Source organism: Phascolarctos cinereus, unplaced genomic scaffold (genome assembly GCF_003287225.1).
Source record: "Phascolarctos cinereus isolate Bilbo 61053 unplaced genomic scaffold, phaCin_HiC Scaffold_4;HRSCAF=312, whole genome shotgun sequence".
NCBI lineage: Eukaryota > Metazoa > Chordata > Mammalia > Diprotodontia > Phascolarctidae > Phascolarctos > Phascolarctos cinereus.
Window position 1 is genome coordinate 292,841,912 of NW_027555847.1, and position 245,005 is coordinate 293,086,916.

The 245,005-nt window shown below is 36.7% G+C and overlaps 5 protein-coding genes across 16 annotated transcripts; 2 read left to right on the forward strand and 3 right to left on the reverse strand.

The window, feature by feature from the left end:
* The first annotated feature begins 4,848 nt into the window (after positions 1-4,848).
* On the forward strand, positions 4,849-21,126 carry SPATA9 (spermatogenesis associated 9). Its single transcript, XM_021008820.2, has 5 exons — positions 4,849-5,052; positions 5,231-5,319; positions 7,221-7,448; positions 18,449-18,544; positions 20,851-21,126. Exons 1-5 carry the CDS (start codon positions 4,992-4,994, stop codon positions 21,124-21,126), a joined length of 750 nt encoding a protein of 249 aa, XP_020864479.1. The 5' UTR covers positions 4,849-4,991.
* A 555-nt stretch (positions 21,127-21,681) lies between these two features.
* On the reverse strand, positions 21,682-39,335 carry RFESD (Rieske Fe-S domain containing). Of its 10 annotated transcripts, none has more exons than XM_021008858.2 (6): positions 39,109-39,335; positions 34,310-34,514; positions 27,832-28,014; positions 27,706-27,740; positions 25,981-26,046; positions 21,682-24,488 (listed from the first exon to the last, which is right to left on the reverse strand). In XM_021008858.2, exons 3-6 carry the CDS (start codon positions 28,007-28,009, stop codon positions 24,189-24,191), a joined length of 579 nt encoding a protein of 192 aa, XP_020864517.1. In that variant the 5' UTR covers positions 28,010-28,014; positions 34,310-34,514; positions 39,109-39,335; the 3' UTR covers positions 21,682-24,188. The 10 variants fall into 10 exon arrangements, with proteins under 10 accessions (XP_020864517.1, XP_078009248.1, XP_020864559.1 ...); XM_078153122.1 differs by lacking the exon at positions 39,109-39,335 and adding an exon at positions 34,622-37,676; XM_021008900.2 differs by lacking the exon at positions 34,310-34,514 and having other exon boundaries at positions 27,832-28,011.
* Positions 39,336-58,404: 19,069 nt separating this feature from the next.
* Positions 58,405-60,802, reverse strand: GPR150 (G protein-coupled receptor 150). Its single transcript, XM_021007251.2, has one exon. The coding sequence runs from the start codon at positions 60,532-60,534 to the stop codon at positions 59,122-59,124; it is 1,413 nt and encodes a 470-aa protein (XP_020862910.1). The 5' UTR covers positions 60,535-60,802; the 3' UTR covers positions 58,405-59,121.
* Positions 60,803-64,147: 3,345 nt separating this feature from the next.
* On the reverse strand, positions 64,148-111,960 carry ARSK (arylsulfatase family member K). Its single transcript, XM_021008808.2, has 8 exons — positions 111,775-111,960; positions 103,439-103,568; positions 95,795-95,954; positions 80,808-81,090; positions 78,363-78,534; positions 76,196-76,420; positions 70,153-70,383; positions 64,148-65,236 (listed from the first exon to the last, which is right to left on the reverse strand). Exons 1-8 carry the CDS (start codon positions 111,958-111,960, stop codon positions 64,956-64,958), a joined length of 1,668 nt encoding a protein of 555 aa, XP_020864467.1. The 3' UTR covers positions 64,148-64,955.
* Positions 111,961-112,059: 99 nt separating this feature from the next.
* Positions 112,060-228,950, forward strand: SKIC3 (SKI3 subunit of superkiller complex). Of its 3 annotated transcripts, none has more exons than XM_021008782.2 (43): positions 112,060-112,139; positions 118,594-118,669; positions 123,377-123,533; positions 127,591-127,681; positions 132,294-132,437; positions 133,599-133,690; positions 134,225-134,300; positions 137,311-137,451; positions 142,721-142,819; positions 142,939-143,047; positions 150,753-150,893; positions 152,728-152,829; positions 154,285-154,424; positions 155,560-155,646; positions 155,733-155,836; positions 156,280-156,406; positions 157,326-157,505; positions 157,785-157,909; positions 158,709-158,962; positions 160,084-160,186; positions 164,409-164,585; positions 165,147-165,291; positions 165,426-165,504; positions 165,592-165,653; positions 165,761-165,817; positions 167,390-167,458; positions 167,545-167,619; positions 168,399-168,540; positions 175,550-175,643; positions 176,585-176,662; positions 183,938-184,062; positions 184,832-184,955; positions 190,512-190,733; positions 192,377-192,449; positions 196,781-196,834; positions 197,009-197,120; positions 205,548-205,676; positions 208,807-208,928; positions 212,186-212,344; positions 215,038-215,190; positions 219,131-219,261; positions 221,382-221,505; positions 227,469-228,950. In XM_021008782.2, the coding sequence occupies exons 4-43, from the start codon at positions 127,592-127,594 to the stop codon at positions 227,553-227,555; spliced, it is 4,707 nt and encodes a 1,568-aa protein (XP_020864441.1). In that variant the 5' UTR covers positions 112,060-112,139; positions 118,594-118,669; positions 123,377-123,533; position 127,591; the 3' UTR covers positions 227,556-228,950. The 3 variants fall into 3 exon arrangements, with proteins under 3 accessions (XP_020864441.1, XP_020864431.1, XP_020864447.1); XM_021008772.2 differs by lacking the exon at positions 112,060-112,139 and adding an exon at positions 112,240-112,342; XM_021008788.2 differs by lacking the exons at positions 112,060-112,139; positions 118,594-118,669 and adding an exon at positions 112,243-112,342.
* The last annotated feature ends 16,055 nt before the right edge of the window (positions 228,951-245,005 follow it).

Genomic DNA, 245,005 nt, shown 5'->3' on the forward strand with positions numbered 1-245,005 from the left:
AGAGAGAGAGAGAGAGAGAGAGAGGAGAGAGAGAGAGAGAGAGAGAGAGAGAGAGAGAGAGAGAGAGAGAGAGAGAGAGAGAGAGAGAGAGAGAGAGAGAGAGAGAGAGAGGGAGGGAGGGAGGGAGAGAGAAGGATAAACAGGGAAAATAGTATGTAGACAAATACACAACAGTAATCATAACTGTAAATGTGAATGGGATGAACTGACCCATAAGATGGAAGCAGCTAGCAGTGGATTAAATAGAATTTGACAATATGTCGTTTATAAGAAACACACTTGAAACAGAGAGACACTCACAGAGTTAAAATAAGGGGCTGGAGCAGAATCTACTATGCTTCAGCTGAAGTAAAAAAGGCAGGGGTAGCAATAATGATCTCAGACAAAGCAAAAACAAAAATAGATCAAATTAAATGAGATAAGTAGGAAACTACATTTTACTAAAAGGTACCATAGACAATGAAGTAATATCAGTACTAAACATATATGCACCAGATGATGTAACTTCCAAATTCTTAAAGGAAAAGTTCAATGAGTTAGAAGAGGAAATATATAGTAAAAATGTACTCATAGGAGATCTCAACTTTCCTCCCTCAGAGCTAGATAAATCTAAACAAAAATAAACAAGAAAGAAGTTAAGTAGATGAATAGAACTTCTGAAAAGTTAGATATGATAGACCTCTGCAGAAAACTGAATGGGTAGAGAAGGTAATATACCTTTTTCCTCAGTGATACATGGCACCTACAAAAAAACTGACCATGTATTAGGGCACAAAAAATTCACAACCAAATGCAGCAAAGCAGAAATATTAAATGCATCCTTTTCAAATCAAAGGGCCATGGAAACATAGCCAAAAACCCAAATAATCTAATACTAAAGAATGAGTGGGTCAAAGAACAAATCATAGAAACAATCAATAATTTCATTAAAGAGAATGACAACAATGAGACAACATACCAAAATTTATGGAATGTAGCCAAAGCAGTACTTAGGGGAAAATTTATATCTCTAAACACTTACATCAATAAAATAGAGAATGCAAAGATCAATGAATTAGGCATGCAACTAAAAATTTGAATTCCAAATTCTCTCCCTCCTGCCCCTTCCTCCCCCCCTACCTTGAGAAGGCAAGCAATATGATAGAGATTCTACATGTATAGTCATCATAATGCATCTTCTTTAATGTCATTTCCATTGATAAAACCTTATCTGTTTTTGATATTGAGTTTGACAGTACTAAGGACTTTGTTAATGTGAACTTTCTTTTCTGGTTGTTTGGGAGTTGTGTATGCTGATAAGACAGGAGTTATAATACTACACAATTAAAAGCAATAAGCAATTAAAACTACATAGGCATACAGGATAGTAGCCAATTAATATATCTTACCCAGGAGTTCTGCTTCCTAAATTACCTATTTTCAGAATGAGAATGAAAAAGGTCTCATGGAAGTACTTGAGCCTTTTCCCCTTTAGATTCTACATATGAATGCTAACTCAGATTCTGTAGTAGAGAGGGAATAAACTTCCAATCTACAAAGATCCAAGCAAGGGAGAAAGACATTAACTATCAGTATGGCTATGTATAAATATATATTGTCTATCAAGCATTTACACTCCTTAGAGTGAGGAAAAATAGCACCTATAGTTGTAAAATCCTAAAAATCAAATATATCCCTATACATATAATAAGAAGGGTCATAAAATCCACAAATTAGACACAATAAAACTAATCTTGGCAGTTACAGCTTAAGGTACAATAAAACTTGAAAGTAAGTTTAGCAAAAATGAAGTTTAAACCAACATCCTACAACACATAAACCCTGAATGCCATATTTCACCGCATAATTGTCATCATCTCCCTGGTTTGTTGTTTTTTTTTTTCCAGTCCAAATATTGGTTAATAACCTTTCATCACATAATCATTGCACTGTATAATTCTATTAATCAAGCTGCCTAAAAGGTGAACAGAGCAGCAATGTATTCACCAGTGGCATATGAATACACCTTTATCTCTTTGAAGGCCATGCGCATTGTCAGTATATTTCTGAAAACCAATTTGCTTTGTTTAGAGTGCTGCAATTCTAACGATATTGTCATTCAACCCAGTGAAGAGCCTTAGTTGAAAGGGGAACAGCTGGCAGGTGAAGCTGTCTTGAGTAAGTCACATAATATGGTAAGACTTGCATCTTCCTGGTTAGCTAAACTGTACAATTCTTCTGCTAGTGATGCATTAACATGCAAATTACTACTTTCCGATTATGGGCAAATATAAAAAACGATTTTGCGGGCTTCAAGCTGAAAGTGATTGTGTTTGCTGAACAGCATGGAAACAGTACTGTAGGAAGATAATTTTCAGCGAGAGAAAAGTTGGTGGAAGACTGGTGGAAGCTTTTTTTTTTAAAGTTTCACGTAATGGTCACACTCCACTTTTTTTGCAAAAAAATTTGACAAAAAAATCTGTGACAACTGTACAGTGAAATATCGTAGTGTAAATATAAAAGGTTACCCCATATATATGAGGTACATTTTGCAAGTAGGCTGCTAGGGGAAGAATTTATTTTAATGTGCTTTTAAAAATTGTTTTCAACTAATAAGCATTTGTTTTCTCTTCCATTTCTCCTCCTTGAGAAAAATTAAAAAAAAAACCCTTGTAATAAACATGCATAGTCAAGGAAAACTAATTCCCATATTGGTTATATACAAAAGTGTGTTTCATTCTCCATAATTAGTACTCCACCTTTATCAGGAAATGGATAGCATTCCTCATTGAGACATTGAGTTGATTAGAGTTCTTAAGTCTCTTCATTTTTACAACGTTATTGTCATAGTATAAATTATTCTCCTAGTACTGCTCATTTCACTCTGCATCAATTCATATTCCCAGATTTTAAAAAAAGCCTGTCCCTTTCATTATTTTTATGATATAATTTTTAAAATTCTTTTCATATACCATAATTTTTTCAACCATTCACCAATTTACAGGTATTCCCTTAGTTTCCAATTCTTTTCTAACATAAAAAGAGCTTGAATAATATTGTTGCACACATGAGTATGCTTCCTCTTTCTCTGAGGCATTAGTCATCTAGGCTTCGCAATTGTATTGATAGATCACAGGTTAGTAACTTTGGGAGAATAACTCCAAATTGCTTTCCAGAATAACCAATCCACAACTCCACCAATGGTCCATTAATGTGTCTTTTCCCCCCCAGCCCTTCCATCATTGGTCATTTTCCTTTTTTTTTTTTTGTCAGCTCTGCCAATCTGATGGACGTGAATTAAAACTTCAGAATTGTTTTAATTTTCATTTCTCTAGTTGTTATCAATTTTCCAAATTTATTTTTTTCACATGGCTATACATAGCTTGTCTTTCTTCCCCTGAGAATTACTTGTTCTTATCTTTTGACTATTTGTCTGTTGGGAATGACTCATTCTTATAAATTTGAATCCATTTCTTATATACTTTAGAAATGAGACCTTTATCAGAGAAACTTGCTGTGAAGATTTCCCCACCAGTTAACTATTTTAATCTTAGCCAAATTGAGTTTTTTGTGCAAAAACTTTAATTTTATGTAATCAAAATTTTTGGTAAAAGGGAAAGGATAAAGTGAGCTAAAAGGGAGGGAGTGCTGAAGTGGAGACTTTCTTTTTTCTTTTTTTCATATTAATTAATTAATTTTTAGTTTTCAACATTTACTTCCATAAGATTTTGAGTTCTAAATTTTCTCTCCCCCCCCCATCCCTAAGACAGCATGCAATCTGATACAGGCTCTACATATACATTCCTATTAAACATATTTAGATCAGACTTTATTTGTGCAAAAAAACATTTTGTGATTGTATTCATATAGTTCCTGGTTTTGTTTTGGCAGGTAGACTCCCAAATATTTTATGATGTCTACAGTAACTTTAAATGGAATTTCTCTTTCTACCTCTTGCTATTGGGCTTTGTTAGTGATATATAGAAATGCCAATAATTTATGTGGGTTTATTTTATATCCTACAACTTTGCTTAACTTGTTTATTATTTCAAGTAATTTTTTATTTGATTTTCTAGGATTCTCTAAGTATATCATCATATCATCTGCAAAGAATGATAACTTTGTTTCTTCTTTGCCTATTCTAATTCTGAAGTGGGGACTCTCAAAGTATAGAAAATAAACTTCAGCCTTCATAATCTTGCCCAAGATAAGTCCTCTTTACCTTGATCTAGGTGTAAACAAATAGGAATTATGTTTAGAGATATCTTTCTTGGTCATGCTATCTCATCTAGGCAATGGAAAAATGGATTATGTCTATAATTAGGTTGCAGTCAACAAAGACACACTGAAAAAGGAGGTAAGCCATCCTGTAGCAAATAACAACAATTAGACAACCTGTGCTTGTACTCATTAAATATGAAAAAAAAAAATCAGAACAAGACCTCCATTGAGTTGGGTGGTTACTTTATGGAGACCATACAGAAAGACATGTATAAAAATGGGACATGATTGAGAAGTATGGAAAGAATCCAGTTGGTAATATTGGAAAGAACACCAACACGTGCCAATAAGATTAATAGGTACCTCTGTTTCCCATGGTTTAGAAAGGGTTTTTTTTTAAAGAGTACTGGCAAATTTCCTTACAAAGAAACTTCGTTACTAGAGGATTCACTAATTCAGGCATCCCTGTAGAGCACAGGACAGTTGTCTTATTTCTCATACTCATCAGTGCTTGATGATTTGAGCTCTCAACCTCTGTTCTGCTCACAAGCACCTCTACAATCCTTATCCTTACTATTGTGATTTCAGAAGATTCTGTAACAAGTTCACAAGAGGCCCATTGTTCCATAAAAAATGATTCTGGTAGTCAACCACAGGTTCTGGGCCTTCACTGCTTTCTTGAGTAGGAAGGCTACCTTCATTCCTGCCTACAGACTGAGTTGGACAAACATTGCCTAGGACTGCAGGAAAACCAAATTCAGGAGAATTAGGAATACAAGCAAGGATTCATCATGCCAATCAAACGCGTTGGTTGGATATGCAGTCAAGTAGTGAAGAGCTTTTCTGGAAAAAGTATACACAATCTAGTTCAAATGGGAATGGGGGTGTGGGAAATTGGGACAAAAATTCCTCAAGACTTATTTTTTCAGTCTCCAAGAAGTTGCCACTTATATATGTTGCATTCTTTGGGAATATGTTGGGGAGTATATTTTTAGTTAAGATATTTCTCTGGCTTCTTTTCATCTCTCAGTTGAGGGATTACAGAAAGCAGTCATGGACCTTGCACACGAGTTTAAGGATGAATTCCCCAGCATGTTAAGATTATCACAGTCAAACCAGGTAACATGACTTTTTAACTTTGACAAGAGATCTTCTTTTCAACAAACAAATGAATATTGTATTTTTCCTACCACTTGTTGGATACTTGAATTTGAGGTTCAATGCATAAAGACACAAGAAAGATTGATAGTTCAAATATAAGGCAAAAATATTGCAAATTTCAGCTCATAAAAGACTCCCTAAATTTTAGGCTGCTATAAGGATTCCAGCCTAAGGAAAGAAGATAAGTTCAGGGGCCCAGAAAAAAAGACCCATACAAATGTTAGGAATTTGATCCAAGGCAAATCAACCAAAGGTTAAGAAGGAAATGGCTCCTGTGGTTCTGTTTGTTATGGTTAACAGAAATCAACATGATATAGATGACAATGTAAAACAGCATAGGAAATTTCACTATCCTCAAAGCAAATTTTAAGTTCACTTAAGATTTAATTAGTGTAAAATAAAAATGCATCTACCTATACTCCAAATAAAGCTTACTTGAATTAAAGTAAATGTGATAGGAAAAATAATAACAATGGAAAAAGATAGATACTGTAGGCATATATTACCCAGTCAGTCAATAAATATTTATTAGGCACCATTATGTGCCAGGCACTGTGGTAAGCACTAAAGTTACAAAAAAAAAAAAAGACAAAAAACAATGTGGAAAAAAGCTGTTGAAAGACTTATGATCAAGAGACATTAGATGTTAGTATGGAACCCTCTGAGTAAATGAAGGGGTTTGGGAGAGAAATGTGGGCCAATAATTGTCTTACACTGGCCAGGAAGAAAGATAGCTTATTTATGAGAAGTAAATAATCTAGTTTGCCAGAAAGGTTCATACTCTAAAGTAGAGAAGGCTTTACCATAGTTTGGAAAAAAATATTCTTTAAAAATCATCCATTCACTTGATAATATCCCACTAGCACCTTAACCATCTGTAATAATGTCAAAATTCATGTTGAGACATTTAAAGTAAACATTTCAGCAAATTAGGCTACTAAATAAACTTACACAGACATATCTATGTGATGCAGAGGTGTTAATTTGCATTGACTTTTTAAAAATTCAAATACTTAAAGTGTAGAGATAACATCAAAAATTAATTGAGGAATGGCTCATTTTGTTTCATTGGTTAGAATGAAGTACAGCAATACTAAGTGATTTCTTGGGGTTCATTTTCTATTAGAAATCAAAGAACCATATCTTTAGAGCTGGAAAAGAGCTTAGAAGCCATTGAGCCTGACCCTATCATTTTTTTTTTGTTTGAAGTTTCTTTTTTTAAAAATTTTATTAATTTATTTTGATTTATCAATAATCACCTCCATATGCTTTTGAGTTTAATGAGTTTTAACTTTATAGATGAGGAAAAGAAAGCATGACCTGCCCAGGGTTATATAGCCAATAATTGTAGGGGTTAGGATTTGAAGCCAACTCGTCCTCACTCCAAGTCCAGTGAATTAGGGCTGATGAGGTACCATTATAACATACATCATGATATTCTGGTGTTCTGGTGATGCCAAAATGTTTCTGATTAAGGATATTCTTGTTTTATAATTTAGTTTGGAGTAGTGGATAGAGTCTGGGCTTGAAGTTAGGAAGACCTGCGTTTAAATTCCAACCCCACCAACCTACTAGTTGCATGACACTGGGCAAACCACTTAACCTCTTCATGCTGCAGATTAAGACTCATTTGCTAAGTTATAGAGGGTTTCTTGTTGGTAGAGAGTGTTTCCAATCCACACTGGAAGATTCCATGTAATTTAATCACAAATCCTTATACTTTGTGGGGTTTCTCATTTATCAATAGATATTATCATATACAGGGAATTATGGAGATACAAAATTGTACAAAATCTAGTGTCAGCCTCAAAGAGCTTTCGGATCACATGCCAGTCACTTTTCAAAGGTTTGTTTTTCAGAAAACAGATGTGGTCCCAACAACATCCAAAACAAGAATGGCTATCATTCTAGCTAGGATACATGCAGGAGCAATCCTCCAAGGATTACATAAGATATCCAGATCATCAAAATCAGTTGCCAAACTTTTGCAGCCTCAACTTACCCATAGGCTCTTAGAGCTAAAGAACCTATCGCATCGTCTGCTGAGGGATGTAAACACTCCAAAGCAACCTCTGTATAAAATTCAGGTAAGAGAAATGAACATTTAAATGACAGTAACTTTTTTTTTAATTAAGTCTTTAAAATATTTGGAAAAAATGAATATGCATTTCATTTAAGTTCTTAGGTGCAAAACTGATATTCTTTGGTAAGAAAAGGATTTGCTAGGACCTTTCATCCCATGCAATTTGTTCTCAAGTATTATGAAGGGGGAAAATAATGAATATAAGAGAAACAGGTCTATGGATGCCTCCTTAAAACAACCATATAAATTAGCACAAACCTCAAATCTAAAAGAATTAAGCAGCAAGGCTTTAAAAAAAAAGTTTTGTTCTCTTTTCTCTTTTTTTTTTTTAAGTATACACAGTATCTGGGGAGGGAGTAGGGGAAGAAGGTGAGAAAATGCTGACCATATTTTGCTGTAAGGATACGTTTAGGGTTTTTCATCCTAGTTGTATAGAGTGTCACATTTGGAGAATTGTAAAGAAGGCTAGGTCAGTTAGGTGCTGTCCAAAGGTAGCATACATCAATAAGATGTACTGAATGGCTCAGTATAAAACTAGCCCCTTGTGGAGTTAAATTTAATTTCTCATCCCTTCTACAGTTGGTTTTAGTGTCCTAAGAATGTAGATGAGTAGGCATGCTGCAATCCTGTAAACTGGGAGCACTGTTACGGTGCTCTTTTTTTTTTTTTAAAGTACCAATGAAGTTACAAATGAGGTCACGTCAAAATGCAAGGTGAGGTTTCCCCCCACCTCCATTTATATGTGTGTATGTGTGTGTGTGTGTGTGTGTGTGTGTGTGTGTGTGTGTGTGTGTGTGTGTGTTTTGGGAATATATGATATGTCACAAGCCACCCAGAAGTGTTAGTTTGCTGGAACCTGGTGTCTATTGACTTCTAAAATGTTCAATTTAACTGAGACAACCCAAGACCCATCCCTACCATGCAAATCCCAGGATTCCAAATGCTGGCCAGAGTCCCAAAATCAACTCATTCCTCCCTAGGGATTTTAAAAATCTGCCTTAGCCCCAAGGGAAAACTAAAGAAGATCTAGTAAACCCCCAAACTATGTAAGAGTTATATGGTAGGTTCACAGTGTTTCCACAGCCTAAAATAACTGCTTTGTACTATGTCTCCTACACTTAACAATTTTAGGGGCAATAAACTATTGGGAACACAAGTATACATCTGTCCCTTAGCTGTGTGTTTCAGGCATGAACACTGGTGAATATGACTAGGTAACTTGATAATTGGAGAGACAGGGCTAGAAACAGATCATTTTCAAATTAGAAAGTCTTTTATATTTTTTCTAGAATATAGCCATATAGATGTATTGAAAATTAAGTAATATACAATGTCTCTTCTTTGATTTTCTGGTTTCTTTCAAATCTAACTTAATTTCTCCTTAATACTTCCTTCTTTTAGACATATGTTCTTTAGTTCTGCATCATGAAACCACAATTTTATCACATTAGGCATTAAGTATATCTCTGATAAATGGTGCTTTTTTCCCCAAGTCCAGCTTTGATTATAATCCATAAGATTCCCCTTTTAAATTTTTTTTAAAATTTTAAACATTTTTATTAAAAGGTCCTCCCACTACCCCTGTCTATCAAACAACCCCCCAAATCTCTAATATATTTCTACATAGAACAGCAAAATAAATTCCCATATTAGCTATGTCCAAAATGATACATAGTTATCATTTTGCAACTTAAGATCATTACCTCTCTGTCAGGAGGCGAGTTGCATGTTTCATCTTTATTCTTTTGGACTAATGGTTTATCATTGAATTCTAAAGTACTTAACACAACTTTCAAAGTTGTTTTCTTGGTAATGTTGCTATTAGTGTACAAATTGTCCTCCTAGTTCAGCTTACTTCACTCTGAATCAGTTCAAAAGCTCTTCCCAGTTTCCTGTGAAATTGTTTATTTTGTTATTTCTTATGACGCAATAATATTCCATTACATTTATATCTCACAATTTGTTTAGCTGTTCCCTAATAGGAGGACATCCCCTTAATTTCCAATTTTATGGAACCATGAAAAGAGCTAGTATAAATAGTTTTGTACATATATATCCTTTTTCTCTTTTATTTCTTTGGAAGTATAGATCTGTTAGCTGGTTCAAAGTGTATGCACAGTTTGGTCACTTTCTGAGCAGGGTTCCAAATTGTTTTCTAGCATGACTGGATCAATACAGCTCCACAAACAGTATCTAAATATACCTGTTTTCCTACAGCCCCTCCAATATTTGTCATTTTCATCTTTTGGTATCTTTGCCATTTTGATAGCCAAGAGGAAGAACCTCCAAGTTATTTTAATTTGCATTTCTCTAATTATTAGTGATTTAAACCACTATTTCGTGATTGTTGATAGCTTAGGTTTTTTTTCTTTTGAAAACTGCCTGTTCATATTCTTTGATCATTTGTCAATTGGGGAATGGCTCTTAGTCTTATAAATTTGAATCAGTTCCTCATCTATCTTGGAAACGACTTTATCAGAGACCCTTGTTTGCAAAGAATTTCTTTTCCCAGTTACCTTCTAATTTTTACTACATTAGCTTTCTTTGTGAAAAAGCTTTTAAACTTTATGTAATCAAAATTTCCTGGTTTTTCTTGCATGATACTCTGAATCACTTGTTCAGCAATGAACGCCTCCTTAATCTATAGATCCAAAAGATAATTTCTTCCTTGTTCTGCTGATTCATTTATAAATGTAACTCATATATCCAAATCTTGGATCCATTTGAAGATTATGTTGGTAAATTGTGTGAGGTATTGATCTAAACCTAATTTCTGCCAAACTCTGTTCAGTTTTCCCAATTGTTTTCATCAAATTGTTCATCCATCAGTAGCTGGGGTCTTTGGGTTAATCAAACACTATGCTAGTATATTTATTTTGCTTAATTCTGCCCCACTGAGTGACCTTTGACATTTTTTTAAAAAAATGATGCAAAACTGTTATAATGAGATTAAACAAAAACATACGCATAAGTAATTTATTTTAAAGCTCTCTGGCTTTTGTATCTATTGCATATTAGGTTAAAACAGTGATAGATGTTTTAGTTCTTTATTCAGTGAAAGCAATAGGAAAATCTGAGCATAAAATGCACTCTTATTTGAGTTTCACATGCTTTTATTTAGCATATATAAGACACAGTGCTTGAGCTATGGAGCTCACAACAACAACTGGTAGGCTGAAGTATTCAAAGGAACTTCAAAGGAGTACTTCTTTTATTTTGTTCTCTAGTATTGTACGTGCTGGAAGAGAAACTTTTTTTGGTATTTTTAAAAATTATATTTTATTTTCTCAAACAATGAAAATCCACCTTTTCTCTCTTCCACCTTCCCTCCCTCAAGAATGAAAGCAAAACAAAACTTTTGTTGTGAATGTGTATAGTCAAGCAAACCAAATTTTCCTTTGGCCATGTCCAAAAAAAAAAAAAGATGTCTATTATGCACTTTGAGTCCTTCACCTCTCTATCAGGAAGTGGGGAGCATGTTTTGTCATTTTTCCTATAGAATGGTGACTGATGACTACATCAATCAGATTCCTAATACTTTCAAAGTTGTTTTTGTTTTTCATATTGTTCTTCTGGTTCATTTCACTGTGCTTCAGTTCATACAAGCCTTCCCAAGTTTTTCTGAAACCATCCCCTTCATCATTTCTTACTATACAATAGTATTCTATCTCATTCATATACCATAGCTTGCTCAGCCATTCCCCAAAGAATAGGAACCTTCTCCAAATATCATTCTTTGCCATCTCAAAAATGGCTTTAAATATTTTTTCCTCCTTAATTAGAGCTTGATTTGCTTAGTACTAATCCTAGGGAGAGAAAGAAAAAGAAAAAAAAAGACTTTTTGTCTTGTTTTCTTCTACTTCATCCTGCTCATAGGTATTTGTTTTTGTCGAGTTATTCAGTATCTGACTCTTCACTACTCCATGAACTATAGTACACCAGGCCTTCTATCCTCAACAGTCTCCTGAAGTCTGTCCAAGCTCATGGTCATTGATTCCATGATACTATCCATCTCATCTTCTGCCATCCCTTTCTCCTTTTGACTTTAATCTTTCCCAACACCAGTCTTTTCCAATGAGTCCTGTCTTCTCATTATATGGCCAAAGTATTTAAGTTTCAGCTTCAGCATTTGACTTTCCACAGTGAACAGTCTGAATTAATTTCTTCTAAGTATTGACTGATTTGATCTCCTGGCTGTCTAAGAGACTATCAAAAGTCATCTCCAGCACCACAATTCAAAAACATGGATTCTGTGGTGCTCAGCTTTCCTTATAATGTAACTCTCACAGCCATACATTGCTACTGGAAAAACCTTAGTTTTTACTATATGCACCTTTATTGACAAAGTGATGCATCTGCTTTTTAGTATGCTGTCCAGATTTGCCATACCTTTCCTTCCAAGAAGCAAGTGTCTTTTAATTTCATGGCTGTAGTCACTGTATGCAGTGATCTTTGAGTCCAAGAATATAAAATCTGACACTGTTTCCATTTTTTCTCCCTCTGTTTGCCAGGAAGTGATGGAAACAGTTGTCAAAATCTTAGTTTTTTTTATGTTAAAATTCAAGCCGGCTTTTACACTTTCCTCTTTCACCATCATCAAGAGGCTTCTTAATTCTTTTTCACTTTCTGCCATCTGAGCGGTATCATCTACATAGCTGAGATTGTTGATATTTCTCCTGGAAACCTTAACTCTGGCTTTTGATTCATCTAGCCTGGCGTTTCGCATGATGTACTCTGCATATAAGTTAAATAATGTAACAATATAAATTCTTGTCATACTCCTTTTCCAATGTTCACTCAATCAGTTGTTAACTGTTTGGTTCTAACTGTTGCTTCTTGGCTCCCATACAGGTTCCTCAAGAGACAATTAAGTTGATCTGGTACTCATCTCTTTGAGGACTTGCCACAATCAAAGGCTTTGGTGTAGTCAGTGAAGCAGAAGTAGATGTTTCTCTGGTACTCCTTTGTTTTCTCCATAATCCAGCAAATGTTGGCAATTTAGTTTCTTCTTCCTCTGCCTCTTCAAAAATGAGCCTCTCTTCTGCTAATTCTTGGGTCACATATTGCTGAAGCCTAGCTTGCAGAATCTTAAACCAAACTTTGCTGACATGTGAAATGAGCACAATTGTTCACCAATTTGAATGTTCTTTAGCATTGTTCTTCTTTAGCATTGGGACATAAACTGATCTTTTCTAATCCAGTGGCCACTGTTGAGTTTTCTAAATTTGCTGACATATTAACTGTAACACATCATCTTTTAAGATTTTAAATAGCTCAGCTGGAATTCTCTCACCTCCACTAGCCTTATTGTTAGCAATGCTTCCTAAGGCCCACTTGACTTCATTCTCTAGGATTTCTGGCTCTAGATCAGTAACCACACCATCATGGTTATCAATGATGTTAAGATCTTTCTTCTACAATTCTGTGTATTCTTGCTACTTCTTCTTAATCTCTTCTACTTCTGTTAAGTCCCTACCATTTTTGTCTTTTATCATGCCCATTTTTGCAGGAAATGTATCTCTGATTTTCTTGAAAAGATCTCGTCTTCCCCATCTTATCATTTTCTTTTATTTCTTTGCAATGCTCATTTAAGAAAACCTTATCTCTCCTTGCTATTCTCTGGAATTCTGAATTCAGTTAGGTACATCTTTCTCTTTCTTCCTTACCTTTCACTCTCCTTTCCTCAGCTATTTGTAAACCCTTATCAAAGAGCCATTTTGCTTTCTTGCTCTTCTTTTTCTTTGGGATGTTTTTTGTTGCTGCCTCCTTACAATGTTGTGAACCTCTGTACAGTTCTTTAGGCACTCTACCAGATCTAATTCCTTAAATCTATTTTCATCACTTCCACTTCATATTTATAAGGGATGTTATTTGGGTCATACTTATACTTTCTGATGGTTTTCCCTATTCTATTCAATTTAAGTCTGAATTTTGCAATAAGAAGCTCATGCTCTGTCTTGTTTTAACTGACTATATAGAGCTTCTTCATCTTTGCTGCAAAGTATATAATCAATTCAATTTCGATATTGACCATCTGGTGATGTCCATGTGTAGAGTTGACTTTTGAGCTGTCAAAAAAGAGTGTTTGCTATGACCAGAGAGTTATCTTTTCAAAACTCTATCAGTCTCTACCATGCTTCATATTGTACTCCAAGGCCAAATTTGTTTGTGATTCCATATCTTTTGGTTTCCTTTTATCATTCCAATCCCCTGTGGCAAATGTGACATCTTTTTTTGTTGTTTCTAGAAGATGCTGTAGGTTTTTACAGAACTGATCAGCTTTGGCCCCTTTAGCATCAATGGAATGGTTTGCCTTGGATTTGAACAGATATTATTCTGTCATTTCTGAGATTCTACCCCAGTACTGTTTTTCTCACCCTGTTATTGACTATGAGGGCTACTCCATTTCTTCTAAGGGATTCTTGCCCACAGTAGTATAGGTAGTGATCACTTGAGTTAAATTCAAACATTCCTTTCCATTTAAGTTCACTGACACCCAAGATGCTGATGTTTAATCCTATAGCTATAACAGTAGCCAACAGAACAGAAGACTTCCATTCAGGAATTTTGAAAAGTCCCTGAAATGGAAAGCATTCCAGTAGTGAGACTGAGCCAGAAAATAGGATGCCAAAATAGAGACTGTTCCCAGAAATTAGAGACAACTTGCAGGTGGCCTTTTCACTGTTGCTCTTTGTACTTTTTGTGGGTTCCACAAAACCTGGCATTTTTTGAAGTTTAACAGCCATCTACAGTTAATGTTCTTCTTTGTCATTCTCAGATCCCTAATATACTAGAAATGCTGTGATTGTTAGTTGTTCAACTGAAAATGTATATAATTCAGTTAAGAACGATAATATTAATTTGAACAATGAAAAGGTTTTTTTCCAAGATGCAGAGTAGCACCACCAACAGGGCCTGATTAAAATTTTTTTAAATGGAAAACAATACTTGGAGTTGCTGGACAATTTAAAATTTTCCCAAAAGCCTAACATTTGTCCACTTCAGCAGTCTAGAAAAAGTCATCACCTGGAAATACCTAAAAAAGACATTTTCTTTTTTTTTTTTAGCATTTTAAAAAATTTACTTTTTTCTTTTCCCCCAGTTACATGTAAAAACAATTTTCAACATTCATTTTAAAAACTTTGAGTTCCAAACTCTCTCTCTTCCTTCCTCTCCATCCCCTCTCCCCCACTGAGAAGGCAAGCAATTCTGTATAGGTTATACATGTGCAGTCATGTAAAACATATCCATAACAGTCATGTTGTAAAAGAAAACATAGACAAAAAAAACTCAAGAAAAATAAAGTGAAAAAAACCAACTATGCTTCAATCTGTATTCAGACACCATCAGTTCTTTCTCTGGGGGTGGATAACATTTTTTCATCATAAGGTCCTTCAGAGTTGTCTTGGATCATTGTATTGCTGAGAATAGCTAAGTCATTCAGAGCTGATCATCTTACAATGTTGCTATTACTTTGTACATAGTACCTTTCACTTTGCATCAGCTCATGTAAGTTTTTTCAGGTTCTTCTGAGAGTATCCTGCTTATTATTTCTTAGAGTACAGCAGTATTCCATCATAATCACTTACCACAACTTGTTCAGTCATTCCCCAACTAATGGGCATCCCCTCAATTTCTAATTCTTTGCCCCCGGAAAAAAGCTGCTATAAATATATTTGTTCATATAGGTCCTTTTCCTTTTTGTTTTTTATCTCTTTGGGGATATAGACCTAATAGTGGAATTGCTAGGTCAAAGGGTATACATGGTTTTATAGCCCTTTGGGCATAGTTCCAAATTGCTCTACAGAATGGTTGAATCAGTTCACAAGTCCACCAATAGTGCATTAATGTCTCATTTTTCCCACATCCCCTCCAATATTTGTCATTTTTCTTTTTTGTCCCATTAGTCAATCTAATAGGTATGAGGCAGTACCTCAAAATTGTTTCAATTTGCATTTCTCATCATTAGTGAGTTATTTTTTCATATGGCTATGGATAGCTTGGATTACTTCATCTAAAAACTTATCACATATTTTGAATCAAAAAGGCATTTTTTACAGAATATAGCTGTCCCAAAGCTCAGGCACTCATGATATAGGCAAAACTATTCTCAGGGCTTTCAATTACATAATTGTGTGTAAAACGAGGCAACAGGTTCAGAGGAGGAAGATAAGTAGATGGAAGAATTATAAAAGCTCAGTCTTCTGAGACCATTCAGTATATGTGCAAAAACAGTCCCGTACAGCCCAAAAGTACCTGAGGCATTACACACTTAATATTCATAAAGATGATACTGTTATCAAGAAAAGAGTGATGGTATCTTGTGCTTAAGAAAGCCAGATGACATGTAATCTGTTTTCAAAAGATTTCCATGAAAAATAGTTAGAATAAACAAAGTTTTGTCATTGAGAGAAATAAGCTTTATTTATCTGGAAAATTCACTAATGTAAAATACCTCCCCATAAAGAGTGAATAATGTGTTACTATAATACCTAGTATGCTAATAATTTCTCAATTAGACAGAATTTATTAAATATAAAATATAGTTAAATCTTATCTCACTTCAGTTTGCCAAATAATAGGTCTGTGAGAGGTAAGAAACGATTATGTTTCCATATAAGGAAAGTGAGAGAAAAAGTAGCTTAGAGGTTCTAGAACCAAATGAAAATGGATGAAACTGGTTGTTTGGTTAAGAGGCTGGAAGTAGAACAAAGGTTAAACTTTACTTAGAGTGTGCATGCGTAATGGCCTCATTAATACTAACCTCTCCACCCCGGGAGCAATAGCACAGAACTAGGCACATTTCATAGGGGCATGTTATGAAGTGGGAGTATCAGGAAGATTGTAACTCAGAAGACCAGGGACCAATCCTGGCTCTGAAGGGAGAGACAAGAAGGAACTAACTGCATAAAAGGCTTGCTCTGCCATCTGTTGGTGTATGTATGTCCCTTTCTCTTTTTTGGGGGGGTATCCCACACATGCTTCTTACAAGAATTGTAAATAAATAAACACCCCTTTGCTCATTTCAGCGTTAGTTTTGTTTCTTAAGGGAGAAAGGAACAACTCCGCATGGTATGTTTCTATGGGAGTGGTGAGTTGCAGCTGCAAGCTTGGGCTAAACCCCTAACTCTACCAAGGAATGACTAAACCACGTTTCTCACAGCTCTATTTGAAAAATGTATCAAAACCAATTAAAGCATACAGGCCTTATTTTCCCAAGTCCCAAGTAATTTCATAGTCTCTTATAGCAATATTTTATCTATTCCTCTCCTACTCATTCCTCTTCCCTCCCCCTGAAAAAAAAAAAGAGCATCACCCAAGACTAAGTTTCTCCCTAGCTCACAAATAACCAATACACAGGTAAGCATGGTTCTCAATCCATGACCATTGTTCCCAGTGCTGCTGCCATAGGAGCCCATTGTGAAAAATCATGGAGCTTTTAGAGAATCTGTGAGTTCGTAGAATCATGGAATGTTAGGGCTGGAAGGAATTTCAGAGGTCATCTGGCCAACCCTCAAAGAAGGTAGCATTTAACCAGACCCTTAAAATGAGCTCGGGGTGAAAGTGAGGAGGGAGGGCATTCTAGACATCAGGGTAGCCCTTTGCTACCCTGGCAGAGGCTGGAGATGGAATATCAATTATGGAGAATAGCAAGTAGGTTAGTTTGGCTGTATAAAGTGCCTCAGGAAGGGTAATGAGTAATCAGTCCCCCAAAGCTGGCTGGATCTAGAATATGAATGGGAATGAATGTCAAATAGAGGAAATTTAAAACCCTAGAAGCAAAGGGAAGTCATTAAAGTATCTTGAGCAAGGTGGTAACAATCAGCCCTACAATTTAGGAATATCATTTTTTGGCAATCTAATGGAGGATGAATAGAAGGAAAGGAAGAGATTGAATTCAAGAAGGTCAAGTAGGATGTAATTTCCATCTAAGACTACCAAAATGTTGACTAGAAGAGGCCAAGTATAGTACTAGGTGTAGCACTCTGCTGGACACTTTTCTTCAAGTTGACATCAAGCCGTTAATCATCACTCATTGACTGACAGCATTCATTCATCTCTGGATTCTTACTGTACCTACTTAATATTCAGGCCATGTAGTTTTCTCTTTTCTATGAGGATATTGTGTAAAGTTTTGTAAGCACCTTGTTAAAAAACTGGGCATACTATATCTATACACCTTTGTGGGACTACTGAAAGTTCATCAATGAAAAACCATTTGAATTAAAAGGAACCTCTTTTAAATGCAAATACCTTGTGGAGGATTAGGGGGGCTATCAGTCATTCTCACATAAGTGAAATTTCATTCAATCCATGGCTTTTTCTAGACATCTAGGAGATTAATCCTAGTGACCACTAAACACAGGAGCATCCCCACCCTTTGTTTTGAGGGAGGGGCAGGAATGTACTATTTGTTAGGCATGGTAGCTCTGGGTACCTAAGGACCTGGAAAAGACACTAGAAGGGCATTCAATGGGATCATGGGGGGAAAAAAAGGTATGAGGATTCCAGAGGCAAATCTTTTCTGTTTCAAAATTTTGCCTAGGGATGGCCCTGGTAAAGAAGACAACTCTTCCTCTTCATCTCCTATGTTGCATGCCTTCCTCCATGCACTTCCAGGATCCAGAACTCAGCCCAGTAATATTACCATAGCTGCATGATAGGTTAAAAGACCTTTTGTGGGCTAGCCTAAGACCTAATCATTATTTATAACAATGTTTCCAGGGGAAAACACCTCCTGAGTTCCAGCCAAACAACTTAAAATAATAATAGTAACTGACCCATAAAGCACATAGAGAGAGTGCTTAAGGCTTGCAAAGCACTTAATATATATTCATTTGTTCCCAATTGAATGTCTTCTTTTGTGGTAGAATGATTTTTCTAGGAGTAAATGATAAAAAGCCTCATTTTACACTCCACACAAGGCTTAACTTTTGTAAGTTTTAATTTTTTTAAAAGAAAGAAAAAGAAAAAAACCTTACTTTTTTTTTCCTTTTCCTACAGGTCAGAAAGGGTTCTTTGTTAGATGTAATCTCCTTTCCAGCAAAAACTGCCTTTGCAAGCATAATATATGCATCTTATGCAACACTAATTTACTTGGTAGGTTAATAAAATACTTCCAAGTGCAATAGTTCTTTCATGTGATGGTGAAGAGATAAGGTGAATATCCATCTTATTTTTTCATAAAGATCAAATGCTATGTTAAACTTAGAATATGCATAGAATTTGGGTGGAATTTCAACCTTAATTAGCCAGAATAAATGCCTTTTTGAGAATAAGTATTACGTACCTAGGCATTCATTCAATTGTCACACTGTAAGAAAGAATGGTGGCCCTCTTTTCATACCAACTTAATTATAGTACAGTAGAACTTCTGTTAGCCAAATCTTAATTAACTAAACATCTATATTATCTAAAGTATACTGAAAGAAAATAAGATTGCTGAAGTAGTCTTATCAAAGGCAGTTTCTAGAGACCTGGTATTATTTAAATGTTTCCTCTAAGATTGAAATTGCACTATAGTACAGTATCCCCAATATCAATTCACAAAAGATAAAAGAAGCTGTCATTGTTTAATTAACCAGAGTTCCCTCAACACTTTGGATAATCAAGACAACTCTAAAAGCTTCTTTTATTTAATGGATAGAAAATGGAATTGAATATCTTATTAAAAGTTTTTGCATATAAAATACAACCCTTAGGAGAGTATGCTATCTACCTTTTTAATCTATAGTCTCATTAAGCTTGACTTGTGAAACATTGTATGACAGAGCTAGAAGTGACTTTAGATATAATCTGGTTTAATCTTCTCATTTTAAAGATTAGGAACTGAGGTCCAGAGAGATGAAATTACTTGTCCACGGTCACACAGTTCATCAATGACACAACTCCCAGGTTATCCATCATGCCATTTGTTTTATGGGGTTGGGGAATGGTGTTCCTTCTCTGCATCAAACCTAAAAATCCAAGAATTGTGGAAAACAAATCTGTAAAAGATATACTAGGTTATCTATTCCAACCCAAAATGGCATAGGATGACATTCGAATGGGGAATTGGGGGTCAGGAGATCTTGGCTGTAATACTGGTTTTGTTATCAATTAGTGTAAATTTGGGCAAACCATTTTATGTCTTTAGGTCTCAGTTTCTTCAACTGTAAAATTGGGGGAGGTGTACTAAATGATCTCAAAAGCCTTTCTTGCTCTTGAAATCAATGGTTTCTATGGTCTATGAACTAACTAAAATAAACCCACCCTTTATTTAACCTGTGACCTTACCTGTTATCATATTCCTAAATCCCCTATTTCCATCCAAGTCCCATCACTATCAATCAATGGAATGAGACCATATGCCCCTGCAAATGGGCTGCAAGCAGGCCTCTCACCTAAGTACACCTAACCCAAAATAAGTATGTTGTATGGACCTAAGGTTTACTTAAAAATGTTTGCCTTTAACCCACAAACATTCTGAGGTAAAATTAAACAATTTTTAATCATGTTATCAAAGTATTACCTAGGTTAAAAAACAATTAAATCTTCTTATCTCACTTTCCTTCTAATTGTTCATAAGCTACGTTACAAAAACTTTAGTATGTTCATAGCCTTTTCCTAGCTGTACTGGTTTGGGTCTTCCAGATTCTCATGGATTAGATCTTGCTATTTGCCATTTATTTATCTGTTTACATGCAGCTTTCCGGGTAGAATTTAAGCTCCTTGAGGGCAGGGACCATTCTTTATATCGTTGTAGCTCTATGTGATAGAATAGTTCCTTTCAGAGTTTAAGTTGCTTAAGAAATACTTGTTAAATTGAGCTGAATCGTTAATTTCCTTGAATACTTGCTGTACTCTACAAATATTTAGGTTTCATTTGTATGTTGTACTATACAAGATAAACATAACAGATCTGTGTTTCCCAACTTTTTGCGAAATTGTTAAAACTCTAACATTTTGTATTTATTTCATACATACTTCCTGATATAAGTGCCATGTAGGATAAATTTATTTGTGAGTGAGACTTCTGGATTTGGAGGGGATAAGCAGATTAAAATAATTTTAAAAGAATTTTAGTGATATTCTTTGAGATAATGAGTCTGGGGTACCACAAAAATTGGGGTTGGAAATCACTGCTCTATTGTCTTATTGAATTCTTCTCCAAATGATCTATACTCTTTTCAAATTATGCTACTCTAAACTAGACAGTTATTACCTATATGCAGAAAATTCCAACGGTATTATAAAGAATTCTACTTTATAGTATTAGTTGGAAACTAATTCAATCACCTAGAAAATATTTTCTTTAACAAATCATGAAAGCATAAATTCTGAAGTTGTTATTGGAATATATAGATTGCTAACTTTAAAAAAAATGTTATTTAAAAGTAAAATAGATTTTTCTTTTTATTACATAGACAGTCTGTATTAATGCATTGCTGGAGAAGGTGAAGAATATTTTTCAAGAAGAAGAGTCCATAAGGCAAAACAAAAAGGATAGTTTTGAAGTCAGAAAAGCCTTTTCTGAGCCTGTGTTTTGTGAACATGAAATCATAGCTAAGCCTTATAGATCTCTGCCGGAGAACCCAAACACAGTTCTCCTTTCTGATGTTAAGCTTCCTGATATTAAGTTGAGCGACAAGATTCAAGTATTACATTCTGTATTTGACCAATCAACTCAAGTGAATGAATAATATGAATACAAAAATGACTTTTTAAAATGGAGCTTAAATGCTATCTGAAGGTACATTTAATCTGAAAATGGGAAAAAAGTAGATATATTGAATACCCTACTTGTAAACAAAGAAATTGCTACAAAATGTCATTCTCTAGTGCTATGTAGAAGAAAAATAAACTGAACCGTTTTATATATATATATACGTACAAGTGGTTTTCAGCATGAAAAAGAGAAAATAACATAGATATAGAAATCAGTGTAAATCTTCACTTTAACAAATCAATATTAATTTAGTAGATTGTGTGTGTTATAGCACAGCCTAGACTGTGGGTCCTTTTATAATAAATCTATATTTTTGAAATCTCTTTTGAATATCTTTCTAATAACTGAAATTATTTTTAAACATTTTAATGGAGTTTTATAAACTAACAAAATCCCTCATAATCCTTTTTATAAAGACAATGAGTATATGAGTATTCACAAGCTTCATAGTCCAAGACTATTTTGTCATTAATAATTACTTTCTGCCTCACTTTCTCAATCTGAAAAACGCAGAAGCAAACACTTGAGATTCTCGGGTGCTCATACTATTTAATAATAAAATATTACATTTACAATTAATTTGTATGGATAAGTTTATTTGTATACACAGCTTTATGGTAGCTAGATGATATAGTGTATAGAGAGCTGGACCTATAGTTAGGAAAACCTGAGGTTTAAATCCAATCTCATACACTTATTACCTATATGACCCTGACTGATTCACACAGGTAGTAAGTGTATGAGACTGGATTTACTGGGAGAGTCATTTAACTTGTGAGTCTGTTTGCCTCAGTTTCCTCATCTGTAAAATTGGGATATTAGAATCTACCTCCTAGAGTTGCTGTGAAGATCAAATTATATCATACTTGTGAAGTACTTAGTGTAATGTTTGACATACAGTAAGTTCTATATAAATGCTAGCTATTATGATTATGAAGTTCAAATCTTGTATGTAATCAAATACATAAAACTAATTAACTTTATAACTTTAAAAGAAAAAATGAAGTAGATTAATGCTAACACTTAAGGTGACCTCCATTTCATATTCTTAAAGTATATTTTCAAAGCTTAAAATGCATTACTTATAGGTTACAGAGAAATCATTCAAATTTAAGGCCACAAATAATACTCATGCTGCTTATCACAGGTACACGTGAGCTCTTTGAGGATAGGAACTGTTTCATTTTTTGTTTTTGTATCCCTAGCACCTAGCACAATGCCTAGCACTATTAGTGCTTAATAAATACTGTTGAATTGAATTGAGTTGAGTTAAAGGTAGTCCCCTGATTCCAAAGTCACTATCTTGCCGATGAGCTACACTTGTTTTATGTTGTATCTTTAACCTTTGGGATTAACATAAATAAATACATGTGATTACTAATTCCTTTTCTAGAAGGTCCTTGTTGTTGTTCAGTTGTTTTAGTCGTGTGTAATTCTTTGTGACCCCATTTGGGGTTTTCTTGACAAAGATCCTGGACTAGTTTGCCATTTCCTTCTCCAGCTCATTTTACAGATGAAGAAACTGAGGCAAACAGGATTAAGTGCTTGCCCCAGGGTCACACAGCTAGTAAATGTTTGAAGCCAAATTAGAACTCAGTTCTTCCTGACTCTAGGCTGGGTGCTCTATCCAATGTGCCATTTAACTGGCCTAGAAGTTCCTTACCCATTCTTTTAGTAATAAATTCTGGAAAATTCCCAGGAATTTGAGCCAAGTTCATCACCTTTCAGTTTACAACCAGAATCAATTCCATTTTTTTTCTTAAGAAAAGAAACAAACAAACAAACAAAAAACCCCACCAGGCCATTTGTTCTTCCTTGTCCTGCAGCAACTCTCACGTTCTCTATACTCTTTCAAAGAGCACTAACAATGGTTCAACAGTAATATCACAATAATCTGGGATACTTCCCAGGTGTGTCTGGGCCAAGTCACTTGAACTCATCCGCGGCAGTTAGTTGTTTTCTCTTATTATCTTCTTATTTATCTTGGGTTTCAACTTCCTATCATACTTTTGTTCTATCCTTTTCCGGTCCAAAGATCATTGTCCTTAGTAGAGAAAACAAACACAAGAATTGAACAGTTCTGCTCTCCTTGTGCCATCTGTTATCAGGGCCCCAGCTCACTAGAATACTGGTCCTATCTTTGAGCTTCCTCTTCTCAATTTGGATTAAACAAAATGTAACAAATCCCTTTCTGTTATGTCTAGCATTCCTTTCCAGCCTCAGATCTTTCCGAGCTTCAGTTTCCCAAACTTAAAGGACCATGACATGCTTTTGCATTAATCCTCTGATAAGTGCCCTTGCTTCCATTTTCTGTACATCTTTTATTTTACTTTTTAAAAAAATGATGTATTTTGTTCTTACAAGACCTGTATTCCTCAGTATATCTTTTCCCTCTCCCACCCAGAGAATCATCTCTTATAATAAAAAAGAAAAAATGGGAAAAAAGAAAAAAGTTTGGCAAAATCAATCACCATATCAACCAAAAGTGACATTACTCAATGTTTTGCACCTACAGTCTCCTGACTCTGCAAAGAAAGAAAGGAAGAGCATCCTCATATCTCTTTTGGGGGTTAAGTTTGATCACTATAATTACTCAGCATTTACTTTAGATTTTTTTAGTTGTTGTTGTTGCTGTTCTTTCGATCTACATTGTTGTACTAATTATGTATACTGTTTTCCTGGTTCTGCTGAAATCATTTCCTATGTCTTCTTATGCTTCTCTATGTTAATATTAATTCCATTATGTTAATTTCTGTTTCAATCAGTTGAAGTTAAAAGGCATTTACTTCATTTCCAGTTTCCTGAGGTACATCTTATTTTGTTTTTTGGTTTTTTTTAAGCAAAGTTATGTCAGTGAGTATTCTGATAAGAAGAATGTGTCATAGATTTTGTTTCACATTACATTCCTGTTTATGCTTCTCTGAGTTATCATTTTTTTATGATACATTTATACCATGTTAATTCTATTTATTGCTTTTTGTACAGAATTTTCTAAAATACTTTCCATACATACAAAAATATTTTGCTTCATTATTGTCATATATTTTTGAAATCAGGAACTTTCTTCAGAGTAGAGGGTCTTTGAATTACTTTAAATTTTCCAGTGGCATAGAAATCAGAATCACACTTAAAATCTGAAGCCTTAGAAAGAGTCACATAAATATGCCCATTTTTCACGGTCACAGTATGGGTCCTTTGCTTTACTCCTTTGGAACACCATTTGGGTACTGCTGATGGATCTTTAGGGTTTATAGATTGATACAGTCCTTCTCCTGTTGATAAAGTAATTTTGTATTTATGCCAGGGGCAAACAATACATGCTTGTCCATCAAAATCCTGGGGAAGAAAATGATGAAGCAGATATAACATTTTAGAATCTCAAATTCTCACATTAAACATAAAGATTTTTTAATGTAATTTTTATTTTATTTTACTTTTTTTCATCTAGCAAACATTTGTTTTCTCTCCTCCCACCGATCACTAATTGAAAAAAAAAGGAAAAACAAAACTTATCAAATTTGAATAGTCAAGCAAAACAAAATCTCACATTAGTCATGTTCAGAAATGTATATTTCAATCTGCATCTTGAGTCTTATCATCTCTCTGACAGGAGGTGAGTAGGAAGGCAACAAGATTTTTTAAATAAAAGCTAAATTAACTTGTATTTACTAAATGCCTACTACCTGTGAGGCACTGTACCAGGCGCTGAAGATACAAACACTAACATAGCAGTTCATGCCTCCAAGCAGCTTGAATTGTTTGGGTTTTCTTGCAGAGACTTGATTTACTTTAATTTGCATTCTGAGTCCATCAGTTCTCTATCTGGAGGTGGATAGCATGCTTCATCACAAGTATGTTGGAATTGTGGTGGGTCACTGTGTTGATTAGAGTTACTAAGTCTTTCAAAGTTGATTATATTTACAATATTGCTGTTATTGTATAAATTTTTCTTCTGGTGCTGCTCACTTCATTTTCTATCAGTTCATACAGTTCTTCCTAGGTTTTTCGGAAACCATCTAGTTCATTTCTTATAATATAATGGTATCCCATCACATTCAAATATCATAACTTGTTCAGCCATTCTCTAATTAATAAGCATCCTCAGTTTGTAATCCTTTGCCATAAAAGGACTGCTATACATATTTTTTGTACATATGGGTCCTTTCCCTCTTTCTTTAATCTCTTTGGGGTATAGCCCTAAAAGTAGTATTGCTGCAACAAAAGTTATGTATAACTGAATAGCCTTTTGGGCATAGTTTCAAATTGATTTCCAGAATGGTTAGACCAGCTCTACCAACACAGCATTAATGTACCTATTTTCCCACATCCCTTTCAACATTTGTTATTTTCCTTTTTTCGTCATTTTAGCCAATCTGGGGGTGTGAGGTAGTATCTCAGAGTTGTTTTAATTTGCATTTCTCTATTAGTGATTTAGAACTTTTTTTGTCAACTTTTTTTTTGGTGAGGCAACTGGGGTTAAGCGACTTGCCCAGGGTCACACAGCTAATGAGTATTATGTGTCTGAGACCGGATTTGAACTCTGGTCCTCCTGACTCCAGGGCCAGTATTCTACCTATTGTGCCACCTAACTGACCCTAGAGCATTTTTTTAATATGGCTATTGATGGGTTTGATTTCTTCCTTTGAAAACTGCCTATTCATATCCTCTGACTGTTTATCAATTGGGGAGCAGCTTATATTCTAATAGAGATCTAACTTTACTTATAAGCGTAGCGAAAAGTGTGTTGGGCCTGGAGTCATGAGAAATCTAGTTTTGAATCCTACCTCTGACACTTTACTAGCTTTGTAACCACGGGTAAGTCACTTACCTCTATGAGCCTTGATTTCCTCATCTGTAAAATGAGGATAATAGTACATACTTCACAGGGTCTTTGCTAGGATCGAATGATAAAATGTATATAAGGTGTTTTGTAAAGTTTAAAGAACTATATAAAAGTCAGCTATTATTAATAAAACCACACAAAAAAGAATTACTATATTGAAATTATTTTTAAAAAGCTCTTGACAGTTGATCACCCATCTGAAACATAAATGCCAAAATGAATGAAACAAAGATTTTTATGGTATGTAATAGGAAACTATCACATACTACCATGAAATATGTGCTAGAAGTACCTGAACAATTTTCTCCCTGAAATAAGAGATCTTCAAAGTGTTTTTACATTTAGTTAGTAAATCTTGGTTTTAGGTCATAAGTACTAACCATGTACCTGGGATATACGGTATATAACATATGTTCAATACATGTTTACTGAATGAACTCAACTGAGGCAGCTAGGTTATGGATAGAATGCTAGTCCTAAAGTCAGGAAGACCTGAGTTCAAATCTGGCCTCAGATGTCAGATAGGTTAAGCTGTGTGACTCTAGACAAGTCACTTAACCTCTGTCTACTTCAGTTTCCTCAACTGTAAAATGGGAATAATGATAGCCCCTACCTCCCAGGATTATTGAAGATCAAATGAGAAAACATTTGAGAAGCTTTTAGCACAGTGCCTCGCACACAGTAAGCGCTTACTAAATGCTTGTTCCTTTTCTTTTTCCTCCTCACACTACAAAATTCAAAATGAAATTCATAGATTTTTATTCCCAGTTCCACTACAGAACCAATGTGTGATACTGAGAAATCTATCTGTTGGAGAAATATCTTACCCATTAAAGATACTTTAAATGTTGCATTTGTAAAGCATTAAAAAGTGTTAAGTATTTATAAAGCAAAAAAAAAATGAAGTCCTTAGATAATACAAAATGCTCTATTCCTTTTCACCTTCAAGAGGTTACAAGAATGAAAACAAGCTCCACTTGCTACTTGAATTATGACTCAATTTTCTAGTTTCAATGTGAGTCTAAGTAAGAAACAGAAAATGGGAGGGCCAGGTAACAGAAGGACCTTGTGACTTCTAGGGCCCCTATAGGACAACATGTAAAGGAGGAATGTTAACAACTCTGGAAGAGTGAGAGAAAACTCTATAGCTTGGGCATAGTTCTATGCTTGAACATGGACATGAACATCACGCCTAACATGAACATTAATTAAGATGCCCTTCAAATTTCATCCACCTGGTCTAATAGCCAGCATTAGCTATGGAATAAATTCTAAATGAAAGTTGTGAATTTACCATCTATCACACTGCCCTAATATCTAGCAATTTCTTAATAACACTCAATTACTAAGCTCACATCTAGGTTAAGGATGAACCAGACAGATAGAAAGTTGAGATGAAACCTTGCATGAGGAGGAAAGGTAGCGCTGCTCACTTTTCGTATGGAGTAGAGGGGAACAACAAGAACTGAGAAAAGGGGCAGAATAAGAATGCTGGACAGTTTTCAAACTCTTCTGTAGTTGAATCTTAAAAATATGGCTTATGTATTGTGTAATATGAGTTTGAAAATATTATATTCTAAAGTAAAATATAATTTTTATGTTCCCTACTAGTTTTGAAAGCCAAAAGATTAACAAAATGCTAAATAATGAAAATATTAAGAAATTAAATAGAAAAAATAATCAGGTTATTGAAGGTGGGTTTGTACATACCTCTATTTCTCCCAAATGTAAAGGTCCTCCTGAATCTGAAATATAAGTGAATACAACATCTGGTCAACAAAAATAGTTTCATAGTTAACTATATAACCACAAAGAGAACATACGTAAAAATCTTACGGTAACAGCGAATGTCCATAGCATGATATTCTCCTTTGTGAAAGAAAATGACAACTTCTCTGTCATGGACTACAGCTGTCATTCTTTGAGATTTTTTAATGTCTTCTTCTCTACCAACATAGACAGGAGAATTATCTTCTATTGTCTTGGGATCTTGTGTAGAGCTTGGCAGATCCATGTCTGCTAAATAAAATAAATGGAAAAAAATTACACTAAGTAACTATTAAGTACAGTCTTTCTTAGTTCAGGACCTTAACAGTACAGTTAATTATATTGCACAAAAAACAGATTTCTTCCAGATGAATAAGTGACTTTCCTTGATCAATATAAAATTCTTATAGACACAGAATCATTATCGGCTCTTATAAAGTAGGCATTTTATTTTTTCCTAGGATAACTAGTAACATTAGGTATGCTGTCTTACCAAGAGTTTCCACATTCTTCCTCCTCCATTGACCTAATATCTCTAGCAAAGCCACTTTTCACAGAGGGAACACCAGTAAATTATTGCTAACTTCTTCCCAGGGTGGCAGGAGCCACTTTTGGAGGCATTCCTGGTTTTCTTTTCTACTGTGGTGGTGGCAAATGTAACTTTCAGAAGGTGCAAAGAAACTTCCACAGCCTTTTTAAAGCCTGTTGTGTTTTATTTGGTAATTTAAAAATGTTAGGAAAAAAGGGTCTGGTCTAAGAAGCAAGGTTTTTGAGGAAGGGTACCTAAAAGGAATAAGTAAGGTTCTTCAATAGAGGAATAATTTCCAGGATAGATAGGTTCTAAGTTTATTAAGGCCGAACTGTGTATACAACTGTTGCATGCCATTATTATATAAAGGGCAGCTCAGAATTATATAGAAGGCAGAAATCATACAGGTACTCAAAACTTTAGCACTCTAGACCACTGGTTCTCAAAGTATGGTGTGGGGACCCTTGAGGGTCTTTAAAACCCTTAAAGGAAGAGTCTGTGATTTTATAATAATAACTGAGATATTACTTGCCTAATTAAAATCCTCTTCCCTTTTTCAACCTCATATCTGAGGCTAGATTTTCTTCATATATGTCAACCAAAACAATATATTGCAATAGATTGAATGCAGAAGCAGATATGAGAATCCATCTTCTATAAAGCCAGACATTAAAGAGATTTGTAAAAATATGTAAAATAATGCTACTCTCTTCACTAACATCCTCAGTAAAAAACTAATTATTTTTGTTTTGGAAAAGTTATTCATAGAAAATATTAATGTTAACATGGAATAGGTTTATTGTTATTTGAGATGAATAAATGAACATTTAAAATTTTCATCAATTTTAATTTCTAAGACAAAAAATGTTGGTAGATATAACCATATTAATAAAAGCTCTTTGGGATTCTTGATAACTTTTAAGAGGTAAAAGGCTGCTGAGACCAAAAGGTTTAAGAACCACTATTCCAGACCATAGTCTTTGGCAGGGAGGAATTAAGGACAGTTAGTGCTCGCAAGTGTTATAGAAGCAATTAGCGTGTTTTCCTTTAAATTAAGAATTAGCTAGAAGAGAAGGAGGAAAAGGAAGAAAACAGAAGTTGTGAATTCAAGGCATAAGAGAAGTAAAATTTGGAGTTTTAAAAGTAATTATAAAAGTACTTAGTTTGTATTTACTTGTAATTTTTCTAACCAATACTTTTATTAGAACATTGTTACTTATAAGAAGAAATCTTTTACTGACTTGCTGTGTGATTTTGGTCAAATTACTCTCAGGGCCTCAGTTTCCTTTTTAAATTTTTTTTTTCATTTTTAGGCAATTGGGGTTAAGTGACTTGCCCAGGGTCACACAGCTAGTAAGTGTCAAGTGTTTGGTCTGAGGCCACATTTGAACTCAGGTCCTCCTGACTTAAGGGCTGGTGCTCTATCCACTGTGCCACCTAGCTGCCCCTTCTCAGTTTCCCTTTTAAAGAGGAGATTTGAATAGATGAAATTTAAGTTCCCTTCTAGCTCTAAATCTGTGATCTTTTGACAATGAGAAGCAACGAAATTTCAGTCAAATAGAAAGGTCAACATTAGTAACATATTGTCAAAATTAAAGGACATGTCTATTCTGTTATTAGTAAGTGGATTTTAGGGAATGTGCTTTTTTTTTTGAAAGGGGAGAATGGGGAGGTGTTTTGATATTTGTTGGGAAGTGTTTATTATTTAAAAACTGTATTAATATTTTTAGAATAAAAGTTTCTGGGGCCAAAATTTTTCTCAGCTGTTGGCCAACCTTCTGGTAATAAGCCTTTCCAAGCTTAATTAGACTAGTCTTTGTATGACAAACACAGAATCCATCACGGGGGCCTGTACTTGAAGTCTTTCCAACTTAATACAACTTTCTAGAGCTTGAGCTCTACCATGTAACAAAGAAACACTGCAGCAGGACTTTAATGGTGGATTGCTGATACATAAAAAATAACTAGCAATTCCAAGATAAAAGATGGGCTGGTAATAAGGACTAAATATTAAGATAATAATGCTGTGAAATAAAAGCAATGCTTAGATCCCTATTTTGAATCTTTCATAACTTGACCAAATACAATCACAGGCAGAAATTCTCTCCAAAAACCTAAGGAAAAAATATTTAAAAGAGGTTAAATAAAACTAAGTTGAACACTATACTATTATAATGACTAAATTAACCCTCAGAGAGAGGTAAGAGGATGCACTTCCCTTTCTTCATTTAAAAAATAGTGGGGCAGCTAGGTGGCACAGTGGATAGAGCACCAGCACTGAAATCAGGAGGACTTGAGTTCAAATCCAAGCCTTAGACCAAACACTTGATTGAATAAACAAGAAAGAAAAAATAGAATTCTTGAGCTTGATTGACATGTTAGTTTTGCTGAGTTGCTTTTTTATCTTTTATTTATTTATTTGTTTGTTATGAGATGGCTTGACAGGCAGGGGAAAGGGTAGACATTATATAAAGAAATGAAAGTGATATAAAAACAAAATATTTTAGACCAGACTCATGATTTCACTGTGAGCTTCCTATGAGCAAAATCCTACCCACTATTCAGAACCTGCTCTGCAATTTGGAGAGTTTAGAGAGTTCCTGAGCCCACTGAAAAGATAAAGTGACTTGCCCAGAGTCAAATAGCAACTTTATGTCTGAAACAGGGCTTGAACCACTGTCTCTGACTGAAAGTCAGACCTGTTCCTTCTCCACTGTGCCATGCTGAAAATAAGACATTAATAATAAAATTTTTAATGGTTCAGTCCAAAAACAAACTTTGAAAAGCCATTAAATTCTTTATGTATCATGCTTGATAGACAAGCATACAGGTCTATCAAACAAAAGAAGCAACAACCCAATAATCAGTTGCTCTGGCTTATGGATTCTTAAACTACCTAGATTATTCTTTCCCTACTGAAGTTACTTTTTATAACTAGTTTATTTGTACTTCTACTAGAAGATTAGCAAGTGTGATAAGGTAGTCAAATTTACTATTAAGTTGTGATGATAAATCTGATTATCTAAAAAGTTGAAATTTTTGTCTTAAGTTTTCAGATTAAATGTGGATTTAAGTTTTTCATGTTTTTCCCTATTGTCTAGGGTAAATGAGAGTAAACTATTTCCTTAAAAAACAAACAGAAGTCTTTTTCCTCTAAAATACACATACAAAATCCAATGCATTCATTCAAATGATTTTTACAAAAAGAATTGCTAAATTAGAGATTATGTAAATTCCTAAAAATATTGGAAAAGTTTATTTCCTAAGTAAGAGTTAGGCAACAAGAAAAAGAGGAGGGGTAGAGAGAGAGCCCCAGTTGCTTTCTTTTGGACTTCTGCAGTGAAATGCTAGAGGATCAAGGACCTTCGACTCACAGACTGGACTCCTGCACTATAGAGGGTCAGTAAAAGTTGACATAGTAGAGTGTCTCACTTCTTCACAGTGAAAAGCCGTATAAAGCTATTTTATGAGGAAATATCTAGGTGCTTAGTAAGTGTTCATAATATCTTGAGCCTCAGCTCAAGTCATTAGCATTTAATCCAATCTTCCTCTTTTTTTTTTTGGCTAGGCAATGGTGAGTGTTATGTATCCAAGGCTGGATTTGAACTCAGGTCCTCCTGAATCCAGGGCCAGTGCTCTATCCATTGCACCGCCTAGCTGCCCCTAATCTTCCTCATTTTACAAATAAACCCAGACTTAAAGAAGTTAAGATCACACAAGTGGTAAACAGCAAAGTCAGAATTTTAACCCAGCTCCTTTCTACAAATTCAGGTCTCATCATTCCACTATACCATCCTGACATGCATTGAATTGGGAGTTATGTAGATAGGAGAAATCAATTATAGTTCCCAAATTTAAAATACCTTTTCTGGAGATTTAGGTTATGTGTTAATGTCTAGAGAGTCACTTTGTCTCAAGGGGAAAGTGGGGAGAGGGATTAAATACTTTATCTTCAAAGAATATTCTTCCACAACACTGATATGAAGACTTTAGAGAGTTCATTTAGAACTGAGCATTGAGGGAGAGAAAGCACAAGGTAGTTATATAATTAATTTTCCAGATTTTAAGAAAGTAGAAAAACCAGTACCATAAAAATAATGAAATGCATAAGATGTGGGATAACATCGAAATTACAGCAATTAAGTCCAAAAGAAAGTAAAAACAAAATACAATATTTTCTTAGTCATGGGAAATAAAATTAGCAAATTCACAGGAATCTACAACAACAGTTTCAACTTCTTTCAAGGCTGGGAGAAAAGGCTAAAGTGGACTTTTTTTTGGCAAGAGATGATAAGAACAGAACAAGAAAGCTGTAGGTGGAATGATAAAGGTTTAAGGAACTTTATTTACTCTTTTTCACACTATGAAATACTTATCTTGTCATTTCATTATAATTGGTTTCTTTGTGTACAATAGAAATGCTATTACTTGTTATATTTAGTGACTTCATAATTAACAGCTCCATGTCTTAATTAAAAGTTGTGACTATCCTTGCCCATTCAGACTATTGTAAACAAGACCAGTCCAATTACTGTCATTTTAAATATATTATTCATATTTCCCTACATATTTTTTAATTTATCTTAATTCCATATTAAAATAACACAATCTTAACAGAAAAAAATGACAAATTAATTCATCCAATTGTTAGTATTGAGAAGGAAAATAGAACAGTAGCCATCACTTCTCTTAAAATTTTTTTTCTCCTTTCTCTAACTTTGAGTGATAATACTGTACATAACAAACTAGATAACTAATTCCAGGGGTCTCACAATCTATGTTAGACACAGAGGAGATGGAGTATACACTTAGGATAAATATAATTATAACACATTAAACTCAAGTCTATTAAACTCTAAGGGCTTCCTAAGCATCTATAAGTGAATATCTCATACAGAAGAGCCAAAGAAGACATAATGAAAGCAGGAAAACTAAAATTACTTACCAGTTACTCCACAGTACACAGGACTAAGTTCAAATTGTTGGGACTTGGCCAACATAAAGTTATCAGAACTTCTAAGATGGCCACACCCGTGCCTTCTGCTTCGGAGTAAATAAACCTTAGAAATTTTTTTTTCTTTAAATGGTAGCTCATTTATTTCTTAGTGCTATTCCTCAATTTACAATTTAAAAGAAAAGGAGGAAGAGCACACATTTCCCATATACCTTTTAAAACAAATTCTTAAGAAACATCAAATAAAATGAGCATTTCTGTTTACACCATAAAAGAAAATCGATACAGTATGGCAATTCTTTATTGCGTAGAGCTTTTCAAGTATATAACAAATTCAACGTTACTTTAAAAGCTGTCCTGCTTATCTGACTTCTTCTTTAGCAGAGACTCTTACCCTTATTTTTTGTTCTTCATTCTCAAAGAGTACCGTGACTTTGAGGAAGGTGATGTCATGACTTACAAGTGAATTAGATTTAAGTGAGGCAGGGCTATGCAAAGTCACCAGCCCCAGAACCATCTGGGTCCAGTGGCAAGATATAGATCAGGAGGACTGGAGTTGGCCTGGGATGCAATGCGAAACCTTGGCCTTTTTAAGCTAAAGTCTTTCCCAGATCTCAGTTTGTCTGAGGCAAAGCACATTCAGTGATGTATTTGATCAAATGTGGACTCCACAACATTCAAGACCAACCAGTACCTCACTAACCTCTATTCTCTAGTATATTACAATAGAAAAATACCAGCTTTGGTGTCAGATAGGCTTATTACGTATTCGATCTTGGACAAGTCCTCATCTACAGAGTAAAGATATTAGATTAGATAACCACTAAGATCACTTACAGCTCCACAAATATAACTCAGAAGAACAGAAGCTCCAGCCATATTCAGTTCTTGAAACTTTCTAGTTCTCATTTCTGTATCTTCCCACATATTGCCTCTCCCTCATCAATTCATGTCCCTCACCTCTGCAACCTGCCTTGAAACTAATTTCCTCTGGGAAACTTTCCATGATTAAACTCTACATGACTACTCAATAGTTATATACTGTAAATTCTATCTTAACTTACATTTGCTAACGTGTTACTCTATAATATAAAGTGTCTTCAATTCTTGCTGTGTTCTTTCCTGTGTTCTGTTGTCCAAACTGCACTGTAAATTCCTTTTTTGCAGGTACTATAGTATCTTCTATTTCTTTCTGTCCCCCAGTGATAGTTGCTGGGTAGGGTTCAGCATATTATTCGATTAACTGAGGTGAAAAAAGACACTATATACCTGTTAAGCAACAGAACATAGAAAAATAGCTCCTGAAATTTCAAATGTGAATAGAAGAGTGTTTAAATTTCTGTAGATTAAAATTCATCAAGGATATATTTGCTTACTTGAAAAGTAACAACATTGTTGAAAACTTGCTAAAGCTTGGAAACTGTAAAAACATGTAACACGCTATTGAAAATACCCTAAAAATAAAAATTTCATACAACACAAAGGTAGGAGGCAAAAAGTTGTATTATTCTTCATCTTGAAAAAGACAGTATGTCAAGTCAACAAGCATATACAAAGAGTGTATTGTGAGTCAGGTACTGTGCTAAGCAGTAGGGATAAAAGAAAGGAAAAAAACATCCATTCCCTCAAAAGGCTCAAAATCTAGAAGGGGAGATGACATATAAACAATTATGTACAAACAAGATATATACAGGGATAAACTGAACATAATCTCAAAGAGAAGGCACTAGTATTAAGCAGTGCATATATTTATATATGACTGATTTTATATGTATGTGTGCATATGTATGTATGTCAAAAAGCCACATTCAAGGACCTAGACTTGGACTGAGTCCAAGTTTTACAAAACAAATCATTTTATTAAAGGGATTTATTCTGTGAAGTTTCGATGCAGTCAAAGGGCTGCATTGAGGACCTAGAGGACTACAGGTGGCCTGGAGGTAGGTTTCCCACCCCTGGGTTAAAGAGTTAAAGCCCAAGGTCATACAGCTGGATGGTAGTAGAGGCATAATAAGAACCCAAGTCTCCTGGCCCGCAGTATAATTTTCTTTTCACTAACACTCTTATTTAAAGTAATCAGTATGCATTCATCAGAGCACAATCTCATTTCCCGTCAATCTAGATTTTCTCATTGAAGATGAATTCACGGTCTTTAGACACATAAAAGACATTATATGTGTATATAAGCACTATTTGCAGTTCTACAGAGGTAATTCTGCAAATACAACATAGGCAGATGGTCCTTATTTATGTTTGGACTTGTCCACATGAGGAATTTTTCAGACAAAAGGAAGCTCTAAATCTACATTTAAAGAATGGGAAGGAATATTACAGGTCATCTGGTCCAACACACGCCGTAAGTAGCATGGAAGTTATTTAAAAGAGAAAGGTTGGTTGGTTCTTCTCCACATGCAAAACCATAGAATCAAATGATTTTGAGTTGGAAAGTTCTTTAGAAGTCAGTTGGTCTGGGCTTTCCCCTTCCCTCTTCTACTTTATAGTTGGGAAAACAGCTTAAGAATGGGTAGAATCACGGGCAGTTAATGACAGAGCCCGGACTATAACTTGGGTCTCCTGATTCCCAACCTGTTTTTCCTTTCATAACACTGTATCTCTCAACAACTTTGTGGTACAGTATACACAAAACATTGAAGTTTTTATGTACGTAATCAATATCTCGGCTATGTTCATATAAAAAAACAAATTGAGCATAAAATAACCAAGCTGATGAAAGAAAAGAAAATCCTGTGCAATGCGGTTTAGCAGCATCCACGAGAGAATCATAGACTATAGCTATCTGTATCTTTATACTAAATTTCATATTTTAGTCTAAAATTCAGTTCTAACAATAGCTGTCTTCTGACTTCAACCTCTCTGGACTTTAATTCAAATTACTTAACCGCTCTGGAGTTCAGTTCATCTGTAAAATAATGAGGCTGGATTATAATGGACTCTTAAGGCCCTTAAATCTATGATAAGAATTATAGTATCACAGAATGTGAGAGCTGGAAAGGACTTCAGTGACCATCTAACCTAATCTACCTAGAAGTAGTGGGGAATATTCTAACAACCTAGCACGTCAAAATCTAGCTTCTGCTTAAAGACTTCTATAGAGGGAAATTTACCTCTCCAACAAGTTCATTCCATTTTTTTGGACTGCTCTAATTGTTAAGCCTACATTTGACTCTCTGCAACTTGCTTTTTTTTTTTTGGTTTCTTTTCTGGTGAAGCAATGTGTTAAGTTACTTGCACAAGGTCACACAGCTAGTAAGTGTTAGGTGTCTGGGGCTGGATTTGAACTCAGGTCCTCCTGACTCCAAGGCCAGAGCTCTATTCACTGCGCCACCTAGCTGCCCCACCTCCACAACTCTCATCTATTATTCCTAGCTCTGACCTCCACAGATAAATCCAACAAATCACATTACAAGCTTTCAAATACTTGAAAACCACTCTCACGTCTTTCCTGAGTCTTCCCTCTCCTATAGGCTAAACATCCCTAACTCCTTCACTGGATCTCCATATGATATAGACTTAAGGTCCCTTCTTCATCCTGACTGCTTGCACTGCATCCAGCGCCACCTCCAGTTGTCGATCTGTATCTGACTGGCTCCCGATGAGAAAGTGACTTTTCACAGCCCTCCTCCAATTCACTTGCATGTCATAGCACTACCTCCCTGAAGGACAATCAACTACAACAATGGTTGCCCCACTTTGGACGCTCTTCGGCTCATCAAAGTCCTATGTCTTCCTCCCTCAAAATGAATATACTACTAGATGACACTTGGGCAAAGTAGTACATCAACATCATTCTGTTTCTAGAATCTAAGCTCTCAGTGCTGCTCAAGATTTCACTAGCTTTTTTTGGTGGCCACATCAGACTGATGATTCATATAGAGCTTTCAGTCCCCAGAACTTTTTCAGAACAACTGCTGTCCAACTAACCGTGCTCCCTCCATCTTGTACCTGTGAAGTTGATTTATTTTTATAGTTCAGTGCAAGACTTTACATTTATCCCTCCTGAATTTTATCATATCAGATTCAGCCCAAGGCTCTAATCTGCCAAGATCTTTTAGGATCCTGGCTCAACCAGTGTGTTAGCTATCCTTCCTGACTTGGTGCCATGGGCAAATCTGATGATCTGACATACAAATGTACTAACATAACTGTATAGTAAACCACAAACTAATTGGTTTATATTGGTGCAAGATTTTTTTTGTTTGAAGCTGTGCTTTTTTGGGTAAATAAATGAGTCACCTAAATTAGTATATGTGCATATACACATATACTTATTTACATGTAAATTTTTAAAAAATCATTAAAACAATTTTTTTGAGTTCCAAATTCTCTACATCCCTCCCAGGCTACCTCCCTCCTAGACAGGACAATGATATCGACTATACATATGAAGTCACGTAAAACATTTTTGTATTACCCATGTTGCAAAACTGACCAAAAAAGTAAAAAAAAAGTATGCATATATATATATATATATATACATATATATATATATATACACACACACACACACACACACACACACACATACTTATTTAGGTGACTGGCTATATATATATATATGTGCATATATACATATACATACACACACATACATATAAAAGGAGCTGGGAGGGGGCAGCTAAGTGGGTGGTGCGGCCCTTTAGTCAAGAGGACCTGAGTTCAAATCCGACCTCACACCAAACACTTGATACTTACTAGCTGTGTGACCTTGGGCAAGTCACTTAACCCCAATTGCAAAAAAAAAAAAAAAAAGAAGCCCTGTCCTTCAGTCTCTAAGGGACAGTGGTTTTCAGAAAAGGAATCTTGCCTGCTTGCTTTCTGGATCTGGAGTAGGAACAGCAAAGTCCTATTTTTTTTCCCCAGAGCAATGAGGCCCTATATCCAGATTAGGCAACCCTTTCCTCTATATTCTTAGCTTTATATGCTGAGCAGACAGCTACTTCCGCTATATGCTGAATAGGCAACCCACCACTCCACAGCCTACCAGATCACCAGCGACTTTGTGGTCTAGGAACTTTCCCAATACCAGGCAAGCACAATAAGACTCCTCAATGTCCCAGAGTAACTTGTGATGTCAAAGTCTCATTTACATCTTATGAATATGGTAATGGATGACTCTCGAGAGTAAAAGTATAGCTATTTCAAGATAGCCACCTGGAAGACCCAGTACAGCGCAGGCGGAAGTCTAAGTTACTCCCTCTTCAGCTCTGACTTAAGCAGGTCCCCATTCCCCTCCACCCAACCAACCACTGTACTGAGCTGCTTCCTTCGTTTGCTTTTACGATAATAAAGCCGTGCTTGGAAGGCCTCTGGCCTTACCGACTCCTAACCAGCTCTCCCACTGCAGATTAAGCAGATCTGAATTGTGAAGGTTCACCTTTGAACTTCTGGGCTCAAAACCTAACTCTCCTAAACTCCCAGTGCAAGTTATTTGATTTCATTAAACAAGCCTCAGTTTCCTCCTCGGGAAAATGAGGGAGTCGAATTTTAGTGTCTCTAAACTACGTTCCACATTCAAACACCACGAACGGAGACCAGCCTGGGGACTGTGAGGTAAATGGTAACAAGGCCAAGAATCAGCCCGCGGACTCGGGACGACCGAGAAGTCTCTGCCCCTCTCCCCGTCATGGAGACAAGGGCCTCCTCCCCGCTTCGACATCTAAAGGCCGCGCCAGGGAGAGGGAAGTGCCCCGCGCGCCCCGCGGCCCCCAGCCGCCAGCCCACGCGCCCGCCGGAAGTAGGAAGCAGTTCAGCCTCCTCGAGCCCTGCCCCTCCCCCCCGTCCACCCGCGAGGATGGAGCGTGCAAACCCCGCGCTTAGCTCCTCCCCCTCCCCGCCCCCCAACCTCAGTCCAGGGAAAGGAAAGCAGCGCCACGCGGGGCAGCGGCCCTGAGAGCCGTGGTGGGGGTCCAAGTAGGTTGAGGCCTTCGGGCGGTCCCTTCTCCGCGGGGGCGGAGCGACATCATGCACGTGACACGAAAGGAGAGTCTGGAGGCTGGGTGGTGCTGCCCTGTGGTGGGCTATTAATTTGTGAAATTCTCCTTCGTCCTCGCCTCGCCTCCTCCCTCTGCCTTTTGAGCTGCTCTAGACCACGTGGTGTATAGTGTGCCTGGTCAGGGGACTCAAGTTCGAATCCCGCTTCAGACACTTAACTGTGTGACCCTTGCAAGTTGCTTCCTCATCTGTAAAATGGGATGATAATAGCGCCTGCCTCCTAGGGTTGTTGTGAGGACCAAATGAGAGACTATTTCTAAAATGCTTTGAAAACCTTAAAAGTGCTTATGTGAATGACAGCTATTGTTAATATTATTATTCTTGCTCCTCACTCTTGGTCACCACGGAAACAGTGACAGACCGGCTTGGTGTGTCCTCACATCCACCTCTTGCAAGCCCCTTCAAGGCTCAGCTCAAGTGCCACGTTTAAGAAGCCTTTCCTGATTCCCCCAGTTCTTACTGCCCAACCTCTCACCTTGTATATAGCACCTGTATTTATTCAAGAATATGTCTCCACATAGTGGTAGCTCCAGTAAAGGATTTAATAAATGCCAGTGGTTGGGATCAACCAGGCTAACCAGATTTGGAATCAAATGTTCAGCTCCTGTTTATTATCGGTATGACCCAGGGAACGTGACTGCAAGTCTCTGCCTAATTTGTAAAATGCCTCCAAGGGATTAGATGCTTTAGGTGTCTTCTGCCTCTAAATGTTCTGATCTTAGGGATACAACCAATTAAAGAATCCCTTTACAATTCCACAAGACAAGAGATTCAGCCTCTGGTTACTTCTGTGATGACCACCAATCTTTTGTATTTTTCCTCAGCCCATTTTTTAAAAATACAATTAGTATAGCCTCCATCCATGTATTCTGAATGGCTTGCATTGTAGGCTCAATTGAAAGACATTTTCATATAGGTAAGCTTGACTTTTTCTGGGCCTTGTTAATTATTGATTAGGCATGATACTTTATTCACTTTTCACATCAATCCAAGAAAAGTTATTACTGATTAAATATGATACTTTATTCACTTTTCATATCAATCTAAGAAAAGCCAAATTTGTTCCCAAAGATATTCCTGAGTTCCTTGTGTTTTGCAATGGCAATGAAATCCATTTACTGTAACAGTTTTGATGTGAATAGAAATTTATTGGATTCTCAAATCAAGATTATTCATTATTAACAACCAGTCATTGGATGGGAAAAAAAATATCAAAGGCATTGTGCTGAGGATTGAGCCAGGTGCCAAGAGATTCAGGGAAATATAGGAATTCAGGAAGCATAGTACCTTGTCTTCAGAGTGTTTATAATCTAGTTGAGGAAACAGAACTATAAAGATAATTTGAATATATTCACTTAATATTTTAAAAAGCAAATACTCAACCACCATCACATTACAATAATTCCAATAATAAAATTCCATTTTAATAAATAAAAATAATACATGATAAATGAAATAAACTATATACATAATCACAGGATATGAGAACAAGAACAATATCTCTGTAAGTAGTAAAATTACTTCTCGATTAAATAAAAAAATCAAAGTAATTATACTTTGCTAAAATAGTAAAAAAAAAGTTATCCATATATATTCACTTTATGCATTGTCTTGTTCCTGTGATGTGCTCAACATATATATCCTTGCTCCATTTAATTGCAACCTACACCATTAATTTTCTCATAAGATTTCTGTATCTCTGCCCAATTTTTATTGTGGATCCTGACCTCCCAAAGGTCCATGATAGTTATATCACTACAATCTGAGGTTGCATAGTATAATGACAGAATTAGAGGTATAGCCAGTAAGTGCTACATGTCTATTCAGAAAAGAGAGATAGAAATCCAAGGGCTTAGAGTACTTTATGAAGGCTTCATGGAGAAAGTCTAGACAGGATCAAGGCGACCTGGCTGGACAGCTTTTCATGTGAAAAGGACTTGATCATCTTGGAGCAAACATAAGTCATCATTGTTGTAGAGCAGCTCCTCCCATCTCCCTCCTACACCCTCCCAATGCCATCTTAGGTTGCATTAATTGAAGTAAAATGTCCAGAAATAGGAAGATTACAGAACTGCTTTAATCTGCCTTGTCTAGTGTCATGTCCACTGTGTGGGGCGTCCTATTTTAGGAGGGGAATTGAGAAGCTGCAGAGTCTCCCGAGGAAGAATAGATAAAAAGGCAGGGGTAGGGATGAGGGTTGGGGTCACTATCGTCAGATATTTGAAGTGATAGCATAAGGGAAGAAAGATTACGTTTATTCTGCTTAGCTCCCCGGTAGAAATTACAGAGAGAAAGATTTTAGTTCAGCATAAGGAGCGACTGACTTCCCAAAAAACAGCCACCCAAAATACTTGTTGATAGATTGATTAAGGATTCCCAATAGCTGCAATTCAGTGGAGAAGCAGCATTTAGGCAGTGCAAACTCTGGAGAGAAACAGCATATTGCTGTAGTGGTGGAGTGGAGAAACAGCCAATGGCAATTGGCAGCTTCCTGGTAAACAGCAGATGGCAGTAACATCGTAGAAACAGGTAGCAGCTCAGTGAGGGCGCATAAACAGATCCTTATCGCTCGGGGGCGGGAAGCCGCAAGCAGTAGCTTTGCAGGCTGGAACATCACCATAGGAGCATGAATTCAGAGTTTCAGTCAATAAGCATTTATTAAGAGCCTCCTTTGGGCCAAGCATTGGGGATACAAAGAAAGAGTCCCTATCTTCAAGGAGCTTACAATCTAATGCAGTCTTCTTGAAGGTGGCACTTGAGTTGTGCGGTGGACAGAGAGCTGGACTTGGAGTCAGGAAGACATTTAGACACTTATTAGAGCTGTGTGACTCTGGGCAAGTCACCTCACCTCTGTTTGCCATCGGTAAAACGATAATAACAGCACCTACCTCCCAGGGTTGTGGTGAGAATCAAATGGGATAATAACTGTGAAGTGCTTAGGACAGTACCTGGCACGTAGTAAGTTCTATATAAATGTTAGTTATTATTATTATTATTATTATTATTATTATTATTATTATCAATGAGGGATACAACACATAAAAAGTAGCTTACTGGTAGGAGGAAGGATACTCCAGGAAGAGGAATGAAGAAATCCTGCAGCTGGGGGGGGAAATGGTTTGAGGGGGTGTGAGTAGATTTCACCTTTCATGATGATGAGTTTGTGGAAATCATGAAGTCCAGGAGAGCAGCCAGGTGGGAAATGAAATTGAATTGACTACACATTTTCTCTCCCACTTATCATGGGAATATTTAGGACTTTGTGCTACTGTGTCTTTCTGGGGAATTGTCTGTTTTCCAAAAAGCACCTTGAACCTTGGTGTAGTTTTCAGGGAACCATCCTGAGCTTGGCCTAGGGTTACATATCTTCTCTCTACAAGGCTTTCAGTACATCATAGGAACTAAGTATTTGTTGAATGGTGACAGACTGTTGGAATATTTTTTGTCCATGTACACCATTGGAGGATTCCTTTGCAAGGACTGTGGGGATGGGGAAGGAAAAGAGAAAGTTGATAGATGACTTAGAAATTTCTAGCCTAGGAATTGGGAGCTTGGTGGTATTATAGAAAGAGATAGGAAAAAAAAATGAGTGGGAAAGGGAGAGTCTAGAAATGGCAGTGGGGAGCAGAGGAGTATCCCAGGATCAGTGTGTCTTAGGGGTGAAGAAGGTATAGCCCATGGAGAGGAGGGCCAGGAACACAGGGTTGCTAATGTTAGAGGAACAGTGAGGAGAAACCTTTTCTACATTGTAAATCCAATCTTCTTCCCCTCTCACTGTCCATAGCCCTTTCTTTCTTTCTTTCTTTTTTTGCCTTTTTTTTTTTGGTGAGGCAATTGGGGTTAAGTGACTCGCCCAGGGTCATACAGCTAGTAAGTGTCAAATGTCTGAGGCCACATTTGAACTCAAGTCCTTTTGACTCCAAGGCTGGAGCTCTATCCACTGTACCACCTAAGCCCTGTCCATAGCCTTTTCTAGAAGGTATCTTTGTGCCACCACCCCTGCCTGACTTTCCAACCCACCCTCATGTTGAGTCACTTATATTATGCCCCAGCCACCTCTCCATAGGCAGCTCTCTTCTCTGCTGTCAGGGATCCCATCCCTCAAAACTGATTCCTCTCTCGAATGACTATCTCTATATATCCATATCTATCTGTTTGCTTGTTTTTTTTTTTAAGCAATCCAGGTTAAGTGACTTGCCCAGGGTTATCTATATCTATCTGGAAAGTGTGTCTCTACTTTCTCAATTATGCTTCAAACTCTCTCAAACCAGTTTTCTCTGGATCTGTTCTTTTTATTATTTCATATAGTGCAAATGTTTTTGTACATATGGGTCTTTTCTCTCTTTCTTTGCCCTCCCAGGGATCTATTCCAAATAGTGATATCACTTGCTGGGTCATAGGGTAGGCATGTTTTAGTTGAGCATAGTTCCAAATTGCTTTTTCAGAACATTTGGACAACTACATGGCTTTACTGACAGTGCATTAGTGTTCTTGTCTTTCCACAACTCATATGACAATTGTCACTAAACTAGTAATTTTTACCATACCAGTAGTTTTTGGGTTTATTGAATGCCGTGCTATTATGTTCAGTTGCTTCTCGGTCTCATGTATGTAATCTGTTCCATTGACCAAATCCAGATAAGGAAATCCAAGAAAAGAAATTGTAATGAGTTATTTTTCCAGCCTAAATCAGCCATATGGAGACAGAGAGGTCTGTGGGTGTCGTGGATGAGATCTGGCCAGGAATGTGCCAAGAGAAGCGCTTCAGTACAGGGAGAGGCTGTGAACGAGGGCAAACAGGGGTACAAGACCCTTACTGTGGCACCATGACCTCTTTCAGAATGTGGGAACAGGTGCCAACTGGACACTTTATCACCCACTGCCCAGTTCTGAGTCATATGCCCAGTATAGACTGGGTATATATGTAGGTAGGGAACCTGTACTTGTGGAGGGCATTCCAAAGTAAGGAGTAGTCATGGGCCCTAGAATATGTACCCAAAGAGGAGCAAGTTCAGAAGCAAATGGCAGCTCCTATGACTTAGAACTCAGGAATAGGGCCAAGTCTCAATTATAATTCCTAAACCTATCTAAAGCCTAGAGGAGAATGAACAGGTTAGAACTTCCAAACCAAAGGGAAGCTTGCAGCTGTGCCTCTCTGAACCAGCAATTTCCCAGCTGGCTGAAGGTGGCTGAGTCCAGCTGAAGTCTAATGGCATTTCAACCAGGGGCAAGCCCACAGATGTGTTGCTCAGACCTAAATCCAGGTTGAGAATTTGTAGAACTCAGACCAGTGACTGGACTTTGTCCTGGATCAGATTACTTAGAGAACACCAATAACTTGCAGGTCCCTAGCCTGAGCTGCCTCTGAGATCCTGCCATAGCACAATATTCAGTACCTCAAAGGAAACATCAACAGAACCATCGCAGACCTTTCTTCCAGAAGTACACAAAGCCTTTCCCTAACATCAAGCCCAAAGACAAGAAGTAGGCTAAAAGAATAAGCAAACAAACAAAAATCCTACCATTAAAAAACTGTTGTGGTTACAGGGACACTCAAGACATAAACCCAGAAGAGACACACCCAAAAGCAAAGCCTCAAAGAAAAACACAGCTTGGGCACAAACTTAACTGGACTTCCTGGAATATAAGAAGCAAGAGTTAAAAATAATTTAAAAATTGGATAAGAAATGAGAGCTATGAAAATTAGAATGGACAACACAGATGTCAATAACTCCATGAAACAACAAGAAATATTAAAAACAAAGTAAAAAAAACTGGAAAAATAGAATAAAATGTAAGACAGCTCATAGCAAAAAGAACTGACCTAGAAAATAGAGAAAGGAGAAAAAAAGGAGTATCATTGGACTACCTAAACACCATGACCCTCCCCCCACCCCCAAACAAAGAGCCAAGATGTCATATTTCAAGAAATTTTAAAAGAAAACTGCTCAGATCTCAGAACCAGAGGGCAAAGTGGAAATAGTCCACCACTCACCTCCAGAAAGAAACCCCTCTCAGGAACATTGTGGCCAAAATTCAGAAAGTTGAGACCAAAGAAAAACTACTATAAGTAACCAGAAGGAAAGAATTAAAGTAACCAGGAGCCTCAGTCAGGATCATACACAATTTAGCAGCCACCACTAAAGTGACAGAGAGATTATAATATGACATTCTGAGAGGGAAAGGATATAGGCTTACAGCCCAAGAATAATTTACCAAGCAAAACTCGATATAATCATATGGGGGGAAATGGACCTTTAATGAAACAGGATTTCCAAGCATTTCTGATGAAAAGACTAGAGAGACAATAGAAACTTTGGAATTCAAACACAGGAGAAGGAATATGATGAACACTGATAATATGTAACTGAAATTTGTCCATAATACTCTACACCTCTTCTCTTTGCCTAGTGCTGACCTTGTTTGCTGTTTTTTGAAACTTTCTTTCTCTCCTTTTAACACGTTCTTTACAACCCATCCTTTGAAGTTAAAATTTGTTTTGCTTGTGCTTATTCTCTTTCATTTTAGTTTCTAACCTGTTCACAGATAAACATTAAGTTAATCACTCTACCTAACTACTTATCATCTGAGTGCTTCAGTGGGTGAAACCATCACAGGAGGAGAGGAAAGAATACCTTGAGAAGTCATTGTATTTTAATTTTGTTACTGCTGATCACATTCCTCTACATAAAAAGACAAATTTCTGACTTTGTTTTAATAGTTCTCCACTAATTCCACCCTACATTTCCATTTCCATTTTCTGTTCTAATTGTTTTCATCCCCATTTTAATCAAGCTTGCCTTTTTAACCACAGAGCCCATTAGTGAGAGGGTCCCCTGTGTATGGCAGCTGAATTACATGTATATATTTGTTTCTATTATATATTTGTCTGTCTCCTTTCCCTTCAGCCTAATGATTAAAGAGAAGGCTCACAGAATGTTAGAGCTAGGAAGAGGAGAAAGAGATTGAGAAAAAAAGAATGAGAAGGAAGAGGAGGAAGAGGAGAAGAAACTAATCTGTTTATCAGTCAGCCACTCAAAAACCATTTATTAAGCACAATATTCCAGCCACTGTGCCAAACACTAGGGATACAAAGAAAGGCAAAAAATGAAAAGAAAAAGTTCCCGCTCTCAAGAAGCCACAGTCTAATGGGGGGAGCCAACAATTAGCTACATACAAGATATGTATGAGGCAGCCAGGAAGAGCAGTGGATAGAGTGCCAGGAGGACCTGAGTTCAAATCTAACCTCAGCACTTAGTAGTGAAATACTGGTCAAGTCACTTAACTGTTTGCCTCAGTTTCTTCATTTGTAAAATGAGCTGGAGAAAGAAATGGCAAATCAGTCCAGTATCTGTGCCAAGAAAACCCCAAATGGGGTCATGAAGTTGGAAATGATTAATTGATTTAAAAAAACCAACAACAACATACAAGGTATATACAGAGTAGATGGAAGGTAATTTTGGAGAGAAAAACACTGACAGCTACAGGGACTAGCAAAGTCCTCCTGTAAAAGGTGGGTTTGGCGCTGAGTCTTGAAGAAGGTCAAGAAAAAAGGCAAAACATAAGAAGGGAGGGGCATTCCATGCATGGGGAACAGCCAGTATAAAAGAATCTGTAGAATAAACAATAAGACAGTTCTGCTGGATGGTTGAATGTGTAGTGAGGAGTAGAGTGTAAGAAGACTGGAAAAGTAGGAAGGGGCCATGTTATAAAGAGCTTGAAATGCTTAACAGAAAACTTTATATTTGACCATGGAAGTAATAGGGAGCCTTTGGAGTTTATCAGGTTATTATAATATACATCATAATAGCTATATGTGTATAATATATTTTATGTAGATTTTAAGATTTATAAAGGACTTTCCTGACCCAAAACCTGTGAGGTAGACATTATAATATAATGGTGGTAATAATACCACCATTTTATCAATGAAGAAACTGAGATTCAGAGATAAGAAGTGACTTGTACAAGGTCATAAAACTAGTAAGTAATAGATCTACTTCTTTTTTCCAGGGCTAATGGACTTTATAGTATACCATAACTACCTTTATTTTAAGTGTTTATAAGTCTAAAAAATATTCCAAATGGACATATGACCCCAGCATTAAAAATTATACCATAAAAAAAAATTAGAAGAGAAGCAGGTAGAATGCCCAGAGGCAGCTGGGAGGCACAGTGGATAGAGTGCCAGGCCTGGAGCAAGCAAGACCCAAGTTCAAATTTGAACTATAATACTTACTAGCTGCATATCCCTGAGGAAGTCATTTCACCTCTGTCTGCCTTAGTTTCCTCATCTGAAAAATAGGGTACCTCTGAGGGTTGTTTTGAGAATCAAATGAGATAATTGTTTTTTTTCCAAATGAGATATTTGTAACGTGTTTTGTAAACTTTAAAGTGCTATATAAATGCCAGCTATTTTTCATAGCTATGGGTAGGAAATATATCCTTAACCAAAAAAAAAAAGACCAAATAAAAATAGGTCATTTTGATTACATGAAATTAAAAGCTTTTGCACACACAAAAAATTAATGTCTCTAGAATAAAAGAGGAAGTGGTCCAAAGGGGAAAAAATGCTTCTTTCAAATATTTCTGATGAGAGTTTGATATCTAAGATGCAGAAATCCTTCTTTCAAATGCCTCTGATAAGAGTTTAATATCTAAGATATAGAGACAACTAACAGAAATATTTAGGACTGAAAATCATTTCTTCCCATAAGTAAGTGATCAAAGGACATGAACAAGTAATTCTCAGAAGAACTGAAAGAATATTAACAACAATATGAAAGAATGCGCCACATCAATAATAATAAAAATGGAAATCAAAATAACCCTGAGGTTTCAACACTTGTTTCAATTAGTTTTTCAGTTGATTCTCTAGCATTTTCTAAGTATATCATCACTGCATCTGCAAAGAGTGATAGTTTTGTTTTTTCAATGCCTATTTTTATTACTTCAATTTCTTTTTCTTGTCTTATTGCTATAGCAGTATTTTTCTAGTACAATATTGAATAAAAAAGGTGATAATGGACATCTTTGCTTCATTTGTGACCTTATTGGGAAGACTTCAGGTTTATCCCCATTACAATCACGCTTATTCTTGGTTTTAGATAGATACTACTTATCATTTTAAGAAAGGTTCATGGGGCAGCTAGGTGACACAGTGAGTAGAGCACCGGCCCTGGAGTCAGGAAGACCTGAGTTCAAATGCCGCCTCAGACACATTAACACTTATTAGCTGTGTGACCCTGGGCAAATCACTTAACCCCATTGCCTAGCAAAAACAAAAGAAAGGCTCAATTGATTCCTATGCTTTCTAGTGTTTTTTAATAGGAATGGATATTGAATTTTGTGAAAGGCTTTTCCTTCATGTATTGACATAATCATATGATTTTTGTTATTTTTTGTTATTGATATGATCAATTATGCTGATAGTTTTCCCAATATTGAACTAGCCCTACATTTCGGGTATAAATCCCACCTAGTCATAGTGTAAGATCTTTGTGATATATTGCTGTGATCTCCTTGCTATCATTTTATTTAAAATTTTTGCATTGATATTCATTAAAGAAATTGGTCTATAGTTTTCTTTCTCTGTTTTTACTCTCCCCAGTTTAGAAATAAACCTGTATTTGTGTTATAAAAGGAATTTGGTAGGACTCTTTATCTATTTTTTCAAAAAGCTTATATAGTATTGGGATTAATTGTTCCTTAAATGTTTGGCAGAATTCACTTGTGAAAGCCATCTGGCTCTGTTTTTTGGTTTTCTTTTTCTTTCCCTTAGGCAGCTCATTGGTGGCTTATTCAATTTCTTTTTCTAAGATAGGGTTATTTAAGTATTCCATTTCCTCTTAATCCAGGCAGTATATATTATTGTAAATATTCATCTATTTCACTTAGACTGCCAGTCCTAATAATTTCTTTATTTTCATCTTTATTGATGGTGCATTCAACTCTTTAATTTTTGACACTGGTAATTTGATTTTTCTTTTTTTTTTTAATCAAATTAACTGATGGTTTATCTATTTTATCTTTTCATAAGCTAATTCTGAGTTTTATTTATTAGTCCAATTTTTAAAACTTTCAGTTTTATTAATCTTTCCTTTAATTTTGAAGATTTCCATTTTGATGTTTAATTGGGAGTTTTTAATTTGTTCTTTTTCTAGTTTTTTTTTTAGCTGCATGCCCAATGATTGATCTGTTCTTTCTCTCTTTTATTGATATGTGCAGTTACAGATATACATTTTTCCATTAAATACCACTTTGGTTGCCTTCCATAAATTTTAGACTGTTGTCTCATTGTTGTCAATCATTTTAATGAAATCACTGATTGTTTCTATAACTTGTTCTTTGGCCAATTCATTCTTTAGGATTAGATTATTTAGTTGCCACTTAAATTTAATCTATGTTTCCACAGCCCTTTATGAAGTATAATTTTTATTGCATTATGGTTTGAAAGGGTACATTTAATGTTTCTGCTTTTTTGCATTTGTTTGTGAGGTTTTTATGCCCTCATATGGTCAATTTTTGTGAAGGTGCCATGTACAGCCAAGAAAAAGGTATCTTCCTTTCTATTCCCTTTCTATTCTATTCTATTCTATTCTATTCTATTCTATTCTATTCTATTCTATTCTATTCTATTCTATTCTATTTATTCAGTTTTCTTTAGAGGTCTATTATATTTAACTTTTCTAAGCTTCTACTCATTTCCTTGATTTCTTTCTTATTTTTTTTTGTGGTTATATTTATCTAGCTTTGATAGAGGAAGGTTGAGGTCCCCCACTAGTATAGTTTTACTGTCTATTTCCTCCTGTAATTCATTGAACTTTTCGTGTAAGAATTTGGATGCCATGCCATTGGGTGCATACATATTTAGTATTGATATTACTTTATTGTCTATGGTTCCATTTAGCACGATGTAGTTTCCTTGCTTATTATTACCCTTTTAATTAGGTTTATTTCTGCTTTTGCTTTGTATGAGATCATGATTGCTACCTGCCTTTTTTACTTCAGTTATGTATGACAGATTCTGCTCTAGCACTTTATTTTAACTCTGAATGTATCTCTCTGTTTCAAGTGTGTTTCTTATAAACAATATATTGTTGGATTCTGGAATCCACTCTAGTAGCCACTTCTGTTTTATGGGTAAATTTATCCCATTCATATTCACAGTTATGATTAGTAACTATGCATTTCCCTCCATCCTGTTTTCTTCTGTTTGTGCTTCTCTCTTTTTTTTTTATCCTGCTGTCCTCTAACGTCTGTTTTGCTTCTGACCACTGCCTTCTTTTATCTGCCTTCCTTTCTTTTCATTCCCCTCCCTTTTCTCTTATCCCCTTCCACTCCTACTTCCCTGTTGGGTAAGATAGTATTCTATTACCAATTTAGTATGTGTATATATATATATATATATATATATATATATGTTACATATACATGTATACATATTTCCCTCTTTGAACTAATTTAGATATGAGTGAGGTTCAAGCGTTGCCTTTACCATTTCCCCCTCTACTTCCTTTGCCATTTCCCCCTCCACTGTAAAAGCTTTTCCTTTCATACTTCTTTTATATGAGATAATTTTCTCCACTTTTCCTCTCCTTTACCCCTTCTCCCAGGGTATCCCTCTTTACCTACTCTCCATTTTTTTCATAATTCCAACATAATTGATTCATTCCCACACCCTCTTTTTATGTAGATTCCTTCTAACTGCCCCAATAATAATGAAGTTCTTAACATGCTTGTATCATCTTCCCGCATAGAAAGGTGAACAGTTTAACCTTATTGAATCCCATATGATTTCTTTTTCATATTTATCCTTCTCTTGAGTCTTTTATTTGAAAGTCAGATTTTCTTTTCAGTTCTATTCTTTTCATCAGGAATGCATGAAAGTCCTCTATTTCATTACATATCCATTTTTACCCTTGAAGGATTATGCTGTTTTGCTGGATAGGTTATTCTTGGTTGTAATGCCAACTCTTGCCTTTCAGAATATCATATTCCAAGCCTTCTGCTTCTTCAGTGTGGTAGCTGCTAAGGCATATGTGATCCTGACTGTGGTTCCATGGTATTTGAATGGTTTCTTTCTGGCTGTTTAAAGTATTTTCTCTTTGACCTAGGTGCTCTGGAATTTGACTATAATATTTGACTATTTTATTTTGGGATCTCTTTCAGGTGGTAATCAATAGATTCTTTCTGTTTCTATTTTACCATCTGGTTCAGGGATATTGGGGCACTTTTGCTTTATAATTTCTTGAAATGTGATGTCTAGGTGCTTTCTTTGATTGTGGCTTTGAGGTAGTGCAATAATTCTTAAATTATCTCTCCTCAATCCATTTTCCAGGTCACTTGTTTTTCCAATGAGGTATTTCACATTTTCTTTTCTTTTCTTTTTTCATCCTTTTGACTTTGTTTTATTGTTTCTTGATGTCTTATGGAATTATTAGCTTCCACTTTCTCAATTCTAATTTTTAAGGAGTTATTTTCATCAGTGAATTTTTGTACCTCTTTTACCACTTGGCCAATTCTGCTTTTTAAGGAGTCGGTTTCTTCAATGGGCTTTTGTACCTCTTTTTTGATTAGGCCAATTCTATTTTTTGAGGTTTATTTTCTTCAGTACTTTTTGTGCCTCTTTTACCAAGCTGTTAATTGTCTTTTCTTAATTTTCTTCCTTTGCTTTCATTTCTTTACATAATTTCCCCTGACCATTCTAATTTGATTTTGAAAATAATTTGTTTTTAGCTTTTCCAAGGATTTTTATTGGTTTTGCGTTCAATTCACATTTTTTCTTGGAGACTTTGCTTGTAGCTATTTTGACTTAGTTGTCTTCTTCTGAGTTTGTCTCTTCATCTTTGCTCTCACCATATTTACATTTATGATCAGTTTCTTTTTTGTTGTTGTTTGCTCATTTTCCTACCCTTTTTCTTGATTTGGAGCTTTATGTTGATATTGGGTCTGTTGCCAGAATAGGGGTGGGAGGAAGGTATTGGTGGTGTAAGGGCACTTTCTCAAGCTTTGGGATTTTTTGGAAGTTTTCAGCGCTTCCAAGGTGGTGTGATCTGGGGAGAGGTGTGGTTGTCACTCTCCTGGTCTTCACTATTGTCCTTACTCAGGCAGGGCCCAGATCCTTGGGATTGCAATTGATACTGCTACTTAAGGCCCCTCCTCCCTTGGGACTAGAAGTGACACTGCCCGTCAGGGTCCCCTGATCCTTTGGGGCTAGAAGTGATACTGCCCCTCAGGACTTCCACTTCCTTTTGACTGAAAGTGCTCTCCTGGCCCTTGAGCTGACCAAAAAATGGGTATAAGCAATGAAGCTGCCAAACAATGTCTAATCCTGCATCCACTGCTAGCACAGGGTTTCTTTGCAATCTCTTTCTGACCAGTTGCCAGGTCCCCTTACTAACTCTGGCTTGAGAATTCCAGACACTGCTGCCGCTTCTGTTACCACCACCTAGTCCCACCACTAGGGTTTTATTCACATGGGCTCGGGGCCAGCCTCCTCTCCCATGTCACAGATCTCTATTTCCTACCTCCTAAGTATTTTGGGGCTGAAAAAGTAGCTCACTCTGACCTTTTCTTGGTTCTGGCTGTCCAGAATTCAATTTGAGGTGTTATTTTAGAGTCATTTGGAGTGGAATATTGGAAGGGCTCAACTCTCTCTACTTGGCCATTTTTAATCTTCCCCCAGAGATTCTTTTTTTTTTAAACCATGGGTGGTTCTCAGGTTAGAGCAAGGGTTCTTAATTCTGGAGTTCATGAATAGAATTCATGGTAAGTCATGAATTTGTTTTAGTTTTTGAATATTTTGATAACAGTATTTCAATATAATTGGTTTCCTTTGTAATCTTATGTATTTTATTTTATGCTTTTAAAAACTTTCTGAGATATGTCAGAAGGTTTCACCAGACTGCCAAAGGAGTCCATGACACCAAAATGGTTAAGAATTCTGGGTTAGGGGGCAGCTAGGTGGCACAGTGGATGGAGCTCTGGCCTAGGAGTCAGGAGGACCTGAGTTCAAATTTGGCCTCAGGCACTTGATACTTACTAGCTGTGTGACCCTGGGCAAATCACTTAACCCTGATTGCCTCATAAAAAAAAAAAGAAAAAAAAAGAAAAAGAATCCTGGGTTAGAAGAAAGTAGAAGCATACATTTGGAAATAATTGTGATGTAAAAAGAAAACACATCAATACACAATTTTTAAAACTCTGTGGCTAGGTAAAAGGAAAACTAACTAGCCAGTATAGATAGTATTTAAAACCAAGAACATGAGTTAATTAAGGGACTATGTTCTAATCAGACAAATTAGACTGCTAAACCTTTCCATTTAATGCAGCCCACAAAAAAAGAGAAGTCTTAGAAACAAAGGGTATGTGCTACCATTTAAAAATCAACACAACGCTATATGGCTACCAGTCTGGGAACAGTGTAACCTATGAAGAAGCAAAACTACTAAGGGAAACAGAGAGGTGCATTATAGATATAGTTCAGTTTCCTAAGGAGCTGCAGGACTGCTGCCTTTCACAAAAGAACCATAGAAGTTGTCATCCAGGAAATGTATGATTAGAAAAGGTGATGGGACAGTCATACACAGGAAGAGCAAAAGATAACAGCCTGCAGCACTGGGATCTGGAGGATACAGTCAAGAGCGTGCATGGGTTTCAATATGAGCTGTGAAGGGGGAGTACCCATGTGGAAGAGGTAACAGATCAATTGGATAATAATAACTGAATTTTATATAGCACTTTAAGGTTGGAATACATTATCTTATGGTAGCAACAGGAGAAAGTGTGGCTTGATGTGTCTCTCATTAGAATGTTGAGTTCCTTGAGAGCAGGGACTATATTTTGTTCTTCTTTGTATCCCTTGTGCTTAGCACACTGCCTGGCATGTAGTAAGTGCTTAATGAATGCTAGTTGACTAAGAGTCTCTAGATTTAAAGTTCTGTGATTCAAATACCTATTGAGATTCACTGAAAAGTTATCCTGAATATTAATTCAGGCATAAAAAAGTTGCATCAAAGGTTAATAACCAGAAAGTGTGAAAGTCAGATATATAAAACAATTATTTCTTTTACATTTAAGTTATTGTAAATTTTAAATAGAAATTTCACAGATTATCTATTCTGTTTTTTCTTATAATTAGAAAACTGCAAAATTAAGTTTGATAAATCTTCCCTTGTAAGCAAACTAAAAATTATTGTGTTTTAATGATACAAGGCTTGTTACTATCTACTTTAAAAAAACAAATTGGAATTCTATTTTTAGCAGCAGCAGGAGCTTCTGATGAGGAACTCATTTTATCTATATAAATCAGCACCTGCTTTGTGCCATCTCTATGCTGATGATTTCAAATCTACCTCTCTTGCTTCAAACTTTCTGTTGACCTCCAGTCTCACACCTCCAACTTTCAGACATCTCCAACTGGATGTCCAGTAGACATCTTAAACTTAACATTTCCAAAACTGAACTTTCTCTCTAAACTCTCCCTACCTCCACTTTCCCTATTACATAGAGGACAATACTATTCTCCCAGTGCCTCAGGTTCACAACCATCCTGGAATCTTCACTATTTCTCACCCCTCCTAGCCAATCTATTGCCAAAGTCTGTTGATTTTTTTTCCCTTGCTTTTTGGTGAGGCAATCGAGGTTAAGTGACTTGCCCAGGGTCACACAGCTAGTAAGTATCAAGTGTCTGAGGCCGGATTTGAACTCAGGTCCTCCTGACTCCAAGGTGGGAGCTCTATCAAGGTCTATTGATTTTTACCTTTGCAACATCTCTTGTATATGTCCCCTTCTCTCTTCTGACACTACCTTCGTTATTACCACAGCAACCATTGCAATAGCCTAGTGGTGGGTCTGCCTGGCTCAAGTCTCTCCCCATTCCAATTTATCCTCCATTAAGCTGCCAGAGTGCTTTTTCTGAAGTACCTGTTCAACCATGTCATCTCCCTACCCAATAAATGCCAATGGCTTTCTATTGCCTTGACGGTCAATTACAAAATGCTCTATTTGGCATTCAAAGTCTTCATAACTCAGCCCCTTCCTACTTTTCCAGTCTTCTTATACCTTATTCCCCACCACAAACTCTTCAATTTAGTGACCCTGGGTCTCTTTGCTGTTCCAGAAACAAGACATCTTTTTTTAACTCCAGGGATTTTCCATGCCTGACTCTCCTTCCTTATCTCTGCCTACTTTAAGTGCCAACTAAAATCCTATTTTCTATGGGAAGTTTTCCCCAACTCCTCTTTATTCTAGTGTCTTCTTTCTGTCCCCTCCCTGCATTTATTCTGTATATAGCTTGCTTTGTATACATTTGTGTGCTTGTTTTCTCCCCATTAGATTGTAAGCTTCTTGAGGGCAAGAACTATTTTTTGCCTCTTTTTGTATACCCAATGCATAGTGCCTGGCACATAAAGAGTGCATAGCCAATAATATGTAATTTATGATTTTAGAGAGTTGCCTGGGGGCACTGGCAGGTTGTGATTTGTTTAAGGTCATACTACAAATATATATTCAGAGAGAGGGCTTGAATTCTTGCTTTTCCTGACTTCTTATCTACCAGGCTGCATTTCTTCTATCAATTTTTGGTTGCTTAATTCATTATGCTCCTGACTGTTGCTTTAGGTATAGTACTGTCTTCCATATATTCCTTCCTTATTCAAGGTATGGAATTTCATTCATGGTTACCTATTTTAGCTACAATCTGTTTCAATAGCATAATTCAAACCAGAAGTGAATTAGCCTCTCTTCTGGAAGTAGACAATATTTTCTATTAATTCTTATTAGAATAACATCCAACATTGAGGTATGGTTGCCATTTCCTCCCTGTCCTTTTCCCATGGAGACCAATTTGGTTCCAAACCAGTTCTGGAAGGAAAGTTTGGCCCTTAATTATTTGCAATCTGTAGATTAGGTAGTTCCAAGGTCAACCTGGTCTTTAAATTTTGTTCTACAGTGGGATTGGAGTATCCTTTGACACTGCTCTGGAACATCTGTATTTGGCTGTAGTAGTGGTTCTCAAAGTATGGCCCAAGAACCCTTGGGAGACCCCAAGACCTCTGCAAGGGGAGGTGTCTGAGAAAAACATTTTTCTTCATAATAATACTAAGACGTTATTTGCCTATTAAAATACTCCTCCCTTTTTCAACTACATATCTGTGTGAGGCTGGATTTTCTTCTTACAGAATGAATACAGAAGCAGATATGAGAATCCAACTGTCTTTTATAAAGCTAGGCATTAAAAAGGTTTGCAAAAACATATGAAGCAATATTACTCTTCTCACTAATTTTTTTTTGTTTTGGAAAATGTAGTTCTTTTCAATAAAAATATTATTTATGTTAACCTGTAATGGGTTTATCATTGTTATTTTTAAATAAAAAACATATTTTAAAACTTATTAGATTTAGTTTCTAATATGGTAAATATTGACAGACATATAAACAGACATATCCCATATAAACTTAAAAATTAACAGTGTAAAGGGGTCTTGAAATGCCTTTATGTTGTTCGAGAGCCACTGGGCTAGAGAATTATCATAGGCTCTAAGGGTCTGTTTAGGCAAGGATGACAGTTTTGGATTTTACTTCCAGGGGTCACTTTTTTGGAAAAGAATGACTCTATTTCCCTTCTATCCCTTCCCTCAATTAAGTTTGTAACAGCCCCCAGTGAGGCCAGGGGCCTCAATTCTATTTTCAGGTTTGAAATTTTACGAGTGTGATGTGAATTGGGCTTAATGACAATATCAAAGTAATCTATACAGAGTTGAATTTAGTTAGATTTCACATGAATTTCACCCTTTACTCTTTATTTTGTATTCTGATCCTAACTGTGGAATGAATATACAAAGCATTTCAAGCACATAACACCCAGATGTAGAAAAAGCCTATCAGACTTTAAGTCTATATCTTTTTCTAGCTGGTACATATGAAGGTTCAAGCCTGTTAAATTCACGGTTTTGTTATTGTATAGTTATATTTTAATTATTTAATGGTTTATAATCCAGTTTGTAGATTTTTTAGGTATTCTTCTCTTTACTCTTGCTAATAGTTTTCATAATATCATAGTACTTTGGTACTTTCAGGAAAGGGTAGGGAGGGTCAGAGAGAGGAAATAAATAAATCATTACTGATTGATAACATTCCTGGTAAAAATTTTGAGGGAGAGGTTAAATAGTTAAAAAGTTATCTGTGGATATGGTTTATCCATATTTTTCCTGTCATGATGGATTATCAATAGTAAATGCAATATTATTTTAAAAATAATAACATATTATAATAAATATTAGTAAATCAGGAGTTTAGGGTTAAGTTTTTGGTTCCATCACCTTGACCTTAGTCAAATCAATTTACCTTTACATATTTATTTCTCCATTTGGAAAAGGATATGAAACCATTTTTTCCCCTATCCTCAGAGCTATATGTAAACACACAAATTGCTATCATTTCATCTTTGTTATGTAGTGAAGTGCTCACATATTCAGTTATACCCTTTCTTAGCATCAAGGACATCTGGAGAGGAAGGCAGAGGGACCCCATTATTATCTCCCTGTGTTCTGATTAATCCATCATTTTCAGCCTCCATCTTCTGGTAAATATGCCAATATTATATAGACTTTTTGAAAGGGTTCCACACAGCTCCCTAAGGATAGAGTTTCAGTCTCAGCTACCTCTTCTCAGTATGGCTATATCTCCCATACCAAAGAACTTCTCCAGGTGACAGCCAAGGCCTTTCCTCCCAATTAATCTCTGAGTCTAGAGGCAGGTACTGAAGATAGTGCTATAATGAAAGATTTGTAAGTCTCTTTCCCTCCAGTGAGAATTTTCTGATGTGGGTTATTTAAAAAAGGTTAAATTAGAATAATAATGAAAATAGCTAATATTTGCATAATGCTTTAAGGTTCAAAAAGCACTTTACATATATTATCTCACCTGTACCCTCTGGGAGTTAGGTTCATAATGCCTTTAGAGAGCAGAAGCCAAACAAACAAAAATGAAGGCACCTATTTTTTTTAAAGGAGAAACTAATAATTCTTTGCATAGTGGGCACTTAATAAATACTTGTGGAATAAATGAGTGACATGTGAAAAGTTACTTTTTTTGGAAAAACATTTTTATTTTTTTTTACAAATACTCTATCACTAGTCAGTCACCACAATGTAATATAGTATGATTACAGTTCTAGCAGCATCTCAGCCATAGTAGCTAATCAATCTGTCCAACAGAAAGGATGTCTTTTTTTTTCGGCTTGTGGAAAGAGAAACACAGGACACATGGTAAAAAAGATGTAAGACTCAAACTAAAATAAGAATTGACAGCAAATACGCAATTCTTGGCACTTCAGTTAAAACACAACTGCAGAATTCAAAACTCTAAGTATTAAATAGATGTGAAAAGTGAGAGCTCTCTAAAGATTTCTTAGTCTTTAGAACAAGTGGCTACCTGATCTTTTTTTCTTTTCTTCTGTACACACTGGAGAATGGGGTGAGAGTTCAAGAGAGAAATGAAAAAAGTTAGGAAAGGAAGAAGGGAAAGGAGAGAAACAAGGAAGAAAGGAGGGAAAAGGGAAGGAAAGGGTGGCAGGAAGGGAAGAGAGAATGGAGAAAGAAAGGAAACAAAGGGAGGAAGAGAAAAAAGGGAAGAGGCAAGGAAGGAGGAAGATGGAAGATGGAAGGATGGAAAAGAAGAAGGGGAAGGAGGGGAAAAGAAGGGCAGAAAAGGGAGGGAAGAAGAAAAAGAAAAAAGGTAAGGAAGGAGGCTTTAAAGTAAACCACCTGCTTTTCTTGTTAATCAGGGATCTCTGGAGAGGTGGGCTTCCCAGGCTTCCCCCTGAAAGTCTCAGAAGTCAAAACTTAAGCCACTCAACTGACTAGAAGGCGCTTTCACAGGAGCAGGGGAGCTGCTTTGGGGCAGGCGGTAGTGGTAGGTGAAGGGAGCCCTCCGACGTGGAAGTGCCAGCCTGCTCCCGACGATGATGGTGATGATAGTGGTGGTGGGGCCAGCGGTGCCGGTGGAGTGGCTGGTGTCCCCGGGCCGCCTCGTCCTCGTCCTCCCCGTCTCCTTTCTTCGGGCAGTGGCCACAGCAGCAGACGGTGCCCAGCCTCCTCCATAACCGCCGCAGCCGGCTGTCACCAGCTTGGAAGAAGAGGTAGACATAGGGATTGAGGGCGCTGTTGGTGACCACCACGACGCCCAGGGCAGAGGCCAAGCCCTCGCCCGGCCCTTCGTCAGGGGGCTCGGACGACCAAGCAGCCGCCAGCTCCGCCGCGAAGTAGGGCAGCTCGCAGACCACGAAGAGCAGGGCCAGCACCAACGTCATCTTCAGGCTTTGCACCTTGGCTCGGGTGAGTGCGCTTCGAGCCGGGGCTCTGCAGTGGCCAGCCTCCCAGGCGCAGGGGGACCAGGGGACAGGAGCTGACGCCTGGGGTCGCTGCTGCCACAGAGTCCAGAGCAGGCGGCCGCAGGCGACGCCCAGAATGGCAAGAGGGGCCAGGAAGCCCGCGACGGCCCCATACACCGTGTAGACCTGCAGGTGCCAGCGAGGCAGGGCTCCAAAGATGGTACGGCACCGGCGCTCCCCGGACCACGCCCGGGCAGAAGCCGACGGCCCTGGCGGGCTCTGCGAGGTGGCTAGGGAAGAGTCGGGCGTGGACGCAGCCGAGGGCAAGGCGGGAACCCCACTGTAGCCGTCGGGGAGGCCGGCGGCCGGCCCGCCACGGACCACAAAAGCCTGGGGCAGGGCGAGGAGCAGTGCCAACAGCCAGCCTAGGGCGGCAAGGGCGCGGGTGGGGAGGGGAGGGCCCAGGGGCCGGCTCACCACCCGGTGTCGCTCCAGGCAGATGAGGGCGAGGATGTTGGAGGAGGCCAGGAGCGCTGACACCTGCAGCAGCTTCACTACCCGGCAGGCCAGGTCACCCGTCACCAGGTGGGTGTTCCCCAGCAGCTCCCAAGCCAGCTGCGACAGCACTGTCCCCCCGCACACGTACAGGTCGGCCAGGGCCAGCTGCACTAGCAGAAAGTCCATTTTCCGACGCTTGGGGCCGGCCCAGGGTCCGCCGCCACTGCCGCACAGCGTACAAAGCACGGTGGCGTTGCCCACCACTGCCACCACCAAGATTATCCCGAGGGAAACGAGCCGGACCTTATGGCTTGGAAGAGTGGGAGGCGGGGGCAGCATCCCGGCAGCAGAACCCCCCACAGACGATAGGTTGGTACCGTGGCCCAGCGGGATGGAGAGGTTAGGTACCTGCGGCAGAGGGCCGGGGCCAAAGGGATCCTCCATCTCCTAGCAAAGGCGGCTTGGATGATTGAAGTGTTGGCACCGCAGGGGTGGGCGGGACCGGGCGCGGGAATTCGAAGTGAAGGTGAAGAAGCGCTCCAGCTGCGGGGCTGCGGGGTTAAGTTCCTTCTTGGAAAACAAACTTTCTTGAAAACGCACAAAGAGTGTTGAATGCCGACGGATTTGCGCTCTCTCTCCTTTTTTTTTTTAATAGGTTGTGTCTCCGTCATTTGACACTGCGTTGTGGGTTGTGCACCAAATGAAGGCACGATTGCTTATTCGCCACCCCCACTTCGAGCCGCCGCCGCTGCAGCTTTCCCCCTCCAACCAGTCCTGCCCGCCCCCTGTCTTCCCTGGAGCGCGCTGAATGGAGTAGATCAGCCTTGAGAGACCAGCGCACACACAAGTGGCCTTGCAGCCCAGTCAGAGCACTCTCCAGGAAGAAAAGCGCTTGGACCGATAATTAATGATTTGGCCGGAGCCTTGCAACCATCTCCCCTGGGAAAGCAGTTGCCTGCGGGAAGCACCTGGCTGCCTGGGGCTTTAAAGAGTCTTCTTTAAAGAACTGATGTATTTCCTTTAAACGCCTGGATGGGGACGATTAACCTGGTTTAAAGCGTGGCTCGGTGTAAGAATGAGAAAATAAAAACACAGAACCCAATAGCAATATATGAATAAAATCAAACCAGAAGAATCTCCGAGAAGCTTGGTACGTATAACCCGTCCAACAATGAGTGTGGATTTTGTTGCAGTGACTTCTACCAGGAATGAAGTCAAAGACTTGCAGTTGTGATTTTCTGATCACTAAAGGCATTCCTCTTTTCCAGAGTAGCAGACTGCTACATTCTCTGCAATGTGAAATTAATTTCATTAGTCTAAAGAATGAATTAATGGGTTTTATGCAAATAAGTAATCCTTTTATTGCTTTTCACCTTGTATTTTGATGCAGGGACGGATGTATCGTTTCTTCTCACTCTCTTGATTTCCCCTTCCACCAGATGGGAGGTTGCTAAGAGGGACTACGCCTTCATTAAACCTAAGAAAAGGTGACTAAGAAAACGTAAAAGCAGCCATTTTTTTTTTGGAAAGAGAAATCCAAGTAATAGAAATTGGTTTAGATTAACAGACATCTCCTCCTGAGCTCCCCATAAACAAGATTTAATTTTTGCTGCTTGAACCGTTGCTGCCCTTCCAACATAACAAGGCCACCTAGGTTAAGGATTCTTGCACCAGTCTGGTTCGTGGTTAGGGCAAAGGTAAATAAAATGCTGTTACTGAAAATCCTAGACTTGGGAAAGCTATAAAACTGAGTGCTAGAACCCTAACGGGTTTGCCTAGGTATCCCTCTTGCCAACTCTTTTCTTTTTTTTTTTTTGGCTAGGCAATGGGATTAAGTGACTTGCCCAAGGTCACACAGCTAGTAAGTGTTATGTGTCTGACGTCGAATTTGAACTCAGGTCTTTCTGAATCCAGGGCCGGCGCTCCACTTCGCCACCTAGCTGCCCTCCAACTCTTTTCTTAAAAAAAGATTTTGACATATGCTTTTCAATAATGGCTCCACTGCTCATTCTCCCCACCCCCAAATGGAGCCAGAACTCTGGACTGGGGTTAGGGATTCTAATCCTAGTCCTTAAAGTCAGTTGTCTAACTCTGGATAAGTCACTTTACCTCTCCCGGGACCTATTTTCAGTAACTGTCAAATGAGAAGGTTGTTGTAAGTCCTGCCAGTGGGGCAGCTAGGTGGTGAAGTGGATAAAGTGCCAGGCCTGGAGTCAGAAAGACTCATTTTTTCAACTTCAGGTCAAATCTGGTCCCAGACACTTACCACCTGTGTGACCCTGGGCAAGTCACTTAACCTTGCTTGCCTCAGTTTCCTCATCTGTAAAATGAACTGGAGAGAGAAATGGCAAGTCACACCATCAAAAAGCACTGCTAAAATAGGATCAGTAAGAGTACAACACAACTGAAAAAAATTTGGGGCAGGTAGGTGGCAAAGAGGATGGAGGGCTGGCTGTGGAGTCAGGAGGACTTCAGTTCAAATCCCACCTCAGACAATTACTAGCTGTGTGGCCCTGGGCAAGTCACTTAACCTTGTTTGCCTCACTTTCCTCATCTGTAAAATGAACTGGAGAGAGAAATGGCAAGTCACACCATCAAAAAGCACTGCTAAAATAGGATCAGTAAGAGTACAACACAACTGAAAAAAATTTGGGGCAGGTAGGTGGCAAAGAGGATGGAGGGCTGGCTGTGGAGTCAGGAGGACTTCAGTTCAAATCCCACCTCAGACAATTACTAGCTGTGTGGCCCTGGGCAAGTCACTTAACCTTGTTTGCCTCACTTTCCTCATCTGTAAAATGAACTGGAGAAGGAAATGACAAACCACTCCATTATCTTTGCCAAAATTTGAGTTCCTAGCCCCACTACATATTTTGGTGATCTGGAGCAAGTCACTTTACAGATGTAGAGATCATAAAATTCAAATAGACATATTGTAAAGGAAAATCATTTATTCATATTAAAAACCATATTATTGATGCTTTCTGTTTTTACATGACAGTAATTCCATACCTTCCTTTTCCCCTTTGAAATCTCCTTTGTGACAAAGAATATGCCACCTCCATTTAATCTTTGAGGAAAAGGTGGGGAGGCACACTTTAATTTCTATTGGAGAGGAAAAGGCATTTGGGGAAAAGGTCATTTAGTCATTCAGTCAATGAAGATGTATTAAATACCTGCTACATGCCAGGCACTGTGCTAAGTGCTGGGTTATGAAGAAAGACAAAAGACAGTTCCTGCCCTGAAAAAGCTCACAATCTGGGGGGGGGGGGCAGAGAGAAAAGCAAACAACTATGTACAATCAAGCTATATACAGGACAAATGGGAAATAATAATGATACAATAGCTACCATTTACATAGTGTTTACTATGTGCCTGGCACTGTATCAAGTACTTTACAAATATCAGAGATGAGAGGTTAGGTGGGGTTTTGGCTGAGACTTGAAGAAAGGCAGGAGGCAGAGATGAGGAGGAAGAGCATTCCAGGAATGGGGGATATCCAGAGAGAAATGTCAGGATTCAGATGGAGCGTCCTGTGTAAGGAAGATAGAGGAGACTAGTGTCACTGGATCAGAGTATGGGGGTGGTGGGGGTGGAGGCGGTAATAAGACCAGCAAGGTGGTGGTTAGGTTATGATATTAAATATGAATGATATTGGATGACAAAAAGAAGACTTATGTTTTATCCTAGAGGTGACAGGAAGCCACTTGAGTTTATTCAGTGGGAGGGGTTGTGGTGATGTGCATGAATTGGTTAGACCTGGACTTCAGGAAAATCACTTTGCAGGATGGATTGGAGAGAGACTTAAGGCACACAGAACTACCAGCAGCATATTACAGTAGTTCAGGTGTGAGGTGATGAGGGCCTGCACTAGAGTGGTGGCAGCGTCAGAGAGAAGGGGGTGAGAGATGTTGCAAAGTGAAACGAACAGGCCTTCGCAACAGACTGCATATGCACGGTGAAAGAGAGAGGGGAGTCAAAGATGACACCTACGCTGGGAGCAGTCTTTGTGCAGGACTTTCAGACAAGACATATTTAACTGAATAAGTAAAACACAACATTTGTAATAGGGACATTTATTAGCATAAATATAAAAGACATTCAAGAGAATTCACAGAATGGCAGTAAACATGATTGAAGAACTGTTGAAATATAAACAAATTCAAAGAATGGAATCCCACTTTTATTCATTTGTAAAAAGTACTTCAGCAGAACATTTTTCAAAGTAACTACAATGATAACATAGTTAAGGTTGGATCTAGGTTCCTGCTACTCTCAACAAATCCAATTCCCCAGGCTCACAAGCTTCAATCCAGCATGCCAAAAGAATGAACATATTCAAGGAGTGAAGTGATTCACAGTCTAATGAGTCTTCTGACTTACTGCCTTGGTGATGCTGGGCAAGTTATGTAAGTAACTTCAGTGGGCTTCACATTCTTCTACAAAATAAGGCACCAGACTCTTCATCTTCTCGCTCTAAACCTATGATCTTATGGCTGTTCTTATTTGATATATAATAAACTTTAATGATTCAATAAATGTTAAAACATCTCATGGAGGTATTATCTTTGTATTAGAGTATTTGTAACTATATAGTTGTTCTTTCATATTTTATTTAAGCTGTTTAATATCAGCACTTGATGGCAGCTACATTAGAAAACATAATTCTATAAACATCCAGCTTCTATTTTAAAATATATCAGTATTTAATAAAATTGCTTTGACTGCTAATGATCACTTAATTACCAAATTTCACTATACCTTTAGGGATAAAGACTGTTGTAATTGTATACATATTTATACCACTCATATAAAGATATAAAAGCATATAAGTAGAACATATTGTTACACATTTTTGTACAAATATTTTATAAATTAGTGTTGGTTTTAAGCCATTGGTTAATTGCACTTTCATACTTCCTTGGTTCTTTCAACCAGTCCTGGTGCCACCTAAGGTTTGCTATAACTTTTGTATAGTTTTGTCCTAAGCTGTCTTTCCAACTGATAAACTCTTTCTTGTTGTACTGGTGGACAGAAGCAGAAACCACAGGGTAGTTTATAATGGATCGAAGCTTTTGGTCCAGAGAATGAGTGATTTCTGGAAACCTTGTGGCTATATTTATTAATTCATCTGGATCTGAAGAAAGATCTGAAAGAAAAAAATTTATATGGCTGAATGATGTATTTATTATTATTCAAAATCAAGTCACCTGCTAGAAAGATACCACTTTATGATGAATTCAGAATACAATTCAGAATGTCATTATTTTATGTTAGGTTTGGTATTATGTGAGAAACTGTTTCCTTTTTCCTCTTTTTGGTTAATGTGAATGCTGAGCAGGAGGGGTACCCTTGGAATGCAAATCAGGAATGGTCCCATCTGCCTGGCTGACAAAGGCAATGCCCTACCACTATTTTTGGCTTCCTGTTGTCCTTTCCTGTCCATTCTGTAGGGATAACAGAAGCAAAGTAGGGAGCACTCTAATGTCAGGGCCTTATCATTAGCAATGTGGCTTGAAACTTTTTAACAACTGGGGGCAGGTAGGTGGCACACTGGATACAGCACTGGCCCTGAAGTTAGGAAGACCTGAGTTCAAATCTGACCTCAGACCAAACACTTGACACTAGCTGTGTCACCCTGGGCAAGTTTTTTAACAATCTCAATTGCCAAAGTACAAGTACTGCTGGTACTTAACAGTAAATTATGAAGATAAATTCCTCAAGCATCATACAAAAATAACACCTGGATCCATAGATTCTTGATATATTTAAGAGACAAATAACTTGTTCTTGAAACCTTGGTTATATGTAATTTCTTTCATATTGTTATTTTCTACTAAGGCAAAAAATTGCCTTCTTGACAAAGGGGATATGATTCTAGAGTAAACAAGTTTCTGGTAGATATATTTAAGGATGTAACATTCCTTTAATTTAAAATATGCCAAGAATATTGCGTATGATGTATTATATTTAAAGTATGATGAAGGTGCTGGTTCCTCTAGGGTTAAGCACAGTTTTGTGCACAAAGTAGGTGCTTAATAAAAATTTGTCTAATCATTATTAGAAAGCTATTTAAATAATTCATACCAGAAATATATTGACTGACAAAAGTAAAGAACTTTGTCCAATTAAATTTTATTTATAAAGTACATTCAGAATAAAAAGTGACATCTATTCTTGATTTGTTGCTACATTGAAGCATTGTGAAAATAAGTTTGGGTAGAACTATTCCTCTTCTCTTCCCTTTCCTCTCAGGCTATGTGTATGTGGGTGTTCACCAAAAAGCTTTAGGTATGCGGGAATGAATTTTATAAATACCTTGTGCATTTGGTAATTCTTTGTTTTCCTAAAAGTTCTGATTGCCTTAGGGTTGCCTATGTCTATAACAACATTACCTATCTGGTGGTGCAGTGAATAGAGCTCTGGCCTAGGAGTCAGGAGGACCTGAGTTCAAATCCAGCCTCAGACACTCAACACTTAGTAGCTATGTGACCCCAAGCAAGTCACTTAACCCCAAATGCCTCACCAAAAAGCAAAAAAACCCAAAACAAAACAAAATAAACAACAACAACAACAAGCCATTACCTATTTGGTCAAATTCTACTGAGTGTATATAAAGTTGGAAAGGCATTTTGGGGCAAAATTCAATGTCTAATTAAGAAATGATTGAAGGTTTCTGAGTAATCTGATTAACTCAATTCAATTCAACTAATACTGACTGAATGGAAAGGTAGGTTGAGGCCAAATTGTGGAGAGATTTGAGGGTAAGGAAATTTAAGTTTATTTGGTATGTTTTTATTTTATTGATGAGGCAGCTAGGTGGTGAGAGCACTGGGCTCGAAGTCAGGAAGACCTGAGTTCAAATCTGGGCTCTGACACTTACTACCTATGTGATCCTGGACAAGTCACTTAACCTTTAACTGCCTCAGTTTTCTCAACTGTAAAACAGGGATAATAACAGACCCAACCTCTAAGGGTTGTGAGGATGAAATGAGACAATATCTGTAAAGCACATAGCACAGTACCTGGCACATATGAGGCACTTAATAAATGTCTGTTCCCTTCCCTTTGCCTATGTAATGGGGAGCCTTTGAAAATTTTAAAGTAAGGGGATTAAGTAATTATGAAATATACTTCAGGAAGATGAATCTGGCAGCAGTTTATAGGACGCTTCTGAAAAGGAAGAGAGACTGTAATCAGTAGATTCATGAGGAGGTAATGAGAGCCTGAACTAGGCAAGTAGTAGTAGGAACAGAGGGAAAGTTGGCAAATAGAAGGTTTTAGCAACTGAATGGATATGGTAAGTAAGAGGGCCAAGGAATGGTCAAAGATGGCTTGAAAACTGCAAATATGGATACTGGGAGGATGATGGTGTTATTGATAATAATGAGATCTGAAGGAGAAGCAGTCTTTTGAGGGAAGATGAGTATTCAGTTTTCTATAGTTTGAGGTATTAGTGGGGCATTTATATGATGCGCTCTACTGTGATGTACTACTGAACAGATCATAGTAACATAAATCCAATCATATTTCAAGTGATACCAATTAAAACAATACTTATATAGCTTGTTCTTATGCTAATAATATAATTTTCACATAGTTCTTTATAGTAATGAATCTTAAAGTATGACTCTAAAGGCACAGCATATGGTGCTTATAATAGTCTTTAGGTTACATTTATTAACATTGTTTAGGAAAAAATGGCAGTGAAAGTTAAAAAAAATTCAACCACAGCTAGGGCAATGTTAACTTTCAAATATGTAAATACCATTTTCTATAAATAAAATATGAACAAAGGAGCTTAAGATGCAGATAACCTCTATGAGTAGCTAATATTTATAGATGACAAACTCCTGATGAATTCTTTTGTATATTTTAATGAACAATTTATACTGACAATGTAATTTACTTTCTCTAAAGTAGGACTTTCATGTCTCATCATGGTATGAAGGTGGTTTTGGGTTCTTGAAGGCTATATCAGCAGCACAAGCTAGTGTGTTCTCTCCCTCTCTCTGTCTCTCGCTCTTTTTTCCTCTCATCCTCTCAAGTAGGAAAGTCTCTGAATACGGCCCTGATAATATGTCATTGTTTGAGGTCTACCCTACCTAAGTTTGGAGAGGTTCATTACCAAAAAATGTCTACCAAGTGTGAGGCTTTTGGGCACAGTCACTCACAAAAATGTCTAATGTGGAGTAGATCAGAGGTGTCAAATGCCCAGCTAGCAACCCACAACACTCCCAAGGAGGTCCTGAACTAGATTAAAATGTAACTGGGAAATATTTAACAAAATTTTTAACAATAAAACACAGATAATATTAATACATGTTTTTTCTAATTCAGCATGTGGCCCACAGGGATCCTTATGCTTAATGCCCTCCATTCTATTTGAGTTAGCTACCACTAATGTAGAGGGATTGCAATTGAAAACCTACGCTGATGAAAACACAGCTCTTCCAATGCATGTCTAAGTAATGTAATTTGCAAAGACAATTAAAAAATAAGATTTTGGATATTATTAGGTTCTATTAGATTCTCAAGTTTCCATTTGAACACTGTTATAAAAATCATTGCTTGATTCCTTCCTTTACAACAGTGTATACTGTGTCCCACAGCAGAAAAGAAAACCTCTTGCTGACATGGCCTATGATTCTCTTTGTCACTTTTGCTTCCTAATACATGATGTTATATGATAGCTCTTTAGGGCAAGGATACCAGTGAAAAAACACTGTAGAATTCCAGGTGAGACTACTCATTGGTTTCCTTTCCTGGTCTACCTCTGGTTCTTTTAGAAAGCTATCTCTTGGGACACATAAGGAGGGCCATGATCCATTCATGAGCATATAATCAGCCCAAAGTCATCTTTAGATGCTGACATTCTGAACTTTGGTTGTAGGGGAACTGGTCAATGTTAACTGTAACTACAACTAATATGTTACTATAATACAATACTTTTATATTATCATATAAAATAACAATCACATAGTGCTTTAAATTTTCTGAGATGCTTTCTATACATTTTTTCATTTGAGCCTTGCAACTACCCTGTGAGATAGTAACTGCAGGTATTACTAGTCCCTGATGATGAAAATGAGACTCAGAGAGTGTAAATGAAAGCTGTCCATTGTCACCCAGCCAGTAAGCGTCAGAAGTGGGATCTGAACTCAGGTCTTCCTGAATCTGATGCTGGCTCTCTCTACCCTACTCTCAGTAAGAGTTGCTTTGAATAACAACTTTGATAGTTTAAAGAAAAACAGGCATTAACGTGATTAAGGAAAAAAAAACTGGCATTAATATGTGATTTAAAAAATCTAGAATGTCTATCATAAGAAATAATTTAAAATACTATTATAATATTCCTGTCTGAATTGTTTCCTTTAACAACAGAATACAAAGATTTTTAGAAATTTAAAGACTTTAATACCCATTTTAATTCATTCAATATCAATGAAAAATTATATTCCTACTTTTGCCAAAAAAGCATAACACATCGCCATGAGGCAGGAGAAGAACCCTTCAATTTCTAATGGTATATCTGCTGCAAGAAACTGGTGCAATGTATATGCCTACTGGATTAAAGTCTGATTCATTCTACTTCTGTCTAGTGTACTACGAAAGGACAAGAACTGTGAAGTTAATGAAATCCTGTTTTGAAGATCTCCACTAGAATCAATTTTCTACCTTTAAGGAACAATTTTTTTTTCTCCCAACTTGCTGTTAATCTGGCTAGTAAGGTACTCCTACTTTTGCCCTTTGCTCCACTAATTAACTTTAAAAGTATATTAAGAGTTTGCAAGGCAGAGCAGAACAGAGAGAGAGAAAGTCAGCCTTACAATAATCACGGAAGACATGAGATCAGGTTCTGCTTCTGACCCATCCTGGTTACGGGACCCTCAAGCACAACACCTACTCTCTTAATACTTTAGGCAACATTAACACTACAAAGGGTAGTACATTTGCCAATAGTTCTAAATAGGAGTTATCTACAACAATGAAATCACAGATACGGATAAAAAATAAGAATATAATAAAAATATAATTTAAAAACATATATATCAATTGATTTACCAAAGAGTTGAGGAAGTGATGAGGCACCATCAGAGTAAGCTATGTATTTCCATTTGCCAATTCTCAGCATATAGGTGGAAGCATTCACATTGCAGCCGTGGAATTCACTCAGAATCCAGGGAGGGCGTGGCCTTGTGGATTTAGAATTATTCCTGGAAGCTTCTGATGATAATGGAATCAAAGAATATCCACTCAGGTTCTGATGGAGAGGAAGAGGAACTCCAGCGATATCTAGACATCAAAAATACAACAATAGTTTTTAATAAAGCTAAAGATACCTACCATATTATTCACATTTTTTTCATGCATCAGGCCAAGGGATGGTTATATTTATTATGAGGAAAAATAAATCATGCTTTTGATACTGAGCACAGAAGAGGTGTAGTTGTACGAAATAAGCATAAAAAAGTCAGCATGATAGAATAAGAAATCAATTTACAAATTGATTCAAATTGTGCTCAAAAAGTTTGTTTGTAAATCAGTTGTTTGGAACTTGCAATGCATTTTTTCCACCAGGACAATGGTTAGGTTCCTAAGCCAGACCAAAAAAAGCCCGTGAACCCACAATGCACCAGAAACTATTTTTCATTTACAATGTAAAACAGAAAACAACAATGTTCAACAAACTTCTTAAGTACTGGTTTCCCAATCTATAAATGGGAATACCACTATTTGCATTTTATACTTTACAATGTTGTTGAGAAGATTAAATTTCTATATACTGCCCAAATCTCTCCTGAATTCCCACCTGCTAGTTAGATTATTTCCAAATGGATGGCTCATAGGCATTTCAAACTCAACATGTCCAAAATAGAATTCATTATCTTTCACAATTAAACCTGATCCTCATTATAACATCCTTATTTTAGCTCAGGGCACCAGTATTCTTCTAGTCACCTAGGCTCATAACCTCAGAGTTGTAGTAATAGTTAAGATTTATATAGCACGTTAAGGTTTGCAAAGTGCTTTACATATATTATTTCATTTGATTCTCACAACCCTTTGAGGTAGATTTTATTATTAGCATCCTCATTTTATAGTAACTCCTTCTTCATGCCCCATGGCCAATTACTTGCCCAGACTTGTGGAAGTTACCTCCAACATCTATCTCATATCCATAGCCTCTTCCCCACTCACATAGCCAAGACCCTAGTTTAGGAGCCCATCACCTTCGTCCGGACTATCATAATTGTTTTCCAAATGGATATTCAGCTTTTAGTGTCTCTCTCCTCCAAGCCATCTTTCCCACAGCTGCCAAAAAAAACCTACCTAAAGTATAAGTCTTTGACTGTCATGATTCAGTATGTTTACTTTTGCTGACATCTCCCTTTGCCCCTGCTGCCCCTTTTAGCCGTTGTGAGTTTCTCCTGGAACCGCTGCGCCCAGTGCAGCCAGCTTTCCTCCTCTGGACCTCCCCATCAGGCCTCAGCTGCCTTCTCTCTCTGCCCTAGGGACCTCTTCTCCCATTGATGGATTTCTCCTGGAAGATCATTTTGAGGAAAATCCCAAATCAGTCATCCCTCATTCTCCTGGAGTTTGACACTCTGCCCCAAGGTGGATAACTGCCACCTCTCTTCCTTTTTCAGTGCCCTGTATGTGTTATCTCCCATCATTAGAATGTAAGCTCTTGAAGACAGGACTGTCTTTTTTGTTTGTATTTGTATTCTCAGTACTTGGCTTAATGCCCGGCACATAATAAGCCCTTAAAATGCTTATTGATTTGACTTGCTAAAAGAATTATGTATATTACTTTTCATGAATAATAATTTTTAATTTTATCAATATATTATACATTGATTGCACTGAATGAACAAATTTATTTCCTATGGATCTAATGCAAAATATTATGTAAAAATGCGACTTTTTGGGGGAGGGAATTGTATGCTATATGCACACCTCATCCTATTCTGAATTTTAATTTTCAAAGGACTACAAATGTTTGTTATGGGGAAGATGTTACATACTGTCCCTTTATATGTGTATATTTTGATTTCTGAAAGGGACAGGAACAGAACATTTGTCTAAGGGACACTGATAAAATCAGCTTGAGAAGAAACAATTAATTAAAATGTTGTAGAAAGACAGACTGTTCTGAGGACTTGAGAGAAAACGGCATCTCAGATAAACGCACTAAGAGGTCTTGCTTGAAAGCAGAGCACAGTTTCAGTTGCATATGGTTGCAGGGCATTGTGGTCTATCAGATCATTTATGTGTGACCGTCTTTAGAGTTGTGAAAGATAGAGTTGATAAACTACATATCAAATAACTGTTTTGGAACAATGGGAAGACTATATAAGAACTGGGTGGAAAGGTGAAATTTTTGAATTTTACATTACAAATTTGAGATGGGTCACTGCTTTTGAGGTCCTGATTTTAGACATTAGAAACCAGAGACAGGAGGACTAAGAGATGATCAGGTGAAGAAAGAATCAGGAGAATTAGGAAGCACAGGAGAAGTTCAGGCAGAAGTCACAGGAGACAAGAAAAGTTGCTCTCAAGACAGAATATAGAGACTAATAGCTTTTGACTGAAGCTGACAGGCTGCTCTGCAGCAGTGTTTCTGGAAGTCATGCTGACTGGATGAGAGGCATTGCTTTTCTGAGATTTGACTGGCTGGATAAAGACACAGTTGCCCCTAATGCCATCTACAGCCTGAGGAAGGGAAAGCTCTGAGATGTGCTTGTGCTACCCTTGACTGCTTTTCTGGTATGAGAGGGAAAAATAAAGGTGGGAAGACAGGTTTTGCATCTGCTTTGATGTGAGAGCCTATTAGGAGAAAACAGAATCCCTTGCTGACTGATTAGGAGATGACTGCAATAGTCTAAGAGAGGGGATTATAAAATACAGAAACGAATTTCTATAACTCACAGATGTCACTGTGCCTTCATCTAGAATCATCTTCTTTCTGAACTGCTTCACCTTCTCTCATTGGCCTTGCATCAACTTTCATATCATACTGCTTTTTTTAAGTTGTCTTTTTTTCTGTCATGAGTCTAACAATAACAATTAGTATTTATCAAGCAGCTACTATGTGCCAGACATAATTCTAGGCAACAGAATTGCAAATATAAAAATAAGAAAGTCTCTGTGCTTCAGGAGCTTACAGAAGAGCTGACTGTGGAAAGGCTGCATGGCCCTATCATTATCTATAGCTTGAGACAGAAGAGAAACTCCTCAGAGACCTGAGCAGATCTGAGGAGTCTGGAAGTTCTCTGGCTCAAGGGAAATGCATGTCACTAAAAAAGCATAACACCTTCTCAGATCCCTTCCAAGGGTAATTGTATGCTAAAAGAGCTTGTATGATTCAGCAGCCTGTGAGTAGAAGAAGAGTAGTTCTGATAAGCAGGAGAGCTGTGAGGAGTAGAATAGGAACAGAGAAGTGGTTTTGCCCACCAGGAGATACATGGTGCAGACTGAAGGCCGGCAGTTGAGAGTTATGAGAGGTCCTAGGCACATAGATCTTATTACTTTTTATGCCTCCCTACTAGGTATCTGTCTGTGCTCATTTAGCTCCATAGACATTAAGTCCATTAGTGGGAGAGTGTAACCCAGGTTTATGAGTGGATCACTCCTGTTTTCACCTTTTATAGAGTAAATGCTATGATTATTTTTGCTTTTGACTTATCAGAAGCATGAATTCAGGGGTTCAGGAGCTACAAGTGGTAAGGAGTAGAAGTGCAACCCTCCAACACTAGGATTACTCCCAGGACCCAGACAGCAAGTTTGACTTGTAGCCACACCTTAATGGCCAATGCCACCCCTTTTTCCTCCAGGGAAAACACCTCAGATTTGCCAGCATGAGTTTAGGTTGGGGGGGGGGAGTGATCTAGCTCTAGGATAGGGGTGTGTACAGTCAGTAGATAAATATTTATTAAGTACCTAATATGTGCCAGGCACTATGCTAAGAGTTGGAGATAAAAAACAGTCCCCTCTCCCAGGAAACTCACAATTTAAAGCAAGGGTTCTTAACTTTTTTGTGTTATGAACCCATTTGGCAGTTTGCTGACATCTAAATACAACTCAGGATAATTTCTTAAATGCATAAATTATATTGGATTTAAAGGAAAAACAATTAAATTGAAATACAATTATCAAAATATTTAAAAAAGCAAGTTCACGGACTCTAGATTAAGAACTCTTAATCTAAAGGATTTGGGGAAAAAAGTTGACCGGCTTGTTCAGTAGAATGTAAGCTCCTGAAGCACAGAGACTGTCTTATTTTTATATTTGCACTTCTATTGCCTAGAATTATGTCTGGCACATAGTAGCTGCTTGATAAATACTAATTGTTACTGTTAGACTCATGACAGAAAAAAAAGACAACTTTAAAAAAAAGTAGTATGATATGAAAGTTGATGCAAGGCCAATGAGAGAAGGTAAAGCAGTTCAGAAAGAAGATGATTCTAGATGAAGGCACAGTGACACCTGTGGGTTATAGAAATTCGTTTCTGTATTTTATAATATCCTCTCTTGAACTACTGCAATCATCTCCTAATCATCTGTTGGTCTCCCGACCTTAAATCTCTCCCCTCCAATCTATTTTCCATGCAGCTGCCAGAGTGATAGCAATAAAGCACCAGTCTGACCCTGTCATTACCATGTCATCAATAAAGTCTGACCATGTCATTACCCTACTCAAGAAGCTCTAATGGCTCCTTTTTGCAATTAGAATCAAATATAAACTCCTGTTACGCATTTAAAGCCCTTATGGAAGTATACAGAACTGAGGCCTTATAAAATCATAAAATAATAAAATTTATAATATCATTCAATTTAAGTATTAATATTTTAACAGTATCCTGGTCTGATGTCCTTGGTCTCCTTTGAATGAAGACCTGATCAGTCTCTCTTGAAGGAACACAGAATCAAAATAGGAGACATATGTAATTCTCCAAAGAAGGCAGATTTGCAGGTAGCTCATCAAATTGGGTTTATGGTGGATGAACTAAGAGTGACAATATCTTCTTGCTGACCACATGAAGAGAGGCATCCCTTTTGTTTACCACTGACCAGAGTGAAAGATGCAGTCTTTAGAGGGAATAGCTAGTTTCTGGAAATCATCTTTTACTAAGGATATGTGCTGATATCTACACTGATCTCTTTATTTAGTAATTTAAAAAACTCTAAATGAATATGTTTTACTATTGCTATAGGATTCCATCTTTTCCACAATTACTATAAAATGTGAGTTGGGAACTCTGTGTGTCTGTGTGTGTGTGTGTGTGTGTGTGTGTGTGTGTGTTTTGACAGGCAGAGCAGGGAAGTCTTCTTCCTTTTCTTCTTTTTAGCAGGAAGCCCTTTGCTGGTCAGAATCTCTTTCCAAGCAGATGCTTCACATTTAAAAAATAACGTCTCTGTAAGATTTGGGTAAAATGCAAGGGAATACTTTTCTCCCTTCTTCAAAATCTAGCTCTAAACTACTTTCCGGGATTATTATATAGTGCTCCCCTTCATGCATTCTATGTTCCAGACAAAACTAGATTTCTTGTTATTCCTCACATACAAGATTCTGTCTGCCATCTCCATGCCTAGGCATAGGTCATCTCCCAGGTTTGAAATGTACTCTCTTCTTACATCGTCTTCTAATAAATCCCTAGCTCTCTACAAGAACCACTTCCTACATAAAGTCTTTGTTGAATGCTTTTAGCAGCTATTATCCTGCACCTATGAAATCACCTTGTTTTACTTTGTATTTATGTAATATCCACTTCAACGATATATCAATGCCCCCAGCAGAACATGAGCTCCTTGAGGACTGAGACTTTGTATACCCAGAACCTAGGAGCACCTGGGACATAGGTTATTAATAAATGCTTAAGGATCAACTGATAATCCTATGACTCATATGAATATTTTGAAGGAAATGGGATTAATTACGGGGAGTGAAGAGCAGAAGGATACATTTTACTTTTTATAAAGTTGAGTCATATACAACTTACTCAAAGCTACTGGCAAGCTAGCAAGAGCTGCCTTGGTACACATTCTTCCTAAGCTACACAACAGTAATACAAGTTCGTACTTCAGACCGAATCACATAACTTACCTAGCAGCGTGGGGTAAATATCTACAAGAGATACCATATCTGGGACCTGGAGGTTTGCTTTAATGCTGGGCCCCATCATCAGCAGAGGAACATGCGAACTTGCTTCGTACATGCTCATTTTATAGAACTGGCGATGGTCCATGGCCAGCTCACCATGGTCAGAGGTGAATATAACAATAGTCTTCTGAAGAAGATTTAACTGGTAAAGAGTCAAAATAATCTCACCTATCAAAAAAAGAACAAGCTATTTTAAAAAAAAGATGATTACATACGTACATGTATGTATATTTATATATTCAAATGGATTTTTTACTTCCTTCACTTTGGACTTTTCCCTTAATGATACAGACTGCAACCCCTCTGTCCTGACAATCCTGTGCACCTCTTGTTTATGTCTGACCAAAAGTGCATCCCAAGGGGTTCACCCAATGTGCTGGACACCTTCTTTGCTTTCTCTCTATGTTATAAGGGTACCAGTGGAGCACTTGTCTACTTGTCGTCTAACATGCCATCAGTTCATTTTCTCTTCCTATTATACAATCCTTTGATGATATCTTTTTCTCCAGTTCTTATCAGAATTTATTAACCTCATTGGTTACATGAGGTTACACTGCTCCCACTCATCATATGTACTATATTAAGTGTTGAAGATGCAAATATGGAAGTGAAAGACAGTTCTTGCCTTCATGAAACTTTCTTCATTACTTAGTCTTTCTTACGTGGATGATCAAGTTAAATTTTTTTGAGCAGTTACACATCTAAGTACTAAGTACCATGAGCAAAGATTACTCTATATTCTTGCCTTGTATACTTTTGTAGAAAAATTGTGAATATATTGATTTATATTGTTTTAAATTATATTATAGCCAACCACTATAAAGCTGGGAAAGCCTTAGTAACATCACTGTTAGTACCTATTTATAACATTATTCCTGAAAAATAAATGACATAATAATGTTTTATCCAAAATGATAAAGGGTATCAGGTGGAATATGCCTATACATAATTGACAGTAGCTCCACAGCTGAGAGATACCAGCCCTGTTTACCACTGCCAATGCTAGAACTGCATATGGTAACAGACGCTGCATTAAAAAAAAAAGTGACTTGACTGCCTTTATCACAGGTGACTGCTATGTTAATAAGGCTACTCTTATTTTGCCATTATTAAAATCTTATTGAAATAGTCCAAGGCATAATGAAGAGAGTTTTGGACTTGGGATCTAGAAGATCTGACTTCACTTTCTAAGATGCTTAATTGGTGTGTGATCTTGGGCCAGTCAATTTCTCTTCTTCTGAGAGATGGTTCAAATATCCGTTCAAATATGGAATTTCTATACGAATGAAATCACAAGTCCTTACTGTGCTGTCTTCATTTTATCAATATATTGCTCTTAAAATAATTCTTATTATAAAATGCTAGTTTAGAAACTAAACTCCAAGTTCCTAAATTTTGTTAATATTCTAATATTGGCAAAAAACCTCCTGCTGCTTCCTCTCACCTCCTAAAAAAGGACTAGAATTCACTGTCTTCATAATCTGAGAATATGATAATCATAGATAGATTAATTCTAAACTGCAAAGCAAACCCTTTCCTGATATGTTACCAACTGAAGGCTGCTTTAATTTTGAACTGGCCTTGAACCACCATGAAAGGAAATCTGTTTCAGCTGCAGGTCAGCCTTGGTTCCTAGAATCCTAGGTGAACAGAACGATTCTGGATCCACCTGGACGCTAAGAGTTTGACAAAGGGCAGACCAGACTTTTAGGACTGATTCTACACCTTATAACTAAAGCTGTGCTTGCAATGCCCTGTCATTTGCCTACCCACGTTTGGCTCATGCCCAAAAATCAGCCTTCTCATCCAAAAAAATTGTCTTAAGCAGATGGTAGCCTTCTTTGATCCTTCCTTAATGTTTGAATAAACTGAATTATCTTCCAAGTTATTTTATCAACTGATAATGGAGATATGCAAAGGTTTATTCCACAACTAATAGTATGTCTTCCAGTCTTTCCGTGTTATCAAGTAGGCTGTCTCTAAGCAACTGTTGTATGAACAGCCTTGAGTAATTTTCTACAAGTCACTAAGCCAGCCTGAATCAGAGCCAGTTAGAAAAACAACATTCTTCTTCTTCTCTATGTAATTGCTTATTAATTATACCACCTACCAAGCATGGCATCTGTCTCAGCACACATGGCATAATAAAATGCTCTAATATCTCTAATTTCTTTCTTTGTGAACTGCCCAGTGCAGTTTTTAGTGTAGGAAGAATAATAGTCTATAGGGTGCATTTCTGACAGAGGAGACCACTTTGGAATTTTGATAGCTTTATAAAATACCTAAAAAATGGAGAGAAAATTCAGTTACATAAAGATGAGAGTTATATATTTTTACATATTATAAATGCCAACCTACAGTTTTTAATTAAGGATGGGGAGGAATGACTTGCCATAAATTATTTAAAACAAATATTTAATCAATTAAATACGGAAAGTATGCACCAATTAAATGATTTGACATTTAAGTTACTGTATATATTTGTACATGTAGAATGAGACATTTCTGAAAATTATTTTAAAAGCTGTATAGCCAAACTGAAATAGCTATAATTATATGCTAACACAGAAACTCTAAGTAGTACAAAAAAAAAAAAGAAAACCAACAGTTCAGTATGATGGTAAGTCTTCTTTTTTTCCTTCTTTTTTTTGTTAGGCAATTGGGGTTAAGTGACTTGCCCAGGGTCACACAGCTAGTAAGTGTCAAGTGTTTAGTCAGGCTGGATTTGAAATTAGGTACTCCTGACTTCAGGGCCGGTGCTCTATCCACTGCACCACCTGGCTGCCCCCTGATGGTAAGTCTTAAAAATCAACACTGGTTAATTCTTAAATATCAACACCAGGAAGTAAAGAATTTGGTTTCAGCTCTTCTTTCTCTTCCTGTTAGCAATGGTAGAAGTGCATATAATTCAGGGAGATACCCAAATGTTTATTTAAATAATATCCATGGTTCACATTTCTACAGGGCTTTAAGGTCTGCAAAGTGTTTTCCTTACAATGATCCTGTGAGGTAGTGTAGTGCGGGTATTATTATTCTATTTTACGGATAAGGAAACTGAGGCTCTGAGGCATGTTAATTGACTTGCCCATGGTTATCCAACTGCAGTCTATGGCAGGATTCAAAACCAGGTCTCTCAACTTTAAGTACAGTGCCCTTTTCCTATCCAATATGTTGCTTATAAACAAATGTCTTTTTATTTTTACATATACATGCCTCCAAGTTTAGCAGACATTTAATTACAGTAAAATACCTTTAACTTTGTGAGGATTGTATGAAATGATCTCTAGGGTAATACTTTGTGACTATAAAACACTATATAAATGTAAACATATTGTTGTCATGAAATATATTGAAAAATGACTTGTAAAGAAGTTCAGAGATATGCTTATTGATTTCTTTTATTAACTTAACTCCTTCCATCAGAATAGCTTCCACTTTTTTGCAAGAAGATGCTATTGTTTTCCTCACAGATAAGGCTGAGAGGCAGCACAGCATGGTGGGCAGAAAGTTGGCTTCAGAGGCAGGAAGCCCTACTTTGATCATGCTTATATTATATGGCCCTGGGCAAGTGTCTTGATCTCTCGGTACTCTCAGGCACCGCAGGGCTTCTGAAACTTTGCCCACTATGACCCTCTTTTGCCTCTCAGTTGCCTGGCCTGAGGACATTCACAGTGCAAAGTGCACAGGCTTTGTGTTCAGAGCCAAGGTTGCAGTGAAGTTGTCCTGTACAACGTGGGCAAGTACTGCCAGAAACACCATGGATTTATTATGTGTTTAATTGTTAATTAATTTTGGTTGTTAACCATTCAGAAACTTTTTACTGTTGCCAAATTTTTCACGACTTGGGGTCTTGACCCACAGTTTAAGAAGCACTGTGAGTCTAAGCAAGCCTCTAAGACTAGAAGTTTCAGAGAAGGGGCTGTCCTACATTGGTAGAGGCAGTTTCCTTTTCTTGGAATTCCCTATAATAATGAAATAACAGGTACAATCCATATTCTTATAGATAAAACAACTTTATGGTAATCCTTTACAATGGCTCACATTAATATGTTTAAGATTTACAAGGTTTACTTGTCTCCTAAGATACCCTGTGAGGTATGTTGTACAAATATTATGATCTCTTTCATAGGTGAAGAAGTTTGACTCTGGGAAAATGATATGCCCAAGGTCACAGAGAGAACTGGGACTTGAAAGCAGGGGTGGGGAAGCTACAGCCTCGAGGGAGGCCAGGTTCCCCACCTGCTTCCTAGGACTTCTGACTCCAATATCAAGTCTTTCTACAACCATCATGCTTCCTCTGCTTTAGCTGTGAGAACACATATACACATATCAGACACGAGGCAATATAATTGAGTTTAACAGATGAGTTATGCTCATTTTTGCAAAGTTGCCTCCTTAGCTATTATATATTATATTATATGTTATATATTATATATGAGGCTTTGAATTAGAATATTCATTTTTCATACCTCTAACCTTGGATGCAAGGAAAAAGAGAATGGAATTCTCAGTAAAACATGCATAAATAAATTTCTGTTTCTGAAAGTATACTTACTTTTTCAAGCCAATAAGGAGATGTCTGAAATGTGGAGGACCCAAAATTTTCCCCGGTATATGGTGATGGATAAGGATGTGGTAAATTTAACCCCAAATAAAGAACAAATGGTTGAGTAAAGTTAATTGCTTCTTTTCTTAACCAGCTTGCTGCTTTATCTGTATTCTGCCAGTCTTCTTCCATTATTCTTGTTTTTGTCTTATCAGGGATAAGATTAACCACAGGCCTGCCCTCCTGACGAAGCAAGAAATCAACATCTCTTGTCCATGCTTCCACACGATTACTGAGGAGAAAAATGGAGCTTTCCTATATTTTACTTTAAAACTCTGCTTTTACCATATATTCAATAATGAATAATAATAGCTAGATGGGAAATGATATGTGAAACAAATTTTGCATTCAATCTTGTTTCTTATGGAATAATATGAGATCATAAAAAGCTGTTGTACAGTTTACTGCATTATCAAATTAAAAATTAGGAAAATATGCAAATCAAAAATTTGATAATATATTTTTCAGAATGACCATGTTATGTTGCTTTAGAGACACTAGTTATTCCTATTATTAGTTCAACATATTTATTCAAATAAAAAGTGATTTAGAGTCAGTCATTGTTTTTCCTTATTCACTTTATTTACAGCTTGTATTCCTTTTGTCAGAAAAATAAACCATAATATTTCTAATCAATGATCCTATAATTCATTTATATCACTTGATCCTTACATTTTAATTCTATGTCTCATGCATATTCAAATACTTTCACCATTATCTTAATTTTTGACTCTGCCTTTTGTGATTTCTAGGGCAATTATAACACTCTGGTGGTATCCTTCTCTACTTGTACAGATGTAATTTTACCCCCTGGTGTTTTCATGCTTAAGCTTTACAACTTAAGTGGATCACTGACCTCAATGATGTTGGTATTCTCCCTCCACTGGTACAGATTACAACTCATCCATGTGTTCCTGCCCAATGTGATTCTCATTCATGTTTATCATATTTGAAACCTTTATTTGTTTTCACCTTACTGGTGTGACACACATTCAATCTTGAGGAATCATTTTATAACCTTACCTCAGAGAAGGGAATATTATTGTGTCACACGAAATGATAAAAGGAACAGTTCTGGAGAAATCTGGGAAGACTTTAATGGGACTGATGCATAGTGAAGTGAGCAGAACCAGGAAAACAATTTATGCATTAGTAACAAAACTGTTAAGAAAAACAACTCTGAAAGACTTAAGAATTCTAATCAATGCAATGACCAAACTCAATAATATAACTCTTTAAGATGAGATGGATGCAAACTAGAGAATAAGATATAAATTTTTGGACATGGTCAATGTGAGAATTTGTTTTGCTTGACTGTGCCTATGCAAGAATTTTATTTTTATTTTTTCAATTTTTTTGGGTAAGGGAGTTAGAAAGGAGTGAGGGGATGCAGTCCCCTCTTCCCTCTGTCCCCTACCTTTCTCCTTTCCAAAGGGATCCCTATTGGAGTATTTTTGAAATGTGTAGAAGAGAGGAGGAAGTCTAAAAGGAACCACAAACAAGCAGGATATTTTTTGAAACTTACGTGCTGAAAGTATTGAATTCTTAAAAAAAGAGAAGTAAGCTCTACATTATAGAGATCTGTAATTTCATATATAATCTTTTTTGTTCTACTATGTATAAATAAATTGCTGACTTTGTTGGCTCAAGGGATCAAGGAGGACTGCTGACTTCACTTCCTAAGTGACTGTTTGAGTGAAAAGAAGCCAAGAGGAGCTGAAGGGGCTCTCAGATGTTTGGCTGGGAGCTCCCAATGAAGCTTCCTTCAGTTGAATCAACTCAAGGGGTTCTCAATGCTCATCTTTGTGGAATATCTTCCTCCTGCCATGGCTAAATACATTCTCTTTTCTTAACTGGTGAAATGACCTATGACTGCACATTTTGCTCCAGTATCAAACCTAAATTATGAGAAGACTAGCTTGAGTTATGCCCAGTCCCGAAGAGAAATGCTAAATTTATTTTTTTTTAAGTTTTTGTTAATTTTTTAAAGTTCAGAATAAAATTGTCTATCTTGTCTTAATAACTTTATCCCTCAGAAAGGAGAGGAACCAGTGAAACTGCTTCTTTGGACTTAGGAGTGGAAATGGCGGGAAACTTGAGGAAGTGACCATTCTACCTTAGAATTTGTTATAGAATAGAGAAAAGTGGGCATAATTTGATAGATATGGACCTTAGGTATGTGGAAAGAAGGTTTTAAAGGGCTTACAGAAAGGATTGGTAGATGGACTAAAGTTCTATAAGGGGAAGTTAGCTTTGGAAGAGAATCATAAAAACAAAATTTTGAAAACACATTTTAGATTAAGAGGAAAAGGAGGAATTGCCTAGATACCAATATAGAGATACAAAGGAACTCAACAAGCAAAGCTGTTTTTTAAAATTTTTGTCTCTGTAGCCCTAGCACCTAGCACAGTGCCTGGAACACAGCAGATGTTTAAAAAATGTTTGTTAGAATTTAATGGATGACATCTAGGAATGAAGTCTCACTGGAATGACTCAGATACATGTTTGACCTTGTGCCAACATTTTTATCAGTGACTTGGATAAAGACAGAGATGGTATGCCTTTCAAATGTGCAGATCACACAAAGCTGGAAAATTCAACAAAGAGGTGGTAAGGTGGCATCGTGAATAGTGTGGGACCTGGAGTCAAGAAAATCTGAATTCCAAACCTCAGAAACTTATTCATTGACCCTCGGCAAGTCACTTAACCTCTACCTCAGTTTCCTCATCTGTAAAATGGGGACAATAACAGCATATATCTACCTCCCAGGGTTGCTGTGAGGATAAAATTAGATATTTGTAATGCACTTTTCAAATCTTAAAGTACCATATAAATGCTGTTATTATTATTGTTATTGTTGTTATCATTATAAATAATAAACTCCTTGAGATTATAAGATGGAGAGAAAGGTTCCATCTGTATTGGTGGAAGGGGTTTCCTCATCTGAGAACTTCCTAAACCAATAAAATTGCATGTCCAATTCCCATCAGTGGATAGCAATTAGTACCTAAGAAGTATTCAAAAAATCTTGATAGGCTAGAACATCATGTTAAATCTAACAAAGTGAAATTTAATGGATATAAATGTAAAACTTTACACTTGGGTTCAAGAAATCACTCATATGTACAAGATGAAGGAGGTATGGTTAATTAGGCAGCAATTCATCTGAAAAGGATTTATGGGAATTAGTTGATGAGACTGAATATGAATCAATATTGTAACATGGCATCCAAGATGCCTGCATTAAGACAGGAACGGTATCCAGGAAACAGGCTACAACAGTTCACTGTACTCTGTTCCAATCAGATCATATCTAATAGAATGCTTGTTCTGCTTGACTCCAATGGATAAAATGTGGAGCAACGGGTGGAAGCTGGAAATGGACAAATTTAGGCTTGATTTAAAGAAATAACTTTCTAACAATTCTGGGTATCCCAAAGTGAAATGGGTTATACTTGGGGAGATGGTGAACTCCCCTTCACTGAAGATATTCAAGTAAAAACTTGACCATTTGTCATATATGTTGTAGAATGTAGTTTTGCTTAGATATGGGTTGGATTTAATGGTCTTTGAGGTCCCTTCCAAGATGGAAATTCTGTAGTTTTGTTTGAGGCATAAATTAGGGAGATAATTGCTTGCCAAGGTGGTTTGTCACTGTCATTATTTTATTTGGGTTACAAACAAGAAGAATTTACATTCTTACCCATTTAAAAATTAAATGGTTTAACTTGTTATTTACTTGTTATTTGTTTGATTTTAATTTTAATACTTATAATATTATGGAAATAATAATAAATAATAGAGAAATGATAAGATAAACAGTGGCTGGCCTAATTAGTCATTCAATCAGTCAATAAGCATTTATCAAGTGCTCACAGTGTGTCAGGCACTGAGTTAAGTGCTGGGGATATAAAGAAAAACAAAAACATGGTGTCTGCCTTCAAGGAGCTAGCACTTAATGAAGGAGAAAACATGCAAATAACTGTACATATTTTATCTATATATATATATATACATATATACACATATATATATACATATATACATATATATATATACACACACACATATATACACATACAGTGCATATGGAAGATAATCACAGAGGGAAAATATGAGCAGTGGTGGAAATAGTAAAAAATCTGTGGAAGACAGCATCTGAGCTGAGTCTTAAAGGAAGGCAGGGAAGCCAGGAGGCAGAGGTGAGGAGGGAGAGCATTCAAGGAACGGGGAATTGCCAGTGAGAAGGCTTAAAGTAAGACTATTGAAGTGTTGTGTTTCAGCAACAACATGCAGTCCAATGTCATTAGATTGCAGTGTGTGTCAGAGGGAATAAAGTGTAAGAAAAATGGAAAGGTAGGATGGGGCCAGGTTGTGAAAGAATTTAAATGTTAAATATAGGACTTTATATTTGATCCTGGAGGTGACAGGGAGGCACTGGAACTTACAGTATGAGGGTGATATGATGAGACTGACTCTTTAGGAAAATCACTTTGGCAGCTAAGTGGAGGACGGAATGAAGTGGGGACAGACTAGAGGCAGGCAGAGCAATCAGTAGGACATTGCCACAGTATAGGTATGCGTTAAGAAGGGGAAATCTTTGAGAGATGCTATGAGAGATGGAGGTAGAAATGACAAGATGTGACAACAGACTTAATATGTATTTGCAACAAGAGTTACAGATGACACCTAGACTGCAGGCTTGGGTGACTGGGATGTGGTGGTGGGTGCCCTTGACAGTAACAGGGAAGCTCAGAAGAGGAGATTTTTTTTTTCGGGGAAAAGATAATGACTTTTGGACATGATGAGTTTGAAGTACCTAAAGGACACCCAACCTGAGATATCTAAAAGGCAGTTGCAAGTATAAAAATGGAACTCAGGAGAGAGATGACAGTTTGATATGCAAAATCTGGAATCAGTTGCATAGAGATGATAGCTGAACCCATTGGGGGGTTGATAAGATCACCAATCAAGACAGTCTAGAGGAAGAAGAGAAGAGGGACCAGGAAAGAGTCTTGGTAAACACCCACTTTAATGAGTGAGTCTGGATATTGGATGTTCCAAAAAGCAAAAGATAAAGCTTACAAACAAGAATAACTTATACAGCAAAAAATAATATAGTCTGACAGAGGAAAAATGGACCTGAATGAAAGAGAGCACATTTAAACATTCCTGATGAAAAGACTAAGTAGAAAGGCTAAAAGGTAAACACAGGGGTCAAGAGAAATATAAAAGGGAAATGTGTTTGAGCAGCTGTAAAGGAATATATAAAAATGAAATGTCGGAGACATCAAAAGTCATAGAAGGAGGGGAACTCATTAACTCATATAATCTAGTTGCACAAGTAAAAGACTGTACAAATCAGGAGGAAGCGATGGGGGGAGCCAGCAACATCTCATCTTTAAAAAGAATGTTTAGCTCTACAGGGAAGTAAATTTGGGGACAATGTCCTACTCTTAATTTTGGGTATAACATTCTAGCAACTTCTATCATTTCTCACTTTCATGAGAAAAATTTTGTGTAATTCCATTTGATATTTCAATATTCTTGGATGCTTGTAAAATCAACTCCTTGTCATTATATTCTTGCAGTCTTACAACTACATCTATGTCTTAATACCTCTAGACCCAAGTTTCCTCATTTGTGAAACTGGTGGGAAAGTTGGGGTACAGTGACTGCTAAGGTCCCTCTTAGCTCTTAATCTTTGGTCTTACTTATTATGTAAAGTCAGTAAATATTCTATGCATAAGAAATAACATGCATCTGTATCTACTACTAAAGAAAAATTCTTCCAACAGAAGTCAGAATTTCCTTCCTTGTGAAAGTTGTCCTGGCAAAATCTCTTAGAGGTATATGACAGACACAGAGAATACCTAGCCTGTTTGTCTTTATGCCCAGCCAAGACAAGCCTCAGCCTTGGATCACTCCTACCATTTGTCACCTTCTACCCTACACACATGCTGCTGAATAAAGGTAGGGACAATTCTGCTACCATTCTGACTGCACACCACAAATTTATTTATATAATCTCAACTGGGCCCTCACTGCAGCTAGGCAATCACTACCTCACTCTACACAGCCATTCTTCTAAACCTTTTCTTTCCTCCTCAAACCTTCCATAGCTCTGCCTCTCCCCACTCTCTCAGCTGAGAATCTTGCTTCATATTTTACAGAGAAAATTGAGCCCATTCTCCCCTATCCTTCATCTATCACTCAGATGCCTTCTACCACTCTCTCCTTCATCACTATCTCCCATAATAAAGCGGCTTTACTCCTCTACTAAAGAACCCTCTACTTGTTTGAGTGATCTCATTCCATTCTGTCTGTTTCAAGAGATTGCTCCCTCTGTTGTTTCTACTTTCTGACTTATTTTCAATCTCTCTCTCTCTCTTTCCTACTGCCTACAAACATGCCCCTGTCTCCGCTAGCCTGAAGAAACCCCCACTTGATCCTTGTATCCCCGCTAACTATGGTTCTATTTCTTTTTGGTCCTTTGTAGCTGAATTCTTCAAAAAGATCGTCTACAACAGATGTCTCCATTTTCCTGTATCTCACTCTCTTTTTAACCCCTTACAACCTGGCTTCTGACCTTACTGTTCCTCCAAGGCACACACACAATATGTTTACATCCAAACACTACACATGATAAAAGTTCAGTTTCTTGTATGGTTCTCTTCCTTAATATTCTTTGTGTCTTAAAATCTTTATTATTATTGAATTCACGATAAAAAAGAAAAAAATTTAAAAACTGTCATGGCCACTAAGCTCTATTGCTTTTTGTCTTTTGACATGGAATAGATTACTGAAAAGTGCAGTACCTGCTCTTATTCACCTCCTCAGTTGCAGGTGGAATGCCAAGGGGGTGATTATGTTAGGTTTTAAGGGTTACCCTATGAGACTGTATTCTTAAAACTACAGCTCACAAGTCCTCACTGGTATGCTTCCTCTTAACAGTTAGCTAGTAGACACAGTTAGCTCACAGCAAAGACGGCTTAGTAAAAAAGTAGTGACAAAACCTCCTTCTCATAAACATGGGGCACATTTTCCCTCAAATACAGTTAGGATCCATAGGAAGAGGGGGCATAAACTTAAGAGTATGATGGTAGTAAAGTAGATATGTAGGAAACACATGTAGCTAAGATCACTCATGCCTCCAGTACTGTAGGATCTCACTGTCCTTTTTCTCTCCTGGTGGTCCTCTTGCTGCTTCCCCTTAGGTAAATTCCTATTGAGAGGATATTTCAGCTGGGCTCCTAGAACCTGTGCATCTTCACAGCTGAACTCTCAATTTCTATGACTAGTTCTCCTTTGAGTGCATAGTTGAGGACTACTTATCTGTGTCTATTCCCTGCTGGATTTGGTGTCTCCTGCTGATTAAGCAGATCTGGGTCAAAGTGCCCTGGCTGACGTTTGGAAGTTGGAGAGGAGTGATGGAAGAGAAATCCCATCCTTTCCTCCAAGAGTGGTTCCCTCTCAGTGTCTGGGCTCTTCCTCAACTGTTGGCTCCCGCCTGAGCTGTCTTTCAAGGATGGTGAGCTCCGGTGTCAAAGAGATACAGGGCACAAATGTATCTTTACAATCATTTGTCCCTAATCCATGATTACACCCTGTGCTTTCTGGGCTGTGGGGGAAGGTCAAAGGCCAATTCCCCTGCACAAGTACTGTCTCCCGATTTTGTCTCCTTGGAATATTGGTTCTAATGAGCAAATTGAGTGATTTTTTTTTCCTACAAAACATCTTTGACCACATCCCCCATTCTTCCACCTTCTCAGATAAACATTAGTGTCTGAAGAGGTAAAAAAGGGATGTTTTAAAATTTTCAAAAGCTAGAAAGAGTGCTTTTGAAACTGTATTGAAAGTGGGAGTTTAAGGTTCAAAATCAAGCACGGTATTTTGGAATTTCTAGAGAAAAATAACGTACATTCTAAGGGAGAAATAGGAATTTCATGAGAAAACTCATATGCTAATGATATTTTGCCTTCTAAAATACCAAAAATATGTAATTATATATATGTCAAAAATGCTTTTGAATGACATATTTTTCCATAGAAATAAGTTACTCTGCAATAGGCTGGTCTCTTTGCACCAAATCTCTCCCCATTTTGGTCTACCCTTCACTCAGCTTCCAAAGTAATCTTCCTAAAACACAGGTCAGGCCATATCTCCTCCTTAATCAATCATCTCCAGTGGCTCCTCATTATCTCCAGGATCAAATGTAAAACCCTGTGTTTGGCTTTTAAAGTCCTTCATTCACCTGGCCCTTTCCTCCCATTCCAATTTGCTGACCCCTCATTTCTTTCCCCATGCCCGACATGCAGTCACCTGAACAAGAAACTCCATCGCCCAACTTGGGGAATTTTCACTGGCTGTCCACCACACTTGGAATTCTCTCTCTCCTTATTTTTGAGTACTGGCTCCTGAAGCTTCCTGTGAGTCTTAGCTAAAATTTCACCTTTGTTAAGAAGCCTTTCCTGGTTCCCTTTAATGCTAGTGCCTTCCCTCTAAGGTTATCTCCAATTTGTCCTGAATACATACATGTATACATACATAATATGTATGTGTATATATGTAGATAACACATATATTACACACATATAATATGTAAATATTGTAATATATAATACGTACAAGATATATATCTTATTTCCACTGAAAATATCATTCATAAACATTGACACACATATAATTTCATATTTAGAAGGCAAAATATCACTAGCACATGAATTTTCTCATGAAACCCCTATGTACATCACCAAAATACAATTTGAGAAGCTCTCTCCACATTCTTTCCCTGTTCCCCTTTTCTTTTCCCGTGCCTAGGAAAGGCTGATGTAGGACACCCAGATAAACCAAGGTAAACGCCAAAATAATATGACTAGGCTGTTTCCCTACAGGCATACACAGAGACGGTTTTTTTTTAAAGATAAAATGCAGAGTGGTAACCTTATGAAATTCATTAGCATAAAAATATAAATGGAATCAGGAAGTTATCTGCATCATTTACAGACCACAGGTCTATGCTGAGTCATAAACACTGAGCCTAGGTTTTTACAATGGCAAATCAATGACTTAAAATGTATTGTGTATCCATTATTACAAAGCATTGCATTAGAACACTTTTTTCCTCAAAAATTTGAAATGGCATACAGAAATCTCAAGATATGATTCAGCATAATTCATATAACCTTTGTAGGACTGTGTTAGTAACAGCAACCCTGACCCATTTGTTCAGACAAATGACTGTGTGGGTGCATAAAGGAGTCATATAAATCATCTTAACAGCTGACTTCTCTTCCTCCAAATTCCAGTGAGAAGATGAATAAATGAAAATATACTGAAAATAATTAAGGTATTGAAAAGTACCTTCTACCCAGAAACCACCAAGACAAAAATGGATCTTTTGTCTTATATTGCTATCACAAATCTCTTAATTTTTTTCATTATAAACTTGACAAACATCAAATAAAATGGGCATTTCTAAATACAAAGCAGAACAGAAAAAGGAACCCTCAGAACCCTTAACATGGAAAAGTGACAAGTTCTGAAGTTGGCCACTATGAAATTAGAAATATTAAAGCAGCATTTAAAACAAATGGGATATATATGTATGTATGTATGTATATTTATATATGTATATGAATGAATGAACTTGAATAGTTCAAAATAAATATACAAAACTAAGAAAGGGTAATGGCATAGTCTTATGGAAAGAATATTAGATTTGGAATCAAAGGACCCACATTCCAATCTTGACTCTGCCACTTACTACCTGTATGAGCCTGGGCAAGTCACCAAACCTATTTGTGCCCCAGTTTTCTAGTCTGTAAAATAAAGGAGGCTGAATGAAATTCTAAAGTGTTGTCCAGCTCTTGATCCTATGATATTCTAAACTGGCCAAACACTAATTCAATACTAAGATTGTTCAGAGCAAGAACTATAGTTAGCTTATTATACCCTTTAAATCTTCACAAAAAATTATTTACTTTCTATTAAGAGTTGTGAATACCTCCCTCAATTTGCATCCTTTCCAAGTTTATTGTACAATCAGAGAAGACTATAAAATGTCTATTTTTACAAAGTCTGGTTCATTAAATTCTCTTTGACTTTATCCTTGTAGAAGTCAGGTTATATTTTAACTGATTTGTACCTGAGCATCAAAGTTACAGTTATGACTTGCTACTCTACCTGAAATCCAGAAATTTCAAAAATTTTAATTTTACTATTGATTAGATTTTCCTTCCAGTGGGACATCTCCCCCACCCTTATCTTTTTAAACTAAATAGTATGAAGAGGGTATATCAGGGCCCTATGATCACACTGACAGATGAGACCACCGTACTTTGACTCTTCCTATGGAGGGTTTGGCTGCCTTGATGACAGGACCTGCGTACTTATGAAGGCATTCACACCTCACTGAGGATAAGTGATTAAATCCTCAGTGGTAAGGGGATGATTTTACTGGCTCAAGTTATTGTGGGCTAATGCTACTCCTTACCGGGACCATAAAAGGGAACAGATGCACTGGTCCTTCAGAGACATCCAAAGGGTCCTGTCTTCCACCCACTCTCAGACTCAGGCATCATAAAGTCTTAGTGCAGGTCAATGCTTTAATAAGCTTTAATCCCTTGGGCTGAGAGATTCCATCCCTGCCTCTCTCCAGATCAGGCCAGGGACTCTTGTTCTTATTGCCATCTCTCAGACTCTCTGGTCAAGAGGCTTTGCAACTGTCTCTCCATGGCTGTCATCTCTGGGGCTAAGTGAGGCTTGCATCAATACTTTTGGGACACCTCACATCCAGGTGTGTGAAGCTGAAACCTGTGTTTCGGCACAGATCTCCAAGGATGCAGCCCTTCTCCATCAGCCCCAGAGTGGTGGCCCTGGAGATATACATGGACATGGTCTAGTAATCAAAGGTCCTGTTCCCCAGCCTTTCGAAAGAGCGTCAAGATTATCTAGATGAAAGATTGAGGACATGACCCCGAGCTGGACGAGCAACCAAGGGGAGTCACAGTGAGGAAGAAAAAACCTGGACTCTGCCCTTTCTTACTAATGTGAGTGATTCAGGTGATGTGATATGGGTCCAGTGGGAACCAAACTATTCCTGAAAGAGAAAAACACTCAAGGTCTTGAGTAAATCAAGCAGTCTGCTTCCTATGGACTGGCAGCCAATAAGAATCCTGGATGAATCCCTCCAGATGTAATCCATGTGTTATTTTGGGAGAAAGGGTCTGTATCTTCATTCAAGCCTTCCTAAGGCAAATAACCTGGATCTCTCAAAACAAATAGGATCCCACAATTTCTGAGTTGGAAGGGACCTCAGTGGCCATCCAGCCCAACATGTATACAACAGAAATTTCCACTACAACATGCCTGACAAGTGGTCATCCAGCCTCTGGTTAAAGACCTGCAGGGAGGGGGAACCCACCACCAGCTGAGGCACCCATACAACTTTTGGACAGCTCTGATTGTGAGGACATTCTTCCTGACATTAAGATGAGTTCAACTATGTAATACTGATCAGTTATTCCTAAGAAGATATCTAATCCTTCCTCAGCACACTGGGGAGAAGCTGTGTTGCTCTGGTGTGGGCGATGAGTGGGATGGGGAGGGTCCATCAAGGCACAAGGAGCAACTGGGCAGCCATACTCAGCCTATTGACCTGGAGCTCTGTCTTCCTCCTTTCCCTTGGTTTCTAACACCTCTGTCTTCTTTCTACCTTTTCTATGGGAAGTCCTGCCCAGCATTCTGTGTCCAGGGGGTAGGGGTAGGGGTGGGTCTAGCAGCAGGTCCTTGTAGGAAGCTGGGGGCTGTTTGACTTCTTGTTCCTTGAAGAATAAGAAGCCCAGGTCGGAGGAGAATTGTGACAGAGGTGACACCTGATCCCCACCCGCTTTTGGGTTTCCTGTCCGAATTCCTGACATAGTGATTATAAGGCAGAGGAGAGTAGCATTTTATACCCTTTAAAAAACTCTAAAATTGACTCTTTTAATCCTTTAATTAGTAAAGTGATTTTTATTGCATTTTATGGTCCACTAGTACCTCACTAAATATTCGTCCTTAAACCTGAGTTACTGGACTGGTCTAACACAGCTTTGGCCCAGAAGGTCGCAGCAATTCTTCAAATACTCAGAAAAAGCTCTCATGCCACCCATGAGTCTTCTCTTTCCTAAACTAAACATTCCTAGTTCCTTCAACCAATCATCCTAAGATATCAACTCAACGCCTTTCACTCTCCTGGCTGTTCTTTTTTGGATCCTCTCTAGATTATCAATATCCTTAAACCATTACGGTAGTAGAATATTATCTACCAGAGTCCTCTATCATGGAGCCCAGCAGGCTAGCTTTTCCTAAGGCCCTGATCCTTTCAGGTAGTTAGTTTCTCCTTAAAAGGTATTGAAACTGTCATGACTGGCTTATGGAATGATGGCTCAAACCTCACTGCCACTCTTAGATTCCCAGGTCTCACTGGACATGTCTTGATTTACTAATTGCTTAAAGGCATAACAAATTCCACCTACATAGAATCAGGGCTTTTCAAACTTGTGCATGTCTCAAGGCCACCAGGAATCACTATATCCTTCCCCACTGACCCTGACCATTTCTGTGACTAGAGTGCTGGACCTAGAGTCAGGAAGACCTGAATTCAAATCTAGTCTCAGACATTTACCAGCTGTTTGACCTTGGCCAAGTCACTTAATCTTTACCTACCTCAGTTTTCTAACTGGTAAAACGGGGAGGAAATAGTTTCACTGTACTCTGTCCTCATTATACCTCATCTGTAGCATTATGATCAGTGCCAGACACCAGGGTTATTGACTCAGGCTGGTCTCCTGGTGCTTTGCAAACCTTAAAGTGCTATATAAATATTAACTATTACTAAATATTTACATCTACTACTTGAAAGAAATGAAACACTTGTCGATCATTCAATAGTTATCAAAAAGGAAGTTTACTCATAGCATAGAAAGGATACTTAACAAGAACACAGCACTTAGCTGTGTGATCCTGCATTTATATAGCACTTCAAGGTTTGCATAGCACTTTACAGAAATCTAATTCTAATCTCGCAATGACTATGGGCATTAGACACTATCCACTGATATAGGTATTTGTCATCTTCCTCATTAGCATGTAAACTCCTTATAAATAAGGATAGTTTCATTTTTGTATTTGTATCCCCAGCACCTGGCACAATTCCTGACCCATAGTAGACGCTTATAAATGTTCCTTGATTAACTGGAGTTGGCTGACACCAAAATGTAGGGATTAGTTTTTGGGGAAGGAAATGATGGGATCCTTGGGTGGAAAGTTAACGTTCCAACTTAGACTTTGTAACAGAGGAGGAGGAAAGGTGAGCATAATGTGATGTGTACCTTACATTTTGGAATAGGAGATGTCAGAGGGCTCAGAGGAAGGTGAATTACAATCCCAGAGTCTACAATTCCATAGCAAAGCCAGCCTAGAAGGGTGGGGAAGCTCTTGAGTGGAATTCTGAAGCAAAGAAACAACTGTACTGAAAAGAAGAGCTGTTTGAAGAGACCAGTGTAGATATGCTGGGAACTTACCAATGTGCTTAGATTTTAAAGATGCATTCAGACGATGGAAGAAAGGGTAGGTGATAAGAGGATGGACATAAAAGCATGTCACTGTCCTATAATCATAATGTTAAACCTTAGAATGAGCTGAGATTGCAGAGAAAAACCAAGGAGAATAAAAAAAGGTTATTAAAAAAAAGATATGCTGGGGAAGAAAGGATGTGTGAATGGACAAGGCAGCAAATCAGGGCAATAATAACAAATGATGGAGAGAAGGGAGAGAAACCAAATTCTTATTTTCTCTACCAAAGAGAATGACCCTTGGATGAGAAAGGAAAGAATAAAAATGGCTAATAAGGTATTGATATCAAAGATAAGAAAGAGAGAATAAGAGGAACAAAAGTGAATTACATATCATCAGTAAGGTATGTGACGAAAAAGAGAAGGGCTCATTCCATCTGAAAAATCAAGTCACACATACAGGACGAGGCTGGAAGAATTTGAGGACACTCCCTAGAACAAGGGGTGGGCTTCCTGCGGTGAATTTAAGAGAGGACAGGAAGACATACAGAGCTTATAATATGTAGCATCGATGGGAACATCCACATTGATGAAATTACAAGAAAAAAAAGCTTCCCAAGTATAAGATAGGGGAAGCATAATAATAGTAATAATAGCTAGCATTTACATAGTACTATAAGGTTTGCAAGGTGCCTTCTCTATCTCTCATCTGATTCTCACAACAACCCTGGGAGGTAGCTGCTATTATCACCCCCATTCTACAGATAAGGTAACTGAAACTGAAGGAGATTCAGCTACTTGCCTGTGGTCATGCAGCTAGGAAATGGCTGAGGCTGAATTCGAACTCAGGTCTTCCTGGCTACAAGGTAGAGTGTCCAGAGGAGGGCAAACAGGAGGATGAAGAGCTTTGAGTTTATGTTCTATGAACTCAGACTAAAGGACCTGAGGATGTTAATCTGGAGAAAAGAAGACTCAGGGGGAACATGACAAAAATCTTCAAGAATTTGAAGGGCTGTGATATAGACCAGGGGATCAGACTGGTTCTGTCGGACCCCAAGGGGAGAAGCCAAAAAAAGACTTTGACTTCTAAAAGAAGGTACTACAATAAACACTGTGCTGAGACGTATATACCAAAAACAACTAACAGATGGAGCAACGCTTAGAATCATTTGGGTTTCTTTTAATGTTTATGGAAAACAAAATTATAAGTACCTTAATCACATTAGTTTGAGAGGATATCATTAGAATCTATGTCATATTAACAGAAACAAAAATTTAAGAATATTTTTACCTTTGGGCTATTAACAGTAGTCACATTAGCGTATGTATTCACACACATTCACACATACTACATCAGTAGGCATATGATTCATTGTTTACCTAATGGAGTGATGTCCTGAAGTATAGTCTAATTTTCCAAACTTTTGTGTACGGTAGCCAGATTTTTGCAAGAGGTCCATCCATGTTGTGTAATTTTCATCCAGGCCCTTAAAATTATTCCAAGATTCAGTTAAATGAGTAAAGAGGCCACTCCACATTGCTGAAAAACATATAAAATAGGGATTATAATAAGAATTTAAAATAAATATAATACACAAGTGTGTATATATTATATATGTATATATGCAAGTATATGTATACATTCATATATACACACACATACATACACAAACACACTCTGGCTCATTTAAAGGCTAGAGGAGTAATGGGATATTTATTTATTTTAGGCATAAAATTATAAGCTCACTCATACTCTTAACTCCCAGTTAAGATATTTATTAACATTCAGACAGTGGTTAGACTCTGCCTAACTTCACATTTTTATCTCTTTCTAGTTAACCCCTGGCCTCTTTGTGGTTGAGGCAAAATTCAGTTTATTGGAAATGTTTGGGTAATGAAATAACAGATTATACTAATAATGTTGATGGTTAGATGGGAAACAGGAGGGAAAATAGGATTCAAAGAGTCAACCTTTTCTCGAGACTTCTCTCAGCCTGGATTTTTGCTCTGAGATACCTGTAGAGCCAATGACCCTTTCCGATAATCTCCTATCTCTACCACAGCTCAGTACTGTCTTTGCTCCTCAGGGGTGTGTTGGAATGTCATGCTTGCTCTAAGTTTCCTTCTGAGCCCCCTTAATAATTTATAGATGATCCCTGAGTTGTGACCAAGTTTCCTCAATCTATCCAAAAAACAAAACAAAACAGAAGTCTTGTGTGAAGTTCAAAGGCCTTTTTGAAATTAATTTAAGGCCTATGAATGAACTGATTCATTGGGTACCTTATTACTTTAAGTAGAGTGGGGTTGAGTAAATCAATCACCCCAACATCACATATTTTTTAGGGATTAAAAATATATTGCTATCACACTGATCAATGGACATGCTACATACTTCTATACTGAATAACAGGAAATATTTCAGTTTCCTACTCTGATGCCTCAGCACCGAGTGGTCCTGAGTTCTGGAAGGCTACACCAGTGGAGCACAAATTGTGGCCACACTGAAAAATTTCCCAAAATGGTCTTCACAACAGATTCTCTTCTCTGTAAGGATTAGCCCAGATCAGGATAAAGAGACTGATTACAAGTAGGGTGACCTCTTTAGCCATGGGAACTTGTGAACCAAAGGAAAATATGGTCTTCAATATTATGTAGCTTTATGATTTTGGAGTGGTAGAAAAGGGGACAGAGGATGCTAAAATTCACAAAGTTTTCAGATGATGAAGCTGAGTTTAGTTGTGGTCACTTAAATCTGTGTTCAGTGACTACTGAATGGACATGCTACAGAAGGAACCGATGCTTTAGAGAGGCAAGTAAAAGAGTGGGTTTTACTGTATGTTCAAGGACAACTAGAAATATTTCATAATGCACAGTTAGTAATCATAACTGTGAACATGAATGGGACGAACTCACTCACAGAATGGAAGCAGATAGCAGAGTGGATTAGAAACCAGAATCCAACAATACGTTGTTTACAAGAAACACACTTGAAACAGAAAGACACACAAAGTTAAAATAAAGGGCTAATGCAGAATCTGTTATACTTCAGCTGATGTAAAAAAGGCAGGGGTAGCAACCATAATCTCAGACAAAGCTAAAGTAAAAATAGATCTAATTAAAAGGGATAAGCAGGTAAACTACATCTTGCTAAAAGGAATCACAGACAATAAAGTAATATCAATACTAAACATATATGCACCAAATAGCATAGCATCCAAATTCTTAAAGGAAAAGTTCAATGAATTATAGGAGGAAATATACAGTAAGACTATGCAAGTGGGGGACCTCAACTTTCCCCTCTCTGAACTAAATAAATCTAACCATAAAATAAACAAGAAAGATGTCAGGGAGATGAATACAGTCTTAGAAAAGTTAGATATGATAGATATCCAGAAAACACTGAATGGGAATAGAAAGGAGGATATCTTTTTCTCAGCTGTACACGACACCTTCACAAAAATCAACCATGTATTAGCACATAAAAACTTCACAACCAAACAAAGAAAAGCAGAAATGTTAAATGTACCCTTTTCAGACCACAATGCAATAAAATTAGAATTAATGACAGGCTGTGAAAGCATAGATTAAAAGTTAATTGGAGAGGCAGCTAGGTGGCGCAGCGGATAGAGTACTGGCTTTGGAGTCAGGAGGACCTGAGTTCAAATTCGGCCTTAGACACATAACACTTACTAGCTATGTGACTCTGAGCAAGTCACTTAACCCCAACTGCCTCACAAAAAAAAAAAGTTAATTGGAAACTAAACAATCTAGTCCTAAAGAATATAAGAATAAATTGATCAAAGAATTAAGTCATAGAAATAATAAATAATTTCATTAAAGAGAATGACAATAATGAGACAACATACCAAAATTTGTGGGAAGTAGCCAAGGTGGTACTTAGGGAAAAAATGTATATCTCTAAATACACACATCAATAAAAGCAAGAAAGAGTAGATCAATGAATTGGGCATGCAACCAAAAAAAAATTAGAAAAAGAATAAATTAAAAAGCCTTAATTAAACACAGAAACAGCTACCCCGAAAATCAAAGAAGAGACTGATAAAATTGAGAGGAAAAAACTAGAAGCTGGTTTTATTAAAAAATCAATAAAATAAACAATTAGTTAATTTTATTAAAAAAGAAAACCAAATTACTAGTATCAAAAATGAAAAAGATAAATGCATTACCAATTAGGATAAAATTAAAGCAATTATCAGGACTTATTTAACCCAATTATATGCCAATAAATCTGACAATCTAAGTGAAATGAATGTTTATGAAAATAAAAACTGCCCAGATTAACAGAATATGGATTAGAATACTTAAATAACACTATTTTAGAAGAAGATATTGAACAAGTCATCAATGAGCTGCCAAAGGAAAATATCCTCAGGGTCAGATGGATTCACAAATGAATTCTACCAAACACTTATGGAATAATTAATCTCAATGCTATAAAAACTATTCAAAAAAGTAGATAAAGATTCCTACCAAATTCCTTCTATGACACAATCATGGTTTTGAAAACTAAACCAGAGAGAGCAAAAACAGGAAGAAAAAAACCAATTTCCTTAATGAAATATTAATGCAACAATTTTAAATAAAATAGTAGTAAGAAGATTGCAGCAAGATTTCATGAAGAACATAGACTACGTAAGGAATGTTGTCAAATTTATAAGAATATGAGTCATTCCCCAACTGACAAATGATCAAAGGATGTGAACAGGCAGTTTTTGGATGAAGAAATCAAAACTACATATAGCCATATGAAAAAAATATTCTAAATAATTCTCGATGAGAGAAATATAAATTAATATAATTTTGAGATATCATCTTACATCTATCAGCTTGGTTAAAATATTACATGCTCTTCAATTGTGGAATGGTTAAACAAGCTGTGTTACATCACTGTGATGAAACACTATTGTGCTATAAGAAATAATGAACTGGTTGATTTTAGAAAAACATGGAAAGACTTGGACCAATGAAGGAGGATGCTACCCACCCTCAGGGATTATATAAACATAATCACAAACACTTTTCACTCAAATAAAGACCGTTCTAAACAACTGGAGAAATATTAATTGCTAATGGGTAGGCCAAGCCAACAAAACAAAAATGATAATTATCCCTAATTTAATTTACTTATTCCATGCCAAACCAATCAAACTACCAAATAATCATTTTATAGAGCTAGAAAAAATAATAATAAATTTCATGTGGAGTAACCAAAGGTCAAGACTATCAAAGAAATCCATGCAAAAAAGTAAAGGAAGGCTGCTTACCAGTACCAGATTTCACACTATATTATAAAGTGGTAATCATCAAAACAGTGTGGTACTGGCTAAGAAATAGAGTGGTGGATTAGTGGAACAGATTAGGTACATAATACACAGTAGTAAATGACCATAGTAATCTAGTGTTTGATAAACCCAAAGATCCAAGTTTTGGGGGTAATTCATCATTTGACAAAAAATGCTGGGAAAACTGGAAAGCAGTTCAGCAGAAAACAGGTACAGACCAACACTTCATACCATATACCAAGATAATGTAAAAAAGGATAAATGACTTAGACATAAAGGATGATATCATAAGTAAATTAGGAGAGCATGGAAAAATGTACCTGTTAGATCTATGGAAAAGGGAAGAGTTTATGACCAAACAAGAGATAAAGGAGATTACAGGAAGTAAAATAGACAATTTTGATTGCATGAAATTATAAAGATTTTACACAAAAATACTAATGCAGCCAAAATTAGAAGGAAAAGAGGAAACTGGGAAAAAGTTTTTATAACAAATTTCTCTGATATATGCCTCATTTCTCAAATATTTAGGGAATGGAGCCAAATTTATAAAAATACAAGTCATTCCCCAATTGATAAATCAAACGCTATGAACAGGCAGTTTTCAGAAGAAGAAATGAAAGCTATGAATAGTTACATGAAAAAATGCTCTAAACATCATAGATTAGAGAAATGCAAATTAAAACAACCCTGAGATATCATCTCACACCTACCAAATTGGTTAGCACGACAGCAAAGGAAAAGGGTCCCAAAGGGCTATAAAACTGTGTATACCCCTTGACCCAGCAATTCCAGTACTAGGTCTGTATCCCAAAGAGAGGAAATAAAAGGCAAAAGAACTTACTTGTGCAAATATATTTATAGCAGCTCTTTTTGTTGTGGCAAAGAACTGGAAACTGAGGGGAGACCCATCAATTGGGGAACAGTTGAACAAGTTGCGGTATATGATTGTGATGGAATACTATTGTTCTATGAGAAATGACATGCAGGATGGTTTCAGAAAAAACCTGGAAAGACTTGTATGGACTTACATAAAATAAAGTGAAAAGAACACGGAGAACATTGTACACAGTAACAGCAATATTGTAAAGATGATCAACTATGAAAGACTTAGCTACTTTGAGCAAAACAATGATCCAAGGCAATTCCAAAGGAACTGTGATGAAAAATGCTATCGACCTTTAGAGAGAGAAAACTGATGAACTCTGAATGCAAAATGAAACATATTTCCAAACTTTTAAAAATAGTTTTATTTTGTTTGTGTTTTCTTTTGCAACATGGCTAATACGGAACTATGCTTTGCATGACCTCATATGTATAATCAAAGTAAAATTGCTTGCCTTCTCAAGAAGAGAGATGGGAAGGGGAGAAGGAACTTGGAACTTGAAATTAAAAAAAATGATTGTTAACATTTTTACATGTCATCGGGAAATATTTAACAAAATAAATATAAATAGTCTAAAATGAAATATTTCACAGGACATTTAGTCATCTCATTGCTCATGATTAAGTATTTGCAAAGATATTTCCATAAAAATAAATGTAGCCTATGTAATATATATGGTAGAGGATGGGGCAGAAAAATTCTATGAAAAACTTGATAAATCTCTTCAAATTAAATTAACATGCACTTTTGAACCCTGTGACCTCAAAGGGAGTTATAGGAAGGATAGTAAAACAAGATGCTAGAAAAGATGATTGAGAAGCAAGAAAGAAAGAGATCAAAGGCTCACACCCCCTTGTCTACCATCATGAATACTTTCTCCAACAAGAAGATTACCTAAGCAGGTACCAAATAGTACCACAAAAATTAAATGTGATTATATTTTAACAGATAATGAGTTACTAATGTAGGAGTTATTTCCAAATCAGTTGGCTGTGCACAATCATCCCAATTATCTACCACTGATTTATTAGGGCAAAGATAAAAATCAATATCAAACTAGAAAAATAAAAATGAGTGAATATGATATGTCATTTTTTTAATTCAATGACAACTGAATCCATGGTAGTTGATGAGATCACAGAAAGGAAAGAGTGCCAAGAACAGAACTTTGAGGGATACTCATAGTTAGTGACATAGACAGCAACGATAAACAAGGAAAAACAAAAATAAGGGAAGAATAGCCAGAAAGGTAGCTGGAGAAATGAGAGAGCAGTCAGTCAACAAGTATTTGCCAAGTGCCAACTATGTGCCAGGCAGTGTTCTAGGGAAACAAAGAAAAGACAGTCCCTGCTCTATAACCTAAAGGAGTAGTGTCACAAAAACCTATGGAGGAGAAATTATTCAGGAAATGTCAAATGTTACAGGGGTCAAGGAGGGAGAAACCAGGAAAAAAAAAAGCATTAGATGTGGTAATTAGGAGATCCTGGGTGATAAGTGATGAGGGCACTCAGAAGTCAGAAACTGTCTAACATTTACAGTCCCTAATGTGATACATGAGGAAGTACAAAAGACACTATAAAGGAAAAAAACTGGGAAAAGTGTCAAGACTAGAAGTATATATAGAGGAGGTCTGTGCTATAGATAACATAATCTTGAGGATTAAGGCGGTGATTCTCAAAATATCTGGAAGAGAGTATATCAAAAGGCAGAAAAAAATTGGACCTTATTAGAAGAGCAACAACAAAAAAGGAATGAGAGAATATTCGTTATTATGCATATTGCCTTATCTTTATAAAATCTGTTAATAAGATGCTGCACTGGTACCCAGGTAATACTAAGATCCTTTAGGAATGATTTATGGAGGGAGGCTTTGGACAAGAGTTGCACAGGGCAATAAAGTGTGACTGGATTGCAATCTTTACTTTTGGAAGGAGAATTCATATTGATGTGTTCACCAATCCACTGAAATACTAAAGCAAAAGATCCTTGTTTCCTACTTCAATGAAGAATGGAAAAGCACAGAACATATGAGAAACAGCATAGAATAATCAATGGAAAGCCTTTCTTGAGGTAGCAAATTCCTAGGCTCAAGTCCCATGTCTGACACATACTGCCATAATATGGATCTCTTTCCAAAGCCACACTCTAAGTCTATAAATTGCAGGGCAGCTGTCAATCTGCAATAACACAGGGAATTTTCTTGTTGGGAGCTCCCTATAATGGTGAAATTACAAGTGTGCATCAAAAAATAAACTGAATCAAGTTCTGAACTCACAGTGTCCATAATGTAAATTTTAGGTTTCCTCTTTTGTTGAAAGAACATTCAAATGAACGAATGAGTATCTTTAACTTGGGGAATTCTAAGAATAACTAAATATCTTAATAATTTAGAGAGATACAAGCCAAACCTCCAGGTGCAATACAAACTTAAAAACACAAAGGAGTTACAGAGAAGCCAAGAAAAACTTTTTTTGGAGAAAAGATAAAGGATTATACTTTCAGTTCTATCAATCCATGCTTTAACATCCTATTCCTGAATTATACATTGCTTAATGCCAATGACATTTTGCCAGTATAATTATTTCTCTAAGCTAAACCAAACTACTGAGATGATCACACTAATCTAAGAAATGAAAACTGCATGGCAACTGGTAAAGTCTGAATCTGGAAACATTTATTATCATGATTAGCAGATTACCAGATATTCAGATAAAGCCCTCTATATTCAGAAGGTTAATCATACTGTGTTCTCTGAAGCCTAACACTAATGACAACTTACACTAAGTTCCATATTGTGTTATTTATTTTAATTAATATATATAAGGACATCTGTACCTGCACGTGATGGGCAACAGATTGGAGAGTTTGTATATGCATTATGAAAAAGGGTACCATGTTTCTTCATGAAATTTATAAAAGGAAGTGCCACTGTCTGATTTCCTGGATGAAATGTGAGCCTCCCATCCTGTAATCAAAGGAACAGTAGTTAATCACATTATATATGAAGTATATTTTCCAGTAATAATAATGTTAATATTTACAATTTGCAAAGGGCTTTAAAATTATCTTTATAGTACTCAAAACAACCCTGTAAAGCAGAAGAATGCATTTCATGTTGCAGATAATGAAATTCACACAGAGATATTAAGATGTCAGATATTAAATATATAGCACTATAATTAAATTCACATGAATGGAATAAGTTTATCAATAGACATCACTGGGTTTACATGACACTGCTCAACTCCTTTGCTAGCTCATCATCAACTGACTCACCATCCCTGAGACCCCCCAGACGACAAGTCCCTTCTTGGCCACCATATACTTGTTAGAATAGAATGTTAGAATGTAAACTTATTAGAATGTAAGCTACTTGAGGAGAAGGACTATTTCACTTTTGCGTTTTTATTTTCAGCTCTTAGCCCAATGTCTGGCACATAATAAAGGCTTACTTAGTGCCTCTTCATTCATTCATGGAAATAAAATATACCAAATACTCATCACCCAAGGCTCTGTACTAGGTTCTCTTTTCCCTGTGATCTCATCAGCTTCCAAGGATTCAATGATCATCTCTCTGAAGATGACTTCTAGATTTATATATTCAACTCCTGAGCTTTAGTCCTGCATCAATAATTGTCAATTGGACACTTCCAACTGTATAATCCCTAGGCTTATTAAACTTCATCTGTCCAAAAGAGAACTCCTTATCTTTCTTCCCATCTTCATATTTCCTTATTTCTGTCAAGGGGCACCCCCCCCAATCATTCAGGTTTATATCCTCAGAATTTCCCTTGGTTCTTCCCTCTCAACTCACTTCTTATATCTAAACAGTTGCTAAGTCTTGTAGAGTCTACCTCCATAACATCTCTCTCATCTGTCACATTGTTTCTGCTCACGTGGTCATCACCCTGGTTCAGGCTCTCATTACTTCTTGCCTAAATTACTCTAACGGTCTCCTAATTGGTCTCTCTGCCTCAAGGACTTCCTCCCTCTCTAATTCATTTTCCACATAGTGGCCAAATCCCTTACTCTCAATGATCAAAGGATACAAACAATTTTCAAAGGATCAAATCTAAGCTCTCAATGACAATGTGAAAAAAAATGTTCTGAATCACTAATAATTGGACAAACACAAATTAAAGCAACTTTAAGGTTCTACCCCACACTTCTAAGACTGGCAAAGATGACAAAAAAGGAAAATGACAAATGCTGGAGAGACTGTGAGAAAAACAGCTACAGCATTGCATTTCTAGTGGAACTATGAGTTGGTCCAGCCATTTTTTGAAAGCAATTTGAAACTATGCTAGGAAAGTTATCAAACTATGCACACTCTTTGACCTACTACCAGGTCTCTACACCAAAGAAATCAAACTAGGTCTCTACCCCCAAGAAAAGGGGATAAACATTTATATAATACTACTACGTGCTATGCATTGTATTAAGCACTTTACAAACATTATCTCATTTGATCCTCACAACAATCCGGCAAGGTAGGTGCTCTTATTATCTTCATTTCACAACGGAGGAAATTGAGGCAGTTAGAGGTTACATATCTGAGGCCAAATTTGAACTCAGGTCTCCCTGACTCCAGGCCCTGGCTCTATTTAAGGCATCAACAAGCTGCTACAGAAAAATGATTTATATGCACAAAAATATTTATAGCAATTCTTCTGTGGTAGTCAAAAGCTGAAAACTAAGGGAGTGTCCTTTTACTGGGGAAAGGCTAAACAATTTGTGGTATATGAATGTAAGGAATACTACTGTGAAAAAAAATGATGAAATAGACAATTTCAGAGGAAGGCCTTCATGAATTGATGCAGAGAGAAGTAAGCAGAACTAGGAGAACAATTTATCCAAAGATAACATTATAGAGTAAAACAACTTTGAAAGACTTTAGAACTGTGATCAACACAATGATAAACCATGAGTCTGAAAGAACAAAAATGAAATATGCCACTCATCTCCCGACAGTCAGGTGATGAACTTCAGAAAGAGACACACTTTTTTTGGATATGACTAATGTGGACATTTGTTTTGCTGGACTATGTAAATACGTACTGAAAGTTTTTTTTTTTGTTTTGGAGAGAGTGTATATGATGAAAATGCAGACAACTACGTACAATCAAGTTATATAAGGCTATATGCAGGATAAATGGGAAATAATCAATAGAAGGAAGACACCAGAATTAAGAAGGATTAGGAAAAGCTTCTGATAGATTTTAGCTGGGACATGAAGGAACTCTGCGAAGACAGGAAGTGGAGATGAGGAGGGAGAGTATTCAGAGCATGAGGGCAGCTATATATAGAAAATGCCAGGAGTCAGGAGATGAAATGTCTTTTGTGAGAAATAAAAGGAAACCAGTGTCACTAGCTCAAAGAGTACGTGGAGGGGTATAAGGTATACTGGAAAGATTGGAGGGGAGAGAATGGTTATAAAGAGCTTTGAATATCAAAAAGAAGATTTATATTTGATCTATCTAACCCCCCCAATCTTGTGGCTCCCTATTACCTCCAGGATCAAACATAAATCCTCTTTTTGCCTTAAATTATGTTTAGAACATCCTGTATTGATCAGTAGCAGTAAAGTGTGCAATATTTCTTATCCATAAAAATTGGTTTAAAATGAAATATAGATAAGGAAAGAGGAAGCTTCAGTTAATTGGAAAAGTAAATTCTGCAAAATATTTTACTCTCCAAAATTAAGTTCTAAAATAAGGATAACAAAAATAATAACAGCTAGCATTTACATAATGCTTTTAAGGTTTGTAAGTTGCTTCATCTGATCCTCATAACAACCTTGTAAGAGTTTTTATTATCCCCATTTTACAGATGGAGGAACTGAGACTGAAAGAGGTTAAGTAACTGGTCCAGGATCTCATAGCTAAAAATGTGAGGCAGAATTTGAACTTAGGCCCTCCTATATCCATGTTCAGTACCCTATCCACTGTATCACCTATGTGCCTCTAACAAAAAGATCCTCTGAACAACCAATGAATAAGGTGTGGTCCTACGTGATGTGGAAGATATACTAAAATATGAAACATGGTTTCTACTCTTAAGGAACTTACATACCACATAAGGTATGGTCATAAATGCTGTGGAAGATATAATAAAATATGAAACATGGTTTCTACTCTTAAGAAACTTACATACCACATAAGGTATGGTCCTAAGTGCTGTGGAAGATATGATAAAATATGAAACATGGTTTCTACTCTTAAGAAACTTACAATCTAGTTGGGCAACTATCAGAGACAGACAGATAACATTACAATACAGCAGCCAGGACATGGTGGCAAGAGCACTGGATTTGGAATTGGGTGAGACTCTTGGCTGTGCTACTTACTATATCTATGTGAACCTGGGCAACTTAATTGACCTCTCTGGGCCTAAGGTCCCTCATCTGCAAAATAAGGTTGGGTTATTCTAACTAGGTGGCCTCTTCGATTCTTTCCAGCTCTAGCTTAATGATTATACTTTCTAAGGTCCATTCTAGCACAACTCCCATGACCTGTGAAGTGAGATGAGAGGCAACCTGAGGAGGCAGACACTGCCTGAGCTAGGAAGATCAGGGTTCAAATTGTAAATTACTTAATCCCTGCGTAAATTACTTAACCTCTAAGTGTCCCAGGCAACTTTCTAAGAAAAAAAATATTGCAGATTAGTTGCTGACTAGCACTACTGATACACATGAAATCACAGATCCAGACCAAAAAATAAATTCCAATCAGTAAATATGAGAGGCAACTACGAATCAGTTTTCCACCTGACTCATAGAATTCTTTCTCATTACTTCACAATCACACTGATAAATGCCAAATGTATTAGACAAACACTAGGTATGTGTTGTTTATCCTTTATTCTCTAAGAGGACCATGACATCAGGGAAGTGATGCTATGACATGCAAGTGAACTGGATTTAAGTGAGGGAGGGCAATGCAAAGTCACCAGCAACCGGAGCCATCTGGGTTCAGTGGCAAGGAGTTTAGAGGAAGGCACATCCCTTCAAGCTATGCTGGCAAAGTTAGACAAATAACCGCCAGCTCTCTTAACACTGGGGTAGATGGTTTGCACTTTAATTATAACAAGAGAAAAATCAGATGCTTCCTCTCTTGTATTTAAAACCAAGGCAAAAAAGTGTTTTATTACATTTGAGTTTGAGTGCCAAAGAATTAAGACTGAGGAAATGATAGCTACAGTGGCTGAACTTCCACCTTTGGAAATCTTGGTATCAGGTTAATTTTTACCAATTCCAAATAGAAATAGAAAATGGAATGTGTCTGGGCCAGGGAAAAAGGCCATTACAGAATTGGCATGGAAAGAAAAAGAATTTTCAATAGTATAGCAAATTGGCATGGTATTGGAAGCTATAGGCTAAATTTAAGACGGCTGCCAGATGGGATGTTCAGTGGAGAGAAGAGATAACTCAGAGAAGAATTACCACACAGTTAATTCTAAAGCATATGTATTCATTGTAAAGCTTATGCACATGTCCATTTGGTTCCTAATTTTATAATTTATAACTAAAAATCTGTCTAAAAGGTAGCTTTTTGAAAAGTGGGTAGTACCTATCAAGGTTCAATCAACATACATTTAGTAAGCACTTTGTGCCCTGCACCAAGCTAGGCACTGGTGATTATACTTTAACAAGTCAGACAGTCCTTGACATCAATAAGCTTACACTTCTCTCTGGTGTGTATGTGAGGGAATACATGTTTACTGATAAATAAGTAAAGGATACATGCAAGGAAAAGGGAGAGATGAACAATGGGGCATGGGGGGGGGAAGGTCCTTGAAGACAGTAGCACTTGAGTTACTAGAAGCAGAAGTGAGGAGGGAATGAGGGCAGGGAGCCTATGCAAAGCCACAATGGGATGTAATGTATGGGAAACAGTAAGTGGGTGACCAGTTTGGCTACAGTGTGCTGTGTGAATGGGAATAATGAATCTGGAGGGGTAGAATGCAGCTATACTGTGAAGAGTTTCAAAGGTGAAAAAAAAAAGAATTTGTATTTTATCTTGAAGATGGGGAGGCACTGAAGCATTCGGAGCAGCCAACTGCCATACTTAGACCTTTGCTTTAGGAATGTTATTGGGAGGAAAAGTCAAGATGGCAGAGCGATAGGAAGCATTAAAGTCTAGCTCATTCCTCAACAAGGATAAGAGAATATACCAGACTGAATTCTGATCGAAAAAGCCAAGAAGTCCTGGAAGTCATTTTTCTAGTCCTAGGGGGCTTAGGGAGATGGACAGAGAGGGCTATAGATCTGGGGAGGGGGTCCCACTAGGAGCATACACAGCTGGAGCATTCTAGAACCCAGGGAAGGAGAGAAGACTGATTCTGGGCACCAGGACAGGAAATTTCCTGGGATCTCTTTCTGTCCCTAAGCTTCTTTATTTTCTTCTATTTTTCCCAGAATTTTGACTTTATATTTCTTGATGTCTCATGGAGTCATTAAATTCCACTTGGCCATTTTCTAATTTTCAAGTAGTTACCTTCTTCAGTAAAGTTCTGTACCTTTTTTCCCCCAATTATTTTTCATACATTTATAATACATATAATTCTCTTTTTCATATCTTTCTTCCCTAGCTCTTATCTCTTTTCCCATTATTTCCCCTCTATTCTCATTTAGTTTTTAAAATAATTTTTTTGCTACTTCTTTTAGGAATCCTTGTTGAACTTGTGTACAAGCTGCATTTTCTTTAAGGCTTTGCTTATATATTTTTGGGAGTTGTTCTCTTCTGTGCTTGTGTCTTGAGCTTGCCTGTCACTATAGTAGCTCTTTATCATGAGATTTTTTTCGTTTGCTTCTTCCTTTGCTGTGAATTCATCTTTTTCATTTTTGATATGGTAATTTTATTTTATTCTTTTTTTTAAGAAAATCAAATTACTTTGTGGTTTATTTTACTATTTGTTTTTAGAAAAAAAGAGCTCCTAGTTTTATTTATTAGTTTAGTGGTATTTTTACTTTTAATTTTGTTCATTTCTCCTTCGATTTTCAGGACTCCTATTTTGGTGTTTAACTGGAATTTTTTAACTTGTGGTTTTCTAGCTTTTTTAAGTTACATGCCCAATTCAGCACAATGACCAACCATAGCCCCTAAGGACTTATGATGAAGCATGCCAGCCATTCCAGATAGAAAGCTGGTGGAGTTACAGTGTAGAGTGAAGCATATTTTTAGCGTGAAGGTTGAAGCATAGTTTCTTCTCTTTCTTTTTTTGAACATGGCTGATGTGGGAATTTTTTTGCATGAGTATACATATTTATAATAGATTTGTTTTTCTTGACTTTTCAATTGGTGAACGAAAAGGAACACGAAGGGAGAGAATTCTGTACTGAAAATAACATAAAATTGCATAAAAAATGAATTTTGAGTCGGCAGTTGTGTGAAAGATAGGTTGGAGAGGAGACATAATTGAAGGAGGCAGGGTTATAAATTGGGTTACTGCATGATGAAGGCCTGAACTAAGATGGCTGTAGTACAAGTAGAGAGAAGACAACAGAAGCAATGGCTATTGTGAGTGACTAATTATATACAGTGTGATGGAGAGAGAATGAAGAGCTGAAAATGATCCATCAGTTTTGAACACAGGTGACTAGAAGAATGATGGTGCCTTTGACATAAAAAGAGGTATAGGTTTAGGGGAAAGATAAAGATGATTTCACGGCAGAATTTTTTTTGTCTGAGAGATTGGGAAAGGCTTTTAAAAGAGTTTTATGTAGTACCTTTTTATAGCTAACATTTGTTTTAAATCTTGCAGTTACTTAAAAAAGATCTTTGGAGTAATGATTAAGTATTTAATCAGATACAATCCATCAATCTAAAAAATACATGGAATTAGCATTCTTTACTACTCATTTATTTCACCTGTCTTTTGACAATATCACTATCCTGGTGCAAGCCCTCATCACCTCATGCCTTGACTACTGCAATAGCCTTGTGGTTGTCCTCCTTCCCTCACAGGTCCCCATCCCATTCCATCTTCCACTCAATTATCAAAGTAGTCTTCCTAAAGAACAGGTCTGACCTGTTCACTCTTCTCCTCAATAAACTCCAATGGTTCCCTATTACCTCTAGAATCAAAAATAAAATTATTGGTTAGGTTTTTAAAGTCTTTCATAATCTGGCCCCTCCTACCTTTCCAGTATTTTTATACTTTTCTTTCTTCCATATACTCTCAAGATCTAGTGATACTCCCTTCTTTGATCTTTCTTGAACAAGACACTCAGTTTCTTAACACTGGGTATTTTCATTGGCTTGTCCACCTGTCTGGAATTCTCTCAGTCCTCACTCTATAACTCCTGCCCTCCCTGGGTTCTTTCATGTCCCAGCTAAAATCTCATCTTCTGCAAGAAACTTTTCTGGATCTTCCTTAATCCTAGGGTATTCCCTGTAGTTATCTCCAATTTATCTTGTATATATTATTTGTACTTAGCTGTTCACATGTCTCCCTCGGGCCTAGTTTTTGCCTTCTTTGTATCCCCAGACTCAGCCCAGTGCCTGGCAAATAATATATGCTTAATAAATGCTTGTTGATTTGATTTGCATTATGGGATCAAAGATTAGAATTGGAATACCCATCAGCCCCCATTTTACGGATGAGGACTAGAGAGACAAAGACACTCGTCCAAACAAGGTCATATCGAAAGTAAAGGGCAGACTCAGGAGTCAAACTCAGGTCGATTTACTCTCACATAAGCCCTTCCAATTAAAAATGGGCCAAGAGCTACCTAAGCAGAGGACAAGAGCGTGAGGGAGTGGGGGAGAAATAAGAGGCTATCATTTATAATTTTCCTGGTCATCATTTTTCAAATAGACCACCAGCATTAGGGGTTAAAGTAAATGGGAAATTCACTTTTCAATTCCATTTGTTTGCAAAGTTAATACCCCTGAATGGGTGAGGGAGCAAAATGTCCCTAAAGACCCTGACAGCATCCCCCAAAGAGCAGATGCAGTTTAAAGCGGTCCGACAGCTCCCTTCCAAGGCGTGCACACTTCCTAATTTGCAGCAGAGTGCGATCACGAGTGGGGGTGGGGGTTAAGCGAGACTCTCGGCGTCCCTGGCGCACCAAGTGCCTCCCTCGCCCGCCCGCTCGCAGGGGGCGCCCTTCCGCCTAGCTATGCAGGGGAGGGAGGAGGGGCGCCCTCTCTCCCCGTCCTGGTACTTACGAAAGAATCGCTCACCACCAGCACCACATTCGGTACCGAGGGAACCCGGGCTGTTACCCTCTGGGGAGGAGGCCACTCTGGGCCCGCTCCTTCCTCCAGTCTACCTCCCCATGGGGCCGGGGCGGCCAGAGCCGGACCCGCACAAGTGGCCACCATCAGGACCACACCTACTGACCACCACTGCATCGCCCCACCGGGCCGTAGGTCTCACACTCCCTTCACAGTCCTAGGACACAGCCGGAAGTGCACCCCCTGACGGAGCAGGTTCTGACTGCCCCTGCGCACTGCTTCGACTTGTTTCCTAGGAACAGGACCGCTACTTCAAGCCCTCTTTCCCCTGGACAACTCCACGATGCCCAGAGGAGGTGCGGCAGAACTACAACTCCCAGCAGGCCGTAGGGACGTACAGGCGCCTAACGTAACTTGGCCCGGAGCTTGTTCACTCCCTCTCCCCAACCCCTAATCCCACTGTTCGTAGTTGTTCTTTTGGCTGGGTTGGGTCACGTGGTCCTGTCTTGCGGAAATACGCATGCGCCCTGACCCTTGGGCAGAAGGCGGCTGGAGTAAGGTAGATGTAGAAAAAAATGAATCGGGGTCTTCTTGGAGGGGGTGGCGTAGGGACTTTTAGGGGGGCAGCCCGTGTGCAGTAGGAGGGGACTAAAGAGAGGGCCCGGGGTCGCCCCTCTTGTGACCCTAGGAGAAGCGTGAGCTGGCTGCGGGCAGGATTCGCTGAGGTGGCGGCGGGCTGCCTGCCAGCGGCGTTGAATGGGGCAGGGGCTGGAGGGGCCTCCTTCTGGGGCTCCCCCAACCCCGGGCCTCAGACGCTGCGGGCGGCCTCCCACTTCTGGGCTTCCCCTCCCGCCCCGGGTCCGCGACCTCCCGGAGGGGGTCATGGTGGGCCTCAGGGCACAGCCTCATCTTTCCAGGTGTAAGAATACGGGGAGTGAGAAAACGCCTCCTCCTCCTGCCCAGGAAGAAGTGTTTGATTGCGTGACCCCCCCACCTCCCAGGGTGGTTGTGGGGAGAGCAAAACGCTGTATCCACAAATGTGAGCTATTATGTGACGTTTCCTTATCTGACGTTGGTTCAGAAAGTCATTCTTTTGTTGACAGAGCTTCTCTCCTTCTTGAACTTTCTTCCTTAGAAGGATGCAGAAGGAAGCAGAGCTCTGACATTTCTGACTCCTTATCTTAATTTCAAGTATGTAGCTTGTAAATCGTGTAACAGTAGTTTTAAAATGTTCAGTAATAGTGATAGTTCACATTTAAGTTTACTAACTATCATTATGGAGTGGTAGTGTATTTTTTTGGGGGCGGGTTAGGGCAGCTTGGTGGATTGGATGTAGTAGGGACTTGAAGTCTTGAAGACCTGGTTCAAATCTTATCTCAGACACTTAGTAGTTGTGTGACGTTGGGCAAGTCCCTTAACCTCAGTAGGCTTTAGATTCCTTATCTGGAAAATGAGGCCTTGTGATTTGATAAATCTGTGATCTGTTTTATTGATGTAGAGGTTCCTGGATGAGAAAACTCCCTCTACCAGTGCACTGCAAAGTAATAAGACTTTCCCATGTTCACAGTCAATATGTGTCAGAGGTGGGTTGTGAATCCAGATCTTACTGATTTTGAGTCTGCTCTCTGTCCACTACACTGTAATAGCCCTCTGTGAGTTGTTGTTATCTTCATTTTACAGATGAGTAAATGATTGTCAGAGAAATTAAATTACTTTGTCCAAAGTCACAAAAGGAAAAAAAAAGATTCTTTTAAACAGCTGTTTTTAAATCTGATGTTCCAGAATATCAGGGAGGCATGGTACAGTGGAAATAGCCTTGACTCTGAATACAGAAAAATGTTCAAATCCTGCTTCTGCTATTACCTGTACAACCTGATATTACCAAGTATCACCTGATACTTCTGATATTACTTAGTATTACCTGGTAGCTCCAATACTATCTGAATCAGAAGACCTGGGTTGTCTAAGTCTGTAAAAAATAACGTCAAGAATACTAAGGCCTAGAATGACCTGATGCTGAAAAGGAAATCTAAGAATGTATAAGATTGCCTAAGAATTTTGGAACTATGATGAAAAGATAGATAGGGCAGCACTACTTATTTCTGATTTTGCTTCTCTTTTCTCTACAAAGACTAAGATTCTTTGACTGAAAAAGACAAAAATGACTAACAGGCAGGGAAAGATAATTAAGGAGATGGTAAGAGTACCAGACCCAGATGAATTGCATGCTTATGTACTGGAAAAAAAAATTGGCAGATATAATTATTGAGCTGGTGTCAGTGAATTTTGAGATATGGAGAGCAAGAACTGCAAGACTCAGGGGAAAGCGTCCCAATTTTCAAGAAAGATGAGAATAAAGTCTACAGAATAGTTGTCATTGAGCCAGACTCTTAATTTCTGACTGAACTTTGAAATGAGTTATTCAGGTGATGGTTAGTGAATATATGGAAAAGGAAACAGTATTCACCAAGAGTGAACATGGCTTCAAGAACAAATTGGGTAGGACGTGACCTCTGTATATGATGTTTTTGCTTAATTTTTTGTCTTTTCTCAAGTGGGGGTTCAGTGTGTTTGGAAGAAGGAATGGTAAATTAGTGTAATGTTCAGATAAAAGATATCAATAAAACATTTAAAATAAAAGGTAAGAAACGAAAAATAAAACAGATTATGCCAAATTACTCTCATTTCCTTTTTTTCCCCCCACAGGGTTATCAGGCTCTTAGATTGGGAAATGATTAGATTTTAGCAAAGTATTTGACAGTTTCATGCTATTCTTATGGATAAAGTTGGGAAATTCGAGTAGAGCTAGGTGGATTCAGAACTGGTTTAATGAGTAGTCCTTAATGTTTCAAGTCAATTTGGAAGGAGGTCTCTAGTGGAGTACCTTGGGAATTTGGCTTTACCCTGTGTTGTTTAACATTTTTATTAGTCTTTCAGTCATCAAGCATTTATTAGGTGCTTATTATGTAAGCACTAGGCTTTTTGTTAAGCTCTGTTCCCTGTGCTAAGGGGTTTCATCATTCTAATGGGAAAGACAATATGTATTTTTTTCAATTTTTCATTTTATTTTTCATTTAACAAACGTTTTCTCTTCCCTTTTCCACTTAAAAGAAAAACAAAACCCTTGTAACAAATATGCATAGTCAGGTAAAATATATTCCCTTATTTTCCGTATTTAGAAATTGATGTTTCAGTCTCCATCGTGAATCTTTCTCTTCTCTGTCAGGAGATGGGTAGCATAGTTCAGCTTCAGGCCTTTGGAATTATGGTTGGTTATTACATTGTCAGAGTGGTTAAAGTTTATCAAAATTGTGTTTACAGTGTTGTTATCGTATTAAATTGTTCTCCTGGTTTTGCTCACCTTATTCTGCATCAGTTCATCCAAGGAGAAGACAACATGCAAATAGCTACGCACGTACACACACATACACACACAATGTCTAGTGCAAATTGGAGATGATCTCAGAGGGAAAGCACTTAGCAACTTAGGGAATCTTTAAAGATCTCCTTTGGAAAGAAGGGAGCCAGGAAGGGGAAATGAGGAGAGAGAGCATAGATTGCTTACATATCAAATTTGTGGGTGAAAGAAAGCTAGGATGAATAGCTAAGATTGAATGATAAAGTCAGAATACAGAAAGATCTTTTACAGGCTAGAATCTAGTAAGATAACATTTAATAGGGAGAAATGCAAAGTGTTAAACTTGTTTAGGCCTCCCTGCTTTTCAAGTTCATTGCTTAATCTGGCCTCACTTTCCTCCTTGTTGTTTTTATACAATAGTTAAAGTAGTTTGACTTTAGTAGTCCACACTACTCCTTACCTTAGAGTACTTTATCCCTTTGTCCTACTACTATTTGTCCCTTTCTGAATCTAATCCCTACATTACCACTTTCGTCTAACCTTTCTGCTCCTATGCAGCTGGAGAAAGTTGAAGTTGTAAGGGTAAGGGAAAGGAATAAGTATTTATATAGCATTTATTATCTTCTGGGCAGTGTGCTAAGCACTTTACAAATATTATCTTATTTGATCTTCTCAGCAACCCTTCAAGGTAGGTGCTATTGTTATCCCCATTTTACAGATGGGGAAACTGAGGCAATAAGAGATTAAGTGACTTGCCCAGTGTCACATAACTATTAAGTCTGAGGCCAGATCTGGACCAGGTCTTCCTAATTCCAGGCCCAGTGCTTTATCTATTGTACTATCTAGCTGCCTCCAGCTTGTTTGTATAAACATGCTGATGGGTCCACTATAACTTTATCTAATCTCAATTGGGCCCTTAATCAAGCGTGGCATTGCTTTTACTTCTCTAAGATTGACTATGGTACATCCTCCAACAGTTTTTCCTAAATCTTCCCTCATTTACCTAGCCCATCCTCTCCTTTCTCAGGAGAGGAACTCATTGTTTTACTGAGAAAATTGAAGTCATCTGTCTGAAAGAATCCCCCTCTTCTCAGTTCTTCACTTCAGATCCCTTCAACATGATTCCTCATTTCCTTTGATTTTGCTTCAGTTTCTGATGAAGATGTAGCCCCCTACATATTGCTTCTGTAATTTTGCCTTCTCTCCCCTGTGCTCTGGGAGCTTGTCCTTTCAGACATTTTTCACTCCCCCTCCACTTGTCAGTCTTTCCTTATCCACTGACTTTTTCTGCCTACCTGCAAATGTGATGAGCTCTCCTCTGTCGTTGGTCTTCACTTGACCCTGCCATTACCTTAACCTCACTAATATGCTTTATCCCTGCTCCCTTTCACAGCCAAACTCTTAAGAAAAAAAAATCTGTACTTGTTGCTTTTACTTCTTTAACTCTTATTTATTTCACAGCTTCTTAACAACCTTTTAGTCCCAGTACTTGACTGAAGTCCTCACCAAGATCACCAATAATAGTTGCTTAATTCAGTGAATCTACTCTTCTCAGTCTTCATCCTTTTTGACCTCTCTGTAGCACTTGACCCTTTGAACACTTTCCCTTCTCAGACACTCTTTATTCTCTGAATTTTTTGACACTATTGTCTCCTGTTTCTATATTTTGTGTAAGTGCTGTTTCTCATTCTCTTTCTCCTTTTCTGAATCAGCAACAGTGTTATGCCCCGTATATTTGTGGATATGCTTCAGTCCCCTAGGTCCTCTCTTTTTACACTCTCTTGGTTATCTTATCAACTCCTATGAGTTCAGTTGTCCTCTTCATGCAGTTGACTGGCCAACCTACGTCTTAAATATCTGTCAGCGTTCTGTATCACCAACTAACTGCTGTAGGTCTCCACTCAAATCTCTCAGAGACATCTCAAATGCCATATGGCCAAAACAGCACTCGCTGTCTTTCCCTCGAGGGTATCACCATTCTACTTAACTCTTTCACCTCACTCACAGTTCGCTTCTTTCTCTCTGTCCTGTCAGTTCAGTCCCCATTTCGTCTCTTGTGTCCATCTTCCTTCCTTCCACTCATACAGCTGTTACCCTTATTGGATCTTTTTCAGTTCTCTGTACTACTGCAGGAGCCTCCTAATTGGTTTTACTCTAGGTTTTGCCTCTCTAATCCATTTTTGCAATTGTCAAAATTGGTATTCCTAAAGCATAAGCCAGCCCATGTCTCTCCCTTTCTCAAAAGGTTTCAGTGGCTCTCTAAGCTTTTTATAATTTAGCTCCACTCTATCTTTCCAGATTTACTTTACTATTTCTATCTTCCTTTTTCTGTACACAATCTTCCATCCCTTTGCACAGCATGTGCTTTGGGGCTTTAAATGCTTTACCTTTTTTGATCTACTGCATAGAATCCCTCATGCCCTATAAAGAACAACATGGGTGCCACCTATTGTAAGGACCCTTTGCTGACATCCTCCCAGTGTTAGTGTCTCTCCTCTTCCCTCTCAAGTTAATTTGATATATTTTTATTTACTTTTGTTTTTCTCTGCTTCTTGACTCAAGGGCAGAAACTTGTTTTTATCCTTGGTATATAGCACAATGCCTGGCACATAGCAGACACTAATAGATACTTATTGAATTGAACAGAAATACAGTGGGAGAAGATTGATAATTTCTGGGTGTATAAGTGATCTTAGATTTTGTACTGGAGGAGACCTCAGTGGTCGTCTGGTACTAGCCCTCTTATTTTACAAATGAGAAAACAGGTAGACTGGCAAAGTAATTTGCCCAAGTTTACTCAGGTGATAAGTGGCAGAGCCATGATTCTAATCTAGCCACGAGCCCTCTGACTCCAAATGCAGAATTCTTTCCATGCGTTATGCTGCTAAAGTAAGAATTAAGTAATTAAGTCTTAGATTAAAAATAAAATAGATATAAATCGATTAGTTGTTTATGTCATTTTCCATCTTATGGTTTATTGACTAAGTCTTTGGCATACTTTTAAAGTCAATAAGCACGAATTTATTAAGTGCTTCCTATGTGCCAAGTATGTGCTTAGACCTGGAGGGATAAGTACAAGGGAAAAAAAATACTCCTTGTCTCCTTAGAGCAAGTCCCCCTACTCAGGGGCATAGTGGTAAAATCCTGAGAATCAAAAATAGAGCCCAGAGAGGAATGATGTTTGGTTGGCCTGGGAGGAGCTCACCACGAGGAAAAGGAGGCTGAAGGGCAGAGGAATGTTCTAGGGTGAGAAGGAGGCTGAGGCTTACTGATGGAGTCTGAAGTGAAGACTGGCTGACTTTAGCCCTTAAGTCTCTCCTCTCCTAATGGTGCTTTAATTGCTCAGCTGCTCTAAATTAGGCAATCAGCTAATTTGATCTATTTTTAAGAAAATTTGAAATTTTAGGTTTCAGGATCTTGAATTTCATGTCTTATTTGTTACATTTAACTAGATGAAGGATGGATGAAATGCTGTCTGAAATTCTGTCCAGCAAGATAAAAGTTAGAAGTGATGATAGTGGTCCAAAGGTAAGCACATAGACTACCTAATGATGGTTTGATCTTTACGTTTCAGCAAAAGGCTTAAGATTTGATTTTGTATCTCTTTATAGACTGTAAGCTCCTAGAGTGGAAGGACTTGTATTTTGATGGTGTGTCCCCAAGGCCCTCTTTGTGCTGGCATAGAGTCAAATACTTACCCCTTCACATGAATGTTGGTCAGTCTTGACTCTTCTCTCCCTCTCAAACTCCATATCAGATTGGTTATTAATTCTGATTGATTCAGCTTTTATAGACCATTGGTGTAGAGGCTATTGTGTAGGAGTAGGAATGATTTTAGAATGACTTTGGTTTGAACCTGTCCCAAATACTTAATAACTGTGTGACCCTGGATAAGTCACCTAACCTTTGTGTCAATATCCTCATCTGTAAAATGGGGATGGTAATGGTACCTACTTCCCAGGGTTGTTGTAAGGATCAAATAAGATAAGTGTGAAGCACTTAGCATAGTGCCTGGCACATTGTAAGTGTGTATAAATGTTAGCTATTATTATTACTGTTATTATCCTCTTATCTCTACTTAATGGCCATTTCTACTGTAGTCCAGGTAGTCGTAACCTCTCCTTCAGGCTATTGTATTGTCTCCTGGTTAGTCTCCCTGCTTCCAGTCTTCCTTGTCTCTATTCCTTCCTCTGCACTGCTTCCAAAACTGTTTTTCTAAGGCATGGGTCTCACCGCGTTACTCTCTGCTCAGAATGTTCAGTGGCTCCCTGTTGCTTCTAGGAAAAAATGGTAACTCCTCAGCCTATTATTTAAATCCCTGTACAATCTGCCTCCAGTGTACCTTTCCAGAATTATTTCATTGCTTCATTTGTTCATGCATTCTCTCTCGTACCCACATTGACCTCTTAGTTGGTACCCACACTTAGCTTTCTATCTCCCATCCCTGTTTCTTTGTGGAGGCAGCTGACCTCCATGGCTAAAATGCTCTCCCTCATCATTTCTGTTTCTTATAGTCATTGACTTCTTTTAAGACTCAGCTTAGCTTCTTCGTGAAACCTTTCATGATTCCCAGAGTTGTTAGTCTCCTCTGTTTCCTCAAATTACCTGTTGTTTATTCACTTCCTACGTGTTTTATGTTCTTAGCAGAATATAAACTCTTTGGCAGCAAGACTATTTTGTTTTTGTCTCTGTATTCCCAGCAGCCAGCATAGTGCTTTGCAAATGTTAACTGCTTAATAAGTAGAAACTTAATTTGTAAAACACTTACTGTTTTATACTAATAAAAAGAGAAATGCAGCTCTGAGGTTTCAATTTATACCCAACAAATTGGTGAAGATGGTAAAAGATGGGAATAGTCAATATTGAAGGGACTATGGAAAGAAGCAGAATAGTTCTCTGTTGATGGAGCTATGAATTGGTCTGAAAGTATTTTAGAGTTATGCTAGGAAAGTGATTAATGGATCTGTAGTCTTTGATCCAGAAATCCCACTGTTAGGCATAGTCCCCAAGGAGATCAAAGACGGAAATAAAGCTTTTCTCTTTACCAGGATATTTACAGCAGCATTTTTTGGTAGTAGCAAAGAACTGGGAAAAAGTAGTTGACTGGGGAGAGGCTGAAGACATTTTTGGTGTAAAAATGTAACAGAATGATCTAATACAAAATGAAATAACCAGAAGAGGCAACATAATACACTCAATGACTGTAACAATATAAATGGAAAGAACCAAAATTGAGCCCAAACTGAAGGCTATGTAATTGTAATGCCTGAACTTAGCTCTAAAGAAGAGATGGAAAAAAAAATTCACATCCATTCCCTTTTAAGATATGAGTGACTTTGGGTGTGGAACATTTAATATGTTGTCAGAATTGGTTAATGTGCTAGTTTTGCTGAATTTTTTTCCTTCTCTTTCATTTTTTTCTTATGAGGAGTAGTTCTTTGGATAAAGGAGGGATATTTTTGGAAATGAAGATTATGTTAAAACAAAAGATAAGCAATAAAAATTTTAAAAATCGAATAATAAAAAAATATTAATAGGATTCTCACCCTTCCCCCCCAAAAAAAGAATCACTGATTTAAAAGTATATCATAATCCTCCTAAAGTAATTTGAAAAGGAAGGAGGAAAGATAATTACATATAAAGGAAATTTTAGCAACTAGTACCTTGGAGAATAAATTAAAAGCAGATATATTACACTATGGGACACCTAGGTGGTCCAATGGATAAAGTGCCTGGCCTGAAGTTAGGAAGACTGACCTGACTCAGCTTGGGGTGCTTAATCAGTTCTTGTTCATTCAGTGACCATTCATTAAGGGCCAATATGTATGAAGCACTGGACCAGATACTACAGGTACAAAGATTAAAAAATGGCATAGCTTTTGTCTTTAAACATCATATAGTATTCTACTTGGAGTAATAGAACATGAAGACCTACATGTAGTACTAGTTGGGGCAAAGGAGATGTCCAGACAAAGAGCTCTAGGGACATTTTGAATAAGGAGACAATGCTCTGGGGAGCCACTGAGTTGAGAGCCAGCTTCTGGCAGGTTGAACACGTTTTTGAATTAAATGAAGAAAAAGGTTAGGAAGAAAAGAACCAGAGGCTTAATCTAGAACATGAGACATTTAGTTTATAGGCTAAGAAACTTCACTGATGTGAAAGATTGCTAAATATTTTAGGTCATCAGTAAAGAAGTCTTTTGGGAAGGTGGGGCACCCTTTAGAGGACTTTACATCTTACCTGTGTAAGAACTGCTGTGCTTATTCACTGTTGTCTATTACGTGAAGTCCAAACTTTTGTTGTCTGACTTTTGAGGTCTGCTATAATTTGTCTCCATCTTCTTTATAGTTAGTCTGGTTTTCTCACTCTTTTATGTACTCCATACTCATTACTACTACTATTCATAATCATTTGTCCCCAGGACTGTTCTTCATCCTTCTCTGTGAAAAAATAAAGTAATTTTTCTGGACATAGTTGAGCTGTTTCCTCTCCATGAAGCCCTTTTGTGTTTATTCTAGCCCATAGAGATCTCTTTCTTCTCTAAGTACCACATAGTTTAATATTTTATTATTCTAAAATGGTTTCACATGTGTTTTATGCCTTTGGATGGAAAGCTTCTTGGGTTCATGTCTTTTTGTATCACCTAATAACAGTAATAAGTGACAAATGGTGCCTAAAATACTTTACAGATACGTTATCTTGTTTGATCCTCACAACAGCCTAGAGAGTATAAGTACTAAGGTTATTATTAACTCCATTTTATGGATGAGGAAACAGAGATACAGAGAGGTCAAGTCACAAATGGTTTGAGGCAGAATTTGAACCTGGGTCCTTTGCAAGCCTAGCAATCTGTAGACTACTGTGCTATCTTTTAGAGCCCACTAAAGCATGAAATTAGATACTCAGTAGTTATTGTTTGTTTCTTTTGTATCCTTTTAAAGATGTGATACTGTCTAAATATTGAGAAGGTCGTTTAGTAAACAGACATTGCTTGCTTAGTCTGTGCACAGTATTAGTCTTGATTGGCAGTGAGAAAGATCGTACTTTTAAGAGCATATATGGTGCTTCAAAGTCTGCAGACATTTTGTGGGTATTTGCATATGCCTCTCACAGCAACCTTTTAAAGTAGATGCTTTTATTTTGCCCATTTTAGAATTAAGTAAACTGAGGCTGAGAACAGTTAAGTAACTTCCTGGGAGTCACATATTTGGTGACTGAGGTGAGATTCAGACCCAGGTCTTCCTGCCCCACAATACTAAAAGTGAGTAAAGCATCTTCACTGCCTTCAAGAAACTTATCATGTAGGGCAAAGAAGAGATAAACGCAAATAACTGTATAATTCAAATTGAAATGTGAGTAGAAGCAAATGAAATTTAGAACTGGAAGGCAACTTGGATATCATCTAAACTGCCTTCATTTTATCGATGAGGATCAAATGAAATAATTCATGCCAAGCACACTGCAAATGTTAAAGCTTTGTGTAAATGCCAGCTCTTTGAGATGAGGCAGCTATAGGGCAGAGAGTATGAGCTTCCCAAAGTTACATGGGTAGTAAGTAATAGAACATTTGACTCCAAGACCAGTGTTGTTTTCACTGTACCACTCTGTGGTACGTCATGTTTAAGAGAAGTATAAAGTATGAATGTTTGGAGAATAATGGGTTAAGAATTTGAGTTTGTCTTTTAAGGGAAGGGGTAGGATTTTAGGATTTGGAGTCAGGGCATTTCAAGGACATGGGATGGTGCTACCAAATGACAAGTTGGTCAACTTGGCTTGATTGTAGGAGATATGTACTTGCTGCAAGTTGGCAAAAGGAATTTAGAGCTAGATCATAGAAGACTTTGGTAGACTAAGAAGTTTGTATTTTATCCAGATAGGCAGTAGGGAGCTATTGAAGCTTTTTAGGCAGGAGTGCCATCAAGACTCTGTATTAAGTAATGTTAGCTTGACAGTCATATATAGAATAGGTTTGGGGGAGGGAAGAGACCAGGTTCTTTCATTGGGTCAGGCAAGAAGTGATGGGAGGAGAAATGGAAAGGAAGGGATGAATGCAAGAAACCTGTTGGAGTAAGAATCAACAGAACTTGATTTTGGGGTTTGTTTATTTTAAAATTCTGGAATTTTTTAAATGGCCTCTTTCATTTTGCCATTTTTTTTCCTATTTCCTTCCTATTTGCCAAATATCAATATTATTTATCAGAAAAATCTAAAATAACAATGATTATTTTTCTTAGTTTGCAGCTATTTTTACCAAAGGATTCTTCAGCTTGAAGAAATTTTAGTGTGAATTTAACATTAAAATTTACTGGCCTCTCCAATCAAGATTTATAATCCTTTAAAAAAAACTATCTGATAACTGCACTTATAAATTTAAGTCAAGAAAATTTTCAGGTAAGATCATGATGTAAAAATGACCAAAGTCATATTTTAAAAAATTGTATGTCTGTTTGTAGCCATAAATAAGTCTTATTCCTGCCTCATAAATAGCATTAAATCCAGATTGCAGGCAAGTGATTTACATAGTAGCTACCTTTTTACTTCTTGTTAACTTCAGCTTTTATTGGTACCTTACGTTAGGTGGAGGATCGCTTTTCTGGCCTTGGTTTTTCTACCTCTTGAGATTCTTCTCAATTGTTTTGACACCTCTTGTTGGATATAAAGAAGTTAGAAAGACTTAGGTGGCCTAATAGTTTGATTTTTTTCCTTTATTAATACTGCTGCTCTTTTGTTTCTGCTTAATTTTTCTCCCAACTCCATTGAGAGGCTAGATTTTAAGTGAGTAGGCCATGAAAAGATGATAAAAATTTTTTTAAAAAACTAAGCTGAAGTTTAGTAGAACTTTATTTGCTAGGAAGGAAATATGGTTTGTGATGGATTAAAAAATTATTAGAGCAAAATGATGAATTTAGATAACTTATAGAATGTTAAAGTTAAATGCTTTTAATGCATCTTAAAATTAAGAGTGAATTTCTTACATTCCAAATTGAGTTTTCTTTTTATTGCTAAAATTACTGGAGAAGCTTTTTTGAACTTTTTGCCTTGCTTTCTTTCATGTGGAAGCATGCATTTTCTGAAATGCATCTGAAATGCTGGTGAAGGAAATAAACAAGTGACTTGCCTAAGGTCACACAGCTAATACCTATCTGAGGCTGAATTTGAACTCAAGTTTTCTTGTCTCTGGGCCCAGCACTCTATGTAATGAGCCACTCCCCTGCCTCCATCTTACACATGTGCAAAATCTGGTATGACACAGAGCATCCTAATTCACCTCTGAAGCATGTTTTAAAAATAAATAACTTAAATGGGTATGAAATGTTGAAGGATAGACACTAGATAAATCCAAGGCATTATTATTGGTAGTAGATAATAAAGTTGATTCTATGGGGGATAAAATGCTCATTTTTTAAAGCAGATGAACTGTTTCGTGTTTTGAACTCTTCAAAGAAAAGACATTCAAATCTCTTAAAATAATGTGATAGTGTGTGTCAGCATAGGAATTTAGTAGGCAGAGATGGAAGATGGGAACAAAATGGAAATATATGCAATTTTTAAAAGTCATTATGGATCTAAAGTCTCTGCTTTGGTAACAGAAAAACATATCAGAATCAAATAGTTTCTTGAGGTGGAAGAATCTTAAGAAGTCATCTCATTCAACTTTAGTCCTTATCCAAAGTATGAATTTGATTTCCAAAATCTAGTAAGTGACTTTAAAGCCTTTCTTTGAAATTATGGGGAACTTTGTACTCCAGAATCAACTCTTTCCATTTTTTAGCAACTCTGTTAAGAAGCCAAAGTTTGCAGCTCTTTAAAAATCTTCCTGTTCCCTTCCTTTTGTCTTCTGGGCCAAGCACAACAAAGCTAATCCCTCTTCCACCTGACAATCCTTTAATATCTTAGCATAGCTCTTGGGCCCCACCCTCTTCTCCATGGTAACTGTTCTTAGCCTCTCCAGATGATGTAGTTTGTGGCTTAATGTCTCCTCCCCCTTGAAATCTTCCTTAGGATACACTGTAATTTTTCAGTGGCCCTTCTACAGTGTGCTATTCAAAATTGGTTACAGTAATTAAAATTCACATTTATATAAAAACTGTACCTTCCAGTTTATTAAGAACTTATTTCAGGATTCTATGCACTGTGGTAGAAATAGAACAAAAATTGGAGTCAAAGGATCTGGGTTCAAATCTTGACTGCAGCTTACTTCATGTATGACCTTGAGCAACTTACTTTATGAACCTGTTTTCTCATATGAAATAAGTGACCTCTAACATCTCTGCTAGCTAGATCCTCTGATCCCCATTTTACACATGAGAAAACTAAGGTTTGGAGAGCTAAAACTAGGATTTAGATGACATTTTCTGATCTAAGTGTTATGTTGATTCTTCTGTATCATATTTGTCTGATGGGATTTAGTTTGGTGAAATTCAGTTTGCTGTCACCTAAGATTACATTACCTTATTGGCCTATAATATCACACTGCTGACTCACTTAGCTTAGTAGTCGATTAAAACTCACAGGTCTATGTGAAATACTTTGTAGCCACATCTTTCCCCATGATAATGCCTTTAGGATAATATAAACTTCGCTTTTAAAGTTCTTCATAGTCTAGCCTTAACCTACCTTTCAAGTTTACTTATATATCATTCCCCTTTTACATGTTCTAGATTCTTGCTATTTCTCACATATGACATTCCCTTTTCCTGTCTTTGAGTCTTTGCATGGCTGGCTCCATGCCTGAAATACTGTATTCTCTCTCTCTGCTTGGTACAATCCCTTTCTTCCTCCACAAATCAGCTCAAGTACTACTTTTTCATAAATCCAATCTCCCCAACTGCTAGTGCCCTGCTCTCCCAGACAGTCTTACAGTTACTCTAAATAGAAGTATATGTGTGTGCTGTCTCCTCTGATAGAATGTAATCTCTTTGAGAGTCCAGGTCAGTTCATTTTTTGTCTTTGCATTCCCAGTGCTGAATGCAGTACTAGATTCATTGTTGGTGCATAACAAGTGCCTGTTGATTGATTGATTTACTCTCTATACTGTAACCAGTATAGATAGTAAACCTAGGCTTTGGCCTGTAAATTTATCCCCCTTAAGTTTCATTTTCGAATTTTAGCTTTGTTAGGATGTTGGGGCACCCATTCTGTCATTCCATGTTATTAGTTATTCCCTCCACTCCTTTGTTTTTTTCCTATGCATTTTTGATAAGCATATCATCTATACTTTTATGCAACTTGTTGATAAAATATCAGCCAGAACCAAGCCAAAGACATATGGTGTTCAGGTGATTTGAACTCAGCTATGTGGTAAGGATGATGAATTGAAAAATAACAACAATTGAATCCTGCTTCTTTTTTTGGCTTTAAGTTATTTCCTCAAATTACACTTCTTTCCTTCATATAAAGCTGTGAAGTTTCTTGGGTATAGTTGCTAAAATAGAAGTGCAAATCTCTAAGCTCAGTTCTGACAAATTAAAATCTATTTCAGTTAATTTTGTAATATATCTTATGACTTAAGTCTTAGTTATGTGGTAAATTCTCTGTGTGTGTTTAGTCCCTCAGGAAAGTCACAATTTTTCTCTGGCTTTGCTTTAATATGTCTCCCTGAGGACTTTATGCAGATGAGAGATTGGCAGTAATTTTTTAATAGTTTAGCCTAAAATGTGTGTGTGGTGGTTTGGGGAGGGGGGTGTCTCATTAAATGGAATAATTCCTTACCATTTTGATTTTCCATACCTATTTCCATACCAAAGGTTACCCCTTTTTAGTGTTACCTGGTTTTAAAAATCTTAACCATTTTTGATGGGAAGCTTCTTAAAATGTAATTCTTCTGGCCTCTGATTAACTATGTTTTGAGTATAGTGTAGTGGGAATTCCTTTTAAGTGTGGGCAGAAGTAATAATTAGTGGCTGAGTTCTTTTTTCAACTTGGAAATTCTGTGATTTCATGATTATTTCTCTTTCCTCCCTTGGTAACGAAAAAAAAACAACAGTTTAATATGAAAACAAGCAGTCTTTTACACACCTTGATAAACTGACATTATTTTTGTGTAATTAATGTTCATAATAATGATTGGATTATCAAGAAAAGGCTAAACCATGTTTAGTAAATTCATAGAACAAGGGTGTGTAAGATAAACCATCTGTTACTTCTCCATTGCTTCATATTTCTGGTTGCTATACAGTATAACTTTGATAAAATTAATAGTTGCTCAGGGAAACCAAGTAGCCAAGTTTGTTAAATCATTAACTTTAATTTCATGTTATAACAATGTCAGGGTAGCAGTTTCATCTCTTTCTCAGAGAACAAAGTTCATGGTTTTTGAAAGCTTTGTTCTGGTATTCCTGAAAGTTACTTTCAAGTGACATACTGTATTGTGTAAATTAAAGTTGCTGGAAGTCTATCTCCTGGATAAGTGGGATGTTACTGTAATGTCATTTCTCTTTGTTAATAGGATGTCAAATAAGCAGGTGAAGACAGCATTGAGAAGTGCCAGAGATGCAATAAGAAACAAAGAATATAAGGAAGCTTTAAAGCATTGTAAGGTAATAGAAATCTTCCAGTTTTCCTAAAATTAATTATATTATCAACTCATTTATAGGCACTATGAGTTTGCATATTAACTGATCGCATATGGCCTAAACACACAAAAAATTTATAAACATTAAGTTGATTAATTTTGATTAGAGATAAGTAGTAAAACATATTCTTGCCCAAGTAAGAGTTGGCTATTGCCTTCAGTTTCCAATTCATCTGAGTTTTTAAATGGCTCGAATGTTATACTGTTTTTTTTGGGGGAAGAGCTATAAAGCCCATTTGCCAAAAAAGATACTTCAGTCAGTCAGCTAGTAGTTTTCAGGTGCCTCTTGTGGCACTTAAAGGCATCATGCTAAGTACTGGGTGTATAAAGAAAGGCAAAAAAGAGTTCCTGATTTTGAGGAGCTCATAGACTTTGTAGATGTGATAATTTCCTCCTGTAATCATGTACATGTAAGACTTTGTTGTATGCAATAATTTATTCAATTGAATGAACATATTGCTATGTTATAGTTCCTGCAATGAGGAGTTTATATTATTTGTGTACTGTAGATACTGAGTGTGCACTGCTTGCTTTTTATTGTTGGAATGGCTAGGTGGAAGAAGACCTGAGTTCTAATCATGCCTCAGATACTTATTAGTTCTCTGACCTAGGCAAGTGACTTAACCTCTGTCCATCTCAGTTTCCTCATCTGTAAAATGAAGATAAGAACAGTACCTACTTACTAGGGTTGTTATGAGACTTGAATGAGATAGCATTTTTGTGATGCATGCACCTTCCATCTAGAGCCTTAAGTTTGGAAACTGGGACAAGATATTTTTTAGTCCAGTGATGAAAGGGCAGGTAATGGGGAAAGAAAAGTGGTGCATGGTGGCTCTTGCTTCCTTGGGCCCTTGATGGTAATGAACGACTATGGTGTTGTTTCAGTTAATGATGGTAGGTTAATGTAATAGGTTCCTGGAAGAGAAGGCCTAAAATTACTAAGGGGGTGTCTTATTCACAGTTGGCTTCTTAAACTGTCTTTGTGGGACAGTAAGGGATGGTAGTATGTTTTTAGTTTTGTAGGTTTTTCCAAATGTCACAGGTTCTCGAAATCTTCATTTGCCTAGAGAACTTAAGTACTTGTCACATTAATGATTTTCACCTTAGCTTTCTTAACAAGTTAATATGTTACTGACTCATTTGCAGATACTCAGTACCTGAATATGAGGTGACCAGAAATAGAAAACTTAGGGCCTGTCAGATACATGAAAATTATGTTTTAACTCTAATCTGGATGAGCATACTCCTGATAACCCAGTGGTAAAAGTTAAGGCATCTACACATGAATAAACCAAATCTTCTTATCAAACAACATCAGAATAAAAATAGCTGTGCAGCAACAACAAAAGGGATTGAGGTAGTCCTTTTGAGTTAATTGTAACATGATTAAATTTACATTTCTTTGACAAGCCAAAATTTTCATGAAATGGTAAAAGAGAAATGTTTGCGTTTCTGCCTGTCTCCTCTTTTCTCAAATCCTTACACTGATACCATAATCATGAATGAATGAATGAAAAGCATTTATTAAGCACTAATTATGTACAAAGTATTGGTCGTACAAATAGAGAAAGCAGGGCAGTCCTTGCTCTCAAGATGCTCCCATTCTAACAGGGAGAGCACACATATAGCAGGTATTAGTTGCAAGTCCTTAGAGTGCAGTAGCAAAGCAGATGGTGAAACATCTTCTCTGATGCCATTTCCCCTAATAAAACCATATTGACCTCTGATGTGGAATCATTTGATGGTGCTAGGGACTTTAGTGGCAAGAACTTTTGTTTTCCAGGTCTTCAGGAGCTGTATGTGGCTGCTGAGGAAGTTGCTAGGTCACATGTCCACAAGGGATATTGCCCAAGATGATGTTCTTTTCTGGTCATAAAAATCCAAGTGGCTCCCTCTTGCTTACAGAATAAAACACAAATTTCTGATTCTTATTCTTATGCTCTGTAGTGTGCTGTTCTCCTTTATGTATTTTTGTGTTCCAGTCAGACTGGACTAATCACCATTGGATAGCTAGGTGTCACAGTGGGTAGAGTGCCAGGCCTAGAGTCAGAAAGATTCAGAACTTCCTGAGTTCAAACCTGGCCCTGGACATCTACTCCCTGTGTGACCTGGGCAAGTCACTTAACCCTGTTTGCCTCAGTTTCCACATTTGTAAAATGAGCTGGAGAAGGAAATGGCAAACCACTCTAGTAGCTTTGCCAAGAAAACCCTATACAGGCTTATGAAGAGTTGGACATGACTGAAACAAGTGAACAACAAACAACAGAAGTCACCATCACTCATGCTCACAATAGTCTCTCTCCTGTTTTCTGCCTTCAAGGGATACCTTAAGCATCACCTCCATGAATCATTTTCTCATCTTCTTTTTTGTTTCTTTTCTTTACATTTATCACATTATTCTTTTTATAAGTTATCTGTCTGCAAATCTTTTCTACTAGATTTTCTACTAATAGCTAATAATAGTGCTAACATTTATATAGCACATACTATCAGCCAGGTACTGTACTAAAGCACTATACAATTATTATCTTATTTGAGCCTTAGAACCACACTAGGAGGTAGGTACTGTTGTTATCTCCATTTTACAAATGATGAAATTGAGGCAAACAGAGGTTAAGTGACTTGCCCAGATTCACACAACTAGTAAGTGTCTGAGACCAGATTTGAACTCAGGTCCTCTTGACTCCAGGCCCAGCACTCTATCCTCTGCACCACCTAGCTGCCCCAAGATGGTTAACTCTTTAATAGGGGTAAGGATTATGGATTCTCATCTTTTTAAAACTAACCGTTGTTCATTATCTTGCAAAACCAGATACAGGAATTTAATATATTGGTCATCTGAATTTTGCTAGAACATTTCCACTAAAGTCCTCATTGTGTGTTAGTGGTCTTGATTTTGAAAGGCTGTGCCAGAGGTACTGGCACTCTGGAAGAGCCTGTCAAGCTAGAAAGTCTGAAGTATGGGCATGCGAACAGATTTTCTTTTTTATCCATGAGCCAGTCTAGCTTAGTTTCGCACAGCCTTCAAACCAGTCTACTCTTAGGATGGTGAATTTTTTGGCCGTTAGAACATTTGAAGACTATCTACTAAATTAAAGGTGGATTGCAGTCTGCGCTGTTGAAAGGATAAGATAAAACTCAGCTCCTTGAAGTATATATGAAACTATACACGAATGGATGCTTTATTAATTTTACATTAATACATGCTAATAGATGTTTTATTAATTATTTTCATTAGCATCATACTTTGTACTATGTAGAAAGATATTTACATGGCATCACCAAGTAGCTTGCAATTTAATGTAGTCATGTTCAGCTGAAAAAAAAAATCACAGACTGGAGAAAGTGTTTAATTTGAAAAGCCTATCCATCTTATGTAGCATTGGAAATGCAAATCAGCGTGAATCTATATGAATATCTAATACTGAAATGGCTTCACCATAACACATTTGCTATGATTCTGTCTATCTCCAGGGCACATATTTGTATAATTCCTTCAATCCGTGGTGTGGGTGTTTTTCAGTAGGTGGTATGATCTTTCTTGATGGTAATTGAACTTGTTTAGTAGACTAGTGCCAGGGGCAGATTGTTGCTAGAGATGTCTTGTAGATGACAAAAATATGAACTATTCTAACTATAAAAATTGTGGAATTGTGGATCATCTCTGGATAACACATAAGTAGTTCACAGAAACACAGCATATTAGAGCTAGGAGGGACCTTTGAGAACATTTAATTCATTGTCCTTCATTTTACCAGTGAGGGGACTAAGGCCTTGAGACATTAAATAACTTGGATACAGTCACACAGTTATTAATTGGAGAATCAGCATTTGAACCCAGGTCTTCTGACTCCACAGCTAATTTTTTCCACAACACACAATTTACTAGGCTACTGAGATTTTTTTCCCTCCCCTTGATCAGCCTTACTTTTAGTGGCTGTCATTTGTAAATGCAGCAATCCCTGCATTAAGTTCTTCTGTGAGGTAACAGAAAAATAAATATTCATGGTAATGATATACGGCACAGAATACCCACACTATTGCACAGTTATACCCAATGAAGATTGTATAGACAAGTCTGGGATCATGGTAAATGGAAATAATGGTGGAATAGGTCAAAGGGAACTGTCAGATGAGGAGCTGAATTTTATGGGTTGGAATGAGATGAAATCTGAAAATAAGTAAATGTGAGGATGAGGATGAAGTTTTAAGTAATTTACCTTGCTTTAAATTTTTAGAAATTAGATTTTAATAGGTCTGGCTTGTGGTATTTGGGAAATCTTCCATTCTAAAAAGAAATTGATCAGTTTTCAGTGTCTTTATTCAATTTACATTCTACAGTGAATTTTCAGTTCCAGGCTAGTTTCCTCACATCAATCTTGAGGGAATACAAACCAGTGTTCATATTAGTTTAGTTATAGACAAGAAGGCAAATTGAAGGCAGATAAAATTACATAAATGTATTTTAAAACCAAATATATTTTATAAAATAATCTAGGGTCTTAAATTGGTTGATGTGTTTTGGGAGATGGGTGGGTTTGGCATGATTTAATGAATTATTTTTATGTCTCGAGCAGACTGTATTGAAACAAGAGAAGAATAACTACAATGCCTGGGTTTTTATTGGAGTGGCAGCAGCTGAACTGGAACAGCCTGATCAAGCACATGGGGCATACAAGAAAGCAGCTGAACTAGAACCAGACCAGTTATTGGCCTGGCAGGTATGTGGGATGTTGGATGAATGTTTGTGCTGTGTTTTCAGAGGACTAGCTTATTACCAATCTCAGGATAGACTTGTAATAAGGTATTTCAAAGATACATTCAGACCTCAGAGCTTGGATCTGAAATATTCTGAGTAGAATTATCTTTTTTTATTTTATTATTATTATTTTTAATTTTTTTTTTTTGCAATTGGGGTTAAGTGACTTGCCCAGGGTCACACAGCTAGTAAGTGTCAAGTGTTTGGTCTGAGGCTCTATCCAATGCACCACCTAGCTGCCCCCGAATGATCTTTTAAATGACACAATTTGGCATTCAGCTTGATTAGTTTACAAACCTGATAAATTTAATTGTAAATTCACCAAAAAGTTCTTATAGAAATTCCTGTTCTTTTTAGTATCCTTGTAGGAAATGGAATTAAAAACACTTATTGAAGAAAAATTTCTCAGTCACATATTTTAATAATTGAATACATTTTAGTTGTGTTTTGTATGTTGATGGTTTTACTATTGCTTATGATAACTCTCCAAACTTAATATTTAAGTGTCTTTCCTGGTTTAACTTCTTTTTACTAATATAGGCATAAATTATTCATATTTTGGTGTACTATTTTCTACAAAAGAATATAGAATGAGACATGGACTCTAGGGAACTTGTTTATTAAGACCTCTTGATTAGGACATTTCACCATGAAACCAGAAGGGACCTTAGAGAGATTCCCTTTCTACCCTCTTATTACATATGAGGAAATGAAAATTTAAAAGTCGGGTGACTTGTACAAACTCACACAGCTAATAAGTGGCAGAGATAGGATTTTAATTTAGAGGGTCTTCTGATTCTAGAACATGTGTTCTTTTCTTATACTGCTTTTCTAAGAAAAGATATTTTTATATTACTACACTTAGAACAGCTAATTGCTTTTATAGTCTAATGGCTGTTGAAAAGAGAGGCAAAAAAATGCTGTTTTTACTTGCTTCTGTGATAGAACACAATATCATATAGGCTATACTTATTTTGGGATTTGGGGATTGTGTTTTAACCTTTATCATAGAAATGTTGCGAATGATCCATCAACTTTAATCAGTGACGTACATATTTAAGGAAATTTCATGTGTTAAATATTGTACATTTTTGGAAAACTGACTGACTGCTCATTTATTTAGGGGTTAGCAAGTTTATATGAGAAATCTAACTATACAGATGCCAAAGACGACTTGATCACTGTCTACCAAAAGCTTTTGGATCTCTATGAAAGGTAATGAACACATGGCAAAAGACTGTTTACTTGGTAAGCTCAAATTAGAATAAGCTGTTGATTGAAAACTTTATTTAAATGACTTAGACATTGAGAACCAGAGTTTTTCTTTTAAAGAAATGCCATAGAGTCCTTTAACTCCACAGAGATTTTAGCCTGTTGGTGTGGGCACCATCTCTGCTAGTGGAGGTCACAACCTCTTCAATGCCTTAAGGTGATCCTGTTTGAATTTCTTTGTCCATGTCTTTCTATAAATCTTCCCAAGATATTATAATCTTATGAAATATAAACATATAATGTAATTTTATAAATAAATATTAATATAAAATATTAATTCACATCATTGAAAAGCCCAAAATTTTGACCCTTTGTTTTGGAGACAGTTATTTAGGCTCACTTCTGTATGAAAATATTACTTGTAATAAGAGAGTTTAGCTGTTGTCTAAAATAGCATCCAGTAAATAACAATAAGTGTTGTTGCAAATTTTTGGGATTGTTTTTTCAACTACTTTAAGACATTTCTGTTTTTTCAAGTGCTGACAAGCAGAAGTGGTGTGATGTCTGTAAGAAGCTTGTGGATCTCTATCACCAAGAAAAGAAATATCTCGAGGTTGGTTAGTAATTTTCTAGGGGTGCTAGATTTGGTTTGCAATAAAGCCATTATCAAGGTTATTTAACTTTTAATTTAAATTTTAAAAGTCTTACCATAGTTTAAGGCAACTGAATTTCCAGTTTTTGAAATTTTCAGGGCCTATGCTGTAAACTATTGAGAAGAGAAGGGAATATTCATACCTGTAGAATCTTTTCCATTTTTCTAACATAAGGGTGCTATGGATTTGAATCCTTTAAAAAAAATCTACTCTGATGTATCATTGAAGTGCCCTGTATTCTTGAAGGCTTTGCCAGAGTAGTTCATGCTCTGATGGGTTCCATAATGCTGACAAGGCTTTGAGGAACATGACAAAAGTGAAATTGATTATGTTTTAAAATAATAATAGTAATAATAATAATAATAATAATAGTAGTAGTAGTAGTAGTAGTAGTAGTAGTAGCTAAAATTTATATAGTAGGGCTTCCTGTGTGCCAGGAACTATGCTATGTTCTTTACAATTATTATCTCATTTGATCATTAGAGCAACCCTGGAAGGTAGGTGCTATTGTCATCTCCATTTTACAGAAAAGGAAACTGAAGCAAATAGAGGTTGAGTAACCACTGCTAGTAAGTGTCTGAGGCCAGATTTGAACTCAGATCCTCTGGACTCCAAGCTCAGCATTCTATCCACTATGCCACCTTGCTGCCCCTAAAAAGCCCTAGGATATTACTGATTATATATTGATTGCTGTAACTGTTATAGGATCATTCCTGAATTAGCTGTTTGTATATAATCAGGTAACAGACTTGTTATAATAAAGATCAAAATTAATACAAAGCTGGAAGAAAGAATAAAATGGGAAAAAAAAAGATTTGCAATGAAAACTGCTCTAACCTGACCTATTTAAAAAAATTATTAACAACAAAAAATGGAATCTGGACTGAAGAAAGGTACAAAAACAGTCTACAACTGTAATTATTTACACAAGTTTAACTGATGAAACTAATTTTCCATAATGAGGAGATAAAAAGAGCCCCAAAAGCACCTTTGTCAGTAAATGCTTGACTTCCTTGCAGGTAAAGAGATAAAGCATCCAAAGACAGCGCCGGTTTAGAATATAAACCCATTTGTAAAATTTTAGAGAAAAGTTTGTTTGAAGATGGCATAATCACTGTCGCTTCATAAAACAGCGAAGCTGTGAAGGGTACAACCAGTTTAATGATAGCTTTAATAAAAATGAAATCAAGCAACCCAGTTAAGCAAAGGCACTCTGAGAGCATTTAAGGATGAAACTGAAAGGATGTCAACAAATAACAAAAAGGTGGAAAAGATCTACAAAGATAAAAAAACCAAAACCAAACCAAAACAAAACAACAACCCATCTCTTTTTCAGCACCAGGGAAACTATATAGCTTTTACATTTGGGCTTTACCATCACCTTTCCAGATATACTTATAAGAAAGGTAAGATTATGTGAAAGAGAACAAAGATGGGAAAAGCAGCTGGATTAGGCCAAGTGTACTTGGACAGGTCTGTAAGAGGGGAGAGGAGTATTTGAAAGTTTGTGACATTGTTCCCTTCTGGCTCTCCTCCTGACTCTCTGGCTGCTTCTCAATCTTCTTTGTTGGATCATCATTTGTATACGGCTCCCTCGTTGTGGGTGCAACTCAGGGCTCTGACTGGAGCCCTCTTTTTCTTGACCCTCTGTCTGCTGGTGATCTTATTAGCTTCCATGGATTTACTTACCATGTCTGTGCAGACAGCTCCGAGGTCTCTATATTTAGACCCAGTCTCATCTTGAAATCTAGTCCCATCTCACCAACTACCTGGTAGGCATCAGCAATCTGAATGTCCTGTAGATATTGAAACTCACTGTGTCTGAAAACAGAACTTATCTTTCCCTTAAATGCTCACCTCATTCTAACTTCTTTATTTCTGTTGATGGCTTCATCATTCTTATTGTGACCCAGGTACACAACCTTGGAGTCATCCTTGACTCTTCCCTGGTACTATAGGGGAAAGAGCAATGGCTCTCAAGTGAGAGGACCTGGGTTCAGATCCCATCTTAGATGCTTCCTTGTGTGAGTGACCTTTGGCAACCTGTTTAATCTCCCTAAACCTCTGTAAAAATGAAGGGGCTTCTAGATGGCCTCTAAGAGTTTTATGATCTATGGTATAACTGATTTTCTTCTCACACAACTACCACACTAGTTCAGATCTTCATTATCTCTCCTATATAATTGTATATATATCTCCTATTTGTCCTTTCTACATCCATTCCCCCTTCTTTCCAAACCATTCTCCACACAGCTGCCAGATTAATATACCTAAAGTATGGGTTTGAGCTTGTGATTTCCCTGGTCAAGAAACTCCAGGTCAAAACATACTGCTATTTGTATTTAAAAAGAGAAAATATAAACTCTTCTGTATTCCACATTCCAGTGAAACTAGCATGCTTCATGTCCCCCATATATGTCCGTCCATTTCTTAGTTCTCTGTGATTCTGCACAGGCTGTCCCCTTATTCTTGTAATGCTCTCTCTCACCTCTGCCTCATGAAATCCCTACTCTTGTCAAGGTTCACTTTAGGAGCCACCTCCTCCAGGAGCTGTAGTCCAATCGTCTGTCACTGGTGCTCTGTTCCAGAAATTGCTTTGTGTTTACTTTGTATATGTTTTGTATTTAATTTTCTCTGTACATGTTGATTTCCCCCAATAAGCTGTAAGCTCCTTGAAGATAGAGACTTTATTTATTTTTTGATCTTTGCATTCCCAGCAACTGGCATAGTGCCTGGCACATAATAGGTTCTTAATAAATGTTTGTTGAATGGAGTGGATTTGTTTCATCTCATCTCAGTTGAAGTCTAGAATGTCTGCTGCTTCTAAATATCATTTAAAAAACATATTTAGAATTGATTGATAAAAATAAGAATTACTAGATAAAAATAAAGTTCAGAATATTAACTTGGTCAGTTTATGACCAAGCTTTTCATTTTTTGGAATACTGTATCATTTCTCGTTTTGGACAGGTGGCTCAAACATGGCACAGACTGATCAAAACAAGAAAGGACGATGGTGCAGAGAATCAAGAGGTTTGCCAGCTGTGGATAAAGTTAACTCAGTTATTGGCTGAGAGTACTGAAGAAGAAAATGATGAAATTCAGCAATTGGTAATTTTATTTTATATATATAATGCATATATACATACATATATATTATATATTTATATAGTTCACAGAATTTCAGAGTTGAAAGGTTCTTTATGTTTGTTAGATTAAATAAATACTTGTTATTGATCTCAGTAGCCATTTAGTTCAACCTCTATTCTGAGTTAAATACCTTCTGTCACAGACTCAATAAATAATCATTTGGCTTTTGATTGTAAACCTCAATGAGGGGATACTCACTACCTCCTGACCATCGTACTTTTGGATAGCTCTTCTGAGGAAGTTTTTCCTGAAATCAGCAGCCTTTCTTCTTTTGAAGTCCACTCAATCAAAAATTTCTAGCCAATCTGAATTATAGAAGTTGTGATATTTCCAACACCCAGGCATTCTCTCTTTTCTTGAGGAGTTCAGTACCTGGTTCACCATCTTCCTTTATTCCAACTCTTGCGTTATACTGGGAGACTTTAATATCTGTTTTTTTCAAACTCCATACCATCTCTCACTTCTACCTCTTCTTTATTCACACAGCTACCACCTTATTGCATCTTGCCTAGATTATTGCAGCAGCCTCCAAATTGGGCTTCTGGCTTTAAGCCTTTCTTCATGCCACTGTTCCTTCACCATTGCTAATGGAATTTTCCCCAAGTGAAGATCTGACTGTGTGATTCTCCTACTCAATCAACTCCAGTGGCTTCCTGTTGCTTATAATATAAAATAGAAATTCCTTTCATTAGTTTTTAAAGCCCTTCACATTGTGGCTCCAACCTCTCTATTCTTCCTCCTTCACTCTGACCCACTGTCCTTCTCTGTTTTCACATGTAACATTCTATCTCCGTGTCATTGCACTGGCTGTTCCCATTACTAGGATGTATTCTTTAAGACCCTGCTCAATCACCATCTTCTTCATGAAGCCTTTGCTGGTGTCCCCAACTATTAGTGACCTCCTCCCTCTCAAACTACCTTCCATTTAACTATTTTTTATACATTGTATGTTTTAACCTTATATTTATTCTGTATACTTCTTCATGCATAATTGTTGTTTCTTCAATTAACTTTATTCTTTTTACTTGGATCCCCAGGGCCTACCACATAATAGGCACATAATAAAAACTTGTAGATTGATTGGCAATGTGTTACAGCCTGCTTATGTCCACATGTGGTTCTTTGGTGTCTTTTGGCCCTAAATTTTAATATTCAGAGAGAGTCTTATAAAGAATTTGTAGAGATGAAAGAAGTAAGTTGAGGTGGTAGTTGTCATCTTTTTTTTTGGTGGGGGCAGGGAGGCAACAATAGAATGAGAGATGTTTTTCCAAGTCTTTAGTGTCCTTCCCTCAGTGAAAAAATGAAATGTGGTAAAAAATTAATATTGGAAAGCAGAAAGTATTTCATTTAACATTTTACACAGTTTCATAGAATTTTCTATTTAGAATCTTGTAGTTGATAAAGGGAGTCCCTGACTTGCTTTAGGAATAGAAATTATTTGGCTTCTGGGACAAGGATGGGACTAGCACACCAAGCCCTAGATTTTGAGTTCCTTGTTTGTATGTGAACTTTTCCACTAAATCATCAGTATAACCATTAAGAGAAGTAAGAAGCCAAAGCTATTTGAAACATAATTTCCATGACTTTTCTCGAATAATACATCCAAAGTTGTATCTTATTTATGATTAGAATTTGATGTCTTAGAGGCTAAGAAATTTTATAATTGAATCAACTCATCTTAATGTTTTTCTGGGTTTTTTAATCTATTTTTTAATAGTGCAAATTTAAATGGAAAGGAATAAATAAGTGCTTTTTATTCTGTATTTCTAGATTATGCTTTCTGAGCTGTGATTGGAGACTGTTTCTACCCATTATTTCTTAGTACTTTAAAGTTAAAAAACTTTAAAGTTTTTAATGACCTTGCCCCATTATAAACCTATTGAAGGGAGTATAATTGAAAAAGCACTTGGTGGTCCTTCATTCTAGTCCTGGCTCAGCCCTGTGCTAGTAGTGTCACTTTTGATAAACCGTTTCACTTGTCTCAGCCTCAGTTTCTTTGTCTATGAAATGAGAATCTTGGATTAATTGATCCCTAATTCTCTTCCACTTTGAATCCTATTACTTGATAATCTCTAATCTTTTTCAGCCCTATGACTATTGATTATGTCATTCAGTAATTTTGTTTTACTTTTGAGCAATTCGTAGTTGTCTTCTAAATGTTGACTTTTCTATCTTTAATGACTTCAATTCACTTTTTTCTTTGAGGGTGAGCTTTGGTTTTGAAGGCTATTTCAAAAGAAACTTACACTTAAGGAAGATTCATTTAGAATAGTGATATCAAACAGCTGACTCATTTAGCATTTAGGTAAAAATAGAAATTATTTCAAGAAAAATTTAGATTCAAATATTAATAGTGTATTCTTTATACAGTGTATCATGAGAATTTAGGACTCCTTTTAGAAGAATCTCTAACAATTCAGTGTTATCCTTGACTCTTCATTTTTATTCTGCCTATCTAATCAGTTGCCATGTGTTGTTGTTTCTCTGTACATGACCTCTCACATATAGCCCCTTCTTTCCATTCACATAGTTACCATCCTAGTTACCAAACCTTTATTACCTCTTGGTGACAGTAGCCTCCTAATTGCTTCCTTTGCTTCAGATCTCTCCACACTCCAGTCCATTTTCCATACAGGTGTAGAAGTCATGTTCTTCATCTCAGATCTGACTCTCCCAAACCCCGTTTCCTCCCCTCTCCCTCCAATTTAAATAAACTCTGATGGCTCTGTTTGCTTGAGGATCAGACATAAACTTCTCTCTTTGTCTCTTTTAGGTCTTCACAACTTAAATCTTATTGTTTTTAGACTTCATAAACGTTACTATACTCCGTACATTCTGTGATTCAGAATGATTGACTTTCTTGCTGTTTGTCATTCTTGATATTCTGTTACTCATCACCGTACCTTTACATTAGTCTTCCCCCTTGCTTGTAATATTCTTTTCACCTCTGCCTCGTGGAGGCCTTGTTTTGCTTTAATTTTCAGCTCAAGCACCACTTTCTACATTAGACCATTCTTTATCCTCCTAGCTGCTAGTGCCCCCTCCCTCTGGCCCAGCTTACCTTCTATCTATTTTGTATATCCTTACTTGTATATGTGCATAATAGAATGTAAAGTTCTTGAGAATAGAGACTGTTTTACTCTTTTTCTTAAGAGCTATACTAGTTCATTGAATTGCTTTAAAGTGATAGCATGGAGGAAAAATATTCTTTGTAATCAGAGACAGAATATTTGGTTTGGTGAGTCATTTAGCAAAGACATTTTGGCATTTGTTATGTTCTGCTTCCTTACTTCTAAGTTCTTATTGAATTTACTACTTTAGTCAATACCTCAAGTATTCATTATTTCTGTTTACTGTCACTCTTGTTGTCTACTTTTGTCTCACTAGATACATAATCAGCATTCAAGTACTTGTGATTTAAAGCTTCGCTTCAACAATAACAAATGACATCCCTGATCCAATGAAAGTATTAGCCAGAAAAGTACCAAGTTTAGTAGAGAGCAGGGTCGATGTTTTGTATTAGTTTGAGGGGCGATGTTGCACTTTGAGCACTTTGTGGAGAGCACTTTGAAGCAGCACTTTGTGGAGAGCACTTTGAAGAAGAGTTGAGTGAGGCAGACAGAATTGGGAAACTGGAGAACACGCTAGACCATGCTGAGCCATGTGTCCCAAGTGTAACTTCATTGTTTTGTCTGAAGCATTTTGAATTACCAGAATATAAAATAGTGTGTTTCTTTTTTTCCCCCCACATATTGCATTTCAAGACATGTACATGACTTTTTAATTATCTGTGATATTAAATTTTAGACTTACATAGCATATCTAATCGGGAGTTGACTATGTTTTTAAAAATAAGAGCTTTGTTTTTGCATCTTTTGGGTTTTGTTTTGGGAGGCAATTGGAGTCACACAGCTAGTAAGGGTCTGAGAACAGATTTGAACTCAGGTCCTCCTGACTGTGGGGCTGGTGCTCTATCCATCATAACACCTAGCCGCCCCTAAGAGCTTTGTAAATAAAATATTCAATAGCATGTATTAATTAGAAAAGGGCAGCTAGGTGGTATGCTGGATAGAGTGGTGGGCCTGGGTCAGGAAGGCTCAGCTTCCCAAGTTCAAATCCCACCTCAGACACTTACTGGCTGTGTGTCCCTGGGCAAGTCACTTCACCCTGTTTGCCTCAGTTTCCTCATCTATAAAATGAGCTGGAGAAGGAAGTGGCAAACTAGTCTTTGCAAAGAAAACCCCAAATAGGGTCATGAAGTGTCGGACATGATTTGAAAAACGACTGATGAACAAGTGAATTAATTAGAAAAAAATTGTTTCAACTATGCTGATGATGTTTCTGGGTTCCTTTGTGTTCATAGTAAAAAGAACACATAATAAAGACGGAGAGCCATTAGCTGTTTTCTCTTTGATTTATTTCATTTCATTTTTCTATTAGACTATTTAAATTATAACAGGAATAGTTATCATTATTGCTGGTAGAAAGTGAGTGAATTGTTTCTCTTTTTTGGAGGGGCATTAACTTCTCAGTCTTTGAGAGTTGCATGGGGCATGAGAAATTAAATAACTTGCCCACGGCCACATAGCAGTTGGTGTGAGATATGGCACTTAAACCCAGGGCCCCCAGCTCTGTGGGAGGCACACTTGTTCACTAGATTACTCTGTCTTTTTAAGACTATTAACTTGCAGAACAGATATTAATCTATAGGAAGAGCAGTTTTCTTAATGGGAGTTCCCCACACTCGTGAAATATTGGAGATACAGAGACAACAGTAAAACAATTCCTGTTTACATTCCAATGGAGGAGACCACATTTGTGTAATACAGTGTATGTACAAAATGAACCCAAGGTGGTTTTGAGGGGAATGCCTCAGTAGCTGGAGAGATCAGGAGAAAGGCTCGTGTAGAATGTGGTGCTGAGCTGCATTTTGAAGGAAATTAGGGACTCAGGGAGGCAGCAATAAGCAGGAAGTCCTTCCCTCGCATGCACAGAGACCTGGTGGCAGGAAGAATGAACGTGGTGTGGACTTGGATGCTGTGCTTCTCAAAAATGATCCATTTCTTTTCATGAAAAGAATCACACTTGGACTGTACATATAATAAATGGGAAGATCTTTGGAACTAAGAAACAGTGAACACTGTGCTTTAAAAAAAACCTTATAAAGTCTCCATTTGTTATATTTGTAATTTCAGTGTGCTGTAATGATGTCCATAATTTGTCTTTTTAGCTTTTTGCTGCATTTGAAAATGCTTTGAGCTCTTCAGATAATATTCCTAGCGAAGATCATGAAACACTTTATAGACACTTCATTCAGTGTTTGTCTAAAGTAAGATTTTCAAATATCTTTTTACAAAAATTCTTACATATATATCCACAGTGTAAGTTTATTTAGAAATATTTTACTAATATGAATATTTAGTTTCATTTTGTCTTTATATTTTTAAGTTTCCTCATGAGACTGCTAGGATGAAGAAAGCATGTGAAGGTATGATAAACATCTATCCTACTGTATCTTATCCATTGGAAATGCTTTGCTTACATTTAATTCAGTCAGGTAAGTTGAAGTTTTTTGTTTGTGTTTAGAATTTTTGTTGTTTTCAGTGTTGAATGTATATTACATTCAAGTAATTAGGTTGACACGGCACATAAATGAGTATAGGAAGTATAGGACATGGTTCTCAACTTTAAGAGAACAAGGTCTAATTAGAGAGAGAAAGCATATGCCTGTATAACTACTATTGCAAAGAATTTTGTGCTGTATCAGATGAATTGTATGGTCAACCTTCTGAGGAAGATGTGTGCCTTGTAGAATAAGTTCCTTAAGGCCGGTGAAGCTTTGTGAAGACCTAGGTTTTGAAGGATAACTAGGAAATAAACAGTAATATAAAGAGGTTGGGGAAAGAGCAAAGTCATTTGGTGTCAGAAAAGTTACGAGTGAGTGAACTATGAGGCATATTTTATCAATAGTGAGAATAGGTTAGTGTAATGAGGATGGAAGGATTATGTAGTAGAATATATGGAAAAATAAGAATTTCTTTATGGTATATTTTGGAAGTAACAGAATATAAGTATATAATATGTGTATATGTATGATAAAAATATATAGAATATAGAATATAAAAATATTTAATATGTACTTGTGAAGACTCATTCTTTTCTACTAAAGAATGAGTCTTGACAAATACATATTAAAAACATTTTTTTTTCCCATTTAGGTTTAGTTCTAGCAATGGACTGAGAAAATAAACCTTGGAGAATGTTTGGGGAAATTTTTATAGGAGGACTGGAGCCAATAAAATAAAGAATAGAGGTTAGAAAAGCAGGAGAAAAACCAAGAAAGTTGTAATGTCACACTTTGCTAATTTGATTAATGTCAAACTTCAGAAAGGTCTGGGAGAAGTAAGGGTGAGAAGCAGGCCATAGTAGTCCTGCAGTGTGATCAAAACAATTGAAGAATGAATACAATACTCCCACTCCTAGTAGATAAGTTGTCAAAGAATATGAGAAGTTTTCACAAGAAAAATTGCTAACTATAAATGGCCATTTGAAAACATGCTTTAAGTCACTAATACTAACAGATGTTCAGATTTCAAATCAACCACAAAGTTGGCAAAGATGATCAAAAGGGCAATAATGGAGGTGCTTTGGGAAAACAGATATATTCATCCACTTGTGTAGAGCTATGGCTTGGTATAATTTTTCTGGAAAGAGATTTGGAATTATGTAAGAGAAGTGGCTAAACTGTACAGCACATTGCTCAGCACTATTGCTATTGGACATAATTTGAGAAGGAAACAGAAAGGTCAAAGCCAAAAGCAAAGGTCCAACATAAAATATTCATAGCAGCACTCTTTTTAATACTAAGGAACTAGAAATAAAGTAGATGCCCACTGGTTGGGGAATAACTGTAAACATGGTGTGTGAATGCAATGAATTATTATTGTGGAGTGAGAAATGATGAATATGAGAAATTCAGAGAAACACTGGAAGATTTGTAATAACTAATTCAGAGTGAAATAAGCAGAATCAAGAAGACAGTTTACTCAGTTGACTACAGCAGTGTAAATGAAAATATCACTAAAATTACCCAAACTAAATAACTGAAAAACCAATGACTGATATAGAGAACATATAATGAAATGTAGTCACTTGGGCAGAATGTTGTAAATACTGTCAAAATGGATTAGTTTAGGGTAGTAGTGTCAACTCAGAAAGGGATTCTTGTGGTCCATATTGACTTAGAAAATCACAGGTAAATGTTATCTATGTCATGTTGTATTTTTAATTTATCTTGTTAAACATTTGCTATTTACATTTTAATCTGATTCTTACTAGGGAGTTTTATAGATATGTGATGGTTTTGATGCCTCTTCTGTACAGGGTGTTATTGCTTATATGTTTTTTTTAATAAAGAAAGGCTCATTCTAGAGGGAAATGGAGGTTTTTCCTCCAGAAATATCTATGATACAAAGACAAAAGGAATCAGCAAAACATCTGGAAAGAAAAAGATGCATGCTCTGTAAGGAATAGATTATCACATAACTCTTCAGTAACAAGAAGGGTATAATTTTCATATTTATGGTAAACACTGCCTTTCAGCCAGGAAGTTTTTTTTTTATTAAATTGGCCGTTGTTCATGTTAACAAAGGTAATAGTTAGAACAGGACTAGCCTTCTCTAAGGAAGACAAAAATGGTAAGTTGTCATTTTGTTTCCTTCTGTTCCATGGCATGAAGACTCTACCTTCCCTATTGAGGGAGATGAGAAAGACCAAGTGGGAATACTTCGGCACCCTGGCATGACTATTTAAAGATGTTAAGTGTTGTTCACTAATAAATGTCAACAGATACCATTGTTTGCATGGTATACAATGCCTTGCATACAGTAGTGTTTAATATAATTTAATTGAAATTAAGTGTTGTGCTCTCCTGGGATATAAAATAGTCTGCTGTATTCTTTTTTTTTGTTTGTTTTTGGCAAGGCAGTTGGGGTTAAGTGACTTGCCTGGGGTCACACAGCTAGTAAGTATCAAGTATCAGAGAGGTCACATTTGAACTCAGGTCCCCCTGACTTTATATCCAGTGCTGTATCCACTGTGCCGCCTAGCTGCCCCTGTTGTATTCTTTTGATAGATAGTAGGGAACAGACCTTGCCTCCTAAATAAGGTTACAGAATAATAGAGACAAGACAGGCAAGTATAACCAATTGAGCTGTATAAATTCAGTAATTTTCTTTTTTTCCTTTTTTTTAAAGGCAGTTGGGGTTAAGTGACTTGCCCAAGGTCACACAGCTAGTGTCAAGGGTTTGGGCTGAGGCCAGATTTGAACTCAGGTCCTCCTGACTTCAGGGCTGGTGCTCTATCCACTGCACCACCTAGCTACCCCCAGTAATTTTCAAAGTGCTGATATTAAGGTGGTAGGTAGATAAGGGATTATTCTGGAGAATTGGAGAGTAAGTAGGGCTAATTAAAGGTGGGAGGGTTTTAGCGTGAAGATCAAGAAGAGCAGAATAGCAGTGTAAGGAATTATAATTTATTGTTATTACTATGACACAGGTACATGGTTTGAAATAACTTGGGGAGATGGTAAAGTATCTGGCTCATGTTGATCTCCTAATGGTTTAGATTTAATATTGAAACAAAATGAAACACTTGTAGAGAATCTGACTATAGATAGATTAAGATATACTTACCTATAGCGGAGAAAGAATATTCAGCAAGGACATTGCTGATTCAGTTGAGCACAGCTTACCTGGCTCTGTGTTCCTCAGGATGCTTTCCTGGTCAAGTATTCTGAAGCTTATTGTGACTTTTTGTACTCAGGGGACCTGAAAGTTATGTCAGCAGCTGGAGCCTTTAGTCCCCTGAGCCAATTAAGTTGAGAGTTTCAGTACTTTTTTTTTTAAGGCAGTTGGGCTTAAGTGACTTGCCCAGGGTCACACAGCTAGTAAGTGTCAAGTGTTTGGTCTGAGGTCAAATTTGAACTCAGGTCCTCCTGATTTCAGGGCTGGTGCTTTCCACCGCGCCACCTAGCTGCCCCCAAAGTTTCAGAACTTTTTAAAGAAAAGAACTAGCCCAGACCACATCTTCAGGGAAGATTGGAGTATCTCTTCCTCCTACCACCTGTGGTCAGCAGAAGGTCATTGTGAATTGGCGAATTCATACTTGGTAATGAGTTCAAATAGGTTGTAGCCTTGACAGTTCAATAGAAAGTCGTGGAAAGTGACTAGAATTGAGAGGTGATTTTTTTTTTTGTTAAATCATAACTAAACTTTCTTAGTACTGAATACTTTGAGTAATAATTACATATTTAGTCATTCTTCAGAGTCACTATAGGTATGCTGTGAATAGGACTTGTATTTTTCTTAAAGAATTTGAGCATCTGCTAAAACTGAATCAGTCAAAGAGAATGGTAAATTTCATTCTCCTTTGTGCTGCTTTCCATGTTGAGATTTGAAGAATATGTTTTTTAACATAAATCAGCTTGTTATAAGACACAGCTAGCAAACACTGAATAGCTTTCAGAGTTATAATGTGTTGAATTTTTTCCCCCAATGCTAAATGACCTTTTGGTTATATTCTATTTTGTTTAGTTTTTGAAGCGTTAGATCAGAACCTTTTTAAGGCTTTGTGCTTTGGAAACATTAGGAAATCCAAGTCAAAATAAGTAAGTGCTGACAAAATATGTTTACAGAGGTAAAGTCCTTTAGTGTTGGCCAGTTGAAATAGCATGTGAAGACCACTACAGAATTAGATAAATAATCTTTGGTTGTGGGAACTTCATACTTTCTGGGATTTTTCTTATCACATATACATACTTTATTGGAACAAAATTTTCATTTCAGGGCTTTTCATTCATAGAACTTTTTGTCCTTTGGACCTAGAATTTCAGCAGTTACAATGTATCTTCCCAGAGTTGAAGCACTTTTCTGCCCAGAGTACATGCTATAAAGTAGTTGTTTCATCTCTTTCTCTCCAATTTGCCATGATTCCAAGATTTCTATCTAACTTTCCATATTGGAATTGGGAAGGAGGAGCGTAATAAATCTCAATTCAGGGTAGTAGAGTTTGGGAATAGAAGACTTTGTCTGCCCTTCCTTAAAATAGGAACAATGTGCCTAGGCTTAATGACAATTTTAAGCAACACTGGAGTATTATAAGGGTTCTTAAGTATTCAGAGTTCACTTGGTTCTTACTCTTATAGCATTTCATCTTGTTTCTACTAGGTTAGTATTATTGAGCCTGGGGTCAGAATGAGTCTCTTATTTTTACCTAATGAAGATTGGCTGTTGTGAGCCCTAGATCATGAGCATAGCTGGAGAAAGTTATCATACAATGGTGGCTTCCCCACTTCAAGAAATTGGCACTATAAAGATGTTCATTCTAACTTTTCCAGAACTTTTTTCTTTAACCCAGTCTTTTTGTTGCTGTTTTTGTCATTCAGTTGTGACTGACTCTTTATGACCCCATTTGGGGTTTTCTTGGCAAAGATACTGGAGTAGTTTGCCATTTCTTTCTCCAGCTCATTTTACAGATAAGGAAAGTGAGGCAAACAGGGTTAAATGACTTGCCTAGGTCATACAACTAGTAAGTACCTGAGGCCAGATTGGAACTCAGATCTTCCTGACTTGAGGCCTGGCACTCTATCCACTGTACTACCTAGTGGCCTTTATTATCTATTTTTAATTTTGTAGTGTTTAGATGCTCTAGATTAGTGGTCTTCAAAACTTTTGATGGTACACCCCATCAGGAAAATTTTTTTAGCACGTCCCCTAATACGTGCATACTTATTTATGAGTTTTAAACACTTATTGCTGCACTGATAATAATGTACATTTTAAAAATTAGAAAAATAGAAACTAAAAAAAGATTTGATAAAGAGATATTAGATCCTAGAGTCAGTAGAGAGCCATTGGAGTTTTTTGATTAGCTAGTGACACGGTCATAGCTACATTTTAGAGAAATCATTGGTAGCGATGTGGAGGAAACATAAAAGAAGGGAGGGATTTGAGGTAGGGTGATCAATTTAGGATGTGAGATGTATTCTAGAGGTACAAACAATGAGGTTTGGCAACTGACTAGATATTTGGAGTGAGAATAAGGAGTTGAAAATGATGCCAAGGTTGTGTGTATAGGGAACTAGAAGGATGGTGGTGCCCTTGACAGAAACTGAGATGCAAATGATTGAAGTGTACCGTTCATGTCAAGTTATCCTATGAAATACATTCTGTCGTACCCAAAATAAAGAGGAAGGTGGGGCCTTTTATTACCTGTTATTCTCCCACAGAGCATTCCTTAAGGAGTACCTGCTGCCAGAGTTGAGCTGGGGGAAGTAGGTATGAGAGTATCAAACTTTTCTAGTGGTATCTGCACAGCTGCTACTGTGGGTACTTAAGTGTTAGGTTATAATTAGGTTAATGTTAGGTTATGTTAGTGTTAAGTTATAATTCTTCTGAGGGATGGACAGCTGGCCGAGAAGTGGGAAGGTTGGAAATTTAATCAAGGAAGTTTTGGAGATAAGGGTATATGTGTTATTTTAGGTAGAGTTTGATTAAAAGATCACTTTCAGCAGCTGTTTGTTGAACACCTACTATATGTAAGGTGTCATGTTAGGTACTGAGCATGTAAAAATGTAGAACATATTAGTTTTGCCCTCAAAGATATTACAGTCCAGTTAAGAGTAATTACTTATGCATAGAGTGAAATAGCAGTAAACAGTGACATGCACAGAACATGGTGTAATGTCGACAGTAAGAACTATTAAAAATTCAGAGAAAAGGGAGGGCCTGCATGTTGGTACTGAAGTAGAGTAGCCAGCTATTCCTGGAACTCATTTCGGTACATGAGGAGAACATAATTGATAAATCAGTCTTTATATTTCCCTTAAAAATTAATTGTATCGTTTTGTGATGTCATTTTTTTTAACTAGCACACATATCAAAATAGTCATACTTTCAGTTTCTTTGCCTAGCACCTCTGCAGAACATACGAGTTTTTAAAATTGGGGAGGGAGTTGCCCTGCAGTCATTATAGTGTCTACCAGCATTTCCTTTGCACATGGGAACGAGTCACTGTCTATGTAAAAGTATTATTTGCATTTAGTTTTAGTTGTAGTATTGAATGGAATAGTAAAAACTTCCCAGTTAACATTTTTTCTTCCTGCAGATTTCTTTTAATATTTTGATATAAATCCTGTGAAAGAAAATTCTGTTAAATTTCATTAGGTGGAGAATGGAAACTTATATACAGATATTATTGTTATAGCATGTTGTTTTGTTTTGTTCTGGCAAGTGCTTTTATTGGTTAGAGGGCTTCTTCTGGGTAGGGAATTTCCCTCTGCCAATGCAGATTGACAAGTTGTCTGCAATTTAGAGACTCCTCGGGTACTTAGAGGTTGTGACTTGCCATATGGTCAGACAGCCAGTGTCTCAATAAATATAGGATGTGAATCAGATCTTCTATCTCAGAGGCCAGGTTTCTATAAACTTTGACCTGCCTACCTCTCTGTCAAGTCTTTAATCTTGTTTTTAGTCTTTAGATGTTTTTCAAGTTTATCACTCTGTATTGGAAGCTAATTCAAGAGTTTTTACTTTTCATATTTTATTTCCTGTACCTCCCCTCTCTTCCCCAAAATAGTTGAGATTAAACCCTTTATTATATCTTAAGTATTTCTGAGGGTAGAAAAAATGAGAATATATTTGGGTTCAGAATTATATAATTGTTATTTTATTTCTTCCAAATTGATCATGAAATTAATTTCATGGATTTAATGTATAAAGTACATTTATTGCATTGGTTGATGATTACTACATAGATTTAACATCTTGGAAAAGGAAGACTTAAAAGATTGTAAAACATTTTTAATATAATTATTACACTAAGGCTACCAGTCCAATAAAGGAGCTTATTCAAAGGAAGAAACATAAGAAAAACTGGTAGGTAGTAAGATATTCCTTAAATCTTATAGCCAGTTTGTAACGTTAGAGTGCTAATCAGATTTCAAACTGTTGTTATTTAGGATGAACGTACTTAATTAAGAGCAAATTTTCTTGAAAATTTTGGCCATTCTGACATTTAAGAATTAAGTTTCTAGGTAGGAAAGGCGTGTGAATGTGCCTGAAGTGATAGGAAAGCTTGTTTTGTTACAATGTTTTTCTATAATTTTAAGGGTATACTAACTATTTAACTTTTAAAAATTAATATAAACCTGGCACTTGAACATTTCATGCATGTGAATTAAATTATTTTTTTCTTTATACCAGGAAGTTTCACTGATGAAGCCCTGCAGTATTGTTACCAACTGATGGAGAAGAACTCAGAAAGTGGTCCTGGCCTCATTGGCTTAGGCATAAAAGCACTACAAGACAAAAAATATGAAGATGCTGCCAAAAACTTAACAGAAGGTAAATACATAATGCATAAAGTGAAAAAGTAGTAGAATTGTGGTCTTAAAGTGATATTCATTCAGTTTTTAAGTACTCAGCGTTGGCCATTAAAGAACTTAAAATCTAGGTTGAGAAAGAAAAATCCATAAGAAACAATTAGCCATTTCAAATCATCTTATCAGCAGTGTCGAGAGTGGAAGCCTATCACAGAGGATGCTAAAAAGACCTGTGTTAAAAGTGCATCCTCTAATAGACACAGCTGCGCAATCTTGGACAATCACTTAACATCTCTGAGCTTCAGACAATTCTCTGTTATAGATGGTAATACTCTATTGATGAATGAAACCACAGGTTCTGAATGTATTGATGCAATAGCATCAGTTGCTATTCTGGAAAAATAAAAGGAGCACTTATAAAGTAAATCTAAGTCTATATTCAATCTATATTATTTCACAAATGAGCAAGAATGTCACCAACTTTATATTTTAGAAACTGTGAGTTCTGCATATTCATACAAAGTTATGAGGGTATCTAGTAATATGGTAGTTATGAATGAAAAATAAAAAATAATCAGGTTATTGACTTTCTCAAAAATAATTACATTGGAATCACCTGAAAACTAGATGCATATAAAACCTTTACAGTTTTGTATAAGCCATCAGTTTAAATTCATTCCAAATTAGTAATACTTTAAAAATGATTTCAGGCAAAGTCTAGTTTTTCAATTAAAAGAGCTTAGTTTTCTCTCAATTTCTCATTCCTTCATACATTTAAAAAATTCTGGCTAAGTTTTATTTATGGAACAAAATAAAAGCAAAGGGTTTTGGAGGTACTTTTAACATTCCACTTTTGTGGAGTTTCTCTAATATACTAATTTTTCAATCAATCATACAGGCTTCCTACTGGACAAGTAATAAAGCTTATCCAGTAGAATGTTACCTCCTTGAGGTCAGGGACTGTAGGGTTTTTGTCTTTGTATCCTTGGTATGGGCCTTGCTCTGTCATAGAACCCAGTGCTGGTCATTAACTTGAATTCTGCCTAACCCTTTGTTTCTATTCTGATTCAGTTTTTATTTTGCATAGAGAAAAATGACAGTTAATCATTTTGGAAAAATGTTGTCCATTGAGGGTCTGGAAGCTGCTGAAAGCCCTCAGCATTCCTTCTTGCAGTGTGACCTAGGCTTTCCCATAGATAAAGGACAGAGGAGGCGAGAAAGCCCCCAGACGACAACTTAACAGGAGGAAATGGCAGCGAAGTGCTATAAATATTTAAGAATGAACTGTTAAGTGTGTTTACTGTTACCTCTCAAGAATTCAGTATTGTGAAGTAGAAAAACAATAGCTTTGGAGTCAGAAGACCTGGGTTAAACTCCCACTTTTGACTCTTAGAACTTGTGTCGCCTCATACAAGTCATTTAACTTCCCTGGGGCTCAGTTTTCTTATTTGTAAAATGGGAGCATTAGAATATTTGCCTTTAGATGTCCCTTCTTACTCTAGATTTATGATCCTGTGATCTCTTGTATAATATGTGACACTTCCATGACTATTCCAAGCTGAGAATACCCAAAGGAAGCTAATTCTCTTTTACTTTTATAATAATGCTTCCTATTAATGATCATATATATAAATATATATGTATACACACACACCTATATATATATATATATATGTATTTGTGTGAGTGTGTGTGTGTGTGTGTGTGTGTGTGTGTGTGTGTGTGTATGAAAGCCATTATTGTACAGTGATTCAAATTGCTTTAAAATTAATAAGGCTGTTACCATTGATCCAAGTTGCTTGCTATATAACTCAATCACCAATAATCCTGAGTTTATTATTATTGTGTTCTGTTAGGATTAAAACTAAGCAGTGTCTGCATAGTAGGATGGTATCATCTGGCAGAGACTCAAGTGAAAATGCATCGCTATAAAGAAGCTATTCTGTCCTGCAATCAAGGTAACAGTATTATTGACATTTTACGATTGAGACATAGTGGTTGCTCACCTAGTTTGTTTCAAGGGCAATATAAAAGGTAGCATGGTGAAGTGGATACAGGGATAGATTTGGGATTAGGATGGCCTAGCTTTGAACCTGACTTCTTGCACTTAGATGTATAACCATGGACAGGTTACTCTTTGATCCTGTTTCCTTACTAGTAAAATAATAATAATAACAACAACAGTAACAACAATAAGAGTAATAATATCGATAGCTAGCATTTATGTGGCACTCTAAGGTTTGCAAAACACTTTATATAACTCATTTGAGTTGGGGATAATATTGCCTTTCATATCTATTTTCATGGGGATGTTGTGAGTATCAGTTGAGATAATGTATGTAAAACACTTTGCAAAATTGAAAGCGCTATACATATAAATGTAAGCTTTTGTTTTGATTTTGAGAAATATAATTTTTATGTTACTGTAGTGCTTTATTGTGTTTTTTAGGATGTAGAATTATTTAAGACTGCTTAAGTGTTTGTGTTAGATAGATTAAATCTTTAGCTACTATCTGGTAGGTTCTCAGGTATATAACCTGTCAGTAAAGACTGACTGGTTCTCCTGAAGAGTTCTTTGCACTCAGAATTTTGAGACTGGGGTAGATGGACTTCAGAATATGTTGCTAACCTTTAGGACTTAATCAAAGGTTCTGAATTGCTCCAAAGGTGCAAAGGAAATTCCTAGGGAGATCTGGAGCAGGTATGACTCTAAGAATGACATCAGCTGAAATAAAGGAGGGATTAGGGGAACCTTGATGCTCTGTGCTGTGTCTTTGGACCAGAATAGTTTTCTTCTCCTAAGGAATGCATACTGAATGTAATTTATAGCCCAATTGTGACAAGTCATTTTGGTATGGGGTGGTGGGGTAAGTCTCAACTATCTAGTAAGTTATCTTTGTCAGTATGCTGACATGCCTAGTTATTAATAGAGAATATGGCATATTTTGGTATAGTTGTGTCATCATTTCAGGTGTTTTCTTGCTGGGCTCAGTGAAGATTTCATCTTTAGCTATACGTTATCATAGGATTGGATCTGTAAAGGAACTTACAGACTATCTGGTCCCATTGTTTCATTTTATAGATTATAGCAAAAGTTCATAATAGCTAGTATCTATATGGTTCTTTAAGCTTTGCAAAGTGTTTTATGTATTTAATGTCTTTTGGTCCTCTGAACAGCTTTTTTGATGAGTCAGCTAACTTGTACATGGTTATGTAAGTAATTGGTACTAGAGCCAGATTCAAACCCACAGCCTCCAGATTCCCAATTCCTTGCTGTCTCTAATAACCACACTTTTCACGTGTGCTATATTGGTAATTTGTGCTTCTCTTGAAACATACATCTCAGTTTATTAATAATTCTTTTAAAACTCACCTTAGAGAAGATTCAGATTTTTATTTTTACATTTTCTTAGCTCTGAAGACAATAGAAAACCTCACTTCACCTGGTAGAAATCTTCATCAGAAGAACCTCTGCCTTCGTTTGAAAGCAGAGGCCTTGATAAAGCTTTCAGATCATGATTCTTCAGAAGAAGCGATTGCCACTCTAGAACAGGTATTAAGAGTTTCCCCTCAATTTTCCATGGCTCTCGTCAATCAGGTCTTTCCCTTTTAAAAAACTTTGCCTTGAAAAGTATGTATTCCCAGTACAATACCAAATCTGTAGGACTTATATTACAATCCACTTATTTCTGGTTTCCTCAAGTCATTTGCTTGACTTTTTGTCCAAAAACTAGAATCCAGTTTATTAGTAAGTGTAGACAATGACTAAATAATACTCAGACAAAATGTGCTCTATATAGTACAAGTTCTTTTTCTTTTTGTTCTTTTGTCTGTTATTAGTACACTTTAGAACAAATTTGAGGTTTTGATGTCTTAATGTTTAAAGAACATATCTTTTACCTACTGAGAAGAATAACATGATGATACCAATGACTTTTTATTAATAATGATTCTCTGCAGACATACGACTTAATAAATTAATAGAAAATAAAGTTGAATTTAAGGGACCACACTGATTTCTTAGTGTTTTAGTTTGAAATCATTCTTACAGAAAACAGCATAAAAATATGACTAGTAAATAAATACATTTTCCTTAAAGATTGTTAGCAAAAGAGATCTTTAATATCATTGCGGAGTTTGTTTAAAAATTTTGTTGATTCTTAAAGGTGATTGTATCATTATATAAAATTCTGTCATAATTTAATTTATATCGTATGTGATATGTTGATATAACATATAATAAAATTCTATAATAATTCCTTAAAATTTGAGAATGAATTAGTCAGCTATTACCTCTATTTTACTTTGGTATGAATGGATTTGTTATCAGCTCTTTAGAAGACAGATCTATGGGTCTTGTGCCAACTTTGTTTTTACAGTACCTAATATGATACCTTTTATTCATAGTAGCTTCTTAACAAATGTTTGTTGAATTGAATTTTTTGAATTTTGGAAAATTTTTTGTGTAGTTCTTAAATATTTTAAGTCATTAAAAAGATTTCTCTAGGAAATAGCATGAAAGAAACTGAGAATTAGCCAGTTGTTATTGGGCTGCTACACTATAATTTTGTGGCTTTTATGTTTTAGTATTGCCATCCTTTAATTAAACAACAAATTGTGCTATTATATGAAAAGAAAAAAAAATTTAGTAATAAATGATTTAACAACAATTTAAAATTATTTCCTAGATCTCAGATGCAAATAATATTCCAGAGCTTTTAGTTGTCAAAGGTCTTGCTTATCTAAACAAAGGCTTAACTGATAAAACTTCAAAGGTAAGTTTTTAATTAAAATTGAATTTTTAAAAATTAAAAGCCATAGAAATAGTTTTATGGAATTAATAGTGTATCTCTCTTTCTAGATTGTAGAAGAACTTCTTTCCTCTAACGGTAACCTTGCTTCGGTCCATGCGCTGGAGGCACTGTTACATTTTACCAGAAAGGACTATCCAGAGGCAGAGAAAGGGTAGGGACACATGGGTGGCACACAGACCAGTTTAAAAACTTGTGGATTTGTACAGTAGCCATGTTTGTGTAAATTGATCCTTTCTAAAGTTCTCTATTTTTTTGGATAATTTTATTTTATATATATCTAACATAGTTAAAATAACACATTGTGGCTTTTTAATGTCTAATCAAGTTATCATAACATATTCAGTAAGCAAGGATCGTGCATGTATCTTTACTTTATTAACTAGCACAGGTTGGGTGCCAGAGTATCAGTATGCTTTTAAAGTATTTTTTCTATTTAAAAAACATATTATTTTGCTAGGCATAAATTAATTTCAGAAATAATGTGTTGGGTTTATCTGGCACTTTAGAATTTATGCTAGCATTCACAATGTCAGTTATGAATGTCCAAATGCACACATGTACGTTCTACAACCTCACTTTTTTCCTTTTTCTCAGATTTCAGAGGGCTCTTGACAGAGAAGCTGAGGTTGCTGATTATTATTACTATCTTGGATTAACATATTGGTTCATGAGTGAAGATACAAGAAAAGACAAAACAAAAGCTCTTACCCAGTTTTTGAAGGTGAGAAAAATACTTATATCCACTTTATATGATACAAGTATGTATTGCGTGTCTCATGAATAGTTTTTAAAAATGATGCCTTTTCTTTCTGTTCACTTATTTTTGAATATATTTCCTCCAGTCAAACCTCCCCTTGTAAGATTTAAAAAGAAAAAAAAAACACCACAGTAAAGCAAAGCCAAACAACATGATAGTTGTTTCATTGTTTTTTGTTAATGCTTTATTGTGACAGACGTCTGAAGAAATTTTAAGTATTAAGAAAAGAAAGTGCTTTTTAAAAGAAATTCACTGAAGGAGACTGAGAATTAACCATTTCCCCTCCCCTTCCAAAATGTAGTTTTTAGAATGTCTCCCCTTTAATAATATTGCTTTACTAGTCTAATTGACTTAGAACAATAGAATTATTGCACTAGAAGAGACCTTGGAGAGAGTATCTGCCCTCTCATTTTGGAGACGAGAAGCTGAAGCCCTGAGAGATTTTAACTTGATCTTGGTCACACAACTAGTTAGAGCCCAAGCTGAGACACTTGACTCTTCTCCAAATGATCTTTCTGCTGTCCTGTTTAACTCCTTAATTTTCTGAATTAAAACCAAACCCTTTCCTTGATTGCTTTTTAACACTGAGAAATCTTGCATTCTTTTCTTGAAAGCAGAATAGTTTTCATGATTTTATAATTTTTAAAAATCTTGTTAACTATTGTAACTTATGTATAGGAAAACAAGTATTTTCTTGATTTTTTTTTATCACCAAGCTGTCATGCTTGCTTTAAATCAATCCTTCATAAAATGACATTTAATCATTTATTTTATATTCAAATATCAGGTTACTACTATCATCTGTTTTGCACATATTTTTGAAAATGACACTTCCAAATATACTTTACTATTTATATTTTTTCTATGTGTTTTTTATTTAAAGGCTGCAAAATTGGACTCGTACATGGGTAAGGTTTTCCACTACTTAGGACATTATTACAGAGAGGTAGTCGGAGATAAGAGCAGAGCCCGGGGGTGTTACAGAAAAGCTTTTGAACTGGATGAAACAGATGAAGAATCTGGAGCTGCTGCAGTTGACTTAAGTGTGGAGCTTGAGGACATGGTATGTCTTCTTTGCCTATTAGCCATTTTCTCCATAGTGCCGTGAGTATAATTACATACACTAATTTGAACAGCTGTAGTTATCTTCATTTTGCTATAAATTCATCTCATCAGAATGTTTTTACTGTGACCTTGATATAGCTATTTATTTTAATAGCATATCAACATAAAATTTTTAAAAAGATGGGGAAAATCTGTTATTTTAGTAGAGGAATACATTTGAGAGTTTTACACACATATTTTTAAAAATGATAACTATGACTGATTTTTTTTTCATTAGGACACTGCTTTGGTTATCTTAACAAGAGTAACTGAAAAGGCAAGTGCTGGAACAGCAAAATGGGCTTGGCTTAGAAGAGGGCTCTACTATTTGAAAGCTGGTCAGCATTCTCAAGCAGTGGCTGAGTAAGTGGTCTTAAATTTTACCATATTCAGACAATTTAGTGAGATAATTTGTTTTCTAAGTATTTAAGGCTCTACGTGGAATATTTGGGGTATGGTGGTAACAGCAAGGTCCTAATGTCATATGCATAAAAAAAGCCCTCAGTAAGTTTTTGTTGTTTTTATGTTCATCATGTGAGGATTTTTCTTCACTGTATCTTTCAGCAAGTTGTTTAAATGAGAACCTTGCATAGTTGGGTCATAAGTTCACCTGTCATTTTGCTTAGTCTGGCCTGCAGAGTAACAGATTTTATTTGGAGATAAAGTGATTATTGTTTTCTTCCATTACTTAAAATTCTAAATGCTTGTGTGGAGGAATTGTTCATGTAAATATTGAAATGTGATGAAATTATTACATTAAAAATAATGGTTAGCCTAAAATGTGAATATTAATCCTGTTGCAGTATTTTAGAATTCTGTATTGAAAAGTGAGGATTTGCAAAACAAGGTAAATCAAACTGGATAAATTCTATTGAGAGGTCAGAAAGCTGGAGCATCATTGGATACAAGATGTCAGGATTGTAAAGAGGGATCTCTGTGGAAAAGTTATTACAGTGCTAACCTGGTCGTTCTAAATTACAAGTGAATTATCTTTTTATAGTACCTCACAAAATTTTAGAGGATATGAATATATGAGATTTAGTCAAATTTGTAACTTTTCAAGTTGAGGTGTTACTATATTATTATATTCTCCTTATGTGTTATATACATGTAATATTTACTTATATTCTTAGATTTTGAGACTTTTTCTTAAAATCTTTAGTTTACAGGCGGCATTAAGAGCAGACCCAAAGGACTTCAACTGCTGGGAGTCATTGGGAGAGGCCTATTTGAGCAGAGGTGGCTATACTACAGCTCTGAAATCCTTTACAAAAGCCAGTGAACTGAACCCAGAATCTACCTACAGTGTGTTTAAGGTTGCAGCAATACAGCAGGTCTTAGGCAAATATAAAGAGGCTATAGCTCAGTATCAGCAGATCATAAAAAAGAAAGAAGATTATGTACCTGCCCTGAAAGGTAAACATTTACATTTTAATTGCAACTCTAATTTTTGTATTATTAAGCAGTAAACTTTCATTTGGAAAGTTAGACATTGCCTTTGTTACGTTCTAATCTGAAAAGATTTCCATAATCAACAAATAGCATTTACTAGTCAGAAACAAATAACTATGTATAGTAAAATCCTGTTCTGATATAGTTGCCCTAAACTATGTTACTTTTATACCCCAACCTCTGCTTTCTAGGGGAACCACTTCACACACTGGAAGAATTAATGTTAAGGACTCTTCATTATGTTGAGTTAATGCAGCAAATGCAGTTTTTCATGGTAGGACACTTAGACATAGAGAACTCTCTTTTTTATGATTCAAATGAAGTTTACATTTAGGTAAGCCATCAACATCTCAAATGTTAACACCTTCAAAGTTAAACTTACTATATATTATTTTTGTAGTCATATCTCAAAAATTGCAAGACTTGCTATTTTGTAATAAGCTTCGGGGAATGTATTTTGTATGTAGGGTAGCGCAGTATTCAAGAGTCCGTAGAATAGGGAATCTATTTATTTTTAAGACTTCCAGAAGCATGTAAACCAAATTCTTATCAATTTTGACAGAAAATAGAGCAGACTATCTATGTATAATCTAGAATTTTGATTGATAGGACGAGTATGACTTTTTTTTTTGTAAGTAAGACCTCTTTATACTATCTGTCCTTTTTTTCTTTGTTTCCCTGAATGGAAGACAACCAGATCAGAATTAACTTAGGCTTTGGTTTTCACATCAGCATCATTTACTGGAAAGGCCTGTTCCTTTGTAATCTTTCAAATAAAGGTATATATGCTAAAAGAATTATTAAATTAAATTATATATGTATATATTTGTAATTACTGATGCCACTGCATACATTTACTGACATCTGACATTCTTTAGTAGGATATGGGCACCACAAAAAACTTAAAAACTACATTAAGCAGAAATTATGGAATTATCTTGAATTTTCTAGAAGGTATATTTAAGAAAAAAGCTCCTGTGAAAATGACCAACAGTGTTCAGAATTTCCATGAATAGTCAATGAAATTATAATGCTACTGTTTTATATGAAAACTTACATTTAAATTCACGCTTCTTTGCTTTCAGGTCTTGGTGAGTGTCACCTTATGATGGCGAAAGGAATGCTGACTGATTACCTTGATGGGAAAGCTGTGGACCACATTGAACAAGCCTTGAATTACTTTACTTGGTGAGTATTACAGGTTCCAATGAGTTGCTTGAGTTAATTTTGCTGTTTTTCTTTTTTTTAAATTTCAGTTGAACTTCAAGTCCAGAAAATAAATTTATGGTTTAAGATGAGACAACAAAATTGCTATTTTAATTTGGAATAAAACAGTAGTTCTTTGGCTAATTTCAATGTAAAATCAAAAGTGCAGGAAAATGCTTTGTTTTAAAACATTTTAAGAGATTTTAAACTTTCTTTCTTGCCCTTAAAACAACCAGTGAAGCTTTTAGTGATTCACATAGCACTTTATATTTTCCAAAACTGTGAAGCATTTTCTTAATATTTTACTAAGATATTCTAAAGAAAAACTAGACGGGAAGGAGCTATTTTAGCTTAGTTCCTATTTTTAAAAAGTCTGGTGCCCTGCACAGAATAAGCACTTAATAAATGTTTAAAAGGACTTCTTAAAAAACAACTCCTTAGTAATCAAATTTAAATATGTATATTTTTGGTTTTAGAATCATCTGATAACTATAGTAATTTGTCAGTACATCAAGGATCTCTGACTTTGTCGGTGGAGAGTTCCCACATTGATGAAGATCTCGGCCCACCTATAACTTAGTAGATAAATCTTAGAGAGCTGCCTGAAGCTCAGAGAGGTGACTTGCCCATGGTCACACAGCTAGTAAGTGTCAGAAACATGATTCGAACTCAGTCTTCCTGATTATTCACTCTGCCGTGCTACCTCTCAAATATTAAATGATAATGCTTTTATTTGTCTGCAATTTTATTGTGAAGTACTTTCATATGTATTCTCACTTGTATAATTTTCTTATATAGTAAAGATAGGTTTGATTATCCTGAATTTTAATTTTGTTCAATTATCTTTTATGCCAGAAATAGTTGCATTCGGCTTGAGTTCTAGTGTAAAGAGTAATGACATGCAACCAAACATTTTATGGGTAGCCTGTGAGATATGTCCACTAGTGTGTATATTTTCAATCTTACTAAATAAGCATATTGTAGAATAAATCGTATATGCTATGCATATTTCTTTATGAAAATTTTATTTTTTCTCATGGTCTGCATAGTTGCATTATGGTATAGAAAGCACCCTGGTTTCTTGAAGATTACACCAGTGGAATATAAGCTCTTGGCAAATCCTTCTACGTGGGAAAAGCCCTAAGTCTGAAACTAGGGGAAGAATGCCTAGCTAAATTCAGAGTCTTCTTATTAGAAGTTTGGCCACCAGATGATTAGTTTTTTTTAAACCTTAGTAACTCATGAAACCACCAACCAAGCCGTTCTAGAAGTGCAGCATTTAAGATGTGAGAGACCTCAGACCATATTTCCTGAACAACAAATCCCCTCTACATCATATTTAACTGAAGTGTAACAGTATCTCCTGATGCAGCCATTTCAGATTTTGGATTGCTCTAATTGTTAGGAAGTTTATTCATACCTCATGCCTAGATTTTCTTTGCTTCTTTCAGTCCTGGTTCTGCCCCACGTAGTTAAACAGAAAAAATACGTTCCCTATTTGTAATAGACTACTTTTCATGTAGTTGAAAACTCTTGGGTTCCAGGGTTGTGATTGCTATTGTTAAAGGAAATACCAGCCAGCATGAAGTCACAGATCCTTGAAAGATACATATCACGTTTTCCATTTTTGGAGGATTTGGCATTTGGAAATTTTAAATCTCTGTTTTTAGTAGTGCAGCTTTTGGGTATATTGATTAGTAATGTCCCTGCTAGCTGGATAGCAGTGTTAGTGCTCACTGCATTAGAAACTTCTGAGCCATGTAGGGTAGCACAGTATTCAAGAGTCCATAAAATAGGAATATATTCTAATAATGTAAAACATGCTTTGGGTTCAATTTTGTTAATCTGTTTTACATGTAGAAAGAGAAATTTTGAGAAATAATATAAGGCTTTAAATCATGAAATTGGTTAGAAAAGAGATACTATATTAGTGTCCTATAAGAGAAGGGAATCTGAAAAATTTGGATTGTATTTAGGAGATAGAAATGTTTGATTCACTGGTTAGGATAGATTTAGTATTTTTTGTCAAAGACTTAAAAAGCCTACATTGAGAATATAAAACATCAGAGGCATTTGTTGTTGTTGTTCAGTCATTTTCAGTTGTGTACAAATTTTGGTGACCCCTTTTGGGTTTTTCTTGACAAAGATATTGGAGTGGTTTGTCATTTCCTTCTCCAGCTCATTTTACAGATGAAGAAACTGAGGCAAACAGGGTTAAGTGACTTGCTCAGGGTCACACAGTTATTAAGTGTCTGAGGCCAGATTTGAACTCAGAAGATGAGTCTTCCTGACTTCATGCCTGGCACTATCTACTATGCCACCTAGCTGTCTTCAGGCATTAATGAGAAGCATTAGAACTCACTTTTGCATGTGTATGAAAGCATTCATCTTTCCCTTTTTCTTCTTTGCTTGCTCTTCCTCATCCTTATTTTTGCTTCTTGCCTCCTTTCCATTCTACTTCAGAATTACTTCTTTGAATAGAGCAACAAAAACTCTGAATAAGAGGTTAGGGAAAACTTCACCCTGCGACTTCTCTAACTTGTTAATTATTTCTGCACCTGGAACAAAGGGAGAAATAGTATAGGAGGAGGGCACAGTTTGGATGGGTGCTTAATGGTAATTTTGAAACTCTTTTAGCTATATTTCTGTCTCTTTCATTGTAGCATAGCAGTTTTGCTCTGTATAGTAGCTGGTATAATGCTACAACAGATAATATGCTTAATGATTTTATGTGGTGGTAGTGTGTTTTTATAGAGCTAACCTCTAATTTTAATCTCAGTTGTTTTTTTTTTCTGATCGCTTAAATTTTTTATTGTTAACATAACTGCTAAAGATGTGTTAGGCAAAAATTACTTTATGTAATTCAGAAGGTATTATTTTCTATGATTTGCTAATAAAGGAAATAATATCTCACATTTGTATAGTACTTTATCATTAACAGGGCACTTTTATACATACATATTTCATTTGAGACTCAAAATGACCCTGTGAATTAGATTGTGGAATTTTAACTTCTTTATAGATGAAATTAAGGGTCAGAGAAATGATTAAATTTTGTTTGAGATTATTCAGGTAGGAAGGAGAAGAACTTCGACTGAAATTCAGGTCCTCTGACACCAAAGCTAATGCTGTAGAATTAAGACTTCTAAGAGAAGTAAAATTTGTGTCCCTGTGTATTGATATCAAATCCATTAGGTCTCTGAAGAGATAAAGTTGTTATTCCCTCTTTTCTTCTGTTTCTCTTTGTTCTTTGGTTTCTTTTTTGTTTTCAAGTTATCAGTTTTAGAAACTTAGACAAAAGAGCTTCCAATCTTCTTTCCTGCTGAACTTCCCAGTAGATTTCCAGTCCTGACAGCTATAGCTTGTCTTATTTCTCAGGAAATCAGTGAAAAATGTTGTTTGGCTGGACTCCATCAGCAGAAAAGGCTATGAAAAATGTTCCATCTGCTTGTCCATCTGCCAGTACCGTAGCTGTTTGCAATATCTCATTGCCTGGGCTCTTGCAGATTAAATTGCCTTGTTTTTATTCACAAATCAGTTTTTCTCAAGTGGGGGATTGAGGAATGGAGGTAAATTGCTTAATTGAAAGACTGGTTTTCTCCTTTAGCATTTCTGTTTACCTTTGAATTCATTTACCTTTACTGGTAGAAATAACAATAGATAACAGGATTTTTTTTTTGTCTTTTGATATGCTGTATCTCATAACAGAGATCTCTTATTCTACTGCATTCAGATGAATGTATACCACGATTTTGTGGTCCACCTTATCCATTCAGGGGAAGTTCTTCTGTGGCACTGTGTGACAATCAGTGTATTTCAGTTTACAGTAAAAAAAAAATAGAGGTGAAATCCTTGTTTACTGCTGTAATAGAGCCTAGCATTAAGCTCTTTACTAAGAACTTCTTTAAAAATCTAATATTGGAAGTAAATTGTCCTGGAAAATTCATTGGTTTGTGCCTATTAGGTAGCTTTCCTGCCACTTTTACAGAAGGAATTATAGAGGAAATATACAGATATGATTTTGGGTAGCCCTTAACATGTACGCAGGAGGTAATTTACTCAAGTGAAGAAGTGAGCTCTTAATAAAGTATTCACAGTACCTAATGGAAGAAGTCACTATTACATATGTACTGTCTTTTTAAGTTTGAGAGAAAAACTTGATATTTTGGGAAATATTTTAAAGTAATTGCATTTTTCCTTTTAGGGCTCTCCAGTATCGATCTGATGTTTCCTGTATTTGGAAGCTCATTGGAGATGCATGTACCAGTTTACATGTGGTTTCATCACCTAAAGTGAATGTAAATGTTTTAGGAGTCCTTCTTGGTCAGAAAGAAGGGAAACAAAAATTGAAGAAACATGAGCTTCTCCATCTAGGGGGAAGGTAATTACTTAATTTTTTGGACCAGACCTGTGATTTTATTGGTTTAGGGAACTGCTGGTGAGAAAGTTCCCTCTAACTGTAGAGATTGGAACCTGCTTTATAATTTATGTTCTGAGAGGGTTGCCAGGGGAACTGAAGGGGAACATTTGATATGTGTCAGAGGCAGGACTTAGACCTAGGTCTTCCTTTAAGACCTGCTGTCTTTCCACTGCTGCCTCTAATTTATTCCTTATGTCTTAAAATATTTTACTTTTTTTATTGCTACATTTTGTTTTGCACAACAAACACTTCTCAGCAAATACCCAAACAAATCCTCCCCTAAAGTACTTCTTGAAAAACAGTTAAGCCAAACTGTAAAGTGTGATTGCAGCTGATGAAGCATTCCACTTTTCCTTTGTAGTTTCTGAGTTGTTAACAGAAAGTTGTTTTAAGTATGTATGCTTAAACTTTGATAACTAGTCTTAGAGGAAAGTAATTTACCAATAGTGTTGTCAATAAGCAACATACAGATTTAACTAAGCTGCTCTGTTGTTAAAATAAAATCACTTTATATTTTTGTAGATGCTATGGCCGAGCATTAAAATTGATGCCTACAGCTAATACATGGTGTGATCTTGGAATTAATTATTATCATCAAGCACAGGATCTAGCAGAAACCAGAAGCTGTGTGAATGAACTTAAAGAGTTATTGGAGAAATCTTTACATGTATGTTATTGAGACTCTTAGGAATCAGCTTGTTATATTGAACAAGGATATTGATATTTGCAAATAAAAGTCCATTGATCTTGACAATTTCAATGGAAGTAATTCCAAGAAGTAAAATGTTTTTGTCTTTCTAGTGTCTGAAAAAGGCAGTGAGACTGGATAGTAATAACCATTTGTATTGGAATGCCCTTGGTGTGGTTGCTTGTCACAGTGGTAAGATTTAAGTAATATTCGATCACATTAGAGAATTATTTGTTCATATTCATAAAGCTCACTTAAATCAAAACCCATATTTTTCAGGCATTGGAAACTATGCACTTGCCCAACACTGTTTCATCAAATCAATCCAAGCTGAACAAATTGTAAGTGCAATCATCACTTGAGGGTATTCCAGAATTTTGCATTTTTGTTTTTCTGAGAAAACTGTATAGCAAAGCAGATTAATTTTCTTTTTTTTTTTTTTATGCAGAACTCTATAGCATGGACGAACTTGGGAGTTTTATATCTAGCAAATGAAAATATTGAGGTAAAATTTTCTTTTTTCAGGGGCACCAAGGGGAGGTAAACATTAAAGACCTAGAAGCATTTTCTGTTTGTACATTGAATATCAATAATTAATTACTTCATGATATTTGTACTTTTTATGAAACAGATTGGGATTCATTTTTTCAGTGGTATTACACCTGTACAGTATTATGTACAGTATGATGTAGAGGAGGGTGCCCAAGGGCAGCTCACTTAACCTCTCAGTGTCCCAGACAACTCTAAGTTGTATGTTTCTTAATCTGCAGTGATGCTCTCTACAATGATGAAATCATAGTTCTTGACAGAAGCAAAAAATGTACCTGACAAGGTTCTTGATAAAGATTAATTGATAGAGTGATACTTCAACACTTTATACTTCAAAAGACCTAGGATTTCACTTGGTTCAGGTACTTCTTCCATAGATATAGGCCCCATCCTGTTCATAGAGTGAAGTGCTGTCACCAGAATATTTATCATCCTTTGGTTAATGATAAGCGTTTCTGAACTTGCTTCTCAGACAACAGAGAGTCAAGCACCAGGCCTGCTCATAAAACGTCCAACTGGTAGGATTTAACCTGGAGCTTATGCTTCACTAATGTAACCAGTGGCCACCTCTGTGTCATCATGAGGCATCAAAGTAGAACTGTTGTGGAGAATGAATTGAAGCAATACTGTAATGTTGATGTAATGGTCAATCTTAGACATGATCTTGTTCTGTAAATACATTTAAAAAGTTATTTATTTTTCCATTACTGTTTCAGTGAAAAAAAAAGTTTGTCCACTTGAAGTATGTCTTTCTTAAATGTCTTCATTTGTGACAGTAATTTTATAAATTCCCATTCTTATGGAAATGTAGGCCTACTGCGGTCTTGGAAAGAAGGGCAGAATATTTTTATAAATTCAGCCATCTTCATTTTCAGCCAGCTTTACTTGGATTACTTAGCTGTTGACTTCAGTAGGTGTTAATCCCTCTACAAAGCCACTACTTGATTTGGCATGTTTGAGCTTTTACCCATGAGAAAATCAGAGACTAAAATAGCTGAAGTGTTAATCGGTCATATTTCCAAGCTTTCTCATAAATCTCTAGATGGTGTTGTGCATTCACAGGGTCTGCTGTAGCTCATAAACCAGATTGTTAACATTTGCCATTCCAGTTAGGTTAAAGGTAAAGGGTATATACTCATTTAATCCCTTTGTTTAAAGTTTAAGGTAGGAAGAAGTTAGTGGATGATGAAGAGGGCTCAGACTGTTTTATAGTTTGGTGCTCCAGCAACTTAAATGTTCTCTTGTGAGTGAACCTGCGTCTTGGTCCAAGAACTAGGGTATCTATGTACTATGCATAAAAATCACCTTTGTAGACGGTGAGAACTAGCTAAAGAATATAAAACAGTATTTGCTACTAACAAAGATGGTTCTGGACAAAGTTGGGTTTTTTCCTCCCTAATAACAGCAAATTTGATGACATGCTTTGCTTAACTCACTACTTCATTTTAGCATTATAGTTATTACTCTATTTAGTCCCTACAGGAAGGTGAAACATAATATTTAATGGTGTTTTTATGTACTTTTATAGCAAGCTCATGAAGCCTTCAAAGTTGCTCAGTCCCTTGATCCATCTTACTTAATGTGTTGGATTGGGCAGGTAAGAGATGAAAATTCCAATTATATCTTTATTGTATTTTAGAGAATAGGTTCATTTGTTTAAGAATCTTAATTTTCCTTCTGTAGGCTCTTATTGCAGAGACAGTTGGAAGTTATGACACGATGGATCTCTTTCGGCATACTACTGAACTCAGTATGCATGTAAGAATTAGCATTTTTATTTTGCATTAGTAGTGAAAAAAACAAGTACTGTGCTTCTTAATAAAATAAGTGATGGAGCAGAAATTTAATATGACAAAATATTGGAGGTGGTGAGTATTTATTAAAAATTTTATCCTAATGGGAACATAACCAGTCCTCATTAAATGGAAGTCTTCTCATTTTTGTCTCTAGCTATTAAGATATTGTGATTAGATAGAATAGATAGAATAGCAACTCTCATACATAGGGAGATTCTCATAAAAAAGCGACAAAATTGTAAAGCCCAAAGGCCTTTTTGTTTCTCCCTAATTCTTTTTTTTCTGTTTTTGAGGGTGTTGTAAGAGTGCACCTGTATCTCCCTAATTCTTAAATGAATTTTGTTAATATTACTGTTGAATTTTATGTTAATATTACTATTGATAAGTAAACTGTACTGTCATGCTGAACTGTACTGCAGAGGAGATAATTCAGTCTTCTGGATGGGACACCGCTCTCTGTATATTCTTCATGACTGCTACTGTGCATTCAAGATTGGAGAAAGAATTTTTAAGTAATTTGACCAATTATAATATTCTGGAAATTAGTTTGTGCTTAGGTGTGTTACATAGCAATGAAACTTGATAACAATTCAATTAAGTTTCATGAAGAACTATTTTCTTCAAGATTTAGAGAATTTTCTAGAGTTAATTGAAGTACATTATTTAACATCATAGTTTTTAATTACATGATTGTTAACACCAGGTCCAATTAAGTAGATGTCTTTTTTTTCCACCTTAAAGACAGAGGGAGCAATAGGCTATGCATATTGGGTCTGTACAACATTGCAAGATAGGACAAACAGAGAAACAGAGCTGTACCGCTATAATATCCTCCAGATGAATGCCATTCCAGCAGCACAAGTTGTTTTGACCAAATATACAGGTATTATAAAGTTTTAAGTTACCACTATAAGAATTATTTTCTTTTGATGGTACTTAGAAATAATCATGGGACAGTGCCCTCTTGCTGTTCTTTTATTTTTATTGCTTAGTGAATTACTGCATAGTGGATAAAGTGATTTTTGTAACTGAATGTAAATATTGGGATGCAGGGTCTTTTTTCATAGATTCACTGAAAGCATCTTTGAGACAACTTCGGAATCAGACAGGACAGTGGGAGTAATATGAACTTCTTCCTTTTCCAGCATGGTTTTGATTTTCTTTCTAGATCTCTGTATTTTGAAAATTTTTCATTCCAGGTGATTTGGAGATTATGAGTGTTAGGAATGGTACCATCTATTAATAATATCATCATCATTGTTACTGTTCATCATACAGTAGGGTATATATTGCATTTGTAAAATACAAATATTTGTTAAATAGCTAAAGGATTCTTTAATTGTAAGTTAATTTGTGTATTTTAAATATTTGTTCAGTTTAAGGATCTGAGTTATGCATATTTGGCTTAGTAGGGGAGAGAGAATAAACATTTAGACAGTGTCTACTTTGTATCAGGCACTCATTGTGCTAAGTATTTTGCACATATCTCATCTTCACAACAACCTTTCAAGATAGATGCTGTTATTATCTCCATTTTATAGTTAAGGAAACTGAGGCAAACAGGTTAAGTGATTTGTGCAGTGTCACACAGCTACTAAGATTATGAGAGTGGATATGAACTCAGGTCTTCTGACTCTAGGACTAGCGCTGTATTCACTTTGCCACCTAACTGGTTTGATTATAATATATTATTGTAATATTAACCAACTGGTTTAGTTTTTATCTTATTTTTTTCTGAAGAATGATTAAAGTCATATTTTTATCTAGAGGAAAGTGACCCATACAATTGTAGAATTGCATAGTTACAAAAGATCTTGCAAATCACCTAAGTGTAATTCAGGCCTGTACAACATGCTGGCTGCTGGTGGCCCATGAAAATGTAGGGTTGCCACTATGCCCTCTCTTTTTGTCACGTGACATGTGGCAACCAACCATCACTGCTCTGTCTCTAGTCTAACCTATCTGTGGCTGAAGAAGTTTACAAGTTGTGAGGGTCTGGTCTAATCCCTTCATTTGCTTTTACAGGTAAGTAACCTGGTGTTGAGGGAGGTTGTTGTCCTACCCAAAGTCATACTGCCCTGAAATGGGCTACCCTGTGACTTCTGTTCAATGGTGTTAGTTCTGTCCATAAGAAACAAACAAGGGAATTTCATGTAAAATGTTTGAAGATAGCATTCATATTACTTCTTAGGCATCTGTTTTCTAAATTAACCATCCCTAATTCTTCCAGCCTATCTTTTTATGATATGGTTTCGAGTCTTCCCAATACTGGCCTTTCTTCTAGATGTGCTTCACTTTTCAATAGCCCTTCTAAGAGGTGGTGCCTGGAAAAAGACACTAGACTCCAGGTGTGACATGACCAGATGAGAGTGCATTGGGATCGTCACCTCCCATGCGTTATATACCAAACTTCTATTCAGTCAGCCCAAGATGAAGTTAGCCTTTTTTTTTTTGGTTGCTGTTTTGCATGTTAACACATTTTGAACTTATGGCCATTTAGAACTTAAAGTTCTTTTTCAGAAAAATTGCTTTTTATCTATGTCTCACCCAACTTCTTACTTACACAGTTGATTTTTAAAAAGTAAATGTAGGACTGAACTTTATTCCTATTAAGTTTAAACTTGAACTTAAAACTGCTTGTATCTGAACCTACCTGTCCTATCATTCAATACACATAGCTTTGTGTTATCCGTAAAAATATCATGCTGTTAATTACTTTGCTAAAATCCAGATATTCTATGTGTCTGTCATTCTTGTGATAGGTTATTAGTTTGGTAATCCTTTCAAAAAAGGAACTAAAATTACATAAAATTTGATTTTTTAACAACAAAAGAATAATTAAGAAGTTAGGAAAATTAATGATTCTTAGAAATAGCATTTGCCAACAGAGTAAACAAAATTTAATACACCACCTACCTGGAACAGAGGCAAGAACCAGCCAGCAAACAAACAAAAAACAAAAGCAACTATCCCCAAATTTATGTGGTCATGCCTTTTCTTTTCTTTTTTTTTTCTTTTTTAAAATTTTATTAATTTATTTTGATTTATCAACAATCACTTCCATGTGCTTTTGAGTTTAAAATTTTTCTCCTCCTTCCTCCCCACTACCCTCCCCAAGGTGGTGCACAATTTGATATAGGCTATACATTTACATTCTTATTAAACATATTTTCTCATTAGTGAAGTTGTAAATAAAAATTAAAACCAATAGGAGGAACCATCAGAAAGAGGAAACAAAACTCAACAGAAGAGAAAAAAAAGATAGCGATTCAACTTTCACAGTTATGACTACTATCTGTGTCTTTTTCTCCATCCTTTTTTCCCACTGTTTATGCTTTGCTTTCTCCTTTTTCCTTTCCCTCCCTCACTAGTGTTTTGCTTTTGACCACTACCTCCTTCAGTCTCTCCTCTCTTCTGTTATCACTTTCCCTTTGCCCTTACTGCTTCTTTCCTCCCTTCTATCTCCCCTCCCTTTTCTTTCCCCTTTTCCCTCCTACTGCCTATCGGGCAAGTTAGATTTTTATACCTAGCTGGTTATGTTATTCCCTTCTTGAACCAAATCTGATGAGAGTGAGGTTCAAACAATGCACCCCCCCTTCCCTCTGCTGTAATAGGATTTTCTGTCTTTTCCTGTAATGTAATTTACCCTTGTCTGCCTCCCCCTTTCTCAGTACATTTTCTAAGATCAGACTAATCCACTTACTTGGATCCATTTAACCCACTTGATTAGATTTTTTTTTATCATTACATCAAAGTCAACTAATATCCACCCCCTTTATGTATACTCCTTTAACATGGTATAATAACAATACAGTTCTCAAGAGTTGTAAGTGTCATCTTCCCTTGTAGGGATGTAAACAGTCTGCCCAATAACATTTTGTATCTTTCTGTCCCGTTTACCTTTTTATGTCTTTCTTGAATCTTGTACTTGAAGATCAAATTTTTTGTTGAGCTCTGGTCTTTTTATCAGGAAGGTTTGGAAGTCCCCTATTTCATTGAATATCCATCTCCTCTCTTGAAAAATCATGCTCATTTTTACAGGGTAGTTGATCTTTGGCTGCAATCCAAGCTCCTTTGCCTTATGGAATATCATGTTCCACTCCTTGTGGTCTTTTAATGTAGAAGCTTCAAGGTCCTGTGTAATCCTGACTTTGGTTTCATGATATTTAAATTGTTTCTTTCTGGCTGCTTGCAGCACCTTCTCTTTCATCTGGTGATTTTGGAATTTTGCTGTTATATTCCATGGCGTCGTCAATTTGGGTCTCTTTCAGGTGGTGAACTGTGTATTCTTTTTATGGTTATTTTACCTTCTGGTTCTAGGACTTTCTGGGCAGTTTTTCTTTATGATTTCCTGAAAGATACTGTCCAGGCTCTTTTTTTCATCATGATTTTCAGGTAGTCCAATGATTTTTAAATTGTCTCTCCTGGATCAATTTTCCAGGTCGGTTGTTTTACTGATGAGGTATTTTATGTTTTCGTCTGTTTTTTCGTTTTTTTGTTTCTGTTTGACTGATTCTTGCTCTCTCACAGAGACATTAGTTTCCATTTGTCCAATTCTAGTTTTTAACAGATTGTTTTCTTCTGTTAGTTTTTGTACTTCCTTCTTCAGTTGGCCAATTGTATTTTTAAGGGATTTGTTTTCTTCAGTGTACTTTTTTTCCAGTTTGCCAATTGTGTTTTTTAGGGACTTGTTCTCTTCAGTGTACTTTTTTTCCAATTGGCCAGTTGTGTTTTTTAAGGACTCTTCTACCTCTCTCATTAGATTTTTAAAATCCTTCTTGAGCTCTTCTAAGAAGGCTTTTTGGGCTTCAGACCAATTCATATTCCCTTTTGTTGTTGCAGATGTGGGTTTGTTGACAATGTTGTCCTCTTCAGAATTTGTCTTGATCTTCACTCTTCTTGTGATATGAATCTATGGTATGTTTCTTTTTACTCATGGTTTCTTTATTCCCTGGCCTTTAAAGAGATTGAGCTCTTCTGCTGGGGAACAGAGGGCACTGACCCAAGCTTCTTGTGTTGGGAGACTAGGTCTTGGTCACTGGCTTTGTGTGCTGGGCCTCTCATGTTGGCAATTGGAGGCTGTAGGGTTCTAGCAGCTTACCTCATGTTGGGCTGCAATCAACAAGGCTGGAACTTTCAGGCAATTCTAGGTTGCCTGCTTTTCCTTTCCTTTAGCTTTCTTCAGCTCCTTTTAGATGGGTGTTGCAGGGTGTTTGTCTGTCTGGGGCCCCTTGCCATGCGGCCTTCCTCATTTCTGCTAGTGCACTGGGAGATTCCTTTGAGGTATCCTGCCAAGGCACCTGGTGGTTTTCTGAGTTGGTTTCCACTGGTTTCCCTGCCCTCACTGAGGCACTTGGAGGTCCAGGTTTGCCTGTTCTACCACCTGGGCTTCAGGATCTCCTCCTGGTTGACAGTTGGAGTCTGTAGGGTTCTGAGAGCTTACCTGGTGTTGGGTTGGAATCAGCAAGGCTGGGACTTTAGGAAGACTCCAGGTTGCTTTCTTCAGCTCCTTTCAGATGAATGCTGCAGGCTGCTTGTCCGCCTGGGGCCCTTTGTAGTGCTGCTTCCCTTATTTTTGCTAAGCACTGGGAGACCCATTTGCTAGACTGCTACACTGCTGTTCCTTGTCTTTCTTCTAGTTCAGCTGTTTCTAGGGGCTTTTTTTTTCTGGGGTGATATTTTCTGGGTTTTCAGAGGTTCTGTGCCTTTTATTTTCAAGAGAGCCTCTTAGGTGCTCACTATTTTCAAATGATAATCTTGATTATCTGTCTGTAGTGAATGAGAACTGGGGAGAGGGCCTGTGGTTCAGTGATGGTATTGAATAATAATACCTGAAATAATAGCCCCCTGCTCTGCCTATTGTGAGTACTTAGAAGTATTTGATGAATTGAATTGACAGTCTGATAACAAGGGAGAAAATAAAAAAGTAGAAGTGAGAACTCAAAATACAGGAATTTTAGAGCTACTTAGGATCATAGAGTCATACATTTTAAGCTGGGAGGGACCTTAGAGGTCATCTAGTCTACACTCATCATTTTATAGAAGAGGAAACTGAAGCCTGGAGAGGTCAAGTGGGTTGTCCAAGATCACTCAGGCGCTATATGCCAGATCTAGGATTTGCACTCAGATCCTCTGTCTGCAAATGTACTTTGTCCTCTCTACCATCCTGCCTGCACACAAGGAAATGAAGTAGCTCCTGATGCTGTCACTACATTGTAAAATATAGACTATTCATAATGATAACCTGAGCCATCAATAGCAGTTTTAATATGCTGTTTTAGAAGTCAGGGAAGTACATCATCATCATTATCAGTGCTTAGCACTGGGACTGCAAAGTTAAAAGCATTTATTGGGGGAGACAGCATGCAAACAGCTTTGTACGTACAAGCTGTATGTGGTCTAAGTGGAAGGTAATTGCAGAGGGAAGACAGTAGTTGTGGAGGAGACAAGGAAAGGCCTTGAAGAAAGTGCCATCTGAGCCGAGTTGAGGAGGCCATGAGAAAGAGCATTCTAGGCATGGCAGGGGCTAGCCAGTGACCAAGGAGTTGGGAGATGGGAGTGTCATGGGAGAAACAAGGAGGCCAGTGTTGATAGATTAGAGTATGTGAAGGAGAGTAAAATTTAAGAAGATTGTAAAGATAGGAAGGAGCCACTTTTTTAATTTAAGAAGATTCTCTTAAGAAATGATGTAAAGCTTAAAGCAGTAAATCTTTGCCTATTAATGACAATTGGATGTCCAGAATAATTTATTTCATAGAGGTCTGGATAGTTGAGTTTTTATTTTTCTTAATTATGTATTATAAAGAGCTGATAGACATGATTACATATTTCAACTTTTGCAATGACAAATATGTTTCTGTTTCTTCATTGTACCTTAGTGCAATGCCTTAGTAATGTCTTTTGGCGTTAGAAATTTAAGGTATAGCACAGATAAGTGCTTTAATTTTTGTTTGAGTTCTGGCATACATCATTACTATTAGATTTTTTTTCTTCAGAGACATGTTAGAATAAAACCTTTGAGGGAAATTGTAGCTAAATTTAATCATGGGAGGGGCAGCTAGGTGGCACAGTGAAGAGAGCACCAGCCTTGGACTCAGGAGGACCTGAGTTAAAATCTGGCCTTAGACACGTAACACTCACTAGCTGTGTGACTCTGAGCAAGTCACTTAACCCCAATTGCCTCACCCAAAAAAAATTAATCATGGGAAGGTTAAAGTGATTCACCCAAAAAACAGAGCTTCCTTCCAAACAGGACAGATTTTAAAAGACTGGTTTCAATGTGGGCTAGAGTTTCACATTGTTACTTTTAGAAATAAAAATGCATCAGTTTTAAACTTTAAAATAATGTAACTAAAGATTGTAGTATATAGTGTATATGTAGTATGTAAACCTGAATTTGGAGTTAGGTTACATCTCATTTTGAGTCCAGCCTTTGACACCACTCATCATGGCACATAATTGGGCAAATCCTACAGTATCTCTTTTTTTTTCTACAATGTCTCTTAAGTTACCACTTCTCTGTAAAATATCAGAAATAGATGTAGTATTTAAGTGACTGTTTTGAGGATCAAATCCGATAATTTTTATGGAGCATTAATAGTCTCAGGTGCTATGTAGATATCCATTATTCTACTGTTACATATTGTCCAATAAATTGAGCATTGACTGGACACTTTATATTAAGGACAAAGTTAGGTTGGTATCTTGATGGTGCTTATAACTAAGTGGCACTATAACTTGGATACATTTATTATGAATTCTATTTCAGATGAAGTGACTCACTGGGGTAACAATTTTTAAAATCAATATAAAAGAACTTTGAATTGGGGTCTTTGCAAAATCACCAAGGGTTCATGAGGCACATATAAAGTATAGGCATTTGTGTTTTTCAGAAAGAATTCAGAATTATGCTCCAGCTTTTACAATGTTGGGTTATTTAAATGAATATCTACAACTGAAGAAAGAGGCAGTTGACGCATACCAAAGGTAAAATATATGTGTAACATTAATTGAGAAATAAAAATATTCTTTATTTCCTCATTGGAGTTAATGAACCATCAGAGCACCTAGTATAATAGTAATGCTTGTACTAAATAAATGAATGTTTTATAAAATTTCCTAATCTTTCATCATATGTGAACGTATTTCTAAGGATAGGAAAGATGGAAAGTTGGGTTTTCATGTACATATATGGTCTTGATTCCACTATATGATTTTAAACGTTTTCTTTTTAGGGAAGTCCATGGTTTCTATATAGTTGCTGATATTTCTCTGTAGCTTGGTCTGCTTTGTAAAATGAATTTGTTCAATCAGTGAAGGTGGAAGGAGCACCAAAAAGTATCTTCCTGATAACACTATAGAAAGACCTGAAGTAATCCACTAATCTTTGAGTAATATTATTACCTGTATATTGTGAGAGGAATGTAACTTTTTGTTCATTTGTACCCAACAGAGGCACTTTAGTAAAAGAAAAAAAAATCATTTTTACCTTAACTTCATGATATGTATTATAGTGTTCCCTTTATTAGATGCATTTATTCCATCAGAGAAAGAATCGCTTAGTTTTACCCTCTGAGAAGCCGTTGATGGGCAGCTAGCAGCAGTTTAAAGGAGTAACCTCTAGCTGGCTTAAGAGGTTGTATAATTACCAATCCTGGTTTGTTGTTGTCTAGGTAACGGTAATGGAGATTGATGATAAAGCCACATTCTAAGTACCCTTTTATGCTGCTTTCTACTTCTATAGACTCTTTCCCAATTGCTATTGCCACAGATCTAGTACCTACACAATCACAATTTAAAACTACAGCTCCCTGAGAAGTCACCCTGACTTACTTTCCCAGCCTATGTAAATGGATATAGTTCACAATGAAGATGAAAAGAATATTATTACATGTAGATTATCTAAAAAATTTTTCTCTTTTGCCAAGGGCAATTTTATTACTACAAGATGAAGAAAAACAAGAAATCTACAATGTTACAGTAAGAAATTATGGGCGCTTGTTATGGTAAGCACATTATTTTCCATCAGCTTTTATGGGGTCAGTTCTTATTTTTATCTCAAAAGCATTTTATGAAATTTTCAGTGAATTCATTATTTTAAATGGAAATGTTGTAAGCATTTTTTTACTTTAAAAAATTTTTAAATATGATATCCTATTTTTGAAATTTGGATTTGATCCCAATTTGCCAAAACTTTTTAGTTTAATTAAACTTCGTTTGGAATAGTTTCCTTGCTTCCAGTTGGCGTGTTGGGAACAGAATATGTCACTCCCTTACTACTCTTTGGAATGCTAAAGAAAAAACAAAATTCTTTATGTAGTTATTCTCCAGATTATGAATATTTGAGTCTCAGATTTTAGCTTTGCACATGACTCTTGTTTTCTACACACCCTGAGACTTCTCTGAACAACAGCTGAGGTGTTTGAGATCAATGGCAATGCCTCATAGCCCATTTAGGAACTTTCAGACCTCTCCTAGTCCTCAACAAGCAAATTCACTTTCTTCTCCGTGAAGGAGATCATGGATGCATCATGTTTGTCCTTTCCCATTTTTCTTTTGGTTTTTACTGCTGATCAGTTAATTTCTTTTTCACACATACATAAACATCTCTGTTAATTCTCTTCTAATCTTATTCTTCCATACTCTCTTCCATATCTCTCTAAGTCACTTCAGGCCAGTCTCTGCTTGTGCCTCTGCTTTCTTTACTTCTGTCAATTTATTTTTACCCTTTTTCTTTCTTTTCTATTTTTTCTCATCTTTTTTTTTATTTGTATAGTAGCTAATAGTTATTGTTTATGTAGTCCTTTAAAGTTTGCAAAATGCTACATATATATTATCCCCTTTGATCCTCACAGCAGCTCTGTGAGATAGATGCTATTATTTCATTTTATAAATGAGGGAACTGATGCTCAGAGCCATTAAGTGACTTGCCAACGGTCACACAGCTTGTTAAGAGGCAGAATTTAAACTCAGGTCCTTTTGACTCCAAGGCCAAAGCCTAGGCCTAATCATAAATGATAATTATTAAAAGTAATGTCAGGGGCAGCTAGGTGGCGCAGTGGATAGAGTACTGGCTCTGAAGTCAGGATGACCTGAGTTCAAATATGGCCTCAGACCAAACACTTGTTACTTAGTAGCTGTGTGACCCTGGGTAAGTCACTTAACCCCAATTACCTAAAAAAATAAATAAAAAGTAATGTCAGCAATGAACCTTATTTTAAAAAGAAGAAAAGCTATAAATTTTGGAATAAAATTAGTCAAAATAATCAATCCCACTAACATCTAAATATTTTGAATATAATCACTGCTGAAGCTCCACAAACCTTTTTTTGGATTTGAACCTTTTTCTTAAGTTAACTGGCAAATCAGAATAATTTTCTCAATAAAATATATTGCTTTTACATTTTTATTATTAACATTGTAGTGATATTTTCATTGAATATAGAACTGGAAGAGACCTTAAAGATCATTGTGTCTAGGCTCTTTTATAGATTAAGGAGGGCATCATGATGTAATGGAGAGACCACTCGATTTCCAGGCAGGAACCTGGGTTCAAGTACTTGCTCTGCTAGTTATGTCTTACTTGCTTTAACAACAGCTAGGATTTCTATAGCCCTTTAAGGATTGCAAAATGCTTTAGAATTATTATCTCATTTGATCCTTGAAACAGTCCTGAGAGGTAGGTGCTATTATTATCCCCATTTTATAAATGAGAAGAGTGAGGCACAAAAAGTTTAAGTAACTTGCCTAGGGTCACTCAGCTAGTGGCAGGGTGTGAACTTAGGTGTTCTTGAATTTAAGACCATTACTCTTACCCACAGCTGGTGGCATAATGATGGCTTGGAGTAAGGAAAATTCGAATTCAAACCCAACACTGCCTAGCTGTTTGTGACCCTGGGCAAGTCAATCACTGTCTAATTGTACCCACCTTCTATGGTGGTTGTGAGGACCAAATAAGATAATATTTGTGAAGCTCATAGCATAGTTCCTAGCACAGCAGTAAGCATTCCACATATGCATATTTCCTTTCTTCTTCACTGTACCATCTAGCTGACTTTAGGCATGTCACTTATCCTTCTTTATGCTTGTTTCCTTATTTCCTAGTTTTAAAATTTAATTTATTTTTTATTTGAATTTATTTATTTTAAAAAATATTTAATTTTTTAAGAAATTTTAGGTTCGAGCTATCTCCTTCTCTCTCTCCCTGAACTGTTTGTATCCTCTGTATACTTCTGTTTATCAATTCTTTCTCTGGAGGTGGTTAGCATCTTCCTTCATAGGTCCTTTATAGTTGATCTGAGTATTTATACTACTCAGAATAACTTGGTTTTTCATAATTATTCTTTAAACAATATTGCTGTTACTGTATATAATGTTCTCTTGGTTCTGCTTACTTCACTTTTCATTATTTCATGCAAGTCTTTCCATGTTTTCCTAAAATCATCCAGCTCATCATTTCTTACAGCACAGTAGTATTCCATCACAATCATATACCCCAGGTTGTTTAGCCATTCCCCCAGTTGGTGGGCATCCCCTCAATTTCTAGTTCTTTGCTACCACAAAGGGATATTTTAGAACATATAGGTTCTTTTCATTTTTCCCTGATCACTTTGGAAAATAGACCTAATGGTGGTTGTTTCCTTATTTATTAAATGAGGAGGTTGAACTAGATTGGGGTTCTTTAGCCTACTTTTGAGTTCGATAAAGCCTGTAGAACCTATTTCAGAATTCTTAAACATATAAAATAAAACATGTAGGATTATAAAGAAAACCAATTACATTGAAATTCAGAATTATCAAAATGTTAAAAAACAAAAATTCTCAGAGCACATATTAAGAACCCTTCAGTCACTAGATAATTTTTTGGGTCCCTTTTCAATGCAAAAAACAATGAGCCTGTGAAACTGAGTTTAGTACTGTTTGAGGCCACAAAGGTAGCATGTGACAGAGAAAGGGTTTGAACTCTAGTCTTTGGACTTAGAATACAGTGCTCTTTCCACAAACGTACTATATTTTAGCTACATTATGCTGTAGGACTTCCATCCTCATTATCTGAACCTTATCAGGATAAGGAGATGTCACCCTTAGTTCCTCAAAGATTATAGGTAATAGGGCAGGTTGCTTAATTTCTTTGTACCTTAGTTTCCTCATCTGTAAAAACAGGGAGAATGTTACTGTGACATCCGCTTCATAGGCCTGTTGTGAAGACTGTATAAGATAATATATGTAAATGCACTTTGCCAAAACCTCAGCATGCTCTATAAATGTAAATGAATGAATAAAGTATTTATTAAGTATCTACTATGTGCAAAGTACTATGCTAAGTGCTGGGGATAAACATAGAAAAGTAAGACGGCCCCTGTTTCTCAAGAAGCTCCCATCTGGTACATATCAGTGGTTATTAGCTATGTCAGAAGAGCGCATCCTCTGGAAGATTCTATCAAGCTGGAAAAGCTTTAAGCCCCAATAATAGACTGTTCACTGAAGAAAATAATTCCTTAAAAAATCAGAATTGGCATGTGGAAGCTGCTTATCCCATGAAACATTAAGAAACAATAAAACAGATTCAAAAGGATGAAAAAATGAAAGAAAATGTTAAATACCCCATCAGAAAAATAACTGACCTGGAAAATAAATCTAGGAGAGATAATTTGAGTTATTAGATTTCCTGAAAGCCATGATCAAACCTAGACATCATATTTTAAGAAATTGTCAAGGAAAGCTGCCCTGATATCCTCAAACCAGAGGGTAAAGTAGAAATCGAAAGAATTTACTGATTACCACCTGAAAGAGATCCCAAAATGAAAACTCCAAAGAACATTATAGCCAAATTCCAGAACTCTCAGGTCAAAGAAAAAACATTTCAAACAACCTGAAAGAAACCATTCAGATACCTTGGAGCCACAGTCAGGCTTGCACAAGATTTAATAGCTACCACATTAAAATGGAAGTTTTGGAATATGATACTTCAGAAGACAAAAGAGCCAGTATTACAATCAAGAATAACCTACTCACTAAAACTTAGTATAATCCTTCAAGGGAAAAATCATCTTTAGGGTGGCTAGGGGGCGCCATAGTGCACAGAGCACTGGTCCTGTAGTCAGGAAGACTCATCTTTCTGAGTTCCTATCTGGCCTCATACACTGGCTGTGTGACCCTGGGCAGGTCACTTAACCCTATTTGCCTCAGTTTCCTCATCTGTAATATAAGTTGGAGAAGGAAAAGGCAAATCATTATAGTATCTTTGCTAAGAAAACCCCAAATGGGGTCCCAAAGGGTTGGACACGACCGAAAATGACTGAACAACAGCAATCTAGAACCATATAACTGGATTTTGCATAGCAGTGAACATTGTACCAGATGGATGGCAGTTACTAATAGGTTTATCCCTTTAAAATTTTTTGGAATTGACAGTTTTTTCAAATTTAGCTCAAGATTTGAATTAATAAAAAATTGAGATGTTATTGACATGCTTGCAACAGATTATTATAATGTTAATCAGGAGTGACTACAAGAGGAAGCTTTTGTAGGCTAAGTAGCTATTTTAAAATTGCTGTTATATTTAGGTTATTAGGGGAAAAAATCCCTTAAAATGTAGTCAACATAAAGCCTTTCCTTTTGTAATACGATGGTCATTTACTGGGGTGAATGACTTCATAAAGGTAGTGAAAAATAAGAATTGTACTATGGTTAGATGTTTTAAAATTAATATATATCTTTCATACTCTTTGGGATGTAGACCTAGTAATGGTTTTACTTGGGTCAAAGGGTATGCAGAGTTTAATGGCTTTTTGGGCAAAGTTCCAAATTGTTTTCCAGAATGACTGGACCAGTTCAAAGCTCCATCAACTTTACCTCTATCAGTTTACTTCTTTTCCCACAGCCCCTCCAGCATTTGTTGTTTTCCTTTTTTGTCAGCTTTGCCAATCAGGTGGGTCTCTAATTATTAGTGATTTAGAACATTTTTTCACGTGGCTATCGATACCTTGGATAAAGACATAATTAGTATCTATTATATTGCCTTTTTTATTTCTAACTGTTCAGGTTTATCATCTCATTGATATAGAGCCAGAGAGAGCCTTAAAGGTCATATAATCTAATCCCCTCATTTTACAATTTACAGTTGAAGAATCTGGGCCCCAGAGAGGCTAAGTGAAGAATGAATTACTTGCTCCTCAAAGTTATACAGGTAGTAAATGACAGAACCAGGCTTCAAGTCACAGAAATACTTTATTTTTCTGCCTTTCCTCTCCACGTCTGGAAAACAGCATACAGCAGAGCAAAATGTAGACATGCAAGAAATAAAGTGTCTGTTTCATTCTATCAAAAGATTAACATTTTAGGGGTAGCTAGGTGGCGTAGTAGATAGAGCAGCAGCCCTGAAGTCAGGAGTACCTGAGTTCAAATCTGACCTTAGACCAAACACTTAACACTTACTAGCTGTGTGACCCTGGGCAAGTCACTTAACCCCAGTTGCCTTAAAAAAAAAATTAAAAAAATAAAACAAAACAAAACAAAAAAACCCTAATAACAAAAGATTAACATTTTAAGAGAAAATTTTTTCCCTTCATTTGAAACCTTGGAGTCTTCTATCTTCACAAATACTTATTGCAAAATTAGGACTTGTAAGACCAATAACATTGTATCTCAGAAAAATCTTTTCTTCAGTCCCTGAATATGAATCCAAAAGATGCAAACTGCATCTCTGTTTTATTACTTTTTGAAAGAATTTTTTGATTGACTTTCTGAGGATTTATTTCTAAATACAACATATGTGAATAATATTATTTTTCCTTATTTCTTGAGATAGAAAAACTTCTAAGTCAACTTTGTATGTGAAACTAAGTGTGTTCATATTTGTTGCACAATAAAGTTATGTGCTTGTACAGTTTTTGAAGAAAGAGATATACTTATAACAAATAGTAAGCAGTATAATATGTGCAGAGCAAGCTTATAAAAAGTATTGGATTCAGAGTCAGAAGACTAGTATTCAAATCTGTTATTAGCCTTGGGCAAACTATCTCTGAGCCTGGGTTTTCTTATCTGTAAAATGAGAGAGTTAGGTTGGGTGAGCTTTAAAGATTCCTTCAAATTTTAGATCCTATGATCTAAGTATATCACTGTTGGTGGAAATCTGCCTGCAGTTGCAGAATTTTCTTTCTTTTGTTTTTTCTTTTTTTGGCTTTTAAAATAAATTTTTTTAATGCTGTCAATAACTTGGCAAAAAATATGCCAAGTCATTCTTATGTCTTGTGTTCATTTGTTAACTATTAACCATAGCATTACATTTAATTGCATTAAGGATATCCATTTAGAAATAAATTTGTACATTATTGAAATTTGTTGAGATTTCATTTTAACTTTAAAAATTGCTTCGTAAGTAATTAGCCTAATTAAAATCAGTCTTTTTATAGAGGATAGAGTACCAGACTGAGAGTCAAGAGAAAACGTAAGTTCAGATTGTTCCTAGCTGTATAGTCATGGGCAAATCATTTAACTTTTCTGAGCCTTGGTTTCCTTATCTATAAAATGGGGATATTAATCAAATCAACAAGCATTTATTAAGTGATGATGTGCTTAGGCACCATGGTAAGTGCTGGAAGACTGGACAAACGAAACAGTCTCTGTATTCCAGCTCATATTCTATTATGTAAATATTTATCAGGAAAGACTTCATATGGAAAGTAGTGCTTAAGCTGCGTGCTGGAGGTAATAAGGGGGACAAGGTGAGGAGAAAGTATAGGAATAAGGGAAAGCCAATGCAGAGGCACTAAGACAAGGGATTGTCGTGTGTCAGGAAAAACAAAAATAAATGAGTCAAGAAAAACAAGTTGCATTCAGTTTGTGAAGGGCTTTAATTGCCAAACAGAGCACTTTATATTTGATTCTAGGGCTAATAGGGAACTTCTGAAGTTTATCGAGTAGAAAAGTGACCTCATCAGACTTGGCTATTTCACAAGGCTGTCTGGTGGACCAATCAGTCAACAGGTATTTATTAAGCAACTACTGTGTGATGAAATGAGATAAGTGTTTAATCAGCTTTGCAAACTTTTTGAAGAACTATACACATTCAGCTATTATTATCATAAGACAGAAATGTTCACATGTAATGTCAGTGGAGCAGAGGTTGAAGGCCATTACTATTTCTCGAATATCCAGTTTGAATTACATAATACTTTTAACTTCTTCAAGGTAAATGTAAATAAATTTCCAGCAGTAATTCTTGGGTTGTTACACGCTCCTGTTTTTGATGATATAAATTAGATTCCTTTTCTCCTCAGTGCTATTGGTGAATATGATAAAGCCATCCAGGCTTTTAAGTCAACCCTTCTGGAAGAATTTGATGACGTCATAGGTCTTGCACTGGCTTTATTCAAGAAAGGACTTTTCCAAGAGAGCAACAAAGGTGAGTCTGTTGTATGAGGCAAAAGAATGTCTTCCCCAGGGTTGATTAGAATTTACCTTTGAGGGGCCCCTAGGTGGTGCAGTGGATAGAACACTGGCCCTGAAGTCAGGAGGACCTGAGTTCAAATCCAGCCTTAGACCAAACACTTGACACTTACTAGCTGTGTGACCCTGGGCAAGTCACTTAACCCCAATTGCCTAAAAAAAAAAAAGAATTTATCTTTGTACTTTAAATGCTTTGTTATACTTATTAAGTTTAAAATTTTGATAGTGTAAATTGATAAGGTACTTTTTAATTGTGGACAAAAAACAAAACAGATTAGTCTTTTGGGTACTGCTAAGAGACTTGCTACTTTTATTGGATCATTAGGCATTTCTGTTACCCAAAACTCTGTCCATAGCATGACCCATTTATTGTGCCGTGGGTCTAAACTTTTGAGTATCCCATGGCTGCTGAAGTGGAATTACCTCTGGCCCAGGCTGTGTCCTAGAGTAGGGTACGTTCAAACCTCTCTGGGAAATCTGAGGGTAAGAGAGTGATTAGATTGTAGAAAAAAGAATCTCACAAGGCAACCTTTTTGGTCCAGATTCTGAGGGATCACCATTGTAGTAATTTAGCCAAATGAATCAATAATCCTTATTGTATTCCTTGAAAACAAGGTAGCAATTAAGATGTGCATTCTCTCTGCCTCTTTTTTTAAAATTCCATAATAATTGGAATTACTTTTCATACCATTTCGTTTTTGTTTCCAATTCACCTTAATTAACAGCCTATGAGAGAGCCTTGTCCATTGTTGAATCAGAGCAGGACAAAGCTCATATCCTGACGGCCCTGGCAATAACAGAATACAAACAAAATAAAATGGACATAGCCAAGACATTACTATTCAAATGGTATGTATAGTTGACATTAATGTTTAGTCATGTTTATGTCAGGGGATGACTAGGTTGAAATTTGTGTTTATTCAGAAGCAGAAACTACATTGTTGGAAACAGCAGTCGGTGGCCCTTTGATTATGAACTATCAGGCGGTGTTAGGGACATATATGCCTTCTTAGATCTTAACAAATTATATTCCTTATCGTGGCAATATGTACTTTAATGGTTTCTGTACTTTTTGAGACAAGGCAGTTAGGAAACAGCCCATCAGTGTTCTTTCTTGACTTCCTAAAGTTGTTTTTTTTCCCAGTCAGTAAGCTTTTGTTCAGTGTCTATTATATGCCAGGTACTGTGGATACAAAAAGAGACATAAGTCATTCCTTGCCTTTAAGGAACCCACATTTTAATGGAGGAGACAGTAAGCAAACAAATATATTCAAACCACGTACGTGCAGGATAAGTAGGAAATTACAAAAGGAAGGTGCTAGAAAAAGAGGATTTCGGAAAGTCTTCCTATAGAGGATGGAATTTTAGTTGGGACTTGAAGGGACCCAAGGAAACCAGAAGGCAGAGATGAAGAGGGAAAGCATTCCAGCATGGGGGACAGCCAGAGAAAATGCTGGGAATCAAGAGATGGAGTGTCTTGTTTGAGGAACAGTGAGGAAACCAATGTCATTTGATTGAAGATTATATGGCAGGGAGTAAAGTGTAAGAAGATTAGAAAGGGAAGAAGGGGCTATGTTATGAAAGTCTTTGCATGCCAAGCAGGATTTTGTGTTTAATCTTGAAGACAACTGGGAGCTACTGGAATCTACTGAATAGGAGGTGGTATGGTTGGACTTGGCTGTAGGAAAATCACTTAGGTGATGGAAAGGAGGATATATGGAAATGGGGAAACACTTGAAGCAGGGCATTACCAAGGTTGGGGTGGTATTGAGGAGAGAGAGGGACATATTCAAGAGATGTTGTAAAGATGAAATCAGCAGGCCTTGGCAACAGATTGGATATGGGGAGGTGAGAAATAGTGAGGAATCAGGATTGCTCCTAGATTATGAGCCTGAGGAACTGGGAAGATGATGTTGCCTTCTTCAGTGGAAGGGAGGGGAAAGGGTTTAAGGGGAAAGATAATGAGTGCTAATTTGGACGTGTTGAGTTTAAGACGTCTACTGGACATTCCTCAAAGTCAGTTGGAGATGTGAGATTGAAGGTCAGCAGAAATTGAGGCAAAAGAAAGGTAGATTTGAGAATCATCAGCATTGAGATGATAATTAAATCTATAGGAGTTTTAGACATAAAGAGTGATTGATATCATAAGCAAATTAGAGGAGCATGGAAAAATTGCCTGTCAGATCTATGGATAAGGGAAGATTTAATGACCAGACAAGAGATAGAGAAGATCATGAGAGGTAAAATGAATTATTTGGATTACATGAAAAGAAAAAGTTTTTGCAGAAACAAAACTACTGGAGCCAAAATTAGAAGAAAGCAGGAAACTGGGGAAGATTTTTTATAGCAAGTTTCTCTGATAAAGGCCTTACTTCTCAAGTATATAGGGAACCAAATCAAGTTTGTAAAAATTAGAGCCATTTTCCAATTGAGAAATAGTCAAAGGATATGAAGACAGTTTTCAGAAGAAGAAATCAAAGCTATCAATAGTCATATGAAAAAATACTCTAAAAAAATCATTGATCATTATAGAAATGAAAATTAAAATAACTTTGAGGTATTACCTTACATTTATCAGATTGGCTAAAATGACAGATAGTGGAGGGAATGTGGAAAAATAGGGACGCCAGTGAACTGTTCATAGTCTGATCGGGTGCAGCTATTCTGGAGAACAATTTAGAACTGTGTCCAAAGGGCTATAAAACTTTCTTAACCTTTGACTCCACAATATCACTACATCTGTATGCCAGAGAAATAAATGAAAAAGGAAAAGACCTATATGTACAAAAAATATTTATAGCAGCTCTTTTTGTGGTGGCAAAGAATTGGAAATTAAGAGCATGCCTCTTAGTTAGGGAATGGCTGAACAAGTTGTTGCATATGATTGTGAAGGAATACTTTGTGCTGTAAGAATTGATGAGGGGGATGGTTTCAGAAAAACCTGGGAAGACTTAAATGAACTGAAGCAAAATGGAGTGAACAGAACCAGGAGAGCATTGTACACAGTAACAGCAATATTGTATGATAATCAACTGTGAATGACTTAGCTGCTCTGATTGATGCAGTTATCCATGATGAGGACTTATGATGAAAATGCTAGCTACTTCCAGAGAGAGAACTGATGAACACTGATAAAGTGCAGTGAAACATTTTTTTTAACTTTATTTTTCTTGCTCTTTTTCTCTTCACAACATGGATAATGCAGAAATATGTTTTGCACGACTTCATATGTATAATGAATATCACGTTGCTGGTTTTCTCAATGGATAGGGGAAGAATAGAATGTTAGAAGGAAATTTGGAACTAAAAAATTGTTTAAAAAACCAGAATTTTGTTTTGTTTTTCTTAGATTACTAAGTAGAATAGTATAGTAAGAGAAGAAAAGCAGACTCAGATCAGAGCCTTGTAAAACACCTAGGATCAGAGGGCATGATCTGGATGAGGATCTAGCAATAGAGATTGAGAAGTAGCGATCTGAGAGGAGAACCAGGAGAGAGTGGTATCCTGAAAAGCTAGAAAGAAGAGAGTATCAAGGAGAGAGTGATCAGCAGTGTCAGAGGCTGCATCGAAGTCGTAAAGAATGGTGATTGAGAAAAGGCCCTTGGATTTGGCAATTAAGAGATCTGGCCTCGGAGCAAACACTTGACACTTACTAGCTGGGTGACCCTGGGCAAGTCACTTAACCCTAATTGCCTGAGAGAGAGAGAGAGAGAGATCATCGGTGACTTTGAGATAATCAGTTTCAGCAAAATGATAAGCTTGGAAGCCAAATTGTGAGGGTTTAAGAAGAGAGTACAAGGAGAGAAAGTAGAGGCACTTATTGTAGACATCCTTCTCAAGGAGTGTAGGCACAAAGGGCAGAAGAGATACAGGATGATTACAGGAATGGAAAGATTGAGATTTTTTTTGAGAATGGGAAAGATGTGGACATGTTTGTAATAGGAAAGAAGCCAGTACAAACAGGGAGAGATTGAAGATAAGTGATGGAGAAGGCAATCTGTTAGAGGAGACAGCATGAAATGGGATTGCTTATACAAGTGGTGGATTTAGCCTTGGTAAGGAGTAAGGCTACCTGTGTGAAAAAAGGGTGAAGGAGAAGAATGTCAGGGTATCTGAATGATATGAAATGAAGAAAAAGGAGCTCATGGTGAATGGCTTCACTTTTTTCTGTGAAATATGAAGCAAGATTCTCAGCTGAGAGGTGGGGGAGGAGGAGCCATGAGAGGCTTGAGGAGGGAAGAAAATGCTTGGAAGAGTCATATGGAGAGTGGGATAGTGAATTGATAAGGGAGGGGTAGAAAGATTGCCTAACAGCAGTGAGAGCTCAGTTGAGGTTGTATAGCATAAATTTCAAGGGGACCTGATCAGAACAGTTCCTTGATTTTATTCACCTCTGTTCAGTAGCATGTTTATAAGAATGAAGGTGAAGGATGGTGGGAGTCACTGAAGGCTGACTTGGTAGGGTACAGTAGGTGATATGTTTGGATTAAGAAGCAGCCTTGGTGAATACTGAGGGAGGTTCTGATCTTCTCCTTTCTCTATGATCAGGAATCATTATTCCTGTTTCATGCTGCTGGATTTAGGACCTAAATTTTTATCTAGTTCCTGTCTATCTTGTATTTTAGTTGTTGTTGTTTTTTTTAAACATCTTCAGTGGTGGTTTCTTTCATCTTTTTTACCAAAACTGATAATTCAAGAATGGTACATTGGTGGATGTGCAGTCACTTTTGAATGTTTACTGTATTTATAGGACGGTACTTTTTGATGTGGAGAAGTCAGGAGGGTAATTGGAGAGGTGGAATATAACCATATAAAAATCTTCGAAGGTATTTGCAAAGATATAAACAAGTAAATTAGAACTGTACACTCCTTGAAGGCAGAAACTTTGTTCTTGTATTCATCTTTGTAACTTTAACATCTAACACAGGAATTTGTATTTGAAATCTTATAGTAATATATCTTTGTTGAATGAATAGTATATGACTAGAATACCTAAATAGTGAGATGGTTTCAGTTCAGTAAATACTGAATTTGATGTGGTGGACTTTTATAAAATATAGATACTAAATATTGTTTGCATAGAAGATAATTTTTTTCCTTTTGAATCAGTGTACAGAACGAGCTTTGCTCCTTTGTCACTGAGTTTAAATTTATATTGCTGCAGTTTCTTCTTTCTTTCTGGCATACCTGTCTGATTTTTAGTATTGTCTATTACCATTATTGATTTATAAATCCTTGCTTGGGCTACATTTCTGAATCTATCTAAATTCCAGGAATGTTTTCTTACTCTTGTTTGTTTCTGATAAGCTTGTTTCCCCAGAACATTCTTATGTAAATTAGAACTTTAAGGCTTATTTACTATTACAGAGAACTAAACATGTTGCTCTATACCTCCATTAACACTACATTGACTCAACAGGTATGTCATTTTGTGACATTATTCATTGATAATAATTACTTTTGTTTTATTCTTCTGAGTTCTTTTTGAAAGACTTTTGGGACAGGTGTAGCCCAAAGTTCATAGTAATTACCAGGAATATTCCTAAGTTTTATCCTAAGTTTATAGATCAGAAGCATGGTATAATGGAAAGAGCACTGGCCCATAATTTGAGAGTCCTGAGTTCTAAGCTTTATTCTACCTCTGTCTAGTTGGGAAAACTTGAGAAAGTTGCCTGACCTCTTTAGGCCTGTTTCTTCATTGGTAAAGTGAAGTGACTGGATTAATGCTGTCTCAGGTAAGAAAGTCTCTAGGTCTGAGGTATTTTTTTGTCTATATTAATAAACCTTCCTATCCATTTTTATTTTAGCCTCAAGAAAACTAAATCAGAATTTCACAGTGGATGTTTATGTCCATTGCCAAAATTCTCCTTGAGCCTTACATTTCATTAGGTCCAAAACACTAATTGACTGGAGTTGTAATAGAAATGATTGAAATTTGTAGCTTATGCACAGAGTTCTGGTTTCAGCAACATTATGCTAATTGAATGGAACCTTTTCTGGGGAGCCATGAGAAATTAGATGATTTTACATTAAGGAAATTATTTTTTCATTCTTTGTCATGCATTTCAGGATGGTTATTGAAGGCAGATATCTTTGTCAGAATTATTTCAGCGACTTCTCAAGAGTTCTACAGAACTTGACTCAGTGTTTTTAAGGACTTTAAATAATTTGTTCTGGAAATAAAGGGTGGACAGGTGTCTTTCCCTCCATTCCCCAAGACCAAGAATCAGTAAAACATATAGATTTTTGTATATATAATAGTTTTATTACCCAGAGAAGTCAGGATTTGCTCTGGTGAGACGTTTTTAGTAGAAATGATTTTAGGCAAAGTTTCTACGACAGATAATTGTCAAACTTCCTGGAAACTACATGTGTCTTTTTTTTTTCTCTTTTCTGAACTTACAGTTCTATCTTAAAGGAACCAACCACTGAAAGTCTTCAAGCACTCTGTGCTCTGGGGCTGGCAATGAAGGATGCTACTCTCTCAAAAGCAGCACTTAATGAGTTATTAAAGCATGTAAAACAGAAAGATGATAATTATCAGAAGTGCCTTATTACATCAGCTGTTTATGCACTACAAGGTCGAAATGTGTCAGTGCAGAGACAAGTGTCTAAAGCTGTCCACAGGTAAAAATCTGTATTTGAGAACTTTGAATTTCACTTGATATAATTAGCTTTAGTATAGGATCTTAGTGAACGTAGTAAAATGAGGTAAGTCCATTATGAAATGTTAGTAGAAACCCGTCCCTTTTAAGTGAAGGGCTTACAATGTTGACAAAGCTTGCTTCCCACCTTCTGAAAGAAATGATACTCCCAAGGTGCAGAATGAGACATACATTTTCAAAACACAGCAGATTTGGGAATTTATTTTGCTTGACTATTCATGTTTATTACAAGGGTTTTGTTTTTGGTTTTGTTTCATGAGAGGAGGGGGCTGGAGGAAAAAGATCTGGCAGTGTGACCGTAGGCAAGTTACTAAACCTTGAGGTGCCCCAGGGTTCTCACTAACAATACGAATTACAGATGAATTGTCAGTCTGAACTAGTGGAAGACCTACACTGATGAAATTACAGATCTGAACTCTTCCATCTGCCGCAGTAGATACATAAACCCATTTGAGAAAATAATAGTCTACCCTCATGTAAGCTAGATTAGGAGAAGCCTTTTTACTTGCAGTCTGATCAAGCCAAAAAGTTAGAGTTACTGTGATTTCCTTTAGTAGTTTAGTTCTTTGCAGTCTCTTCTCACAGATAACCATTTTCTATGTAACTTAAATCTGACCTTCTTAAATATGAAACTCCTTGTGATATTGAAGGCAAATAATTGCTTAGATATCGAGACCATATAATACAATGGATAGAGAAGTAGTTTTGACTTAGAAAGACCTGGGTCCAATTCTTCCTCTTTTGTAAGCTGACTGAGATGACAATGTCACTTCACCCCTCAGTGCCCAGGTAACTCTGTAAGCCTATAAATTGTAGAAAAGCTGCTTCATTACATGGGTAAAGGGAGTTTCTTCACCTTTTTCTCTCCCCTTTCATGATAGTCATATGGTTCTTTCAGAGAGACATTATAGAGTCTGTTAACAAAAGACGCTTGGGCCCTGAAAAGGCCCTGAAATGAAAGAGTCTGATTAGAGATGATAAAAGTGTTTATTGTCTCAGAAGAGCTTGAGTAAGTGGGGCAGAGAGGTAGAGAGATCTCAGCTGCTCAAAGGGCAGTGGGGAAAAGAGTGAAATATTTATGGTTTCTAGAGGTTTTTGGGCAGAGAGCCTTTTCGGTGGGATGGGGTATAGTGTGGAGATATCTATAGATACAATAAGGGCAAGGTGTTTGGAAAGTCCCCAGTCAGCAACTGCTGTTCAAGGCCACCTTTGAGCTGTTCAAGACTGGTCTAGTTAGTCTCTGCAGGCATCTTTAGATGTAGCAGTTCATCTAGAGTTCACTTTGCAAAGGATCACTGGTATGTCAAGCATTTTTGGGCTTCAGAAGCCTTTCTGATTAACTAGTTACTGTGTAACTTTGACAGGTTGGTGTACTCATTATAGAGCCCGTAGTAACAAGCCCATGCAACAGAAAATAGCTTATGTTTTTCTTGAAAACTCAGAACTTCATATTGAGCAAGGAACACATATCGTGAATTTGTTTTATATGACTAAAATATTTTTATATTTAGAGCTCTGAAGGAAATGAAAATTGAAAATTGTTTTGTTTGTTTTTGTTATAGATAACTCCATTTTAAATTTTGTTACTTTTGATTTCTTTTATAGTAACCCAGCAGACCCTGCCCTTTGGTCTCTTTTATCCCGAGTGGTCCCTCAGTATACTCCACGAAATGCCCAAGTAAGTTATTCCCTAAAGTCTGCCAGAAATAGAAACAATATGTGCCATTGTATTGGAAGTGTTACAGTTTTTAAGTAAGTTTTACAACTATCACAGAATCTCTGTGTTAGAAGGGTCCTAAGTATTCCATCTAGTTCAACCCATACTTGGCTAAGAATCCCTACTACAACATCAGTAACATGTGTTTATCCAAGTTACATTTGAAAACCTCCTCTCACATGAAAACCACTTTCTACAAAAACAACTCATTCTCCCTTTCTGTGGTTATTCAGTTGTTTTCAGTCATGTCTGACTCTTTGTGATGCCATTTGGGGTTTTCTTGGCAAAGATACTGGAGTGGTTTGCCATTTCCTTCTCCAGCTCATTTTACAGATGAGGAAACTGAGGCAAATAGAGTTAAGTGACTTCCCCAGGCTCACACTACTAGTAAGTATCTGAGGCCAGATTTGAACTTGGGTTTCCTCCTAACTGCAGGGCCAGTACTCTTTTCACTGTGTCACCTTGCTGCCTTAGTTGTTCCGTAATTCTGAAAATGCTCCTTGTATCAAACTAAATGAATACTTTTGCCCTTTTGAGCCCAGAACAAGTCTATTCTTTCTTCCATGTGATAGCTGATAAAATACTTGAAGGCTTTTATTATGTCTGTTGGGGTGGGGAACCTGCGGCACTGAGACCACACGTGACCTTCTAGGTCCTTGGGTACAGCCTTCTGACTGGATCTAAGTTTTACAGAACAAATCCTTTTGTTAAGGGATTGTTTTATTAAGGGGATTTGTTCTGCAAAGCTTGGATTCAGTCAAAGTGTCTCATTGGAGGGCCCAGAGGGCCACATGTGACCTTGAGGCCGCAGGTTCCCCACCTCAGTCTGAGTCTTGTTTTTTAGGTCAGATGTTTCCATTGCTTTCAGTTTATTCTTATATGGCTGTAATCAGCTTATCATTTTAGTTATACTCCAGAGTTCTTCCTAAAATGTGATGCCCAAAACTGAATAGAGTACTGCACATTTTTGCCCAGGGATGAGTACAGTCAGTGGGACTGTAGCCTTTCTCCTCTTGGGTACCGTTATCTCCCTTAATTCTGTCAAGGACATTTTTTTGGTTGCCAGGCAGCATTTTCAATTCTTATTAAATATCTAGTCCACTAAAACACCTATGACTTTTTCATAAAACTTGTCCATCCATATCATACCTATCTTTTCCTTGTGAAGCTGATTTTATGAAGCCCAATACAGGGCTTTATGGTTAGAGTTCTAGATTTAGAGTCAGGAAGGTCTGAGTTGGAACCTTGCCTCAGATACTTCCTATTAGTGTGACCCTAGGCAAGTCTTTTAACTGTTCTCAGCCTTATTTTTCCTCATCTATAAAATGAGGATAATAATATCTGATAATATTTGAACTCAGGTCCTCCTGAGTTCAAATCCTGCCTCAGACCAAATACTTGACACTTGGTAGCTGTGTGACCCTGGGCAAGTCACTTAGCCCCAGTTACCTAAAAAAAAATTTGCGAATCTTAAAATACTGTATAAACGTACAAGATGATACAATTTCAATTTATTAAATCCTTGTCTTAGCCTTTTCAGATCTTTTTAGGCACTTGACTGTGTTATCCATTGGGTTAGTTATCTCTCTTAACTTCATTCCATTGGCACATTTGACAAATGCACTGAATATAGATCATTGATAAAATGTTGAACAATGACTGAGGATAGATCCTTGAGCCACTCCAATAGACATCTCTTTCAACTTCTTACTTATTTGTTAATGATTACTCTTTGGTTCTGGTCATTCAACCAGTTTCTAAATCCACCTTACTACACTGTTGTCTAGGCCACATCTCTCCCTTTTGTCTACAGACATTTATCATAATACAAATAAATTAATTTGGGTAATGGGGCAGCTCTGGTATCTGGTCTGAGCACCACATCTTAGAAGGGACAGATTGAGCTATCGAGAATACAGGGGGAGGATAACAGGAGGGTCAAAGACCTTAAGATCTTGCCCTGGGAAAAATGGCTGAAGGTGCTTAACCTGGAGAAGGCCTGGGGCATCTGAGAGATGGCTTCAAGTAGCCAAATGGCTGTCTATCAGTGGAGGAGGGTTTAGAGGAAATGGTGGAAGATGCAAAGAAGCTTTTTAAGGCTTGATTTAACAAAGACAGTCCTGACAATTAAAGCTGGCCCTGAATGGAATTAATTGCCTTAGTAATGTCCTCACTAGAGGCCTTCAAGAACAATCTGGAGGATCCTTTGTCAGGTATTTTGTAAAGAGGATTCTTATTCAGGAATGAGTTAGGCTAGATGGTTGCTCAGTTCCCTTCCCACACAAGTTCTTTGATTCATATGTTTTACGATTCACTGAATAAATAAATTATTTTTCTCTATGTGTCTATTATTAGTTATATAGGACTTCCAAAGATATTGAGGTATGAGCACTGCCAATGATAATGAGATCTTATCCCTATATATATATATACATTTATATTTTTTTATTATTATTATTATTATTTGGTGAGGCAATCGGGGTCAAGTGACTTGCCCAGGGCCACACAGCTAGAAAGTGTCAAATGTCTGAGGTCAGATTTGAACTTGGATCCTCCTGACTCCAAGGCTGGAACTCTATCCACTGCACCTTATCCCTATTTCAATGATGCTGTCTATGCTTTTGATAAATGAAATAAAACTTTGTTTAGAGGCCCTTGAGAAGGGTAATTAGTATCAAAACACAACTGATGTCTGCATATGAGAAAAGAATAAAAAATCCACAAATAATAGAAAAATAGTCACGTGAAACTTTCTCCACACATGTGGGATCTGTTTCATAGGATCATAGATTTGAAACTGGAAATTTAAGCACATATTTTTCTGTTGTTTCTCAAGGGAGTACTGCTCCTGCCACTTAATCAGTACCTTACTATAAATTTCCTTCTGTTCCAACTGAAAGGGTTCTCTGGTGATTGATTGAAAAGATGTGTATAGTACTTTGTTTGGAATCATAGTTGACCTAGGTAGTCTAGATTAGAAAGCTATTCTTTGCTATAGTTTTATTTAATGTTTGAGTTAATAATAGAAATAGTAGTATCCCTTAATGAGTTTTACTAAAATATGAAGTTTTTGTAAATAATTTTACAGAGCATTTTATGTGAATAGGGAAAGAATAATTTTTTCTATCTGCTTTAATTAGAAAATGTCACATCAAGTTCACAAATATTTATAAGCACCTACCATGTGCTAGCATTACTAAGTACTGGGAATACTAAGAAAGGCAAAAAGATAGTCCCTGCTTTCAAGGCACTCACAGTCTACTAGGGGAGTCAAAATGCAAATAACCACGTACAAACAAGAAGTATACAGGATAAATTGTGGGAAGGTAAGGTTAAAGGAGATCAGGAAAGGCTTCTTTTGTAAAAGGTGGGATTTTAGCTGGGACTTGAAGGAAGCCAGGGAAAACAGGAGGGCAGAGATGAGGCAGAGGTAGGGAGTTGCAGGCATGGGGAATTAATCTCTTAGGTCCCTTGAAGTTGTAAATCTGTGATCCTATGCTTTATGAAAGGACATGGTTAAAAATTGTATGGGATGAGAAGACCCAGAGGTGAAGATGAGGAAGGAAAGGATAACAGGCATGAGTGACTGAGAGGATGGAAATGTACTCTACAGCAATAGGAAATTTAGGGAGAGAGGAGAGGACTTTGGGTTTAAGAAACTACATCCAGTTCAAGCTATCCAGGAGGCAGTTGGAGACGAGGATATTGAGGATAGTTACCTCTGCTAGTTACTTTTAATTAATAGCAAATGATTATGGCTTAAAAAAATTTGTTTGGCATCATAACAACTTAAATTAATGAGAACTGTAGTAATCAGTCACTAACAATAATAATGAGTTGCCTTGAATAAATACAAAATTTTGGGGTTGGATGAGCAGGAAAAATCCTAATTTTTCAGATTAGTAATGAAAGGGTTTTGTTTTGTTTTTCTGGGACTTTCCATATTTTTAACAAGGGAAAACTTCTCATGAGAAGGGAACCAAGATTTAGTGGGTTAGTAGGTAGTGGTAGATAAACTCCCTCAGAAGGGTATAACAATAAAATATTTTTTTCCTAAAATGCACAGAAAACAAAAATTATGGAAGAGAACCCACACAAATAGAGCAGTTTTGTTAATATCCTCATAAATTTTACATAGCTATATATTTAATATACATATGTATATAGTTTCATATATTAAAGTATCTTGTTCTTTTTTGTAGAAATGTTTGCATTTGATGATTAATTTCATAGTAAATAAAAAATTTAAAAAGAACAATAAAAATGTAATTGTTCAATATTTTATATTTCAGGGTGGAGCTGTGGTGGGAAATGTGTCTCATATACTTGACTCAAATCATGGAAAGGTTGGTTTTCCCCTTGTTGCAAAGAAATATTCCACCTTGATATAAATCATGTTAATATAAGAGAATTAAATGACTTTCAGAGGCAATATAGAGGTAATGTCATATCATCATGTTGCCATGAGAGACATGCAATTATAAAAGTAGACTATTTAACACTTCTTTTTTATTTTCCAGAAGGCCTTACTATATACTGCAGTCAATCAATTGGCAATGGGAAGCAATTCAGCAGAAGATGAAAAAAATGATCCACTGAAGACCATTCAGAAGGCAGTCCTATTATCTCCAGGTGAATAACATAAAAATTGCATAATTCATAACAGTATCTTTAATAAGTCCAGAATTGCAAAGGATTTTTATGAGTTTTTACCCCCTAATATTTTAGTGCATTATTTGTTTATATGCAAATGGTACTGATAACTAAAAATGGTTTTTAATCTCTACATTAAAACAGACCTACTAGAACCTGTACTTAGAAATATAATTTGTTAGCAGCTATTGAAAAGTGAATTTTATTTTTAAAGTACTATGGTTTTATTTAGAATATGTAGAATAACTAAGTCAAATGAGCTGTTTATCTCCCCCCCCCTTTTTTTTTTAGGTGAGGCAGTCAGGGTTGAGTGACTTGCCCAGGGTTACATAGCTAATAACTGTCAAGTGTCTGAGGCCATATTTGAACTCAGGTCCTCTTGACTCCGAGGTCTGATTTCTATCTTTTGCACTACCTAGCTGCCCCATCTCCTACTTTTTTCTAGTAGTTTAAATTAAAGAGGTTTTATTACAGATATTAAGTTGTTTTCTCTGTGTGTGTTAGTCATAACTGAGGGAGGGTGGTGTTGGCTCCTTGAAGGAAAAGATTATCATTTTGGTTAAAAAAAAAAAGATTTACCAGGCACCTACAGTGTGCACAGTACTGTTAGCGATTATAATGTAAAGGTCCAAGAGAGCTTATTGTTTGTGCCAATGGGCACTCTTAATCCTGACCAGCAGTCTCACGGTCAGTTTGTTAGAGGAATAGACTTTAGAGCTAGAAGGAATATGAAGAATCTTCTATTCCCACCTCCTTATTGTACAGGTGAGGAAACTAAGCCCCAGAGTGGCTAAGTGAAGTCACTTAACCAAGGGCATTTGACTAGTGTTCTTTTACTACATCCTGTTGTTGTAAAAGAACACTAACCCATAGCCACACCATTGTAATTATAATGGGAAATTGGAAAGGAAGGAGCATTTATATGTCACGCACTGTGCTAAACACTTTACAATTAGCATTTCATTTGATCCTCATAACCATCTCATGATGTAAGTATTATCTTCATTTTACAGTTGAGGAAACTAAGACAGACAGAAGTTGTATTCCTTGTCTAGGGTCACACAGCTAGTAAATGCCTGAGGCTGAATTTGAACTTGGGTCTTCCTGACTCCAGGCCCAGCATTCTAATGGGCCAACAACTGTTTGTAATGACCAATAATGACCATTCAGGTTTTGCTGCTGGCTGACACCTCCCCCCCCCCCATATGGTCATGGCAGTAGGTTTGCTGAACTGGTTTTCTTACAAGGAAAGCTTCTTTGTCTAGAAATGATTGACTGCCCCCAGACCTCAGGCCTGCCTTGTGGAACTGAAGTGCTGCATTCATGTTACCTTGGAAGGCCAGCATCCTCAGCCCCATCTGTGAGAAGGCCTGCCCTCACAGTGGCCTGGCATATGGCGCTCTTTCAGAGTATCAGGACTGAGGGGTGAGAGCCTTATGTGGGAGCTGTGGGGTATTTGAAGGAAAAGAGTTCTGGAAGCCAAGGGCCTCTTGCCATTGTTCACAACAGACATGTAACTTTAAGTGATACTTTTCAATTTGTCCTTCCCCCTCCCTCCAACATAATTCACTTTCCTTTTTTTCAGAGTCCAGCGTTAGCCCACCTGACTTTCTTTATACTGCCGCCATTGTTGATGCTAACCAGGATTTCTCTCCTCCTCTGGCCTTTCATAGTGTTATTTCTCCTTTTCACTCAAGCCAATATGCAGCCTTTTTTTTTTTTTAAGGCAATTGAGGTTAAGTGACTTGCCCAGGGTCACACAGCTAGAGTCAAGTGTTTGGTCTGACGCCAGTTTTGAACTCGGGTCCTCCTGACTTCAGGGCCTGAGCTCTGTCCACTGTGCCACCTAGCTGTCCCCAGTATGCAGCCTTTTTGAGATTTTCTCATGCTTTTATCTTTGAGCACATGGCACTATCCCATTGAGTTTGTTTTGCTTATAGCTGATCCCTTATTAATCATACTTTCCATCTTAAAACTTCTCCCTTTTTCATTCTCTCTGCTCTCATCTGTTTCCATGTTGAATTCAGTTCTATAGCAAAGTGTATGAGTGTGTGTTCACTTCTCTTTTTATTCAGTTTAGATGAAAGTGAGGTTCACATGATGCCTCTTCTTTCTACCCTTTCTCCATGTTTTTATATTCTTCATCTCATGGACCCCTGTTACGTGAGTTAAAGAGTTTTCTCTTTTCCTCCCTACTGTATTCTTCCCCAGTCCTTTTCTTTCTTCTCTAAATAGCCTCAAAACAGAACAAAACCACTCCCCAGGGCCTCTGTCTTATTTAACTCCTTCTGTGAGCCTTGCAGACATTAGAATTTTGAGGGGACAGTTGTTTCTTTCCCTCCTATTGGAATGTATTCACTTTGTCATTGTGTAGTCCCCTCTAAATTCTTAGATGTAGTATTAGATCCAGTATTAGCTTGATTCCTCCTTGCCTTAGATGCAGGGATCCAGAATACTATGCCAACTGGGTGCTGGTCTTATCTTTTTTTCTTATTTGGCTCAGGTATTGAGCTGGATGCTGGTCTGGCTCTGTTTCTTGTAGGTTTGGGATGCTTTTTCTTCCTGCCTTGGTTTGTCTTTGCTAAGAGTTTGTGCAGAGTTCTGGTAGTTTTCTTGTGTAAACCTGGACTGGATGGAGAAGCTTATAGCTAATTTTTTTTTGTTTTCTTTATTGTTGTTCATTCTGCTGTGCTTTTAGAACTTTTGCCGGAGTGTTTATGGGGTAATTTTGGCTCTGCTAGGTCCTAATATGCCCCATGAGCTGGAAAATTACTCTACCACCAGAGTTCTGTCCCTCCAGAATAAACTATAAAGAATAAATTGAGAAAAGTTAGCATGCATTGTGGAAACATAAAATATCCACAGCATGTAATATTTGACTGCATGATGTTTTAACAGGAGTCTTCAGACCAAATACATCATCTTGTTGATTTAACTTCCTAAAATAACTTGTACGGGGCAGCTAGGTGGCGCAGTGGATAGAGCACTGGCTCTGAAGTCAGGAGGACCTGAGTTCAAATGTGGCCTCAGACTAAACACTTGACACTTACTAGCTGTGTGACCCTGGGCAAGTCACTTAACCCCAATCGCCTAAAAATTAAAAAAAAATTAAAAAAAAAATAAAATAACTCGTACTCAAGTATATAGATCAGACTAGTAGGTAAATTTCATTTTTCTGGAATTGTTATTGAATGAGTTAATGCTAATTAAAAAAACTAGACTCCCCTCTGCTATTTACTAGCATTGATAATGGACAGGATTTAGTCACAAAAATTTATCTGCATTTTAGAAAGGAAAGATTGATAAGGTAGAGTGGTCTATGGTGGTCACTTTAATTATCTTGTCCTATCTTAGGTGATTTATATTTATTGTAGGCAGCTGATCAGACAGAGTGGTTTGATCATACATTTAGATATGTAGATTTGTACCTGTTAGAGAAATAATATGTGAATATATAAAAATGCAGTAAATCTAGAGCAGTCAAGTATAGCTACAAAATAAGGGCTTAGAATTTCTGTAGCTTATGTAGCACAGTTTTAATACAGCATTTCAGGGTATTTGAAAAATGTTTAAAAATAGCTAAATATAGCCAGAAGAATAGAGAGGGAAATAATTTTTCTCATTGAAATGGAACTGGAAAGTATCAAAATAAAAATTTAGTTGGAGAAGGGAGAGTGTGAGATGTTGTGAGAGTACTTTGATCAGGTTTCCAGGTGTGGCCTCTCTTCATCATTCTGGCCCTGTCACTCAGCTTCATAAAGAATATGGCCATGGCTTAGCTGTGTGTGGAAGCATCATCACTCAGGAGAGCCCTTTTTGCTTTGCTGCTTCTTTCAAAAATAGGCTGCCAGTAGAAGAGAGAGGACCTGAATAATCCACACACTGGATTGTTATCTCTTGAATAGTTTAGAGCTGTATAATAGATTCATGTTTCCTTTTTCTTTTATTTTTTAAACAATGACAAATTCACCATGGCTAGTCTTCTTTTGACTCTAGTAAATTTATCTGTTTTCTATAGAAAATAAGACAGATAAATTTGAGGAGGCAGCTGTTTGTGCTGTGTTTTTGAAATGAAGTAAGTTACAAATATCCTAGTCACTTAAATGGTAAGATTTATCATTTCTACTTTTGGAAGTTTTAGAACTATGTGCGTGATTATCACACAACCTGCACAACCTGCAGGCCTGAGGGTCTGATCTAGAGCCTATGACAGAATGTTTCCAAAGGAATTGTCAGGAAAATGTATTGCTTTTTTAGGTTTCAGAAGAGTTCCCAAGATTTGCTCTTTTCCTTCCCCGGCTAAATCTGAGAACATGTGGCCTTCACTGAGAACCTTTCCAGTTGTCATGTAATCCAGCCTCTATGTTTACAAATGAGAAAGTTGAGCTGCAGGGCAGTGAAGTGACTTCCTGGTCGCCCTGCTAGTCACATGTCCTCGGTGGAGTTTTAACCCCTGTCTTGTCATCCCGGATCCAGTGCTGATCTGTGTTTTCATTCTAACTGCACTTACTCACCAGAGAAGGACAATGGAAAGAGTGCCTGGATCTGGAACTAGAGAATCTGGGATTAAATCTCAGCTCAATTAGTCATTCAGTAAGCATTTGTTAAGCCCTTGGTGAATGATAGTCATTGTGCTGTCGGTTGGGGAGACAAAGATAAACATGATGCAGCCCTTGACCTTAAGAAGCTTACATTCTGTCAGGGGATGTAATATGTACATAAAATAAACTGGAGACAAAATAAATATAAGGTAATTGGGTGGGTGGGAGGGGGGAGCACAAGTAGCTGATGTGATCAGAAAAAATTTCATCATGAAGGTGTTACTTGTGCAGTTTTGAAGGAAAAAGAATACTGAGAAGTGGAGGTAAGGTTGGAGTGTTGTGGGTGAAAACCAGTGCAAAGGCTGGAAGTGGGAGATTTTGTGTTTCAGCAACATTAATAAGCACAATGTGGCTATAAGAAAGGTAGTTTGAAACCAAGTTGTGAGGGACTTTAAAAGCTAAAAAGAGGAGCTTATATTTTATTTGATCCTAGAGGCAAAAGGTGGCAGCTAGGTGGCATAGTAGATAGATCACTTCCTTCCAACACTATGATCCCGCCAAACTGTCCTTCTACCTGTTCCTTACATGAAATACTTCTCTTATCTCTTTATTAGCACCTCTCACAGGGCTGTTGTGAGATAATAGTTGTATGATTCCTGGAACGTAGTAAGCTCTTGTTCCTTCCTTCCTTTGCCTTTCCACTGGCTGTTCCCCAGATCTGGAATGTATTCCCTTTGTATCTTTACAGCATAGAAGTGCTCTTCCCCTTCACGATAATAGTCAAGGACAATGTGAAATCTTTTCTGATTCCACCAACTGCTAGTTTCCTCCCTCTGAAACTGCCTTGTGTTTAACTTTTTTGTATTTGTTTTTTATTCTGAACACACGAGTATTTGTTGTCTTTCTGATTGAACTCCTTTGTAGGGATTATTTCATTCTTTTATTTGTATACCTGCCTCTAGTACAATGCCTGGGACATAATAGATGCTTAATAAATTCTTGTGGATTGTTTCATTGCTTGATTGATATGAGTTATATTTTCAGAATGTGTATGTAATCTAAACTATAGAAGATCCCTCCCTAAAATAAGCCTTTGGTTGTTGACTTCCTCTTAGTTTTTCACTGCTGCCGCTCCTCTCCTGTTATCCCAGTTTAACGGTAGGTATAGATAGATTTCTCCCTACTTTCCTATCTGCTGTCCTGCCTCCTGAAATTAGCATATTTAGATTTTTAAAGGATTTTTGCTTCTGTTACAGAAATGTATATCGGCTTTTAAAATGAACAAGGTGACAGTTTATAGACATTTTGTAATCTGAAGAATGATGTTTAGAACATGGAGATGAGGTCTTTTTAACTTAATCTTATTTTATTTTAATAGTGCTGGCATATTTTCAGTAATTTTTATGGTTCAAGTATTATTATTTACAATAGACTTAAATGAACTGTCTAAATTTTTTGGTAATACTGAAATTTGCGTGTAGCCCATTTTGCTGCTAATAAGTGATACACTGTATGTGACTGACTTGGTATTCAGAACTTTTCATTGCACTTGGTATTTCTTAGAACAAGATTTGACCTGCACAAAATTAATAGCTTACTCACCATTAACAACAACACTCCTTCAGGTACATATGGATGTCAGACACTTGATGAAGGACAGTTATATTGGATGAGAATATACTGACTAGAAATATTTGACAAAAAGCTCTTGGCATCCAAAAATTTTTTAAAAACTACTTTTAGGGGCAGTTAGGTAGCTCAGTGGATAGAGCACCAGTCTTGAAGTCAGGAGGACCCGAGTTGAAATGCGGCCTCAGACATATAACACTCATTAGCTGTATGACTCTGGGCAAGTCACTTAACCCCACTTGCCTCATCAGGAAAAAAAATACGTTTAAACTAGCGTCCCCTATTTTAGATTTCTAAATTGTTGGTATGACAAGAAATACAACACGACTGAAATTTATTTCAGTTGTTGAAGAGTAGAAATAAATTATGGAATGAAAAATGTTTGATCCATTTATTATATATGCAATAAACTTCAAAGAACTCCCTGAATTCTTTGGTTGTACAGGAATTTGGATGTAGCCCATGTTGCTTGATATTTGGAATTTCGTTGCAATTGACGTTTCTCAAAACAGGATTTGACCTGCACGAGATTAATTAGCAAAAATACCCCTGCTTATATAAAAGTCTGTGGATCTCAGACAGTTGATGAGGGATAGATACATTAGATATTACTATATAGGCCCTAGTTTCTAATAACATGGCAGCTCTCATATTCAGCCATTATAACACAAAAGGAAGAATGAGGAATGGCCTTTGCACAGGCAGTCTCCCATACCTGAAATGTGCTTCATCTTCATCTCTCCTTCTTATAATTCCTAGCTTTCTTCAAGGCTCAGCCCAAGTGGAAAGAGCATCTGGTGTATCTAGAGTCAGAGGACCTATTCAAATTTCACCTCTGTCATTTGATAGTCAGTAAATCTCCATTTAAGTGCTTACTTTCTATCACTAGGGATGCAAAAAAGGCAAAAGACAGTTCCTGCCCTCAAGGAGCTCACAATCTAATGGGGAAAGTCAGCCTTTGAAAAGAAGCTAAAAAAAGAGTGTATTAGGGGTTAGGGGAGGTACCAAGCACAGGGGACTTGTGAGATCCTGCAGCTAGGTTGGAAATAAAGAAAAGATTGCCCTAGGAGCCCACTTTAAATGGAGATGAGGGAGGAGCTCGCCAGTGTTCACCTTCTACCTTGTCCATAACCACACTGAAAGATTTCTTAGGATGATGTTTCCTGAGACCATGATGAAGTCCAGGAGAGCATCCAAGTGGAAATGATGGAAAACTTGATACTTTTATGACCTTTGCTATCCCCAGTACTTAGTGCAATGCCTGGCACAAAGTAGGCACTTATCAATACTAGTTGACTAACTAATTGATTTTGCCTCTTCTGGGTTTCATTTTCTTCAATTGTAAAATAAGAGGATAGAACTGAATCTTAGATCATAAATTTAAAACTGGAAAAGACCTTAGAGGCCACAGAGAGGTTAAATGACTTGCCCAGGGTCACACAGCTAGTAATTGTTTGAGGCTTATTTCAGCTCTAGTGAATTGTCCATTATACTGCACTTGCAATTGATCTTCAGTTTGTGTTGTTTTCTGTAGTAGGATATTTCCCCTTATTACATGTCATTATATCCCAGATTGAGCTTTGCACAGTGTCAGGACTTGTAGAAAATGCTTAATAAATGTTTGTTGAATTTAATTTATTTATTTAATTTATATTTGAGGATGTTGCTACTGAGTGACTCATTAAGATTTGTACTTTATTTTCTTAGTATAAAGGTGGTTAATTTTTGTTGACCTATACACACTAATTTTTTTTAATGACCTAGTTATGTAAGTATGGATCTATAGTATAGCTGGGTAGAATTAGGGGTGATAGTCAGGAAATAGACAAAAGCTACTTGACCCATATTTGATTCCTTGATTTTGACTTTGGCCTCATTAGCATGGTGCTTTAATCAAATTATCTAAAGAAACTATAAATAGAGGCTATGGAAACGGAGCTTTTTTAAGGTGTTCTCATTCTTTGGGTAGGAATAGATGAATAAATTACTAGTAAATCTTGAGAGATAGATGCTGTGATGAGTCTACATTTGGTTTTTGTCAATATTGTGACCTTGATTAGTCAAAATTTCTTTAAGTTACTGAACTGTTCTTTAAGTCACTGAATTCTTCACTTAGGATTTTCAGGAGCTAAAAATGGTTTCCTTTGTTTACAAATATAGTGCCTTTTAGCAGTTCTTAATAGAGAATATTGGCATATTAATGAAGTTTATGTTTTATTATGGTTTCTGTTTTTAGATGATCCTGCTGTCTGGGCAGGACTAATGGCAGCCTGTTATGCTGACAACACATTGGCTCTCTTAAATAACACTCAGCCAAAGAGGACAGAGCTAGACATAGCACTGTTAACCACTATTTCTGCTACAAGTAAGTGAAAAAATTTTTTTTAACTTTTTAGTTAAAAAACTTTTAGATTGAACTTAGTATTGAACTTTAGGTATTTAAATGCAAAGAAATAAATATTAATTTTGGAATATTTTATTATGTAAAATGCATTTCTTAAAGAGTTTTAATTATAATAATTGTTGGATGTCTGTCTTAAAACTTTTTTTAAAAAATCAACAGCTCTGCTTATTTTAGGAAATTATAAATTTTATTCCACCCATTATAATATGACCAAAATAAAGGTCTTTTAGTAATTTGGTAGGTCTTATTTTGGTATGTGTAAATTAGCAAATTTATTGAGAATCATTAGGATAAAAAAGGGAAACTTTATTAGGAAAAAAACAGATGGAACCAGTCCAAATGCCAAGGTTTTTTTTTTTTTAAATCTTGCTATTTCTGGAGTTTTTATCTAGTTGATCTAAACAACTGTAGTTAATAATGTACTGAGAGAAATTCAGAAGTGATAGAAATGTAAAAATTCTTTTCCTTGTGCTTGTGTTTCGGTATTTTAAATCCTCCAGTCTGATAAACATGATAGGCCCTTAGTTTTGTTTTTCGTTTTTTACTCTGGTTTTTAATTTTGTGGTAGTTTTTTCCTTTATCCCTAGGTTATCTATGATTTGTTGGTCAGTGTCAACCTTCTGTCATTTTCTGTTTCTTCTTGGCTATCAGTGATAGCCAGCTGGTGGCAGGCAGCTCCCTTGATGGCACTGCTATGTTTGTCTTTAGAGAAGATTGTAGCACTTGACAAAACCAAAAGAGCCAAATTTGGAATTAATTTCAAAAGCACCAAAAATAAGTGATATTGTTGTTGTTGTTTTTTCATTTGTTTGACGAATTAAATTTTGATAAAATTAAATTTGTTAAATTAAAATTTTTATTTTAAAAATTGGTTATCTACTTTAGTACAATATAGCTTTAAGTGTTTTTAATACAGAACTTTGATTTTTTTCCCCCCATACTTCTGATTGCTGACATTACACTAAAGAATTTATACCATTTATTATGGGGTTGTAACAACTCAGTTTGGTGGTTTTCAAATGAAATTTTTAGGAATGTTTCAGTTCCCAAATATGTACTGGAAACTCTTAGCAATTCAATATTAATCAGTGGACAATGACTCAAACACTATTATATGCAAGAAAAGTGGATCCAGGACAGCTGTGGTGTAGGGTATAGAACACGATGGCTTTTTAACTCAGAGAGACCTGAGTTCAGATCCTACTTGTGGCAGTTATTAACTGTGTCATCCTGCAGAAGTCACTTAACCACTTCGTGCCTCAGGTAACTCCCTAAGATTTATTTGCCTATTAGTTCTTGGTAGAGGGAGTTTCTATACTAAGAGTTCCCCACACAGATGATATCATTGAGCCTTTCATGTTCTATATGCAGATCACTATTGTAATATAATATGAATCGGTTGTGTTCTTTACTCTGTCTGATGACCCTTTCCATATTAGTAGTTCTCTCCTCCAGAGCTATTTCTTTAACCATCAGAAGAACAAAGGATTACTCAGAGCTTTAATCCTTTGATATTCTTAGACAAGGATTCAGTCCACTGGAATGGGAAAGGATCAAAAAGACATATCAATAGCATAGTCTCAGAATAGAGATCAGTGATAGGTTTGGGGGTTAAAAAAAAAAGAGAGAGATAACTATACCCACCCAAATTAACCTAACTGTACTTTTGTTGATAGTGTACAAACTAATTTATTGGACATATTGACTCAAATAATTGGTATGAGAAAACATGTGCCCTCTGATTCAGAGCCACTGTGAGTCCTTGCTTTGGCCAGATTTGGGAGGAGTGAGGCTGTATGGATGTAGAACTGAGTCTTGGGCAGTTGGCTAGAATGATGATAGGGGACTGTGAAGTTTTATACTGGGTAGTTGAAGGGAGCCAGATGCTTCAGTCAAGTGTGTGTACCCTAACTGCTTTTGAAAACCTGAGTCACGATGCAGCCAGATAAGTCTAAACATGGGAGTTGGAAGAGCTCCTTTGGTGCCAGGGCCGGCGTCAGATATTCATCAGACAATTTTGCTGTCTCACTGGCCCTCCATTAAGATTTTAAAGATGTTTTAATGTAATTTCAGGCATTATGGTAGACCCTGGGGATTCAGACAAAAATGAAATAATCCCTGTCCTAAAGGCAGGCAGGGTGGGGAGGAGTAGTTTTCCACTATTCAACTATATTTCCTTTCAAATTTATTATGGTTCTGCAGTTTGTAGTATAATTAGGTAGAAGCTGTGATGTAGTTTTATGTAAAAGGCACAGATAGTATAGAGTTGGCCCCAAATCATTATCTGTCAGGTATCCTATGAGAGAGAGAGAGAGAGAGAGAGAGAGAGAGAGAGAGAGAGAGAGAGAGAGTGTGTGTGTGTGTGTGTGTGTGTGTGTGTGTGTGTGTGTGTATGATTTTGATATCACAGGCCTTTTTTAAGCATATGGTAATTTAAATATAAGATGTTTCTTTTTTTTTTTTTTGCTAGACAGTGGGGTTAAGTGACTTGCCCAGGGTCACACAGCTAGTAAGTGTTATGTGTCTGAGGCCGGATTTGAACTCAGGTCTTCCTGAATCCAGGGCCGGTGCTTTATCCACTATGCCACCTACCTGCCCTAAGATGTTTCTTATACTCACTTTTTTCCCCCCCCAGGGGCCTCTTTGATAGTATTTATCATCAGTTTACTCTTTAGCTTTCTAGGGTGTTAGAAATTAGAGATCAAAGATAAGCACACCATGAAATTTTTTTTTTTTTAGTTTATCAGCAAGGGTGACCATAGGATGAGTCTGGATTCAGTCAGTTGTACAGTCATTTCCTGAATCAGTTATCCAAACAGAAAGGCATCTATATATCTTAGGTGAGGATTACTGAGCCTGGCTTCGTTGTATATTAAGGTCTACATTGTTGTTGCCTTCCAAACACATATAGCTTCCCCAAGCCTTTGACACCCTCAGCTTTGACCGTAAGGGCTCTCATTCATGGGGCAGGAAATTTTCTTCCCTGTTACATTTCCATAATGATAATATTGGACAAGTTTTAGCAACTGATTAATTTTGCATAAGCATAAATTAAAATTGAAAAGAAAAATAAACTTGTTTTTATTTACAGTCAGAGAAAAAGACCTTCCTGAAAGTTACGTTCAGACTATTGAAAAGTGGTCTCTTTGTCAAGCTCTCACTGGTTTAATAGAAAAAGGGAAAATTTCAGAAGCTGAGGCCCTCTGCACAAAGGTACTGTGATAGGCTAAAATGAAATGACTTCTCAATACCTGAAGTACTTGGAGAAGAGCACGTTCTATAATTATTGCTTCTACTTTAGAATAAAACCTTATTGGAGGAGATATGGTACAGTGGTAAGAATACTGCACCAGTGATGGTGGAAGGGGGTAGGGGTAGGGGTCATGATACCATTTGGAAAAGATTTTGAAATCAGGAATACTCTGCCATTAAGAAGGAAAGTCTCACTAGTATCTCCTTAGCACTGTGAACAAGGCAATATTTTTACTTTTGATGGCTTCCCCAAACGATGCCACTTGCTATGTTAAGGGATTTTTTTTTTTTGTGATCTTAGCCCCTCCCTTGTTAGTTGAGATAGTACCTACAGACTTTCAGAAAATTTCTTAAGCTGCTGGGGATGAAAACGGATTTTTTAAAGTCATTGTGATGTTAGATTCCATTTATAAAGACTTTAACCTTTTTACTTTACACCTTTCAATATACCCAGTCATAGATACTTAATTCTGATAGATGAGTTGAGTGATCTGGGTACTCCCATGCCCAAACACAGATTGCAACTTTTCCTAATAATCACTTTGGGATTTCTGTGGCCACGCAATTAATTCTTTGGTATCTAACCATCAATCAGAGTTAGACACACAATACAACCAGGACCATATGCAAAGCATTTCTACACTGGTAAAATTTTATCAAAGCTTTATTATTACATTGCCATCAGCTTAGGAACTCCCTCCACCATTATGGATTGAAGCCCATCTATAACTTCATGAATAAGTTTTATAATTTAGAGAGTTGCTAAAGGGTTCAAGAAGTTACTTAATTTGCCCATAGTCACATGGCTAGTGAATGCAGAGGTGGGATTTGAACCCAGGTCTTTCTTATTCCAGGTCCACCCTTCTATCTAGTATGTTACATTACCTCTCATTTCCCCCTTTCCTTATACTGTTTCTTTTTGGTCTGCCATGAGACTTTGACTCTGAAAAAAATTAATTGACATGTTCTTGTCATTAGAATCTTAAAATCTCATGTTAGAGCTAGAAGAAGTAGTGTAAAAGGGTGAAGAAAATGTATCATTTTTATATCTCTTGACATCTAAGGGATTATTGATAGCTCTTAATCTCCCCTTTAATGGGAAGAAAGGGGAAAATCCTTGCTTATAGAAAAGTAATTTGGTAATATAGTATTTCCATTAGGGTATGGTGGTTTGAAGTTTACTCTTTTACTTTTTTACTTTTATGGTTAACTTTTTTACTTTTATGATTAGTTAAGCTATTTATCTCCTGACTAATTGTTTTTCTAGATCTTAGCTGAGGTCATAAATCAAAGTGTCATACTAAATCCAATTTAATTGTATTATAAAAATGAAGGAACAGTACTTAAATAGAGAGTTTGAAAATTACAAAGATTTTTTGGAATTACCTGAAGCTTTTGTAATTATCAGTTCCTCAGTAAGAATAGGATAATTTTTTTTCCTAACCAGAATTGTTCCTTAACTATTTGTAGCTTATGAGTTAAATTTTCATACTTTGATGTTAGGTTAAAATTGAAACTATTGAGACCAAGATTATAGGTTTGAAACCCATGTAAGCGATTAATTTAACTCATATTTAATGTGATCATTAGCTAGACTTGGTTAGCCTGATGTTCCAAAAGTTCATCTATTAGTTGATTGTTGGAACTTAGAACTTTTTTTTTTTTCATATAAGCAGTATTATAAATGGTCGATAGGTTCCCAAGTCTACCAGAGCTTGTATACCTCCTAACAAAGCTGAAGTATTATAGTAACTATTCTTCCATGATTATGAGTGGTGGGAGCAGGGGTCTCTGTGGTATAGAGAGGAGAAAGAGGAAGGGAAAGACAAGGAATGTATTCCACATTTCCGAGGTTGACCCAGACAAAATTTTTAGATTGGAGTTTTCATCTTTGATGTTGACTCTTTCTTGTTCATTGACATTCCATGCTGCCTTAAGCCTTCTAATGCAGCATCTACTCATTTGATACTACAGAATTATCCCTATTGCACACCCTCATCCATGAAGTTATCTGCTCATCCCCTCCTTCCTAAATGCAGTGGAAAAGTATAGGTGTAAACGAGCCCTGGGTTTTAATTATGCCTCTGGCCTTCACTAGCTTCCCAGTAAGGGATAAGTCACTTCAACTCCCTGAATTCTAATTTACTTATCTGTAAAATGGGCATAAGTAATGTAATCCAACTTCACAATGTTTTTATTTATGTCAAGTCAAACATAATATATAAAGGCTTTCTGAACCCCCAAAACACTACATAAATGTCAGCTCTTGTTTTATTATTATCAGCAGTTACTTACATAAGCCACTAAAAAGACCACATCTTTCCCTTTTTTAATAGTTAAGTGCCTAGCTGAACTAATTCACACTTAGGACTGTTGGCATCTTCTTATTTTCCTTTCAATGTTTGTATTATTTAAAATGACACCATCAAATCTCTTTATTTTGGTGGGATTTCAGACAGGAGAACAAACAAGTGAAAAGTTTTAGGTTGTTTGGAGAAAGATATTTTAGGGCAGAACCACTTATGTAGGCCAGGCCCTGCTTGGGAGTCAGGTTAAGCAGTTTTTTTCCTCTCACAATTTCTTTGCTTCCTAAAGTTCTGAACCCATAGATTTTCTAAATGCTCCAAGGCTTTTTTATTTTTTTGTTTCTTTTTCTGTCCCTATTTTTTTTGTTTTTTTGTTATTTATTTTTTTCCTCTCCTTTCTTCCAGAGCTGGAAGAATGAGATGCAGGCTTTTTGAGTGCATAGACTTTATGTCAGACATCGATAAGCTGGAGGCCGTCCATATGTGCTTTTACAGGGAAAACTAAACAAGTCAATACAAATCCATTACCACTGTTGGGAATAAAGCTGATTGATGTCTGTGTCATTTATGTCATCTTCATATATGAAATATGTAATTCAGTATTTGAGGTTAGAATTTATATATTAGGGTAACTGATTAAAAAAACTATTTTAGATTGATTTGACTAGCAAGTAGTGAATTAGATGGTATGTTCTGTATTATATCTGAAGTTTCCATATTAACCGTACTGTAGCAGAGTTAATGGCTTGCTTTTAAAGAATAACTATACTTTCATTATTTTATTGACTAAACCATATTTTTTCAGAGTTTTTTCCTCACTTGGGAAAAGTAGCTTAATGATTTTTTTTTTGTATTTGGAATTTAAGAAGTTGTTCAGTGTCCTTCTGATTTTGATTTTTTTTTCTTTTTTAGCATTTAAAAAGTAGCCATGACCAACCAACTGTCTTCCTGCTTTTAAGGCAAATTCAGTGTAAACCTCTGCTGCAGGCACAGAAACATCTTCCAGATGCTGTCCTGGAAGAGCTGCAAAAAACAGTTGTGTCCAATTCAACATCTTTTTCAGCTTGGCAGGTAAATTATTTTCTCTTTTTCTAGTAGAGTTGAAGGGGTATTGCATTTCTTAATCAACTTTGTCTTGGGCAAGTCATTTAAACTCACTGTATGGTCTAAATAGCTAAAATAAAGATAAAAATTGTAGTCAAAAGATTGGAGAACTGTATTCTCAATCTAGCTCTGTCACTAGCTGGCTATATGACCACTTTGTCTCTTTGGGCCTCTGTTGTTTTGTTTTCCTGTGTAATTAAAGAGGTAGTTTAGGTGAGCCTCGACATCCTCTTCTGGGTCAGATGTTTTATGTTCTGTGACTCTCTAAAACTTGGTCACTTTTTAATGAGTGATTCCCCTGTGGAATATACTGCATATGTAAGTATATCTTCCCAATAGATAGTGCAATTCCGCATTGCTTTTTAACTCTGCTGTTGCTTTTGAATGAGCTATACCCATTTAGAGCTCTACAGTTTGCTGTGGTGATCTTCAGTTTCTAAAAGTCATAAAAACATTCGAAGAAGTAGAAGTATTAGTTAATTCTTAATTTCAGCCAAAAAAAAAGTTTAAGGAAATCTAAGAGTGAGATGAAAGAAAATCATGGTAGAAAACATTTGGGTGAAGATCAGTGAAGTCAGAAATAGACACATTTTTGCCATTGGAGTTCATTATCTATGGCATAGAGCAAGAGAGGAACTACAAGAAGAGTTGTGGAAATGGATTATTAGTCTGGCATGGAGGTATGATCTAGTGGTTATGGGGAGCTTAACTTATCTGCGTGTCTATTGGAACTCCCTCTTTCTGCCAAAAACAGAATTTCTTGACTTGGCTTAAGGAAAATTTCATCCTTCAAAACAGTTCTTTTTTTTTGTTTGTTTTTTCCTTTTTGGTGAGACAGTCGGGTTTAAGTGACTTGCACAGAGTCATACAGCTAGTAAGTGTCAAGTGTCTGATGTCAGATTTGAATTCAGGTCCTCCTGACTCCAAGACCAGAGCTCTATCTAGTGATCCATCTAGCTACCCCCATCCTTTAAAGGTAGAGGAATAAGTAAGGGAAAATTTTTTTTTTATACCAACAGGAAGGAATTGGTTGCTGTGATGGCAGTGATTGCTATTTAGGGGCAAGACCCATTTCATCTTAAAATTTGTGATAAAGAAAGAAAGTTAGGTGTAGTCTAATGTGAACCCTAGATTTAAAGAAAAACTTTTCAAAAAAATTCAGAGGAATTTGAGGTAGGATCCAACGAACTAAAAATTCTACAGGGAAAGTCAGCCCAAGAGTGACTTTCTTCTGACCTAATATACATACCAGAAAAGTATTTGGACTGTTTTATCCACCTCTTCTCTCTCACCCTTGCCTCAGGATCATCCTGTCTTCATTGTTAATCATGTAATGACGTCTTTTTATTCCCTGTCTTCTTTGAACTAGACTTCATATGTGTTACACCTCTCCATTGTTTTATGTGTGATATTCATTTTCAGTTCTTTGGAGATTATTGTGTTCCATATATCAGCCATATAAAAATGCTAATAGAATGATGGCATTGAAAAGAAAGGCCTCTGTTTCTGGAAAAAGTTTGGGATCCTTAACAGAATCTTGCAGGTTCTTGAAAGCAGTCCAACCTGTTCTCTTCTTGTTTAATTCTAGGCTAAACTCATTGTAAGTGCTTTAAAAGTATTCAATTATTAGTAGTACAAGTACTCTTTACACCTTCTTTAAAGATGCTTAGCTCTTTTGCAGCAACTATAGGTTTAGGCAGTTTGTCTTACTGGGTGATTATCACCTTTACAAGTATCTCCTAGGCTGATGCCCAAACTAGTTAAAGTTGTTATTTCCATTTTGAGATAACTCTTGTTGCCAAGCATGGGGAAAGTGTATAGTAATCCAGGGGTGTTGTGAAACTCAAATGTGTTTAAGACACTTCGTAGATTTTAAAGTGCTATATAAACATCAGTTGTTATCATGTTATTATTTATAGTACATTTCACTATCACGCTGTATATTTCACTACATATTCATTGTAACTTAATATTAAATGGAACCTTCCTAAAACTTTGTAGTGTTATAGTTAATTTAACTGAAAGAAAGTAATATGTTCTTGTTATTTGTCATTTTTTTCTCAAACCTCAGAAAAATTTGAGAGGAATTTTGATACAGATGTTTATATTTGTTTACAGATGTTTTACACTTTCATTCCAATCTTTAATCTGCTTGTTTTATAGTCAGGATCACTGAAAAGTGTTAAACATTATATTATTTAAAGTTAAGTTTAATAGGCTCTTTGATATAATGATATAATTGAAAAATCATATATGGTTTAGTGTACTTTAATTCTAGATTCAGAGTGTGGTGCTCACAATAACTTTTTGTTAGCATCTTGTAATCAAAGATCAGATACTGCAGTAGATGAGCTCTCTCTGTTTTCTTTATAGCTGTCTTAAAATTTCAGAAGACCCCACCCCAACCCCACCCTCCCAGGCTTCAGAATAAGGAAGTAGGTAGGATATGGGTTTGCAGAATTGAGTAAAGAATCTGTCACTCTCTAGGCCTGTGTTGTGCTTTCATTATCAATATAAACTATAATTTAAAAGCTGTAGCTACTATGATTGAGGGTGGGGAACCAAATTGCTTATTAATTTTAATACCAAAAAATGGTAGTATACTGATATTTGATTGGTGTAAAGTATCTAAAACCTCCTGGTCTCTTGCTTTCCTTTAGTGGTTAGCACAGGTATACCAGTCTCAGGGAATGATGGGTGCTGCAGAGATGTGCTACAGAAAGAGTCTCCAGGTGGCATCCCAGCAGGGTCATTGGAATGGAAAACTCTCAAGTTTACTGCGACTGGCATTACTTGCCCTGGAAGTCTGCAGGGTAAGATCTTTTGTAATTATTATAACGAACAATTGATTCCATTTCCCAATAGTATACAAGCTTCTTGAAGGCAAGGGCTTTTTCCATTTGGTCTTTTTTTATCTGTAGCATCTACAAGCCTTTCATGTAATATATGTTTATTACATTGGATTGGATTGTTAATTTAAATTGATGATAGCCTTTTAACATAGTTATTTTTGGAAAGTTCCTATATTCTGTCTTCAATTTTGGTTTCCTTTTAAACATCAAGTCATTTTAGACTTGTTAACTGCATGAGCAGAGAGAAGAGTTCAGTGGGGGAGAAAAATTAAAGGCCACAGTTTTGTTTTACAACCGTTCAGTTGAACTTTAGCGAAAAGCAACAACAACAACTTGTATTTTGTGGTGATGGTATGTGTTAAGAAGTAATCAAAAACAGGTCATTAATACGTCAGATTGCCATTTTTGTTAAGAATGCATCAGTGATTTGTCACTCCCCCTACAGTGATCATCTCTCATCTCCTTCATTTTCTAGATTAGGATGGTGAGGCATAGGGGGTAAAATGACTTGTCCAGGTTCACACAGCAAAGTAAGTGGCAGAGCTGGGCTAAGAACCATGTTTCTTGACTCCCATTTAAGTACTCTTTGTATTACACCATGTACCCTTCTATTAGCTATGTGTTTTCTTAATAATTTAATCCTGTCAGTGCCATTAGCTTGTGAGAAAGATATTATCACCTAAATGACGTTTCCCTCCACAAATGGGTTGCCTTTACACTCTGATGCCTAATGACTTGAACATGACCTTGGGTACTCAAAGGTCATCAGAAAAATGCAGGTATGCCTAATCCTATACAGCCACAGGGGCTTCAAGTATGGGCCTAGGAATAGCCTGTTTTTATTCAGTAAACAAGGTTTTCTCCTGTGCTAGGTACTGGGGGAATTAAAAATGAGGGTAAAACACTGCCCTTGCCCTCATAGAATTTAGAGTCTAGAATCAGAGTAAGACACTAAGGCAGTAGGTAGAACAATGGATAGAGCCCTGAGCCTTGTGTCAGGAAGGCATGGGTTCAAATCTGGCCTCAGACATTTGATAGCTATGTGACCCTTGGCAAGTCACTTAACCTCTGCCTCAGTTTTCTCAATTGTGAAATGGGATAATAATAACAGACGCATAGTTACCTGTATGTAGATAGACATGTTCACTTTTCCCTTAGAAAATTAGAGCTTGATTAATGCCTCTTTCTTAGTGATTTTCTTCAAAAGGAAAAATGCTGTAAACATTTGGGTACATAATTTCTTTATTAATAAATCATTTGGCATCACTTTGATGCTTAATATTTGTAAAGCACTTAGCATAATGTCTGGCATATAGTAAGTATTTGAGAAATGGTTGTTTCCTTCCTTACACAGATAACTAACTGTTATATACAGTATTACATAAGTATATTAGAGAATCACTAATTGAGAGTTTATCTCCTCCCTCATTCCCCCCCCCCAAAAAAAAAGTACTGTGAGAAGTCTTAGAGAAAAGGTCACTACTCTCTGGGCTTGGAGGTGGGGGTTCTGGTGGTATTGAGCAGTCAGGAAATCAGTGAAGTTCGAATTCCAACCTTTCCTGAGAGGTGAAGGAGAGGGTATTCCAGACATAGGGAACAGTGAGCAAAGGCCCAGAGACTAGAGGAAGTAGAACACATTCAGGCAGAGTGTATTCCAGATTGGCTGGAGTGTAGGAAGTGAGTAAAATGTGGCCGAGTTGGAAATGTAACATGGTACCAGATGTGGAGAACATTGAATACTAGACAGGTTGAACTTTGACAAAAATTTAAAACAGAAAACAAAACTTTCTTTCAATAGAAGCTAGAATAAAAGTAATGATTTTTGCAATTTATAATCCCCACAAGAATATTTTCACTTAGGCTAAAAAGGTGTTAAAATTAATAAGTCAACTGAGGATACTTGATGAAATGAAATAATGTATATAAAATGCCATATAAATAAATGTGTTATTTGTCATATATTATTATGTAATGTAATAATAATAGTATTATATAATATATATTATTATGATAAAAATTAGTATTTTCATGGTAAAGTTTGTTCTTATTTTGTGAATTTTTATAGAATTCATCCATATACTGCAGGCTGTCTTGTATGAGGCCAGATTGTATGTGATAATATAGTAATCTTCTCTTATACTAAATTTCTTTTTGTTAATATTACAAAATACTTTATGATGAGTCTTCAGATAGAATAATAATGGTTGACAATTGTAGAGCATTTTTATAGTGTATAACACGGTTTACATTCATTATCTCATTCAAACCTCACAATCCTTTGAGGTAAGGGGTATGGATAATATTATTCCCAATTTTACACATGAAGGAACAGGCTTATAGAAACTAAATGACTTGTATGTGGTCACACATCTGGTAAACATCCGAAGTGAGATTTGAATCTAGGTCTTGCTGGCTGCTTGTCTAGCCCTCTATATGCAGTACCACAGTGGCATACAAAATGCCAGAACTCACTAAAAAGATATTTGCTGTTAATTTCTTAGTGATTAAAACAGGTATTTGGTTCTTGAAAGCTTCGTTGTTTAGTCTAATTTTAGCAGTATTAACCCAGTCCTGCTTTTTTGACTAGATGTTTTGGAATGTATCATTGACCCCATCTTTAAAGCAAACTCTCTTTGACCTCCTTTCATTTCCTACTTTCAGTTTAATTAGAAAGTTTCCTCTTAAATTATTGCCCAAATTACTAATGGGTGAACTGTATCTGGATCTTATTGGTTTAACTTACATTTCAATTTTGATTGCGACTTAATGTTATTTCTATTCCATTAAAATACTCAGAAATCATTGCTCTTAGAATCTTGACCACAGTTTCAGGCATATTATGAACAATTTTCAGAAGACATTTTTAAAACTTATTTCAAGGGAATCATTTTCTCTTTTATTGTTTCCATTTGGAAATGGATACTTTTCCCCGAGGCATTAAATAATGTAGCAGCACTGAAGTATGTATTTTCTGGTGAGATGTGCACAGACATAGGCACTTGTACATAGATACATGTGATGACTTTTACCCTAGAAAATTAAATCTTGATTAATGCTTCTTGCTTAGTGATTTTTTTCTAAAGGAAAAACACTGTAAACATGTGGGTACACAATTTCTTTATTAATAAATCACTTGGCATCATTTTCATGCTGAGAGGACTCGCTAAAAATGTCATTTGTAGCTCCATCCTTTTCTTTGACAACATCTACCAGTCGATACCTAGGAATGTACATTTATCATGTGTAATTTTATTTTTTCTTGTAAATAGTATTTTATTTTTTCAATTACATGTAAAGATAGTTTTCAACATTCATTTTTTATAAGATTTTGAGTTTCAAATTTTTTTCCCTTCCTCTCCTCATTCCTCCCTAAGACTGTAAGTAATCTCTGATATAGGTTATACATGTGCATTCATGTCAAACATAGTTCCACATTAGTCATGTTGTGCAAGAAGAAACAGAACAAAAGGGAAAAACCATGAAAGAAAAAAAAAGTGAAAATAGTATGCTTCAATCTGCATTCAGACTCCATACTTCTTTCTCTGGTTTTGGAGAGCATTTTCCATCATGAGTCTTTTGGAGTTGTCTTGGATCGTTATATTGCTGAGAAGAGCTAACTCTATCAAAGTTGGTCATTACATGATGTTGCTGTTACTCTGTACAATGTTCTCCTGGTTCTGCTCACTTCACTCAGCATTAGTTCTTATTGTGTAGTGTTAAAAGCTAGTTAGACTGGTTAAGTTTTACATATTTAATTGAAGAAAGGTTATCCAAATGATAGACACTTGTTGAAATCCAAATGGAATGATACATTTTCTTGTCATACTTGATTTTAGTACACCTGATACACTTGAAATAAATTTCAAATTAATATCTTTTCCTTTCTTTTACATTTTCCTAGGCTGATATTTCAAATGATCACTGGCCATCTTTGGTTCAGGAAGCTACAGCTGAAGCACTGAAACTTTGCTTTTGCCCACTGGCTCTTCTGTTGCAAGCCTTGTTACAATTTCACCGCAAAATGGGAGCAAGGTATGTCATCAAGTTATACTCTACAACTGTTTTTTGCAATTCACAGTCTTCTTTACCACCTTTCTAATCATCACCTAAGAGGAAGATACATAAATATATATATATATATGTATATATATATATATATAAATATGTAAATATAAATATATATTTGCCAAATTTTGAGGATTAGAATTCCACCTAATATACCAGAGGAGAGAATCAAGAGTTCAAAAAGATCTTCACAAGTTAGGGTTAACCAACAAAGTCAGTTGGGACAAATGTAAAGTGCTGATGTCCTGTGAGATAGATGTACCATGTGGGATATGACAGTAGTTAATGTGGAGAGGAAGAAAAACCAAGGTGTTTTTTAGTTGACTGCAGGCCAATGGTATAATGTAACTGTTAAAAATGATAATGCAGTCTACTAGGAGGTAAGAGTGAGGGTCTAGACCTTTGGATTTCTGAGATGTAGAATACTCCTGCTATGGAGATTCTCCATCAGTGCCTATTAGCAACTTGTCTGTAGTTTATAGTCTTGTACAGTTACCTGGGGCACTGAAAGATTAAGTAGTCTGCCTGTGGTCACAAAGTCATATGTGTCAAGAGGCAGAACCCAAATATTTCTGACTCCGAGGTCATTTCTTGCTCTCTAGTACAATCTTAGGCAGTATTAATAGAAAATTATTTTACTTAGATCAAGGACAGTTATAATTCTTCTTTACTCTACAATAGTTAGACTGCATTGGTAGTATTGTGTTCAATTCAGAATCTCTTCTTTTAAGCCAAGTATTTGATGCTAATTTGTGGTCTGGAAACCATGATATTTGAGAGGTAGTTGAAAGAGTGGGGCATGTCTAGTTGGAAAAGGGAAGTCTTCAGGTGGGTATCATTTAAACATATGAAGTGTAAAAAGTGTGAAACACACATCTCACGTTAAGTTTAATTTAAAGAACGTTTGCTATGTGCCTACCTTTTGCCATGTAGTGGTGTGCTATGCTGCTCTGCAGGCAGACTTAGAAGCAAGCACTGTAAGTAATAGAGGAGATTTTGGCTCAATATGAGGAATTTTTTTTTTCTAACAGAACTTCTCCAGAATAGAATTAATTGCACTGAAAATTATTGAGCTTTCTCTCACTGGAACTTTTCAAAAGCAAAGGCAGACTTTTTCAGGGATGATATAAAAGGGATTCTTGCCTCCCCTGCAAGGCTGGATCAGATGAGAAACTTCTGCTGAGAAGTAGCAGTAGCACTTAATGGGTTTGGATGAGTGGAAGCTTTAAGAGAGCAGATGACTGACTCTTAAACTATTCCACTCTGTTTTTAGTCAAATATTAGACAAATAAATAGAAGTGCTGCCCCCCTCTAAGCATTTGACTGATTGTATAGCAATTGAGGAAGTTGTTATGATTATGTGTTACTAGCTTTAATATTTTATTTGCATCCCCTGCCCCCTTGTTAAAAAAATATATAAATATACATATGTATGTATATGTATGTATATATGTATAAGCATTTATTTATTAAAAGCTATTCCAGGGCTAGCTTTTGAAGGATATCTAAAAACTAAATTACTAGGTAGTTAGTATTCTTTTTTTCCCTTGTAAACAAAAAAAGGGATATTTTTATCTAGATTACACACAAAAAAAGGTCTGTTTTCTTTTTCTGAGATCAGATATTAAAAAATAGATGTGCATTGATGTGGCAATGATTTAGCTTGGTTTTAATAGTTTATTACATAAGACCTGTTCAGATATTCCATGTGTTCCCCCCAGAAATACCCAACATTGTATAATATAATCAAATTATATAGATGTTTATTAATCACCTACTATCTGCAAAATGTTGTATTAGTTTCCAGAGGAGAAACAAAGTTTATATAGAGCTGATAGTCTAGTAGGGGATCAAACCCTTCTTATTAACCTCTTGTGTAATTTTTTTTGCCTTTTCCCTTGCTCCATTGTATATCAGAATTAATACCCTGTTTCCTTCATTTTGAAAGATTTGAATTAAAAATTCATTAAGTTCTATAGCACTATATCTGCAAAAGAAGAAATCAGAGAATTGGGAATTAGGAATTTTATGGTATGAAATGGCTGGTGCTACTTAAGTTGCTATAAACATCAACTCTGTTTTCCCAGGGAGACACGGCGGCTCTTGGAGAGAGTAGTATATAAGCCTGGGTATCCTAAATCCATCGTCTCAGTTGCACGCTGGTACCTGCTGAGACATTTATATGCCAAAGATGATTATGAACTAATCGATGTAAGTAATTGATTTATTTCAAGGCAATTAATCTCTAGCTTAATGATTTTAGCATTAGATTTTATAATTCTCCTATTAAAAAAATATACATGCAGTGTGTACTACATATATACTGGCAAATAAACTACAATATCTGCAGTGAAATCTCTTAAAGGTTCGGGAGTATTCACACACCAATCACAAGTTTCACTTTCCAGTTGCCATCTTGCCATGAATCATGAGAAATTCCCATCTGACTAATAATGGGTTTGGTATTCTTTTGAGCATAGGTCATTCCTATTTGCCTCTGCTGTTAAGCAGTGATGGCAGAGAGAGAAAGAGAGAGTGTGTGTGAGCATGGAGGTGGGGTTCGGGTAGGGGGTATGCTGGGGAGGGGATATTTCAAAAGGGACCACAAGAATCAGGGGAAAAAGGAAGAACAAAAACTAGTCTGGACCCTTGAGAGAGGGAAATGGTAATAGACAGTGACAGTGACATTCCTTATAAAGTTTGAGCTTTCACATATGATTTATTTAAGGGGAGAATAAGTTTTTTATAATCCACATTTAAAGGGAAGTCTTTTCAAATGATGTTGAATCTAATGTTTTTATTGGATATCACAGTATTGGGAGAAAAATTCTTTTCCTACTTATTTTTGCCTAATTTTTGAGAAGATGAAGAAGGCAGTACTTCTAAAGCTTTTTCAAATGGTCAGAGGATACCATGTACAGCAGTTTTTATTGAGCTTTCCCCCCACAAAACAAGATATGCACTAATAAGATAGCACAAGAGGATTTTTTTTTGAATGTATGCTAAAATGAGGCTACCAGCGGCAGCTAGGTGGCACAGTGGATAGAGCACCAGCCCTGAAGTCAGGAGGACCTGAGTTCAAATGCGGCTTCAGACACGTAACACTCACTAGCTATGTGACTCTGAGCAAGTCACTTAACTCCAATTACCTCACACACACAAAAAATGAGGCCGCCTTAACTGTGTTTAAAAATAGTTAAAAGTACGTTCAAGTGCTAGCATTTAAAAAAAGCTGTTGTGGGACAAACTGCTTTAAAGTTTTATCAGGTTTAATAGAAATAAGCTATGTCAGTTAATGGCAAATGCTAGGAATCTAGAGCCCATAGCTAATGGAACTTGCAGTAGGAAAATCTTTTAGCTTTCTGGTCCCAATATGATTTTGAAGCTGATTTAGGATTCTGTAGTAAAAAGTCTTGCTTCCTTTTTCAGGACGCAGTTTTAAAGTCTCCTTTCTAGTTCTCTACTTTTACAAAGTGAAGGAGAGAAGGAATTTTTAAAAGGGATGTAAAGTCTAATGTGGTAATAGACAATTATTTTAAGTAGTAAACCAGGAGAAATAAGAAGATCAGTGAGTTGGTGCAGTACCATTATTGATATCACCATTATTACATTGTCTCACCATATACCTGTGTTGCCCATTATTGCAACATGCATATCATTTTTGCCTGTAGGGCCAAAGGCTCAGAAAAATGTCCTAGTAAAATGTGTTCTGCCTAAAATGAATATTGTTACTTGTTAACATAATTAAAGGAAATCATGTAAAATTTAAAAAGAGATATATGCTAAAACTAAATAAAGCAAAAAACTACTAATTTTTTTGAGGGTAATAGAGAGATAGAAGAAATGCTAGTTGTTTTAAGAAAAAACAGCATGCCTTAGTGGGAAATATGTCATGTTAGAAATTGTAAGACCTAGGTTATCTAGTATTATGTTGTTATTCAGTTGTTTTCAGTCATGTCTGACTTTTCATAGGGTTCGTGACCCTATTTGGGATTTTCTTGGCTAGGATACTGGAGTGGTTTGCCATTTCCTTCTTCAGCTTGTTTTACAGATGAGGAGACTGAGGCAAAAAGATTTAATTGACTTGCTCAGGGTCACACAGCCAATAAGTGTCTGAGGCCAGATTTAAACTCAGAAAGATGAATCTTCCTGACCCCGGGCCCAGAGCTCTGTGCACTATGGCGCCACCCAGCTGCCCCACTAGAATTATACCAATAACTAAATCTAGATGATGAAAAGTGAGAATAGGCATAGAGAAGCAATGGTAATTTTTACCCTTCCTGCCTTGTGGAGTGACTATGAAGAAATGAGATGTTTGTTAAATGGTGAAACAAATATGTGCTTATTTCATGCAAAAACTGTGCTAAGTGCTGAGGGGGATTTAAAAAAATAATAAGATGATCACTTCCCACCAAGAACTCACAGTTTATTAGAGATCAGTCATAGAATCTCACAGTTACAAGGAACTTCAGAAATTGTCTAATTCAACCCCCATGCCCAAAAAGGACAGACACACTTCAAGCTTCTGTGTAAAGGATCTCCACTGACTGGAAACTCACCATCATAAGTCAGCCCATTCCACTTTGAGGCAACTATAATGGGAATTTTATTTTATCTTCATTTGTCTAGCCAAAAACTGCAATTGTTACAACTCCACTCTTGCTCCTAGTTCTGCCTTCTGTAGCCATATTGAAACAAATCTAATATCTTTTCCGTGTGACAGTCCTTCAGATACTAGAAAGCAGCATTCATATTCACCCCACTTCAGTCTTGATACTATCCTCTAGTTCCTTTGATTCTTTTCCTTGTTTTGAACATTACACGTTGTATTAATGCAGCCTAAAATTGCACCAGCTTTTTTTTTTTTGGTTGCAACATCACATTGTTGACATTGAAGTTTACTAAAATAAAACTTTAAAAATTTTCTTTTAATAAACTAGTATTTATTGAGCACTGTGCTAGGTGCTGGAAATACAAGTACAAGAAGGAAACAATCCCTACTCACAAGACACTTAACATTGTAATAGGATTCATATAAAATGTACTGAACTACTTCTTCATCCTGTACTTGTGTAGCTAATCTTTTTGAATCAAGGTGTAGAACCTTACGTTTACCTCTGTTAATCTCTATTATTCCTACTTATTAGATTGGAAGACTGAGAAGGTACAGATTCTGTCATAGAGCTTGTTAGCTATCCGTTTTGGCTTTGTTGTCCTCAAATTTGATAACATGGTTTCTGTGATGAACACTCATCCAAATGCTTGTACTCTGATGGATCTGTGATCTCTTCTACATTTGCACCTTCTCCAGGGATGCGGGTCATACGTAATACAGCCACGCTGTGAGCTGTGTGCTTCTCCTACAGAGATCTTCTCAGAAATCCAGGATGCCTGAGACCTTCCTGTCTAGGTCCTTTAATATCCCATGGGTATTCCAGTGCAGTACTGAGGCTATGCATCTCTTCTCATTCACTGCTGGCCAGCCTCCTTTTCCAGTAATACATTTCTTGGTTAACACATTTTTTTTAGCACCTTTTACGTAATATTAGTAGCCTTAACATACTGCAGCAAATTATGTCTACCATTTGTGTCTCTGGTGACCTTTGGGTCGCTGGCAATTTTGATCCTTCAGAGATTATGATGTTTCATGGCTCAGTGCCATTTAGAATCACTGGAAGCATATTAGTGTTTTTTTAAAAAATAGCTTTTAGTTTCAGGCAGTCTTTGGCATTGTTGACAAAAACGCTGCAGTTTTCTGAGTACAATCCAGGCCTGTCTTTTCCTCCTAATTCTTTCTGGGCTTGGTTCATTGTCTGCTCTCTCTGCCCAAACTGATACTGATATACTGCTGGATTGACTCACTCTATCCTACTGCATATCACGGTCTGGCATCCTTCACACACTTTATGGTGCAGATTCCTAGGCCAAACTCTCATTAAGTAGCATCTGTCTGCATGTGTATTATTCTAGGATGTGGTGCAGTGAGAACAGTGTCATTTGTAGCAGAAGCATCTGGAGGACCTCACCCGCTATAGAGAGTTTCTCTTCAGTTTTCACTCTGTGCTTCTTCCTTTGGAGATCATAGGCCTCCCTGTTTTATTGTTTGTTTCATGTATATAATTAGAGGATCATTGAACAAAAGTCTATGTTGTCTCTATGCAGTAGTCTTACGTAGTCTTCATGTTTGTGTGGTGAAGCCTATGTTAGAAGGGAGCCCTTAGGGCTGTGTAGACATGTCAAATACTTTTTTAAAAAATTGCTATATTTTGTTTTGACAAAACAGACATCCCAAGAAACCTATACTATTAAATGCATCCCCCCCCCAAATTTAGACAAAACAGCCTAATACTCCATGCCACCCCCCTCTAAACTTCCCTGTTTCTGTTGAGGAGCACTGTCCTTCTAGCAACCCAGGTTCTTCAGGCCTTGACTCTCTACTCTCTTCCCCAAATAGCCAGTTGTCAAGGCTTGGTGAATTTACCTTAATTCTTTCCAGGCTTGGTTCGTTGTCTGCTCTCCCTCCCCAGATTATGTGTACTGATTGATTAACTCACTGGTCTGTCCCACTGCATATCATAATCTGGCATCCTTCACCCACTTTATGTGCAGATTCCTTAAAGTCTGTCTACTTTTTTCTACTTCAGCAGCTGCCAGTGTATTTTGGGATCTGTGGTAGCCTCTTCATTGGAATCTCTGCTTCTAGTTTCTCCTCTCAGTCTGTCTTCCCTGAAGTTCCTAAAATAATTTTCCTAAAGCAAAAACCTAATCATATCGCTCCCCTGCTTGAAGACCTTCAGTGTCTCCTCGTTGTCTCTAGGGTGAAATGTCAGTCCCCTAGCCTAGCATTTAAAGCCCTTCCCAGTCTGGATCTAGCCAGATTACTCCATATCACCTCCTTTTACACCCTCCGCTTTCCAGCCAAACTGTTTTGCTGTTCTCCAGACTTGCACTGTCTCCCACATCCATACCTTTGCACAGACTGTTCCCAATCATTTTTGGTTCTTAGAGAAATGCAGAATTAAAGTTTGGGTAAAATACCTGCTTTCAAAAAACTTAACTTTGGTGATAAGCATGCAATTAACCTATTTGGAGAAAAGCATGGAGCTGATATAATTCAATAATTAGGTTGAAGAATAGGTTGGGAATTCTGCATTTTGTAGAATGTGTGGAAATATGGAGTATTTGCTAGAAAAGTCCTACACATTGAGTTAATAATTTTTTTTAATAGTATGACATATTTTGGACATCTAAGAGCCAGGTTGGCCACCAGCTAAAAAATGGAAAGAGGGAGGGAAACTAGTGTTGATTACAAAACTAATCAAGTAAAACCTTTTAGCTATACAGTTTTCACTTTATGTAAGTTCACATTTCCCAAATTGGACTTTACATAAAGAATTCTGAAAGAAATTCACATTCCAAAAAAACCCACCAATGTTAACTTTACTGTGCAGTACTGTCCTTTCTCTCCTCCCCTGCCTTGGCTAAGCATTCCTGGCTTCGAACTCTTCTTCTTCTACCCTACCCCTCCCCCAAAAAAAAACCAAAACCTAAACCACCATAGCCACCACAGGATTGGGGGCTTGGCTTGAGACCTCTGGCACCAAAAGAGGAGACCTTTGTCCCACTCCATCTGTACGTGTGTCTGTCTGTCTCCTGAGTGTCACGCATCTACCCCTGTGTCTGTATCTGTGTCCACCCCCATGTGTCTGCCCCACACATTCTCTTCCTCTTGATTCAGGCCAGGCACCCACGTGGCTGGCCCTGGCCCCAGAGGTCCTGGTACCAGCTCCCTTGCTCCACAGGTTCACGGCCCCTTTCTTGCCTCCCTTCTTCCTTTCCCACCGCTGCAGACAGTTTCACGTTACGCAGTGAGGTCCACTTATGGAGAGAGAGAGAGCTGTCTGTACCTGAAAAGAACAACATGTGGAGGCAGCCTCCTTGAATGAACATTTGATTGTGATGTGCTTCCCGGCCTGGTGTCAGTTCTGTTTAAAAATAACCCATTCTTTGGCTGAACAGTCAAATTCAACAGGATGACTGAACTTTCCTACTGATCTTGTTCTTGTGTAGTCTGATATTCTTCCTATGAATATCTAATGTTTACTAGTTATGAAAATAGTGAACTTTGTCACTTTATGAGACCTCCTAACAGTCTCTCTGGTTTTTCATCACAGATGCTTGTAGACAATGCCAAAGTCCATGGAGATACCAGAGCACTAGAACTGAATCAGAAATTGTCATCGTCATCATCATCAAAATGACATGGATTGCTTATAGTCAGTGAAGTAAAGGAAGCTGTCAGTGGAATTGAGGGGTAGATGAAGTCTTTCTCCCAAAGCAACGTTCTGAGACCCTCCACCTCCCTTGCTATTGTACTTTTTAATCCAGGACAATTGATATAAATATTCCCTCCCCTTACTAAACACACTCTCTCTCTCTCTGTCTCTCTCTCTCTCTCTCTCTCTCTCTCTCTCTCTCTCTCTCTCACACACACACACACACACACACACACACACACACACTCACACACTCTACCACCTTGAGGTGGCATCTCTCAGAAACCCCTAGCCTGACTTTAATTTGGAAAAATATCTTTCAAGATATTTTCAAGAGAAAAGTTTACAGTAAGAAGAAAAAACACCTGCGTGTCTAGTTCTACAGCAACAACTATGAAGAGTGCATGAATAATTTTTTTTGTGTCTTCAGTGGTACAGAACACTTTTTGCAATAAAGCCTTAATAACCATCCTCTCATAATATGCAAATATATTTAGAAATTAGCACAATTCTGATGTTTTGTTGTAATGTGCTTTTATGTGATATGTCCTAATAGTCCCAAGATAATTGCTTTTGTGGGCAGTAGAATTCAGTACAACCCCAAACAAATAATATAAATATATAAACTATTTTGTTATCAGTTCATATCAGATTCTGTGCAAGAAGCATAAGTGGAAAGGTGCAGATGCTTCTTAAATTGCTAGTGTGTGTGTACACATACGTACATACATACATACATACATATATATATATACATTTGATGATCCTTAGATCTGTGGCTGTTTTGAATTGTTCATTTGAAAGAATTTTTGAAGGTTTTTTTGTGTGTGTGGTGGGTCAGGGCTAGGGTGGGGTAGGAAACATGGCTGCTTACAATATCTAATTAATCATGGCAATGTCTTGACTTTGTGATGGCAAGTATTCTTATGTAAATGGAATAAACCATGGCCTGTTTTTAGTACCATGAACAGATGATCTCAGAGTGTCATATTTAGAAATTTGAAATATTAGATGCTTTCATTATTTTCACTTGTTTGGGTTTTATACTTTTGGGGGAAAGTATTTTTGCATTTTTAAAGAATTTATTTTAAGCGATTCAGTTTCCTTATTTATGTTCTTGCTTTTAAAAATGTTTTTACCTATTTGCTGACATTTCATTTATTTTAGTTATCTGTTTAATTCTACCAATCATGTACTAAATATGGCAGTACTATAGATGTAATTTTCTAAGCCAATAGGCTTACATTATTTTATGTGAAGTACTATGAATTAATGTTGAATTTCTGAATTATAAATTGTACTTCAGTAAGAGTAACTTTTTATTGTAAATTTGTATACAGTGCTATATTATTAATAAAGATTGAAGGATAAAGTGGTAAAGATGATATCAACTCTATTGCAAAAACTTTAGTGCTAACCTAGGAAATTCTGCTTTATGCAGAAAAGTTTAATTAATTACACTCCTCTATTAAAGTTCCTTTTTAAACCCTTTGATTTTAAGAACTACTTCAGTATCCTCAAAAGACGTTATGGATTCAGTATGCTGAGATCCCATAAATTCATATTATAGTCTAAATGTTGGATAAATTTCCATTAAAATATAAACCATTACCCTCCACTATTAGAAGGTATATTTAGAATGTGCAAACTACAATTTAGAGCTGAAATGAAGTTTTAAACTAGTTCAATCCCCTGATTTTATCAGATGCAGAAATGGGCCCAGAGAGATGAAATGAGCTGTCCCCAAGCCTATAGCTGGAGTGGGGAGCAGAAGCAAGATTTGGATCCAGGGCTTCTGGCTGTATAGAGTAGTAAGGCCAGTATAGGATCAGAGGTCTGGAGCTGGAAGGCACCTCAGAAATTATCAAACTCCCTTGTTTTATGGATACAGAGGGCCAGGCAGGTTAAGTTGACTTGCCCATAATCATGCAGCAAGTGTCAGAGGTGGGGTGTGGACCTAGGTCCTCTGACTCCAGAGGTAGTGGTTTTTCACTCTACATTTCCCCTTTACCCACTGGTAATGTAAGATTGTTGTTTTCTCTTTGCTCGGAGTTTGAACTGAAAATGCCTCTCTTTTACCTAGGAAGGCAGATACATTTCTTACAAAATTCTCAAAAGTTGGCAGGGAAGCCATCTAATCCAACCAATACCTGAACAGGAATCCTTTTTGAAGCATTTGAAAAGCTATTGTCTAGCTTTTGCCTGGAAACTTCAAGTGACAGGGAGCTCACTACTTTTGGAAACGATGCATTCTGAAAGTTTTGGATAGTTGGTTGTCACAGTCTTCCACATAATGAGCTGAAATCTGCTTTCCTGTGACTTCTTGTGCTTTTAATCCTGCCTTCTGGGGCCAAGCAAAACAAGCCCATCACTCTGTCTCCCTCTTCCTCTCTTCCTCTTTCCCTCTCTGCCTTTGTAATCCCATTGATCCTGGTTGCCTACCTTTTTCTGACTCACCAAAAGTGCTTCCTAGAAAGTTGATAGACTGAAGTAAAGCAGGTGCAGTCCAAGGAAGGAAGAAAATACTATAAAACTGGTTTGAGGATCCTTTCAAGGATATGTTAATCATCTTGCAGTGTGATAGGTGCTGGTGACATAAACAAAAGGCAGAAGCTCCTCGAGGAACTTACGTGCTGTGGGAGAATGGAATCTCTGTATTACAACCATTACAAAATATCTTACTATGCAAAGTCCAAAGCAAGCAGTGGTAGTGTCAAACTACGTGAGGTTCTGGTTTCATTTACCTTACTAGAATACCACCTGGGGACTTTGTAACCCCTGGGCAGCACGTATTCCTTAAGACTGGTATCCCTGTGGCAGCCACTAGAGGGGGGAACGAGATTATGGATGTGAAGGCACTTTGTAAACTAAGGCACATCAGGATGCACCACATTGATATTATTAAACCTAATGACATGTCTAGCTTCTTGGGGGTTCTTCCCCCAATAGTGGAATACATCCCGATAGGGGATACATCCCCTGATAGTGGAAAGTTGACTGGACCGACCTAGGGAGAGGAGACTTGGGTCAAATCCCACTTCAGACGTTAGTAGTGACCATGGGTAATTTATTTAATTCCTCTGAGAACTGTTTCCTTATCTTTAAAATTGAGTTAATACTTTTGTCTCCAAAAGACTGTTTGGATCAAATGAAATAATGAAAGCAAAGTGCCATAGTAATTTTGCATAGTGGCAAGAGCGTTAGCTCTGGAATCAAGACCTGGGTTCAGTTATTTTCTCTGATACAACCTGTGTGAATTTGTGCAACTCACACCCTCTTTGGGTCTAGGTTTCACCTGTAAAATGAGGGAATTGAGCTAGATGACCTCTGTGGCCCCTCGTAGCTCCAGATTCATGATTCTAGTGTAATATTCCTTTGAAAAATGTATCTTCCCTTCCTAAACTTGATGCTGATTAGACTTTCATAATTGTTTTCTTGCCTTTAGGGGAGCCCAGAGTAGTGAGAAAAAAATTCGTGAGTTGACAGATTTTTTTTACTGTTAGGATACCTCTGCTAATTTTTAGCTTTATGTCTCTATGACAGTTTTAAAAATATATTTTGAAGGAATATAACCCTGTTCCCCCCCAATTTTTTTTTAAAAAACATCTTGTCACTTAAAACACAGTACATGATGCTTTTGTAAGATTGTTAGGATGCCAGGTAGGCCAAAGGTAGTGTATGACAGTGGAAGAGCTCTGAATCTGGTCAAAGAACCTGGGTTTGAATCCCTGCTTTACTTATGTCCTGTGTGACCATATGCAAATCACTGAACCTCTCTGGGTTTTTGTTTTCTTACCTGTGAAGTGAGAGGCATACACTAAATGATCTTCAGTAGAAGTCTACTTTAAATCCAATTATCCTAAAATTTATGTTTTTGACAAAGGATGGAGGACAGAAAATGAGAATAAGATTGGTGTATGACCTTAATATGCATACACTATGATTATAACCTATAGGTGTCAAGATAACCTGCATGTCATGATCTTTACTGTTCTGATCAGTAATAAAAGTTCATCCTGTCAGGATTCTTCCCACATTTGATGTTAAATCAATTAAAGAACTGTTTATGACATAAATTCCATTATCTCTGGCAGCACTCACAAAATTATTCTGAATTACCCCTAGAAATCATAGTCAGTGAGAATACCAATCTTTTAGAAGCACTTTGTCATAGGATATGATGAAAGCATTCATTCTCTTGATGACTAGTCTAATATTCTTAGCCTACCACTTAGAGCATTATTATCAGTACCACAATTGAATAGGCACCTTGTTTAAAATTAACACTCTTTAAAATCGTACTGTATTAAATAAAACATAGATAGAATTGACTTATCCATTAAACCCAAACTGGAGTCATCAGGGGGAGAGAAGGAAAGACACCACAAGGACTTAGAAGCAGAATTAGCCTGCAAGTGGATCTACTCCAATAATATACTGTCAAGGGAAGTGCCTATTCAGCCCCATTGGCCCTGAATGAATAAGCGCTCCATACTTCTGTCTTCTAGTGGGAGCTATTTTGAATTTTGATTTGATACTTAAGAATGCAATAGTATACCAGGTCCAGTTGTTCAATATCCTGAGTGACCAGAATGGTAAGAGTGGTTGAAGGAACTGAGTGGGGATACTTAGGGGGCACATGAGTGAAATAAGTTATGCAGTTAAGTTACGTGTGAAGTTTTGTAAAAAGGGATTAGATTTGTCCTACTTGGCCCCAGAACTAGGACCAATGTTGGAGGCAGATTACATTACATGGAGGTAGATCTGAATTCAATATAAGGAAATAGTTCTTAACTAAGGCTGTTCAGAAATAGAAGGGATCTAAGCACTATCCACTCAAGTGTATAGTGAGTTCCTGGTCACTGGAGGATGGATTATAATTTATCAGGGATGTTGGAGAAAGAAGTTAAGCTTCAGGTAGGAAACTAGATGATATTAGAATCCCCTCTGATGCCAGGATCCTGTGGGAATCTATCCAATGTGCTAGAAACCTTCCTATAGATTAACATTTTTTTTTCCATAAGTAACTAGGGCATAATTTGGGATGTCCATTTGTTATGTATTTCTCTTACTAGATGACTGATCTACCTCTTTTTCTAATGATGTGTTTCCTGGATGATATCCTTCTAAATGTCGCTTCTAAATCACAATTCATAACTGTGGGCTGCTTAACCCCACCATGCATCTGTCTAGTGCTTTTTGGGTCCCCTACAACTTTAACTTGGGAGATTACAGTGTTCCAAGATTTGTAACCATTTAGCATAACTGGAAGAACATTGGTGTTAAAAATATGAGTTTGATTCAAAGACCAGTTAGTTCCAATATTACATAAACTTCTTGCAAAAATAGGAAAATATGGAATCCTATAAAGTTATTTCTATGAAAAAAATATAGTCTTGATACCAGGGAAATCCAAAAAGATAAAGAAAATTAGAGACCACTATCTAATGAATATAGATGCAAAACTTTTAAATAAAATACTAGGAAAGAGACTATAGCAACATATCACAAATATTTCACTACGGCCAGTTGGATTTATGCCGGGATTGCAGGTCTGGTTCAATCTTAGAAAAACTATCTACACAATAGATCATACTGATAACAAGGACAACAAAAATTACATGATTACATCAATAGATACAGGAAAAGCTTTTGACAAAACAGTATCCATTTCTGTTAAAAAAAAAAGACACTAGGAAACACAGTAATAAATATGCCTTTATTTAATTTGGCAACTAGCATCTACTTAAAACCAAAAGCTAGCTTTATAGATAATGGAAGTTAACTATAGGCCTTTCCAATATGGCTAGGGTAAAGCAAGGATATTACAATATCACCACTACTATTTGATATAGTGCTAGAAGTGCTATTTATAGCAATAAGACAAGAAAAATAGAGTCAATAAGTATAGGCAAAGAGAAAACAAGGATCTTTTTTTAGATGATAAAAGATAATTTAGTTGGAGAACCCTAGACAGTCAACTAAAATTGACCAAAACACTAAATTTAGCAAAGTTTTAGGATATAAAGTAAATTAACATTAATAATCAGCACTGCTATGTAAAACCCAGCAGAGACATAAAGAGAAATTCTATTTAAAATAACTACAGAGGGGCAGCTAGGTGGCACAGTGGATAGAGCACTGGCCCTGAAGTCAGGAGGACCTGAGTTCAAATCCAGCCTCAGACCAAACACTGGACACTAGCTGTGTGACCCTGGGCAAGTCACTTAACCCCAGTTGCCTAAAAGTAAAAACTATATATATGTATATATATATCACTTAATAGAGCTAGAAAAAAAATAGATACATCTTGAGGAACAAAAAGTAAAAAGTCTCAAGGGAAATTGTAAAGAAAAAAAAAGGAGGGGAAGGAAGGGAGTCTAGCAGCACTAGATCTCAATCTATACTAAAACCCAGGAATCATCAAAAGAATTTGGTACTGGGCAAGAAATTAAGGAGTTGATCAATAGAACAGATTAAGCATACACTATATAGAAGCAAATGAGCACAGTAGCCTAGTGTTTTGTAATCCCCAAATTCAAGCTATTGGGACAAGATTTCACTATTCATCAAAAACTGTTGGGAAAACTGAAAAGCAGTCTGGCAGAAACTAGATATAGACCAATACCTCACACCAGCCCTAAATGGGTACATTATGCAGACCTAAAGGGTCATATCATAAACAAATTAGAGGAGTAAGAAGAAATTATCTTTCAGACGTTTGGATAGAAGAAGGGTTCATAACCAAATGAGGCATAGAGAGAATCACAGAAGATAACAAAGAATTTTGATTACATGCAAATAAAAAGTTTCTGTGCAAAAAAAAAGCAATGCAAGAGAAACAATTAGGAGAAAATCTTTGCAGTTAAGTTTCTCTGATAAGGGTCTAATTCCCAAAATAATTATGGAACTGATTCATATTTAAAATGAGTTATTCTCCTATTGATAAATGGTCAAAGATAACATAAAAGAAAATTTCAGAGGAAGAAATTCAAGCTTTTAATAGCCTTGTTAAAAAAATGCTTCACCTTACTAATAATTAGAAACATGCACACTAAAATAACTCTCAGGTTCCACCCCATATGCATTAGATTAGCAAAGTTACCAAAAAGGAAAATGGCAAATATTGGAAATGTACGAAAACAGGAACTTTTTTTCTTGGTTAGGCAATGTGGTTAAGTGACTTGCCCAGTATCACACAGCTAGTGAGTGTTAAGTGTCTGAGGCCAGACTTGAACTCAGGTCCTCCTGACTCTAGGGCCCATGCTCTATCCACTGCACCACCTAGTTGCCTCCAACAGGTACGTTATTAATGCCTTGTTGGTGGATCTATGAATTAGCCTACCCACTTTGGAAAGCAATGTCCCCAACGTTACAAAAGAATGCATAGGTTTAAACCCAAAAGAGTTCAGAGAAAGAGGAAAGGGGCCCACATTTAAAAACATTCATAGCAGCCCTTTTTTGTAGCAGCAAAGCACTGGGAACTAAGAGAGTGCCCATCAACTGAGGAAGTACTGCACAAGTTATGAACGTGCTAGAACACTATTGTGCTGTAAGAAAGGATAGTCACAGAGAACCATGGGAAAACAAGTAAACTGATGGAGTATGAAATCAGGAGAATGATTTATACAACAACATTATAAAAGACAATCAACTTTCAAAGAACTCTGATCAACACTATGGCCAAAAATGATATTTGAAGACTAATGATGAGGGGCAGCTAGGTGGCATAGTGCATAGGGTACTGGCCCTGGATTCAGGAGGACCTGAGTTCAAATCCAGCCTCAGACAGATAACACTTACTAGCTGTGTGACCCTGGGCAAGTCACTTAACCCCATTGCCTAACTAAATTTAAAAAAAAAAAGAAAGAAAGAAGACTAATGATGAAGCTCCTGATAGAAAGGAAATGGAAAGAGGTGGAGCCAAGAGAGAGGAGTAAAGGCAGGGACTTGCCTGAGCTCTCCCCCAAACCATCCAAATACCTTTAAATAACGACTCTAAACAAATTCTAGAGTGGCAGAACCCTCGAAAAGATGGAGTGGAACAATTTTCCAACCCAAAAGTCTGTTGCAGCAGGGTGAGAGAGGAGCACAGTCCAGCACAGGCAATGCCATCACAGCCCCAGTCCTGGCAAAGCAAGAGCAGGCCTTGGGAACCACTGAATTGGCAGCAGCAGCAGCAGCTGCTTCTGGAGCTCTCAGCCCACAAACAGTAAGGGGGTCAAACAACTGGTCAGAAGGAGATGACAGGGGTCTCTGCTAGTCCTGAGGCAGGACTCTGCTGCTTTGTCCATACTCGGATTTGGGTCATAGTCTTGGGTGGCAGTCCCAGGGTGTGGGGGAACACTAGCATGCCAAAGCTTGTGGTCACAGTGGAGTGGGGACCCTTGTCACGGTTCCAGGGCAGTATAGAGTGTTCGTGATCACTCACAGACCAGAGCATAGGCCAGGAGAGGAGTAAACACCTCTGCTTAGATCATACCACCTTGGAAGAACTGAAAACTTATAGGTCGCTAGAAGTATCTCAGAAGACAGCGGCAGAAAACTCCTGAAGTCTGGGACAGTGTGCTCTCCACCCTGGAAGCAGAGCCCTATTTTGAAAGAGTTAAAAGTCAAGTAATAGGCTAGGAAAATGAGCAAACAACAGGAAAAAATTCTGTTTATAAAAAGTAACTGTGGTGACAAGGAAGATCAAAACACACTCAGAAGATAACAAAGTCAAAGCTCCTACATCCAAAGCCTCCAAGAAAAATATGAATTGGTCTTAGGCTATGGAAGAGCTCAAAAAGGATTTTGAAAATCAATTAAGAGAAATGAGTGTGATGGAAGAAAATCATGAAAAACAAGTCAACAGCTTGGTAAAGGAGACACAAAAGATAATGAAAAAAATAACACCTTAAAAAACAGACTAGGCCAAATGCAAAAAGAAGTACAAAAATTCACTGAAGAAAAAAATTCCTTAAAAAATAGAATTGTCCAAATGGAAAAGGAGGTACAAAAGCTCACCGAAGAAAATAATTCCTCAAAAATTAGAATTGAGCACATGGAAGCTAATGACTTTATGAGAAATCAAGTAACAATAAAACAAAACCAAAAGCATAAAAAAATAGAAGACAATGTGAAATATCTCATTGGAAAAACAACTGACCTGGAAAATAGATCCAGGAGAGATCATTTGAAAATTATTGAACTACTTGAAAGCCATGGTCAAAGAAAAAGAGCCTTGATTTCATCATTTTATCAAGGAAATTATTAAGGAAAATTGTTCTGATATTTTAGAACCACTGGGTAACATCGAAACAGAAAGAATCCACCAATCACCTCCTGAAAGACATTCCAAAATAAGAACTCCCAGAAATATTATAGCTAAATTCTAGAGCTTTCAGGTCAAGAAGAAAATATTGCAAGCAGCCAGAAAGAAACAGTTCAAGTATCATGGAGTCACAGTCAGAATAACACAAGATTCAGCAGCTTCTGCATTGAAGGGTTAGAGGGCTTGGAATGTGATATTCTGGAGGACAAAGGAGCTAGGATTACAACCAAGAATCATCTACCCAGCAAATGGATATTCAATGAAATAGAGGACTTTCAAGCATTTTGATAAAAAAGACCAGAGCTGAATAGAAAGTTTGAATTTCAAATACAAGACTCAAGAGAAGCATGAAAAGGTAAATAGGAAAGAGAAACCATAAGGGACTTAATAAGGTTAAACTGTTTACATTCCTACAGGGGAAGATACTTGTAACTCATAAGAACTTTCTCATTATTAGGGCAGTTAGAAGGAGTATATATCGACAGAGGGTATGAGTTGAACGTAAAAGGATGATATCTTAAAAAATTAAATTAAGGGGTAAGAGAGGAATGTACTGGGAGAAATGGAAAGGGAGAGGTTGAATGGAGTAAAATATCTCATATAAAAGAGGCAGGAAAAGCCTTTACAACATTGGGGAGGGTGGGGGAGGTGAAAGGGAGTGAATGAACCTTACTCTCATCAGAATTGGCTTAAAGAGGGAATAATATGTGCACTCAATTGGGTATAGACATCTGTCTTACTCCACATGGAAGTAGGAGGAGAAGGGGATAAGAGAATGGGAGGCCGATAGAAAGGAAGGCAGATTGGGGGGGTAGTAAGGAGCAAAACACTTTTGAGGAGAATAATCCTTTTTTAAAAAATTTATACAGTAACAGTAATATTGTAAACATAATCAACTTTGAAAGACTTAGTAACTTAGATCAGTAAAATGAGCAACTACAATTCCAAAGGACTCATGATGAAATATACTATCCACCTCCAGATAGAGAACTCAAAATGCAGATTAAAGCAACTGGTTTTTTTTTGTGAGGTGGGGTACATGGCTAAGATGGAAACTTTTTTTTGCATAACTATACATATTTGTAATGGGTTTTGTTTTTCACCTTCTGAATGGTTAGGGGAAGGGAAAGGGAGAGAATTTAGAATGGAACATACACACACACACACACACACACACACACACACTCATGTGCGCAGTTAACCAAGTTAAAAAAATTAGTAAATTAGCCATGTCTGAGGAGAGAGGCATGATTTACCACTAGTCCTTTGAAATCATCATTAGTCACTGCACTGGTCAGAATTATGATGACTGTAATAAATGTTTTCTTTTACACTTAGGTCATGTTGCAAATTGATCACTTGATTGTGCTTACCCTGCTCTGCATCAGTTCATTCATAAGCCTTCCCAAGTTTTTCTGAATTCCTTGTATTAGTTATTTCTTATAATGTCACCTTATACACAATGATATGCTACAATTTGTTCAACCATTCCTATCAGGAACTTAATTGTTTCTAGTTAGAGGCAGCTAGGTTGCTAACTGGATAAAGCTCTGGGCCTGGAATCAGGAAGACCTGAGTTCAAATTCAGATTCAGACACTTATTAGCCATATGACTCTGGATAAGTTACTTAACCTTTGCCTGCCTCAGTTTCCCCAAATGTGAAACAGGGATAATAAAAGCACCTACCTCAAAGAGTTATTGGGAAGATCAAATGAAATAATACTTGTAAAAAAAACCACAGCGCAGTATCTGGCACATAGCAGGCACTTAATAAAAGCTTATTCACCTTCCATAGTTCTTTGCTACCCCAAAAAGCGCTGATATGAATATTTTGGTATATGTGGTGCTTTCCCCTCTGTCTTTAACCTTCTTGAGCATATATGCCTAGTAGTATCTATCTAATTCTTTCAAATTACAAAAAATAATATTGCGAACTTAAAAATCATCACTAAGCACAAACATTTCAATATGCAGAGAACAAAGAAGGGGATTGTATATAAAGCCATGAACTTGTTACATAGTTTGCATAAATATGCACATTTATTTAAGATTTAACAAAGTAGTAACAAAATTGCCCTATATCCCCTTCTGAATTTCTCACCATTTCTTCCAAGTATTTTTAGAATGTTTTATTGATACTTTTTCTTTTTTCATATCTCTACTAATACCCACTACCTCCCCCCATAAGTACTGCCCCACTCCTGCAACCATAGACTCCCTCCCTAGTCAAGTAAAACAAATTATCATTGACTATGCATGTCTAAAAATGCTTATTTTATTCTGCACATCCAATCCATTACTTCTCTGCCAAGAGGAGGGTAGCATGTTTCATCAATCTTCTGGACTTGTTATTGCATTCATCAAATTTCTCAAGTCTTTCAGAGTTGTTTTCCTTAAATTATTTTGGTCATTGTGTAAATTTTTCTCCTGGTCCTACTCATTTCACTCTGTATCAGTTCATACAAGTCTTTTCAACTTCTCTGAATCCTTCACATTTGTCATTTTTTATGGCATAAAAATCCATTACAGTCATATATCACATATGCCATTCCTCTATTGATGGGTAACCCTTTTGTTTCTAGTTCTTTGCTGTAACAAACAGTGCCGCTACAAATATTTGCATCTTTTTAATTCTCCCCTCAGGATCTCAGTTCCAATGAAAAAGACTATTAGAATCTTAATTCTCATAAACAGCTTTTGTGGAAACTCTTTTGAAATCTCTGGGAGTTAGCCACCATAGAACCATTTCGAAATTACTCTGTCCTGCATTTTATTTTTTTTCTCTTTTATTTTTTAATTTTTAAAAAAAAATTAATTTATTTATTTTGAATGATCAACAATCACTTCCATAAGCTTTTGAGTTTTAAATTTTTCTCCCCACCTCCCTCCCCAAGACGGCATGCAATCTGACATAGGCTATACGTCGACATTCCTATTAAACAGATTTTCACATTAGTGATGTTGTAGGTAAGAATTAGAACTAATAGGAGGAACCACCAGAAAGAGGAAACAAAACACAACAGAAGAAAAAAAATAGCAAATAGTATGCTTCAATCTGCATTCAAACTCCATAGTTCTTTCTCCCAATATGGATAGTATTTTCCAACAGGAGGCCTTTGGAGATGTATTAGATCCTTGTATTGCTGCAAAGGGTGAAGTCTATCAATATTAGTCATTTTACAATGTGGCAGTTACTGTGTACAATGTTCTCCTGGTTCTGCTCATTTCACTCAGCATCAGACCATATAAATCTTTCCAGGTTTTTCTGAAGTCAGCGTGTTCATCATATAGCACAATAGTATTCCATTACATTCATATACCACAACTTGTTCAGTCATTCCCCAATTGATGGGCATTCTCTCAATTTCTAATTCTTTGCCACCACAAAAAGAGGTTTTTAAAAGGTCCAAAAAGAAAAAAAAATCTTTAAAAAGATTTATAATGATGCAGTATCATTTATGAGTAAATACCCTTTTCAGTATTTTTAGGGAAGTAATTCCTTTGATTAACAGTGCTCAGATGCAATAGCTTTTCCTCTTTATATCTTCTCTTGACCCTCTGAAGTATCCACCACTGTTGATTTCTTCTTCTTTCTTGAGGTCTTTCTTCTGATAGTTTCTAAGTATATAGAGATCATAAAGACATGATCTCTCCAGGTTGCCTAAAATCCATTACAAAGGGCATGAGCTAGAGCCAAAACCATGTGGAAGCCTGGAATATTTTGGCCCAAGTGATTTAGACTAACCTGGTTACTTAGCCTCTGAGGGAGAACTAGAAACATGATTAGATAGTGATTGAGAAGAACAGAAGTTTAGTCAGGAAGGCATTAACCGGCTGAGACATAGACAACAGCAGCAGCAGTAACCGGAGCCTGCAGGAAGCTGGACAGCTTTTGGGGTGGCCAGGTACAGTCAGGGATGAGTAATAGATTTATTAGGTCCAGGCCCAGGTCCACACAAACAGTGAAGTCAAGACAGGATGAGTAACAAACAAGGAAACACAAAGAGCAGAGAACCTAGAAACAAGAAGAAAAGCAACTGGGAGATCTTCAAATGTAGACATGGTAACGAACCTTTATTCTTCTTGAGTCTTGTGTTCTCTCCCTGCTCCTCACTCCGCGCCCCCCCCCCGCTCCTTACTGCCCCCTCCCCTTAGGTTAATAACCTGTTAGAGAAGGTAGAAAGAAATCCAAAAGTTTGTCTTACCAATAGGGGGAGCTCATAAGAGAATTAGGGTCAGCAAGGTGGAGTAGTGGGTAGAGTGCTGGGGCAGGAGTAAAGAAGACTTTTCTTCCTGAGTTCAAATCTGGCCTCAGAATTCATTAGCTGTGCGTTCCTGGGCAAGTCACTTAACCCTGTTTGCCTCAGTGTCCTCATCTGTAAAATGAGCTGGAGGAGGAAATGGCAAAGCACTCCAGTATCTTTGCCAAGAAAACCCCAGTGGGGTCATGAAGAGTTGGACATGACTGAAAACAACTGAATAACATCACAAGAGAATTAATGCACTAGTAGCATTACTATGGTGGAATGGAAATGTCACTATATTACAATACACCTGTGCAGTAGAAGTCCTTCAGCTAGAGATCCGAGAGAGGTCTTTATTCCTCCCTCTCCTAGGAGTTAGGTTTTGATGCTTGAATTGGAAGCACACTCAAAACCTCTGATTGAAAGAATGACTTCTACTCACAGAGCATTACTTTCTCATTTGCAGGTTTTTTTTTTTAACAAAAGGGAAAGAAATTAAATCTAGGAGTACTTCTGCGGGGCTTATGGGAAAAAACAAAACAACAGCCTTTTGTTTCCATGTCCTCCTGTGGCTCTGCTTTCATTCTGCTTTGCTGAAAAAAATAAATATCTCTCTCCTTTGAGAGAGAAGTCCTTTTCCCCTCACTTTTATAAGCTGCATACAATAACCATGCCAAAATCAGAATAAATGGCCATTAGGATTTACATAAGCTTTTCCCTATAATGAAGCAAATGAAATAAGACAGAGAAGTCCTTTTTTCCAGTTGCAGTGGTTTGTCTGTTAGTTCTAGAGGATGAGGGGCAAACCAGGGATGTGTTAGAGATGGCTCTTGCTGGCAGGAGAGCTGACTGTCAAATTTTCAGTATGAGCATTTATGTCTTGGAAATCAGAAAACCTATAAATCAGGACTTCATTTATTGTTTTGTTGATCCTCTTTTAAGAAAACAATGGAGGAACTAATAATGCAGATTAAAAGTTTCTCATGGGTTCTTTTTCATTTTGGAGAGCCAGTTGTTAGACATTTACCAGCAGTCTTGGAAAATAGTAACATATCTTTAGTGGCTGTGGGAGAATCTACTTCTCCCTTGGTGGTTAGAGAAGAGGTGGGAGGGAGCTGTTACCTGGGGGAAGAAGTCCCTCACCATTCCTAGTTGATGCTTAGTTGTTGATCTACTCCCAGCTGGAATGACACCTTGCCTCCCCCCCCCCAGTCAAGTCTGAGCCTGTTCAAAGTCAAGGTCACCTGGGTGATCTGGGTGAGATTTCCCAGAATTCCCTGGGTCCAAGGATCTTGGAATTGACCTAGATCCTATGTCAATTCCAAGGTCTTGAGATCCAGAGAATTCTCGGAAGTCTTCTTAACCAATAGAAATTCAATTTCCCAAGCCCTGAGTTTTAATGGCAGTATCTATGGTCATGGGAAGTCAGTTTTCATTCCCTTAGCCTGGGACTTACAGGTGGAAATAAGTGGGAAACTCTTGTCAGTCTAAAGTGGGGAATGAGGGATTGGGAGCAGTGAGCAGGAGAGTGGCTGACAAGTACTAAATTATTAGTAGGCAAAACTATCGAATTCCCCATATCTGATATTAATATTGACCCTTGCAAAGAAAGGTAATTAAGGGAATTTTTTTCATCTCTTCTTTGGGGCCTGGGCAAGAGTATACTGATAAATGTTTAATGAGGAGCTCTCTGAAAAAAGCAGGACATACTTTTGAGTTTAATCTACTTTAATAGCATTTTGTCCATCACTTTCTTAAGTTGAGACAATGAACGAAACAATAAATCAAGCCCTGGTTTGAAGTATTTGCAGATTTCTGTGGTGTACATGTTCACACTGAAAAATCAACCACCAGTTGATTGAGTGGTATGAATTAGTTCCAACAGATCTCTGAGCCCAGGTTGGTAATCAAGTCACTTTTTTTTTTTTTTTACCAAATAACCCTTGCTATTTTCATTCAAAAATTTGTCTTTCTTTAAAAACATGAAGGAGTAGAAAAGCTTGGCTTGTGAGATTCAATTTTGCACACTGGGAATTAGTGCATTGGACTATTCCACAGTTGTTTCCAGGCACCACTATCACCACCTAGTAGCATTCTCTGAATTGTAGAAACAATACCCAAGAGGAAATCAACCTTTTCCAGAGTGCTAACATTGCCATCTCACATTTGAAAGTAAGGGCAAAAATAAATGTTAATTGAATTGAATTTTTTAAATGTCAATATAGGAATCACTTGGATCCTGTGTGTACCTAAAGCTGTCTGACTTGACTATTTGTTTCAGAGAATTTTGTAGTTTTGACAGGGGGAGCCCTTTGCAAAATTGCAAATGATGCATTTTTTAAAAAAAATCTTCTGCACCTGGTCCTATCTCCTCCCATTTTAGCATGCCTTCTTTTCCCCTCCTCCCACAGGATCTCACCCCTTCAGCTCCAGTTGGATTCCTAAAAGTTCTCTCCGCTAGAACCCAATAATTCTTGCTATGGTAAGAGGTGACAAAGGACTAAAGTGGTAAGCCTCAGAGATATTTACATTTGAATAAAGAAGGGCCCTTTTAAGCCTCTAAGCATGAGTAGAATTAAGTATGTGGTAGGTTTTCTGGAGAGCTGTTTTGTTACTTGAAAGTCCATGTAAGCTCCTCCAATCACATAATGAAAGTACTTATTCTATCTGCTAATTCTCACATAGTGAACAATCTGTGTTCTTCCCTGGGAAATAAACATTTGCTAGCTAGATGCTAACAGCATCTTTCAGGAAAGGCTTTTTGGCTTGTTTTAATGGTCAAGGCTTATGGAGGAAATAACCCCAAGTGGACATTAGCATCAGTTCCTCTCCCCGATATCAATGATCATGTTGTTTCTAGAACCATTAGTTTTCCTCCCTTGGGGCAAGGCCAAGGAGTTCATTTAAGCTGGTGAGTTGACAATTTCCCCCCAGGAGGGAATCTATTGTTTCTCTCTTCGTCCCTTCTGGTGGTTTTGTCTGTTTTCAGAATTAGTTCAAGCCAAAGTATTTTTTTTCCCCAAATGCTTTACTTTGGACCTCTCTGGATTCAGATATTTGCAAATCCTACTTAGAATGAACAAGTGGAGGAAATGGAATATCTGAGAGGTTGATTACCATTTATACTATAGGGAGGGGGAAAAAAAACTAGTGGTTGCCAACAAAGACCCCAAAGAGCTGTTTCTTCCCGTCCCGTTTCTAAACTATCTATAATAGACCCTATATTAGGTATGTGCTGATAGGAGGGGACTTACTTTACCACAGTGCCATGAACCTAAGGCATAGGTACTGATTCAAGGCAAGCGAGAATTGTTGGAAGAAGGCATGAAACATGAAAAGATAAGGCTGTTTCTTTGTGTATGGCAACAAAAGGAAAAAAAGTAACAGATGTTGGAGAAGTACAAAGGGTTCCTGAAAATAGTGGGCAAGCTGTGGAAGCCACCTGTAATATTTAGAAGCTACAGACACAAGGACGGGTTGCTGAGGACAGATGCAGATCAGGCATTCGGATACCAGAGCAAGTTAAGGAATACCAAATATAAGAGAGATGTCTGGACACTGCCTTCAGCGAAATTCCCAGCTTCACTAATGCTACTGAGGCTTCCCTTATTGGTGCTGTGAGTTCATTTAAATGAGGAAGAAAGTTGACTCAGAAGGAAGGGAGGGGCTCTACTTGCATCCATTCCTTTGCTAATTGAGCTTAGATGTTGTTCTGGGCTGGGTACATGTGTTAAAATTGTACAGTATCTTGTTCTGGTTCCCCTGACCATCCCCTTCTCGGTGTGAGAGATGATCTCTCAGAAGTGAAGCCTCCTCAAAGGGTTAATGGTTCTTGTTAACAGTTCTTGTATTGTTGCCCTTCTGACCTTGTAAACCC

Coding starts and splice junctions, on each gene's coding strand:
- SPATA9 (XM_021008820.2), top strand. CDS start 4,992: ATGCCAATCAAACGCGTTGGTTGGATATGCAGTCAAGTAGTGAAGAGC. Junction 5,053..5,230: donor GAAGAGCTTTTCTGGAAAAA/GTATACACAATC, acceptor TTCATCTCTCAG/TTGAGGGATTACAGAAAGCA. Junction 18,545..20,850: donor ATGCAACACTAATTTACTTG/GTAGGTTAATAA, acceptor TTTATTACATAG/ACAGTCTGTATTAATGCATT.
- SKIC3 (XM_021008782.2), top strand. CDS start 127,592: ATGTCAAATAAGCAGGTGAAGACAGCATTGAGAAGTGCCAGAGATGCA. Junction 176,663..183,937: donor AATTATGGGCGCTTGTTATG/GTAAGCACATTA, acceptor TTTTCTCCTCAG/TGCTATTGGTGAATATGATA. Junction 212,345..215,037: donor CATCTTTTTCAGCTTGGCAG/GTAAATTATTTT, acceptor GCTTTCCTTTAG/TGGTTAGCACAGGTATACCA.
- RFESD (XM_021008836.2), bottom strand. CDS start 33,291: ATGTTGGCCAAGTCCCAACAATTTGAACTTAGTCCTGTGTACTGTGGA. Junction 28,015..33,236: donor TGTGTACTGTGGAGTAACTG/GTAAGTAATTTT, acceptor TATTTTATTTAG/CAGACATGGATCTGCCAAGC. Junction 26,047..27,705: donor TACATTTGGGAGAAATAGAG/GTATGTACAAAC, acceptor ATTCGATCCTAG/CAAAGACCCTGTGAAGTATG.
- ARSK (XM_021008808.2), bottom strand. CDS start 111,960: ATGCAGTGGTGGTCAGTAGGTGTGGTCCTGATGGTGGCCACTTGTGCG. Junction 78,535..80,807: donor CTCCTTATTGGCTTGAAAAA/GTAAGTATACTT, acceptor TCCATTTTTTAG/GTATTTTATAAAGCTATCAA. Junction 65,237..70,152: donor ATCACTTCCTCAACTCTTTG/GTAAATCAATTG, acceptor TTTTTCTTTCAG/ATCTTTCTTCAGATCCAGAT.
- GPR150 (XM_021007251.2), bottom strand. CDS start 60,534: ATGGAGGATCCCTTTGGCCCCGGCCCTCTGCCGCAGGTACCTAACCTC.